General features: G+C 41.5%; 7 protein-coding genes and 1 non-coding gene across 18 annotated transcripts in view; 5 read left to right on the forward strand and 3 right to left on the reverse strand.

Annotated features, from left to right (window-relative positions):
• impdh1a (IMP (inosine 5'-monophosphate) dehydrogenase 1a) overlaps positions 1–7,523 on the forward strand; it is a 14,182-nt gene extending 6,659 nt beyond the window's left edge. For 3 of the 6 annotated variants that reach the window (XM_061774159.1, XM_061774162.1, XM_061774164.1), the window contains 11 exons: positions 366–572; positions 652–739; positions 816–1,015; positions 1,335–1,425; positions 1,498–1,593; positions 2,864–3,007; positions 3,342–3,483; positions 3,595–3,738; positions 5,093–5,176; positions 5,406–5,422; positions 7,065–7,523. In XM_061774159.1, the coding sequence (XP_061630143.1) occupies positions 366–572; positions 652–739; positions 816–1,015; positions 1,335–1,425; positions 1,498–1,593; positions 2,864–3,007; positions 3,342–3,483; positions 3,595–3,738; positions 5,093–5,176; positions 5,406–5,422; positions 7,065–7,168 (1,317 nt within the window). In that variant the 3' untranslated portion in view covers positions 7,169–7,523. The other 3 variants (XM_061774163.1, XM_061774161.1, XM_061774160.1) reach the window with 2 other exon arrangements.
• A 1,773-nt stretch (positions 7,524–9,296) lies between these two features.
• prrt4a (proline rich transmembrane protein 4a) lies at positions 9,297–16,967 on the reverse strand. Its single transcript, XM_061774544.1, has 3 exons — positions 16,324–16,967; positions 15,718–16,233; positions 9,297–12,976 (listed from the first exon to the last, which is right to left on the reverse strand). Exons 2-3 carry the CDS (start codon positions 16,169–16,171, stop codon positions 10,923–10,925), a joined length of 2,508 nt encoding a protein of 835 aa, XP_061630528.1. The 5' UTR covers positions 16,172–16,233; positions 16,324–16,967; the 3' UTR covers positions 9,297–10,922.
• A 3,830-nt stretch (positions 16,968–20,797) lies between these two features.
• Positions 20,798–30,459, forward strand: si:dkey-5i3.5 (uncharacterized protein LOC565091 homolog). Of its 2 annotated transcripts, none has more exons than XM_061773817.1 (4): positions 20,798–20,971; positions 21,982–22,281; positions 22,353–22,599; positions 27,936–30,459. In XM_061773817.1, the coding sequence occupies exons 1-4, from the start codon at positions 20,918–20,920 to the stop codon at positions 28,295–28,297; spliced, it is 963 nt and encodes a 320-aa protein (XP_061629801.1). In that variant the 5' UTR covers positions 20,798–20,917; the 3' UTR covers positions 28,298–30,459. The 2 variants fall into 2 exon arrangements, with proteins under 2 accessions (XP_061629801.1, XP_061629802.1); XM_061773818.1 differs by having other exon boundaries at positions 20,824–21,230.
• Positions 30,460–44,579: 14,120 nt separating this feature from the next.
• trnal-aag (transfer RNA leucine (anticodon AAG)) lies at positions 44,580–44,661 on the reverse strand. The gene has a single exon. It is a non-coding gene; the product is annotated as a tRNA-Leu (tRNA).
• Positions 44,662–44,946: 285 nt separating this feature from the next.
• On the forward strand, positions 44,947–59,861 carry rbm28 (RNA binding motif protein 28). The gene is made up of 20 exons (XM_061773459.1): positions 44,947–45,312; positions 45,830–45,976; positions 47,199–47,320; positions 47,392–47,467; positions 47,671–47,763; positions 47,837–47,908; positions 48,201–48,294; positions 48,755–48,984; positions 51,452–51,515; positions 51,585–51,694; positions 51,766–51,839; positions 51,909–52,044; positions 53,177–53,241; positions 53,355–53,513; positions 53,617–53,766; positions 54,613–54,687; positions 56,841–56,919; positions 58,050–58,185; positions 58,257–58,371; positions 58,683–59,861. Exons 1-20 carry the CDS (start codon positions 45,195–45,197, stop codon positions 58,821–58,823), a joined length of 2,256 nt encoding a protein of 751 aa, XP_061629443.1. The 5' UTR covers positions 44,947–45,194; the 3' UTR covers positions 58,824–59,861.
• A 1,340-nt stretch (positions 59,862–61,201) lies between these two features.
• On the reverse strand, positions 61,202–62,730 carry LOC133477996 (leptin-A-like). Its single transcript, XM_061773460.1, has 2 exons — positions 62,452–62,730; positions 61,202–61,543 (listed from the first exon to the last, which is right to left on the reverse strand). Exons 1-2 carry the CDS (start codon positions 62,584–62,586, stop codon positions 61,202–61,204), a joined length of 477 nt encoding a protein of 158 aa, XP_061629444.1. The 5' UTR covers positions 62,587–62,730.
• A 50,564-nt stretch (positions 62,731–113,294) lies between these two features.
• Positions 113,295–224,284, forward strand: LOC133478218 (uncharacterized). Of its 5 annotated transcripts, XM_061774012.1 has the most exons (8): positions 113,295–114,546; positions 139,918–143,268; positions 143,346–143,517; positions 165,648–165,800; positions 165,896–166,011; positions 171,623–172,043; positions 219,244–222,355; positions 223,493–224,284. In XM_061774012.1, exon 2 carries the CDS (start codon positions 140,278–140,280, stop codon positions 141,799–141,801), a length of 1,524 nt encoding a protein of 507 aa, XP_061629996.1. In that variant the 5' UTR covers positions 113,295–114,546; positions 139,918–140,277; the 3' UTR covers positions 141,802–143,268; positions 143,346–143,517; positions 165,648–165,800; positions 165,896–166,011; positions 171,623–172,043; positions 219,244–222,355; positions 223,493–224,284. The 5 variants fall into 5 exon arrangements, with proteins under 5 accessions (XP_061629996.1, XP_061629993.1, XP_061629994.1 ...); XM_061774009.1 differs by having other exon boundaries at positions 219,244–224,284; XM_061774010.1 differs by lacking the exons at positions 165,648–165,800; positions 165,896–166,011 and having other exon boundaries at positions 219,244–224,284.
• A 26,493-nt stretch (positions 224,285–250,777) lies between these two features.
• On the forward strand, positions 250,778–255,599 carry lrrc4.2 (leucine rich repeat containing 4.2). Its single transcript, XM_061774799.1, has 2 exons — positions 250,778–252,196; positions 252,320–255,599. The coding sequence occupies exon 2, from the start codon at positions 252,441–252,443 to the stop codon at positions 254,430–254,432; it is 1,992 nt and encodes a 663-aa protein (XP_061630783.1). The 5' UTR covers positions 250,778–252,196; positions 252,320–252,440; the 3' UTR covers positions 254,433–255,599.
• The last annotated feature ends 32,759 nt before the right edge of the window (positions 255,600–288,358 follow it).

A 288,358-nucleotide genomic window follows, 5' to 3' on the forward strand; every position in this document is an offset into this window, starting at 1 on the left:
AATGCTACTGTCTGGACTGAAGTGCCAACAGAACTGAGAAGAACCAGAACATGAAGTGGATCCTCTATCAAATTAACTTGCAATGTAAATGCAAAGGAAGTTGTGTCCCTTTGTTCACTTTTTTCCTATTTTTTGTCTGGTCCAAATCAGTTAATGGTTTTGTATACTTGGTCTGTTTCCGCTTTCGTCTTCTTTCTTTTTACAAATGTGTTTTGACATCTGACCAAAGGAACCACATTAAGAGGGAAAAGAAATTTGAGTAAGATCAACCAAAGGGTGCTAGCATGAAAGTGTTCTTTTATAACGACTCTATGTGAAAACGCTCTTAAATACAACTGACTTTGCTATATTTTGTTCTTATTCAGAAATTTGAGCAGGGCTTCATTACAGACCCTGTGGTAATGAGCCCCCGACACACCGTGGGTGACGTGTTTGAGGCCAAGACCCGCCACGGTTTCTCTGGGATCCCCATTACGGAAACCGGCAAGATGGGAAGCAAGCTGGTCGGCATTGTCACCTCCAGAGACATTGACTTCCTGTCTGAGAAGGACCACGACAGACCTCTAGATGACGTGTGTATTCATTTTATCATATTAAGATCATAGAAATGCTAAATATGTCATTTAGATTCAATCTGACCTATTTTTATAGGCAATGACCAAAAGAGAGGATCTAGTTGTCGCACTCGCTGGTGTCACGCTAAAAGAGGCTAATGATATTCTACAACGTAGCAAAAAGGGTAAACATGGACTATGGTAGAAGGAAAATAATCAACACTTGAACCCAAACACAAATATCCTCTCTTACTTTTTTAGGTAAGCTACCGATTGTCAACGACAGTGACGAATTGGTGGCCATCATCGCTAGGACCGACTTGAAGAAGAACAGAGACTACCCTCTGGCTTCTAAGGACTCCCGTAAGCAGCTGCTCTGCGGGGCAGCGATCGGCACCAGGGACGATGACAAGTACAGACTGGACCTCCTCATGCAGGCGGGGGTGGACGTGGTGGTCCTGGTGGGTTTCGACAGCACTATGATAAAGTTTAGGAATAAAACAACATGCTGTAGATAAGAAAATCCTGAATAAACACTGCTCATGTTTTAAACCTGTGTTTATCAAACTTTTTCAGATGAAGGAATTCCTAAGACACTTGGGAACTGTTTTGAATTGTGAAAAAAAAACATAATATGCCGCCTGCAAAACATTACCGGTCAAACAAAATTCAATTAAATGCGGACCACATATTGTTTCTCTGGGACCACATTTTGAGAAACATTGGTTTAGACATCAAAGAGCTGGCTCACCTTCCCGTTAACCGTCTTCTTCTCACTAGGACTCCTCCCAGGGTAACTCAGTCTATCAAATCAACATGATAAACTACATCAAACAGAAGTATTCGGAACTCCAGGTGGTTGGAGGAAACGGTGAGCTTGTTTACTGTGAGATCTCCCATACTAAAGTATCGTCAGGCCTTTTTCACGTCTGTGTCTCTCTAGTGGTAACAGCTGCTCAGGCTAAAAACCTCATTGATGCCGGTGTAGATGCCCTCAGGGTGGGCATGGGCAGTGGCTCCATCTGCATCACCCAGGAAGGTAAATGATACAGTGTGCAAATCATCTACAAACATTCACTCCTTTCCCGTGGTCTTTTTATACAAACAAAAATGAAGTTGCCCAACAAATTAGTTATTCACAACTGAGACAAACTGCTAGCCAGCTCGCAGGCACAGCAACAAAAGCTGTCACCTAAGTCAGACATTACATTTGAGAGTCGATGACATCATAATGGCTCGATGTTCAGAGTGACAGTGCTCAAGTTAAAGACCCTGTGAAGTGAGCCAAAACAATGTGTTGAGAACTGTGTTGTTAACAAGTCTGCTAAATTTGAATGAATTCAAGAAAAATGGGATACGAGATTAGGTTTTAAAATGGTAAAGAAATGGTGACGCTTTCAGTCGCTCTGAATGTGTCTGCAAAAACAATGCGGAACTTTCAGCTGTCAGTCAAAGGCAATGTTCACACTGCAGGTCAATTCCTTTTTTTTTTATTTTGTCCAATGTGACGTGTATCTGATTTTTTTCATGTCAATGTGAACAGTACAGTTCCGATTTTTGCATATCCGACCCAGGCCTCTTTCATACGTGGATATAAATCGGATATGTATCCAACATGAGTGCAGTATGAATGCTTATGAGGCGCGCAGCCGACCTATACGTCATCAAACGGCAAGAAACATCACAGTTGTTCGACAAAACAGACACGCCACAAAATGGCAACGGCAGCCCAAGCAGCAGAAAACAGTCAGTGGCAAAAACAAGAACGTTGGCTTCAGTTGCACAAAATCCTTAAAAATCCTTAAAATAACGAGAATGACTTTACTGGGTCTTTAAAGAACACAAGAGTGGCATTCCATTTGGATTGATTTATTTACTGTGGTCTGTAACAACACAGACAAAGAAAAATCAGCATAGCATCAACGTCATGCATTTAGTATATACACAATCATGAACCCATGTTACATAAACAATTGTATTCGGTCGTTCAATAAGTCAACACAAACAAAGCACCTTCACCTTGATGTGGCTCAACAGTATTAGCTCGCATACAGAGTGAATAACACGTCAGCACAAATTGACGTGACATCACACATGAGCAAAGAAATATGCTATACAATAAGCACTTAACACACACGTTAGGGAAACTGACTGTTCACCTCACACAAGGTGTGTCCAAGGACCGCCGACCAAACAGGACTTCTCAAACTCCGATAGTAAAAACACTATTATTTGTTTAAAAATCTACTAGCAGATATGCTAAACTTTTTTTTTTACCTATATTTGACATTTCGTTCTTGGCTCCACAGTGATGGCATGCGGGCGGCCCCAAGGCACATCGGTGTACAAGGTTGCAGAGTACGCCCGGCGCTTTGGAGTGCCCGTAATTGCTGACGGGGGCATTGAGACAGTGGGGCACGTGGACAAAGCGCTGGCTCTGGGAGCATCGACAGGTGAGATGTGAAATTCAGTCTTCCGTTTTCCATTTTCGCTTGTCGTCATCAGGGTCGCGGGTTGAGCTGTAGCCTATCCCAGCTGGACCACACCCTGGACTGGTCGTGAGTTACAATCACTAGCCACTTCATTAGGTACACATGCACAATGCAATGAGAACCAGAACAAGAATTCTGCCTAAACTAAAGTGATGATGCCGTTTTGATTGTGACTCTTAGAGCGCTACTAATCTGACAATATGTTTATGAATGTAGATATATGTGGCGTATAAATGTACTGCATCATACTGAGAATTCTTTTACTGTTTTTGTCACGACTATTTTCTCCGCTCAGTGATGATGGGCTCACTGCTGGCGGCGACTACGGAGGCTCCGGGAGAATATTTCTTTTCCGACGGGGTGCGTTTGAAAAAGTACAGAGGAATGGGGTCCTTAGATGCCATGGAGAAAAACAACAGTCAGAAGCGCTACTTTAGGTGGGCTATGGTGGTTCTTTGTCACCTTTCCTATAAAACCAACATCGTCATGTGATGCTATTATCTTACACTTTTTTTTGGTTTTGTTTTTGTTTTTATTTGCGTGTCCAGTGAGGGAGACAAGGTGAAGGTGGCTCAAGGCGTATCAGGGTCAGTTCAAGACAAAGGCTCCATCCAAAAGTTTGTGCCATACCTCATTGCTGGCATTCAACATGGCTGCCAGGACATCGGAGCCAAGAGTTTGTCAATTTTACGGTAAGAAAAAATATCAATTTACATACAGTACATGCTATCATGCAATTTCTCTCTCAGATGAAACATTTTCATGGGTACATAACAAACTCGTTGTTCGAGAAAAGTCCAACAAAGATAAAACTGGTACCCAAGAGTCACATTAACTGTTTACTTTTCACGTTGGTGGAAACCCCAGCAGAGAAAGGACAGGAAGAAGTGGCAGGAACAGGAAGTTAGACACCCACACACTACGTTATTATAAATACATTTGAAAAATAAAATGTATCGGTTATACGGTAATATAAATTTCATGAGATGAGATTTAGCATACTAATTGATTTTGCAACTAAAATCACTATTCTTTATTAACGTCCCAAAATTCAAAATTTCATTGTTGCATCACTTGCTATTGTTGTTGCTATGTAGAATTCATGGAAAACAACCATTCATGCCCCAGCAGGCCCGCACCCAAACAAATTCACTGAGCAATGAAGTGTGTTCTGCTCATCGGACCCTAACGCTGTTGGCGAATGTTAATCCGTGCATCCAATAAAATTCAGTGCAGCTCTTATCTTGTGGAGGTAGCGTTCCACGTAGACGGCGAAGAGGGTCTCGTCAAGCTTTACTGTAAAATTCAGGTTTGTAAACCACTGTATTGACCAACAGATGCCTGTTGCATCGCTTTAAATTTGAAATCAGCACAGCTTTTGAGTAGGAGATATAAATTAGGAGTGAATGGAGTGCATGGCATCCGCCATGTAAAAAAGTCACTGACATTCAGCTCCAGCCATATGGTGGTCAGCGTCACTCACGGCGCATTTCATAGTTGTCTTTCTGTAAATCAATTATTATTTTGCCATCAGAAGTCCTTCCTTGCGATTGGCTGGCGACCAGTTCAGGGTGTACCCCCGCCTCTCGCTCGGGGATAGCTGGGATAGACTCCAGCACGCCCGCGACCCTAGTGAGAATAAACAGTAAATAAGAGCGAGAAGAAGTCCTTTCTCGCTCGTCTTTGTTGTTTTATTGTTTGATGCGTCACAAAAGCGTAAAAAAAATAATAGCGTCAGAGTCACTGTACTGCTTGATATGTTTCTTTTCACAAAAAGCAAATTTTTTCTGCTTTTGAGACAGAAAGCGATGTTTTTGGTGAAACCGACCCACGTTCTACTGCTGATTGCTAAATGGATTTTATTTATTTTTTTAATTTCTGGAGAAAGGAGAGAGTCTACACTTTATCTTATATTGTCACAGAACACAAGCAGTCAATAAGATACAGAGATAAATAAAGATTTGAAACAACGAAAAACAGTACCATCTGCTGGAAAAGATGAGCAACTGCCTGCCTGCCGTTAATACCGAGTTGTTTTCATTCAAGGTCGATGATGTATTCCGGAGAGCTGAAGTTCGAGAAGAGAACAATGTCTGCTCAGATGGAAGGAGGAGTCCACGGCCTTCACTCGTAATTATATTGCAAAACCTTTTACCCTTGAAGTTTTCCTTTCCCACTTGACTCACTCATAAACTTGTCTGTCCTTTCCCATCCAATTTAAGTACTTTTGTGTTCATTGTGGTGGCAGACCCCTAGCAACCGTACAGTTTTGAACTCACCTTATGTGGTCCTATTGTTGGATGCAATGGCCATGAAACATCATACTCTCTTCCTCTTCTTGCTCATGCTGTCATTTTAGATATTCTTTTGTACCATGTAAGTACAACCATGCTGCTTTTTCTCCTTCTTCTTCCACAATCCGTTTCTCACTGATCTATACCCTAATGAAGTATAATCCAGTGTTTCCCAACCTTTATTCAGTTAAGGCACATACTGTATTGTTGCTCTAATAGCATAATTGTCAAAGTCATATTTGAACCTTCGTGGAAAACGAAACACACCATTTTTGGCAATTACATTGGTATTTATGTTGACATTGTAACGGTATGTTAAAAATGATTTTGGCAATCATGCTATGAGGCGCACGATATTTTACGGCATGCCACCGAACAAAAATTACTTTCTTAAATTTGCAAAAAGTGCACTATATATTAGGGGTGTCAAACGTACGGCCCGCGGGCAGGAACCGGCCTATGAGGGGGTCCGATCCGGCCCGTGTGACAAGAGAACACGTTAACTGCTATTTTTCAATAAATGTATTTGTTGTTGCAAATTTTGTCCACTGGAAGTCGCAGTGATGACCACTTAAAGGACCAGCTACCACTGAAATGACATTCTGGATGTGAAAATGTTTGTATATTTAAAATAATTTCGACATAATAAGTTATTTAATAAATGGTGTGTGTGTGTGTATATATATATATATATATATATATATATATATATATATATATATATATATATATATATATATAGCCACTTTGATCTGTCAGTTGCACATGTGTAAGTGAAAAAACTGAGTCATTATACTGTTGATTGAAATCATTTCACATTGTTCATATGTTTTGCAAAAACATTTGCAACAAGATAATAATCAATGAAAGTGAATATTTTCCAAATGTACTTGTATTTATTTGCACCAAAACAATGGGAACATTTTGGAACATTTGTTACAGTATTTATAAATTATTAACCCCTGAATATTCTGATCCGGCCCACTTGCGATCAAATTGGGGTGAATGTGGCCTGTGAACTAAAATGAGTTTGACACCCCTGTTATGTACCGAGAACCCATGCATATTCGCGGTTTGACATTCGGATTTTAGAGGCAAGCAATCCTACAATATTTGCTTAAAAACTTGCCGATTTACTGTTTTTGTCCCCAGTCCAAAGCTGTGCATCTTCTAAAAACGTTGCTTTTGCCCCATCTGGTGGCATCTTGGTGTCGAGCACCAATGTTGAACTGAGGATAGGATCATTTATTAAAGCCATAGCTTTGTCTAAAAGAAAAAAATGCTTTGCTGGCATCTTGTGGTATCTAAAGGCAATTTAAAAAAATTGTCTGTGTAGTGACTAGGTTCACTGTATTTTGAAATAATGATTATATCATCTCAAATGTACTTAAGCCTGTAAATTTGGGCCTCTTTAGTCGAACACAATTCTGTTGAATAAATGGCAACGGGTGGACACAAATGTCAATTGTACCTTCTGCCATTTAGTGGGAGAGTATTGAATTGTTCTGCTTGTCACTATACGTCGCTGGCATGCTGTAGATAAATGAACAAAGATACATTATTGGTTATAGATAAATAGTGATTTCTGGATCAGTTTACCTTAAATTGTAAAATTTTCTGCAACACATCTGGCACAGAGGTTGGGCATCATTAGTATAGCATACAGTTAGAGTCGTTACCACAAGGAGAAATGTTCATTTTCACTCATTCTGTATCCCTGGCAGTTATGAGAAGCGACTTTACTGAGGGCAGAGGAAAGGGAAACGCCCGATCGGGACCCGACGTCCCCGCACCTGCCCTGCTGAGCAGACGCATGATTCACATGTGAACAAGCTCGACTTCATATTTCATAACCATTTTCTAGACATCATACACTGCTTTGACTCACTCATAAACTTGTCTGTCCATAATTTCTGAAGAGCAAACAGCCAGTTGGTAAATTAGTTATGTGACCATATTTCCTCATCATGTGTGGGGTTTTTCACATTTAAATTTCAGTTTGTGTGTACCCCGCTTTAAGAAGCTTAGACACACTCATCTGTAAAGCATAAGGTACACCTACACCGGGGGAGGGCAATGTTTTTTTTTTGTTTAGTTTTTTTAATCTGGCCTACCAAGCATTTATATTATCAAGAGTTCTGTAATATTTGTTGCATTAAAGTAGCCATTTTCCCCCTACAATATTTTTAGTTGAAGTGTATTTATTGATGTTTTGTGCATTTCAAGGATTCAAGGAGTTTAATTGTCAAAAAAAAAGATGAAAATATTTATTTGCAGTTGTGAATGTGTGCAAAGTTCCAAATGCAGCAAGGATGTGGATGCAGCAGAACGACAAATGCAAGAGGCTTGAATTGTAATGAATTTCTTGTAAATAAATGTGTTTTTAAAAATCATTAAAATAATTTTTAATAGACATTCTTTATTAGACTATTGAATAATTGGTTTAATAATATACATCATTAACATTTAAAATTAATATTTTATTAAAATGTATTTATTTATAAAATAACACATGCATATAAATGTATGTGTATTTATGTGTATTTAAATAATTCATTTAAAATGTAGGTATTAAATTTTATGTGCACACTTATTTCCCCAAAATTGGATAGTTAAAATATATTTATTCATGTTTTATTCGTTTATCTCATTCAATAAAAAAAATGTTTCTTGTAAATAAATAAAAATAAAAACAATTTACATAGACATTTATTTATAGACTTTACTTTCTTTTATTTAATTATACATAACACAAAATAATGTATGTTGTTAAAAAAATTCAAAATGTATAACAATATATTAAATTATAATTTAACTTTTACATATTTACATAAACATTTTACCCTTTTATTTATTTATGTATCTATTTATTTAATTACCGCATTTACAAATGACCTGGCCCGCACCATTTTCAAAATAAAGTTGCCCACCCTTGGTCTACACAAACTAATGTACGGAGCCCCCCTGGTGCCAAGGTATGAGAAAAATAAAAATCATTGATAATCTGTTCCCTCAGTTTAGTAAACTGTACCCTCAGTTTAGTAAACCGTACCCACAGTTTAGTAATCCGTACCCACAGTTTAGTAATCCGTACCCTCAATTTAGTAAACTGTACCCTCAGTTTAGTAATCGTACCCTCAATTTAGTAAACTGTACCCTCAGTTTAGTAATCCGTACCCTCAATTTAGTAAACTGTACCCTCAGTTTAGTAATCCATACCCTCAATTTAGTAAACTGTACCCTCAGTTTAGTAATCCGTTCCCTCAGTTTAGCAAATGTCTGGGGCTCCGTATACCTACGTATATCTGTCAAGTGAAGTAAATTTTATTTGTATGTTATATTCTTACTCGTGTGAATTCTGTGTATAAATTGTCATGTCGTGATATATCCTACATCCCATTTTTTCAACTGAAAGGCAATATTGCTGTAGTTCGAGGGGGTTGATCATGATATAGCAGTACTAGCAGGACTGGCTACAATTTGCCTGCGTGTTTCCTAAACACAGTACTAAACTGAGGGTACGGATTACTAAATTGAGGGTACGGATTACTAAATTGAGGGTACAGATTACTAAACTGAGGGTACAGTTTACTAAACTGAGGGTACGGATTACTAAACTGAGGGTACAGTTTACTAAACTGAGGGTACAGTTTACTAAATTGAGGGAACGGATTATCAATGAATTTTATTTTTCTCATACCTTGGCACCAGGGGGGCTCCGTACTAATGAGACCTGAGGACTGTATCAATAACTGTGTATATAAGATAATGCTATTTTTTTTTCATATAACATTAATTTAACAATATGTTTATGAATATAATTTGCAGTGGCGTAAAAATGCACTGCAAAACAACAAGACATGACATTGGATTGTATTAGTGTACCTTATTAAGTGTCCGCTGAGTGGGTTTTGAATGTTTAAGTTGGAAAGTTGGGTACAAGAAGAAAAAGTCCATTTGTGTTTTGACTATTCCATATTTTATTTCATTATGAGAGGAAGGCATCACAAACATGTACTTTTATGGAACAATGTTATGTTTTTGTGACTTACTGTTGAAGAAAAATCAACATTGTACATTCCTTCATTAGTGTCTCGTTTGGATTGTTGAGTACATATTCAGGGTAATTTCTCCCAATGGTATGTACAGTGTATGACCTCACTCAGAATCTTCTGGTGTACGCTTTATATAAAATGGGCTGCCTAATATGACAGAAGGAACAAAAGAACCAACTTTGCGTTTTGTGTGTCTGTGTGAGAGAAAGACTGCTGGAACGTACACCTTTATTCTTGATTAAATAGACGACACTGATTGACAAAATGCTCTTGTTCTGATAATTGATCACCTTCGACACTGTCAGACGGGTGTTAATTTAACAATACTGTACTGTCATGCTTGTTCAAGTGGTTTTAGTTTGCAACATCAACTGCACTGTGTCATACTGAGAGCGCTTTCTAATATTTTGCCTATTTCGTGTAGAAAATTGAAGTCAAATGCCTACAACTGAGTTACAAATATAATAAAAATTCTTTAGTACATTTGTCTGACAGTGTCAATCAAAGCTGAGCATTGCTACTGCTGATGAAGAGTAAATTAGTAAATTAGTAAAGTAGCGCTTGTATTTCCTTAGATTGTGCAGGTGTGCCTACTGTTAAGTCATTTTAATTCTGGAGAAAAAAAAGGAAACTGTCCTCATAGTACTGTAATAGCTTTTAAAAAAAAATCTTTTTAATACCGTATATTCAATATGTACAATACAAATTCAGAACGTGGAACATACAGTGTGTTAAGGTTTAAATACTGCAAAAATACTTTACAGGTGGATCTCAATAAATTAGAATATGTTAGAAAAGTTCAGTAAAAAAATGAAAAAATTTCAGTAACTTCAATTCAAAAAGTGGAACTCATACAGAGGTTCACTAAACATGAAATACTTTTTAAGGTCAATTGCTAACTAATTTCTCTACTAAAAATTATTTTAATTGTTTATCATGTCTTCTGGCACGGTGTAAGTCTGGTTAGAGCGTCTGCCTCACAGTTCTGAGGACCGGGGTTCAATCCCCGGCCCCGCCTATGTGGAGTTTGCATGTTCTCCCCGTGCCTGCATGGGTTTTCTCCGGGCACTCCGGTTTCCTCCCACATCCCAAAAACATGCAGGGTAGGTTAATTGAAGTCTCTAAATTGTCCCTAGGTGTGAATGAGAGTGTGAATGGTTGTTTGTTTATGTGTGCCCTGCGATTAGCTGTTAACCAGTTCAGGGTGTACCCCGGCTCCTGCCCGATGATAGCTGGGATAGGCTCCAGCACGCCCGCGACCCTTGTGAGGATAAGCGGCTCAGAAAATGGATGGATGAATCATGTCTTCCAATTTGTTGATGGTGAATTTGGGGTTTGTTTTCAAAGATATTAAAATTCATTCAGATGCACCCGTACTTTGCCACTCTCCACATTATTTACTCTATACATTGTTTCTGTTAAACAAGTGTATTTTTACAAATGTAGACTTTTCTATATAATATATATATCTTTTTTAATCTCGTTGTGTTTCGAGTGCACTCAAATTTCATATAGAAACGTCACAGTCTACAGTTCAATGGTGTCACTGCAAATGCTCAAAGCGTCAATTTGCCTGCACACGTTGACAAACTCTGCCTGCACGGCCAGATCCCACTCCAGCTGCTTGCTCTCACTCAGATGTTTAGTCCCCGCCAGTTGCCCAAACACCGGGCCATCATTGGAGGCGACGCTCAAGGTTCGGTAACGTCTGCGGTAAGACAAATGAGGGATGGCACGTGGTAGGCTGTTCTGTGCCATGTTTTGCCCTCTGTTTGCCCAGGAATTGGAGCGCAGCTTTCTGGTCTCCTTGGGTTTGCTACACAGGCCCAAAGTGGAACCAGAGACACTTCCTTTCCAGTCAGACTGCTCTGATGACACAGGTGCTTTGTTTTGTGATTTCAGTATACCGTGAGGCTGGGAAGGTTTAGAATTGTTCTCTTGATCCAGGTCTCCGCAGGAAGAGGTTCGATAGAGAGAACTTTCCCCTGAGGCAGGCCCTTGTTTTGATGTGCCTTGTTTCGGAGAGCTTAGTGAATGGCTGGAAGAACTAGGGAAGAGTCTTGGCAAGCCAAATATACTGTGAGCGAATAGAGATTCGCTATAGAGAGCCTGGTCAATGCTGCGGGACAAGTCTATTGGAGATGGAGGCCGTAGGTCCACAGTAGAGTCAGCCCCTAGACTCAGGGAGGATAGCTGGAAGTCTAGGTTTTTAGGTTTGTGTGCTGGACTTGTGGGTGTAGTTAGTAAAGCAGTGTGGGATTGGTTCGGCAAAGAGATACAGGCAAGCCCCTTTCCAGGAGGATCCACCATCAAACCAAGAGGAAGAACCTCTGTCTGTCCCTTTGTCGTGACACCACACACCACCATCTCTTCTGGTTTGTCTTGAGACCAGGAAATTATGGTAGAATTTGCACATCCTGGAGTGGGCAGAGTGATCCCATGCGAGGGTGAGCTGCAGGACAGTCGAGACCAAGACCCTGGCCTAGGAAGAGCCTTGAAAGACTTGGTGTGACAGAACAGAGGATGCGTGCCGATGAGAGACAAACCGAGGCAAACTCCGGCCTCACACAGTCGGCATCCGATCTGATAGCCCCACCAGGGCCAGGGCAGGAAGCCGTCGCGTTCAACCCCACCCAAACCGAGAGCATGTAAGATTCCGTAGAGCTGTAGGCCTCCACATCCTAATAAACACAAGGAAGCCCCGATTCCAGCACCTGCCGCCCGACCCCAATCTTCCACTTTTGCAAAAGGGCAACTTGCAGGTTGCATCATCTCAGGAGATCCTCCACCCTCCCCATTGTCATTCAGCCTATAGATGTGTCTGGTGTCTACTTGTATCAGACAGTAAAAGATGACGTAGGAGCACGAGAGAATGAGTGTCAAGCACACAAACAGGCCTTGAGGGAGCAGGAGAATGATACTGGGTAGGCTGTGAAAAAGCTGCAGAACGCCAACGCAGCCCAGAGAAACACCAAAGTGCACCAGGGATAAAGACAACAGGAGGCAAGGTTTGGGGAGTGCAGACAGCGAGGGCGAGATGGCGAGTGAAAGGGAAAGACGCTTGCGTGAGCGCAGAGAAAGAAGAAAGAAGGCCAGGGAGAAGGCAGATATCAAACAAGGGAAGGGAAGCTGGGAGAGCAGCAGGGAGCTCAGAGGGGGGAGACGATCTTGATGTCTGTAAGCGTCATAAAGCAAGCAGAAAGCCTGAATTCCTGTGAATCCGATGAGGAACAAATGCAGCAGGGTGAAATAGGGGCTTCCAGATGGACAGCGGAAGGGCAGACCCAACAGGCAGACCACCGAGATCAGGCCAAACACCGTGAAGACAGACCCGAGACCGTAGACGTGGGCTTCCCAGGCAAATCCCCATGTGGCAAGGGCAGTGTTCCAGTCTGAGTACAGAGGAACGAAAAGGGAAGGACTATAATCCAGAGAGGGACTCAGGGAGTCACTGGGTGGAAATTCATCCTGGTACATGGGAGTCCAGGTCGGGATTGTCGTTCCGCAAGGTGTGACTGATGTCTGGAGAGGACCACTAGACTTTTGGAGTTGCTGGTCATCATCGGCACCTTGTGAGCCATCTGTCAAAAAACAAGAAAACGACACTCAATCAGACAGTCTTCAGTAAACCTAACTTGCATGTTTTTAGGATGAGGAGGGAAGCCAAAGTACCTGTAGAAAAATCACACAAGCAAAGGCCACAACATGCAAACTCTTCTCGACTGTGAGTCAGAAGTGCTTACCAATATTGTAGGCAAATACTGTATGTTGCACTTTGTCTGACGCCATCCTTTTCATCCTCATCTATCTTATGACCTGTTCAGGGTCATGGTTAAGTTGGAGCCTATCTCAGCTGAATGTGGCTAAGAGACACCCTGAATTGGTTACTAGTCAATTACATGAAACATAAGACAAACATTCACATTCAATCACACCTTCAGTCACTGAGTGGGAATTGAAACAGAAACTTTAGTATAGATCACATGATGCTGATCTCTTTTAATATCAATAACAATGTCAATACCGATACGATCAATATTTGGATCGATCCGCCACCACCAATGCCCGCTGCATGCGCCAAATGCATAAATCCGCTACACTCATTGATAAGTGTTAATTCAGCGACTTGCTGATGAAGTGCAGCCTTCATGAGTGAAAATACAGTCCATGCTTTTGCTGTCTTTATGGGGGCTTGCTTTTTTTCTTTACTGCTTAGACAGAAGTAGTACTACGCCCCCGGTCGTCTTATTAAGAAAAGATCTAATCAACATTGGCCCTGGAGGACAAGACACCTGAGAACTGCTTGACATTGTGAAGGAAATGGATAGTATGTCTCCTGTAAAACTAAAGAGAAGAGACTGTGTGAAGGATTTTGACTTGTTAGAAAGGGTCTTTCATGATGGTCTTCGCTGCGAGGATGCTGTCTCTCCAGTGATGTGTGGTAAGGAAATGGAGTATGTGAAGTTAATCCATTATGAAACAGAACAGGCTTGTAAGTGGGTCACACAGAGAGTGGGGAACACAGAGAGTGGGGAGCAAGCGCAAGTAACGAGTGCAAATGAGAGTGAGACAATATCGACCGCCGCTCCCATTTTGCCTGGCTATTAATAAACTCAGGCCTTGTTGTATATTGTTATTGAATCAATTCAACAAAGTTCTAATGAGTGATATGTAACTGATTCGCACGAAAAGGATGCTCATGTTCAGATTTATTAGTGGTTATAAATGGAATGCGTCCTAGTTCTTGTCCTCCATCATTACAAATGGATTGCTAGTCCAACAACACCAACAAGTGCTTTTCCTGGATATGTATCCTCTATGAATGTGAATTAATTGCTTCAACCACCAGAGTACATTGTAAAACTGTCACACGTGGACAGATAATATTGTTAGATGCGTGACGGATCAATTTATAAAATAGCAGGCTCAACTATCCTTGGCTTCCATCCATTTTCTTCGGCAGTGAGCTAAAGATTTTCCCAGTTGACTTTAGACGAGAGGCAAGGTCCACCCTGGACTGGTCGCCAAACAATTGCAGTACACAAATAGACAAAACAATCATTCCCACTCACATTGGACATCTATGGACATTTTAGAGTCTTCAATGAATGTATGCATTTAGAAATGTGGGAGAAAGCAGGAGTATCTGGAGAAAATATGCAATCTTAGGGAACCTACGTAAACTCCATGCAGGAAGGCCAGAACTGAGATTTGAACCACGAACCAGGGAACTGTGATGCAGATTAGGGTTTGGGTTAGCGTAACCAATCGTGCACTGTACTGCTTCGAGCCCAACTCGTTGAGTTAGAAAGTACGCTCTCAAAAGTATTTCCATCACTGACATGGTGGAAAGTAAAAGGAGTAATTGTACTTCATGGATCAGAAACCTGGACACTAACCAGACGACAACAACAGCGTTTATATGGGAAGTATAGTTAGAGAATGCCACACACGAACAGTTACACGGAAATTTTTCGCCAGTATCAAAAAAGTTAACAAAACGCCCACTGCAATTTGCAGGACATTGCCAATCAGCAAAGACTGAAGTAATTTCATCACTCCTCTTATGGAAACCAACTGGCACAGTCCGATCACATTATGACATTGATGAGACCAAGACTACGCCTAACAATTGATCAACAGTGCCTCGCCATTTGCGAAGCTTCAAACAGGAAGTAGACACTGAGGTTAGAGAGGTATCAGCAGGTTGCAACAAAGAGACTGGAAGAGTCACAGAAAGGCATAGACATGGAAATCCTTGCAAATTTTCACAGATTATACACCACTTGTTAATTTTGCCTTTCAGCTCTGTGCTAGAGAGCAGCAAGCTGTGCAAAAAGTACTGAAATATTGAAAAGTTAGACGTGCATTCAAAGATTTGGAGAAGGTCAAATTAGGATCACCTGTAAAGGTTAAAGTGCATTTTAGGTTCATCCTGAAAATCAGAGTAGTATCAGAGTTTGTGAGTAGTGTATGTTGAAGTGATTGTGACTGAAAGACAAGGATCTTTGTATGTAGGGAAGGAGCTACGTTTAGCCTGGGTTGTTAGGGTAGGTTATGGAGAGTCGCTCTTCTGATACATTTTTTTTTTTTAAATCAAATCATCTGTAAGTCATTAATAGTTAAGGGTAACATAGTAAGAGTAGTTTGGAATGATTGTGTTGTGTTTTGAGTGTTTTGCTAGTATGTGGGATAAGTGCAGTTTAAACTATTAATAAAGGCAGTTATAACACAATTTAGGGGCAACATCAATTACTTGCAACTACTGTTCATGGCAGGACTCGGTCCTCATCCCCAACGAACAGTCAGGAGTTTACCGTACCTTTTTCTGTCTCGGTGTTCGGTGCTCCCCTGATCGGAACCACATCTTCAGAGAAAGTAAAGGTCCATCCCGGTCTGCTGGTGGGTACAAGTGGCGTGCTGTTCTCAGTGTCGGATGTAAGATCGAGAGGAGGTTGCCCAGTTGGGGGAGTGAGTAGCATAAATCCATTAGTTGAAGAAGCTTTTGATGAGCTCGCCGGTTCCTCGTCCCTTCGATACGACGGCGCTGTCTCCGAAACCTCCTCGACATCGCTATACTCCCCGAGAACCCCCTGCCAGCTGTCTTCCCAACTCACAGCTGGAGTTGAGGAACGTCCTAGCGTGCTTTCCACTAAATCAGAATCGAAAGGTCTGCTCGAGGGTCCCCTGGGATGTTCTCCGGCTAGGAACGCAACGTGAAATGACAGAAGCCAACAGACGAGGAAGAGAAGGTAAAGAGTCCACCGAAAAAGCATGCTGAGGGTCTATGAAATCTCACTTGTCACATCTTGGATTGATGTCTTGGTGATTTGTACCCCTAGAGGGAAAACGACAGATATTTAAAAACACTACAGCACGACTAGACTGGCGCGACTGGAATCGAGCGTGCCTGTTTCAGCATTCTTACCTCCTCGGGAGCTCACTCTGCTGCTTCCAACACTGGAACGCTGCATAACTGCTCTCTCACTGCGTCATGTGCGCTGTGTGTTTTGTTTTTGTACACGCATGCATGGATGCACACACACACACACGCATAGTTGTAGACTCCACCCCCTGCAGAAAAGACCGACTCACTCCACACATTGACAGTGCTCTGCATCAGTGATCCTCTTAGTGTAGTACCACGAGTGGCATGTGAAAGGATCGCTGCTTTAGTACATTTCAGTTGTATTTAACTTTTCAGTTCAATGCATTTGCATTTAATCTTAAAGAACTGTTTGTTTTTAAACACGGTACAAGTCTTATTATTATTTATTTTTTTACAGTATGTGAAATTGCAATATATTTGAAATAAATCATCATTTAAGTACAATTTATTTTCCTACATTTAAGAACGGTGGTTTACCTCAACCCTTGTTTGGAACGATAACCCTTGAAACCATAATTTAATACCCAAATTTGAATGACTAACCAGGGCTTGAAACTCTAACTTGAATGCCTAAGCCTGACTTCAAACCCTACTTTGAAACCCTAGGCCCATCTTGAAATCCTAACCCTTGTTAGAAACTCTAACACGGGCTTGTAACCCGAACTTCAAACCCTAATTTGAGTGACAAACGCTTGCTTAAAACCCCTATTTTGAAATCATAACCCTATTTTTTAAATCTAACTTGAAACCCTAACTTGAATGCCTAACCCTGATTTAAGACCCTACTATAAAATCCTAACTCAGGCTTGAAACCTTAATTTGCAACCCTTATTTGAATGCCTAACCTGGCTTGAAACCCAACTTTGAAATCCTAACCCTGAGATGAAACCTATACTCTGAAACTTGAATCCTGTCTTAAAAACGCCAACCATTGTTTGAAACGCTGACCCAGGCTTGAAACCCTAATTTGAATGATTAACTTCACTTGAAACCCAAACTCTGGCTTTAAAGCCTATTTGGAAATCCTAACTCTATATCAGCAGTGTACATCAAGTACATAAAAATGTCATAAATACGTCAGTGAGAGCTCATCAACTGACCGCCACAGAAGCATTGCGGTAGCCAACTTTGGGCTAACCAGAGCGGATCAATACACACCGTTAGATGCTATTGACAGCTGATGTTGTAGCCTTTGTGCTAAAGTGGCCAACACGCAGCCCTGGCAAAGAATAATATTCTCTTTGAATGGCATCGAAGAGGCATAATGCATGGCAGAGGGCCTGATGGAGGCGTAAGCATGTACACAGTCCTCTGGAGATTCTTTTAATCATTATAAACATTACTATTGTGGGGGAGGACTATGAGATGGTGCAGCATGACAAGTACTTGGGAATACACTTGAACAACAGACTGTGATTGTAATATACCAATGTAAATGCTGTGTACGAGTAAGGGAATTAGTAGATTGTATTTCGTCAGGAAGTTCAGATCCTTCACTGACCTGTGGGCAATAGAACAATTCCCCACTGAAGGAAAATTAATACTTCTGGACAAATGTGTTGTTTTTTTTTATACATACCACACATGTAAAATCTAAATACAATATATAGAACTATCTAATTATTCATTCATTCATCTTCCGTTCCGCTTATCCCCACTAGGGTCGCGGGGGCGTGCTAGAGCCTATCCCAGCTATCTTCGGGCAAGAGGCGGGGTACACCCTGAACTGGTCGCCAGCCAATCGCAGGCTATCTATCTAATTATCTAATCCTAAATGACACACACAAGTAGAGGTTCTCAAATATATTGGGTCCAGGGACCTTGTACAGAGAAAAATGCTTCAAAAGTGGACCACCACATAATCCTAATGCCTATTAAACATAACCACCATTTGTATCCTTAAAGCCATAGCAATCAAAAAGTTGCCTATTTTCAGAAAAAAAAAAATTACGATAACAAATTAACATTTTTAGAGGAAAAAAAGTTAATATGATATGAGAATACAGTCGTATTTTTTCAAGAAAAAAAGAACTGACAATTTGTCGAGATAAATAGTTGTAAACACTTTGGTTTTCATGTTGGTTACACCATGCGAGAAAACGCAACAATTTTTGCGAGTGTGTGTATATATATATATTTTTAAAAAGTATGGCGGCACGGTGGTCGACTTGTTAGACTTGCTAACCCGTCAGCCTCACAGTTCTGAGGACCCGGGTTCAATCCCCGGCCCTGCCTGTGTGGAGTTTGCATGTTCTCCCATTGCCTGCGTGGGTTTTCTCCGGGCTCTCCGGTTTCCTCCCACATCCCAAAAACATGCATTAATTGGAGACTCTAAATTGCCCGTAGGCCTGACTGTGAGTGCGAATGGTTGTTTGTTCCTATGTGCCCTGCGATTTGCTGGCAACCAGTTCAGGGTGTACCCCGCCTCCTGCCCGATGACAGCTGGGATAGGCTCCAGCACGCCCGCGACCCTAGTGAGGAGAAGCGGCTCAGAAAATGGATGGATGGATAAAAAAAAGTATGCATTTTAGGGATCCTGGACATAACCCCCTCAGTAGCGCCCACTGTAAAGTTTAAAAAAAAAAAAAAACAGCAAGACCCTGACACTTTTTCTACTGACCAACACGACATTTGGTGTCTTCACATCATAGGATCCGATCAATTCTAGGATTTTCCATGAAAAAGATCGAGACCCCGTTCATCTTAATCAAATTGGCTCTTATGTGGTGCATTTATCCAGGGTGGGGTAGGGGGAGAAATCCACTGGCCTCGTAGCCTAATTCAATTCCCTCAGTTGGTTCTAAAATAGATGTTGATCCACATACTGTACCTATGGATGTAAAACAAAGTCACACATTATCTCCTTCCACTGGCTAGCACATGTTTGAGGTTACAATCATCATCTAACGGTTATCCACTGAGCACATTCAGGTTCTGCCGAATTTCAATATCTTATCCTCTCTTTCATGTTTTGGGTCATAATCAGCAGTGATGACAGGTCCCAAAAGTACTCACACTCTCTACTTGAGAAGAAGTACAGATCCTTTTAAAATATCTGGATGTCTTTTGTAGGACCCGAAAATTCTAACAAAATATAAAATTCTTCCCACCACTGACAGCGACAGAAACATTTGATTACATTGTCGGTGATTTACACAGCTGGCAAGTGCGGTGAAAATGTGACCTTCCTTCAGTGAGATCCATCCGTTATCGGGCGAGGATACAGGAAAGCACCAAGCCAGCCGTGAGTAAGGGGACCGGAAAGGAACAATGGCAGGCTAAACACATGAGGTCAGCGAGAGATGCGACCAAATGGTCGGTGCCTAACACTTGGTGGTCTAAATCCATCCGAGTTTCTGTTTGGATAAGTCGTAATCCAGCAAGACAAAGTCAGCAGGGACCCCGGCGGAGGGTGGGATCCCACCGGGAATGAGAAAAAGACGCCGCAACAAAGCTGCACAAGCAAAGTCAGGGACAACAAAGACCTCATGGCAAAAATGGTCTTTCCTCATGCTGTTGCCATAATCTGAAATGTGAAAATACTACATGTAAGATATGGATAAATGATGGAATACATGTAGCAGAAAAAAAAGTTTTATATTTCAGATCATTCATTGGGTTCACCTGCAATAGAGATAAGTCACTTTAATTATCACAATGAAAATTAAAGTTACAGCAGCGATGAATGGGCCCTCACAACGACCGTGCCAGGGCCAATCTCAAAACGATTAGCAAACTTTGACGGCTCGTTCCGCCCATATTAGATGGTAGCTATACAGTAGGCAAAAAAAGCTTTACAATTTTGTGTCACCCACCTGTCTAGGACACCTGCTTACAATTGTGTCTCATTTCCACAAATTCCCTGGTAGGAGTTCATCAGTATACAAGGCATGAAATTTGCCCAAAATGGCTGCTTCAAATAAAAATGGCCGACTTTCTGTTCAATGTTTGGGGAGTTGTGTTGGGGACCCCTAAAATACGTTCACCAGGATACGTGCACTTACAAATATTTGTGAATTTTCAGACATCCTGAGGCCAACAAAAAGGCGATTAATTAATGTAATAATAAACAATTGCAAGAAGTGCGAAGGCCATGATAGATAGATAGATAGATAGATAGATAGATAGATAGATAGATAGATAGATAGATAGATAGATAGATAGATAGATAGATAGATAGATAGATAGACAGACAGACAGACAGACAGACAGACACCCTACCTGCATAGTGTACCCCTCATTGGGGAAAATTGACATTTTAAAGACGAAAAATGGATCCACTACTTAAAAGGTTAACCTTTACAGTCAGTCACTGTCTTTCACTGTCTCTCTGGTTTCTTCATAATGTGATAAAAAAAACTTTAATCTCTCACAAATGTACATGTTTTTTGATTGCATGATAGAACCTGTCCACCCTCGCGTGTTTATTTTGTTTTCCTATTCGTCTGCTTCCTAAAGGGGGCGCCATTTCCCTTTGCGATGCAGTTGCAACACAATAAAGAAGTCGCTGAAAGAATTTGAATGTTTTTGCCCTCAATCATCATTTTGGCTAGGAAGGCTTTCTTTTCTATCACTGTCGTTCCTAGTTTATATAAAAACTGAGACGTTTCATGACGAAAACACGTTCACTGCGATGAGAAGGAGAGAGAGAGAGAGAGCGAGAGAGAGAGAGAGAGAGAGAGAGTTGGTTAGTACGAATTTACGGCTAAGAAACAACATTAATTTCTAAAGCCTTACAGATGTAGGTGTGGGCGTAAAGATGGAAGACTTACAGGAAGAGGGAACAAAATATTCAACTCCGGTTTGGTTTTCGTCAAAGTTAAAACTTTTCGACACTTGGAACAACTGCCAAAACATTGTAGAGCGTCGCGGACAATATCGACAATCGTTTTGAAAACCAAAATGCGTCAGAGAGGACACTAGAACGTCTCGACATTGAGTTCTCGGTCAGTGAGTTGAGTGGCTTTATTTAATTTTGACTCGGTTAGCATATGGGCACGAAACTAACGAGTCACGTTTGGTACTATATGATGCATATTAATGTATAACTATACATTGCGTTCTAACCTTCATGTGCTTGCTATATATGAATACAACTAGGAATAAGAAAAGAACAAGCGTACTGTAATTTCTTACTCGCAGATTCGTTATTTGTACAACGTCATCAAACAACACGTTGAAAATAATTTCTAAAACATGATACCATTGTCCTAAAACATCGTATAAAATGTGTATTTATCAGGGCCTTAATGAGACGTCAAGACAACAATGTCGAACATTGTCTTGAAATTGTCATTCACCGGACAAAACATTAGGTATACATAAGGGTAAAGATATAGGTTTGTTATATTTTTTCACGTTAGAATTTTAACTATTCTCATAAGTGGCACCTAAATAGAGGACGAGATTTTTTTTTTAAATTAGTTACCCATAATACATTCCGTATTCTGGTATCCACTTTTTCACTATATGTTCGCGTGCTATGAGCATGTTAGCACTTGATACATTCTTATTAGAATTGGTGCCAGAATACAGTCCAAGAACTAAAAACAAACCAAAAAAACTTATCAAATTGCCTTTGCACTTTTTGTACTTGGATTGCTATCTCGCAAGCCAGGATAGCATTGTTAGAATGTTATCACAATCATCATATGCCAATTTTTCAGTATTTTAACATTTATAATTGTTTCTACAAAGTTTCCACAGCTTCTGGAGCCTGGTCCTCCCACTGACTGCACTCCACCAGGACCTCCGGAACAGACATCAGCGATGCTGGCAGCGAGCATCTTGCGCCGAAGCTTCTCCTCCCACCGCCTCGGTAAAAATGTCACCTACATGACTGAGCACATCAAGCCTGTGCTGGGGGCTCACGCCTGCGGGGACCATAAACCTCTAACACTCCTGCTACCGTGGTTGGGAGCGCGTCCCCAGGCCGTGGCCAAATACTGCGAAATCTACCTCCACGCCGGGTTTGATGTGCTCGTAGTTGAGAGTGAGGTAAGGATTTATTATTATCGATCTATCTATCGATCAATCGAATGATCTCTCTTTTCCGTCTTTGTTTGCAGGTACAAGAATTCCTGTGGCCTCGCTGGAGTTTGCAGCACGGGAAGAAGCTGCTGGATTTGTTGCACAGCGAGCGCTTCGCATCGCGGCCGCTGCTCGTCCACGCCTTCTCCATCGGCGGCTTCACTTTCTCACAGCTGCTAGTGCTGGTGTCCGAGGATCCGCAGAAATACGAGGCGCTCACGGGGAGGATCAAAGGACAAATCTATGACAGCCTGGTGGTGGGGTCCCTGGAGTTGATGGCTTCAGGTCAGTCCGGCGTTAACTAGGGATGAAATACTGAGTAAATTTTGAGAGTAGAAAACTTACATAGGAACATCAACAAAACACCTTCCAACAATAATGTTTAATCTAAGATAAAAATTGTCTAATTCATTAGAATGGTACAGACATACTGTCGACATCTTGCTCATCAATTATTGTGCTCCTGACAATAGAAAAGGCTTCATTACTTCACAAAAGTTAGTGACTGTGGTTATGTCATCTTTCCAAACAAGCTATAAGTGATGCAATAAATAAAACGATGAACTGACTAAGAAGTTTAATAGGTGGAAATTAATCTATACGCACTTACTTTTGTGGTTGACCAGGTCCTTCTGCACCAACGCATTACAGCTATGGAAAAGAGGCCAAATCAAATGTATCTAACTCATTATTGTCTATCAGGGATTTCTTACTTGTTGCGACATTGTCTTCAGGAGCTATAATGGCGCGAGGCTCCTGCAGGATTAAGAAGAGGTGGAGGTACAACGCTTCACAGTAGGGCTGTGCACGAATCGATGTTGATTCGAATTGGGATTTGATTGGGCCTGAAAAAGCGATCACCGAAAAATAATTATTGCATTCAAATTACAACGAATCTTAGAATTCTGTCATGTTCTGTGTGTTAGCTTGTAATTGTGTTGCTTTGCCTCCCTCTGGTGGCGTTTTGGTGTAATCGATTATTTTCCTGTTAAATTCCATCCTCTGTTCTGATAGATTCAATCACATGACACCTCCAGTCCATAGTGCATGGCATCTGCTAAAAGACATGTTAGCTTCTACATGTATACAGCCATTGTGCAACTCCAGTTCTCTCGCCATTTCCTCCGGCTGTTTTTGCATATGAAAAGCACCACTTGTGAGTTGTATTTGGCTTTTATCTCATGTAACGCAGGACAGTTCAAAACACTTACGTAAGGGTAAAACAAGCTTAACGTGCCTTAATTCCCCCAAACTACCATCAGTAGTCACCATAGTTTATGTGGACATTTCTACTCGTGCCCACTTCAACCTTTGAAAATAGCAAAACTATAAATCCAATATTACAGATATTGTACACTTGAAGCCTTTTCCTCTCCATAGGCATTCACTACTGAAATAGCTTAATAGCTTTGATTCTGAATTCATTTGTTATTGTTAATGTGAATAAACTTTACACCGATCTGATCGGCCTGATCGGAATTGGCCGATAGTTCTAATTTTATGCTGATCGGCTTTAATGTCATAATTTGCCGATCGATGCTCCGCAAAAGACATTTACTCCGAGTCTCCATCCTGCACAGTATATTTGAATCCAAGAGATAGTTTATTTTTAGCCTTGTCGCATGTCTTTTGACATAGTACCGTAAATATCTGACGGCCAATAAAGTTATTTATAAAAAAAAAAAAAAAAAAATTCATCTCAGCGGTGTGGGACAGAAAACATGTCTGAGACAGACAACACGTAATGCCCGGCAGACTACAAGACAAATTTGCTCTTTCACGATTGCACTATGTCAAACTACTGCAATAAAATCTTGTATTCCAATACCACCGCATTCCGTTTTTTACGATAATTGGGCTTTATCTTGTCAACACAAATGCGACCGGATACACTCTTTACCGTGGCGACGACAACAAGAGTGGATCGTGCCGACTGTATTATAAGAACAAAATGGGGAAAAACCTGTGTTGGTGGTCACCGGTGCTCAGGAGAGTACGTTCGTTTAAGACTTGCTTGAGGTATGTTTCCGTACTTTTAATGCGATATGGCTCGCAAGCAGGCAACAAAATGTTATGTAGCCTAGCAAGCTAGTGCTAGCACTAACGGTTGTGTAAAAACATGCTGCCGTTCTGTCGAACCATGCTCTAAAGGTGACCTAGAACACTATGGAGGAGCACAATGATGGTAAAGACCTCTAAATCAAAGTGTAGGAAAGCAGAACGTAAGTGGAGAAAAACTAAACTCCAAATTGACTATGACCTCTACAGACAAAGTCTTTGTAATTTTAACCAAGAGTTAGTCAGGACTAGACAGCAACACTTTTCTGAAATCATCAGCAAGAACTTCAACAATACTCACACTCTGTTTGCTGTGCTTGACAAGCTCACAACCCCCCGAATCAGATAGCTCCAGAACTCCTAACAGCAGATAAATGCAATGAATTTGCTTGTTATTTTAGTGAAAAAAAATACAATCCATCAGGTTAAATATTAGCACAAATCAGCAAAATGATAAAATGATACTACATCTGAAGCCACCCAGGAAAAACTCTATTACCATGTCAGAATTTGATACAGTTGACCAAAAAATTGTAGAGAAAACGGTTCAGCAGCTGAAACCATCAACGAGCTTGACTCAATACCATCTGACTTTTTCAAAGCTATTGCAAAGTCTGTGCTAGCTGATTTGCAGCAAATAATCAATTGCTAACTTCAATCGGGCCAGTTTTCTAAAGCTCTTAAAGTAGCTGCCATTAAGCATCTGCTAAAAAATAGAGCACTTGAGGCTTACATGTTAGCAAGCTATAGACCCATCTCAACTCTCCCTCTCCTTGCCAAGATTGTTGAGAAAGTTCTTTTTAATCAACTGAGCAATTTTTTTTAACTTAAATGGACTTTTTGACAAAATTCAATAAGGGTTCTGACCTCATCACAGTAAAGAATCTGCCCTTATCAAAGTGCTAAATGATAAAAGGTTGAATACTGACTCGGGAAAGGTGTCTATTCTGGTCCTGTTGGAACTCAGTGCGGGTTTTGATACGGTAGATCATAATATACAGCAGAACAGTTTGGAAATGTGGGTAGGACTAAATGGAACAGTCCTTAAATGGTTCAGGTCCTACCTGGAGGAAAGGAGTTATTTTGTAACCATTGGAAGTGTTCAATCTCATCGAATGGCATTGATTTATGGGGTCCCTCAAGGGTCAGTTCTTGGACCCCTCCTGTTCAGCCTGTTTATGCTACCCTTGGGTCAAATTCTTCAGAACTTTAATTTTGACTATCATCGCTATGCAGAAGACACACAGTTATATTAGCAATGTCTCCAGATGACTACAGTTCAATTACGGTGTTGTGTCACTGTCTAAAACAGGTAAATATCTGGGTGAGCCAATTCATTCAATTTCTTCAATTAAACCACAACAAAACTGACATAATTGTTTTTGGCAATCAAGAAAAGAGAATTGCTGTTGGTAAATACCTGGAGTCACACTCTTTTAAAAACCAAAGACCAAGTCCGAAACCTTGGTGTTCCGATAGATTCCGACCTGACTTTCAACAGTCATATCAAATCAATTACTAAAACTGCCATTTATCAACTGAAGAACATATCCAGAGTGAATGGAAGCCTTCACTCTGGATATGTTCTTCAGTGTGTCAAGCAGACCAGGAGAAGCTCATCCATGCTTTTATCTCAAGTAGACTTGACTATTGTAATGGTCTTCTGACTGGACTCCCTAAAAAGAGCATTAAACAGCTGCAGCTCATTCAAAATGCTGCAGCTCGGGTTCTGGCCAGAACAAGGAGGTCAGAGCATATTAGTCCAATTCTAAAGTCTTTACACTGGCTTCCAGTCAGCTTTAGAATAGATTTTAAAGTTATGCTACTGGTCTACAAATCACTAAACGCTTTAAGTCCTGAATACATGAATGACATGCTCATGGAATATAAACCCAGTAGGGCTCTGAGATCGACAGACTCAGGTCAAATAGTAGAGCACAGAGTCCAAAGCAAACATGGTGAACCAGCATTTAGCTATTATGCTGCACACAAATGGAATAAGTTGCCAACAGAAGTGACATCAGTCCCAAGAGTGCATGTTTTTAAGTCCAGGTTAAAAACTCTTCTTTTTCCCCATCCTTTTTAGAGCATTTCCACTTTTACATGATATTTCTTGCACTTCATGCTGTTTCATTGTATTTTTTTTCTCTTTGTATTAAATGTTTATATGTTTTTTTCTTTGTTTTTGAATGCTTTTAATCATCTAAAGCACATTGAGTTACCTTGTGTATGAAATGCACTATATAAATAAATTTGCTTTGCTTTGCTTAAAGTTTTGGTGTGGGTGACGTAATTTAATTACAATAAAGTAATTTAATTACAGTAAGTTAACACGCATTATTTCTGTCATGTTGATGTGTTGGTTTGACCTGACTGATTAGAATACATGACCTGACTAGAGCAGTGATTTCCAACCTTTATGGAGCCAAGGAACATATTTTACAATTGAAAAATCTCACGGCACACCAACAAACAAAAATGTCACAAAAAGTGGATAAATTAATTACTGTATGTACTTCCTGCCATCTAATAGAAGACCATTCATTTGTTCTTTCTGTCACTAAGCCTCACTGGCATAAATAGATGAACAAAGATACATTATTATTGTAAATATAATTTTTTGAGCAATTAAGTACACATGTATATGCAGTAAATGAACAGGTCATTTAAATAGACACATTGCTCCATCTTGTGATCGGACCGGTTATTGTTTTTTTAAACTTGCTGATTGGTAATCGGCCCCAAAAATCCTGACCGTGTAAAGCCTAATAACAAATGGTGCTTCAGGGGGCGAGTCCAAGCCCTACTTCGCAGACAGTCCAATAGAGTTAAGATATTTGCTCTCAGGCTATTTTCAACAATTTATATTCGTTCATAAAAAAATAGACCATGTGGGGACTGACCCAGTAGTATCGATTTTGTGAAAAAATATCAAATTGACCAGATTTGGACAGAGGTTTCCGCCCAACAGCGACGGTGTTATTTTAATGACTTTTTATAATTTTGTATAACATATTTAATTTCTAAATATAACAACATGCTTAGCCATATCTGCAGAAGTAGCACCTTATTAAAACTGGGGCTTCAGCTGTTGAATAATTTTTAGATTGCGTATTCTGCTGATGATCCCATCGATCAATCAAGTAATCAGCCAAAGAATGTTTTGTCGTTTTGTTAACTGTCAAAAAAAAAAAATTGTCCGATTTATTTATATTTTTGCCTTAAGTATCTGTGGCTGGTACCCGCATCCTTCATGAGTACCGTATACCTTGAAATAAGGCCGGCATTGGTCCCATACTGATACATGGTGTCTGTACTTGCACATCCTTGTTTAAAAAAAAATAAAATAAAAATATTTGCAATCTAATTATTCAAGTTATTTGATTGATTGTTTCAACTGCTTCTTTTTTTAAATTAAAACATTAAAGCAATCCACTTTTTAGCTCTATATAAATACGGTAAAGTAATATGAAACACAATTGAGGTTAGCAATAGCCCTGTACTACCTGTAAGGACAGGGAAATGTTTACCCCTGGTCACCGAGCGTTGTCTTGTGTGCTCAGGTGTGGCCAAGATTGTGTTTCCTCGCTGGGAGACGCCGGTGAAACAAATGAGCCTGCTCTACTTGAATGCCTTCAAGCGCCAAACCATCGACTACTACAACAGGAGTACCAAAGTGTTCTGGAACTCTCCCGTCACCGCCCCCGCGCTCTTCTTCTACTGCGACAACGATCCGCTGAGCAACCCGCTCGCGCTAGAGGAGTGCATTGACTTCTGGCGGGGGCGCGGCGTGGCACTTACCGCGAAGAAGTGGGAGCACTCCAAACACGCCGGCCACCTGAAGATACATCCGCAAGAGTACGTGGACACTCTGGAATCGTTCCTCCGCTCGCTCCATATTGTTCCGCTCAAGGCCAAGATGTAGCAGTGAAAAAATTACTTTCCTGATTTCAAACTTCGCCAAAGTACTGTGACTTACTGTTAGATAAATTGTAGAAGTTATCATTTATTTGCTTTGCTTGCATTAGTATAATGGACAATTTTAGATGTCTCGCCTTCAAAAAGAAGACTCAGCATCATCCGATGGAAGGGCGCCTGGACCAAGGACGTGATCGGATGTGGTCGGGTCGTGACAGGTGTTGGTTCAATATTATGTGTTGTGTCTTATTACTTAGAATACTATGTCTGGGAAAAACCCTCTTATTATCAAATATTTTGTGTTGTGTCTTATTGCTTAGAACATTATGATTTGTAAATCCCTCCTATTTCAAATAAAAGCAGGAGCGAGGGGGGGGATTGTTTAGAGCGTGTTGAGAGGCTGTGATCTGAACAATCTCCCATACGCCCTCCTCATGAGAAAAAGAAACCAGCGTCTTCATTCCTTTTGTGTCTATTTTTTATAATGTTGGGTAAGATAAATCCAACATTAAATTGGTCCTTCGAGCCGGATGTCAACACACCCGAGGATTCCAGTTGTGGAGCCGACTTCCAGTTAAGAGACCGTGGCCACGGCAAGTAAGACCCTTTTACGGGACTGGTCTTCGTCCTCCTCAACTGGGATCTGAAGGTTGACGACAATCCACAGGATTGAAGACGAGTGGTGAGTTAAATTTTTAAAAAAAAATTTTGGGAAAAAAGGATTAAAGAGTGAGTGAATTGCGCGACGAAGAAGTCTGCGGCAGAACAAACCTTGTGTAATACTAGTCACTGGCAAGTGGTCAAGATGGACGACGGAATCCGATAAAATCCGTGGGGACGGCGGGGTCCTGTACGTACTTAAATTCCGTATTTCTGTGTTTCTGTGTTTCCGTGTTTTCGTGTGTTTATAAAAACGTTATTAATATCGTGTGTATGTGTAAAAGTATGAATGTATAAGACGGGATTGTAAGTGACAACTGAGTTTGGAAGCAAAGGCAAGAATTCTCCGCCCCAATTAGGGTAGAAGCTTGAGAATTACCAAAACTCAGACATTTATTGTCACCCTGTCATTTTTGAATAAAGTCAGTATTTAGGTCACTCTAGGTGCAAATGAACTGACTTCCAAATTCACAAAAATGGGAATAAATAACAGTAAACCGGATCAAAAAATAGACCTAACGTGTGAAGATTGGAAATATGTTCAACTACAAAACCATTTCAAAATAGAAGATTTAAACACGTGGATAACCAAATACGGTTTCGCTGGCCAGCTAAATTCGCAAAAAATAGTTCAACTTCAAAACGAAATAAAGTGTCGACACAAAAATGATATATCACAAATACAAAAAGATGGATTTGACGACTTACTCTTCTGGTTAAACTGGACTAATGAGGATGTGAAAAAGGCCGTAGCCGGCATCACACCTTATCAACAACAGTTAAAAAATGCTTTACATGCGAATTCGAAAGAACACATTAACAGATGGGTAGATAAACATTGGATAAACCTAGCAACTGGCCCTCTGGAGGAATATGTTAATCATGCCCTCCACGCAGAAAGAGTGTTAGACAAAAAACAAAAAGAGAAGATAGATGTCTTCCTCGACGAAGAAGCAGAAATATACTATCAAGGCAGAGAGAGAGATAATTTTAGAGGACACGGCAGAGACCGTGGGAGAGTAAGATATGGTAGAAATCGAAATTATTATGATAATACCATCTGTTGGTGCTGTGGAAACAAAGGCCACATTGCACGTGAATGCCCTAAAAAAGAAAAAAAGAAAAGAGAATACGGACAAACTACTGCATGACTAGGCCAGCCTGCTTCCCAACTCAACAAATCCTCTTGTGTAAACATTACAGAGAATGAGGAGGTGGATTTCAATTTACAGGACATTCTGAGTTTGGACACTGAAAAACCTGAAATAACCTTGTAGAATGCCCATTTTCGAAGTCCCGGAGTGCCCTGTGAATTTGTTGGGAAGAGACGGCTTATTCCAACTAGGACTTGTACTCAAACATGAATTAAACATAAATTAAAAAGAGAGGACCTCGATGTAACACTGGAAAACAGAGAAAGTACATTCTATTACACAATCGATATCCCAGACAAACCACAGTTAAACATGGGAAAGGCCCTGTTGTCTGCAGCCTTGCAGCTTATCACAAAAATAGGAGATAAAAAAGAATGTGATAAGCTGCAGTAATACAGAGAGCAGCATGCGTAGCAATCCCACGCACATTGTTAAATTCATTAAGACCAGACGCTACTGTGTTTACAGTAGTAGACATAAGTAATGCATTCTTTACAGTACCAATAGAAAATAACAGTCAATTTTGGTTTGCATTCACATTTGAGAAAAAAAATATATATATATATACTTTTACTAGATTACCGCAAGGTTACTGTGAAAGTCTAACTAATTATTCACAAGTTATGACAACACGCATGTCTTCTGGCATCTACAGATGGAGAGACATGCAAGGATTCATTGACTTTACTGCATCATCTAACAGAAGCGGGACATAAAGTTAACAAAAAATAAATTGCAATGATGTAAAAGACAAGTTAAATATCTAGGCCATAATTTAAGTATAGGAGGAAAGACTATATTAGAAGACAGGAGAGCTATAGTCTTAAAAAATCCTAAACCACAGACGAAGAAACATATAATAATCATTTTTAGGTCTGACAAATTATTGTAGAGCATGGATTCCAAACTATGCAGAAATTGTTGCACCATTGTCAAAATTAATGTATAAAAACAACCTTAAAATGACATCACCTGTTTAATGGAGTACAGAGGCAGAAAAGGCCTTCTGTGACATTAAACAACATTTGGTGTCCAGTGCTGCGCTAGGCCTTCCAAATTTAATGATAAAACATTCATTCAAATGGTAGATTGTAAAAGCTATTGCATGACCTCCATACTTACACAACAATATGGTGATAAGCTAAAACCAATAGCTTATTTTTCAACTAGAGAGCAGTTCACCCTTAAGGTCCCACATACAGTGTCTGCTCTCACAACCTTAAATCCAGCCACACTAATACCCTTACTTGATGAAGGCACGCAGCATGATTGACAGGAATTGGCTGAACAAGCTGCTGAATTAGTAGCATTAACCGAGGCATGCAAACTAATGATAAATAAAGATGGTACAATCTATACTGATAGCCAATATGAGTATTCCACAACAAGACCGTAATTATTGTGAAAAACAAAGTGCAAAACTACAAAATGAAATTTACATTAGCAAAGAAAAAAAAAAAAAAAAAAAAAGGGATGGTGGCACAGATAGATTGACACTTTACAGCCCTAAAAAATAGCAGAGGGAAACACGTGGGTTCATTTAACACACTGTAAAAGAGTCATTTCAGCTGAGTACTCAAACAGGGAAGGTGAGCAAAAGTCTGATAACGGAGCGGGAGCAGATGTGTAGATTCTGAAAACGCTTGCTGGTCAGTGAAGAAAAAAGACACCAACCCTTTTAGTGAGAACTCAGCAGAAAGGCACACCCACGTTGGTTATGAGATTCGCTAAGTTGTTACGTAGCAACTTTGGCTACTATGATGTTGGTTTTGTTTTTGTGGTACATGGGACGTCCCACCCTCAATGATAAAACCCATTTTTTAGATAGAAAATCACCTACCAACTGGACCAATATGACAAACCCAATAATAAAAAATTTCAAATCATTAACTCGTATCAAAAGGAGTACAGCTGATGATCAAAATTGTGGACATGGCCTCCAAACGCGGCAAAAAGGTTTAATATTTTGTGCCCCCCAAAATCAAGCTGCTTTAATCATAATTCCATATGCGGCTCTCACCAATGATGCTCAAGAGAATGGGCAGAATTGGGGATTTGGATATGACTGGTATACAACTATAGGCTTTGGATGGGAACACCTCATTGGTGAAACAAGTTATGATTGGTCCAGTTGGTCAAAAAAAAAAAAAAAAAAAAAACATCAAAAGAACATAGAAAGAAGTTTAACCTAAGCAAAACGGCTTGTGTTATATTGTGTATTGTATATTGTGTACTGTGTTATAGGAACAGTGTTAAACCAAAAATGCCATTGAAAACTTCAAAGAAAGGTGGACAAATTTTAATTTAATTTTAACAACATAACTACTGATGATTGGTTCCTTGTAAATCATGGGATCCTATATATCCCGTAAAAGAAGCAGATAAACACAAACCGATGTTTTCTACTTTAGTAGCACCAAATAATTTCACTTGTATAAACATGATTAATAAAGGAAAAAAAAATTAGGACCACTGAACGACACACAGTTAAAGTAATCTTAAAAGTCAAACCAAATTTTGTGCCAGTGTCACGGAGCGACATCTGGTGGTGGTGCGGAGATGATAGACTGTTTGATAGATTACCTAAAGATATATCTAGATTATGCGCTATTATCACTTTGATATTGCATGTGTCAGTATACCCTATGCCTGTTCAAGATTTAATGGAAAGGGCACCAATGTTTTTGTCCAATCTAAAAACATATACAAAAAAGAGATTTGTCATGGCAGGGGCAAAATAATCCAACATACATCAACGCCAGGTGTTCCTCGTGGGGGTTCCTAATCAATACAAATTGGGTGACCAGGTTGCAGGAGGATTTGAGTCTTTCATATGCTGGTGGTGTACGATTAATAAAAATGTTGATGGGATAAACTACATCCACTTCAATGTACAGAGATTAGGAAATTGGACTCAGAGTGGGTTGAAAGCTGTGCACGAGCAGCTCAAGGACGTTCCAAAGACCGCATAGCTGTCGACATGCTCCTCGCAAGAGAGGGAGGTGTTTGCGGTATGTTTGGAGAACAAACAATACTGCTTCAGATGGCAGCTTGACCAGAGCCATCGATGGTCTACGGACCCTCAATCAACACTCCTTGTGGGACAGCTCGAATGGACGTTTTTGGTAAATATAAAACCCTAATTACACCAATATTGATATCAATTGCTGTTTTTGCAGCCATTCTGACATTATGTGGATGTTGTTGTATCCCATGCATTCTGGCATTAATCAGTAAATTAATCACCACAGCCATAACCCCGATGGAGAAATCGTATGGAGCTGATGTATACTGTATGATGATAATGATGATTATGATAATGATGATTTTGCTTTACCTGATTTGTTACCTGATACAGATGATTACAATGTTTAAACTACAACATTCATATATGACAAGTTTACTCTGAGTGTAAATGTATTTGTTTCATAAAAATGATTCTACAGTTAAAAATCGAAATGAAGTGACTGTAAGATGATATGAGAATTTGTGCAAATACATGATAAACAGGAGGGAAATGTTAGATAAATTGTAGAAGTTATCATTTATTTGCTTAGCTTGCATTAGTATAATGGACAATTTTAGATGTCTCGCCTTCAAAAAGAAGACTCAGCATCATCCGATGGAAGGGCGCCTGGACCAAGGACGTGATCGGATGTGGTCGGGTCGTGACAGGTGTTGGTTCAATATTATGTGTTGTGTCTTATTGTTTAGAATACTATGTCTGGGAAAAACCCTCTTATTATCAAATATTTTGTGTTGTGTCTTATTGCTTAGAACATTATGATTTGTAAATCCCTCCTATTTCAAATAAAAGCAGGAGCGAGGGGGGGGATTGTTTAGAGCGTGTTGAGAGGCTGTGATCTGAACAATCTCCCATACGCCCTCCTCATGAGAAAAAGAAACCAGCGTCTTCATTCCTTTTGTGTCTATTTTTTATAATGTTGGGTAAGATAAATCCAACAGTTAGAACTTGAGAAGTTAAGCACCAGTAAGTGTTGGATTTATCTTACCCAACATTATAAAAAATAGACACAAAAGAAATGAAGACGCTGGTTTCTTTTTCTCATGAGGAGGGCGTGTGGGAGATTGTTCAGATCACAGCCTCTCAACACGCTCTAAACAATCCCCCCCCCTCGCTCCTGCTTTTATTTGAAATAGGAGGGATTTACAAATCATAATGTTCTAAGCAATAAGACACAACACAAAATATTTGATAATAAGAGGGTTTTTCCCAGACATAGTATTCTAAACAATAAGACACAACACATAATATTGAACCAACACCTGTCACGACCCGACCACATCCGATCACGTCCTTGGTCCAGGCGCCCTTCCATCGGATGATGCTGAGTCTTCTTTTTGAAGGCGAGACATCTAAAATTGTCCATTATACTAATGCAAGCTAAGCAAATAAATGATAACTTCTACAATTTATCTAACATTTCCCTCCTGTTTATCATGTATTTGCACAAATTCTCATATCATCTTACAGTCACTTCATTTCGATTTTTAACTGTAGAATCATTTTTATGAAACAAATACATTTACACTCAGAGTAAACTTGTCATATATGAATGTTGTAGTTTAAACATTGTAATCATCTGTATCAGGTAACAAATCAGGTAAAGCAAAATCATCATTATCATCATAATCATCCTTATCATCATACAGTATACATCAGCTCCATACGATTTCTCCATCGGGGTTATGGCTGTGGTGATTAATTTACTGATTAATGCCAGAATGCATGGGATACAACAACATCCACATAATGTCAGAATGGCTGCAAAAACAGCAATTGATATCAATATTGGTGTAATTAGGGTTTTATATTTACCAAAAACGTCCATTCGAGCCATCCCACAAGGAGTGTTGATTGAGGGTCCGTAGACCATCGATGGCTCTGGTCAAGCTGCCATCTGAAGCAGTATTGTTTGTTCTCCAAACATACCGCAAACACCTCCCTCTCTTGCGAGGAGCATGTTGACAGCTATGCGGTCTTTGGAACGTCCTTGAGCTGCTCGTGCACAGCTTTCAACCCACTCTGAGTCCAATTTCCTAATCTCTGTACATTGAAGTGGATGTAGTTTATCCCATCAACATTTTTATTAATCGTACACCACCAGCATATGAAAGACTCAAATCCTCCTGCAACCTGGTCACCCAATTTGTATTGATTAGGAACCCCCACGAGGAACACCTGGCGTTGATGTATGTTGGATTATTTTGCCCCTGCCATGACAAATTTCTTTTTTGTATATGTTTTTAGATTGGACAAAAACATTGGTGCCCTTTCCATTAAATCTTGAACAGGCATAGGGTATACTGACACATGCAATATCAAAGTGATAATAGCGCATAATCTAGATATATCTTTAGGTAATCTATCAAACAGTCTATCATCTCCGCACCACCACCAGATGTCGCTCCGTGACACTGGCACAAAATTTGGTTTGACTTTTAAGATTACTTTAACTGTGTGTCGTTCAGTGGTCCTAATTTTTTTTTCCTTTATTAATCATGTTTATACAAGTGAAATTATTTGGTGCTACTAAAGTAGAAAACATCGGTTTGTGTTTATCTGCTTCTTTTACGGGATATATAGGATCCCATGATTTACAAGGAACCAGTCATAAGTAGTTATGTTGTTAAAATTAAATTAAAATTTGTCCACCTTTCTTTGAAGTTTTCAATGGCATTTTTGGTTTAACACTGTTCCTATAACACAGTACACAATATACAATACACAACATAACACAAGCCGTTTTGCTTAGGTTAAACTTCTTTCTATGTTCTTTTGCTGTTTTTTATTTTTTATTTTTTTGACCAACTGGACCAATCATAACTTGTTTCACCAATGAGGTGTTCCCATCCAAAGCCTATAGTTGCATACCAGTCATATCCAAATCCCCAATTCTGCCCATTCTCTTGAGCATCATTGGTGAGAGCCGCATATGGAATTATGATTAAAGCATCTTGATTTTGGGGGGCACAAAATATTAAACCTTTTTGCCGCGTTTGGAGGCCATGTCCACAATTTTGATCATCAGCTGTACTCCTTTTGATACGAGTTAATGATTTGAAATTTTTTTTTATTATTGGGTTTGTCATATTGGTCCAGTTGGTAGGTGATTTTCTATCTAAACAATGGGTTTTATCATTGAGGGTGGGACGTCCCATGTACCACAAAAACAAAACCAACATCATAGTAGCCAAAGTTGCTACGTAACAACTTAGCGAATCTCATAACCAACGTGGGTGTGCCTTTCTGCTGAGTTCTCACTAAAAGGGTTGGTGTCTTTTTTCTTCACTGACCAGCAAGCGTTTTCAGAATCTACACATCTGCTCCCGCTCCGTTATCAGACTTTTGCTCACCTTCCCTGTTTGAGTACTCAGCTGAAATGACTCTTTTACAGTGTGTTAAATGAACCCAGGCGGCACGGTGGCCGACTGGTTAGAGCGTCAGCCTCACAGTTCTGAGGTGCGGGGTTCAATCCCCGTCCCCGCCTGTGTGGAGTTTGCATGTTCTCCCCGTGCCTGCGTGGGTTTTCTCCGGGCACTCCGGTTTCCTCCCACATCCCAAAAACATGCATGAATTGGAGACTCTAAAATTGCCCGTAGGCATGACTGTGAGTGCGAATGGTTGTTTGTTCCTATGTGCCCTGCGATTGGCTGGCAACCAGTTCAGGGTGTACCCCGCCTCCTGCCCGATGACAGCTGGGATAGGCTCCAGCACCCCCGCGACCCTAGTGAGGAGAAGCGGCTCAGAAAATGGATGGATGGATAAATGAACCCACGTGTTTCCCTCTGCTATTTTTTAGGGCTGTAAAGTGTCAATCTATCTGTGCCACCATCCCTTTTTTTTTTTTTTCTTTGCTAATGTAAATTTCATTTTGTAGTTTTGCACTTTGTTTTTCACAATAATTACGGTCTTGTTGTGGAATACTCATATTGGCTATCAGAAAAATAAGCTGTTGGTTTTATCTTATCACCATATTGTTGTGTAAGTATGGAGGTCATGCAATAGCTTTTACAATCTACCATTTGAATGAATGTTTTATCATTAAAATTGGAAGGCCTAGCGCAGCACTGGACACCAAATGTTGTTTAATGTCACAGAAGGCCTTTTCTGCCTCTGTACTCCATTAAACAGGTGATGTCATTTTAAGGTTGTTTTTATACATTAATTTTGACAATGTTGCAACAATTTCTGCATAGTTTGGAATCCATGCTCTACAATAATTTGTCAGACCTAAAAATGATTATTATATGTTTCTTCGTCTGTGGTTTAGGATTTTTTAAGACTATAGCTCTCCTGTCTTCTAATATAGTCTTTCCTCCTATACTTAAATTATGGCCTAGATATTTAACTTGTCTTTTAAATCATTGCAATTTATTTTTTGTTAACTTTATGTCCCTCTTCTGTTAGATGATGCAGTAAAGTCAATGAATCCTTGCATGTCTCTCCATCTGTAGATGCCAGAAGACATGCGTGTTGTCATAACTTGTGAATAATTAGTTAGACTTTCACAGTAACCTTGCGGTAATCTAGTAAAAGTATATATATATATTTTTTTTTTCTCAAATGTGAATGCAAACCAAAATTGACTGTTATTTTCTATTGGTACTGTAAATAATGCATTACTTATGTCTACTACTGTAAACACAGTAGCGTCTGGTCTTAATGAATTTAACAATGTGCGTGGGATTGGTACGCATGCTGCTCTCTGTATTACTGCAGCTCATCACATTCTTTTTTTATCTTCTATTTTTATTTTTTTTTGATAAGCTGCAAGGCTGCAGACAACAGGGCCTTTCCCATGTTTAACTGTGGTTTGTCTGGGATATCGATTGTGTAATAGAATGTACTTTCTCTGTTTTCCAGTGTTACATCGAGGTCCTCTCTTTTTAATTTATGTTTAATTCATGTTTGAGTACAAGTCCTAGTTGGAATAAGCCGTCTCTTCCCAACAAATTCACAGGGCACTCCGGGACTTCGAAAATGGGCATTCTACAAGGTTATTTCAGGTTTTTCAGTGTCCAAACTCAGAATGTCCTGTAAATTGAAATCCACCTCCTTATTCTCTGTAATGTTTACACAAGAGGATTTGTTGAGTTGGGAAGCAGGCTGGCCTAGTCATGCAGTAGTTTGTCCGTATTCTCTTTTCTTTTTCTTTTTTTCTTTTTTAGGGCATTCACGTGCAATGTGGCCTTTGTTTCCACAGCACCAACAGATGGTATTATCATAATAATTTCGATTTCTACCATATCTTACTCTCCCACGGTCTCTGCCGTGTCCTCTAAAATTATCTCTCTCTCTGCCTTGATAGTATATTTCTGCTTCTTCGTCGAGGAAGACATCTATCTTCTCTTTTTGTTTTTTGTCTAACACTCTTTCTGCGTGGAGGGCATGATTAACATATTCCTCCAGAGGGCCAGTTGCTAGGTTTATCCAATGTTTATCTACCCATCTGTTAATGTGTTCTTTCGAATTCGCATGTAAAGCATTTTTTAACTGTTGTTGATAAGGTGTGATGCCGGCTACGGCCTTTTTCACATCCTCATTAGTCCAGTTTAACCAGAAGAGTAAGTCGTCAAATCCATCTTTTTGTATTTGTGATATATCATTTTTGTGTCGACACTTTATTTCGTTTTGAAGTTGAACTATTTTTTGCGAATTTAGCTGGCCAGCGAAACCGTATTTGGTTATCCACGTGTTTAAATCTTCTATTTTGAAATGGTTTTGTAGTTGAACATATTTCCAATCTTTACACGTTGGGTCTATTTTTTGATCCGGTTTACTGTTATTTATTCCCATTTTTGTGAATTTGGAAGTCAGTTCATTTGCACCTAGAGTGACCTAAATACTGACTTTATTCAAAAATGACAGGGTGACAATAAATGTCTGAGTTTTGGTAATTCTCAAGCTTCTACCCTAATTGGGGCGGAGAATTCTTGCCTTTGCTTCCAAACTCAGTTGTCACTTACAATCCCGTCTTATACATTCATACTTTTACACATACACACGATATTAATAACGTTTTTATAAACACACGAAAACACGGAAACACAGAAACACAGAAATACGGAATTTAAGTACATACAGGACCCCGCCGTCCCCACGGATTTTATCGGATTCCGTTGTCCATCTGACTACTTGCCAGTGACTAGTATTACACAAGGTTTGTTCTGCCGCAGACTTCTTCGTCGCGCAATTCACTCACTCTTTAATCCTTTTTCCCCAAAAATTTTTTACAATTTAACTCACCACTCGTCTTCAATCCTGTGGATTGTCGTCAACCTTCAGATCCCAGTTGAGGAGGACGAAGACCAGTCCCGTAAAAGGGTCTTACTTGCCGTGGCCACGGTCTCTTAACTGGAAGTCGGCTCCACAACTGGAATCCTCGGGTGTGTTGACATCCGGCTCGAAGGACCAATTTAATGTTGGATTTATCTTACCCAACATTATAAAAAATAGACACAAAAGGAATGAAGACGCTGGTTTCTTTTTCTCATGAGGAGGGCGTATGGGAGATTGTTCAGATCACAGCATTATACTAATGCAAGCTAAGCAAATAAATGATAACTTCTACAATTTATCTAACACTAACCATATTAGTCAACTTATTTATTTTGAATGTGAAACATGTAACGGTAAGTACAGTAATCTACGTTTTGGGTGCTACGCTGTATGGCTAAAATCAAGGAATACTTTTGAGATAAAAAGTCTTGATCTTGGCTGACTGGTTAGCACATCTGCCTCTTAGTTTTGACGAGCTGAGTTCAAATCCGGTCTCGCCTGTGTGGAGTTTGTATGTTCTCCCCGTGCCTGCGTGGGTTTTCTCCGGGTGCTCTGGTTTACTCCCACATTCCAAAAATATGCATGGTAGGTTAATTGATGTCTCTAAATTGATCCTAAGTGTGCATGTGAGTGCAAATCATTGTTTGTCTATATGTGCCCTGCGATTGGCTGGCGACCAGTTCAGGGTGTACCCCGCATCTCGCGCGAAGATCGCTGGGATAGGCTCCAGCACGCCCGCCACCCTAGTGAGGATAAGCGGTACGGTCTTGATTTTAAGAGAATAACATTGGATTTTATCGAGACAAAGTGATATATTTTTCTAGATAGAAAGTTTAATTTGCGTTTTCAAGGGCAAAGTCTAAATGATCTCGAGACGTATATTTTTGGAGAAAACTTAATTTTACGAGAATAAAGTCATGCTTTACGAGGAGAAACGTCTACTAAGACAACCTGAACAGTCCAGTTGCGATCGATTCAATGCCCTGGGAATAAAATGAACTGGATGAATGAGAATATTCATAGCCATCTAGCCATCCATCCATTTTCTGAGCCGCTTCTCTTCACTAGGGTCGCGGGTGTGCTGGAACCTATCCCAGCTATCAACGGGCAGGAGGCGGGGTTCACCCTGAACTAGTTGCCAGCCAATCGCAGGGCACATACAAACAAACAACCATTCGCACTCCCATTCACACCTACGAGTAATTTAGTGTCTTCAATCAACCTACCACGCATGTTTTTGGGATGTGGGAGGAAACCGGAGTGCCCGGAGAAAACCCACGCTGGCACGGGGAGAACATGTAAACTCCACACAGGCGGGGCCGGGGATTGAACCCCACTGCTCAGAACTGTGAGGCAGACGCTCTAACCAGTCATCCACCGTGCTGCCACAGCCATCTAATCTTATGATAATAAAGTGGAATATTTTGAAGAAAGTCATTCTAAAAATGACTTCTAAGATTAGTCGTATTTTGTGTCGTGGAAATGCGTATTACGTTGAATTAGGATACCTTCAATATGCACCTTCCCCCCCCCACCCCCTCAAAAATATGCTACCTTAGTTTCCAAAATATGACTTAATTCTCGTAAGACTACTTTTTTTCTCCCAAAAAAAATACATTTTTTCTCCAAATTAGTTTTTCCTCTTTTTTTGTCCTCTTCGGCTGTTAGGTCAAGCAGAATGGAGGATCTGTATCCCTTTTATGCCGGAACAGTTTTACTGTTACAGTGGAGTTTTTAAGCGACCGCTGTGGTTTCTTACTATTATAATTGATGTTTATTGAGTATCAGAATCGATCAGTCGAACAGAGCAAAGTTTCTAGGGGGGAGAGAGAAACGAAGACAAAAGACAAAGCACTAATTTTAAACAGGATGAGAAAAGTAAATCATTACGAATGAAACATTAGATATGAGTGTTGCATGGGGCTGTAGTGCTCCACCCTGTGAGGAAAGGACAGGACAAGATTATGGAGGCATTGATGGTGTAGCTGGGGTTTTACCTTGGAGAAAAACATGGGGATGGGTAGTTGTTGTCCTTGTTTTTTATTTTGCTTCAAAATTCCCCTGTACAAGGACATAACCCCATCTCTTATTACGTGGAGTTACCATACGTTTCGCTTCCTTATTAAAGCAGTTTTGCGGATGTATGCTTCCTCTTTCTTGATGTACCGCACTGTAGATTCATTCACGCCATAATGGCGTGCCACAGATGCATTACTTCTGCCCTCTTTGATGATATCTAAAGGTTTCACTTTTTCGCTGATGGTCATCAACATCTTCGCCCTGGAGGAAGCTTTCGCAGGGGCACAGCGTTTAGGCGGCATTGTAAGGGCTTATCTAATCAAAAAACGTTATCACGAACATAACACTAAGATACAGTATGCAAGACAATCAACAGCGTGGACGAGTCTGGTGAGACACAACAAGGGAAGATGCTGGGTGAGGTTGCGATGATGGGCAGCCAATCAGCTCACGGGATAAATCCACTCGTGCGCTCATTGGTCGATGTCACGACGGGAACCAATTACGCACCTTGTATGAGTGTCCGTGGCATGTACAGTACAGGTATGTACAAAGCCTCTGAATCAATTCATCTCTTTGTTTGGCATGCAGGGAAACCTTCTCTCTCGTGCATCAACATGAAACAACGCGTCTTTCTGCAATATGGCTGCTAATATGGCTGTATTTTTACATTTTTATTTTTTTATGAATTTTTTTGTTTTTTTTAATGAATATTTTAGAAAAACCCGCAAAGCACTGAAGCCGCAAAACGTGAAGCGTGAGCTGGCAAACTGGTCTTGTTGCATAAACTGATTAAGCCTACTTGGAGGCAAAACATTTTCTAAGACCACCCAAAACATCAAAACCTTCTGTTCCCTGAGAATGAAATGACCTGGACAAATGAGAATGTTAACAGGTACGAAAATATACAATTTTAGTCTGACTTTTTATCCTGAAAATATAAAATGGTTTCTCGAACATTTGTGACTATTTTCCTAAGGTGACTCCTCGAATCTCCCCTGGAATTGCAACTTTATTCTCGTCTCCTTTCCCTCCACTGTTTCTACTACGTTTTATATAGAAAATATTTGATTTAGTTTTCTCAAAAAATGCGACCATATTCTTGTAAGATTGACTTTTTATCCTGGAAATATTTTTAAAATCTCGAAAATTTGCAACTTGTACGATTACAACAATTTCCCATCAAAATACAACTTTATCTTTGTGGATAATTTCTTGAAAATATAAAGTTACTACTATATTTTCTCCCCCCCCAAAATTTCCCACAAAACATGCGACCTTATACTCATAAGATTATGACTCCCAAAATTCGATGATTTATTCATGGAAGATTACAGAGAAGGCCTTAATTTGTACAAATCATTTTCATAATAACATTTGATAGTAATTGCAATATATATTGCCATTTCCTTCAAATCGTTATTACAATAAAAAATAAGTGTAATATTACACATTAAATAAAGAATATATTCCTTGTTCAAATACATGCCTTTTCCCTCTAAATTGTGAATTTATACCTTGAGTACCATGACGACCTCTATGACTTCGGCACGACTTTAGGTCGCTTAATTTCACCCTAGCGGGCTAGGAATTCACACAGACAATCCTTGAGATTCCAGCTTTCAGATGGGGTCTCTTCCAAGCCTCTCGGAGGTCGTGCGGCCGAAAGGCGAGCGTCAAAGCACTCAGTTTCGCTCCAGAAGTAGGCCTTTATTGACTAAATTGTAATATGACGACCTATGTGATTTTGGCAGGACTTTTGAGCGCTTACGTTTGAGCTAGTGGGCTGAAGTTTGACACAGACGATTATTAGGACTCCAGCTTTCAGGGGAGGCCTCCCCCGAGTCTGTGGACGGTTGTGGGGCCGAGCGACGACCGTCAAAGCATTCAGTTTCGCTCCAGTAGTAGGCCTTTATTGCCAAAATGGTAACATGAGGACCTCTGTGAATTTGGCGTGACTTTCAGGGTGCTTAATTTCGAACTAGTGGGCTAAGATTTTAAACAATCGATCGGTGGGAATCCAACTTTCAGGGGAAGCCTCCCCCGAGTCTCTGGACGGTTGTGGGGCCGAGCGGCGAGGGTTAAAGCACTCAGTTTCCCTCCAGTACCATGACGACCAATATGACTTCGGCACGACTTTTATATTTCGTGCAACAGATGTATTTAAACAAATTGGTCCAAATCTACTCTTGATTTTTTCTTTTTTTTCTTTATCTTGTATGTATACGTGTACGTGTGCGTGTGTGTGTGTGTGTGTGCACGTGCGTGTGTGTGCGTGTGTGTGAAGCTAGCTGCTACATTAGTGGCACTAAAATGCCTCATATTTCCACAAGAAAGAACTCCAGTGAAACACTTACTAGTTTAAACTTTTGGACATGATTCACTAATTAGCATCATGGTTGATTCTTCGGGATGTTTTCCTGTAAAATACGTAACCAAAATGTTATCTTTGAAGTGCCTGTTTACTGTTACGCCATCACTGCTGGCCAACGGTCTTGTTACTAACTTACTAAGTGTTTTTACACAGGCATGTTTCTTGGTTTCAATACAGATTGAATGGAGAGTGGAAGCAGTGCCACTTGAAGCATTTTTGTTCATTTACATTTCTGGTTGGTGAAATTGTCTTGTATTTGAAAATGAAATTTTAATGCATACTGTGGTGTGCAGACTTCAACATTAAGTGCCAAGTAGCTTGGTGTGCTCCATTTGGTCAGTGGAGAAATATTTGACTTAATTATTTGACCAGTCACAGTGACACAATGTTGGAGCGCTGTCATACGGAGATGTTAGTGGTTACTGTGTTCAGGCTGCAGTGTTCCTCCCTTGGAAAGGTTTCAAATCCCACAGCTGCCAAATGTATTTTCATATAAACCTGTCACCCATAGTAAAATATGTAATTGTGTTGATTGATACGAAGTGACGTATTGTTAATGTTTTATAAAACAATAAAACCTTTTGCTTCAGTACATGCTGTTTCAGAGCGGAAAATGTATCTTGAGAACTATTACTCCTACAATCAATGTTTGAATTTAAAAATCAGATAAAGGTTAATCTCAATTATTTGAGTACGACTTTGTGGGTATAATTTTGTTGTGGCATGGACTACATTCCGAGGTTATCCATTAAAATGTTTCTTCCTTCAAAAACACCACTGGCAGCGGTGGGATTCGAACCCACGCCCCCGGAGAGACTGGAGCCTTAATCCAGCGCCTTAGACCGCTCGGCCACGCTACCTTGCATGGCTACCCACCACGCATACCTCCTGTATCGTTGATGACGCAACCTATATGCCCAGAACCAGGCAGGTCTGAAGGCTAAAGAGCTAGCGCTAGCAAGTTACCTCAACCCCCAACTCCGATTAGCAGCATCAAAGAGTTACCGTATTAAAACATGTTTTGTTTGTTGTGGTTGAGCCAAAGTAAATTTTTAACTTGGAAAAGAAAGCGAACAGATATGTACCGCTACCGGACGAAACACATGGCGACATTTGTGTATGCAAAATACGCAGAATAAGGAACGGATGACGACTTCCGTTCGGTTTGGTTTCCAAAATGGCTGCTCGCATTTTATTCGTGCTAGTTGCAGGGATTTTATCTGTTTAACATTGGAGACGCTTTTCTAACTTCAGGACCGTGTTGTATATTTGATGCATTACTGTCGGTATTTCATTATCGGTAGGAAAGACACACCGTTGCGGATTTGTGTGTGTGTTTTTAAAAACAAGTCTTGACAGAAAGGCTAGCATTAGCGTGCTAGCTCGAGCAGCCATGCCAGCTCAGACTCTGTTCGTCGGCTCGCTACCGGCGTCAGCTTCGAACGAACGCCTGGGGGAGATTTTCTCCGAGGTTGGTCCCGTCAAGCAGTGCTTCGTGGTCAGAGAGAAAGGTGAATTCCCCCCTTGGCCTAACTTCTAACTAGGGTTGCGAAATCATGGGAATTTTCAAATTTGGAAACCTTACATGGGAATTTAGGGGAATAAACCAGGAATTTACAAAATTGAAAGTTTGCTCTTAATAAGGATCTTAAATATAGTTTAAATTCCATATAAAACTGACTAAAGCAACCAGGTTTCATGCAAATACAGTGTCTTACGAAGTTTTTCAATATCATTTGACACTTGAGTGAATTGAAAAAACTTGAGCAGTGAAGGTACTGTAATGCCTGCAGATTACAAAACAAATTGTTTAAATGTTTATGTTTGAATATGATACCTTTCCAATATATTGCTCTAATTTCCTATAATTCCTAGGGAAAGTTTCCAATTTGGAGTATTTCCTCAATATTTACTGGAAACTTACTGGAAAATTTCCAGGAATTTTCCAACCCTTTGAAAGTCTACTTCCAACATGTAAAACAACAGCTTCCTCTGTTGTATCACACGTCTTGTCTTTATTTGAACTAGGCGCAGAAAAATGTCGAGGATTTGGCTACGTCACGTATGCCATGGAGGAGGATGCACAGCGAGCGCTGAAAGACATAAAGGAGTACGACGGAAAGAAGCTTTCTATTTCGGTGGCCAAGAAGAAACTGAAGGACAAAAAGAAATCAGGTGTGCATCAAAAGCCCTCATGCGGAGTACACACATACATTTTAAGTGATGTTTAAAACGAGAGAGACATTATGTCTATGAATGGTCCATGTCTATGAATAGTTGTTTTTCTAAAGGTAAAATTATCTCCAATGTCCTCATTGTATGTGGTTACTTAATGAACTTACTAGACTTTACACCGATTTTATCGGCCTTATCGGTATCGGCCGATAATTAACATTTTATGCTGATCGGCTTTAATGTCATAATTCGCCGATTCGATCAATGACATCATTGATCGGCTCCGCAAAGGACATTTACTCTGCGTCGCCATCATGCACAGTATATTTGAATCAGACTACTGCAATAAAATCTTGTATTCCGATACCACCGCATCCTGTTTTTTACGATCATTGGACTTTATCTTGTCAACTGAAATGCGACCGGATACACTCGTTACCGTGGCGACGACAACAAGAGTGGATCGCGCCGACTATCTTATGAGGATAAAATGGGGGAAATCGTGTGTTGGTGGTCACCGGTGCTCAGGACAGGAAAGTACGTTCGTTTAAGGCTTGCTTGAGGTATGTTCACGTACTTTTAATACGACTACTCGCAAGCAGGCAATAAAATGGTACCACGAACGGTTGGACGTAAACATGCCGCCGTTCTGTCGAATCATGTTCTGAAGTTTCGGTGTGGGTGAAGTAATTTAATTAACAATAAAGTGTTTTAATTGCAGTAAGTTAGCACCCGTTATTTCTGTCATGTTGTAATGTTGGTTTGACCTGACTGATTAGAATACATGACCTGACTAGAGCAGCGATTTCCAAACTTTAGGGAGCTAAGGAACATATTTTATAATTGAAAAATCTCACGGCACACCAACAAACAAAAATGTCACAAAAAGTGGATACATTAATTACTGTATTTAATTCCTGCCATCTAATAGAAGACCATTCATTTGTTCTGTCTGTCACTATGCCTCACTGGCATAACTAGAGGAACAAAGATACATTATTTATTGTAAATATACTTTTTTTGAGCAATTAAGTAGACAAGTATATACAGTAAATTAACAGGTCATTTAAATAGACACCTTCCTCCATCTTGTGATCGGATCGGTTATCGTTTTTTTAAACTCGCTGATCGGCCCCAAAAATCCTGATCGTGTGAAGCCTAGAACTTACTACTGTATGTCTACTAATCCAATGTATGTTTTTCTAATATTCAATGACAAAAGAGCCAGATGCAGCAGCAGTGCAAGCAGTGCCACCGCCTTCCAAAGAAACTGAGCAGAAAGTTAAGAACATCAGGAAAAACACCCTGAAAGCTAGACTCATCATTAGGAATCTCAGTTTTAAGGTACACCGTGCTTCATTCACAGCAAATGTAAGAAGTGTGGGGGTAACGTGACATAATGTTTTGTGTTGCAGTGCTCAGAGAAGGAGCTCATGGAGGTTTTTGGCAAGTTTGGAGAAGTGCTTGAAGCTAAAATACCTCTTAAACCTGGTAAATGCCTCACTGTCATACAAGCGTGTTAGAATACATGCATGTACTCATCTAAACATATTAGGTGCATCATGTCAATCTAATAACATTCAGCACAAATGCTGTATCTTTTTTTTTTCTTTGTAAAAGCAGATTATTCACATACAGTTGCCAAGGGATTATTGTTTTTCTTGTCATATTTACTTCTTTTGCCCGCTCGACAGATGGTAAGATGCGAGGCTTTGCGTTCGTCCAGTTCAAAACTATGTCGGGGGCAGCCAAAGGGCTCCAAACCATGAACCTGAAGGAGATTAAAGGTAATTCTTATTTTTATCTCATATTTTAATATCACAAGGATGCATTCATGTTGGCTTACTGTTCCATTTTAAGGCCGCCAAGTGGCTGTCGACTGGGCTGTGCCGAAGGACAAGTATGTCGCCATGCAGGAGACATCCACCACAGGTAGTGATCAGTGTCACGTTTATAATTCCGCAGACCTTTTTATATTATGTGTGAACAATCGGCACCAGGGTACTTCCAGGTGGCTGAAAGTAAATTATTAACTCTGATAATTTTTTATTTATATTGCACATTTCATCCATTGAAAGTGCAACACAAAGTGCTTAATGGAGAAAGAAATATATAAAAAAAAAACTCACATGCTCTATGTACATGTAACGTCATGGTGACTAGCTCGCTGACAAACCATCTTCGTGAAACTAAAATACATTACTGCCATCTGTTTATTCCACAGAGACTACGACAAGTGACGACGCTGCTGTGAAGAAATCTGACCCTCAGTCTGATGGTGAAGATGAGGACGAGGAAGAGAGTCAAGTCGCTGACAAGTACGAGCTTCAAAAGTGCACAGTGCGACATTAAACTTAAGTGACTGTTTAAAGGCAAAATTGATTACTTTTTAGTTCCTCGGAGACAGAGTTTTGAGAAGAGCAGAACAACCCCCCCTCAATTCTTTTGTGGGTGTGGTTCTGTCTCATGCAAATGAGCTGATGCTTAGCCCCCCTCTAGTGCGAGGCCAATGCAGAGTGCAGCTTTTGTTACTGTGACAACTGGGGGCAAAGCTCGGGTGTTGTGACTAGGTGAGCAGGTATTACTTTGGGTGGTAGCTGCCCTGAGTGTGAAGAAAAAGGATGCACCCATAAAGACACTAAAGGCCAGGATTGAATTTTCACTCTGAAAACAGCACTTCATGACCAAGCCGCTTGGCTGTTGGTGTGTGGAACCTTGTCATGTGGAGCATGCATAAGTCACTCATGTTGTTTGTGTGTTGTGCTGTATTGGCCACAGGGTCAGTCCCAACAAATGTGGACCACCGGAGAAGGAGTTGCTGTCAGATGATGATGATGATGATGATGATGATGAAGAAGAAGACAGTGATGAAGAGGAGGATGAAAACGACGTGTCCCAGGAGGGCGAAAATGATGATGCTAGCCTTGATACAGCCACGGAGGATGAGTATGATGAGGATGAAGACGACGATGAGGAGGAGGAGGAGGATGTCGATGGCGACCAATCAGGTATTCAACTTCACCTTCATGTAGGGTTTCTATTGTAATTAATTTCAAATGACAGATGATGCAAAATGGTCTTTTTAATTGCTTACCTTGGGTTTCAAGTAGGAAATTACGAAATTAGGTAAATTTATTGTCAACAGCATATTTCCCGTGTGAGTACTTCTGAATTTTCATCAAAATGTGATATCATAATTCAGCCAGTTTACCTAATACCATCATAATCGTTTCTCCAACCGTGACTTGGCAGATAGGCTGTGTGAAGATCGACCATTTTCAAGCAACAGCAAGACTACAGTGAATCCCCGCATATTCACAATTTGGCATTCGCAAATTTGCCTATTAGCTAGTGATGGCGAGATGAAGCTTCAGGAGCATCGTAAAACTTCAGCCATTGGTTCGAGTAATGGTTCATTTCTTGATGCTTCATTGCACATGAAACCACCTGCTGGCCATGTGAATAATCACAGGCAGCTTTACCACATACAGTATGTGCTGTGTTGCATTTTTGCGTCTTTTTGGCTCTTATGAATGACTATGTATTGCAAAACAATGTTTGACCAAGTAATTTCCCAACATAAAGTGTAAAATATATGATTTCTTAACGTATTCTGTGTGCTTAAAATGTTCATCATCACCGGTATGGCAGGTTGTATAATGTTTTTCTGTCACATTGGGAAAATGGCATGGGCTTAAGAGGGCAAAGGATTTTGAAAGTGCTTATTTAGAAATATCAGTTCATCATCATTTTTGGTGTTGAGTGATTCATTCAAGGGCAAGATTTTTAAATTGGGGTACAGTAATTTCTCCTCTCCCAGTGAGGTTTTATTTTACCTTACTTTCTGTGAACACAATAAATACTTTCTCCATTAATAAAATAAGAAATGGTGGAAAATGCAGTTTTTGGTAAACAAATGTAATTGATAAGCCTCAATGATAGTTCTTTATGCGGTGCAGTCTTGCTTTGGGTTTGAACTCAGGCGACCACCATACCCCTGGTTAAGAGGGAGTGCAACGGCTTGGCTATTAGACCAGGATGCCGGGCCAGCAGCCCCTTTCCAAGGATTCCGAGGAGTAAATTGATCGCTATCTACTGTCCAAGCTATGTCCAAACTCTGCTGTCAACACCCTTCAAACTCTATTAGCCTATATAAAATACACATTCTTTATCCAAACTGAGCTGACCGCAACTCTATCCATCCATCCATTTTCTGAGCCGCTTCTCCTCACTAGGGTCGCGGGCGTGCTGGAGCCTATCCCAGCTGTCATCGGGCAGGAGGCGGGGTACACCCTGAACTGGTTGCCAGCCAATCGCAGGGCACATCGAAACAAACAACCATTCGCACTCACAGTCATGCCTACGGGCAATTTAGAGTCTCCAATTAATGCATGTTTTTGGGATGTGGGAGGAAACCGGAGTGCCCGGAGAAAACCCACGCAGGCACGGGGAGAACATGCAAACTCCACACAGGCGGGGACGGGGATTGAACCCCGCACCTCAGAACTGTGAGGCTGACGCTCTAACCAGTCGGCCACCGTGCCGCCACCGCAACTCTATATTAAAAAAAAAAAAAACACACAGACATTTTGAATGGAGCCTGCATGAGGGTTTTTGATTGCTGTCAAACCTCGCGGCAAACCCTGAAGCGCTTCCCAAATCAGTCATGTGGTACAGATGGGCAGCGAGGCTTCGGACGTCCTCACTTCCGGGTACGCCTCTAAATGAAGCAAGTCTCGATATGCGCTTTGCGGAAACGCCGCCTCAATTATTTGACATACGCCACGAAGACTCTGCACATCTCGTAACATCACAACTATTAGCTCATTTTTCTTTGGTCTTTGTCTAATCGTAAAAAAATGGTTTTCTGCCATCTTGTGGCAATTATATGCAAACACAAACATGGAAAAAGCAATCAAGATATAACATGCATTTTGTTTTGTCTTACAGCATACAAAGTTTATTTATGTGTCAATGTAGTGACCTATCCCTTTGCTCTGAAGCTAAAAAACAAAAACAAATGGGGAAAAAATGAAATAAAACAACCAAAAAAATGATGAAATAGAGCATTTTTAAGTGTCATTTAGTGGGTTTTCTTGTGAAGTGGTGCCTCCACGTATGAAAACACAATCCACACTTTTACAGCTTTTAAGGATGCTCGCTATTTTCTGAGTAGTTGCCGCTTGACTTGTCACAAGCATCTTGGGCTGTCTCCGGTTGCCATGGTAACAAAAGCATATTCAACGTCGACACGGGTGAGCACTGGCTGATTTGCACAAGACAGGACCGCCCCCTCAAAACAGTGCGCTGTAATTCTTGATTCTTGGGGTGGTAAATTTCCATGGAAAGTTAAGCTGTAAATGATAAGCATCAATATAAACCTTTTCTTTTTATCATAAAAGATCTATGCAAAATAATGCAATTAAAAAGCATGACATTCAGTGCATAATGTCTTGTTTGGTTCATTTGTTCCAGCTCAAAAGAAGTCAAAGAAGACGCTCCCGTCAGACGTGAAGGAAGGAAGAACAATTTTCATCAGGTTCGCACTTTTCTTCTGCTCTTGTTTTTGTTGTTGTTGTTCTGCAGTCAAACTCTTCTCGCTTTCCAGGAATCTGTCGTTTGACACGGAGGAAGAAGGACTGGAAGAAACTCTCCTCCAGTACGGAGAACTGAAATATGTCAAGATTCTTATCCATTCAGACACGGGACATTCGAAAGGTGAGCCAAGCGGTGATCGCCTGGGACGTTCCTGTTCATTTTCTTCACCTGACTTTGCGCTTTTCCTCCAGGTTGTGCCTTTGCTCAGTTTAAAGCCAAAGAAGCGGCAGACAGATGTATCGCCGCCGCGCAAGACGAAGCAGAGGTAACATTAGTGTCCGGTTTGCGCTTCTGATGCCGCTTAGTTGCGTTTTAATGGCATCGTCCCGTGCAGGCCGACGGAATCCGAGTGGACGGGAGGAAGCTGCTCATCGTGGCCGCCGTGAGTAGAGACGACGCGGCCAAGTTGAAGGTCAATAAAGTCAAAGTGCAAACGGGCAGCAGGAACTTGTATCTGGCCAGAGAAGGACGTGAGTTGCTCCCTCCTGCTCCTCTTTGGAGAATTTCAACACAACACAAACCCAAAAGTCAAATAGCCACGTCTCTCGGTCGAGTTACTGTTATATTGTCATTATATTATTTCGTAATTATTGGACTTTTATTTTTCATTTAATTGTAAGTTTAATATTCTTTTATAATTATATTTATTATGTAATTATGTTAGTATTATAATGTACATTTAATACATTTTTATGTAGTTTTTAACTATATAATTATATCACTTTAATACTACAATGTAATTTTTTTGTTTTCTATTTGAACATTTTTCATCTACTTTTGTCAATTTTATTTTAAAATATATTTCCAATGTTTTTAAAAAAATAATGTAAATATTTCAAATTATAAAAAATATAATAATCCTTTTATATTTCAATATAATATTTTAATATTGTACTTTTGTTTTTAAATATTAATATTGACATCTAATTCACTTATTAATATACATGTGAATATAATTGTTATATTAAAAAATAAAATTCAACAAATTCATTTGATAATTGAATTCAAATTTTAAAATGATCTGTTTACTTATTTTTAAATATATTTTTGATAAATGCTTTTATTTTTATATACAAAATGTTGTTTTAAAATATATTTGAGAATAATTTATTTATAATGGCCTCAAATATATTTGATTGTAAATACGTTTAATTATAAAATATACAATAAAATGGAAACAATACATTTAATAATGAAATCATATTAAAATGTGCTGATTAATTATTTTTCAATTTTATTTTGTAAATGTAATTTATAATATAATTTTTTTTATATAATTGTATTTAAAGTGTCCTTAAATATATAGAAAATCTTACTTGCATATGCATAACCTTTGTTGATGGAAACACATACACGTTTGTACACGTGCAATTTACTAACAATATATCAATTGTATGCAATATCAGTTGTACATGTGTAATGTGTGTATTTATTGCACACAAATGCAAAATAAAATCACCTTATGCGTATGACTAAATTTGGCCAAAATGAGTAATTCATTATTCACTGAAATTCAGGACAATTATAAAGAAGAAAGCCCTTTTTTGCAAATTAACAACACTTAATAAGACATAATTATTGTGAATTTGTGTCCTCCTTCAGTGATCCGTGCCGGAAGCAAGGCGGCAGAGAGTGTGCCTGAAGCAGACATGATCAAGAGAGCCAGAGTGAGTGGACGCTTGGATGATGGGGGGGTGGGGGGGGGGGGGGGGGGTAATTGCGTTTAATGTAGAATTTCATTTATCTTTTCTTTTTTTTTTTTTTTGCCATTGGCATGAAGTTTGAAGAGATAAAAAGGGCTAAACTTCGAGACGTCAGCATTTTTGTCTCCAAGAATCGTCTGTGCGTCCACAACCTGCCAAAATCCTTGGACAGTGCGAAGCTGCGAGCGCTCTGCCTTCGTGGACTCGGCGGCGTCAAAAGCATCAGGATGCCAGAGGTGAGCTTTGCAAAATGTCCACGAAAGAGCGGTCTTGTTGATTTTTGATTTTACTCACGCGCCCCCCCCCCCCCCCTTCCACCCATACACCCACACACCCCAGTGTCGCATCATGTATGACAGGAAGCCTGAGAAGGGTCAGGTGATGGGCCAATCCCTGGGCTATGGCTTTGTCCAGTTCACGGCGCACGAGCATGCTCTGGCCACGCTGCGCTACCTCAACAACAACCCGGACATCTTTGGTGGTCACAAGGTTTGCCACTGGATTTCCCCACTTTTGATTCTTTTGCATCCCAAAACTTTGTTTTTCCCCACTTTTGATTCTTTTGAATTTTGTTTGTACAAAAGTACTTTTTGTATGGGAGCACCACCTTTTATTCATGTTATGTTGAGTGACAGTTTTGTTGTTACATATTAAGACAAACTGGAATATTTTTAATTTATTGATGTTAAATTGCCAAATGTTTTATTAGCATGTATGAAGTATTGTGTTGAAAAGGCCGTTTTCTACAAAAGGAAGCCCTTTTATTTTCACGTTTTCTGTAAGCAGAACAAACAAAAAGAAAAAAAACGTTCCTTCTGTGGTCTTGATAGTTATAAGAAAATAGTTAACAAGCCTGTGTGATTGATTGATTGATTTAGAAGCCTGGGGCTTCTCATTTGTGGTTGTTTGTTGTTTTTATATGATTACAATTTAATATCTTCAGGTGTTCTTTGTTTATGTTCTGTGTTCTACCTGGTCTGTCGGAGCACTTAGAAAACGTGTGTTTTTACAGTTGTTATTATTTATTTTTAAAAAGACAGAGCATATTCATACAATTGCATGTAAATATGCCAGGTGAGTTTGTATCTGTAGTCCCTCGTTTTGTTTTCAAGATAAAGCAAATCCAGAGGAAAGAAATCCTAAAAGCGAAACTTGTTTTGAATATTGTCATTTTCTTTTGTTTTTTCTTTTCTAATCGGATTTTTGTGAAAAAAGTTGGACATTTTATTTTAAGGCAGTATAGCATCTATAATATAGCAGGACCATTAATGATAAACCACAATATAGCGGTAGAACACTGTATTGTTTTATGACTTTGTGTTTGCCATCTTCTAGAGGCCCATCGTTGAGTTCTCGCTGGAGGATTCCCGCAAGCTCAAGATCAAAGAAATGCGACGGCAAAAAAGCAAGGTGGGATTTTTGTTTTCTTTTTAACCTGTTTACCCTAAAGGTTTAGACCAGGGGTGCCCACACTTTTTTAACATGCGTGCTACCTACAAAATGACCAAGTCAAAATGATCTACCTACTATAAAATTGCTGATGACTTGCAGTGAATGGAATCAGCCAGAGATGCATAATCCGGACAGTAGCTGCTGACAGCTAGCCTCAAGCACACTTCCAAATGATCATCAGTCATGGTGGAACGGTACTTGGACTTGATGATCTTCATGTGAGAAAAGGCTGACTCACATAAATAAGTTGAGCCGAATAATGCAGTCAAACAGGTTGCACATTTCTTCATGTTGGCGTACTTCTCCTCTGTGAGTAAGCACCAGAACTGTCCATGAGCTCTGGACTTCAGCTCAATATTGGCTTGTAAACAGTAGAATTTAGGTCAAAGAGTGTTGCCATTGTTGATGCGAGTCAAACAACCTCATCATCTTCCTGAAAGCGGTAGCACATGAACGTAGCGATTGGCTCGGGTAATGCAAAGTCTTGAAATCGTTTGTCAAACTCTGACAGACAGTTATCAATCTGTTCTGTGTAGCGTACACTGTCAAGCTGCACACATGATTTCCCTTGCGTCTCCAACTCCGACACAAGGTTTTTGAAGTTTGCCAAATCAAGGCGCTGGAGCTATGAGGAGAAATGTCGCATTTTTCGTTTGAAAGCATTAATTGAGCTTATCATATTGATCATAGTTTTATCTTTTTCTTGCAGCTCTAGGTTCAGTTCATTCAGCATGTTGGTCAGATCAGTTAAAAATGGCAAGTCCAGCAGCCACTGGTCATCATTTAATTGGCTATATTGTGCGTGTTTAGCTTCACTGAGAAAAACCTTAATCTCTGGACAGAGGTCTCGAAATCTTTGCAGGAATTTCCCTTGACTAAGCCATCTGACATCAGTGTGCAACAGTAACTCAGAGTAATCACTGTCAGCGTTATCCAGATGCGCACGGAAAAGCCGTCTTTGAAGAGATCTGGCGCGAATAGAACAGGCGATCTTCGTTGCTAAATCCATTATTTCCTTCATGTTGAGCATTTTCGCGCAGAGTGCTTGTTAGTGTATTATGCAGTGGTAATTAAGGAAGTCCGGAAAAGTGTTGTCTTCCCTGCACTTGGCAATAAATCCATTCAAGCGGCCAACCATCGCAGGTGCTCCATCTGTGGTGATGGAGTTTTCTCAAAGTTTTTAAAAGACTGAAATATGTCCTCTCCTCGAGTGTGTTCTTTCATGGTTGGGACCGTTAACAACTCCTCTTTTGCGGTCATATCAGAAAACACCATCCGAATAAAAATGCACAACTGCGCTGTGTCACTCACGTCCGTAGACTCGTCCAGGTGCAGTGAGAAGCACTCACAGGTTGCAATATCCTTCCAAAGTTGCTGGGTCAGATCCTCAGCTATGGTTTCACAGCGCCGTGTGACTGTCATTCATCATAGTTGGAGAGCTTTGATCGAGGACAGTATTTCCGCTTTGTTTTTAAAGTCTTGGAACAACGAGTCCGCTGCTTCAACGAATGCCTCTTTCACCATCTCGCCATCTTGGAAGGATTTCTTGTTCTTAACGATTAAGTGGCTCACCTGGAATGAAGCTTCGGTGGCTGCCTTTGCTTTTGAAGTTCGCTGCATGAAAAATTATTGCTGCCCGGACAATTGGGATTTTAATTCCTTTACCTTTTTCCTTTTCAGCTCGCTTTTCGGTGGGAAGTCAATGTCATAGTTTTTATGCACAGTCCGAAAATGCCGCTTCACGTTTCCTTTTTTCGGAATAGCGATGTTGGACAGGGAGATGAGGCAAACGGACTTTGAAAGTGACATCGTAAAAAAATAGTCCGTATGGAAGTGGTACGTTTTCGTCTTTTAACTTGGTCCAGCGCCCTCACACATTTTTACCCCTTAAGTTTAGTTTCTAAATTAAACGATAACTCACTAGCTTGCAGGGAAGGCGCCGTTGTGTGCGCCTGCGCATGCCTGTCTGTGTACATCTGCATGACGCGATCTACCCACACTACCTTTGCGATCGACTGGTAGATCGCGATCGACGTATTGGGCACCCCTGCTTTAGACCCTGTTTAACTTAAAATTATATGACTTTTTTTTTTTTTTTATTATTTCTTCAGGAACATAATTTGAAACAGCAAGGTGGAAAAGACAATGTGATGCCTCAGAAGAGCAGAGATTGGAAAGAAACCAACCGAGGTAGAAGTAAAACTGTGTCCTAGATAAAAATATATTAATAAACCAGTGAAAAAGGGTAACATAATATTCATATTCAGACATATTTTTTAAATATACAGTACAAATAAAAATTATATACAGTGCATATACATAACTAGAAGTACTAAACAATAAACAAAAGGAGAAAGTATTAAAATGTGTATTTTAATACACTTCAAACTATATTAAAAGATAGAAATAAAATAATATAAAAATTAAAACAAATACAAATGAAAGGAGAAAGGAATTTGAAGAATATTAAATAGAATGTAAAATACATTTTATTTAAGAAGAACGGTATTGAAATATGTATCTGTATGTAAAAAATAAATAGTGGTATATAAAATACATAATATAGAAAACAAATCTATAAAACTATTCTTATTGTTGCATACTCGCGGTTCGGCACCAGCGGATTCACCTATTTGCACATTTATTTATTTGTTTATTTGTTATTTGTTTATTTATATTTAAAAATGTTGGGGGGTTAGTGGGCAATCCTGAAAACACTTATTGGCGGATTATCCCCTCTTATTTAAATTTTTTTTCCAATGCAATTTACATCCGTGTGATGATCTTAAACATTAAAATGGGGAAACAATGCACAAATATATAAAAAAAGAATTTGATAAGGGGGGCTTTTCCACAGCACTTTATAATGGGCGTGCTTTATCCAAGGGTTTTCACTATTTACGGTCTAGCTCAGTCCCTGTGTCCTGTGAATCGCTGGGTTCCCTTTATATCTATAGTCTATAAAACCACTTGAATGAATATAAAACCAAAACCAGTCATACAAAATAAAACACAGGGTATTCAAAAGTAGTAATCATTACAAAATATGTATCTGTTTGTATGTAGACAATTTGCGCACAAGTTTTGAGACAATTACTGATTTGATTAAGTAAGAGACCTTTTCTAATGCACAAATCACAGTCTGTAAATGACCTGCAAAACTATTTGGACCTCTAATCATTGGACACACATTGTACAAATATTAATATTTTCAAGCATTTTCACCAACTGTAGTTGTCATGGCCACTTTTGTCCAATGGTCATACTGTCATTTTCCTCTCTCGGCCCTGCTCAATCTGCTTTTGTGTGTTCATCATCAGCTCCTCACGCCAAACAGAGGCCAAGCAAGCACTGTGGCTTCCAGACCAAGCCCGAGGTGGAGCACGTAGACCTGGAGAATGGAAAGAAGCGGAGGAAGGTGCTGGCCTTCCCGTCCCACCGAGGACCCAAGATCAGGTACTGGTGTGGTGGTAAGTGATTGACAGACGGAAGAGTTTGAATCATGACGAGCTTTTGGACTCTTCCAGAATGCGCGACAAAGGGAAGCAAAAGGCTCCGCCCCCCAAGAAAGCGCAGCGTGGAGGAAGCAAGAGAGACTGGCAAACGCGGAAAATGGAGAAGCCCACCGAGACAAGAAACCAGGTTTACACATCATTTTATTTTATATATATATATATATATATATATATATATGGGCATTTTCTAGACACTTGTATGACAAAGCCAAGGTGTTTGTTGAAATGAAATTGACACTTTTAGACTGCAAGTCCATGTTGGAGAGTCACTATACAGGGGTGTAATTAAATAGGCAAAACACAGGACCTTTAAGTAAATGCTACAGTGTGAATCTGCAAAGTTTCTACATTCATAAATCAGAATCAGTTATTTGATTTTGTAATAATAATATGTTGTACGTAAGTAAACGTATTGTGTGTTACTGTGTTCTCTCCCAGAACGCTAAAGGAGCAACGAGGCATTCGAGGAATAGGGACGGTGATCGTTTTGACAGCCTAGTGGAGCAGTACAAGAAGAAACTTCTCTCCAGGAGTGAGAAAAGCTCCATTATGAGAAAAAGCAAGTGGTTTGATAACTAAACTTGTTTATTTGGACATTTAGCATCTATCCCAAGATGCTGATTCAGTGGTTAGGTGTTATCATTGTACACCATATTTGTATGAACCTCATGTTAAACTATTGTGGCGCTCCCTGCCACCGAAATAAGTGTTTTTACATCTAGTCTGTCTTTTTTTTTTTAAACTATTAAATCAATTGGCTCTACAATTGTCTACTCAATTTGACAGTGGACTTTTATTGCAAGATGATAGGTGTTTGCAGCAAGGTGCACAAGTGGTTAGCACATCTGCCTTACACTTCTGATGTTTGCTCATTGAATCCCAGCTCTGGTGTGCTTGTGTGGAGTTTGCATGTAAGTGGGGTTCCTCCCACATTCCCAAACATGCACATCAGGTTCATGAAGACTCTGAATTAGGTGCGAATATTCATTCATTCATCTTCCGTTCCGCTTAGCCTCACTAGGGTCACGGGGGTGCTGGAGCCTATCCCAGCTATCTTCGGGCGAGAGACGGGGTACACCCTGAACTGGTCGCCAGCCAAACGCAGGGCACATAGAAACAAACAACTGTTCACACTCACTTTCACACCTATGGGCAATTTATAGTCTTCAATTTACCTACCCTGCATGTTTTTGGGATGTGGGAGCAAACTGGAGCACCCGGAGAAAAACCACGCAGGCACGGGGCGAACATGCAAACTCCACACAGGCGGGGCCGGGATTTGAACCACGGTCCTCAGAACTGTGAGGCAGATGTGCTAACCAGTCGTCCATCGTGCCTATGTGTGAATATGTCAAAAAAATCTGATTTCTGTTTTTCCTAAATATTTTTTCGCCTTTGCTTATAAATGACAATGACATTATTCAAAACGAGTTTGTATTTGCATTTTTTTTCTCCTGATACCAAACAATCTCTGAAATAGATTTTCCCTCCCAACATTAACTTGCATCAACTTCTATAGACACAATAGAATGTTTTTTGTTTTTTTTAAGATGATGTGAAAATGTGTCCCATTAGTCAAATGTTATATTTAATAAAACTTTGTATTTTTTTAAATGAGCCGTCAAACTGCATGGCTTCATATATCTGTAAAAAAAAAAAACAATTACAGCATGGAACCACATAAATTAGGTCTAAAGTTGCCAACATGACAGGCTTCTTTCTTGTCACACGCAACAATGTGGAAACTATGGAAACTCCCTCTAAAAGGTAAAAAGAAAAAGAGAAAATGGAAGGATGGATGGATCACAACAGTTGAATTGAAAAAGTGGCACTTTATTCCACCTATTTTTCCTTAAATAGTTTTTATAAAAGGCAAATACAGTACAAAAATATACAAAATGCACATTTGAAGGCGATAAATAGCAGTATTGGAAGAGCTGGTGACATACATAAAATCCCAGTATTTAAATAAGAGTTGTGGAGACCCAGTGGTTAGCACATCTGCCTCAAAGTTCTGAGGTTCTGGGTTTGAATCCGCACTGCAGCCTTCCTGTGTGGAGTTTACGTTTTCTCTGTGCTTGCATGGGATTTCTGCGGGTACTCTGGGTTCCTTCCATATTCCAACATGCATGTTTGGTTCATTGAAGACTAAATTGTCCATGTTTGTGAAGGATGCCAAAATTCAGAAAAATCCACTTTTTGCTTCACCACTGTTTATTTTAATGTAAAAAAATAAAAAAGCAATACTGCGTGTCCCAAAAGTCACTATATAATTCCTTTTTTCTATTTTGTTTCTGATATTATTCAGGCAGACAGAAGGGCATCAGCATTTGAGAGCTTAGATTTTGCAGTTTTTGTAAGCATAGCATTCCGTTGCCCAGGGCTAGTGCATTGACATTGGATAAGTGTTGCAAAAACGTTTCTTTCCTCGACTGCGGTTCTGCGCCAGCTTGAAAAACTTCATCGCTGTCGCGTAGTATACAATTTATGCTATTCATGACAAATTTCTTGAAACAGCTTCTGTTCTTGACAAACTACGCAGCTGAAGGCCTGCCACAATTGATGAAACACTGAACCTCTCGAGCAGGCTTATGTGCAAATCCAGAGAAAATGTACCCAGAGGGCTGCACTGGAACTCGGCATCAACAAAAGCTCGATTTAACAGATTCTTCAGAGAGTGATAAAAGCCTAAACTGTGAACTGCTGCTGGCCTGTCCGAATGATAGCTGAAATGAAATTTAAAAATAAAAAATGAAGTGTACAGTGAATTTTGGGACACCTTTGTTTGCTTAGCATAACTTCACCATCAATGATGGATTGGTTTTTAGTATGTTCAATAAATTAAAGGTGAAAAATGTCAAACTGGCCATTGCATACTTATTTTTTTTGGGGGGGGTGGGGGGAGTAGAGTCCTGTTTTAGAGTCTTCAACAAACCTAACATGCATGTTTCAGTCTCTCAGCATTTGTCCAGGTTCTCCATGTTCGAGAGCAACCGAGTGAGGATCTCCATGACTCTGACCAGCGCCTCCATGCTGACGGTGAGGACGAAGCCTCGCTGACTCTGCAACCGCTGCAGTGCTCCCCCTGCTGCGGAGGTCCTGTTAGCTTTGGCCTCTCCTCCGCAGCGGCTTTGCTTCAAGGAAGCCAGGGAACCCTTCAGCGACGAGATCTCGGTCTTCACCTGCGACAGGTACGGAGAGTCCGAGATGAGCTCGCCGTAGCCGTCCAGGAGCGCCACCACTGAGGAGAGCCCGTCCAGTTGGTCGGACGGCTGCGTCAGCGTCATGCCAGCAGGAACCTGCCACGCCAAGGACAACCAGTCAAGTTTGTCATTTTCACTCTCACTTACTGCTTAAATATGGCAAAATGAAAGAAAAACTGCTTAATGTTTCATTTAACTCATTCATTGCCATTTACGTTTTCCAGTATATACGCCAACTGCCAGTACAAAAAGTTAATTACAATTGAACTGAACTTAGGCAGTGATTCTTTCATTATGGTGGTCGAAAAAGAGTGGCGCCTCTCAGTGGCTCAAATGTTCATTGGTCAATGTGACCCGATGCACATTTAAAAAAAAAAACTTAAAAGGAGAAAAGAACAGGTTTTGCTTTGACTTTTTTTCGTGACCAAATTATTTGAGTTATTCGAATAATACTTGCAGCTCGAACCTAAACCTTTCGGAGTACACATCTGGCGATGCAACCCCACACACAACCAGTTCTTCTGCTAGCCCACAGGTGTCAAACTCAAGGCCCGAGGGGGCAGATCTGGCCCGCCGCATCATTTTATGTGGCCCGCGAAAGCAACTCATATGCGTCAACTTCCATGATTCTGACTAAAATCTATACCAAAATTTTAAATTGATATAATTAATAAATAACATTGAGATATAGCAAGCTCTTTTTATGTTTGATTACCAAACCCCTTTTTACAGTAACTTGAACAATAGTAGAAGAAACTATTACCCTTGACCCTCAGATTTAAAAACAATTTTTCCATGACTCTGTTGTTAATATGTAATAAAATGATGAAGCGATTAAACTTTTTTTATGGTTTCACAGTCATAACGTCCCCCTGAGGGAAAACGTAACTCCAATGTGGCCTGAGACAAAAATGAATTTGACACCCCTGTGCTAGCTGGAATTACGCATACCGTCACCTATTGTTTGCAAACATAAAAAGGTCTAGACTGACTGTAGCTGTTACCTGGATTTTTTTTAGCTTCAATACCAGCTGCTCGGACATCCACTTGACTTTGAACTTCACTGGCATGGGGGCTGCCGTGGCCGCACCCCACACTTGCGAGATGGACACCAGGACGGCTAAGGTGATGCAGTCCATTGTGTTTTTTTTGGGTTTTTTTTTGCTGCGGATCCCTGGAGAAATGCCAACAGTGTTAGAATTCAAGTCTTTTGTGTACTTCCCCCGCCTCAACCAACATAACTGTTCACTTCCTTCCACTCATTGACGCAATGTGGTTTGATTGTGTGTGCAAATATTTGAGATTCCTCCAAATAAATGTTAGGTACAAAGATCGACCGCTTCCGCCCAGGCTAAATGTTACTTGGATTCCCTCCTTTTCACTAGGACTCATGCATTATTTATGGGAAAATGAAGAAAAAGTCTCAAGACCTTCACCATCATATGATTATCAATCGCAGTATTTTTTGTATATTTCATAACTTTAATAAAAATTTGCCTTTTTTTTTTAGGGATTATGTATGATTTTAATTTAAAAGAATTTTGCAGTATTGTTGTGCTGATGAGACTAGTAATAGTACCTATTCTTTAGTCATTATTTTATATTTATATATAGTTAATTATAATGTTATATGTATATATATTATAATTTATTTGTACGATTTTTTTATTTATATATATATATAATATTTATAAGACATGAGGTACATATTTTTTTTAATTAAGCAAATTGAATACTCTTGTTTTTTATAAATGTTTTTGTTTATATCTACTATTTGCTGGTTTTATTGTGAATGCTATCCATCCATCCATTTTCTGAGCCGCTTCTCCTCACTAGGGTCGCGGGCGTGCTGGAGCCTATCTCAGCTGTCATCGGGCAGGAGGCGGGGTACACCCTGAACTGGTTGCCAGCCAATTGCAGGGCACATAGGAACAAACAACCATCCACACTCACAGTCATGCCTACGGGCAATTTAGAGTCTCCAATTCATGCATGTTTTTGGGATGTGGGAGGAAACCGGAGTGCCCGGAGAAAACCCACGCAGGCACGGGGAGAACATGCAAACTCCACACAGGCGGGGCCGGGGATTGAACCCGGGTCCTCAGAACTGTGAGGCTGACGCTCTAACCAGTCGGCCACCGTGCCGCCTATTGTGAATGCTATATAATAAATATATAAAAATAAGATGAAATCAGATAAAGCTAGCAGCAGCAAAAATGAAATGGCTAGTACTTTTACAGTATTGTTATATTGTAATACTCGTTTGTTTTCTTAGTTAATTTAATAAACTAATTTTGTTGTATGTTCTAAGGACTAAAAAACTAATTTAAAAAACTAAACAGATCTTACTTTCGCAGCAATAATTATGTCTTTGATTGTTTATATCTTTCTTTAGTATTTGTATTTACTACCTAAGAAATATGTATTTAACAACACAAAGTACATAAAAAGGGCTAAAACGTTTTTAAACTTCCACTATTTATTAAAAATACTTAAATTTATTTAAGCAAAAGGAAAATAATGCAGAAAGATAAAGCAACAAGGTAGATAAAAAAGACCAAAATTCAGTACTGAGTTCTTGGAAGACACTTTAGGGGAAAAAACAGTACGATAAAGCTAAGGAAAGTTTGTTTTTTAATTGCATTGAATATTAGGTAATAATAATAATAAAAAATATATATATTTTTTTTAAAGCAGTGGAATCAGGTTGATTGGGCCAATTAGCAATCAAAGCACCGAATCACAATCCTTCTTTGTCCACATAAATCGATGAAAATAATTGCTATGACAAACAAATATTCATATCTTATATTATTATAATAATTATTAATTATAATATTCATACCAAAGTTGCTCATGAAAATGTCTTGTTATGCATCAAACCAACATCCAATCATAAAGAAACCCATAGGCTACATTGTGGAGGAAAGTTGTGCTTACCTTTGCTTGGTGAGTGTGTCCACTGTTGGGCCACCATCGGCGTGTCTTATAGTGATGGGATGTTGAGTCACCTCTTACTCATCACTTTCCCCGACCCCCCGTTCCCTTTGTCCATCCCCTCACCTTCCTCTTCCCATCCAATCGCATCATATGCATGTTTACATATGCAATAGCCTTTTTTTTATTTTATTTTTTTTAAACATTATTATTTTTTGCAACAATCAACCTGCTGTATTTGAGTCACCGGACAAAAATGCATTCAAATACAACAAGTTTACAGAGGTGGCATAAGTACTCACGCTCAGTACTTAAGTAGAAATACGGATGCTCTTGTTAAACACTCGTAAAAGTAGTTATTAGTCATCCTTTTTTTTTTTTTTAACCGTTATTTAAGTACAGTTGTTTGTTTTGGTGTACCAAAAATAGCCCAATGATAATAAAAGTAGTCTAACTCCATTTTGGTCATTTTTAAGTTAAATTAAATAATTAATAGAGAAAATTAATTTTGCACTGCACTTTTTCTGATTCATCAGCAACACTTGGCCAACTACCATTTCCAAGATGGTCGTTTTGTCTGTATGTTAGTATACACAGCCAAAACGACCATCTTGGAAATGGTAGTTGGTTAGCTGTGTGTTAGTATAAGTGAACATCATTTGGACTTAGACCACTTTTGCGCTAAACATTTGTATTAAATTAATAAATATTAGGGCCCCTCTCTGGAGGTGGGGCTCGAAGGCGAGCGCCTGGTGGCCGGGCCTGCACCCATGGGGCCCGGCCGGGCACAGCCTGAAAGGGTAACGTGGGTCTCCCTTCCCATGGGCTGTCAACTGATCACCACCTGGTGGTAAGTTGGCTCCGATGGTGGGTGAAGATGCCGGTCCGACGTGGCAGGCCCAAACGTATTGTGAGGTTCTGCTGGGAACGTCTGGCGGAATCCCCTGTCAGAAGGAGTTTCAACTCCCACCTCCGACAGAACTTTGAATGTTTCGGGGGAGGCGTGGGACATCGAGTCCGAGTGGACCATGTTCCGCGCCTCCATTGCTGAGGCGGCCGACCGGAGCTGTGGCCGTAAAGTGGTTGGTGCCTGTCGTGGCGGCAATCCCCGAACCCGTTGGTATACACCAACGGTGAGGGATATCGTCAAGCTGAAGAAGGAGTCCTATCGGGCCTTTATGGCCTGTGGGACTCCTGAAGCAGCTGATGGGTACCGGTTGGCCAAGCGGAATGCAGCTTTGGTGGTCGCTGAAGCAAAAACCTGGGCATGGGAGGAGTTCGGTGAGCCCATGGAGAAAGACTTCCAGACGGCTTCGAGGAGATTCTGGGTCCACCATCCGGCGTCTCAGGAGGGGGAAGCAGTGCACCATCAACAATGTGGATAGTGGGGATGGGGCGCTGCTGACCTCGACTCGGGACATTGTGAGCCGGTGGGGACAATACTTCGAAGACCTCCTCATTTCCACCGACATGCCTTCCCATGAGGGAGCAGAGTCTGGGTTCTCTGAGGCGGGCTCTCCTATCTCTGGGGTTGAGGTCACCGAGGTGGTTAAAAAGCTCCTCAAGACTCTGGATGTTGTAGGGCTGTCCTGGTTAACACGCCTCTGCAACATCGCGTGGACATCGGGGACAGTGCCTCTGGATTGGCAGACTGGGGTGGTGGTCCCCCTTTGGAACACACCCTCCGGGTGTGTTCCAACTACAGGGGGATCACACTCCTCAGCCTCAATGGTAAGGTTTATTCAGGGGTGCTGGAGAGGAGGGTCCGTCGGGAAGTCGAATCTCAGATTCAGGAGGAGCAATGTGGTTTTCGTCCTGGCCGTGGAACAGTGGACCAGCTCTACACTATTAGCAGGGTCCTCGAGGGTGCATGGGTGTTCGTCCAACAAGTCTACATGCGTTTTGTGGAATTGGAGAAGGTGTTCGACCGTGTCCCTCGGGGGGTCCTGTGGGGGGTGCTTCGGTAGTATGGGGTACCGAACCCCCTGATACGGGCTGTTCGGTCCCTGTACGACCAGAGTCAGATTTTGGTCCGCACATCCGGGAGTAAGTCGGACTCGTTTCCTGTGAGGGTTGGACGACACCAAGGCTGCCCTTTGTCACCGATTTTGTTCATAACTTTTATGGACAGAATTTCTAGGCACAGCCGAGGCGTAGAGGGGGTCCGGTTTGGTGGCCTCATTATTGCATCTCTGCTTTTTGCAGATGATGTGGATCAGTTGGCTTCATCAAGCCGTGACCTCCAACTCTCACTGGAGCAGTTCGCAGCTGAGTGTGAAGCGGCTGGGATGAGAATCAGCACCTCCAAATCTGAGACCATGGTCCTCAGTTGGAAAAGGGTGTGGCGTGCCCCCTCCAGGTCGGGAATGAGATCCTGCCCAAGTGGAGGAGTTCAAATACCTTGGGGTCTTGTTCACAAGTGAGGGAAGAATGGAACGGGAGATCGACTGGCGGATCGGTGCAGCGTCTACAGTGATGCAGACTTTGTATCGATCCGTTGTGGTGAAGAAGGATCTAAGCCGAAAGGCGAAGCTCTCGATTTACCGGTCGATCTACGTTCCTACGGTCACTTATGGTCACTTATGGTCACAAGCTGTGGGTCGTGACCGAAATAACAAGATCCCGGATACAAGCGGCCAAAATGAGTTTCCTCTGCAGGGTGTCCGGGCTCTCCCTTAGAGATAGGGTGAGAAGCTCGGTCATCCGGGAGGATCTCTGAGTAGAGCCGCTGCTCCTCCACATCGAGAGGAGCCAGATGAGGTGGCTGGGGCATCGTATTCGGACGTCTCCCGGACGCCTTCCTGGTGAGGTGTTCTCCGTTGCTCATTCCAAATATTGCCCAATGCCAGCCAGCAGGTCAGTAGTGTTTGTTTAGCAAAGCATACAACTACTGTTTCTATTAATATTGAAATCACTATTTAGAATAGTATTTGAGCAAAAATATAGATTGTCTTTTTTCAGGACAATTAAAATTTTAAGAAAATATTTTTTATTTAACAACACACAGTGCTTTATAAAAAGAGTAAAAAAAAGTCTAGTTTGTGGGCAATTTATTACAAAATTAAACAAAAGGGAGTACACGCAATGTAAAAGGAGTACACGCAATGTAAAAAAAATTCATAACTCGTGTCTAGACAATGCAGTCAGTATTTTAATCCAAATAATTATTTTACGTTGTCTTTTTCAGCATAATGGTATTTCAACATTCCAACCCCCTTTTTCGCCACATTTGACTACAAAACTCAGTTCAGAGAGTCCTGGAAGAGGCAAATTATTAGAAAAATAATGAATGAAAAAAATGGTGAAAAACAATAACAAGCTATTAGAAAATGTAGTGAGTTTAAACATCTACATATGTTTCTGTAATGTTCCAAAAATAAGATCACGGATGTAAAATAATATACTAGTAAAGAGCCATTTATTTGAGGTGAGGTGTTCATTTTGTAAGCGTGGAACCCTGGAATAGGAATCAGTGAGTTTTTGATCATTTTGAAGTGCACACAGACATTAGACTACCGTTGAAATACTCTAAAATACATTCTAGCTGAATTAAATGTTAGTTCCCCCCCCCCCCCCCCCCCCCCCATTTTGTTATTTAGAGTGAAAGCCTTTATTTGCATGAATGCAGTTTTATATTTTTTTTAACCTACATTTTTATTGTATTTTAGATTTACAAGAGGAAATGTGGTGATCAGAGAATAGGATTTTATTTATTATTTAAGTTTTATCATAATTTATTGCATATATTATTGTAATGTTCTACAAATAATGTTACTAAAATAAAATAATATACAGTATAGAAAGAAGGCATTTATTTCAAGTGAGGCGTTCGTTTTTTTGTTAGTTGGGCCAGTGCTGGATGATGAAGTAATATATACTAATGATGATTATTTATTGCAATTGAAGTGATCAGTAAAAATTTAATTAAACCACTGGCAACATAAAAGAGTGCACCCCTAAATGAAACTGTCCAAATTGGGCCTATTTCGAGTGTAAATGAGGAGCAGATGAACAACCCCCCCAAAAAAATCAATTTGCCCCCGAAATATTACTCAAGAGGCCTTGCGCTTGCTTGGTTGCACTGCGTTTCTCCCATTATCTTCTCATCATCCAGAGTTGCTATTCTTGGACGAGTGTCCATGCTGTGACACAGATGCGTCAAGAAGAAAAGAAAAAAAAAAAGGCCAAAAGAGAGCCATGTGTCTTCAAGGAGGTCTTATGGGAACTTAAAAAAATAACAAAAAACAAATATTCCTGTTACGGTTGTTTGTTTTAGGTTTCTCTCATGGTAATTTACTGTAAAGCCTGCATACCTCACACACACGCACACCGAGGGGGATAGAAAACAGAGGTCTCGTAAAAATCGCACGTCGCCTTTAATAACGCGCTTAGCTCGAGCAGAAATGTGACGTTATCAAGGAACTTGACGAGAAAAGGTACTGTAAAGGACACGTTTCTGGGAATGAGAGTCAAGCGGTGGCAGAGTTTAATTCCACTTTAAACTTCACCGGGAATCATCTATTATTCATGAAAGCAAAAACATAGAGGAATGAACTGGATGCTGACGTTTGAGAAAGAAAAAAAGAAAAGAGAGACTTCTGTGCCAGCAACAAACTGGGTTATAAACGCTGACATCTGGGATTAATAACAGCTGCCGCTCACTAAAATGTTTCTTACCAAGGAATTTTATTTTTGTTTTCGTTTTTTGCCTGCCAGAATGTGACATCACTAACAGGAACCACTTCAAGGTAAAAGCTCGGTCCACGCATACCGATAATCGGACCCAATCTCAGCATTTCCACCACCATCAGATCAAATTTTGCAAAGGGTTGATTATGGAATGTCTGTGAAAGATTATCCTGAGTAATTATCCTGTGGTGTGGGGTGTGAAGAGTGTTTCGTATTTTTTCTCCCCAATCTTCTCGGAAAATGGTCAGTCCGAAATTCTGAAATATTAAGCAGAGCACACATATACCGATAATCGGGCCACATTTGAGCATTTCCACCCAAAGGCTTAATTGATGCATCTCTCTCAAAGATTATCCTGAGCAATCATCCTACGGTGTGGAGTGTGTTTAGAGGTATTTTCCCTCCCTCATCTTGTTGGAAAAGACTTGGGGCTGATAATCGTCAATGTTAAACCTGTCAAAATGTGCCATTGCAAATCCTTAAGTGGTGTACACCCACACCGACCATCAAACCAAATTTGAGCATTTTCCCCACTTCGGATCAGAGTCAGCAAAGGCCGCCATTTAGGTGAGTACCGATTTGATTGATTTAAAATGATTCGTAATATGGTGGTCATTTGAAAAAAGACCACCCTTTATTTAAAATTACGAAATTAACATAACTTTTAGTTTTATTAAAATAAAGGTTTTATGACAAATTGATTTAACATGATTTCCTATGAAGAAAAATGTGAAATTAAAACTATTACCTATAATTAACGTTTCCAAAGAACAACTACTAATCTTTTGAACCCTATTCTGTTTATTTCATGCCTTGCAGCATATTTACAAGCCAAAAAGGAGGATCAATGACGAGGAAATCAACTCTTGAGGTAGGACGGGACACTGCTCATTAATTATTCATAAGTCATGTGACTTGTGGGACCCTGTGAGTCACATCTTCAGGAGAAATGCATCCAGCCATTCCACAAAGCTGCACTTTTGAAGGATTATATCCAATAACCAAACAATGCAGTTTGGGTAGAAATTGTGGGTGAATGCTGAAAAGTTGAACTGGAATGCTGTGGAATTCTAAAAATAGTTTGAATTGGTCAAGAAATGAGGAAGGAGGAGGTAAATATGTAAAGTATCTTTCTCTCTTCATTTGGGAATTGTACTGTGAAAATGGTGTAATTTTTGGGAGTGTGTGGGGAAAAAAAGTTATCAAAATTTCTGAATGAGCAAACTATTTCTGAAGTTCGAATTGGGAAAGAAATGGGGAAGGAGGAGGTACATTTGGGAATTTAATTTGGAAAGTTGGAATTTTGAGAATGTGCTGAACAGGAAACTGTGGAATTATTGGAATGTGGAAATCAATCCCTAATCATGCCCTGATTTTTTTTTTTTTTTTTATTTAACTTTTGGTGTTTGAATAGTTTGAATCAGTGGAGAAAGGTGGAAGGAGAATGGTGCAAAAAAAAAAAAAAAAAAAAAAGCAATAATTACGATAATCAATTTTGGGTGCAGAATATCGTGTGAGTGCTGGGTGGGGGGCTGATGCAGTCGGCATCACGTTACTTTTCCAGATGCGTTCCGCAGGAATTCCGCTCAGCAGGACCTGGCCGGGTGAGTCACGGAAATGACGGAAATTCTGATTCGGCATGTTTTTGAACTTCTACACCGCCTCCCTACTGCCCCCCTTTGCCGCCCGCCCCCGCCCTGACCCCCCCCCCCCCCCCCCCCTCCAGAGACTTGAGTGATGTTTTACTGCTGTAATGTGTGGTGGGAAAAGACTCGAGTCAGCTTTTCGTGACGTGCATTGCATTGAGATGCTGTTGAGTGAATGGGAGTCCACACGCACTCCCAAGGTTAAAATGTGGCCACAATATTAGGTACACCTGCACACTCGAATGAGAGCTAATCGTCATTGTAATGGTGGATTTGAAGATGTTTATCAAAATTCTGCATGGAAATTGAAATGCATCTATACTAAACAGCTGTTTCTAAACCAGTGATTCACATCCTTTATTGAGCCAAGACACAGATTTTACATTTGAAAAATCTTACGGCACGTCAGCAAACAAGAATGTCACAAAAAGTGGATACACGAGTCAACTATACACTTTCTGCCATCTAATAAAAGAGCATTTATTTGTTATGTCTGTCTTTATATGTCGCTGGCATACATGAACAAAGATACATTATTTGTTGTAAATAAATAATATTTTGACCAATTAAGGGAAATTTGATAATTTCCCACGGCACACAAGAAGAGCTCTCACGGCACACTAATGTGCCACGGCACACTGGTTGGGAATCACTGTTCTAAACCCTATTTTGCTGCACAAAAGGTTATAAATATTAAATATTTAAAAAGTTATCATTTGAAGCAAGGTGGAAGTCAACCATGATTAATTTGTATGAATTGTGTTAATTTCCTTGTTTTAAATAAATTATTTAAGTAGCATTACCCCACTCTCTTACTATATATATATATATATATATATATGTGTGTGTGTGTGTATAGGTATGTGTATGTATGTGTGTGTGTGTGTGTATATATATATATTTATATAGTTATATTTATAATATATACGTCATAAGTGTTGGAATGTGCAGTTCCATGCATCATTAGGTTTTATAATGATGAAAATTTATGATGCAACAAACAAAGTTGCGCTCAAAATATTTTTGCATCAGTGACAAAATGTTTTTCCAATTCAGACGCTTGTGCTATATCGCCCTCTTGTGGATGGATGAGTTATCACAACATAATTCAAGAGCGAAACGGGTTCTGGAAAAATACTGTATATAGTGTAAGAAAGCGGTTCTCATACCTTTTTACACCAAGTACCACCTAGAAAAATCAGGCCGAGCTTGAATCCTAAAAAGTTATATTTCATATTTTTGTAATCAGCCTTAACATTTTGCAGTTTGAACATTAACAATGCACATTAATATAGGAAAAAAACTACTTCATAATGATTCCATTAAAATATAGTGCACTTAAAAATAAATGGAAATTGCACATAAATAAAAGCTTACAAACACACTGTTCGTAAAAATTAAATGCAGATGTATTGTCGGAAACAGTTAAATCCAGCCGAACTGTACACAGGCAGTGATTCTTTCGCGCACCACTAGAGGGAGCCATCACTGACAAAGCAGGATGTAAGTATCCTCTGCAGATGCTTTTTGGGGTAAGGGCTTCCTGGTTACGTACATCTGACAGCAAGCCCAGACCGCAAAAAGACCCGAAAAGAATCAGATGTGCATCACTTTGTTTTTGCTGCATCGTCTGAAACACACATGGACACAAGCGTGACATCCGACACAAAAAACACACGAAAAAATAGCAGGAAAGTAGTACATTTTGTAAGTGCATAAAATAGTGAGCATGTAGATTAAGAGATTACCATCGTTTCACATCCATTCATATTAAAACAATCAGTGACAAAACTGTATACAGTATATGTAGAAACACATTTCATTACCCAAAATGCAAACATTTTCCCATATTGCAGAGCTGCCAAATGTTACGGAACGTCCGTATTTTTGTTACGGAAATTACTTGTTCCGGATATTGGGGTAGAAAAAAATCCAGCGTCTGACATTACAGTGCTGTGTCTGGCCCCTGTGACGAAGATTTCATAAATAAATTCGATGAAATAAACACTATGTTGTTTTTAAAAAAAAAAAGCTGCTTGGGGACACGCTATTTTATTTCTCCCCTCGGGTGCCAAGTCACGGAGGCGAAAGTTGTCTTTATGTCCGGTGTCGACGCTTTCTAAGTTACAAATCATCGCCTCCATGGCAGCGAATAAACTACACTTCTTACTACGCTTCTACACGTATCGTTTACGTTACCACAAAGAGAGGGCGAGGAGTAGGTAGGAAAAGACGGAAAAGCATGATGCTAATTGCTAAGCTATCGTGTCATGAAGTCACAAAACACCGAAATAAGTGATTGGGTGATACAGTATACTTGTCGCATTGGTCTGGCTGCAACCACGTTATAGAAATCTCGTATAATGGCACTTATTAATGATTATGATTATAACTGTCACAAGGTTAATGTTCTTGACAAAGTTTTGAAAATATGGAACTTTGGACAAATTGTTCTGTAAGTACATTTTTATAGGTTGACAGCTCCGCTTTACCCATAAAGCACATATAACACCTGCGTGTTTAAACACATCATTACCCATAATGCACACTCCAGATGTTTTGTTTTAACGCTACATATAATTACAACTCATAATGATATTTTCCACACAAAGCTATATATATGTTTAAGCACAGGCTTTCACCCAAGATGCAAATTTCCTCATTATCGTTGGCGTTGGGTGGAATCCTCGCATCTCCAAAACCAGCACTTTTTTGGAAGCCCGGAAAAAACAAATACTAATAATGATTTGGGAAAAAATGACTGATCCACGCATAGCGATTTGTGAGAAAAATATGAAATTGACTACATTTGGACATAGGCGGTTTCAGCCCGACGGCAGCAATATGAAACCTGTGTTTTACGCATGTTTTTTTTTTTTTTTGCACCCATAATTAAATTTTCCTGTATTTTTTTTTTTACCACATTGCTTTACCTAATGCAAACTTACACACACACACACACACAAATTTCAGCACATGATGCAGACTTCCCTTGAAACCTATATTATTACATTTTAGCGTTACCATTGACAGACTTCAAAGAGGCGCCTGTTGCAACTGCTCCCTTAACCTTCTCCTTGATTTGTACTTTGCACTCTTTATTCTTTTTGCATTGCGCTCAAACGTTGGCACTTTTACAGCGTTCTAGCCATGATATATATAGTACACCATTTAATATTCTACACATTAAGCCAACATGTTTAGGGATGTGATTTTAGCCCTAATGCAAACTTGCCCACATGAAACCTGCATGTTTTACCACATTTTTACCCATAATCAGAATCAGAATCAGAATCATCTTTATTTGCCAAGTATGTCCAAAACACACAAGGAATTTGTCTCCGGTAGTTGGAGCCGCTCTAGTACAACAGACAGTCAATTTACAGAACACTTTGGAGACATAAAGACATTGACAAAAAACAGCAACAAACAACAATTGTGCAAAAAGATGCAGAGTCCTCAGTTCGAATGGCTAATGACGCAATAGTCCGGTGCAATGACCATTGTGCAAAGGGCACTGAGACTTCAAGGAGTGTATGCGGTTTAAAGTGACGAGTACTGCGATAATCTGGGACAATGGTTGTGCAAATGTTACAGATACTCCTCAATCAGTGTGCAAATGAAGCAGATACTACTCTGGCATGAGTGGCCACTATATGCAAATAGTGCAGCACGGCGAGACAACTACAGTGAGTGCACGAGTAATACATAATACAGAATACAGAAATGTGACAACGAAGTCAAGTCAAAAAATTGCCAGCTTGTTGTAATGGAATTGTAAGTTAGCTGTTCAAGAAGTTGATTGCAAGAGGGAAGAAGCTGTTGGAATGTCTACTAGTTCTAGTTTGCATTGATCGGTAGCGCCTACCTGAGGGAAGGAGCTGGAAGAGCTGGTGACCGGGGTGGGGAGGGTCCGAGAGGATTTTGCACGCCCTTGTCTTAGTTCTGGCAGCGTGCAAGTCCTCAAGGGTGGGTAGGGGGGTACCGACAATCCTTTCAGCAGTTTTGATTGTCCGTTGCAGTCGGAGTTTGTCCTTTTTTGTAGCAGCACCAAACCAGACTGTGATGGAAGAACACAGGACTGATTCGATGACCGCTGTGTAGAACTGTCTCAGCAGCTCCGGTGGCAGGCCATGCTTTCTCAGAAGCCGCAGGAAGTACATCCTCTGCTGGGCCTTTTTGAGGACGGAGTTGATGTTGGTCGTCCACTTCAGGTCCTGGGAGATTGTAATTCCCAGGAACTTGAAGGTCTCGACGGTTGACACAAGGCAGCTGGACAGCGTGAGGGGCAGCTGTGGCGAAGGATGCCTCCTGAAGTCCACGATCATCTCTACAGTCTTGAGCGTGTTCAGCTCCAGGTTGTGTCGGCCGCACCACAGCTCCAGCCGCTCCGCTTCCTGTCGATATGCAGACTCGTCACCGTCCTTGATGAGGCCGATGACAGTGGTGTCATCTGCAAACTTCAGGAGTTTGACAGTCGGGTTCGCTGAGGTGCAGTCGTTCGTGTAGAGAGAGAAGAGCAGCGGAGAGAGGACACAACCTTGGGGCGCCCCAGTGCTGATCCTGCGTGTGGATGAGGTGGCCTCCCCCAGCCTGACCTGCTGTGTCCTGCCCGTCAGAAAGCTGTAGATCCACTGGCAGATGGCAGGTGAGACGCTGAGCTGGAGAAGCTTGGATGAAAGGAGTTCAGGGATGATGGTGTTGAACGCTGAGCTGAAGTCCACGAACAGGATCCTCGCGTAGGTCCCTGCACTGTCGAGGTGTTCTAGGATGAAGTGCAGTCCCATGTTGACTGCATCATCCGCAGATCTGTTCGCTTGGTAGGCAAACTGCAGGGGGTCCAGCAGGGGACCTGTGACACTCTTGAGGTGGTCCAGCACAAGACGTTCAAAGGACTTCATGACCACAGATGTCAAAGCGACAGGCCTGTAGTCATTCAGACCCGAGATTGCAGGTTTCTTGGGGACTGGGATGATGGTGGAGCGTTTGAAGCAGGATGGAACTTCGCACATTTCCAGTGATCTGTTGAAGATCTGAGTGAAGACTGGCGCGAGCTGGTCCGCGCAGACTTTGAGGCAGGATGGAGACACGTGGTCCGGGCCTGCCGCTTTGTTAATCTTTTGTTGTTTGAAGATGCGTCTCACATCCTGTTCATGGATGGTTAACGCAGAGGTCAGAGGTGTGATTGTGGTCGCGGGTGGGGCCGGGTTGGTGTGTGGTGTGAAACTGTCCTTTTCAAATCTGCAGTAGAAGGTATTCAAGTCGTTGGCTAGTGTGCTATTGTTCTCAGCTTGGGGGGATCGTCGCTTGTAATTAGTCAGCGACTGGAATGCATGCCAGACTGATTTAGAGTCGTTTGCGCTAAACTGTTTTTCCAACTTTGCTGTATAGATCCTCTTTGCAATGTTAATTTCTTTGGTCAGCTGGTTTCTAGCTCGATTATACAGGGCCCTGTCCCCGCTCTGATATGCGTCCTCCTTAGCTTGGCGAAGCTGCTTAAGTTTAGCAGTGAACCACGGCTTATTGTTGTTGAATGTGCGAAATGATTTTGTTGGAACACAGACCTCTTCACAGAAACTGATATAGGATGTGACAGTGTCCGTATATTCATCCAGGCTGCCAGCTGAATTTTCAAAGACACTCCAGTCTGTGCAGTCTAAGCAGCTTTGAAGTTCCATCTTGGCTTCATTTGTCCACTTTTTGACTGTTTTCACTGTAGGCTTCGCACATTTAAGTTCTTGCCTGTACGTCGGTATTAAGTGAATTAAGCAGTGATCAGACGAGCCCAAGGCTGCACGAGGTATAGCACGGTATGCGTTTTTTACCGTGGTGTAGCAGTGGTCTAAAGTATTATTTTCCCTGGTAGGACAGTCGATGTGCTGCTTGTATTTAGGGAGTTCGTGGTTGAGTTTAGCTTTGTTAAAGTCCCCGAGAATAATGAGGGGTGAGTCGGGGTGTTTTTTTTCAATTTCGTTGACTTGATCGGCGAGCGTTAGCAATGCGGCGTTCGTGTTAGCTTGAGGCGGAATATAGACGGCAGCGAGAATGAATGATGCGAACTCACGTGGCGAGTAGAATGGTTTACAATTTAAGAATAGCGACTCCAAATGCGGGCTGCAGTGTGTGCTGATCACCGTGACGTCCGTACACCATTTTTCGTTGATATAGAGGCATATCCCGCCGCCCTTTGTTTTCCCCGATGATTCCATGTCGCGGTCCGCTCGATGAATGTGGAAACCGGGAAGCATAATGCCGGCATCAGGTACAGCGTCGCAGAGCCAGGTCTCCGTGAAGCACATGGCCGCGGAACGTCCGAAGTCTTTACTTGTCTTTAACAGAAGATGAAGCTCGTCCATTTTGTTGGGTAGGGAGCGTACGTTCGCGAGGTGGATCGACGGGAACGCCAATCTGTGTCCTCTCTTGCGGAGTTTCACCTGAATGCCGGCTCGCTTCCCTCTGTGGCGCCGCTTCCGTCTCCATGCGCCGAAAACCGCGGACGCCGCTCCGGTGAGTAACTCTGGGAAAAAACTGAGCGTATATTCGAAAGTTGGTGACAGAAAGTCTGGAGTAGACTCCTTGATGGTTAGCAGGTCTCCCCTTGTGTAAGTGAGTCGTGTAAGGTCTCCAAAGACGGACGAAAAACACAAAAACAAAGACAATACTAGAGAGCGCGTTACCGAGGCGACCACACTGGTAGGCGCCATCTTGATCAATCAACCCTCGAGGACCCCCAGGTCCTCCGGTACTGGCCTTTTTTAGTAGTAGCCTTTTAGTAATACAAAGTTCATCCCATTAAATATATGTATATATATTTTTTTTTTTACCACAGGGATTTGCCCAGAATGCAAATGTCCTCACATTACTATTAATGCAGACTTGCCCACATAAAATCTCCACATTCTAAGCCAGTAAGAATACTATTAGCCGCAACCTTCTATACATGAAACCTCCATGCTTTTACCCATAATGCAAATTTCCACACATGAAACGTACTGTATGGTTTATCTGAAAGGAAATAATTTTTACATGAAAATTCACTTTTTTTTCCTTTTTTTTTTTTTTTTTTTTTACATTATAATTATTACAATCACCCAGAATGCAAACTTCCATACATTAAACCTACATATATTTTTTTAAACTCAAAATGTAGATTTCCCCACATCAAGCTTGTATCTTTAACCCTTGCATACTGTTTGGCTCACATTTGACCTGTTTTGACAACAATAAAAATAAATGTCATTCCTTTCACCCTGAAAATTGGACACATAGGAACAAACAACCATTCGCACTCACAGTCATGCCTACGGGCAATTTAGAGTCTCCAATTCATTGTTTTTGGGATGTGGGAGGAAACCGGAGTGCCCGGAGAAAACCCACGCAGGCACGGGGAGAACATGCAAACTCCACACAGGCGGGGCCAGGGATTGAACCCGGGTCCTCAGAACTGTGAGGCTGACGCTCTAACCAGTCGACCACCGTCATAAATGTGTCTTTTTAAATTGGAAATTCAAGTGTGTGCTAGAAACAGTCCAGAGAACTTTTTGTTTCCACCACATTTGCACTGGTTCCTGTGGAAACATGCATATGCTCCAAAACAGTACAAAAGTAAAAAAAAAAAAAAAAAACTAAAAAAGTCAAGTCCAAAAGAGCAAAACAGCATAAAAATGATCACACATAAATAGGACATAACATTGTTTGATAGTAGATTTTTTTTTAAATCCCAAAACAAGTCATGTAAAACATGAAAAATACGTTCCCTTTTCTCTGAAACACTAATTAAGGACTAATCATCCATTTATTAATATCAGTCCAGATTCAAACCCGAAACCATAGAACTGTGGGGCGGACGTTTTAGCCTCCAAACCCTCTGAATTTACCTGTAATGCAATTTTCCAGCTCGCAAAAAAACCTACGTTTTAACACGTGTAAAAAAAAAATATGGTCACTGCAGTATAATATATATGTGTGTATACATGAAGATGACTATCACAACTGCTCAGTAAGATGAAGTAATGCTATTTGTTTTGCACAGAGGATAAAGAATATATGCCTGTGCGTGTTGTTGTTTCGTGCGTCTACCTGTGTTGCACTGCTGTTTATGTTCGAATATCAAATTTTGCTAAAAGCGTTATAACACTGCAACATCGATGCTAGTTTCAGTAACCCATCTATGACATTTTGTATTGTGTGTTAGCATTAAGCTAGTAGACTTTTGTCAGACAAAGTTGCGCAGTTTTGTTTAAAGGTCAGATGACAAAGATGTTATGGTGTCAGTTAAAATTGACATTTGCATTGTTTATATTTTACGTAATACATGCATGTAACTTCCAGCAAGTTTTCAACCACAGTTTAGCTAAAAATGAGGTTTTTATGACGCATATTGAGTCCTCCCCGAACGTACCCGAAGCTCAAGACACCGGGGTGTGGTTACTCTATCCAGCGCAAGGGCTACCAGAAGTGACGTTGCAATTGACAAACACAGCGCGCTCCACTCTATACGCAATGGCGAGCAACGTGTTGGAATATGAGGAAGAGGAGGATTTCGACGTACAGGAGCAGCCAACTGAACTTGGCATCGTCAAACCGTACATGTTTGAGCCGATCAGGAGGTCAGAACCTGACAGCGACGACAACGAGCAGCCAATTAGCAGTTGCACAACAGAAAAAGAGATTGGCCACTGGCTCCATGTGACGGTATGTCAAAAGCATGTCTTTTTATACAGTCATGGCTTGAAATAATGGCATCCCAGGGGTGCCAATATTTTTTAACATGACTATACGTATTATATATTCATATATGTTTCAGTGACACAGCACAAGCTTTTACATAGTATGCAGTATTCCTATTGTGTACCCCTCGCTTGAATTGCGTTATAATGAGCCGTACAGAAAGTTTTTGCCGTGTCTGTTGGCTTGTCATATGGGCAAAAGTACAGACGACAGTACTGAAAAGTACTGCGTGGGTCTTTTTTTCCCCTACTCCCCAGTGCATAGTAACCATAATAGAGTCCTAGGTATATACAAGGAAATCTTCACCTCTTGTCTGCACCGTGGGGACTGCGAGATTGAGTTCTCTTGCTGGCGGTTGAGTTCCCGATGGCCGTAGGAAAAAATAGTTGGCACCGCAGCTGGTTTCAGCCTCTACCTCTGTATCCAACGCTTTCTGCTAAGTCTTTCTCAAGAAGAAGTGATCAGCACAGTTTGGAATGCTTACTTGGCACCCATAGGTGACCACGTTTCTTCCCCTGTCGAGTGACTTTCCCTATCCACTGGTCACTTATTCCTTTTTCATTTGGAAAGCCAAAAACAACTCTTGCCACTGCCTGAACCATTTGTACAATCAAATCCCACACAATAAACCATTGTGACATCGTTAAATCATACGACAACAAGTATACAAGAACGGGAACAACAGCATGGAACAATAGCACACAATGCCGAATGAACAGGCCGTTTGGCTCGTGTGACGTCACAGCGCCGGATGCAGAAAGCAGAAGAATTCTGCATCATAGTTATTGATTTAACTGGTGTATATCTGCTATATAATCGCTTCAAAATGGCAGATGTGGTATGTAAAGGGGTTCTAGAGTTTCCATCCATTTTCTGTACCGCTTATCCTCACTAGGGTCGCGGGCGTGCTGGAGCCTGTCCCAGCTATCTTTGGGCGAGAGGCGGGGTACAGCCTGAACTGGTCACCAGCCAATCGCAGCCAATCTTTGTCCTCTGACCTTTAAGTACTTAACTTTTAAAAGGTTTGGTGGCTGGCACCATCCTAACACTCAACTCAAGTTTTTGCTTGCAACTCAAGACCAAAAAAATAATCTCAGTGACTGCTCATATCTCAAAATGTCGGATCACTCGGAAGTCGAGGTACTGCACAATGTTTTGAGATTCCCCCATGACCCTTCAAAGACCAACAGGTCCATGTTTCTGCGGAAATATGTACAGATGTTATTCTTTTTTTAATCTAATACCAAAAATGAAATGTCTGATTTTCGCTTTTGTTTTTTTGGGATTGGTCCTAAAATTTAATTATGAACAAAATATCTGTATTTTCCTTTGTTTTTATTTGTTTTTATTTTTTTTATTATTATTAAAAAAGCCAACAAAATAAACAGTCATAATTGGTAATGGAAATAATGGATTATTTTGTTCTTTGTGTAAAAAGTGCATGAAGTTGAGACAAAAAGCTTTTTAGCAGTAAAAGGTTTCTTATTTAGCATTTCAGCCTGAAATGTAAAATATATATATATATATATATTGTTTGTGTGTGTGTGTGTGTGTGTGTGTGTGTGTGTAAGTGTAAGTGTAAGACCACTAATAATGTGTGACAGGACATAAAGATACAAAATATTAAACAGAAAATCTCATGACCATACATCACTATTTGGTAACAGGTGGTTGGACATATCATGGACACACACACACACACAGCACACGTTATATTTGTACATTCACTGGCCACGACGTTAGGTACACCTTCACGGATGCATTACAACAAATCTTTACAGACTTCCTAATTGAACAACACTAATGGAGAATATTAATTTAATGCCCACACACTACATGAGAGTGTTGACTTCAGATGACATCATTATCATGTTATTTAAAGACAAAATAACGCTCTTGCACTGGATATGTGCAAGTGTTGTCGTGTTTGATGACACTGCGAGAACATATTCATCCCGTCGCTATTATTAATGAACACACCAGGCAAACAAAACACAACGTTAAAGTTCACTTGAATGAAAATTCACAGAGACGATTTGTATTGTTTTGCATTTTTTTTTTTCTTCACACACAACACGTGTGTGATGCCATCCGATTTGCACACAAGCCTCATGTGAACTGTCCGTGGTTCTGAAAGCTTTTCGGCAGCAGCCCTTTGCCGGTCGGTACACGCCCTAACCTAACACATGTGTGCGTGTGTGTGTATGAACGCGCATCTCTCTTAATCCAGCATACGAAACGTCACCTGGCCAGAGGTGCAGAAAAAAAATGTGGATTAAAATATGAAATGTAATATATATATTTATATTACATATATATAAATATAAAATCACATATTTTATTCAATTTAAATACGTTCAAATAAAATAAAAAATAAATTACAATAAAATAATAGAAATAGAAAATAAGTAAAATTACAAAATACATCAAAAATACATTGAATTCAAGTAAAATAAAATAATAAATAATAAAATGAAGTTAAAAAAAAGGGCAAAAATCAAAAAGGGCAATCTAAAGTTTCTGAATTCGAACAAGCGAACCAAGACAGCAGGATTTCTCACCGCGCCGCCAGAGTACGTACACGCACCGTGACGTATCATCTCTCTTCTGCCATACAATAATAATAACAATAATAATAATCACCGTAATCATAACAACACAAGACGCTACACGCGCATCTTCACATGCATGGACCTTGCGCTAACAACTATGCTACATCTCAGTGTGTGTGTGCGTGTCTGAATGTGCGTGTGTGTGTGTGTGTGTGTGTGTGTGTGTGTGTGTGTGTGTGTGTGTGTGTGTGTGTGTGTGTGTGTGTGTGTGTGTGTGTGTGTGTGGTGGATGCGGGGAGAAGACTTACCTCTGCACACCCGTGTGAACCTTCGGATTTGGTGTGGATGTGAGTGGAAAAAAAGCCCTTGGGAAAGCGGGAACGAGAAAGAGGGGGGGGGGGGGGGAGAGCTTCTACACGCAATGCAAATAAGATTCCCTCCAGGCACCGCGCGGGACACGAAAGCATCCGTGGGTCCGTATGCGAGCGCGTCCAAACACACCTGTGTGCAGTGGGTCTGCTTATCGCTGATGCAACACGTTCGAGCCCGCCGTGCGTGCGTGTGTGTGTGCGTTTCCTCCCCGCGTCGTACGTGTGCGCCTCCATTCCGAAAGGAAATACTGCAAAAGCAGAACACCCGCCACCGACACATCACCTTCACCCCCCTCATCCCCTCCATCCACCCCAGCTCAAACGGAAGCTACTCAATTCCTTCAGTCTGCGATTGACCCGCATTGACGTCATTGCGTCATTAGGTCTCCCCTGGAAACACGAGGGTTCCCAAAAATAGCAACACATTAATTCAGCTTGCATGCGCCATGCACAGGTATGGTGGATAGAGGGGGTCTGTGTGAAGGCGGGGAGTGGGGGTGGACTGTTTGTATCAATACATAGCCCCCCCCAAACGGACCAATTCCAAGCAATAATACATTCTCTTGCTCTGCCATGGACGGGCTGATCACGACTTGGGGCTATTTTTAGGAGGGGGAGAGAGACAGAGAGAGAGACAGAGCGAGAGAGAGGGAGGGAGGGAGAGGTGGGCGTGTTGAGAGACGCCCGCCGCACCTCTGCTCTGCTCGTCACAGGCTGCAGCCGACCGAGGAACACAAACAGCACCAGAGGGGATAAAAATAGCAAAAGAGACACCACTTGCCTCACTCTCACGCTGTGTGTGTGCGTGCACGCCTGCTTGTGTGTATGTCTGTTTGTACGCTTGCGCGGGCGCGCGCGCGTGTGTGTGTAGGCAAGCAACCGTCAAAAAGTTGGAGTTTACATGACGTGTGATGACCTCATTCATTCATTCATGTTTTTAGGTGGGTTGGTGTTCAACATGAGGGAAGCTCCGGTATGATGAAATCACGTATTCGCCGACACGTTTTGTGTCATTTTAATGTAGGAGTGCAGTGTATGACCTCATTCATTCATTCGTTCATTCATGCATGCATTCATTCATTCACGTGTTTAGGTGGGTTGGTGTTCAACATGAGGGAAGCTCCGGTATGATGACATCACGTATTCGCTGACACATGTTGTGTCATTTTAATGTAAGAGTGCAGTGTATGACCTCATTCATTGATTCGTTCATTCATGCATGCATTCATTCATTCATGTGTTTAGGTGGGTTGGTATTCAACATGAGGGACGCTCTGGTATGATGACATTACGTATTCGCCGACACGTGTTGTGTCATTTTAATGTAAAGGCCTCTTTATACTCCTGCACTCACGCGGCCTACAACGCCCACATCGCGTCATGTGACCGACTCATTGGCCCGCGCGGCCCCTCTGCGTCACTTGACGCCCACGCGGCAAAAATTGTTGCTGCGCGTAGAACGCCGCGGAGATCGTCTCTCGTGATTGGTCCATTTTAGTCACGTGCTGTGATGACATAGTCAATGATCGATTTTGCAGCATAATTAAACGTATCATCTGGTCATCTAGGTCCATTTGTTCTAGCAGACACTGTTCCACGGTCGCCATTGTTGTTGCTTTGTTCCTTGTTACGGAAAGGAAAGTAAAAATGGCTACTGGAAATGGCCAAAAAATGCAGTGGAAACTCCACCCTATGGCGTCCTAGCCAATACCAGTTGTAGCGACACCTTCGACTTGGAGGTGTACTGTAGTATATTTTCAAAACTGCGCGCGTGGGTTGCGCTTGAGTATAAAGGCAAACTGCGTGCGGGATAGCCTCAGTGACATTAGCGCGGTCACCACCCGTGCGAGTATAAAGAAGCCTTAACAGTGGAGTGTATATTTTTTCAATTTATTTATAATAATTTAAAATCTAAATCGTACTTTATTCAAATGGGGTTCCTAATGGTTTTTTTTTCATTTTAAGTATTAGTTGCTATTTTAATTTGTAAAATATATTTGTAGTTTTCTTTCTTGTTGTGTTATTTTGAGAGGTTTATTAAATTGATTTAATTTCTGCATTTTCATTTTATTTTGTATTTATTATTTATTTTTATTTAATTTCTCTATTTTGTTTTGTCTATGTTGTTAGATAAATTATTTTTCTTTGAATCACTTGATTGAATGCACACGTATTATTTTTTATTATATTTGTATTTGTATTTACTGATGTATATATTTTTTGTTATTCAATATAGTTTTGTATCTCATTATTTTGTATTATCCATATTGAGTTATTTTATTTTAACCAGTTGATGAATTTGACCTCGTTTATTATTTCATTTTATCTTTATTTAGTAATGTGCTGATTTGCTGGAAATATATTTTCTTTCTAAATTAATTTTCTTTTTATTAATTATTTAGTCGTTTTTCCCAATAATCCCAATAATATTATTCTTATTTGTTCATAATAGATTATTTTATAATTGTATTTATTTTCTTTTCCATGTATTCTTTATTTGATTTTTGCCTTAATTATTAATTTAATAATGTATTAATCTGATCGTTTGCGGATTGACGATAAATGTCCTTGAGTTCCTTGAAAGGCACTATATAAATCTGAGGAATTATTATTATTATTATTATTAATCTCAGTAGTATTATAATTGTTGCTGTTATTGTCTTATTTAAAAAAAAATTATTTTATTTGTTTTTGTATTAGATTTTCATTTTTTATTAATCTGATCATTTACTGTATCCATCTTATTTATCAATGGTTTGCAATTTTCTTGTATATTTACATTTGTAGTCATATTAAAGTCATCATTTATGCTTGTTGATTTAGTTTCTTAAACTCGATCATGCAATTATTTATACAGTACATGTTTTATTCATAAATTTTTCTTCATTAATGGATTTTTATTTGTACTTGAATATTCATCTTTATTTGTTGATGATGTAATTTTCTTTTTTTTCTTTTTAATGTATTGATAATCAAATATGAAACTGACAAATTATTTTCCTTCTTTGTTGATGTATTTTCTTTTTCCTTTATTATGCATAATTTATTAGATTATCTTCATTGAGTTGATATGTTCCCTTTATTTTATTATTTGTTTCCACCAGTTGGTAAGCTATTCTACATACCGCCCCTCCAACCTTTATTAATTTTGTAGTTTGTATGAAACTGTCGTTGACGCGGGGCGAGCAAGAGTGGCGGCGTGAAATTTAAAATACCGTCGCCATCTACTGGCCATGTGGATGAAGTGCATCCACGTCTCCATTTGCGCTTCATAGGGCTCGGGCCACTCACTATGAAATGCAAAGTGGAGGCAATTTTTACCGTTTTCATTTTCCATGCACACACAGTCAACTGTGTAAAAATAAAATGAAAAAAATAATTAAAAAAGTAATATTAGCCTATCTAGCATTAATAAATGGATGATTAATCCTTAATAAATATTTTAGAGAAAAGAGAACACTTTTTTTTTTTTTTACACCACTCGTTTTTGGACAATAACATCCACTGCCAACCAATGTGGTCTCCTATTTCTATTTAATTATTCTAATGCTGCTTCAACTCTTGTACTGTTTGGAGAGCAACTGTTGCATGTTTCTACTGGAACCTGTGCAAAATGTGGTGGAAACAGAGACAGTTCGCAGAACTGATTCAAGCTCCTTTTTGTATACCGTTACCACTTACAGTGTTGGGGAGTAACTAATTACATAACAAGATTAGGTAATTTAATAACAAAATTGAAGTACTTGTAATCCATGACATTACTGGGAGAAAATGTGTAATTAAATTAGTTGTTTTTTGAAATGCCAATGACAATCATTTAAGTTACATATGAAAGATAGCTGCAAAAGTGCAATTTTTCTTTTTCATATCACTGCCTCCTTCCAAAACCGACGCTTGTGATTGGCTTGCTCCGGTCATGTGCCATTCTGCCGTGATGTCAAATAGGGCATTTTTTCCCCCAAACATGACCTCGGATCTCCACCTTGATCTATGAGTTCGTCTGAGCTTTTGAAAATATTTAACAAATAATTTATAAAATTTGAATTTTTTTTTATAAATTATTATAAATTAAAAAAAATGAAATATTCACTTATCTGGGTTGTCATGAAGCGATTGTCTAAATAGCGCACATTTGTCATCAGATCAACATGGAGGCATGTGCACAGACATTTTCAGGGGCAGGTGCTCAACCCCCCACTACACCCCCAAAAAGGGCACCCATCACTGATAATTGAGATAAGTGTCGGTCGCTCAAAATCAGATCAGATCAGATCAGATGCGTGTATACGGTACTTTGAGAGGAAGTGATGTGACTGGGTGCAAATGATTTTGTTTGAATTCTCTTATCTTTATCTCACCGTAAGTGACTGAAATAAATCGATTTGTGTTTGTCACGAAACTCTTACCAATATCAATATACCTTATCAGAATGTCATGAAGCGCAACTTAACTTTTTTTCGACTTAGGAACCAAATTTGGGTAGTTAATGATAATGATTGGGGGGGTGTTTGGATCAGGTTAGGCGGCACGATGGACGACCGGTTAGCACATCTGCCTCACAGTTCGGAGGACCAGGTTCAAATCCCGGCCTCGCCTCTGTGGAGTTTGCATCTTCTCCTCGTGCCTGCATGGGGTTTCTCCAGGCACTCCAGTTTCCTCCCAAATCCCCAAAAACATATGTGGTAGGTTGATTGAAGACTCTAAATTGGCCATAGGTATGAATGTGAGTGCAAATGGTTGTTTATATGTGCCCTGCGATTGTCTGACGACCAGTTCAGTGTGTACCCCGCCTCTCGCCTGAAGACAACTGGGATCGGCTACAGCGCGCCCACGACCCTAGTGAGGATAAGCGGTACGGAAAATGGATGGATGGATGGATGGATAGATCAGGTGATGTCGATGATCTTTGTCAACTGTGGGCCTGTGAAGCACTGGTACAAATAAACTTGGCTTGGCATATAATTATGTCAATAAAATCAAATAGACACTTTTTCCTATTTATTAATCATTCTTTTGTATGCTGCTCCATATTACAGACTATATAGAAAGCGCATGTGCACAAAAATATTAGAGGGCAGGTGCTCAAGCGACGGGCCCTTTTTCCATTCAGAGCAAAAGGACTGGTGCTGGAGCACCACTTGGGGTCTATGTATGCACGTGCCTGCATTTATGGCATGTACAGTTTTAAGACTCTCGCCATTACCACCATTTCCTTTGTGACATCTAAAATCCATTCGAGTAGACACGGGTCAAATTTGATCCACAACAGCCTCAATGAACACTAACTTTGTAGCAACTGGTCAAAAGAATGACATTTAAGGTAAAGCATTTATTTATTTATTTATTTATTTATTTTGCTGTCAAATGTCAAAATGGGTCAAACCTGACCCGAAACAGTAAAGCTCGATCTCCCCCAAAGCCCAGGCGCCTCTCTCTCCCTGGTAGTGATGATTTTGAAAGGCTTTCGCAGTGTTTTTAATTGCGTCGCTTGGCATCCATATGGTTCAAATATAACGCAGTGGGGTACCTTGGGAGACATTAGTGGCAAAGGGCCTCGGGGGATTGGCAATAACAAGCGGCAATATCTGCAGAAATTAAGAGCAGACGCCGGCATCCATTACGGCTCCTGACAATAAGCAGTTTCGCCTCGACCTCCTGTAAATCACAGCGCAAAACCCTTCCAGCGCAAAATTAGCAAAGACAATAAGAAGAGAGGGGAAACAATGCTTAAATGAAAGCAATGTTTCCCAACCTGCATTGAGCCAAGGCACATTATTTACAGTTGGAAAAATCTCATGGCACACCGCTACACAAAAGTGGCACAAAAAGTACATCGATAGTGGTATTTGCATTCACTTCTGTCAAATCTATGGATCTTTCGCATTGCTTGGGAATGATTGCTTTTAAGAAGACATGATGCATTTGGGCCACAATTTAAAGAGGAAATATTATGGAATGTTTGTTATCAGTTGCAGAATGGCTTTTCTTATATTTATTTTTTTACACTGGTTTGACAGTTAACAAATGTGTTGTACAGACGCATCTCAATAAATTGGAATAGCGTCAAAGGCTTAATTTGGTTGGGTAGTTCATTTCAAAAAGTGAATCTCATATTATAGCCAGGCACTACACACACTCAGAGTGAAATATTTCATGATTTGTTTCTGTATAATTTTGATGGTTATATGGTTACAGCAAACGAAAACCCCAAATTCATCATCTGGAGAAACTAGAATATTACGTTCCGGCAATCAAGAAACAATAAAAATTCTTTTTATTGCCAAAAATTAGGCAGAAATTTGTGTTTAATGGCTTTATATAATGTATGATGACGAGTCGTGAAATAAATTGACATTTCAACATATTTTGATTTATTGAGATGTACCTTTAATGCTGACAGTTTGATTGTTAATGGATTGTTTCTATTTATATAATTTCCTATCAACCTTTTGATAGTTTGGAAACAATAGTTAGTTAGTTAGTTAACAATAGTCGCGTTAGTGTACAGAACGCGATAGACTTCAGCTGACTTGAACTGAAAACGATGTCAAAAACACCACCAAATATTCCACAAAAAAATTATTTTTTCCCCCAAAACATTTATAGAAAAAGGAGGCCTCCACTGTCCTACCACCCTCACAAGTTGACAGGAAGTGGAGATCTGGAATGAGGTCACAGAAGCTGCGAGGGAACAGCAGGACGTCACCGAGTTAGCGCTCGCTCCCCGAGGTGCTTTACGACGCCGCAGGGACGCACGATGAGTTACACGTGGCGGTTGAATAATTCATCCAGATTCAATGTTTCATGAATAATCCTGAATTATCCGTACGATTCTTGGTAAACGCTTGCAGCGCTCCCAGATGGGAACGCCACCGAGCCTGGTGAAGAATGAAAACATCCCCGTGGCTAGGTGAGATAGGATTACTGAGCCTGATGTAACACAATCGGCAACAAATGGGCCCGTGGAGCATGCAAACAAATGAAAAGACCGTTGTGTTTCTTTGTTATTTGTTTGCTTTGCAGCCATCTAAACCACACACTCTTTTTTTTTTTTTTTTTTTTTTTAAGGGAACACATCATGGAAGTGACTTTGTAGCCGTTCAGCTCAAATGAACAGGCGAGACGCTTTCAGACGAGTGCTTCACTTTATTTGCAGATTGGTAGCATATAGTGCTGTGAAAAAAAAAATCGACTATCTTGGCTAAGTCGACCACAAAAATTGGTCGGAGCAAAAAGTTCTGACTCAAGGCAATACATTTTTTTGAATAAAAGCATATTCGTGCCGCCCGGAACAATATGGTGACTGTCCTTGTTTACCGCACGGACTTTTGTTGCAGATGGACGCATTGTTGGAGTAGTGAAAAACATTGCCAAAAGCGGCAGAGGAGCGTCTGTAAGTGTTTTGTAAGGCACTATTAGATGTGTAATGTGCATATAACATGATGTATGAGTAAGCTGAATTGTAGTTAGTGTTTTTTTCCCGTTTTTTTTTGTTTTTACCGAAAATTGTCAATGCTAGCGCGCTAATGCTAATCGTGAATGCTAACTGTTCAGTTCTGTTTAATTTATACCCGACTCAGTACCAACATATGTAGTTTACAGAAGGAACTCCAGCCCTCATAAATGAGAACAAAATGCTTGTTAGTAGTGGGGAAGAAAAGGGATTTATTTATTTATATTTTTTTTGGGGGGGGGGTTATCCTACATCAGTTCCAAGTTCAGGACATAATACATCCATCCATCCATCCATCCATTTTCTGAGCCGCTTCTCCTCACTAGGGTCGCGGGCGTACTGGAGCCTATCCCAGCTATCATCGGGCAGGAGGCGGGGTACACCCTGAACTGGTTGCCAGCCAATCGCAGGGCACATACAAACAAACAACCATTTGCACGCACAGTCACACCTATGGGCAATTTAGAGTCTTCAATTAATGCATGTTTTTGGGATGTGGGAGGAAACCGGAGTGCCCGGAGAAAACCCACGCAGGCACGGGGAGAACATGCAAACTCCACACAGGCGGGGCCAGGGATTGAACCCGGGTCCTCAGAACTGTGAGGCTGACGCTCTAACCAGTCGTCCACCGTGCCGCCGGACATAATACACTGAAGCAAAAAAAAAAACAAAAAAACAAACAAACAAAAAAACAAATCACCACCGGAGCTAATCTAAGATTCAAGACTTGAGCTCAGTTTCTTCCTTCTGTAGCTTTGGTTTGTCCTGGTCTTGAGATAGAGGATAAGTTACTGTAAAACCTTACCAAAAGTCTAACAGAGCAGACCTTCCTTTTTTCTTCAGCTTTTGGCCTTTTAACATTTTGAACAGGAGTGATGACCATTTAACCAAAAAAACAAAATTTTAATGTCAGAGAACGTTGCAAACACTGACATCTTGATCAAGAAATGATAATGATTAATTCTGTAAAACAGTACATTTGAAAATTCAAGGATAACAGTAGTAGTGATGTTTTCTATTAAAACTATTTTTTGGGGTTAAAGTGCTTCTACGTTTACATAAAAACAATCAAAAAAACTTTTGGTAACTACCATCCATCCATCCATCCATTTTCCGAGCCGCTTCTCCTCACTAGGGTCGCGGGCATGCTGGAGCCTATCCCAGCTGTCATCGGGCAGGAGGCGGGGTACACCCTGAACTGGTTGCCAGCCAATCGCAGGGCACATCGAAACAAACAACCATTCGCACTCACAGTCATGCCTACGGGCAATTTAGAGTCTCCAATTAATGCATGTTTTTGGGATGTGGGAGGAAACCAGAGTGCCCGGAGAAAACCCACGCAGGCACGGGGAGAACATGCAAACTCCACACAGGCGGGGCTGGGGATTGAACCCGGGTCCTCAGAACTGTGAGGCTGACGCTCTAACCAGTCGGCCACCGTGCCGCCTGGTAACTACCAATGCTGTTAATTTAAGGCATGAACATGCACTAGGACTCAGCATCCACAAAAGTTTAATTCCCCAGATTCTTCGGGAACTGATTCAGGTTGTTCAAAGGCTTCAAGCTGAAGCCTTTGATGCCCAAACCACCTGAAGTCAACTCGGGTAAAGCTTCATCACTCTCCGAACCATCCTCCAAACTGAAATTTGTTGGCTTTGCGCGAGCGCTTGTTCTGGAAGGTTCAGCGTTTTCGTCAACCATGGTAGTTAGCAGCAGGCCCTAACCGCAGCGTGGCTTGTCAAGAACAGGTCCTGTTTCGAGAAACGTGGATAGCGTAAGTTTTTGGAGCAGTGTGACGGCCATGAAGCTTCTCAAACTCACCCTCACAATGTCATTGGACTCCTGTTGTGATAGCAGTGGAACAATTAGAACTGCATGTAAATGCACACTTTAATAACACTCAGCAGGGAAGAGTAAACATGCTCCGGGTCACCCAAAAAACTCACACTAATTAATAGTGATGGCGAGATGAAGCTTCATGAAGCATCGTAACACTTCAGCCATATTGGTTCGAGTAATGGTTCATTTCTTGATGCTTGATGCATGAAACCACCTGCTGGCCATGTGCATAATCACAGGCAGTTTTACCACATACAGTATGTGTGCTGCGTTGCATTTTTGCGTCTTTTTTCTTGTGAATGACTATGTATTACAAAACAATGTTTGACCAAGTAATTTCCCAACATAAAGTGTAAAATATATTATTTGTTAACGTATTCTGTGTGCTTAAAATGTTCATCATCCCTGGTATGGCAGGTTGTGTAATGTTTTTCTGTCACTTTGGGAAAATGGCATGAGTTTAAGAGATTGATAAGCTCAATGATAGTTCTTTATGCGGTGCAGTCCTGCTTGGGGTTTAAACTCAGGTAACCACCATACCCCAGGTTGAGAGGGAGTGCACCAATGGTTGGGCTATTAGACCAGAATGCTGGGTTAGCGGCCAGCTGGGCAGCGAGGCTTCGGACGTCATCACTTCCGGGTCCGCCCCTAAATGAAGCAAGCCTCGATACGCACTTTGCGGAATCGCCCCCCTCCATTCCTCGACACACGCCTCAAAGACTCGGCACATCTCGTAACATCACTACTAATTATCAATATGCTATCCATAATGATGAAGTTGCATCATTAGGAGGAAAACAAATGATTTTTTCGTTGCGTCACGGATGATGAAACGCTGACCTAAAAACATAGAGGGGAAAAAAAAGTGAACAAACAAAAGCGCCACGTCGGCGGGAATGCCCAGAGAATGCTCGCCAGGGAGCAAGACGAAAGCAGATTGATATTCTATCAACGCTCTTTTGTTTGTTTTTGCTGTAAACCCATTGAGAGCCCGTAGATATTAATAGAAAGACAACCTTGCGTGCTGTTTCGACACAACTGTCAGCACTATTCCTTCCCCCTGGAAAGCGCTCCTGTTTTGTCTTTGCTTTGCTGTGTTTTGATTGCTTTAATGTGATGTAGTTTATCTTAGGCAGAGGTGTGCCATCAGGACAGGCAATATGGGACTCCCACTGGAAACTTATTGCCAAAATGCAGTAATATTTGCTGGCATCTGAAAGTACAGTGGTACCTCGAGTATTTTAAAATATGAGCATTTGACTTGAGAGCACGTTTACAATTGAAAACAACCATATATCCTTGCCTCAATGAAAGGCCACTAGCTTAATGCTCACACACAATGAAAAAAAGATGTAGACAAGCTAACTAAACTAGCTTCCATGTTGTGGTGTTATAAGTCTGCAGCAACACATTTTGAAAGGCAATATAACAGTTCTCACGGGCATATATTCTTTATCTTCTTCGAAAAATGACAATTGTTAGTGCAGCTTACTGAGCAGTTGTGACCGTCTTCTTTGTTTTAGCCATACTATACTGCACCCGAGTAGCCAAAGCATGCCCGCCAGAAGGATACGTAACGATTTTTCAAATCTTAAAATATTTTTTTCATGTGTCAGACCCCGCATTTTATTAAGATGAAAAAAAATCTGGCATTTAACAGTTTTGGTCGTATTGTGTGTGGTGTACTCTGATAATCTCAACGCTAAACACCACACATAAAGATTCTGTTCCGCTGCTGATCTCGAAATCTCATGTGATCACACAAAAGTTAAGAAAAAGAAATACTATAAAATGCAGATGTCCTCAAAAAATGTCTTGCTTTGGAAATTATTTGTTGCCGTCTGAGGAACCCACTTTTATACAAAAAAAAACCCAACATGGGGCGAGAAATTTTTGTTTTCATTTATGGTCGTTTCCTTGTTCATCGGTCAGGTGGATTCTTGATTGGCTATATTCTGTTCCACGTCCATCATTCACGCCGTCATGACTCAGAGAGATGACGACTTCCCCAAAACACATGAAGATTTTTAGTCGTAAGTATTCAACACATTCATTATTCAAGATTGTCCGCCCCGACTTGAAATTGGGACAAATCCACTCTAAACACATCTCAGACCTGAAGATCATCTAATAGGGTAATGTTATAAGACATAACATTGTCTGGCGTTTGACGTTTTTGGTTGGCAAAGTGCAAAATTGGGACAAAAACAGCCCAATTGTTTTTGTGTGTACCGGGCCTTCGTAAGTCCAGAGCTTTGTGTAACAGAAAAAAAGTGTTTTGCTGCCATCTTGTGGCATCCATATGCAGTTACACACCTTTTTACGTGGGAGTCAATCACATGTGGATTTTAGGGTAAGTCCCCATCGTTGTATAGTTTTACATTTAACAAAAAAAAAATGCTGTGCTATCCTATTCCAGTCACTTTCACCTCCATCTCCACCTGCTGCGTGACAATCCTATAAAGTCTACTCATGAAACTTGCAGGAGGCGCTCGAGCTTCAAACCTGCGTGAGTTCACTAGTGCAGCCTCTCCCGGTAAAGCCGAATGTGTCGCTTTGATCCACTCGTGCATGGAATGTCGCAATATTCAAATACGCACCGACATTCCATTTTGTTATGGCGGGGTCGGCCAGATTGTTAGTGCATTTCAGCTTTAATATTTTAAGTGGATGGAAGACAGGAGAGGGTATGAGGGGACAAATTGAGGAGTGGTACTGGTGGTGGGGGTTGTTAGAAGCTCTCGGTGTACTCTTCTCGTCATGTGGACACGCCGTTGTGCTGAGTGACGGTTGATAGCCTTAATGCACCGAGAAGCACACTAATGCACCGTGCGTCAAGGGCAGCAAAGAGTAGTGACCATGGACGTGTGTTCCCGTCAGTAAGGACAACAAAGTAAGCAAATAACAACAAGCAAATAACATGATTGCACGTCTAGAAAATACCAGAAAAAAAATTACCTTTGAAGTCTAACACCAGAAAAGTCACACACTGTGGATTTCAATTGATTAATATCATTCTTCCAATATGTATTTATTAAAAATACATGTTTTTTGGGGTGTCTTTTGTGTCCTTTTTTCCCACTGTTTTAGAATAATCAAAAAACGAGAAGTGGAACTTAGAGTCACAAAAATGGCACAGCTGCCTTCATCCAAACTGCTCAGTACAACATAGTTAAGTCGCCAATATTACAATACTAAAAGAAAAATGTACGTACAGTGCAACGTGTCAGTATACATTGTTTTTCTTGGTCCTATTATTAACAGTAGTTTCCTTCTTTCAACACTTGAAGGCAGTAGAATCACGAGATTTAGTGAGCATTTTAGTCTGTTAAACCGAGGTGCCGCTGTATGCACGCGCGTAAAAACACATCAAAATATTTATTAATCTGTCTTGATGCTTCTCATGCAATGGACTATTCCATCTTACTGTGCATCTAATACTTGAATACATTCAAAAAATTTGTTCCAAATGAAAACCACACACAGAAGATATTATATCCTAACCATGAAAGTTTCTCAAAATAGGACAACTAATTGAAATAGGATTTAATTAATCAATTTTGGTAGCTAAATTATCCTCCAACTCTGGAACAACTCACGTACATAGTACATAAACAGTTCAAATATGTTTGACCACCACCCACAGCAGGTGGCGCCCCATCCTGTAATTTCAAACCACACCTGCCGCATTTAACAAGTGGATGCTAAAATGCTAACTATGCAATGCTAATTAGGACATGCTCGCCAACTGCATATTGCCATGCATAGATTCATGAGGCCCGCCGCGTGAAGTGGTCCGGACAAAGTCTGTGGACACACCGCGGCCAAGGGTAAACACACTTGGAAAGTACTTTTACTTACTTTTGACTTTTACTCTACTTGTACTTGTTTACCTCTGGCATCAACTCCCCTAGCGCCCACTAATGGATTGTGTGGAATGAGGTGGCGCGTTGGGAGGGTGCTCAAACAGCTCTTTTAAATCCTGTGTGTCTGTTTGCGTGTACAGTTACATCCGCAGCTCGATAATGAGTAGCTGATTAATGACGACAGCGCTCAAAGGGCATCTCATTGTCCTGCGGCATGCTAAGGGGACTCGACCCTGCCTTCCATACATATATATAAGTGTGTATATATGTATATCCAGTCATAATTACATTCATTATTCCTGATAAGGGTTTGTCCTTAGTGCTTGTTTTATGTCTTCTAATGAGGCCAACACCTTTCGATAACCTCTTTAGGATTTAGTCGGAAAGTCCACCTCCCCAATAAAGAGGCTTTTTTCTTCACCCTTGCTCAAAAACTGGATAGGTGGAATGTATTTGATCTATTATTTTTGGCAGTATAAATTTTTTACAAAACTACTGTACGTCTTGTCTAACAGCATTTTGTGGACTGAACTAAAAATATGCTGGAAGTTATTTAATCACAAAAGTTTTACATTTTTCCATCAGTTTAACTCCTTAAGGGATTCATACACATTTTTAAAGAAAAAAAAGTGAAATATGTATCGATGACTGGGATTCTCCTTTTTTCCACTTCCTTTTTTTCTGAAGCTCACTTGTAAATAAAATTTTGGCTTGCAACACAAAACTAAAAAATCAAACAAGCGATGACTCGTAATTAAAAAAAAAAGAAAAAAAAGAAATGTAACTTGGGGCACTAGTAAATCATTAGCACTACCATTACAAATAAATACAATTACACGTTAAGCTAAGTTAAAATCAATAGTATATAAACAGGATATACAGTATGAGCGACTGAGAACTACAGTGGCCTAACTCATTTTTGTCATTTTAAGTTAGGTGGCGAAATCAATGGAGAAATAAGGCATACCTTTAAAATGAATACTGGTCATACTCAAGGATTCGGTCCAATTTTGATGTATATGTGGCAGTCCATTATAGCACTCAGAACTTTTCCTGAATAATCAGTGCAGCACTGGGCCAACATCCCAGAAAGTGAGATTTCAGACATTGATAGTAGACACAGAAAATAAGAAGTTCTTTAGCTTGTGTGCCACTGCATCTGTATGTTTGTATACTGTGGGTGAATGTTTTTTGTCATCTTTCATGTAATATTGACAAATTTGACGGATATTTGGACTTGGACTACTATTGTACAAAACTTTTTTTTTTTTTTTTTTTACCCGAATTCCATTTTTTCCCCCCCTTTCAGGCCACCCAGACCATGATCCGACCTATAAATATGAATATTATGACAGTACGTACCTCAGTATGCATAAAAGTCCAAAATAAATAAAATAAAATGTCCAAAACATGTGGAAAACCATAATTTCTATACCAAGTATCCACAAGAAGTAATCATTTCCATATAAATCACAAAGATTTAACACCCCCACATTTATTGCTGCTATAAAACTTTAAATCACTCTCCTGCAAAATGAAAAAAAAAATGGAGTTAGCCCAACTTAAGTTTTCAGAGTCTCATATTTACGTTTTGACAGAAAAAAAGGAAAATGACAAAATCCTTGTGCTTTGAGAGACAGCTCGCACACGTGCGTGTAAATTACGTCGCGTATGGAAGTTTAAGCCTGATGGCTCGTGCTTGTTTGTGTTTAGCCTGACATCTGTGACAACACACTCGACAAAATCGACTCTGGCAAAAATGCAGTTGATGAGCGCTTGGCGTGGAGCCCGCCTAACATGTTCGGCTGAGTGGGTTTTCCCGCTGGAAGCCCACCCGAGCCCAGCCTCTGTCACCAGAAGGAAGCGCCACAAAGTGGCGTCAACAGCAGACTTGATTAGTTGGAGTGTCCAAAGTCAGGCCCAGGGGCCTTTTACGGCCCAGTACATATGCTCATATTAAATGTAAACACGATGTTAGCAGAAAAAGTGAGAATGTTGAAAGACAGCATGTTATTACATTAAAAATACAAATGTAAAATAAGTCGAATGTAGAGCTGGGGAAAAACATTTAATATTGGGGTAAGTCGACTTAAAAAAAGTAGGTTAACGTAAAATTTCTGCCTCTAAATTCTGCCCGGAACCATGTTTGTGCCACCGGAACCCATGTTTCACACGGACATTTATTGCAGACAGATGCAGTATTGGACCAATGATAAACTTGGCCAAAATCGACAGAGGAGCGCCTGTAAGTGATTTGTAAGACACTGTTAGATGTGTAATGTACATAAAACATGATATATGAGTGAGCTGAATGGTATTTTTTAAATGTTTTTTATTTACATAGCACATTTCATACACAAGGTAACTCAATGTGCTTTACACAAATACAATTATTTAAAACCAAAGGAAAAAAACTGCTTTATAAACATTTAAAACAAAGAAAAAAAATAAAATAAAACTTCAATTAAAACAGCATACATGCAAGAAATATCATTTAAAAGTGGAAATGCTCTAGTTAGCAGTTATTTGACGTAAATTGGTAACCGCTAGGGCGCTAATGCTAATTGCGATTGCTAATGTTTAGCATTTAGCATTTTGTTATCTCAATTCTGTACACCGATTTTATACAATGCACTCAGTACCAACATATGCAGTTTAAGGATAGAAGTAAATCCCTCATAAATGACAAATTTTCACATTATTACGATTATGATTTGGATTTTTATTCCATGTAAAAAAACAAAGACAAATCCTTTAGCAGAAAAAAAATCCTGCTTTTGATAATAAAAGATAAAATCTGGAGGGAAAAAAACAATATTATTTCAGTACGTGTTTCATCAAGTTGTTGAATAATCACAAAGATCTGATTCCAATTCAAACTATTAACTGTCTTTTGATGAAATGTGTTGCAACTGCAAACAACAAAATAAGTAAATAATGATAATAACAACAACAACATGAATAAAAACAAAACAAAATTTCACTTTTCTACAAATTACAGGGTTTAACATTTGGAAAGATAGCATATAATTTTTTAATAATTAGAGATGATTAAGTAAAAAAAGTTAAATGCTACAAAATATCACGTTAAAAAGGTTTAAAGACAAATTGTCACACCATTTTAGTGTTTGTTTAAGATGTATATAATTTTTTGTTTTCAAGATATCACACTAGACTTTAAAACTGTTAAAGATTTTACATATGTTTAACTGCTTAGCATATGTTCACCTACAGCCTATCTAAGCATGTTTCATTCTGTAAACTTGAACTAGGCCAGTTCGTTCGTCTTCTTAAGCCTTGTCATATCTATAACACAAGTAACACTGACACTCAAGTCCAACAACAAATGTGTCGTCGTTAACTATGAAGTCCAGATAAAGTCTTTGAAGATTGGGAAGGTGTTTCAGGGTCAGGTCATGCAATGCTCCGTAATCGACAGAAAGCAGGAAGGGGAAACTCTCACTTGTCGTTGTAGCAAAACACCAGACAGCTATGAGGACGGCCAAATGTGTTAAGGTAGAACTAGCGGTCAGGGGCAGAAAACTGAGGGGATTCCCGAGAGAACGACGAGGCGGGAAGGTCAGCGGCTGACAAGGTCGGCAACAGAAGATCATTGAGGGTGGGTGGAAAAACACTGGGTGCGCTAATGGTGCTATACTGTGACAAATACATTATAAGTAATACTGTATAACCAATGGAAGCAACAACTCTTTTTCCATCAAAAGATGCCTTATCTCACGAAGATGCCCGGTACTCTGCAGTTGAGTAAACAAATAACACTTCCTGGGAAAATCTGCTATCTTGTTCAACATTTAACGAAACGAAGATGAACGTTTTGATTAAAGACGCGTGGGACAAATGTCAAACGTTCAATAAAGGTCCTCAAGCTCAAAAATGTCGCAAGCCATGAATGAATTGACCGTGGCATTTTCATTTTCATAGTCACTTTGCACATGCGTACACGCTGACATTTTCTCACATTATCTGCCTAGTGGAGAACAGATGAGCCATGAGCGGATTTAGTATCCATTTCCTAATGGTGATTTTACTTACGTTTGGGATTCAAACCATGACTGAAAAAAAAAGATTTGTTACAGCTAGAGAAAAAAAAAGCAATATAACCAAATACAACCATAATTCAATGGCTGCCAACCGACAAACCGGATTAGATCCCGATTAAATGAAATTTGGTTTGAAAAGACCGGTTCAGGGTGCACCCCGCCTTCCGCCCGAAGATAGCTGGGATAGGCTCCAGCAGCCCGCGACCCTAGTGAGGATAAGCGGTAAAGAAAATGGATGGTTTGAAAAGAAAGTTTTTGACCTTGCATAGGAGCACAGCGTAGCAAATTTGATTTAAAGTGCATTACATTTGACAACAATATTTCTCTACGCGACCCGAGTGAGGAGAAGCGGCTCAGAAAATGGATGGATGGATGGATTTCTCTCTATATTTTTATGTAGTATGAGGATATTTATAATTATATTTATTTTGTAATAAAAAAACGATACAGTGTCTGATGTTATACAGTGAAAACAAGAAAATACAATGGAATATCATTGTAAGAACACAAAATATATAGCAAAATACCACTACGACTACCACTACTATATGGTATGGAGGTTTTCCCACGTTGTACACGTTTGTATATGTATATCATTTTTTATCTTTTTATCATGTATTTAAATTTCATCATGTTTTGTTTTCAGTTTATTATTTGTGTATAGAACAAATACGTGTATGCGGTTAATTTCAAAATAAGGATCTATAGTTTAAATGCATTTTTCAGAGGGTCCTGTTGATGTCGTCATTAAGAAGAAATGTATAAAAGAAATGAAAATGTAATTAAACATAATTAGTTGCATTATTTTGAGAAAGTTATTGAAATAGTTAACACTACTATTACATTGTGTACATTACTTTTACAATACATTCCAACAGGGTAACTTGTAATTGTAATGAACTACATTTCCAAAGTTCCCAACAGTGTCGACAGGAGACTTGACTGGTTTGGACTCGCTTACTTCCTGAGTAGAACACGATCTGTACCAGTCAGTACAACTGGACCCTTATTGGCACACTATAAAGAACAAAATGTGAAATTAGCATCGTGGCTAATTAGCAAATATCAAGAGCGGAGAAGAACACTCCCTTAGTCACCTCAGCATGGAGGCACGTGAAATGGTGGCACTTGTGGCACGCCAACCTATTTTTAGCCACTGCATGAGCTGACAGGGGGCGCTGTTGAGCCATAAAATAGTACACCTTAATATGCATTATATTGTTTATGACATACAGCATTACTTCACAGTGTCCAGAAGTATTTTTCTCCCACACAGTGGAGAGTACAAAAGCCGATCTTCCTGACAAATGATGATCCACAAACCGAGGCAGACGACTCCGCCGCCCCCCTCCGCCAATTATCTCCCTCGTACAGACGCCGAGTGTTGCCAGACCACTGACCGTAATTGCCGTAAGTGGTCTGGCTTTGCAAGAGTAATAAAGTGCATGCTATGCGATAAAAATAAAAATGACTGCTTTATGGAAACGGATGATGGATGTCAAGGTTAGCATACTATCCGCTGGAATGTTTTACCTCCTTCCGATGCGATATGAAGCGCACATATTTCGATTTTATTTTCTGTGAAGGTCTCCAAAGACATCATAATATTGGCAAGGACACTTGGTTAAATGTTTGGCATTACTTAAGGGGGTAACTTATTTTTTACGGCAAAAAAAAAAAAAAGTGTATTCTGCTGCCATATAAATCCGATCGCTGTGATATTAACGTAAAAATAAGCAGATTGTAGTCACTGTTGACAGATGCAAAAGAAAACGTTGCGCTCGGCATTCTCGTGCACAAGGAGAGGTCAGAAAAAAAAGGAGATAACCCTGACGACCTTGCGTTGACTTTGCGTTGGTGACGTTCACGAAGGCGACGCCATCCGTCACTGGCTCGGCTATGGTCGAGCGAGTACGAATGCAGGCTGATGTGCCGTTGTTTTTATCGCTTAATAATGGAGATAGACGGCAAGATGGTGACGTCAATGATCCCTGACAGGGAAATGAAGGATCTGACTACAAATTATATGAAAGCATAAAAACCCGCACACGCACACACACACACACACACGCACACACACACACACAAACTAATGTGTGATGTCACAGGCAAGCGGGCTAAAGGAAATTGCGACGCTCTTCGGGAACCCTGAGGGGAAGGGAATGGGATTACACAGCAGGCTAAAGTCAATGCGACACATCCATTTAGGCCAAGTAAATGGCAATTACTCATGTGTATCAGTACCCGTCATGAAAGGGGGGGGGGGCATTTGTGGACAACACCCCCCATATAAGTTATTTTGCCCCCCTGCCACATGTCATCAGAGAGTCAGCTCAATACAGCGCGATACTAATATTACAAGAACAAAGTGGGAAAAAATACTTCCTAAGAAACATTTTTATTGCGAGAATCATGTTGTTTTACGTCTGAGAAATACTACAGGCAAAAATAGAGAGTCATTTTTTTTTTTGTCAAAAAAAGTTTATTATGAGGAAAAAAGTAATTTAAAATGGTTTGAAATAATGAGAGTGAAGTTGTATTTTTCTGCTGCAAAGGCATAATCTAAGAAAAATTCCTATTTTTTTCGCAATTCAAAAAAGCTATGTAAAATTGCTTTATATCATGAGTTTGTTTAAATTTTGGAGAGAAAAAAATACAACAATATTTGTTTTGGGAAGTGGATGGGATTAGCGAGCAGGCTAATTGATGTCAGAATTTAGATGGGTTAGGCGCTAGGTTGATTGAAATGGAACACCAGGGAGTGTGATAGAATGTACAAGATGGCTAGCACACTACCATACAATACATCTGGGTTCTAATCTGGGTTGAGGAAACTCTTACTCAGACTCTTCTGTGACAACTGGTGTCAGAAGTCAGGCACCTGTGTGAGTCGTAATGTGGCTACTCGCCACTCTTGTGAACAGTTAGTCAGTGAACAGGTTTTTCAACACAAAAGAACCAGGTAAAAATCCAATAGTGCAGACATGCCCAAAGTCCGGCCCCCGGGCCAAATCCGGCCCGTGTTCATATTTCCACTGGCCCGAATCCTCTGTCATAAAACCAATAATATGTGGCCCAGCAGTACAAAATACACGCGCAATTTTATATTTCACCATACGATGGCAGTAAACTTGTGGCTGAACTCTCGCAGGGGCGTTTTGCTCATGATCTGTTTTTTGCCCATTTCTAAAATGGCAACTGGAAGTAATAAAAGGAAAGTTGATAGCGAGGGCCGCCGTTTCCAGGACAAATGGAAGTCTGAATATTTTTTCACTGAGTTTAGAAACAACTGCGTCTGCCTAATTTGCCAAGAGACTGTGGCTGTGTTCAAGGAGTTCAATATAAAGAGGCACTACATGCTAATTACGACAAGCTAACTGGGAACGAACGCAGTGAAAAATTGAAGCAACTGGAAGCTGGTTTAACGGCACAGCAACACTTTTTCATAAGAGCCAGTGAGTCGAATGAAAATGCAACAAAGGCAAGCTATGAGGTGGCAACGCTGATTGCCAAGCACTACAAACCTTTTACTGAGGGTGAATTTATTAAAGACTGTGATGAAAATGGTGGAGAACATTTGTCCTGAGAAAAAGCAACAGTTCGCCAATATTTTCCTGGCTCATAGCACTGTGTCACAAAGGATCGAAGAAGTTCCATTTCCATTTTCAACACCACTTATCCTGGTTAGGGTCACAGGACGCTGGAACCTATCCCAGCTGACTTCGGGCGAAAGGCGGACTAAACCCTGAACTGGTCGCCAGTCAGTCGCAGGGTACATATAGACACGGACAACCATTCACACTCACATTCACACCGTCACTGAGTGGGAACTGAACCCACGCTGCCTGCACCAAAGTCAGGCGAGTGTACCACTACACCATCAGTGACGGATTGAAGAAGTTTCTTCTGATATTAAGAGACAGTTGGACGCAAAAGGAGGAGTGAATTTGTTTTGTTAGCCTGTGATGAAAGCACGAATGCTTCCAACACCGCTCAGTTACTGATTTTTTTGAGAGGAGTGGACAGTGAAATGAACGTGTGTGAAGAGCTACTTGACCTCCAGAGCCTTAAGGATCAAACAAGAGGGAAATATTTATTTGCTTCTGTTTGTTCCGCCGTCGATGACATAAAATTACAGTGAAATAAAATCACGGGGATTATTACGGATGGGGCACCTACCATGGTTGGCGAGCACAGTGGATTATCAACCCTTGTGTGTAACAAAGTAAGCGAAGAAGGAGGTAAAGCTATAAAACTCCTTTGTATTATTCACCAACAAGTTCTATGTGCCAAACATCTGAAATATGATCACGTTATGAAACCGGTGATAAAGGCTATTATTTATATTCGCTCCAAAGCCCTGTGCCACCGGCAGTTTCAACAATTTCTACTGGATATCCACGCTGAATACGGAGATATTGTGTATCACACTGATGTAAGATGGCTCAGTCGGGGGTCTGCACTGCAGTGTTTCTACTCACTCAAAGAGGAAATTGGACAGTTCTTGGCAAACAAGGGACAACCGATGCCAGAACTAACCGATCCTGTTTGGCTGTCTGATTTTGGATTTTTAGTTGACATAACCCGACATCTTAACGCCCCGAACACGAGCCTTCAGGGGCAAAATGCATTGATAAGCCAAATGTATTGACATATTAAAGCCTTTTGGACCAAGCTGCTACTTTTCCAAACCCACCTGTCACAAACGCAGCCCAATACCACACATTTCCAATCTCTGCAAGAAATAATGACCTGTTTTCCAGCGCACAATATCAGTGCGCAAATGAGGAGGTATGCCGCAAACATCTCATCTCTGACTGAGGAGTTTCAACAGTTTTTCAGGGATTTTGCAACTATTGAAAAGGAGATCACGCTTTTTTCTTCTCCCATTTCCGTGGATCTCAGTGACGTTCTTGCCCACCTGCAGTTGAAGCTCATTGAGCTGCAGTGTGACACGGAGTGTCGCAGCCGGTACCAACAACTCCCTCTTGTCAACTTTTACCAGTAGCTGGATAAAGACAGGTTCCAAGAGCTTCGTACATTTGCTAAGAAAATGTTGAACTTGTTTGGCTCGACATATTTCTGCGAGAAGACATTCTCAGTCATGAACATGAATAAGAACCGCGTGAGGACAAGACTAAGTGACTCCCACCTGCATGACATCTTGTGCATTAGAACTACCGCTTTTGAGCCAGACCTGCCCCATTTACTGCAGTCGAGATCTCAGTATCACTCTTCACATTAATGCAAACATGTTGATTCTGATGAATAAAGTTTGAGTTTGAGTCAAATTTCATAAAAATACTTTATTTGGCATTTAATGAATTTTTATTTTAACCTTCATTTATCCAGGTCAGGCATTTATCAGATCTACCTAGCAGCAGACAGCATAGTAAAACAAAGTAAAATAAAAATAAATACAAAAAAGCATTCCCCTCGTCGGTAGTATGTAAAATTCATGCTGGCCCGTATGACAATTTTTTTTACGTCAATGTGGCCCCTGAGCCAAAAAGTTTGGGCAACCCTGCACTAGTGGTTAGGTGCTCCCTCTAGTGGCATGTAAAAGAATGACTGCCTCAGTACAATTCACTTGTATTCAGCATTTACATTCAATATATATGCGTTGAATCTTTAGGAAATGTTTTTGAAAAGGTATTTAGGTAATTTTTAAAAACTTTTATCTTCAATAAATTTTACTTAAATCATTATCTCCTCAGTACAATTTCTTTTTCATTTTAAATACACGAGCCTTTCTGAATAGCGCCTGAAATTGAGTTGGCAACAGGCACAGGCCTCTGTGGTGTGCTCAGTTTGAGGGGCGGGAGAAAAAAAGGGCCAATCCCGCGATTAGGAGCATTAACCTTGAAGGTCAAGGGCGATAATGCCGAGCGTGTGTTTTGCAAGTGGAACGGCGCTCAGATCCTCCACAGAGATGACGAGGAAGCAGCAGATGGAGCATGAAGGGAACGCCAGGTCGGCAGCACAAAGCTTGACTGTCCGACAGGATTTGCTTAGTTACACACTGCTCCATGCTACGCTACTCAGCCGGGCTGTGTGTGTGTGCGTGTGCCTGTGTGTGTGTTCATAACCCTCTTTTGCCTAGAGACTGGGACGCATCCCAAAAAATGCTAGCAGCGGTGACAAAATCATTAGCAACGTGGACGCATGCATGCGCGTGGGCACACACACACACACACACAAAGATTGCTGCTGAGACACTTGAGAAAAACGCTCCCAATGTGTTCAGGAAACTACTGGGTCTCGTGAGGAAACTATCTTTTCTTCTCATTTTTGTCCTGAGCAAACAAACCTTGACACACTTTGGCTAGATTTACACTGCATTGCACTGCAATTTAAAAAAAAAATTGTTTTTGCTCTCTATTTCCAAGTACATTTAAATCATGTGTGTCCAAACTTTATCCTGAGGGAAAAAAAAATCTGTAATCGAAAGGACGCAAGGGCCACTTTGACATTCTTCAACTTTCATTTATTTATTATACTCAGACAAATATATATATATATATAAGAAAAAAAAACATTCTGAGAGATGAAATCTTTTTTGTCTTTTTTGACTAATATGAGAAATAAATGTATATATTTTTCAAGAATAATTCGTGTAGGCCATGGCAAATGTTAGTTTTTAGAAAATGCTATGGGTTGCCCCAAAAAAATGGACATATCTGAAAATTGCACGAAAAAATTTTTTGTCTTGTGACAAAGCAAAAAAAATTAATCAACCAAACAAAAGCTTGTGACTTGAAAAACTCAAGCTACTGCCGTATATGTACAGTGGGTACTGAAAGTATTCAGACCCACTTAAATATTTTACTCTTTGTTATATTGCAGGCATTTGCTAAAATCATTTAAGTTAATTTTTTTCCTCATTAATTTACACACAGCACCCCATATTAACAGGAATAACAGGAAAAAAAACGGAATTGTTGATATTTTTGCAGATTTATTCAAAAAGAAAAACTGAAATATCACACCACCATAAGTATTCGGGTCCTGTGACACTCATATATTGAACTTGGGTGCTGTCCATTTCTTCTGAACATCCTTGAGATGGTTCGACACCTTCATTCGAGTCCAGCTGTGTTTGATTATACTGATTGGACTTGATTAGGAAAGTCACACCCCTGTCTATATAAGACCTTACAGCTCACAGTGCATGTCAGAGCAAATGAGAATCATGAGGTCAAAGGAACTGCCTGAAGAGCTCAGAGACAGAATTTTGGCAAGGCACAGATCAGGCAAAGGTTACAAAAAAAATTCTGCTGCACCTAAGGTTCCTAAAAGCACAGTGGCCTCCATAATCCTTAAATGGAAGACGTTTGGGACGATCAGAACCCAATGGTTCTGGTGAGAAATAAGATTCTCTGATCTGATGAGACCAAGATAGTAATTGTTGGCCTTAATTCTAAGTGGCATGTGTGGAGAAAACCAGGCACTGCTCATCACCTGTCCAATACAGTCCCAACAGTGAAGCATGGTGGTGGCATCATGCTGTGGGGGTGTTTTTCAGCTGCAGGGACAGGACGACTGGTTGCAATCAAAGGAAAGATGAATGCAGCCAAGTACAGGGATATCCTGGATGAAAACCTCCAGAGTGTTCAGAACCTCAGACTGGGCCGAAGGTTCACCTTCCAACAAGACAATGATGCTGAGCACACAGCTAAAATAAGGAAGGAGTGGCTTCAGAACAACTCCGAGACTGTTCCTGAATGGCCCAGCCAGAGCCCTGACTTAAACCCAATTGAGCATCTCTAGAAAGACCTGAAAATGGCTGCCCACCAACGTTCACCGTCCAACCTGACAGAACTGGAGAGGATCTGCAAGGAGGAATGGCAGGTGATCCCCAAATCCAGGTGTGAAAGACTTGTTGCATCATTCCCAAAAAGACTCATGGCTGTATTAGCTCCAAAGGGTGCTTCTACCAAATACTTAGCAAAGGGTCTGAATACTTATGGCTGTGTGATATTTCAGTTTTTCTTTTTTAATAAATCTGTAGAAATTTCAACAATTCAATTTTTTCTGTCAATATGGGGCGCTGTGTGTACCTTCATGTGGAAAAAATGAACTTAAAATGATTTTAGCAAATGGCTGCAATATAAAAAAGAGTGAAAAATGTAAGGGGGTCTGAATACTTTTTCCGTACCCGCTGTATATAACTATAAATAAACACGTTCATATTTTTTTTCTTTTCCTGACAGTACATTTAAGTGGTGGCACAGTAGACGACTGGTTAGAGCCTCAGCCTCACAGTTCTGAGGAGCTGGGTTCAATCCCCGGCCCCGCCTGTGTGGAGTTTGCATGTTCTCCCCGTGCCTGTGTGGGTTTTCTCCAGGCATTCCGGTTTCCTCCCACATCCCAAAAAAATGCATGGTAGGTTCATTGAAGACTCTAAATTGCCTGTAGGTGTGAATGTGAGTGCGAATGATTGTTTTTTTTTTTATGTGCCCTGCGATTGGCTGGCAACCGGTTCAGGGTGTGCCTCCTGCCCGCTGATAGCTGGGATAGGCTCCAGCACTCCCGCGACCCTAGTGAGGCTAAGCGCCTCAGAAAATGGATGGATGGAGTTCAGTTAAGTTAACTTTTAAGTTCGATACATTTGTAATTAATCTCGGTTTGTTTTTCAACATTCAATTATTTGTATTTATTTAACAGTATATGTCCAATACATCCATCCATTTTTAACACCGCTTATCCTGGTTAGGGTCACGAAGCGTTGGAGCCTATCCCAGCTGACTTCGGGTGAAAGCCAGACTACACCCAGAACTGGTCGCCAGTCAGTCGCAGGGCACAACCATTTGCAGTCACATTGTCACTGAGCGGGAAGTGAACCCACACTGCCCGCACCAAAGTCAGGCGAGTGTACCACTACACCAGGGGTGTCAAACTAATTTTTGCTGCGGGCCAGATCGTAGTTATGGTTTCCCTCGGAGGGCCATCATGAGCGCGAACACGTATACAGTAAATGTACAATTGCCTCATGTTATTACATATACACAAAAAAATCGATGAATAACTATTTGAAACCAGAAGCCGGTATAAAATTGTTAATTCAGTTTATTTTGAAATGGGGATTGGTAACAAAAATGTTTGCAATCAACGTTATATAAATGGGAAGACGATTTGCAATGTTATTTTAGCAAGAAACATGAAGTAGATGCACTTGATTTGCTTTCGCAAGCCACATAAATTGATGTTGCGGACCGGATGTGGCCCCCGGGCCTCGATTTTGACATCTGTGTGCTACACCATCAGTGACATGTCCAATACATTTTAATCAAATATTTCTAAGTATTGTTTTATTTATTTTCCTATAAATACATTGGTCAGTCTGCGTCAGGTTACAGTGGTTTACAGTATTATGTAATATTCTCTTTTTGATGAGAACTTGCAACTACAACACTATTGCATTTGAATGTTGGACATGATAGTGCCACTTGGAGAGCAAAGTATTCTAAAAAAATTTTTTTAAGTGGACTTCATACTTTATTTTTAAATGCTTTAAACTGCTTAGTTTACTTTTATGGGCCATCTGTTGCTCTCATTTTGCTTTCGGTCTATCATTGTTTTGTTGTTGTTCCATTTACCTTGGTGAGTAAATCACTGAACATTTCCATCTTCAAACATCCTAAAATCGACAACAAACCAGCATGGAGTTTTGCCTAATTGGACGGCAGGTGGGGGAATTTGCGGGCTCATTTTCATTCAGGCGGCATGGTGGACGACTGGTTATAGCGTCTGCCTCACAGTTCTGAAGACCGGGGTTCAATCCCCGGCACCGCTTGTGTGGAGTTTGCATGTTCTCCCCGTGCCTGCGTGGGTTTTCTCCGGGCACTCCGGTTTCCTCCCACATCCCAAAAACATGCGTGGTAGGTTAATTGACAACTCTAACTTCCCCGTAGGTGTGAATGTGAGTGCGAATGGTTGTTTGTTTGTATGTGCCCTGCGATTGGCTGGCAACCAGTTCAGGGTGTACCCCGCCTCCTGCCCGATGATAGCTGGGATAGGCTCCAGGAAGCCCGCGACCCTAGTGAGGAGAAGCAGCTCAGAAAATGGATGGATGGATGGATTTTCATTCAAACTCGGCCACCTGCACTGTGTAAGATAGCGGTTACAACAAACGCAATGCACACGAGTGAATTGCAGCAAGTGTGCAGCAGTAATCCTACAGAAATTGATAGAAAGATGCCATTTGAGCAGTTTTTCAGGTAAAAATGAATCCAAACCTGGACTGGCGCTCACTGTTCTGCTGCATTGTGGCTTTTGTTTCTGTTTACGTCTCACCTTCCTGCAGGATTTCTGAATGAAAAAGACTCCCTACCGTGACTGGCTGATTTTTCACTCAGTGTTGATGCAGTCACTGGCCGGGCTACACACATAGTGCCGTTGATTGGCCACCATGTCACTGGTCAATCGACTTGTCAATCTTTACCGAGTGCAATAGTTTAGACATTTTTAAATTTACTTTGATAGAAAGATGCCTTGAACGAGTCCAAGCCCATTTACTAATTTACCATTTTTACATTTTCAGCAACTGATGTGATTGCTAATTCTTTGCCCAAAAATTACCATTTACTAATTATTAATATTTGTAATCTGTTGTTTGGGAATGGCATAATGTCCCTTGTCTATTGTTTTTGTGGACCTATCCTGAACCCACAAGTTGTAATATAAGAGGAATAAAGGAGTATTTCTTTTTTGCCAAAAAGTCATATTGCAAGTATTATACTTTTTTTTCTTTCTTTTTTTAAAGAAAGCCATAATAAATAATGCAAGAATTATGTTGTATGTTTTTTATATTTTTTTTAGAAAAAAAGCGTAATATTCTGAGAATAATCTTATCTTTTGGGGGAAATATGTAATTATTATTAATTTTATAATGATAACTTACTATAAATTAAATCATATATGTATTTAATGCATAATATTACAGTAATAAAGTCATATGTTTGAGAAAAAAAGACTAATATGGTGATAATGTTGGATTTTTCAAAGGAAAAAAGCACACATGAATGAGAATAAAGTAATATATTTTTTAAGCACCGTTTAAACAAACACTTCTTAAATATAGGAAAACATGGGAAAAATAAAGGGGGAAAAACTACTTAATAATTCAGTTAAAATGTAATGAACATAACAAAATAAAAATTGTATATAAATGTTCTTAAACAACCGGCACGGTGTAGACTCGTTAGCACATCTGCCTCACAGTTCTGGGGACTGGGGTTCAAATCCCGGCCCCGCCTGAGTGGAGTTTACATTTCCTCCCCGTGCCTGGGTGGGTTTTCCAGCAATTGGCTGGCGACCGGTTCAGGGTGTACCCCGCCTCCCACCCGAAGATAGCTGGAATAGGCTCCAGCTTACCCGCGACCCTAGTGAGGAGAAGCGGTAAAGAAAATGAATGAATGAATGAATGGATGAAAGCACAGTAAATTACAAGAATAAAGCCATATTTAAAAAACATGCATAATATTATGATACTAAAGTTGGATTTTTTTAAAATAAAAGCGTAATATTCCAATATTAAATTTTTTTTCTTTTTTTTAGAAAAAATGCATAAGATCATAAAGTTTGATTTTTGGAGACATAAAGTGTAACAAAGTATTATGAGAACAAAGCCGCCTTTTTTCCCCCAGAGCCTTGTCAGACGAAAATGTGCCAGGAGCCCATCTTGTGGCATCTATGGAAAATTACAAACCTTTTTGAGTGGCAATCAATCACTGGTGGATTTTTTATATTTGTGGCAATGCTCGGTTCCCTCTCCCCACCAAAAGCCGAAATAATATAATACTAAAATATCATTAAACCCATAGCGAAAGGTCTAAAAATCACAGATAAGAGGGGGGAAAGAAACTGAACTGCGATACGCCCGTGTTGAAGGCTATCATAACATTGCAGTTATTCAACTTCCAGGCAACACGACAGGCATCCTGATTGCTTTGTAGTAAGAAATGCTTTTTGTTTCTTGTATGACTTGAAAGTCATTTACAGCAGAAATTAAAATTACATGAATTATCAATTGATATGAGTGGGTGGCTGCGAGATCACTCAGCGGGCCAAATGCTTAATGGTGCCAAATAGTTCTCAGTGGATTGAAGAAGTCACTCCTTTTTTTTCTTTGTTTTTGGTTCTTCTCCAGGAATATGAATGAAGAAGCATGCCGGTGGGACGCAAGGGCGTGCAGTTTTGACGGAAACTTCTTATGTCCTCATACGAAATAAGTGAGTCAAGCAGAGATGAAAGCAACACATGATGATAATCAGCACTTCATGGGAAGAATTTGAATATTTCATGTGTCCTAGATTCCGTCCATCCCCTTATTCCCCACCAACTCCCCCCCTGTCCCTCCCCCTGCCGTTCCAATTTGGATCAAGGTGAGCAGTTCATTTCATCACCTTCTGACTCATGTTGCAAATGTATTGTGTGAATGCTGAAGAGCGTGCACACATATTTTATGTTTACGCCGCACCAAAATTCTTTATTATTATTATTCTGCCAATTTTCGCTATTCTACTCCTTCCACATTTCTCCATCCATTCAAACCATGCTGGCTTCAAAAATATTCACAGATTTCAGAACATCCAGGGTATTTCCACATTTAAAAAACCCTCGCTTTTCCACAATTCCACATTTTCTACCCCCCCCCAAAAAAACAAAGTGAATAAGATATCTTTCTCAATCCAAATTCAAACTGTTCAGCTCATTTAGAATGTTGTGCTAACTGTTTTCCACCTTTTAATAATTCCCAGATTCATGGGCAGAGCCAGGGGGGTGGCCGCTGAAACTCGGCCTCCCCGATGACCACGCCCCTCATGTGTTTTTATCGCTGATTATCTTTTCGTTTCTAAAGAGCCACAAGGCACAAAGGAAAAGCAATTCAAATTCCATTTGCACCCACCCTTGACTTTTATTTATTATTTTGCTATTCATCCCATTCCCCAAATTCCAACATTTTCACGATAACATTTCTGAAATTAGAATTGTTTTCTGTATCGCTGGCATCGTCCGGAAACCTCTTATGTCCAAATTTGGTCAATTTCATATTTTGTCACAAATCGATACTATTGGTCAGTCCCCATGTGGGTCTATTATTTTTACTAATTGTTGATCAATCTAAAGGTTGGAAAATGGCTTGCACTCATTGAAAATACAATGTTAATGGCTAAACAAAGTTTTTGGGTTTTTTTCTGAAAAGGAGATAACGAGAATTTCGCCTGATGCCAGCGAAGTTATCGTCTTCCACATTTGAGACAAAGTCAAATCATTCCACCTTCAGACTGTTTAGCTCATTATGAACATCTTTGGAACGATTTTACACATTCCAAAGATGGCCACATTCCCAGAAGTCCACACAGTAAAATTCCCAAATTTTCACAATCAGATTCCTAAATTTAAGAACTATTTTACATACTTTTCTTTTCCTTCCACATTTCTTGATGACTTGAAAATATTTAAAATTTAAAATGTTAACCTCATTCAGGCCATCTTGGGAACTGCTATATTTATCACATTCTCCAAATTCCTACATTTTCAAAGTAAAATTCCAAATTTAGAGATGTTTTACGTTTACCTCCTTCTTCCTCATTTTGTGACCTGTTCAAACCATTCCAACTTCCAATTGTTCTATAGAGAGTCATCAAAACATTCTCAAAATTCAAATTTTTCACAGTAAAATTAAGATATTTGAAATATTTATCTCCTTCCACATTTGTGACTCATCACAAACCATTCCAACTTCTGTTAGGCTCATTCAACATATACAGAGCTTTTAACATTCCCACATTTTCACAATAAAATAACTAAATTAAGAAGTATTTTACATATTGACCACCACCATCCAGTTTTCATGACCGATTCAAAACATTCCAACTGCAATTTTTTCAACTCATTCAAGTTCAACATATGCAGACCTATTAATAACATTTCCAAAATTCTGTGACCAATTCTAACCATTTCAGCTTCAAACTTGACGCTTGACTTTTTTCTTTTTTGTGACTTTTTTTTTTTTACCGCTTGACTGGGAGCATTTCCTGCTGACACGCTGCTTATACATAGGAAAAGTGGACGTGGCTAAGGACAGTATACGGACATTAAGGGGGAAGGGTGCGTGAAGGAGGGCGCTAAAGCCACGCCCCCAGTAGGTATTAGCGCCGGGGTGTGCATTGTGCAAAACAACATTGGTTTGGCTAAGGACCCCCCCCGAAAATGGCACCGACAAAGAGACACGCTTACGAAGCACAGTTTAAACTGCAAGCTGTCAGTTACGCGGAGGAACATGGGAATCGAGCAGCCGCGAGAGAATTCAAGATCAACGAATCCATGGTTCGCAAGTGGAGGAAGCAGGAAAACGAGCTTCGCCAAGTCAAGAAGACGAAGCTGAGTTTCCGCGGAAACAAGGCGAGGTGGCCCGAGTTGGAAGACCAACTCGAGCAATGGATTAATGAGCAAAGAATAGCCGGGAGAAGCATCTCTACAGTCACCATTCGACTTAGGGCAGTAACGCTTGCAGAAGAAATGAAAATCGAACATTTTCAAGGAGGTCCGTCTTGGTGCTTTCATTTTATGAAACGGCGCAATTTATCCATTCGGGCAAGGACTACCGTGGCGCAGCAACTTCCGGCGGATTACAAGGAAAAGCTGGCGTGGGAGCGATGGATGACAGATGGCGAACACAGCTTTACTAAGACTGGGAGGCAACGCCGGGCGAGTAGCCCCACCATATGTGAATGGATGCTTGGGCTAACGTGTCTGCTTGCACTGTTGTTCGAGCTTTCGTAAAAGGCGGCATCATTTCTGAGAAGCCGCACGGCAACGAGACTGACTCCGACGAGTACGAGAGGGAACCTGGCGTGTTTGATTGAGAACTTGCCCAGCTGTTCATTTCGGATACAGAAGATGAGGACTTTGATGGATTTGTGGATGAGGATTGATCAAAAAAATAACGTGAGTACATTGTTAAATACTTTAATAAAGTACAACCGAACTCAGTTTTGCTTGCGCTGCCTTTTTAAAAACACTGTTTTAGCGTGCATGCATGTTACCGTATGTTTTAAACTAGAGTATGTTTTACCATGCTTGCGCCCAATAATGCGGTGCGCCTTATGGATGTGTTAAATACAGAAATCGACCCCGTAACTGAGAATGCACCTTTTAATACGGTGCGCCCTATGGTCGTGAAAATACGGTACTTCAGCATACACCGCGCTTTTAATAACGTTCCCAAAATTCTCAAATTTCCCACCGTAAAATTCCCAAAGAATTTCCAGAGATTTTACATATTTACCTCCTTCCACATTTCCTGACCGATTCTAACCATTCCAACTTCAGGTCTCACATTCTACATTTGAACAATTCACTGAATTGCACAACATTTCAATTCAGCGTCAATTCTACAGAAATTGCATTCTGTAGTTTATCATACTGTTACCATACCTGAAAATTATGTGTCACACGCACCTCTCACCTCAGATGTAAGCATAATAATTTTACCTCCTACATTTTTGTATACAGGAGTACCTATTGTTATGTCCGCTGCATGTATCATGTGTTAATTTGCTGCGGAGTCGCTGGGATGCACCCTGGCCTTGAGCCAAGCACACTCCAGTTGCTATGGTTTCCCCCATGTTTCTACCCCTGCAGTTGTTATTCAAGTAGCTGCCAACAGCACAGAGAACAAAACAAAACATAAAACCAAACACACAAAAAAAACAATGAAACATCCTGGCAGGTTATTTTAATGAAGCAGTTTTTCGCATTGAAAGCGCTGCATTTATTTGTTTATTTTTTAGAAAAAGCCGCTGGTATAGTGTAGCTGTCCGCTGTTTGTTTTTCCACTTCATTAGACAGCTAATAAGCCTGAAAACAAGTTTGTACCACTCTCGCAGCTTTTGTGTTTTTACACGGGTTTGTCTAGTTTTTTATGATTATTGTCCTGGCATTGCAACTGAGCTGCCTGAGGGAAATAATTCCTGACATTTCCATCCATCCATCCATTTTCAACACCGCCTATCCTGGTTAGGGTCGTGGGGCGCTGGACCCTATCCCAGCTGACTTCGGGCGAAAGGCGGACTACACCCTGAACTGGTCGCCAGTCAGTTCGCAGGGCACATACAGACACGGAGAACCATTCGCACTCACATTCACACCGTCACTGAGTGGGAACTGAACCCACGCTGCTCGCACCGAAGTCAGGCGAGCGTACCACTACATTCCTGATATTTCCACTTTCAAAATCAATAGATCAATCAATCAATCAAGTACACTATCCATATGGGGGTCCATCTGGCCTCTGATATCCTATAAAATCACGATTCTTGCTTTGATGAGCAGTACCGTGCAAAAGTATTGGCTCTAGATTGAATATAAACCTCTATCAAGGCTGAATTGTTCCTAAAAATGAACAAAATAAAAAAAATTAAAAATCACGGTGTCATAATTGTGTGTTACATAGCAGGCTACTTCCGGGTTTTTGGGATTCACAGATCCACTTGATTGTGATCCCTTCCCATGGGCTCACTACCTGTGGGAGGGGCCATAGGGGTCGGGTGCAGTGCGAGCTGGGCGGTGGCCGAAGGCAGGGACCTTGGCGATCCGATCCCCGGCTACAGAAGCTGGCTCTAGGGACGTGGAATGTCACCTCTCTGGCAGGGAAGGAGCCCGAGCTGGTGTGCGAGGTCAAGAAGTTCCGACTAGATATAGTTGGACTCGCCTCCACGCACAGCTTGGGCTCTGGTACCAGTCCTCTCGAGAGGGGTTGGACTCTCTTCCACTCTGGAGTTGCCCACGGTGACAGCCGCAGAGCAGGTGCGGGTATACTTATTGCTCCCCGGCTCGGCGCCTGTACGTCGTATATTAATATATATATATATATATATATATATATATATATATATACACATATATATACATACGGTGGGTATGGAAAGTATTCAGACCCCCTTAAATTTTTCAATCTTTTTTATATTGCAGCCATTTGCTAAAATCATTTAAGTTCATTTTTTTCCTCCTTAATGTACACACAGCACCCCATATTGACAGAAAAAAACAGAATTTTTGAAATTTTGCAGATTTATTAAAAAAAGAAAAGCTGAAATATAACACCGCCATAAATATTCAGACCCTTTGCTGTGACACTCGTATATTTAACTCGGGTGCTGTCCATTTCTTCTGATCATTCTTGCGATGGTTCTACACCTTCATTGGAGTCCAGCTGTGTTTGATTATACTGATTGGAATTGATTAGGAAAGCCACACACCTGTCTATAGAAGAACTTACAGCTCACAGTGCATGTCAGAGCAAATGAGAATCATGAGGGCAAAGGAACTGCCTGAATAGCTCAGAGACATAATTGTGGCAGGGCGCAGATCTGGCCAAGGTTACAAAAGAAATTCTGCTGCACTTAATGATCCTAAGTGGCCTCCACAATCCTTAAATGGAAGACGTTTGGGATGACCAGAAACCTTCGTAGAGTTGACCATCTGGCCAAATTGAGCAATCTTAAGAGATCTCAGCCTTGGTGAGAGAGGTAAAGAAGAACCCAAAGATCACTGTGGCTGAGCTCCAGAGGTGTAGTCGGGAAATGGGAGAAAGTTCTAGAAAGTCAACCATCACTGCAGCCCTCCACCATCGGGGCTTTATGGCAGACTGGCCCGACAGAAGCCTCTCCTCAGTGCAAGACACATGAAACCTTTCTAAAAAAAACACCTGAAGGACTCCAAGATGGTGAGAAATAAGATTCTCTGGTCTGATGAGACCAAGATAGAACTTTGGGGCCTTAATTCTAAGCGGTATGTGTGGAGAAAATCAGGCACTGCTCATCACCTGTTCAATACAGTCCCAACAGTGAAGCATGGTGGTGGCAGCATCATGCTGTGGGTGTGTTTTCAGCTGCAGGGACAGGGAGACTGGTTGCAATCGAAGAAAAGAGGAATGCGGTCAAGTACATGGATATCCTGGACGAAAACCTTCTCCAGAGTGCTCAGGACCTCAGACTGGGCCAAAGGTTCACCTTCCAACAAGATGAGCACTACAGCACACAGTAGCAGCAATGACCCTAAACACACAGCTAAAATAACGAAGGAGTGGCTTCAGAACAACTCCGTGACTGTTCTTGAGTGACCCACCCAGAGCCCTGACTTAAACCCAATGGGGCATCTCTGGAGAGACCTGGAAATGGCTGTCCACCAACGTTCATCATCCAACCTGACATAACTGGAGAGGATCTGCAAGGAGGAATGGCAGGTGATCACCAAATCCAGGTGTGAAAAACTTGTTGCATCATTCCCAAAAAGACTCATTGCTGTATTAGCTCAAAGGGTGCTTCTACTAAGTACTGAGCAAAGGGTATGAATACTTTCTGTACCCACAGTGTATATATATATATATCTATATCCATCCATCAATCCATCCATTTACTGAGCCGCTTCTCCTCACTCGGGTCGCGGGCGTGCTGGAGCCTATCCCAGCTATTATTGGGCAGGAGGCGGGGTACACCCTGAACTGGTTGCCAGCCAATCGCAGTATATATATAAATATATATAAATGGCATAATACTGTATGTCTCCTTTAATGAATCATGTTCCACTGGAGTGATCCTCCGCCGTAACATGGAAACGTGAAGATAATTATTAGTGCCTCGAGCCGGCTGCTGTCTTCGCTATTGGATGTCAGGTGGCCTCTTGAGATGGTCGTTTTCAAGATAGATACTGCACTCACCTTCACCTGCGCTGGCGATAACAACCGTAAAAGAAAAAAAAAAAGGAAACATGGGAGGAAGCCCAGTACCTCTTGGTCTTATCTATTACGGATGGCACAGCAACTCACGGCTTCATTTATTTTACAGATAATGTGTGTTGGGGCGGCACGGTGGCCGACTGGTTAGAGCGTCAGCCTCACAGTTCTGAGGGCCGGGGATGGAAACCCGCCTGTGCTGCCTATATGGAGTTTGCATGTTCTCCCCGTGCCTGCGTGGGTTTTCTCTGGGCACTCCGGTTTCCTCCCACATCCCAAAAACATGCATTAATTGGTGACTCTAAATTGCCCGTAGGTGTGACTGTGAGTGCGAATGGTTGTTTGTTTGTTTATGTGCCCTGCGATTGGCTGGCAACCAGTTCAGGGTGTACCCCGCCTCCTGCCCGATGACAGCTGGGATAGGCTCCAGCACGCCCGCGACCCTAGTGAGGAGAAGCGGCTCAGAAAATGGATGGATGGATGGATGTGTGTTGGTGCACGTTTTGACCATATTTACCTCTGAGCTTCACCATCATCTACTGTACAGTATGTCTAGTGAGTGTAAATGTACAGCTGACTAAGGCACATGTGCAACCGGGCGCAGTTATTTATTCACATTCCAGGGTCAAAAGGCATCTCACAGTATATCAAATACATACATAACGTAGCAGCAAGGTAGCGCTATAACCCCTCACAGTCGAGACGCTTACGCCTGTCCGAAGCATTTAGAAAGGATAAATGGATATTTTAACATTCTTAATGAATAAACAGAAAATAACAGTGAAGAACCAAACGAATTAACTAAATGAACAAAACAAAGTAAGACATGAAACTTACAAACTAATTTCGGTATAGTAAACGAAACTTGTAAACAAACAAAAGTAACTCGTGAAAATAATAAACAATACTGACAACAAAACTATGAAAGAAACAAACTCATGAAACTAACAAACACAGCTAATTTGTGAAACTAATGAACAAAACTAAGAAACTCAACTAGTGAAACTGACAAAGGAAACTATGAAACAAAACTAAGAAACATTAACGAATGAAACTATGGTACCAAACGAAACTAAACTACGAAACTAACAAAACAAATGAATGAAACTATCAAATGAAACTAACAAGCAAAACTAACAAAACTAACAAATGAAATGAATGAAGCTAACAAATGAAACTAACAAATGAAACTCATGAAACGAAACTGAGAAACAAAACTAATGAAACTAATGAGACAAACAAAACCAAAGGCCCAAACTAACTAAACTAATCAACAACTAAACTACTTCATTTAACTAACTAAATTCACAAAGTTTACTTTTTGTTGAGCTAAAACACAGTTTGCAGGTGGATGATGGCTCTAAATGGGGAAAAAGACTATATTACAAAACATGCCATGAAAAAAAACTTAGTTCAATTTTTTTCCCGACATGTCCTAAGACTGTGAATGTGCCAGCGAGGCGCTGACATTATTATTCCTCGCATGGAGCAGTCGCTGCTAAATTTGCATGTTTTACACTGAGCTGCCAAACCTTTATGGCGATGAAGACACTGCTCAGATTTTCCCTTATTATCTCCCAGGCTCATCTTACACACAACTTAAGGCCTCTCGCGGTGATTGGCAAAGCAGAAAAGTCACTTTTTCCCCCCACTTCTATCGCTGGACAATTACAATATTTATGAGGGAAAAAAAACCAGGAAAAAAAACACAGTTTTATGCTTTGGTTATTAGGTTTAACTCCCCCCACCAACCCACATTTAACAAAAACTATATATAAAACACAAGCGAGAAAAAGCGCTCAAGCATTTTTCAGTGTCATTTTACAACACAATGACATAAATGAATATGAGGCTGCTGTTCAAACTGCTGACAGGAGCAGAAGAAAACACCTCACACTCAACAGGGGATTAAGGCAGCGTATGTGTGTGTGTGTGTGATTTTCATTTTATATTATTTCTCTCAAGTCTTTGCAAACAATAATTCATTTTATAAATGACTTAAATGGTAATCACGCTGAACATTTTTTCATGAAGTGTCTGCATTGTGAAGTGTCCTCTGCTCTATTCGACATGTCGTCCACTCAAAGTCACTGACTGGTAGAGAAGAAACTTAATTGAATGATAGACCCCTCAGTATTGGGAAACCCTATATATTTCTACAACACTCACCATAGCTTTCCAAGTGAGAAAGAAATATATCTTCTTTCTACTAAATTAAGTGAAATACTATCACGTACCACTCCCCCCCCCCCCCCCCCCCACTCCACCTCGCTAATCTTTTGTAAGAGCCAATCAACCACAAAAATCAGAGATCCCTTCTTCAAATCTTCCACCGCAATTGAGCTTTCATCCAAGGTGCCACGCTCAGACACATTAGTTTACCGCTAATAGAGGAGTGTTCATTTGCTGGTGATTAGCAGAAGAATGAGTCATTCCCCAAGGGCGGGAAGGCCGCTGTGCTCGATGCAGCCGAGGTTTTACTGTCACGTTGAATGAATGTGACTAATGAAGACTGTGTCACAGCACACACGGGCACAGACATTTGGAGCTGGCTCCCGTGAGCGTCCGGGGGACCGTCCGTTCGCCGGCAGGGGTGGCACGCTTGTTAACATCCTTGTGAAAGCTTGTATTTGAATTCACAAGCGCATGTTGTTGAGTTTGCGTTCTTACCGGATTCAGGTGGGATTGCAAGAGCTGCAACTGCTAGTCATTTACTGTATGTATAGTTTTGTGGTTGGTAGTGGTGTAAAATTGCAGTGCATCATTCATATATAAAAAATATCAAATCATATTGCAGTGTCAATCAAAACTAAGCATTACTTTGTAAAGGCTGGATTTTTTTTAATACAGTGAACCCCCATTTATCGTGGGGTATTCAATAATGGGTGAAAATCCGAGTTTAAGTAAAAATAAGCACATTTTATTTCCTAATTCCCTTGCAGCTGAAACGATGTTTAAAGAAATTTTCTTCTTCTTCTTCTTCTGTGGTGGTGTGTTTCAGAGAGGTGTGTGGGAGAGTTGGAAGGAAAAAATTGTATATTTATGTAAATACATGTTTTCTCACAGTGTGATTATTGTATCTTCACGGTGTCGGCTTTTGTGTATTAATAGAGGTCAGGTTTTTTTTCGTAGGGTTTTGTCCGTGCCTCGTGGCGAGGATGGCGCCGCCTGAGACGCCACCGTCTCTGAGGCACGGCGTGGGGATTGTGCCACAGCCTAGCTTCACGGTGGAGCAAGTGCTGTTGGCTGTTGGCGAACAAGTGGGATATATGCATATCTCACATGCATGCCGCATGAATAAAGCGGTGGTCGTGTTTTTTAAGCAACAAAAATATGTAACGGAACTTATAGAGAATGGATTCATTCTAAATGACGAGTTTATCCCAGTTTCCTCGCTGGCCGTACCGTCAACACGGATCACTGTTTCGGGCGTCCCTCCGTTTATTTCGAACGAGGCGCTGGAACGGGAGCTGAAGCGTTTTGGTAAGTTTGCTAGCGGATTTCGTAATGTTGGGTTAGGATGCAAGAATGAAAAACTGAAGCATGTTCAGTCATTTAGACGAAAGGTTTTCATGTTTGTAGACTCTCAGACGCAGACGTTGGATGTTTCTTTCCGTGTTCGTCATGAGGAAGGCATGTATATGGTGTACGCAAGCTCGGGAAGCATCAAATGTTTTGAGTGTGGAGATGTTGGTCATAAACGGGTGGTGTGCCCGCATAACAATGCTACAGTGAGACCTGCTGCTGTTGATAGCCCCGAGGATCACGCCCAGGCAGGTCCGGTTGTGGACGGTGTCGTTGACGTTGAGGAGCGGACGGCTGAGCCTGACTCCGTTGGAGTGGGCCCTATGAGTGTGAATGGCGTCTCGACGGCGGAGGTAGCCCTTGCTGAAAGCCGTGGATCGGTGGCGGCGAAGGTAGAGGGACAACGTGCTATTATTGAGAATGATGAAAGTAAGAATGACATGCAAATTATAGAACAGAATAGTATTGTTGATCGGATGAAAATGGCCCAGGCTAGTGATGTGAGACAGCAGAGGTAAACACTGATGATGATATAGTAGACCAGGTTCAGCATGGTGATGGTAGCCAGGCTATGGGGCTGGAGACTGATGGTGACTCTGATGGTGCTTCAATTGCTGACAGCGTTTCCCAGAGTAAGGATTTATACCCTTTGAAAGAATTAGATGAGTTTTTGGAGGATACATTCGGTAAAACGGTTGATGTACAAGAATATTTTCCAGATGTTAGAAAGTTTGTGAAGACTGTGAGTACCCTACAAAAGGTGGTAGGAACAGACTTGCTTGATGACAAGAAGAAATATCGCCTGAGGAAGCATGTGACTGCTGCTCGGAAAATTTTAAGTGGTAAAAGACAGAAAAAATTAAAAGTTGATTATTAAAATAGGAATGGAACTACAACACTGGGTGTTTTCTCTGCTGTTGGCTTTTGGCTGGTTGTTTTTCTCTCTCTTTTATTAATATGAATTCTTTACATGTTGCATCCTTAAATATTAACGGGGGTAGAAATGCACAGAAGAGGGCGCTAGTGTTAGAAATCCTAAAACAAAAAAGAATAGATATCGCTATGTTGCAAGAAACACACAGTGATAATTTAAATGAAACGGACTGGGGGCTATGTTGGGGCGGTCAGTACGTTCTCAGTCATGCCTCTAATCTTAGTGTGGGGGTCGGTATATTATTTAGTCCCACTCTTAGTGTTAATGTTTTAGCAATCACAGAAATAGTTGCAGGGAGGATTGTAATGGTTAAAGCAGAAATCCAAAACATTATGTTTAAATTTGTGAATGTATATGCACCAAATTGCGGGCGGGACCGTTTGAGTTTATTCAAAGTACTAAAGGAAAATTTGGACAACTGTGATAAAGGGGAATGTGTTTTAGTTGGGGGGGACTAGAACTGTTGCACCGATCCCGCTTTAGATAGAATAGGACAGGAGCTCCATACCCAGTCATCCTGTTTCTTGTCAAAGATGACCAAGGAGTTGGATTTAGATGATGTGTGGAGGACAAAGCATCCGACCGACAGACAATATACCCGAATGAACGTTTTTGATGGCGTGGTTACTCCAGCCAGATTAGACAGATTTTATATGTCTGTGGCTTTTAACACCAGGGCAATTAATTGTCAAATTTCCCCAGTTGGGTTTACAGATCATCATTTGGTATTATTGGAACTAATTTTGTCCCACATGGACAAGCCGAAATCATTCTGGCATTTTAATGTCCAATTTTTACATGATTTTGTTTTTTGTGGAAATTTTAAATTGTTTTGGAGTAATTGGAGAGCCAAGAAAGAGTTTTTTTCCCTCCTTAATTCAGTGGTGGGAGGTAGGAAAAAGTCAAGTGAAAGTGTTTTGCCAACAGTACGCATCCTTCTCTAGTATTAATACTAGGAAGGCTATAGAGAAACTAGAAGAGGACATTGAGGTTTTGGAGAGTGTGGCTGCTGAAAATACTGAGCAGTTAAATAAAAAAAGACAGCAGTTGACTTGTTTTCTTCAAGAGAAGGCTAAAGGAGCTCTGGTCCGGTCACGTTTTACTACACTGAGGGACATCGATGCACCCACCTCCTTCTTTTTTAACCTGGAGAGAGCTTTTGGACAGAGGAAACAAATGGTGTGCCTACAGCGGCCTGATGGGACGCTGACTTCAGATTCTGCAGAAATGAGAAGGCTAGTGGTGTCTTTCTACTCCAACCTGTTTGAGGCAGAAAGGTGCGATGGAAAGGCTACAGAGACACTACTTCAGGGTGTCCCTCAGCTGGGATCTGATGTACAAGATGTCTTGGGTTCTGACATTACTCTGAAGGAATTGACGACTGCGGTGACCCAGTTGACCTCTGGTAAGGCCCCAGGTTTGGATGGAATACCAGCAGATTTCTATAAACACTTCTGGAATATAATTGGGATTGACTTGTTGGAGGTTTTCAAGGACTCCTTTGGGAGAGGGACTCTTCCAGCTTCCTGTCGGCGTGCGGTGATCTCTCTTCTGCCAAAAAAGGGGGATTTAACTTTGCTCAAGAATTGGAGACCTGTTGCCTTACTATGTACGGACTATAAAATTTTATCCAAAGTTTTGGCAAATAGACTAAAAGTTTATATGGACATTGTAATTGGTGAAGACCAGTCGTACTGCATCCCTGGCAGATCTTTGTTGGACAATTTATTTTTAATGAGAGATATTTTTGATGTGTGCAAGGCATACGGTGTTGATGTAGGCATTATTTCTATTGATCAGGAAAAAGCATTTGATCGGGTGAATCTTTCTTTCTTATTTTCTACATTGCGTGCATTTGGAGTTGGGGAGCATTTTGTATCATGGGTGAGACTCCTGTGTGAGAGTGCATGTTGTGTAGTTAAGGTTGGGGGAAGACTGAGCAGACCGGTCGGGAGAGGGATTAGACAAGGCTGTCCTATTTCGGGACTATTGTATAGTTTTGCTATCGAGCCTCTCCTATTGAGATTTAGGAAAACTTTGAAAGGTCTATGTCTGCCAGAGATGACTTATAGCCTTCCCATAGTCGTGTCAGCCTATGCTGATGACATTACTGTAATGGTCCAGGGACATGGGGACATAGAGGCACTGAGAGAAAGTCTAACACTGTATGAAAAGGCTTCCTCAGCTAAGGTAAATTGGGAAAAGAGTGAGGCATGCTGGGTTGGTAATCCAACACAGGCGACTGCGTATGGTCTCCCTGGTGGCCTTACATGGGGAAATAGTGGTTTGAGAATTCTGGGGATTTATTTGGGCGATGACAAGATGGTTGCTAAAAATTGGGAGGGAGTGCTGGGAAAAGTGCAAGCTAAGTTGTCTAGATGGAAATGGTTGCTACCTCAGCTGTCCTACAGGGGAAGAACTCTGATTGTAAACAATCTCGTCGCCTCTCTTTTGTGGCACAGACTTCAGGTGTTAGCACCCCCACCAGGACTGATTAAACAGCTACAGAAGATGCTGGTGGACTTTTTCTGGTCTGGTCATCACTGGATGAGAGCGTCAGTCCTGTATCTCCCTGTGACGGAAGGGGGGCAGGGCCTTATAGACATTGCCTCCAGGATGGCTGGTTTTCGTTTACAGACGGCACAGAGGCTGTTGTACAAAGACTCAATCTGCTGGTCAGCCGTCGTTCGTCTGCTGCTCCGGAGGGCCGGACGGCTAGGTTATGACAAACATCTGTTTCTGCTGTACTCTAGCTCCGGTTTGGATGGACTGTCACCTTTTTACAGCTCTGTCCTTGATGCTTGGCAGACTTTGGACTTTACTCGAGCCTCTGCAGAGCCTGGATTGTGGTTGTTTGAAGAGCCACTATTCAATAACAGTTTTCTACCTTTGAGTGCCTTTTTGTCTGAAACAATGAGAAGCGCTTTCAGGGAGGCAGGGATTGTGAAGATGGGACACCTAATGAGGACATCCCCAGAGACACTGGCTGAGAAGACTGGTGTCCACTCCAACCGGGTTCTACAGGGTCTGGTGAAGGAGGTGTGGCAGTCGCTGTCAGAAAAACACCAGGACTTTATACGGAACAGTGATTTAGCTCACCAGTGGAGTGAGGGGGCTGAGTACCTTTTTCCTCCTCTTGGCGTGATTCCTGCTGGTGGGGAATGGAGGGAGCAATGTGGAATCCTACTGTCCCTAAAAACTCCAAAACTTGGGAACTTCAGCTCTTGTAGTGGAAAGCGGCTGTATGAGAGTTGTGTAAAGGTGCTGAACAATGGATCGCTCACTGGAGTCAGAGAGTCGAGATGGACAGAGGTGTTTGGTTCGGAATTTTCCCCAAAAGGAAGCTGGTGGGTCCTGTATAAACCTCCTGTTGAAAAACGGATGGGTGACATCCAATGGAGGATTATACATGGAATAATAGCTACGAACACATACAGAGCTCACTTTGACCCTAGCACTGCGGAAGGTTGTCCATTTTGTTTACACACGGAGACATTGGACCACTTAGTGCTTCTATGTCCCCGGTTGGCTGTGGAGGGGTTGGGAGAGGTTTTCTCTTTCCATCTTTTTATTTTTGGACCATCTTATTCCAGAAAAAGAAAGAAAACTGTGGTGTTAATGAATTTTATGTTTGCAAGTGCTAAATTGGCTATATGGAAAAGTAGGAAAAACAAGATTGTTGGAGCTAATTGGACTGATCCGCTTTACTGTTTGAGAGGGTTGGTGGCAGCCCGTTTAAGGGTGGAGCACACCTTTTATACGGTTACCAATATTCTGGATGATTTTGTGGATCGGTGGGCTATTGGGAATGTTTTGTGTTCAGTAGATGAATATGGATCACTGGTGTTGAATTTTAAATTTTTTATTTTTTTTAATTTATTGTGTAAATTTTCATTTGTTTTAATTATGTTTCTGGTGATATCCTTTTCATGTTTTTAAAGTAAATGCATATTGGGATATTTTTTTGTCAAAAGGTGTGCTAAATAAAGTTTCTTGAAAAAGTAAAAAAAAAAGTCTTCTTCTTCTGGCAGTGGTGGCGGCAAGACAAACAAGCCTCAATCATGCGGCAAAGCGAAAGTCAATATATTCCTCAATGGATCTGAGTGAGATGCCCAGGGCCTATAAAAATAATGGAGTGTGTAACATTATTCGCGGTGCCACAAATGGAAACAGCCTAGAGGGGGAAATAGCTCCAGTAAGACAGCTCCACTCATCTGTGCGCTGTCGAGAAGTGAGTGCGATGGGGGGTGGGGGTGGGGACCGGAGGTGCGCCGCAAACACTTAACCGTTGGGAGACCTGCAGCCAAAATTAGATGATTACAAAAGCCTCATTACTATGCTCCTCTGTGCTGCACGCCTTCCCACCGCTGCTGCTACGGTGTACACGGCGGCTTTGTACAGCAAACCAAAAGGGAAAACCCAAAATAACCGTTGTGAACGTTCCAAAAAAACATCATGTGGCATTCTTTGATTCTACAGTAGGACTGGAATCCATGACAATCCCAAATTGATCACCCAGAGAAGTTGTTTCTTCCAACACTCTTTTACCCTTGCACTTAATTGGACTGCCTTCATGCTTGAGTTACGGCTAATTTTGCAGCGTTTAATTTATTTTCGAAAATATTCATTACTCATTATTAACCCCCTTAAGGGAAGTTTTACTTATGCTGTGTTATATTTTTTGTTGCACACTCACAGAGAGATTGTAGGGACAAGGACAGAAGTAGAGCAGTGTATCGCTGACAGAATGATTTGTGGAGGTCTGGTGGCAAAGAGTTCCAGAGCTGGGCAGCAGAAGGGCTGAAGACTCTTCTTCCCATGGGCAGATGGAACAGTCAGGTGGAAGGAGGAGGAAAATCTTAGGGTGCGGACTGGAGTGGCAATGTGGAGGAGGACAGACAAGTATGGAGGACCAAAGTTGTGATTGGCCTTGAAGGTGTAAAGGAGGAGTTTAAATGAATTCTAAATCTGACTGGGAGCCAGTACCGTTACTGAAGGACAGTGGTGATGTGATAGAAAGAGGGTGTTATGTTATTGATATGCAAATATAGGACGGTGTGCTGTCAAGGGTGACACCCAGACTCTTAACCTGAGGGGAAGGGGAAATAAAGGAGTGATCAACTGTGAGGGAGAAATTGTCAAATTTGGATAATATAGATTTTGTGACAACAGGGAGAACTTCTGTTTTGTCACTATTTCATTTTATGAAGGGAGAGGTGAACCAGACGTTAATTTCTGATTAGCAGGAGATGATGGAGGAAGTCAAATGTTGGGTTTGCAGAAGACGTAGAAGTGGGTATCATCTGCAATGCAACGAAAGAGGATATTAAATTTACAGAAAATATTGCAGCGGGGGAGGAGGTCGATGATGAAAAGCAGGGGCCCCAGAACAGAGCCCTGAGGCACACCTGAAGTGACTGGGTAGGGATGGATGAAAAGTACACTAGCGGAAAGAAGTGAGTGCGGTCTTTGATGTATCAGTGGAACTTGTCAAGGGCGGTGTGGGCGATGCCGATGGAGGATGGGGTCTGAGATGTAAATGCTTAGAACCTGGAAACTTATTTTGTTTTGTGAGAGCTCATGTGCATTTTTCATTGGCTGTTACATTTGTGACGACATTCAGAATCAGAATCATCTTTAGTTGCCAAGTAAGTCCAAAAAACTATCTCCGATAGTTGGAGCTGCTCTAGTACGACAACAGACAGTCAATTGACAGAGAACACTTTTGAGACATAAAGACATTGACAAAAAAAAAACAGTCACTGAGCAATGAAGGGTTGCTAGTTATATGGTAATGGTCTGGTAATTTATATATATATTTTTTGACAATTGTGCAAAAAGATGCTGAGTCCTCTAGCACTTAGAGCAGTTCGAATGACTAATATTGCAATAGTCCGGTGCAATGACCATTGTGCAAAGGGCGCTGAGACTTCAAGGAGTGTATGCGGTTTACAGTGACGAGTGGTGCGATAATCTGGGACAATGTTGATTGTGCAAATGTTGCAGATACTCCTCAATCAGTGTGCAAATGGAGCAGATGCTACTCTGACATGAGTGGCCAGTATTGGTCAACAACAGATATGCAAATAGTGCAGCGTGGCGAGACAACGACAGTGAGTGCATGAGTAATATATAATTGGCCCCACAGAAATGTGACAACGAACCCAAGTCAAAAAATTGCCAGCATGTTGTAATGGAATTGTAGGTTAGCTGTTTAAGAAGTTGATTGCAAGAGGGAAGAAGCTGTTGGAATGTCTGCTAGTTCTAGTTTGCATTGATCGGTAGCGCCTACCTGAGGGAAGGAGCTGAAAGAACTGGTGACCGGGATGTGGAGGGTCCGAGAGGATTGTGCATGCTCTTGTCTTAGTTCTGGCAGCGTGCAAGTCCTCAAGGGTGGGAAGGGGGGTACCGACAATCCTTTCAGCGGTTTTGATTGTCCGTTGCAGTCGGAGTTTGTCCTTTTTGTAGCAACACCAAACCAGACTGTGATGGAAGAACACAGGACTGATTCGATGACCGCTATGTAGAACTGCCTCAGCAGCTCCTGTGGCAGGCTGTGCTTTCTCAGAAGCCGCAGGAAGTACATCCTCTGCTGGGCCTTTTTGAGGACGGAGTTGATGTTGGTCGCCCACTTCAGGTCCTGGGAGATTGTAATTCCCAGGAACTTGAAGGTCTCGACGGTTGACACAAGGCAGCTGGACAACATGAGGGGCAGCTGTGGCGAAGAATGCCTCCTGAAGTCCACGATCATTTCTACAGTCTTGAGCGTGTTCAGCTCCAGGTTGTGTCGGCCGCACCACAGCTCCAGCCGCTCCGCTTCCTGTCGATATGCAGACTCGTCACCGTCCTTGATGAGGCCGATGACAGTGGTGTCATCTGCAAACTTCAGGAGTTTGACAGTCGGGTGCGCTGAGGTACAGTCGTTCGTGTAGAGAGAGAAGAGCAGCGGAGAGAGGACACAACCTTGGGGCGCCCCAGTGCTGATGCTGCGTGTGGATGAGGTGGCCTCCCCCCGCCTCATCTGCTGTGTCCTGCTCGTCAGAAAGCTGTAAATCCACTGGCAGATGGCAGGTGACACGCTGAGCTAGAGAAGCTTGGATGAAAGGAGTTCAGGGATGATGGTGTTGAACGCTGAGCTGAAGTCCACGAACAGGATCCTCGCATAGGTCCCTGCACTGTCGAGGTGTTCTAGGACGAAGTGCAGTCCCATGTTGACTGCATCATCCGCACACATGTTCGCTCGGTAGGCAAACTGCAGGGGGTCCAGCAGGGGACCTGTGACGCTCTTGAGGTGGTCCAGCACGAGACGTTCAAAGGACTTCATAACAACAGATGTCAAGGCGACAGGCCTGTAGTCATTTAGACCCAAGATTGCAGGTTTCTTGGGGACTGGAATGATGGTGGAGCATTTGAAACAGGATGGTACTTCGCACAGTTCCATAGATCTATTGAAGATCTGAGTGAAGACTGGCGCGAGCTGGTCCGCGCAGACTTTGACACATGGTCTGGGCCTGCGCTTTGTTAATCTTTTGTTGTTTGAAGATGTGTCTCACATCCTGTTCATGGATGGTTAACGTAGAAGTCATAGGTGTGATTGTGTTCGGTGGTGTGGCCGGGTGCGTGTGGGGTGTGAAAGTGTCCTTTTCAAATCTGCAGTTGAAGGTATTCAAGTCGTTGGCTAGTGTGCTATTGTTCTCAGCTTGGGGGGATCGTCGATTGTAATTAGTCAGCGATTGGAATGCATGCCAGACTGATTTAGAGTCGTTAGCGCTAAACTGTTTTCCAACTTTGCTGCATAGTTCCTCTTTGCAATGTTAATTTCTTTAGTCAGCTGGTTTCTAGCTCGATTATACAGGGCCCTGTCCCCGCTCTGATATGCGTCCTCCTTAGCTTGGCGAAGCTGCTTAAGTTTAGCAGTGAACCACGGCTTGTTGTTGTTGTTGAAAGTACGAAATGACTTTGTTGGTACACAAACCTCTTCACAGAAACTAATGTAGGATGTGACAGTGTCCGTATATTCATCCAGGCTACCAGCTGAATTTTCAAAGACACTCCAGTCTGGCCATTCTAAACAGCTTTCCATCTTTACCTCATTGGTCCACTTTTTCACTGTTTTCACTGTAGGCTTCGCGCATTAAAGTTCTTGCCTGTACGTCGGTATTAAGTGAATTAAGCAGTGATCAGACGAGCCCAGGGCTGCACGAGGTATAGCACGGTGTACGTTTTTTAGCGTAGTATAGCAGTGGTCTAAAATGTTATTTTCCCTGGTAGGACAGTCGATGTGCTGCTCGTATTTAGGGAGTTCGTGGTTGAGTTTAGCTTTGTTATAGTTCCTGAGAATAATGAGGGGTGAGTCCGGGTGTTTTTTTTTTTTCAATTTCGTTAACCTGTTCGGCGAGCGTTAGCAGTGCGGCGTTCGTGTTAGCTTGAGGCGGAATATAGACGCCAGCGAGAATGAATGATGCAAACTCACGTGGCGAGTAGAATGGCTTACAGTTCAAAAACAGCGACTCCAAATGCGGGCTGCAGTGTGTGCTGAGCTCCGTGACGTCCGTACACCATTTTTCGTTGATATAGAAGCATATCCCGCCGCCTTTTGTTTTCCCCGATGATTCCATGTCGCGGTCTGCTCGGTGAAGATGAAAACCCGGAAGCCTGACGGCGACATTGGGTACAGCGTCGCAAAGCCAGGTCTCCGTAAAGCACATGGCTGCGGAACGTCCGAAGTCTTTACTGGTCTTTATCAGGAGATGAAGCTCGTCCATTTTGTTGGGTAGCAAGCGTACATTCGCGAGGTGGATCGACGGGAACGCCAATCTGTATCCTCTCTTGCGGAGTTTCACCTGGATGCCGGCTCGCTTCCCTCTGTGGCGTTGCCTCCGTTTCCATGCGCCGAGGACTGCGGTCGCTGCTCCGGTGAGTAACTCGGGGAAAAAACTGAGCGGATTTGCGAAAGTTGGTGAAAGAAAGTCCGGAGTAGCCTCTTTGATGGTTAGCAAGTCTCCCCTTGTGTAAGTGAGTCGTGTAATGTCTCCAAAGATGAACGAAAAACACAACAACAATACTAGAGAGCTCATTCAGTAACAGTGATACCGGCAGTGACACTTCAGTCGGTTTTGGCCGTGTTGCTCGGTGTGCGGTGGGCCTAATGAAACGTTACAGAAAATAGATGGATCCCTTATCAGGCCACTTTGAATCATGTGACCATCCCCACCCAACTTCCACAACGCCTAACCTCCCCACACACACATACGTCTCCCCTCCCCCTGACCCATCTAGTCCTTAATTACCATGTCTAATTAGGCCCCGACAGCAGAGGTCAATCAAGTAATTACAGAAAGGGGGATGAAAGGAACACGGGAGCAGTCGGCGCGAGACTTGGCGGTGTTAGAACCTCGCCATCAGCACGTGCATGTTTCCCTTGAGGCGTACACACGTGCGTGTTTGTCGGCATGTGCAACCTACACACGCTGTTCACATGATAAAAGATTTATAATCCAGCTAGCCGCTCTTACTTACAGCCTTTCTCCTATTGATCTACGGCCATAGAGCCCACATGTGCACGTAAGACTTTATTCATTATGTATGTGTGTGTGTGTGTGTGTGTGTGCGCGCACATCACGGGATCGATACACATGCAAGGAGCTTGTATTTTACAGCCTCATCAATACCGGCGAGCAGTATCTTAATCAGCAGTGTGTATCTGGCCTGGAAACACTCAGTCTCCCGGGAATCTGTCCCCGTTGGGATGCTGTCAATGTTATATTTACACTATGTGCTGTGAAGCAACCACACCATATCCCCGCTTCCAACCTTCCACCCAACCCCGATAATTTTGATAAAGTACATTAACATAAAGGTTTTGAGTCTTTTTCTTTTTAGACATGGTGCATTGTGTAATATGACAATTAAATCCAGCAGAGGAGGCAAAAGTACTCATACGCTGTACTTAAAGGGAGTGTTTTGAGATTTTCAAGATTTTAATGCAGCCTCACAATTTCATTTTTATTTTCCAGAGGTGAATATTTTGTCATAATTATGGGCAAAGCTCCTGAAGCCCAAGGTAAGAGATCAACACGAGGCTGCGGGGTTGTGTGTATGAGTGATCCCGCGAGTACATGATTGACATTTCGTCGGTCACGTCGTCTGTATCTGATTGGTTGTTTTTGCTCTGGTTTCTTAAAAGTCAAATTATAGGCACGTTTTTGAAAAATTGCAAACTGACCCTTCAAATCAAACAAACAAAAAAGAACAAGTAAAACGATAAAATCAAATTTTACAAATTAATGAAAACATTGTTTTATGAGTTTTAAAATAAAAATGACAAAAATGGCAACATCATATATTAAAAGCAAAACATTAAAATGAAAAAAATACTCATCAAAGCATAAACTTTAACAGGTTTTTATTAATCAAATAGCAATCATACAGTAAATAAAGTGACAAAATAGGCTACTAAACCTAACTTGCATAATAAAATCATTAAAAAACGTTTAAGTATACAAACAAGCAGTTAAGTGGAAGCAAACAGTCACAGTCACGTTCAATATTTATTTATTTATTTTTTTAAAATTATTGTTCTTCCATCCAGTGGCAGGCAGTACTATTTATCGAACCCAGACAGTGGATCAAAGTGCTTCTTGCAACACTAATGCATGCTGAACACATAAGACAGCCAATGAGTAAACGTACCTTCATTATTCTAAGGGGGTAATTCCGACCAACAGCACGTCAATCGCTAATCGGAGCCCTTCGTTTATCTAATTAAGTTATTAGCTCAGACGTGGTGAGCTTGCATCTTTAATGTAGCCGTGGGGTGAAAGGTCATGTGTTTGTCTATCAAACTGTGCACGTCTTTTTTTTTTTTTTTTTTTCCCCTTGCTGCCATTTTTCCTTAGAGCTCACTTCACACCCCGTCCACGGAGGAATGCGTTAGGGGTGATGAATAGAAGCTAGTCATGTTACAAATTATCCGATGTGCATTTCTCTATTAATCCTGCACACTGACACTTATGTCTTGTTTCTTTGGTGTCTCTTTCTGCTTCCCACTTCTCTTTTCGTAAATGGCAAAAAAGGACGGGATAAACATACGCGGCCATCTGTTTCCTCGCCAGCGCTTGGAAAGCTCCATAATGGCGTCACATTAGAATGTGCATGTGTACCTCATGTTGTGACCAGTGAGTGTACGGGTGGGCTTGAATTTGTAGTCCAAAATTTGTCTTTCGAGGGTCACATGCAGTAAAATAGAAGGATGCAAGGCTTACTTTTACACCCATCCATCCATTTTCTTCACCGCTTCTCCTCACTAGGGTCGCGGGCGTGCTGGAGCCTATCCCAGCTATCTTCGGGCGAGAGGCGGGCTACACCCTGAACTGGTTGCCAGCCAATCGGAGGGCACATACGAACAAACAACCATCCGCACTCACATTCACACCTACGGGCAATTTAGAGTCATCAATTAACCTACCATGCATGTTTTTGGGATGTGGGAAGAAACCGGAGTGCCCGGAGAAAACCCACGCAGGCATGGGGAGAACATGCAAACTCCACACAGGCGAGGCCGGGGATTGAACCCCGGTCCTCAGAACTGTGAGGCAGACGCTCTAACCAGTCGACCACTGTGCCGCCACTTTGACACCCTTCAACTTTAATTTATTCACTTATTTACTGCCGTGGACGTTAATATTCATCAACTGGAATCCAACCGTTTACTGCCATGGACGTACATATTCGCCAAGTAGCTACGTTCTTCAACTTAGAGGGATGGAAGAGGGTATCGCCCAGCTTGTCTGTGAAATTCAGGTTTGTAAACCACTGCAATGACTAACGGATCCCTGTAGATGGCGGCATTTCACGCTTTAGATTTGAGATCAGCGCAGCTTTTGAGTCGATGTTGAAGATTATGCATGTATAGCACCTCTCACGGTAATGCAGTCCAATTTAACACCACTTCAACTTAAAAAATTATGTAGTTTAATATCTGAGTGACAATCAAAACTTGTTTTACACTCAAAGCAACTTCAGCTTGTTTTGTAGTCCCCCCCCCCCCAAAAAAAAAGCTGTTAGCAGGACTACAAAATTTATCTGTTTGCAGAATATCTCAATAAGGAATTTCCTTTTTTCTCCTTGTTACATTTGCAAAATAACATAACTCTTCTGTCTGCCGCAAGGTCGGCATTCCAAATTAGAATCTGTACTTAATTGCTTTACCTGGATAAATGAAGGTTAAATAAACCAAAAAGAAATTCGACCATGGCTGAAGAGCTGACCAATTAATTCATTTTCAAACCATATTTAAATTGTGTACTTTTTCTAACTTTAATTTATTTCATTTTAAAAAGACAAGCTATGCCAGATACTCAAACTTAAATTTAATTTTAAAACCATGACTACTACAATCACTCATTTTTTTAACTGACCATTTGAAGTCATATTTACGCATTTCTTGAGAGTCAAAACCTGAACGTCAGCAACCGTGAACTTTGTATCATATCAATCTAAAGTTAGCTAGCTTCTGTATTGATGTTAAGAAAATGCAAAGGAATTAAACAAATATTTACTGGGCAGAAGTTCAGGTGACGAACACCCAACCTCAGCGGGCTGCCAGGTAACGCTCCTGATCCCAGAAGGCCTGGGAGCAGACGAATGTCGAAAGTTTTATTTTACTTCATGTCGCGAGCCACTAAAAAAATGGCCGACTGGGCATGAATGGCCCACGGGCTATAGTAAGGACACATTTTCTAGTCCAATTTACAGTAGAATGTGTGTAGCGTTTATCCCAGAAGAGACTTCATATCGTGGAGCAGGATTAGATGAGCACGTTGTTGTTGCTCATGCAGAGCCATGGGAGCTCCGCGCAGGGGGTGGTGGGTAATGTGGGGGGTTGTTCTGAGGGGGCTAGTCTAAAAGTGTCACCCGCTGCCAAAGATAACATCCCATTGAAATTCATGGAGGCTGAGTCAGTCATGAATATAACAATGAGGGGATGAGATACCCATGCGTGCCCAGGCGTAGCGCCAGGCGGACAAATACACAATGGGCTCTCACGCACACGCCTGAGCAAACACCTACTTGGCACCGGGCGGCTCGGGATGTAAATGTATTAAGGAGCCACGGTGTGTGTGTCTGTGTGTGTGTGTGCGTGCGTGTGCGCGTGTGTGTGACGTGAGGCGGGAGAAGAGGGCCACCTGACACTGGTGAGCTCCATTTTTATTTTTTTTTCAAAACCCTTGCTAAGAAAAAGAGAAATTTATGCAGGCATGGTGGGAAAGCAGTGGTGGGAAGTCATGAAGTACATTTACTTTCTCATTGTATTTAACTTGATTGTATAGGCTTCCATACTTGACTTGAATATTTATTTTTCTAATGACTTTTTACTTTCATACCCTAAAAGATTTTGATCTCAATGGGAAATGTTTTGAAAGTTTCTTTGAAAGTTGTTTTTTTTTTGGGTAGGGGGGAGGTGCAAGCAGTCTTGCAACATGCGATAAAAGGATGTGACGATATCCTTCCAGATGAAAATCTCGTGAGTACACGATGACCTGACATGACCGGCCCGCTCTCAGTCGACCCAAATGATAGATGGATAGTGGGATGCATTGGGGGCATTTGTCTGTGCAAAAGTGTGGACAATTCACGGCTGTTGGATAATTTTCTTTTATCATTTATACAAGTGGTGTAATCACTTCAAATGTTTACTGTGCGCAGACTCGAGTCACATGACTTTACTTGAGTCAGACTTAAATAAAAAAAATTGCCCCCCCAGTAGTCTAAACAACGTATACTCATTAATATTGTGTTTGTGGATTCAGAATGAAAACTCTGGAATTCATAAATTTTTACCGACCCCAGAGGGCAGCCATGTTGGGCAATATCGCCCTCTGCTGTCAAGTGAAATGAACATCACAAGTGCCCTCACGCTTGCATTTCGAATGTCACGGGACCAAAACTGGAAATCAGCATAACGGGCCAACATTTCCATGTGAAGCAGTCAACATGCAGCCACCTGCCACCTCCGCTGCTGTCTGCCCACAGCTCTCTCGACCGGAGAGGTTCTCTGGAGATTCTGGGAACATTAAGCCGTTCATCACTCAGTGCGTACTCCACTTTGAGCTGCAGGCAGCTGCCTTCCCCACGAGCGGGCAAAGATCGCTTTCGTTATTTCCCACCTGACTGGTCGTGTGGAGGCGTGGGCTACTGCTGAATGAAGCCGCAATTCCGCCGCGTGTCATTCGTGGGCTTTTTTCGTAAAGACTATGGAGCAAATTTTTCAGTTTTCCACACCAGATCGTGAGGCAGCTTACAACAAGGCAAGCGCAGGGTGTCAGATTATGCGATTGAGTTTCGCATTCTAGCAGCTGAGAGTCAGTGGAATAATAGGGCACTGCTTGATGCCTTTTTTCAAGGACTATCCCCCGCCGTCAAGGATCATTTAGTCCCGCTAGACCTGCCGACCAACTTGGACACGCTCATCGCTCTCGCCCTCAAGATCGATAAAAGCCTTTTGGATCGCAAGCTGGATGGAGATCGGCAGAGGGATGCATCACCGCGCACTTGGAGGACGAGCCTTGGTGACCAGCCAAACCAAGGCAGATCCCCTGCTGCCAGTCTCAATCCACTGGCTAGCGTCACCACGGATGAACCCATGCAACTGGGCAGGTTCCGTCCTGAGGAACGTCAACGCCGGCTGAGGGAAGGGGGGTGCTTCTACTGCGGGCAGTTGGGTCATTCTGTAAGCAACTGTCACGTCAAAGTTGCCGGTGCCGGTAACAAGGGTACGGGAGCGGTGAGTCTAAATTTCATTAAGGAAGACCCTACCCGGGTTCTTCCTAAAGTGACACTATGCGCTCCAGATCAAGAGATTCATACATCTGTATTTATTGACTCTGATCCTGACTTGTCTCAAGTGCCCACCTGTTACCATGACATTAAAGAAGTTTTTTCCAAATCCAAAGCTAAATCCCTTCCACCCAACAGACCTTATGACTGTGCAGTTGACTTGCTGCCTGGAACGACACCTCCACGGGGGAGGTTGTTCTCTCTTTCAGGGCCGGAACACAAGGCTATGAAGGAGTATGTGGAAGAATCACTGGCAGCCTGGATCATTCGCCCACCTTCATCCCCTGCGGGAGCAGGATTTTTCTTTGTGGACAAAAAGGACAAGACCCTGCGACCCTGTATCGATTATCGGGGTCTCAACGAGATAACTGTAAAAAACAGGTACCCTCTTCCTCTCATCTCCACCGCCTTTGAGTTCCTGGAGGGAGCCAAGGTTTTCACCAAACTAGACTTAAGAAATGCGTATCATCTAGTCAGGATAAGGGAGGGGGATGAATGGAAACAGCATCCAACACACCAACGGGACATTATGAGTATTTGGTAATGCCTTTTGGACTCACTAACGCTCCAGTTGTTTTCCAAAACTTGTCAATGATGTCCTGCATGACATGTTGAATGTGTATGTTTTTGTCAATTTGGACGACATTTTGATATTCTCCCCGGATGAGGAGGCTCACATTATTCATGTCCGCTCTGTATTGCAGCGGTTACTGCAGAATCAACCAAATGTCAAGGCTGAGAAATGTGAGTTCCACTAGGCGTCTGTTTCTTTTCTGGGTTTCGTGCTGGCTCAAGGTGAAGTCAAAATGGACCCTTGCAAAGTCGATGCCGTGATTAATTGGCCTACTCCCACGTCACGTGTACAAAGGTTCTAAGGGTTCGCAAACTTCTACAGAAAATTAATCAGAAATTTCAGTTCTATAGCCTCGCCTTTGCATGATCTTACCTCGCCACACAGACCCTTTGTGTGGAACCTGGTTTGTCAATCAGCTTTAAATAAATTTTAATCGAGCTTTACCTCCGCTCCCATCCTCACTTTGCCAGATCTCAAACAGCAGTTTGTGGTAGAAGTTGATGCCGGTATAGGAGCAGTGCTCTCCCAGAAATGTCTCAAAGATGGTAAGTTACATCCTTGTGCTTATCTCTCTACAAAACGGACTCCAGCCGAGAGAAATTATGACATAGGTGACCGTGAACTGCTGGCGGTCAAGGTAGCTTTGGTGCAGTGGAGGCACTGGCTAGAGGGGGCACAGACTCCATTTTTAGTATGGACAGATCACAACAACCTTGAGTATGTTAAATCTGCTAAAAGATTAAATGCGAGGCAGGCTAGATGGGCTGTTCTTTACTAGATTTAATTTCATGTTATCCCACCGACCTGGTTCTAAAAATGGTAAACCAGATGCTTTATCACGTATTTTCTGCGAAGATAATTCTTTGTCCGACCCTAAGACTATTTTGCCCAAGTCATGTTGCATTTCTGCTTTTGTTTGGGATGTTGAAACTGCGGTTAAAGAGGCTCTGAAGAACACTCTTAGCCCTGAAGTTTGCCCTGAAAACAGGTTTTATGTGGTTCCGACCTTAAGGGGAAGAGTCATCCACTGGGCTCACACTAACCGTACCTTATGTCACCCAGGCATTGCCAAAACGCAATCTGTGATCGAACAGTGCTTTTGGTGGCCTAATGTTAGGAGGGATGTTATCGATTACGTCAATGCTTGCCAGGCATGTGCTGCTAACAAGCCCTCTCGTCAACGTCCTTCTGGGGAGTTGCGACCCCTGCCAATACCACAACGTCCTTGGTCAGACATTTCCGTAGACTTTGTGACAGGATTACCGGCCTCTAAAGGTAATACCACCTTTTTCACAGTTGTTGACAGGTTCTCTAAGATGGCACACTTCATTGCACTTCCGAAACTCCCCTCAGCCAAAGACGCTGCCGAGTTGATGATAAACCAGGTATTCAAGTTTCATGGTTTTCCCAAGAATGTGGTATCTGATAGGGGCCCCCAATTCATTTCACGATTTTGGAGGGAGTTTTGCAGTCTAATAGGTGCTACCGTCAGTCTGTCATCTGGGTTTCATCCTGAAACCAACGGACAAACCGAGAGGCTGAAACAGGACCTGGAGACTGGGCTCTGATGTCTCGCTTCACAGGAGCCACAATCCTGGTCTCAGAAGCTGGTTTGGGTCGAGTTCTCTCACAATTCCCTCCCCTCTGCATCAACTGGTCTATCACCTTTTCACGTTGTGCATGGTTACCAACCATCTCTATTTCCTGCCATAGGCCCAGAGTCCACAGTTCCAGCGGTATTGACCTTGGTGAGACGCTGCAGGAGGACCTGGGAGCGAGCCCGCCACATGCTGCGGCGCCAGGGACGGTCCTACAAGACCGCAGCTGACCGCAGGAGCACACCGGCCCCGAACTACAAGGGGGTCAGCGAGTTTGGCTCTCCACCAAGCATATTCCACTCCGGGTGGAGTCCCGGAAGCTCGCTCCCAGGTTCGTTGGGCCCTTCCCCATCACAAAGATAATCAACCCTGTCACCGTGAAGCTTAGGCTCCCTAAGTCGATGCGGGTCCACCCTGCTTTTCACGTCAGCCTGCTCAAGCCCACCCGGGAGTCCCTTCTGAAATTGAGGGTGTTATGTGTAATGTGATTAGTGGCTATGCCCCACAGGTAGGATGTGACCTAGTGGTGAAAGAGAAATTCTGGAAGGAGCTAGACAAAGTAGTTCTGAGCATCCCAGACAGAGAGAGAGTCGTAATTGGTGCAGATTGTAATGGACATGTTGGTGAAGGTAATAGGGGTGATGAAGAAGTGATGGCTAAGTACAGTATCCAGGAAATGAACTTGGAGGGACAGATGGTGATAGACTTTGCAACAAGGATGCAAATGGCTGTAGTCAACACATTTTTCCAGAAGAGGCACGAACATAGGGTGACCTACAAGAGCGGAGGTAGAAGCATGCAGGTGGATAACATCTTGTGCAGACGATGTAATCTGAAGGAAGTTACCGACTGTAAGGTAACCTCTAAGGTAGGGGAGAGTGTGGCTAGACAGCATAGGATGGTGGTGTGTAAGATGACTCTGGTGGTGGGGAGGAAGATTAGGAAGACAAAGGCAGAGAAGAGAACCATGTGGTGGAAGCTGAGACAGGACGAGTGTTCTGCAGCTTTTCGGGAAGAGGTGAAACAGGCTCTCGGTGGACGGGAGGAGCTTCCAGAAGACTGGACCACTGCAGCCAAGGTGATCAGAGAGGCAGGCAGGAGAGTACTTGGTGTATCTTCTGGCAGAAAAGGAGAGAAGGAGACTTGGTGGTGGAACCTCAAAGTACAGGAAATCATACAAGGAAAAAGGTTAGCTAAGAAGTGGGACACTGAAAGGACCGAGGAGAGGCGAAAAGAATACATTGAGATGCGACACAGGGCAAAGGTAGAGGTGGCAAAGGCCAAACAAGAGGCATATGATGACATGTATGGCAGGTTGGACACTAAAAAAGGAGAAAAGGATCTATACAGGCTGGCCAGACAGAGGGATAGAGATGGGAAGGATGTGCAGCTGGTTATGGTGATTAAGGATAGAGATGGAAATATGTTGACTGGTGCCAGCAGTGTGCTAGCTAGATGGGAAGAATACTTCGAGGAGTTGATGAATGAGGAAAATGAGAGAGAAGGGAGAGTAGAAGAGGCAAGTGTGGTGGACCAGGAAGTGGCAATGATTAGTAAGGGGGAAGTTAGAAAGGCATTAAAGAGGATGAAAAATGAAAAGGCAGTTGGTCCTGATGACATTCCTTTGGAGGTATGGAAGCATCTAGGAGAGGTGGCTGTGGAGTTTTTGACCAGCTTGTTCAATAGAATTCTAGTGCGTGAGAAGAGGCTTGAGGAATGGAGGAAAAGTGTACTGGTACCCATTTTTAAGAACAAAGGTGATGTGCAGAGCTGTGGGAACTATAGAGGAATAAAGTCGATGAGCCTCACAATGAAGTTATGGGAAAGAGTAGTGGAGGCTCGACTCAGGACAGAAGTGAGTATTTGCGAGGAACAGTATGGTTTCATACCGAGAGAGTACCACAGATGCATTATTTGCCTTGAGGATGTTGATGGAAAAGTACAGAGAAGGTCAGAAGGAGCTACCTTGTGTCTTTGTAGATCTAGAGAAAGCCTATGACACAGTACACAGAGAGGAACTGTGGTACTGCATGCGGAAGTCTGGAGTGGCAGAGAAGTATGTTAGAATAATACAGGACATGTACAAGGGCAGCAGAACAGCGGTGAGGTGTGTTGTTGGTGTGACAGATGAATTTAAGGTGGAGGTGGGACTGCATCAGGGATCAGCCCCGAGCCCCTTCCTGTTTGTAGTGGTGATGGATAGGCAGACAGATGAGGTTATACTGGAATCCCCGTGGACCATGATGTTTGCGGATGACATTGTGATCTGCAGTGAAAGCAGGGAGCAGGTGGAGGAACAGTTAGAAAGATGGAGGCATGGACTGGAAAGAAGAGGAATGAAGATTAGCCGAAGTAAGACAGAATGTATGTGCATGAATGAGAGGGGTGGTGGGGGAAGTGTGAGGCTACAGGAAGAGATAGCAAGGGTGGAGGACTTTAAATACTTGGGGTCAACCGTCCAGAGCAATGGTGAGTGTGGTCAGGAAGTGAAGAAACGGTTCCAAGCAGCAACGGTTGGAACGGGTGGAGGAAGGTGTCAGGTATGTTATGTGACAGAAGAGTCTCTGCTAGGATGAAGGGCAAAGTTTATAAAACAGTGGTGAGGCCAGCCATGATGTACGGATTAGAGACAGTGGCACTGAAGAGACAACAGGAAGCAGAGTTGGAGGTGGTGGAAATGAAGATGTTGAGGTTTGCTCTCGGAGTGACCAGGTTGGATAAAATTAGAAATGAGCTCATCAGAGGGACAGCCAATGTTCGATGTTTTGGAGACAAAGTTAGAGAGAGCAGACTTCGATGGTTTGGACACATCCAGAGGAGAAATAGTGAGTATATTGGTCGGATGATGAGGATGGAGCTGCCAGACAAGAGAGCTAGAGGAAGACCAAAGAGAAGGTTGATGGATGTCGTGAGGGAAGACATGATGGCATTTGGTGTTCGAGAGGAGGATGCAGGAGATAGGCTTACATGGAAAAGGATGACGTGCTGTGGCGACCCCTAACGGGACATGCCGAAAGGAAAAGAAGAAAGAAGACTGTCATGGGTGTGTGTTCGGGTTTTTGTCTTCCCCCTGTTTCACACACACCTGCTCCTGAGAGCATCTTCACCACCTGTGCCTCGTTCACCCTAATTACCCCTTGCATTTAACCTTGTGTCTCATTCTTTCTCGTCGCCAGTTCGTTGTACCTTGTCGTTGCGTTCCAGCATTCCTTGTCTCCACGTCAAAGACTCACAGTAAGACTAGACCCTGTTCCGATTATCGACCTCGCCTTTTTGCCTCATGTTTTTGGATACTGTTGCCTTTTTTTGGATTGCCTGCCTGTGTACCGACCTCTGCCCGTATAATAAACCTCTCTTTTTTTGAAACTGTCCATTTGTTTTGGAGTCATGCATTTTTGGGTCCTATTCTCTGTTCCTTTCATGACAGAATCATGATATAGCGGCCTACTTTTCTGGAAATTCAGAGGTTTGTTGCGTGATGCGATTATAACCACATCATTCTGAATGTGAACAAGACTCAAGAAATTATGTTTGACCCTCCAGGTGTGGGTGTCCGCAGGCCAGTGGTCATCCATAACCAAGCCATTGCCCAGTTGCAGTTCTACAAATATCTGAGAGGCTTTATACTGGCACGTCGACAGACTCTGCTTGAGATTACAGCAACGGTCGCATTTTTCAAGTCGTCTGAGAATTCAGTGTTGATCAAAGATTTATGGTGAGTTTTTCATTAAGGCAGTAATACTTAATCAGGTATATTATCACAGCTTGGTTTGGTAATCTCTCTGTGCTGTGAAAGAACTAACTGTCTCGGCTAATTCATGCTGCTGAAAAAAATTATGGGTGTTAAAGTTCACATCTCTAATCAGAGTATTTACGAACAGGCCACTCTCCAGCAAGAAAACAAGATTATCTGCGATTTAAACTGTCAAAGTCACATAAGACCAGAGCTTAGCTGTCCTGTGTTTTTTTCTGTTTGACACAGGTTACTACTTTTTCATATTACAACTTTAGCATTTTACAGTAGTAGGTGTTATTTGTTTACCTTGTAATCTGTTTTTCACTTTTCTGCACCTTGTATGATATGATGAGGTTATACTATATGTTCTGTGTTGTGGCTGCAGCATGGGTGAATGGCTCAGAACAAATTTCTCACTTTGCGGGACAATAAAGTGAATCTTTAATCTTTTTATGACAGGTGGTCTCAAAAATGTGTTGAACTATACATGGAAATAGTTTGTGCCATGATAAATATAAAATAAAATAAAAAATAAAGCAAGGAAACTAATGTACACACAACAAATGCGTTTACACACAGAATAAGTTTTACACTGTATTTTAGTAAGAAAAAAATGAACAAGGATGTTATAACTAGGACTAAATCCCAGTAACATAAGGGGACCCACATTTTATTTCTCATCTACCAAACCTGTGCAATTGTAATATTTGTCCAATAAGTGCAAAGTAGGAAGTATAATATACTGTATAATACTCCTTATTTTGAAATATAAAAAGTCAAAGAAAAAGCAAATGACATGCCTGAAGTTAATTCTTTGATGCTACTAAAATGCTCGACCTAGGGGAAGTTCAACTCCCGAGGTTCCCCGAGTCAAATATATGGCAGAAGAACAACTTGCTCCTCCATCGGTAAACGCAATAAGTGGAGAAGCGATGAAGGTTAAGTGGAGTTACAGTACACAAGCAATCAATCCAGAGAGTAGTAGTAGAAGAATAATAATACAAAAAAAACCAACACACACACACTACATTGAGCACAACGTCTGGAGGCGAGCGGGTTCAAACTGGCAGTTTGTTCACATCCCTAAATTGTATTTCGGGGAGACAAATAGTCTGGGGCATTGGGGAGCGCTGACATCCTCGCTACAGTGAAGACATGCTCGGGCGGGCCGGATTTGTCTTCCACTTAGCTCACCGCAAACAGAGCAGGGAAACAGTAGATGCAGTAGACCTTGTGGAAGTCAGAGAAAAGACAAAGACGTGCCACTCTTTTATGATACTGAACAAACACTTTTTTCTTTCTGTTTTTCACAAATTGAACTCAAACGACTTTTTCTAAGTTCACAAAATGTCTACCGCTATTTCTCTCGTGAATGCCTCACAAATTTGTCTAAATCTGTGTTAGTGAGCACTTCTCCTTTGCCGAGACAATCCAGCCACCTCAGAGGTGCGTCATATCAAGATGATGATAAGACCGCCTGACAACATATTGTACAGGGGTACCTCAGGGTGCCTGCAATAAAAGGCCACTCTAAAAGATGCAGTTTTACACTATTGGGGGGTTGGGTATGGGGTCAGAAAAGAAGTCAGTATCAGTTGTGATCGCCTTTTGCCACCTTCGCATGGTGTTGTTCAGGTTGTTGATTTTGGCCTGTGGAATGTTGTCGTCGTCGCCCATCCAGAGCATCCCAAACAATGGGGGACATGTCCGGTGAGTATGCTGGTCATGTAAAAACTGGGGAAGTTTCCAGCTTCCGGGAATTGTGTACAGATCCTTGCGACATGGGGCAGTGCATTGTAATGGCGATGGTCGTGGCGCTGTCTGCCATCTGCCCTGTACATTGATGACGGATTCAGCTGTGAGTGGAACACCACTTCAAAGCGCCAGACGCCATCGAATGGGAGCATTTGCCCACTCAAGTCGGTTTCGACGACAAACTGTGTTCAGGTCAAGACCCCAGTGAGCGTGACATGAATGCAGATGAGGTTCCCTGAGATGGTTTCTTATGGTTTGTGCAGAAATGTTTTGGTTATGCAAATTGAATGTTGCAGCAGCTGTTTGGGTGCGTGGTCTTCGACGTTCTTAGAGGTGAAGATGCTGGAGGTAGATTTCCTGGGCTGGCATGCTTTCATGTGGCCTGCGGTTGTGAGACTCATTACATGTACAGCAGACCATAGGGATAGGCACTAGGCCAGACCGCAAATAGCAAAAATCCGCGGATAATTGACGCCCATCAGCGTCACATTATACAAAAAGTAAATAAAATAAGAATAACTGCATTTTTTTTAAAGAAGTGGTAATAAACCACCAATAAGTGTGTTGGTGGTTGATTGGTAGAAAAATCCGAAAGAAACAAAAAAAAAATAAAAACAAATTTAGAAAAAATGTGGAAAAGAAATCTAAATCTGCGACTACGTGAATACGCGAGTGCCAAACCGCAAGTATGCAGGTGTCCACTGTACTGCCAAATTCTTTGGCAAGCCTTTGAAAATGGCTTATGTTAGCAAAATTAACATTCAATTCACGTGCAACGGCTCTGGTAGACATTCCTCGAGTCAGCATGCAAATTGCACGCTCCCTCAAAACATGCAACATCTTTGGCATTGTGCTGTGTGTAAAACTGCACAGTTTAGAGTGGCCTTTTATTGCTGGCTGCCTAAAGCACACCTGGGCAATAATCATCCTGTCTATTCAGCATCTTGTAATGCCACATCTGTGAGGTCGATGGACTATCTCGGCAGAGGAGTGCTCACAAATTTATGGTCAAATTAGCTCTTTCTAATGTGTTGAAATTACCCAACACGTAAATTTAAACAATACCTTATGTGTTTTTCTGATGTAGTGTCAAAATGTGGAGCGTCAATTTCAGCGTCTAGCTCTAATCTACTGCATGAAATAATGTGACACTGCCACCTGTAAGAATAGGTGCACACCTTTAAGGGTCTAGCTCACCGAGGGAGACATCGCAGACACTGATCAGCCCCAGCAACTCCAGGAGCCAGGAAACCAAAATATTACTTGCGGACATACAGAGATGGAAAGTTATTATATAATGATTGCCAAGAATCTGTCTGTCTCTCTTGTGTCACTTGAAATGCATCAAAGAGCTCAACATGAATGTAAAAAAAAGAAGTTAAATGTCTGATGTCTTCATGAGGCACAGCATGACCACTGTGTGCCAGATCAAAGCCCCTCGGCAGGCTTCTGGAAAGTGTCCATTAAGAAGCAAAAGGTCCACACTGTGAAGAACTAATTGTTTGAAATGAACCTTTAAAACAATCAGCTGAATTACAGCCGTTACTTTTGTTTTGGTATGTGCTGTTATTGTTTGTGTTCCTTTCACTAATGCATGTGTGAGGTCAGAGCAGAGCATTAGAGTAAATACAATACAATTAAATTTTTCCTCCCAGGGCCTCAATTATGCATACAATTGCAGATTGTTTGTGTATTGCCTGACAGTACAGCTGCTGTAATATGTGCATTTATTGCTTCTGCATAGGATAATTGCTGCGCTCAGGGTTGGTTTTATATGTGCAGCTGTTTTTACTACAAGTCGACATTGCTTGTTATTACAGCATAACGTATGCTTCCATCCTGTCTCTCTGTTTGTGCATCTTGTATACTTACACAAAAAAGTTGTGTATTTCCAAAAAAAGAAATGTACTGTATTTCTCAGAAAATGTTGTATATTTCAGAAAAAAAGCAACTGTATTTGTGAAAAAGTAAGTCATAGATTTCCATAAATATCATATATTTACGAAAAAAGTTGTATATTTCCTCCCAAATCGTCTTATTTCTGAAAAGTCGTATATATCCCCAAAAAGTTGTGTATTTCTAAAAAAGTCATGTTTCCCTCCAAAAGTGGTAGCTCCGAAAAAAGGTATATTTCTGATAAAAAAAGCTGTGCACAGTGTTTCCTCACAAAAAAAGTAATATTTCTGGTCATATTTGATAAGTCGTATATTTCCTAAAAAAGTATTCCCCCCCAGAACTGTGAGGCTGACGCTCTAACCAGTCGGCCACCGTGCCGCTCAAAAAGTCATACATTTTCAAATAAAATATTTTATTTCCCGAGTACCACACGATAATCGCTCAGGAAAGTCTTTGAGACATTCGACAACAGGGTCTTTGTTGACTTTGATGATAAGGGGATCAAATGCTTAAATTTATCTCGATTATGTGTGTACGCTGCTTTACCTTGTACAATCGGGAATTGGGGGGAAGAATAAAAATGCTCAAATCAGTCCTGATTATTGGTATGTGTGTACCCTGCTTTAGTTCTGTATCAGAAGTACGTTATGTGTCACAAAATTCCCAGTACTGGTGTGACAACAGATACAGTATTTTTTAAATCCAAACTACTAGTAAACCCATGGATTTTATCACAGTTTCGCAGCCTTCTCTGCCATGCCTTCCTGCACTCCTCGAAGGATTCTTCCGAGATCCTCCGAAACTCCGTCGTCATGGCCATGTTGATGTCATCCAGGTCTTCAAAATGGGCCCTCTTGGTGACACAGCACCAGGTTGGGTGAGTGGGTGGGTCGCCCGAGCGTGGCGATGTTCTTGTCGGCCAGGAAGTGTCAGATGCACAGGGCATTGTGAGCACATGCATTATCATGTCGATAAAAGCTGAAATGTGGATGTCTTGTCTCAAATGTATCTCTTGATGTCAAACTCAAAATATTTCAGTCTACAGAATCATATATATGAATGGAGCAGGAGACTCTAAATTGCCCGTAGGTGTGAATATGAGTGCGAATGGTTGTGTGTTTGTATGTGCCCTGCGATTGGCTGGTAACCAGTTCAGGGTGTACCCCGCCTCCTGCCCGATGATAGCTGGGATAAGCTCCAGCACGCCCGCGACCCTAGTAAGGAGAAGCGGCTCAGAAAATGGATGGATGGATGGATGGATGGATGAATGGAGCAGGAAAGGAGTTGAGCATACAGTGTAAAGGTCGGCAAATGCTGCAAAATCATACACAAACGCAGACCTGAAAGTGATTCTCTTAGCAACATATCGTGGCTACAATCTGCATTGTTTACAGGCATGTTTGTGCCTGTAAATCTCCAGCTTTTCGTTGTTTTAGACACACCCGGGTCACCATGTATGTTCAGGTGAAAAAGCAGGCATCCTCTAATCAGGGCATCAAAGTCAAAGCACACTGAAGCATTTAACAGAAGGCAGACACCATACTCACCATGCTTTGAGATCGACTATAAGATATGTTGTTGGTGTTGTTGCCTTAATGTTATTTTATTTGTACCGAGCTCTGGGTGATTAGCGTGCTGCGAGAGAGCCACCGTAAAAGCTCACCCACCGCAACAAATTAATCCAGAGAGCTGAGCGCCCACGGGGGGGGGGGGGGGGGGCTTTCGTCGGAGGAAATGAAAGCGAACGCTTGCAACTGAATCACGATCTGGTCACAGGCTTTTTAACAGGAGGCTGGACACGTGCAATAACTAAATTACGCATAGCATACTCAGACGGGAAGTGCTACGGCGGCAAAACAGCCTGAAAGCACGAGATAATGAAACTCGGACCATGTGCATATGAAAAATAATAAATAAATAAATACAGTGGAACATCTGAAGTTGAACATGAAGTTTATATAGGTGACACAATTTGGTAAAATATTCATGGGTTTACTCTGTTGTCGTTACCGACGGCAGTGGTGGTGAGGCTGGGGACGCTGGTGCTGGGATCGGACCATGTCAGTGCTGCTGTCATCAGGAGACAATTACTGTTGTCGACATGGCTGTCTTTGTGCCCATTGTTCTCTCGTCTCTCCCCCAGTCATCCATCCATCCATTTTCTGAGCCGCTTCTCCTCACTAGGGTCGCGGGCGTGCTGGAGCCTATCCCAGCTGTCATCGGGCAGGAGGCGGGGTACACCCTGAACTGGTTGCCAGCCAATCGCAGGGCACATAGAAACTAACAACCATTCACACTCACAGTCATGCCTACGGGCAATTTAGAGTCTCCAATTTATGCATGTTTTTGGGATGTGGGAGGAAACCGGAGTGCCCGGAGAAAACCCACGCAGGCACGGGGAGAACATGCAAACTCCACACAGGCGGGGGCGGGGATTGAACCCCGCACCTCAGAACTGTGAGGCTGACGCTCTAACCAGTCGGCCACCGTGCCGCCCTCCCCCAGTCACTCTACCCCTTTATCCTGTTTTCTCTCGCTTACTTACCCTCTGTCTTTTCATCTCAACCCAACTTACTGAGGCAGAGAGTCGCCCTCCATCGGCTGGGCTCTTAGAGGGAGTTTTTCCTTGCCTCCGTTGCTAAGTGCTTGCTTGTTCATGTGGAGTTCACTTGGTTTTCTTATACACATATTGTCACTGTGAGGCAGAAACCTCGTATGTCCAAATATGGTTACATTTATATTTTTCTCACACATGGATAGTATTGGTCTGTCCCCATGTTGTCTGTTATTTTTACACATTACTAACCAATTTAAAGTGTTGAAAATAGCTTGACAACATATCTTTTAACGTTCTTTAACTCATTCATTTCTGCCTATAACACTGCTTAGTCAGTTTATTTATAGCTATTCTCTCATAGCTGAGTTTTTTTTTTTTTTGAAGATTTAATTTTAGTCGTTTTCTTTAGTGAAGTATAGGAAAAGGTTTTTGGCTGGTTGGGACGTCGGCGTGACAAGTAGTATTGATATTGGTTGTCACTATCCTCCATGACGGACTTGATAATTTAAAACTGAATTTGTTGTTAAAAATATATAGAACAACAATGAAATGCAGCGGCAATTGTGTACAGTATTACGTAATAATGTAATGAGGTAAAAACCATAACTTTGATGTGGCCCGTGATGAAAATGCATTACTCCATTGCGGTAATGAAATCCAAAACAAGACCCGCCCAAGAAAAACAAAACAAAACTCAATTTAACATAGATTAATGAATAACAGGGTATGCATGTGGGTTGTCAAGTAATTACAGTACATCTCATCTGACGTTGTGCTAAACTACAGCGAGAGCAGTCTGAAGTGTGACGTGAGCTAATGTGTAGAGGAGCCCAATTGGCCATGTTGGGAGTCATCCATGTCTGCGAGCTCCACAAACAGCTTGACTTCATTAATCGGATCTGTTTTGCTGTTTTATTCCCCCCACCTCCCCCTCCCGCACCCCCGCCACCACCGCCAGGCATTGATGATGTGCCGCCGCTGAGCAAACATCTCCAAAGGGGCTCCGGCACAAGGCGAGCGTCTCCTGCCGCGAGTCCCTCCGGAGCTTCCTTTTGGGGTGCAAAAAAAAAAAAAAAAGGTCCTGGAGCGTACTGGCTGTCACATGCCCATTTGATTCAGCAGCTTAACCTTGCCACTGCAGGCTGACATCACAGCACGCGGCCGTCGCACTCTTTGTGTATAACCCCAATTCCAATAAATTTGGGACCTTGTGTTAAACATAAATAAAAACAGAATACAATGATTTGCAAATCATGTTCAACCTATATTTAATTGAACACACTACAAAGACAAGATAGTTAATGTTCAAAATGATAAACTTTATTGTTTATAGCAAATAATCATTAACTTAGAACTTTATGGCTGCAACACATTCCAAAAAAGCTGGGACAGTGTCATGTTTACCACTGATTTACATCATCTTTTCTTTTAACAACATTTAATAAACGTTTGGGAACTGAGGACACTAATTATTGAAGCTTTGTAGGTGGAATTCTTACCCATTCTTGCTTGATGTACAGCTTCAGCTGTTCAACAGTCTGGGGTCTCCGTTGTCTTATTTTACGCTTCATAATGCGCCACACATTTTCAATGGAATATAGGTCTGGACTGCAGGCAGGCCAGTCGAGTACCTGCACTCTTCTACTACGAAGCCACGCTGTTGTAACGTGCAGAATGTTATTTGGCACTGTCTTGCTGAAATAAGCAAGGTCGTCCATGAAAAAGACGTTGCTTGGATGGCAACATATGTTTCTCCAAAACCTGTATGTACCTTTCAGCATTAATGGTGCCTTCACAGATGTGTAAGTTACCCATGCCATTGGCACTAACACAGCACAACTTCCGGTTGGTTCTTTTCCTTTTTGGCCCGGAGGACACGACGTCCACAATTTCCAAAAACAATTTGAAATGTGGACTCGTAGGACCACAGAACACTTTTCCACTTTGCATCAGTCCATCTTAGATGAGCTCGGGCCCAGAGAAGCTGGCGGCGTTTCTGGGTGTTGTTGATAAATGGCTTTTGCTTGGCATAGTAGAGTTTCAAGTTGCACTTACAGATGTAGCGCCGAACTGTATTTACTGACATTGGTTTTCTGAAGTGTTCCTGAGCCCATGTGGTGATATCTTTTACACATTGATGTCGGTTTTTGATGCAGTGCCGCCTGAGGGATCAAAGGTCACGGGCATTCAATGTTGGTTTTCGGCCTTGCCGCTTACATGCAGTGATTTCTCCAGATTCTCTTAACCTTTTGATGATGATATGGACCGTAGATGATGAAATCCCTAAATTCCTTGCAATTGTACATTGAGGAACATTGTCCTGAAACCATTCGACTATTTTCTCACGCACACTCTCGCCCCATCTTTGCTTGTGAATGACTGAGCAATTCAGGGAAGCTCCTTTTATACCCAATCATGGCACCCACCTGTTCCCAATTAGCTTGTTCACCTGTGGGATGTTCCGAACAGGTGTTTGATGAGCATTCCTCAACTTTCTCAGTTTTTTTTGCCACCTGTCCCAGCTTTTTTGGAACGTGTTCCAGCCATAAAATTCTAAGTTAATGATTATTTGCTAAAAACAATAAAGTTTATCAGTTTGAACATTAAATATCTTGTCTTTGTAGTGTATTCAATTAAATATAGGTTGAACATGATTTGCAAATCATTGTATTCTGTTTTTATTTATGTTTAACACAACGTCCCAACTTCATTGGAATTGGGGTTGTACATTTGATTATGGCAGAGGGAGGATTTGAAAAAGACTGGATATATTTTGTGATGTACTTTCAAGTGTACCACAACAATGACTATCCTTGAGTCCTTCATTTGTTCTTGGCTACAGTAAATAGAGACTAGCATACAGTGGGCACAGAAAGTATTCAGACCCCCTTAAATGTTTCACTCTTTGTTATATTGCAGCCATTTGCTCAAATCATTTAAGTTTATTTTTTTCACATTAATGTACACACAGCACCCCATATTGACAGAAAAAAATGGAATTGTTGAAATTTTTGCAGATTTATTAAAAAAAACAAAACTGAAATATCACACAGCCATAAGTATTCAGACCCTTTGCTGTGACACTCATATATTTAACTCGGGTGCTGTCCATTTCTTTTTATTTTCTTTTATTTTTTTTGTCCTGTTCGGCTGTTAGGTCAAGCAGAATGGAGGATCGATATCCCTTTTATGCCAGAACAGTTTTGTGTCACAGTGGAGTTTTTAAGCTTCCGCTGTGGTTTCTTAGTATTATAATTGAAGTTTATTGAGAATCAGAGTCGAACAGAATAAAGTTTCTATAGGGGAGAGAGAAACAAAGACAAAAGACAAAGCACTAATCGTAAACAGGATGAGAAAAGTAAGTCATTACATTATGTACAACAATGAAACATTAAATATGAGTGTTGCATGGGGCTGTAGTGCTACACCCTGTGAGGGAAGGACAGGACAAGCTAGAACAGGACAAGGACAGGAGAAGAAGCATGCAGAACAACCCGGCTGTGCAACTGAAGTGTGGTGGGATTGACTATGTAAATTATAAAAGTTTATAGGACGAGAGTATGAGTGAGGGGATACACAACCAATTTGCTTATTCATGAGTTATTTGTCACAATAACTGAGTGGCCCCACACCCAGTGAAAGAATCCCAGGGGTGTGTGCCTGCGGAACCATGCAAGTGTATTGACACCATTTTACATGCACAAAGACTGACAGAAGTGTCCTGTAATTGCTGTGCCCGCACCGCGGAGGCTGAGGACCTCACCCAATCAATCGAGGGGTGGGATCGGGCCCAGGGGGGCTGCCGCTTGAATTTTGAATGGCTGTATTTAATGACTTTTCTTTATTGCGCTGAAGTTGGTTCGCAAGGAATTTTCCTTATTTATTACTGTTCTCAAAATTAGTGTATCTTAACTGTTGTTGTAGAAAATCTGTGAATTGATGTTTTGCCTTTTGAAGTTGGTTTCTAAGCATATCTGTCTGTTTAATATTTTTCCTCAATTTCATTTTCCAATTTTTGTTCTTTACATTGACGATTGTGTATAGCTTGTTAAATATTGTAGCCTGTATAATTAGCCTTCTGGATCTGCTACTGTACTATTTATTGTAAAAAGTAGTCTTTTATGGACTAGTATTGAGACTCTTCTTTGTCTACAGTTATAAAAGGGCAAGATAACCTGAGTGAAATTAGAGTCAATGAGCCATTTTTCTTCTGACACAGTAAAATGCGTTTCTTGTAATAGGAGAAGGTCCGTTTTAAATTTTGTGGTATAATCCAAAATCGTAATTATTTTGTCAGGGATCGAATGCCATTGACATTCCATGACACAGAAGTTACATATAATGTGACATATAATAGGTACGTGTATCATAATTTTAAATAGATTTGGTATTATGCATTCTTTGTTGTTGTTTTTTGGGAGATTTTTTGGTGTTGTGTTGACAAACGTTATTTAGAGAGGGTGATAGAGATGCTATATTTAAGTACTGCAAAGCCAGGGTACATAGAAGGGTAACGAACAAACAGTGAACATAGAAAACAAACAGTGACAAGGGGATAATATGGTGTGTGGTGGTTGTTTGTAGTGCGCAAGAAGAGTTTTGAGCGACTTGTGTATTTAGTGTGTGTGGAAACAAGTTGAACAGGAAAGCAGACAGCTAGGAGTGAAGATTCATGCTCGTGGCATGGGTGATTCGGTTTATTTTTTTGTTTGTCTAAGCAAATGGTGTATCACAACTTTTTGTGTTGTTGTATCTTGAAAAAAATCATAGGTTGGGTCACTCATATCTCAAGGCACCATTTTATTATTATAACAATTTTCCAATTCATGTTAAGAAGGAATTAAGTGAAAATGAATACATGTACAACTGGTGAGTGAAGAGTGACGGTAGCTTGCAATTTCAGTACAGATTGTCTGTCAACATTAAATGATGTGGCAGGCAATTTGGCCCCCAGGCAGGCGATTTGGCCCCCAGACCTTGAGTTTGACACACGTTCCTTAGACGGTGAAGGTTCGTAACTGAAGATGACTTCAGTAAATCAGCTGTTGGGGAGAAGATTAAGACGGTGGTGAACCATGGTTGGGGGATGCTGGATTTACGGCGTAACACAGAGACAACATAAGTCACACGTGTGTGTGCGTGTGTGCGTGCGTGCGTGCGTGAATGTGTGCGCACGCGTGTACGTGTGTGTGTGTTGTTGCCACAATGGACTTTAAAAAAAAAAATAAAAAATAGATGGAAACTTCTTGAGCGAAAACGACGGCGGGCTTTTCTCTAAAATCGTCGACATAAAACTTTCACTGTTGCCTCGAGGCCTGGTATCACAATATCAGCAACTTAACGTCTCTAACTGTGCTTGGCAAGGGTTGAGAGATGATAGTTTGACTCCAACTTCTATCTCATCACACACACTGATTACCCTCCTTGCAGTGAGCGCCATCTAATTAGCATCTGTGGTAATTAGCCGAGACGTTAAAAGCCTTATAATCAACTTTTCTCATTCACTCATTGGACTCCCTGGGGCTGTCAGGTCTGTCGGCGCGCACTTCCTTCTCCTCACCAGGCAAACATGCATTATACATGCTGTGTTACACGGCATACTTTTGTCGAATGCTGACACTCAGTCGATTCCAAATTGACTCGGCACATCCGAAGTAATCCGAGCTCTTGAGGAGGATCTTGCCATGAGCATGTAGCATCGGCCACCGCCTTACCTCGTATAAAGGACTTTGCATAAAAAATTAATTTCGGCACCTGCCTTGGTTCTAAGGGGACAGTTCGGTTCACATTCAGTACAGTAGGCGAACAAAATACAAAACTTAAAAATATTTTTTAGGTTGCATTAGTACTCATACTCTGTATCTCAGTAGAAGTACAATTGAACCCACCGTATTTTTCGGACTATAAGGCGCACCGGATTATAAGGCGCATTAAGCGAAACAAAACAGTGATAAGTCACTTATACACACACCATAATATTATGTTGAAGCACAGTAAGTATTACTCCGCGAGGCTCCTCACTACGGTAGCCGTAATGCTCCGACAATCCGGCTTTGTAGCTTACCAAAGTCATACTAAAACATTTTGACAGATTTTTGAGCGCCGTGTACCACATAAAATCAGTTCGAGGTCAGTAAACACAACCAGAATTCATACATAAGGCACACCAGATTATAAGGCGCACTGTCGATTTTTGAGAAAATTTAAGGATTTTAAGTGTGCCTTATAGTCTGAAAAATACAGTAATTATTCCATACCAGAAAGTTGGACTAAAAGTGGAAGTCGAAGTGTTCAATCTCATCGAATGGCAATGACCTATGGGGTCCCTCAAGGGTCAGTTCTTGGACCCCTCCTGTTCAGCCTGTATATGCTACACTTGGGTCAAATTCTTCAGAACTTTAATTTTGACTATCATCGCTAGGCAGATGACACACAGTTATATCTAGCAGTGTCTCCAGATGACTACAGTTCAATTGAGGTGTTGTGTCACTGTCTAAAACAGATAAATAACTGGATGAACCATAATTTTCTTCAATTAAACCACAACAAAACTGAGAATTGTTTTTGGAAATAAAGAAAAGTGGATTGCTGTTAGTGAATACCTGGAGTCACTCTCTTTAAAAACCAAAGACCAAGTCCAAAACCTTGGTGTTCTGATTCTGACCTGACTTTCAACAGTCATATCAAATCAATTACTAAAACTGCCTTCTACCATCTGAAGAACATATCCAGACTGAAGGCTTGCATGTGTCAAGCAGACCAGGAGAAGCTCTTCCATGCTTTTATCTCAAGTAGACTTGACTATTGTAATGGTCTTCTGATTGGGCTCCCCAAAAAGAGCATTAAACAACTACAGCTCATTCAGAATGCTGCAGCTCGGGTTCTGACCAGAACAAAGAGGTCAGAGCATATTACTCCAATTCTAAAGTCTTTACACTGGCTTCCAGTCAGCTTTAGAATAGATTTTAAAGTTCTGCTACTGGTCTATAAACCACTAAACGGTTTATGTACTGAAACATGAAAGAGATGCTAATGGAATATAAACTCAGGAGGGCTCTGAGATCGACAGACTCAGGTCAAATAGTGGAGCACAGAGTCCCAAGCAAACATGGTGTAGCAGCATTTAGCTATTATGCTGCACACAAATGGAATAAGTTGCCAACAGAAGTGACGTCAGCGCAAGTGTGCAGGTTTTTAAGTCCAGGTTGAAAACTTAATTTTTCTCTTGATTTTTAGAGCATTTCCACTTTTAAATGATATTTATTGCACTGTACGCTGTTTTAATTGCACTTTTATTTTTTCCTCTTTGTTTTAAATGTTTTTACGCTGGTTTTTTTCTTTGTTTTTAAATGCTTTTAATCATGTCAACCACATTGCGTATGAAAAGCGCAATATAAATAAATTTGCTTTGCTAAAACCAAATCGTATGAAAACCAAAGCAATATTTCCTATTGGAAATAATGTACAGTAAATCCAATTAATCCATCCCAGACACCCCACAAAAATAAAACCAATATTATAACAGTTTCAACATACTTTTTGGCATCATGGTGGTTTATTTAGCTCTAAAACCGTTTTGTGCTTGTTTATTGAGTGCAAATGCTAAATAAGCCTCAATTTGGCCAAAGAAAGTTTCGTGAAACTGTGTGATTATACTGTATGCTTTTATTTTGAAGGTCTGACTTTGGACAGGGTATCCTGCCGATGTTGCCTAACATTTCAACATTTAAACCGTTTTTAAGCAACTTATGACATGCTTTGGAGGAACACGGATCGATTCCGGGAAATGATTGATCGAGTCATGCAATTGTTTTGTACTAACACTGAGTGGATGAACGAAAACCGGGACAAAAATTTGATGAGAAAATGTGTCAAAAAACAAAAGCCAAGACATACGAAATCTGAGGTTCTACTGTACAGTGAATCCCCATTTATTGCGGGGGATGCTTTCCGGACTCACCGGCGATGAGTGGAAATAATTTTAAAAAAAGTTACCACTTTCACTCTTTTCAAACACATTTTAACTCATTAACTCACACTTCAACTTATTAAAACACACATTTTAAAATATGGAGCATAAATTATCACTCTGGCTCTCACCCTTCCCCAAATAAGAGCTGTTTGTCACTCCCAGTTGAATGTTACTTTAAAACTGAAATATAAAATAGAAAAGAGTATTAAACATTGTATAATTTTAACATCAAAATGTTCAACCAAATATACCAATATAGTTTTGTCTCACGAAAGTCTGCTATCTTAATGCTAATTTATAATGCAAAATACCACTGGCTAACGCAAATTAGCATATATATTATGGTAAGTCTAAATTTTGAAACACATGGAACAGAAACAAAAGGAAATCAAGCAAGACTCTGGTAAAAGCACTGATTCAACTCCTTTAAGTGAAATTAAAACATCCAACTTCCATTTTAGACATTAGGAGCGCTCAAACATTTCCGAGCGGCCGTGACTCACCTGCGAGAGCGAGGGAGTTAGTCTGCCAAATTACACTTACTGCAGCTGAACAAATTTGCTGCTTTCGTTCTGTTAATTTCTGCTCAGTCTGTTCCATCTCCCAAAGCATTGACTCAAAAACAGAAACGACGACAACATATTCAGACAAACAAGTTCAAGTTTGGTCAGTCTTGCATTCCAGGGGAGTGACTTAGATTAGAGTTTATTAATTTATTATTATTATTATTTTTTTTTTACTATTATTCCTGCTGCCTTAAACAGAAACAGCTCTAGGTGAAGCATACAAACATCGAGTCAAATGATCTTAGCTGCTATTTACACATGCGAGGCTTCAGGTTTTCCTCACCGTGAAACAAATGAGGCGGTGCATGGATTCTATTCAGGCAATTACTTAACAGTCGGTGGGCGTAGGTGAGAAGTTGCTAACCTTCTTTTAGGACGCTGCCAAACTGTGTGTATGAGTGTGTGTGTGTGTGTGTGTGTGTGTGTGTGTATTGGCATGTATTCATCCTCCACTAATCATCATCACAACACACAACACCTACTCGCTCTCCATGCTGTGGAGAATCACACATTTCACACAAGCTGCTGTCACACACGCTAAACAGGGAATAAAAGCGCACGTGTGATGTTGCTGTGCCGGTGGTCAAGAGTGGGTGTATGTGAAAAAGTATTTCAAGGAGACAAATTATCTCAAAAAAGTGAGCACGTTTGTTTTACACCTAATGGGAAAACCCTATAGAAATGACTGCTACAATATAAAGTAGTCAGTGTACAGATTGTATTACAGTGTAACTTTACTGTATAGTCAAAATAACTTAATTAACACAGTTGTTAATGTTTAGACTGGTGGCAACAAAAGTGAGTACACCCCTATGTGTCACTATATACAGTGGACCCTCGCTATTTCCGGGTCGGGGGGACCATTGATAATTGACACCCATTATAATTGCGTTGAAATAAGTTTCTTTTGTTTTTTAAACCCAAAGATTATTGAATCAGTGGGGATAAACCACTAATGTGCGTTTTTGGGTTTGGTTCACCCCCCCAAAAAAGAAGAAGAAAAGTGAATAGGTGAATCCACAGCTGATGAAGTATTTAGGGATCCACTGTATTATGCATTTCTTTTCACAATTTAAAACATGTTTTGATAACATGACTCTGACATGTTACATGTGCCGTACAGATCAATAATTGTAATATACTTCTCAACCTCTTTTTTGGCTAAAATTAGCCTGTTTTGACGTGGGGCTTGTCTCATTTAGAAGAAATATAGATGGTTTTGATTCTGATTCTGATTCTGAAGAGCTACGACCACCTCTACTGGTATTTGTGAAGGCACTGGGCACAGCTAGGGAGGCAAGCCCCTATATAGACAGTAAACAAATTGGAGTGTATTTTCTGCTTCGCTTTTGGGTTTTCGCCTTATAGTGCTTCAGTGTATCCCATGTAGTTGAAAATATAAATATCTGAGGTCATTGGTGGAGAAACCCAGTGTGGGAGCAGTTTTACTTCTAATAGTCACGCTGTTAGATCATAAGCCAGATCGCTCACAGACCCATTTTGGAAAAAAGGGAGCTCAAACTCACTTTTTTACACTTTTGTGTCATTTGCTTGTCTCTTGAAAAGGGAGGATCTTCACCCAGCCTAATTTCCGAGTCATAGGCGGACACATTTTTTCAGAACGGCTCCCTTACAGACACATTTTGGGAAATAGGGAGCTCACAAAGAATTAAAATTTTGGGGATTAAAGTAATTAGGCACTTTCACATAAAATGTTCCCTAAAATGTCAGAAGACAGAACCCCAATTCAAACCTCCTTTAGCAATGACTCACTTTTAACTGCTTTCGCACAACTTTACAAAAGATGTGAAAAGTGTTGAAACAGACGCTGCAGCCGGTGTGAACGAAAGCCTCGTTAGCTGAGATTAATTTCCTCCCCTCAGTCTGCCGAGTGACTGCTGGTGAATCTTACAATGCGCAGGCCACTTCAGGAGAAACGTATCAAGAATTAATGACATGCTGCTCATAACTGCATTCATTCCATTCACTCTATCTGTCCTCTCGTTCAACCGACCTCAAATTGATTTGTCGGCGGGCACGTACATGTGCATGCGAGGCACAGGAGGGGCAAGAGGCCGTTGCCTGGTTACCCACGGAGCTTGTCTCTTATTTAGGAAATAAATTGACGGCGAGCTCGAACAACATAGAAACACTGTATGGCGATCGATTCATTAAAGCACAAGCTCACTCCCTCGTTCACACACACACAAACACACACACCTATACACACACTCACTCACTCACTCACTCACTCATACATACATGTACACACTGACACATACATGTGCACACACCAACACAGCAGAGTCAAGCAGCCAGTTTAGCACGAGGTGACGATGACGACCCTCCATCACTGCCACAGATGCACCGCAGCTGAAGACGCACACTAAAACGCCCATTTTCAAATGATGTCCTGTCTGTGTGAATGTATGGCCCCTTAATGGAGGTGATTACCTCCTGCGTCTTCGTCTCTATTTGTCCCTTTTCAGCGCCATGCTCTCTTTGGCACAAAATAGCGGTGCTGAAGTGTTGACAGGGAGAATGGCGACCTTGAGAAGTTATTGAGGGGGCGAGATGAAGGATGGAGGAAAAGACGAGGAAGTGTGATTGTTTGACGGCGTATCGAGTGGTGTTTACACACTCATTCAAAAATAAAACAGCGCACACATCAAAGAGAATGTGCATCAGTGTCAAATGTATCACAACTGCTCCTGTGTTATTCACCAAGAGAAAATATGAGAAATGTTGTAAAAATATATAAGACACGGAATTGAAATGACATCTACAATATGTATACTAAATATGAAACAATTTTTCACATTTGCCAAATTTTTTCCATTACAACATTCACAAACTAATGCAGACATTTTGACCTGTCACTGATGCTGTAGTGGTACACACACCTGACTTTGGTGCGGGCAGCATGGGTTCGGTTCCCACTCAGTGATGGTGTGAATGTGTGTGCGAATAGTTGTCTGTGTCTATATGTGCCCTGTGACTGACTAACGACCACTTCAGGGTGTAGTCTGCCTTTCGCCCAAAGTCAGCTGGGATAGGCTCCAGCACCCCGCAACCCGAGCCAGGATAAGCGGTGTTGAAAACGGATGGATGGCATTTTGACCTCCTCCATCAACATTTCTCAACTGATTCAAACCATTCCAACTTCCAACAGTTCTGCTCATTCAGGAACTATTCATCACATGCCCAAATTACCCAATATTTCACAGGAAAATTCCCAAACTCTGTTTTACACATCAACCTCCTCCTTCCACATTTCTTGATTTGAACCTTTCCAATTTCCAGCCTCACATTCCACATTTCAACAATTCAATTAATTCCAGATTTAGGCATCATCTCTTCTGCATTCACACGCACCCACACACACACACACACATAATTCCAGAAAAATATTTTAAAGGAATCACTTTTTTTTACTTTTACCAATGTTTTCATTTTATTCACAATAAAAAAATAACCAATTATTTTTTAAAACTATGTTTAATTTTTCAATTTTGCTAACATTTTTATTTCAGTATTTAGAATAAAAAAATAACCATTTATTTAATTTAAAAATGTAATATACACTGAACCTCCGTTTATCGCAGTTCACTATTTACAAATTCACATATTCAGTTTTTTTTTCCCCCAGTGTAATTGGTGTCAAAAAAGTACATTGAAGATATTCATTTCAACTAAGAGATAATCTTTATATGTGGGGAGGAGTCAAGTTTAGCCTGGTATGTAGTGGAACTTGCAGAGAGTCTTCACTGCATGTACAACCCCAATTCCAATGAAGTTGGGAAGTGGTGTCAAACAAATAAAAATAGAATACAATGATTTTCAAATGATGTTCAACCTATATTTAATTGAATACACTACAAAGACAAGATATTTAATATTCAAACTGATAAACTTGATTGTTTTTAGCCAATAATCATTAACTTAGAATTTTATGGCTGCAACATGTTCCAAAAATGTTGGGACAGGGTCATGTTTACCACTGTGTTACATAACCTTTTCTTTTAACAACATTCAATAAACGTTTGGGAACTGAGAACTATATTTGTTCAAGCTTTGTAGGTGAAATTATTTCCCATTCTTGCTTGATGTACAGCTTCAGCTGTTCAACAGTCCAGGGTCTCCGTTGTCGTATTTTACGCTTCATAATGCGCCACACATTTTCAATGGGAGACAGGTCTGGACTGCAGGCAGGCCAGTCTAGTACCCGCACTCTTTTACTACGAAGCAACGCTGTTGTAACACGTGCAGAATGTGGTTTGGCATTGTCTTGCTGAAATAAGCGGGGGAGTCCATGAAAAAGACGTTGCTTGGATGGCAACATTTGTTTCTCCAAAACTTGTATGTACCTTTCAGCATTAATGGTTCCTTCACAGATGTGTAAGTTACCCATGCCATTGGCACTAATACAGGCCCATACCGTCACAGGTGCTGGCTTTTGAACTTTGCGTCCATAACAGTCCTGATGGTTCTTTTCCTCTTTGGCCCGGAGGAAACGACGGCCACAATTTCAAAAAACAATTTGAAATGTGGATTCGTCGGACCACAGAACACTTTTCCACTTTGCATCAGTCCATCTTAGATGAACTCGGGCCCAGAGAAGCCGGCGGAGTTTCTGGGTGTTGTTGATACATGGCTTTTGCTTTGCATAGTAGAGTTTCAAGTTGCACTTACGAATGTAGCGCCGAACTGTATTTACTGACATTGATTTTCTGAAGTGTTCCTGAGCCCATGTGGGGATATCCTTTACACATTGATGTCGGTTTTTGATGCAGTGCCGTCTGAGGGATCGAGGATCACAGGCATTCAATGTTGGTTTTTGGCCTTGCCGTTTACATGCAGTGATTTCTCCAGGTTCTCTCTTTTGTTGAAATCCCTAAATTCCTTGCAATTGTACGTTGAGGAAATTTTTTTTTCCCAGCGTTTGTTTTGTTTAGATTTTTTTGTCTTCCATCGTTGTCGTTGGCTTTTATATTAATGAGGCATGGGAATGAGGGAAGCGTTGTCCTCACTTTGCTGCCACATTGTGTTCGCCCCACTTAACATCACCTCATCCAAACTGCCCTTAAACGAGAGCTAAGGAACATGGTCTAATACCATGTTTTTGTTCCTAATATATTTCATCCAGACTTCAATAAAAAACCATAAACTCATCATCAGCGCTGCTGCAAAGCTTAAATTTTGTTCTTTATATGGAAAAGATTGCGATATCTGGGGCTTATTATATGGCAGCTGTGAAAGTGACATTAGCGCATTTGAGTGTGTGCAGGGGTGCGAGAATACCACTTTGTTGCTATCTCTCATTCTCTAAATGGAGTGAATTATGGCTGTCAACACAAGCATTACCGCCCACATCTCAAAACACATGCACACACAAACTTGCAGGCTTTCATGTTATTTCCAGATAGAAGTGAAAAAGTTTGAAGTAAAAAAAGAAAAAAAAATAGCTTTTGTCATATTTGATAAAACTGTCATTTTGCTTTGAAGAAGTACTGTACATTAATACAATATGTGGAAAAAAAATCATCCCTCTCTGGCACCTAATTAGATTTTTAAGAAACCACCAAGCCTAAGGAAAACGAACCAATCAGAGGAAGAAGGTGTGACTAACGAGGTTTCAATCATTTCACATGCATTTGCGGGCACACTCGTAGTGGGCACACCCTTGTTAATTTGTTACCACAGAAACCCACCTTCTTTATAATGGAGTGTTACTACAACTCTAAATGTATTCACTTTGGCGTTTTATTTTTTGGGAATGTACTATCAATGGATCACACACATGGCAAGACATACGTAAAACATTTCCAGTGGCAAGGTCAGGTGGCAGTATCAGTTTGCGCTTCCAACAGCTTCCAAGCAACTGAGACGCCATCTGACGGAAAAATAAGCTTTTTTTTTTGTTAAATGTGTGATAACGTGGGCTGAATTTCATTGTGTCCACCATACAATGACAATAAAGGCTTTCTATTCTTTTTACGGTCAAGCTTTGTGTACAGCACTTTGTTACATCTGCAGTGTGTTTTAAGTGAAAGTTGAGTGTTTCAAAGATGAAGACATGTCAGACTCAATAAATTAGAATATGGTAGAAAAGTTCATTTATTTGAGTAGTCATACATTATATAGATTCAATAAACACTTGGGGAGGGCAAATTCCTGCCTAGGTTCTACATTAAAAGTCATTTCTATTATTTCTAGATTTTATTTTCTGCTTTTTGAATTCAACTACCTAACTAGATTAAGTTTTTGACACTAATTAATGAGATGTACCCGGACAGTGAAACTGCTACTGTCTCAATAAATCAGTTATGGATCCTTTGAGCGCTTCATTGTCCCTTGAAAAACTGTAGCAATTCTAAAGCCCATAACGTCATTCACGGTCACGTTTGGCAATTCCAGCTGGCGGCAAGTGACCTTTGACGAATTTGTCGTTGTTGTCAGTATGTGTGCACCTGCCGACCTCTTTTGTTGCTCCTTCACTCTGTTTCTGTTAGTTTGTCTTATGCCCATTTGTTAGCAAACAAGAGATGGACTTTTTATTTCAAACCATTTAACTCATATACTGCTGACAGTTATAACAAATAGGACAAAAAAATAGTATTTTGTCACTATTTCCCACTGCATTTGATTTCCTTTTTTTTGTTAAAAAGGTATACATTATCAATGAAATGCAGGTCAATTTGTGTATAAGTAATACACTGGACCCCACATATTCTCTGTCCGGCCTTTTTTGGAACCTGTCCTCTGTAATTTGCTGAAAAAAAAAAATATATATCAAAACTATTCGCTGTTTTGCGCTTAGGCCAAAGCAATAAAAGTAGTGTTTTGGCACCTTCTTGTGGCATCTATAGGCCTTCATAAAACTGTTACTTGTGGAACTTAGCTATTTTCAGCACGGTTAGGTCCCTGACAATAATGTGATGAGGTGATTATACAGTTATAGTATATGTATTATAATGAAAATAAAATATGTAATGGCCCACTAAGTCTTTGACACCCTTGATGTAAAACAAATGTCTTTTTGCTTTTCCTGTGTCTTTTTTGCCACTGTGAGGCTATCACAGAAGTGTGCAAGTGATGGCAGACGGGAGTAAAAGTGTGATGATGGCCATACATGTTGCAGGCATATTTATCATTGGGAAATTTTCAGAATGTGTTTCCTAAATTCAGCCCCTCAAGCTAGTTTCACTTAGCAATAGGAAATTTGGTAGATTTGTCTATCATGAGTAGACTTACACAAAAGCTTCAGGAATGCATGCTGTGAAACAAACAGGAAGTCTGCCATTTTGGTTCAAAGGGGCCGTTTTTAGGCTCATTTTGTTCTTTTCCCAGGTGTCCTTCGAAGACAGACTTATGGAGTTCAGTACCAGTGACGGCAAAATGGGCGAAAAGTGTTACGGAACCAGAAATGAAAAGAATAGTGGCGTCCTGGCTGCTTTGAAAAACTCACGCCAATTCACCTGGTGGGCTCAACCTGGTGGGCTGAACACACAAGGAAGTAAGCCTGACAAATCATGAGAACACACACACACACACACACACACACACACACATACATGGTCACCCGCAGTCCCTCACATGTCTCGCCCACAGCCCTTCTGGGCTTGTCTCCATGGTAACCACAGCAGGGATAGTGTCCTTGGCAGCGACGAAGGGATGGAGAGGAGGAGAGGAGAGCGCACAAGCGAGCGAGAGCGAGAAAGAGAGAGGTGAGCTGGTGACACTTGTTGAACGGTTAAAAGGATACCTTGACATTCACATTTTTTAATCTCACTTGCATTGAAGCGTTTCTCTGGCTCTGTCGGGAATTACTCCCTGAACACTATATAGTGGCCCATCTAGTGAGTTCACCATTTTGTAGTGTTGTTCCAATGTGGAGTGAGTGATTCTCAACCACTCGAAGTGCTGAGAGAGATATTCAGCCATGGAAATTATCCAATTTGACCTAGTGAGTCCAAAATTGATTGAACTTAATACAAATAATTTGTTCATCTATCTATGCCAGCGGCGTATCGTGACTGGCAGAACAATGAAATGTTCTTCCACAAGATGGCAGAAGGTACAGTGTGTATCGACCTTTTGCCATTCATACAACGGAATAAGAACTTTTGAGTTCAACTAAACAGGTCCAGATTTTCCACTGAGAAAGGCCTGGTACGCGCATAAGAATTTTTCAAATCTTAAAAGATTAATTTTTTGTCTTTGACAGATACCAAACATAAAGCTAAACAATCAGGCATTTAACAGTTTTGGTAGTATTGTGTGTGGCGTGCTCAGATAATCTCACCACAGAACACCACACGCATAAAAATTCAGTTCTGCTGTCGATCTCGAAATCTCGCATGATCACACGTGATCTCACAAAACTGAAGAACAAGAAACACTTTCGGATATGTGCCGATGTTTCCTGAATGTTCCCAAAGGTTGGTAGAGCCGGGAACTTTGTAAAATGGCGTTGTCCTAAAAAAAAAAAAAAAAAAAAACTTGCTTTGGAAAATACTTCTTGCCATCTGGGGAACCCACTTTTATACAAAAAAACAACAACCTGGGTTAAGACATGCTTGTTTTTATTTTCAGTCTTTTCCTTTTGTTGAGTCACCGCGGTTCTTGAATGGCTGGTTTCGGTTCCAAGTCACAATTCATCACGTCGTGAAACTGGAGAAGTCAGCGTTCCCCACACACATTAAGAACCTTTGGTCGTAAATATTGAACACGTTCCTTATTTAAGATTGTCGGCCAAGACCTGTTTCAATCCCTAAAATCGGGATGAATCCACTCTTAACACACATCAGACCTAAGGACAATCTTGTTGAATAATCTTAGAAGACTTAAGATCGTCTGGGGGTTGACGTGATTGGTCTGGAAGGAGCAGAATGGGGACAAAAGCAGGCCGATTGTCTTTATGTGTGTAAGAGGCTTAAGTTAATTTGTGAGTGAATTGAAATTAGGTTATCATTATTTCAGTACTTGTACATTTTGTGCCATTTTTGTTTAGTGGAGTACAATTTACGGTCAATTTATCACTTTGTCTTTGGAGCAAAAATTCAAAATACAACCAAAAATTCGAAATACAAGTGGTGTATGAGCAGTGAACTCAACTCATACCAGTTTGGCAACTAGTGAACATTTCCTCTGCTTCAATCTGTTTAATGTCTCTCCCAGTTGAAGTTCACTCTCAACCGAAACATAAAACAAACAGAATTACACGTTATGTATCCTTCCGCTATCTTAATGCTAACACACAAAGTAAAACACCATAGACGTGCTAACGTATAGCGTTGTTAGTCATGGTATTATAACCTTATTAGCAATGGATTTTTTTTAATACAAACAGTGTATCAATACAGGTAGACAGCCAATATAACAATACAGGCATATATTCTTGATCCTCTGCAAAAACAATTAATATTACTGTAGTTTACAGTCATTAACAGTAGTTGTGAGTCTTCGTTTGTCTTCATGACTGTGTTATACTGCCTCCTGGTGGCCTTGTCACGCACACTAGAAGGAGCCGCAATAAATTAAATCAAGATGCCCAAACTTTTTTTTTTTTTTACATTCTATTTGTTTTATATTTTGTTTTTTACATTCTATTTGTTTTATAAAGTAAATATTATAGAATGGTAGTTCCGTTTTTACAAAATACAAAACTTTTTTTTTTTGGGGGGGGGGGGGCTGAAACGGATTTATGGCTTTTCCATTCATTTCATCCATCCATCCACCCATCCATTTTCTGAGCCGCTTCTCCTCACTAGGGTCGCGGGCGTGCTGGAGCCAATCCCAGCTGTCATCGGGCAGGAGGCGGGGTACACCCTGAACTGGTTGCCAGCCAATCGCAGGGCACGTAGAAACAAACAACCATTCACACTCACAGTCATGCCTACGGGCAGTATCCAATAAATGCAAGTTTTTGGGATGTGGGAGGAAACCGGAGTGCCCGGAGAAAACCCACGCAGGCACGGGGAGAACATGCAAACTCCACACAGGCGGGACCGGGGATTGAACCCGGGTCCTCAGAACTGTGAGGCTGAAGCTCTAACCAGTCATCTACCGTGCCGCCTCCATTCATTTCAATGTGGTAAAATGATTTGAGTTACTTGTGTGGTCCAAAATTAAACTGGAGTAGGGATCGATTGAATGATTCCGAACGCAGGCCCTCTCTCTCTTTCCCTCTGTCCCGGTTTCCTTTCGTCGTCGCTTGAGATGTTTTCCTCTTCAGGGGACACCTTGACATTTTCACTTCCATTCAGCCGGTTTTGATTTAACGAGGCGTTTTTGTTGGGGGCGACATGCTAAAAAAAGGCTGATGTTTGACGTCTATACCTCAACCGGGGAGCTCATGTTTTCATCGTGGTTATACAATACCAACGGCAGCGGGGTGTAGCCATTAGAAACTGTGTTCAAGTTTTACAGCCATTCTGGATAAACTGTTTTTATAACAGTCAGGGTTGGGAGAGTCATCTGAAAAATACATTCTGATACAGTGATTAGTTACCTGTTGATAATGTAGTTAGTAACATCATCCAAGTACCATCATATCAAAGTAATGTAACTGAATCTATTTTTAATTTTTTAATTTTTTGGTGTCCAGACATTAAATTTGGGGAGCCAATTTATTTGAAATGTTCAACATTTATGCTGAATTTTTCCATACTCAAAAACATAGCAAATTTTGCAGCAATGTCTGAATGATTTGAAAATTCTGCCCTGCAATTGGCTGGCAACCAGTTCAGGGTGTGCCCCACCACCTGCCCGAAGATAGCTGGGATAGGCTCCAGCACTCCCGTGACCCTTGTGAGGATAAGGATGGATGGATGGATTTGAAAATTCAGCCCCAGACGCCAGTTTCTCTTAGCAATATGACATTTAGTAGGCATGTCTATCATGAGAAAACTCCCAAAAAGTCTCAAGGACCCATGCCGTGATGGAAACAAGAAGTCTGCCAATTTGATTTAAAGTGGTAGTTTTAGAGTCATTTTGGCCCGCCGAGACTTTGTCAGATTACTAATGAATTTGAAATATGTTTTCTTGACAAATGGAGGACACTACATAGCAAATATTTTTTTATAGTATTATATTAACTTGTTCAATATTTTCCGACCATTTTCCAACCATTTTCTTGTTCGATAATGCTCTAATTGTAATGACATTATTGACTCATATGCAGAATGTGGGCACAGTTTCCATAAAGTTGTACAATTAGCTTCTCTGGGCCTCAATGTATTGACATGAATTGCGCTAAAAGCTCATTTTGCTTGTTATTGACACGCTTTGACAGCCCCCGTCAGTCGATGTGTACAATTTAAATCCATTCGAGTGAACGCCATTCAGACATTAACAGCCAAAAATCATTACTCGTCACGGCAAAAGTCAAAGACACTCTTCATCCATTGTTGGCAGGCAGCCTTTCAAGTGCATTAAAAAAAAAAAAAAAATTTTATCAAATATTAAAATTGAAAAAAGCCATTCAAGTGTCAATCATATGAGACACTGCATTTGGTACACTTGCACAGTCCAATACGAGCCATATGAAACAATTCTTCCTTTTTTTAGAGAAAATAATGAGGAGCGCATGGAGACAAAAGCCTCGGTAGGTCAAAGGATGTCAGACCTCTCCCTTCATCATCATCTTTTACAGCCACATGACTGATAGCAGTCAATCTACTCCTCTGCGACACATCCTAGGAAATCAGATTTTGTGTGTGTGTGTGTGCGCGCGCGTGTGCGTGCGTGTGTGTGGGTCAGACAGATTGGACGAGACAGCGAGACAAAGGCACAATGAGAATTCTCCCCCAGGTGGAGAAACTACCTGTCTTGATAGCAGATGCGCCAGATCACATCGAGAGGCCCTTATGGCGGGCACACCTTTCAGCGGGGGCACAATAGGTCGTACAAACACACACACACGCACACACACAGACATACACACACACACACACACACACACTGGCAATACATCCTTCATTCTGCTGATGTCGGGGGCGAGGCGTACCCGGGGAGGGGACAAAAAAGACAATAAACAAGGAGAGCAAAAACAGCATAAAGGTGAGAGCAAATTGAGGGGAATGATAAGGATGGCATGTTATATTTGCCTGTGAATGAAACAGGCATCAGTAAATTAAAGCTATGGGCGGAGGCTCATTATACTGCAAAGCCGAGTCCTTTTGTGCGATGTTATCCAATGGTAATAGAACAGGTTCTATTAACATGTATTGTGAAGCAGGTCACCATATAAGGTAAAACAAAGCTGAAAGGCAACAATGTATCATAAAGAATAAACATACTGTATGTACTGTATTTAATAATTCTCACAATAATCCCAATAACATAATAAGAATAATAACCATATATTACATATAAAATACATAATAACAAAATCCCCGAATTGTCAGCTGTACAATGTTGTGTGTTTAAAGCAACCCCATACATTTGCCTCAAGGCCGCTAGCTTAATGCTAACACATAATAGCAAACGACCCGCATCGGTGTTGCGGTGCTCTAAATTTTTCAGAAATGGATGCGTGAACACAGATGTAAATTCTTTACATTCTATTTAATGAAGTCATAATGGATGTTTTTATAAAGTAAAAATATAGATGGTTATTCTTATGAAAAACACATTGAAAAAAGATGTGGTGTTTTTTTTTTTTGCAAGGCAAGAATGGATTAATGGCAGTCTCATTTCATTCATCACAAATTACACTTAACAGTCACTATATTAAGTACAACCGCATAGTCTGAGATCGAATAAAAAATGTTCTTAGTATTTTGAACCAGATTTTAAGGCTTGCGCAGGTATAGCTAATTTTGTGACCTGTGGTCGTATTTTAAAGTGGTGCAGGAGTGTGTCCTGTTGCAGCCGTTTCTAATGTTTCATTAGATTCATTTGGCTACACGAGGTGGGCACCTTTCTGCAGGCACTTCGTCACAGCGCCCCCTACCAGCCGGCTGCATTAGGCTCGTCGTACCTCACGTCTCAGAGGGCTCGTCTGTAGCCACGGTAACTAAACGCTGCACACCTTGGAGTTAATTTCCCCCCTCCCCGTCTAAGTGTATAAAAGCGGCAACCTCCTGACCAGTCGATTCTGTCGGAGAGCCGCATCGAGCACACAGCGAGCGAGGGGGGTCTCTCGGGAAGGCCAGCCGGGCTTTTACAGACACATTTGTAAGCAACATCTTCATGCAGCACGTGTGGATGTTGCCGTTTCTTTTTTTTTTTTTTTTTTACTTTCATTTAAGATGAATGCAAAGACGGGCCCGTGTTGACTTTTGCAATTTTGTATTTTTTCATGTTACATTTTTTGTTGTTGCTTCGGAGCAGTGAAAAGTTCATGCCCCTCACGCTGTCCAGCTGCCTTGTGTCAACCATCGAGACCTTCAAGTTCCTGGGAATTACAGTCTCTCAGGAAGTGGCCGATCAACATCAACTCCGTCCTCAAAAAGGCCCAGCAGAGGATGTACTTCCTGCGGCTTCTGAGGAAGCACAGTCCTGTGGCAGTTCTACACAGCGGTGATCGAATCAGTCCTGTGTTCTTCCATCACCATCACAGTCTGGTTTGGTGTTGCTACAAAAAAGGAAAAACTACGACTGCAACGGACAATCAAAACTGCCGAAAAGATTGTCGGTACCCCCCTACCCACTCTTGACGACTTGCACCCTGCCAGAATTAAGACAAGAGCGTGCAAAATCCTCTTGGACCCTCCACATCCTGGTCACCAGCTCTTCCAGCTCCTTCCCTCAGGTAGGCGCTACCGATCAATGCAAACTAGAACTAGCAGACATTCCAACAGCTTCTTCCCTCTTGCCATCAACTTCTTAAACAGCTAACTTACAATTCCATTGCAACATGCTGCCATTTTTTTTGTCTTGAGTTTGTTTTCACATTTCTGTCGGGCCAATTATACATTACTCGTGGACTCACTGTAGTTGTCTCGCCACGCTGCACTATTTGCATATCTGTTGTTGACCAATACTGGCCACTCATGCCAGAGTAGCATCGGCACCACTTGCACACTGAGTGTGGAGTATCTGCAACATTTGCACAATCAACATTGTCCCAGATTATTGCGCTACTAGTCACTTTAAACTGCATACACTCCTTGAAGTCTTGGCACCCTTTGCACAATGGTCATTGCATCGGACTATTGCTATATTAGTCATTCAAACTGCTCTAAGTGCTAGAGGACTTGCATCTTTTTGCACAATTGTCAAAAAAAAACAAAAAAATCTGTACCGGTGACTGTTTTTCTCAATGTCTTTATGCCTCAAAAGTGTTCTGTCAATTGACTGCCTGTTGTCGTACTCGAGCGGCTCTAACTGCCGGAGACAAATTCCTTGTGTGTTTTTTGGACATACTTGGCAAACAAAGTTGATTCTGTTTCTGATTCTGATTTTTGTTGTAATGAATTGGAAAATCAGGTGAATTTTCATTCATATTCAGTAACTTTAAAAACTGTACTGGGCGTTGCCATATTGATGGAACACGTGTGGTGTGCACGTGCCGTTTTTTCCTTGTTATTCGTGTGGTCACTCATTTAAATATTATGTCTCCTACTTTCAATGCTATTAAAGATGCTTCACATTTCTTCAGTGCATAAATGTTTTCATACATGAGCTTTCAGAGCTCGTTGCCACACCGTCACCATGCATCTTCGTCTCACGAGACAAATGGCTACGGGCGTTTAGCGCATGTAGCATCACGACGTGTGATGGTGATTACAACAAGCGCAAGCTCTTTGCGCTGACAAATATTTGTCCATGAGCGCATTAATATTAATTTGGATAAATGCTCTTTGACACGGCCTCTTCCTCTTTTTAAATTGCATGGCAGCAGGTTACAGGAGTGTCTTTTCGTTAATGGAGCTTCAAAGTACTTGGATCGTCAGGCCCGCGCTCATTTATTAACATTAGCCGCCTTCCGAGTCGGCAATAAATTCAGTCGCCTTCCTTGTGGTTGTGCACCATACACACTTTGCACATACGCTATTAACAATCTCCCCTTTTTCCCCCCAAATCTCCTGTGTGAAATTACACCCACAACTCTCACCGGTCACAACATTAGGTACACCTGCATAATTTCATGAAGTTGGATTATAAAGCAAAACTGTTTTTACATTGTCTGAGTTTAGGAACACTGTTCATTGTTATCATTCCAACAAATCTATTGCCTTTTGGTATGACTCAAGGGCCCAAAAAATCACCAATGTGTTTCTTGAAAAACAACCCAAATTCAAATTCAAATCCCAAAACTGAGAACTGTTAGGCAGAAGTGCTAACCACTAGTCCACCATTCTACCCGGTTTAACTACAGCGATGTTTTAAATCTACAAAAAAAAAAAAAGCAATCAGAGAAAGCTGTCTGTGTTAAAAGAGTATACAATCCAAGAAGCCAGGACACCTGAACGCTTTATCGGAACAGCGGAGGGACAAGAAAGTGTCTCCCGGGGTCGTCGTTTGTCTTTGTCACGTTGACAAAGCGAGGAGCTGCCGGTGGACACGGGGGCTGAGGGACGCTGTCTAGCAAACAAAAGCAGCTTATTCAGGCCTTTGTGAGCCCAGGGAGCCGCTCAAATTAGCCCACACAGGTATTTTCCTGGGCAGAAGAAAGGCGGGTTACATGTGACCCAAAAAGGATGAATCCAAATGGTGGCGTATGGGGAGGTGGGTTTGATTTGACATTGGGGAGGGCCTGATTTAACTTTGTGCACTTTGAAAAACGATGTTAAGAGGGGGCGGTGTGGTTGCCATCCTTCAGTCTAAGGAGTCTGGCCATCCCCTGGCCTGCCCATGGACGACAGTGTGCAAGCCAATCTGAGGGTTTTCATTTTTGTGACTGTTTTACGCTTGTTTGTGTTGCGTTTTAATGATAATGATGATTACTAACTGTTTACATGAAATGTCTTTTTGCAATAATTTTCATTCATTGCCCCGTTGTTGTTCGAGAGCAGACTCTTGATTGCGGCTCTGGCTGAGATGAAGCGCTGTTTTAGTAAACCTGAAGTGCATACTGTAAAGGATCGTTAGCAGAGGTGGCAATAGTGCCCACACTCTTTATTTAAGTTAAAGTACATAAACCTTTGCAAACTAGTGTATGAATGTGCCTGTTATGCATCAGTTTTGTTACAGTTTGTTTAATAAAACGATTGAAAGTCTCTCAGAAGCTGTCTATCCTTGACCGACTGTGTAGGGACTGCTATTTCTTCTAACTAGTGATGGTTAGCTATATTAAATTAGCTAACGATGTTGACTTTACAGTTCCGTGGATGTGACGTTTTGTAAGCCAGTGAATCTCAGTTGAGCTCGGGCCCAGAGAAGCAGTTGTCATTTTTGGGTGTTTTTGATATAAGGCTTTCGCTTTGCATGTTAGAGTTTTTACTTGCATTTGTAGATGTAGCAACAAACTCTGTTAACTGACAAAGATTTTCTGAAGTGCTCCTGAGCCCATGTGACAATATCTTTTACACAATGATGCTGGTTTTTAATGCAGTGCCACCTGAGGGATCATCAGCATTCAATGTTGGTTTTCGGCCTTGCGGCTTACGTGCTGGGATTTCTCAAGATTCTCTGAATCTTTTGATGATATTATTAACCGTAGATGATTAAATCCCTAAATTCCTTGCAATTGTACGTTGAGAAACATTTTTAAAGTGTTGGACCATTTGCTCATGCAGTTGTTCACAAAATGGTGAACTTCGCCCCATTCCTGCTTGTGAACAACTGAGCCTTTCAGGGATGCTCATTTTATACCCAATCATTACACTCATCTGTTTCTAATTAACTGGTTCACCTGTGGAATGAAAACAGGTGTTTTTTGAGCATTCCTCAACTTTCCCAGACTTTTGTTGCCCCTGAGTCAGTTGTGAAACTCTTCTTGGGAACAGCACAATGTCCATTGAACTGAAGCAAAAACAAAAAAAACCTGTTAAATATGTCATTATTGTATGTTTTTACAATATTATAGCGTGCTATTTTTCCTTTAAAAACACATTACAAACATTTGTGTTGTTGTTTTAGGAGTCTGGAACGGATTAATGGCATTTCCCTTCATTTCAATGAGGAAAGATGATCTAAGATATGTGTTTTGAGTAAGAAGCATGGTCATGGAACAAATTAAACTCGTATCTCAAGGCATAATTGTACTCAAGTGAAGTATAGATACCTCACAAATGTACTTAAGTTCAGTAACTGCGTATTTATACTTCTTTACTTTTCTACCACTGGGTGTTGGTGCTGAAATGAAACCGTCATAGGTCACATGCAGCTTCCTGGTTTTGGTTTAGTAGCATGTAACACACACACACACGCACACACACAATATGTGTAAAGTAGACTGAAATACACTGAGTGAAACTCGCTGTGTCAGACACCTCTGACGAGCTCTGCCAGAGGCAAGTTGCCAGATGGAAAACTAGCCACAGTAATCTACTTACTAAATGAGGGACTGAAGGCAAATGTGTTGTCTCATTAGGGCTGCACTGCCATGACAACAACAAAAGAAGCAATCAGAGGAGCAAATGTAATTGCTTCACGTGGAGTCTTCCTTAGATATAGCACAATAGATAATAACAATTAGCTATAATAGTAATAATTAAGCCCTTTTTCAAGGCAAATCCTCCACTTACGCTTACATTAGATAGCATCGGAAAATAAAACGCTCCACAATTAAGCGTTGTCCATCTGTCTAGGTTACCTGCTTCTGATTGGGGCTCATTTGGATGACTACCCAAATTGGTCTTCGTCAAAGTACGGCCCTAAAATGGCTGCCTGAAACCAAATTAGCTGACGTCCTGTTCAATTTCGGGTAGCCGTCCTTAAGACTTTTTCGTGCGTTCTGTTATGATAGACGTCCTCCAAATTCCTGTCGATGGGTGAAACTGGTTGTAGGGGATTTTTTAAATATTTTTTAACTGTCCAGGGCATGGTGTAACTGTAACATGGTCCTCCCACATCCCAAAAACATGCATGAATTGGAGACTCTAAATTGCCCGTAGGCATGACTGTGAGTGCGAATGGTTGTTTGTTCCTATGTGCCCTGCGATTGGCTGGCAACCAATTCAGGGTGTATCCCGCCTCCTGCCCGATGACAGCTGGGATAGGCTCCAGCACGCCCGCGACCCTAGTGAGGAGAAGCGGCTCAGAAAATGGATGGGTTGATGGAGGTGCATTCAGTTCCCACTGATCATCCTTGATGTGTTTCTACAGCTTAATTTATGAATTTAGTTGATTGATCATGGTGCCTTGACGTACGAGCTTAATTTGTTCTGTGACCACGCTTGTAACTCAAAACACTCGTATGTCAAACCATCTTTCCACATTGAAATGACTGGAAATGCCATTAATCCGTTCCAGCACCCCATAAAACACCAACCGATTTTGTAATGTTGTTAATAAGAAATATAGCACTCTACTGTATTGTACTTGCATAACATAATTTAATAGAAGGTTAAGAGTAAAAAAGTTTGTGCATCATGATGATTCAATGGAAATCGTGCTGCTCTTTCTGGTGTGCGTGCCTTGGCCACGAGGGGTCAGTATTATACTTACAGATATACGACTCGTAGATTTGATGATAAAAAAACGATGAAAATCGTCACGTCACGACAGGAAATTCGGCGTTAAGCAGAAGATAAGATTTATTCCTGTAAATATTTTTATATGCTCTCTCTGCATGTGTTCCTACAGCTTGTGTTCAAAATAAATTATTATAACTACTGCAGCATCGATGCTAGTTTCATTAGCCGTTCTATGGCGTTTTCCACTGTGTGTTAGCATTGACCAAGCAGACTTTGGCAAGTTAATTTGATTTGATTAAATACACATGTACTGTAAATTTTGTTCTTTCATGTTTATTCTTAAAGGAAATGACAACTGGGAGTGGCAGTAGACAACCTAGAGCAAACCCTATCTAAATATCGATCTCATCTCATTTTTTGATGTTAAACCCGGATGTTTTTAGTCCAATTGTTGCAACGTTCCAAGACTTTTGGAGATGGAGTGTAGTCGTCACTACCTGTGTGTGGCAAAGCTTCCACTGCTTCGGCACGTGCCTTTCATTCCCTCTGGCTCTCCCGCTCCGAGCTTGAAATGGGAATAAAAGAGCCCAAGGCTACGAGTTGCTTTCACCTTAAAAGGATAAATCCCCCATTTAGAAACATTTGCTCTGAGAGGGAGAGGAATTAGAGAACTGAGGGAGCGAGATTGCATTAAGATCTCTGCCAATATGGCATCATACAGCACAATCGGCTTATCTTATGATCTACTTTCTTAATAAAAAGTACTCCTCGAGATGGTGGTTCAGGAAATGCAACATTCTTATGGATTCAAGCAAACATTTAATTGGCATAAATGCTGATGCAAACTAGTTGTAATTCATTTCCCCACTTAAATTGTGGGGGTCTTTTCATGATCACATCTGGGGGGGGGCGGGAGTATCTAGCACGACTCTGAGGATTTCCTCCACATCCCACACTACACATTCCATTTCCTCCAAGCAGACATCCCAGTCCCAGTAATTACACAACTCCAATTAAACCAGGGGCTGGGAGTTGAGGAAAAGAGAGGGGGTGGGGACAGCGCTCCCTTGACATTTTTCAACTAGAAAAATTTAATTCCATATTTAGCATGTGGCACGTGAGTAATGGATATGGTGGTTTGGAGAGGCAGGGCTTTGCTGATGAATACCGGACTTTATTCAGCGTGACCGCTGTAGCGCATGAAGGGAAATAACTGCGCCAACGCCGACGTGGCTAGACGCTGCCCCATTACGTTACGGCTTCATCATCGTGAGATTGGCAAATGTATATTAGGACCATGTCGTTTTGGAGGCGAGCGCATTCATCAACCACACGTGTCTCATTAATGTGCAATTATGTTGGATTAGAGGTGTTTTGGTTGACATTGTTATGGATTCAAAAGCAAGCATTTTCAATAAAGGAGACACATTCTGCATTTTGTCTCACCATTTAAAACTTGTCTTGATATTTTTTCAAACCGACTTGCCATTCAGTGTGTCGGCTTCGACGCTGTCTTGACCGCTTTAGAGTGCCTCGTTGTCAGCCGTGAGTGTGTGCATGTCACGGAGACAATAGCGGGGCATTAGGATGGCGCGCCTGCTTTAGAGCGCCTCGTTGGGCGTGAGTGCATGCAAGTCAAAAAGACAAAGGCAGAAGAGTGAGGAGGTGGAAAAAACATCTGACGTTCAAACCAGCGTGAGCTTTCAAGCGCCTCGTTGTCACAGCAGGAAGCAGACCCTTACGACCCAGTATGAAATATTCCAGCAAGATGCTTTAAGCGAATATATTTTCGCGCCTCTAACTCATAATTATATTTAGGCACAAGAAAGATGCATGACGAAGTAGCATCCGTTTTTCCAGGTTGTAGAAGCGGTATTTGATTGACAGTTGAAAGTTGAGCGGGGCGTGGCTTCAGCGCATTCAGCAGACAAAATAGCTTGTTTTTTTCCCAAATTTTTTAAACTTAATTTCATATATGCTGCAGTTTTTTTTTTTTAATCCGTCAAATTCGACATAGTTGTTGACAACAGGCTCCTCTGTGGTGTGTCAAATTTACAGGACGGGAATAATACAGAGTGTGGCTTTTGTTCATATGGTGACCAGGTGCGGAGCTAAAGCATTGCGACGAGGCTAGCGGCTATTTTAGACGTGGATGACGTGATTTACGATCTATGCAGCCTCTCTGCTCAAAAAGATGGACACTTTGTAAGAGGTGCAGACTCTCGTAACCACGACTAAGTCATTGCTCGGGAAGCTGCCTTTATATACAGTATCTCCAGACTTCTGTCCTTTTCCACTTGCACTTTTAATGCCAGACGAGCCGCAAATAAGATGGTTTTAAATGTTCCTTTGATGCAGTCAGAGCTTGGCAAAGCTACATTCTCATACGAATGCCCCCTTTTTATGGAATGAGTTGCAAAAGAACAACTGTGAGTATCTTCAAACGTATGTTACAAGTAGCCCTGCAGGAAACATGTTTTGTTTTTTACCTGATGCTGTTACTAACTGGATTATGCTTTTTGCCACTGCACCAGTAGCCTAGTGTGTCTGTTTTTATATCGCTTCTTTGGTTGTCTTAATGTTCTTTTTGTTTTGTTTTTTTATTTTTAAAAATTGTTTTTTTTGCATTTCATGTATATTATGTATGCCCTATTTTATATATTTGTTAACTCTCTGTGTGGCATCTTGGCTCAGGATACCCTGGAAGAGGAGATCTTGTATCTCAATGGGACAATTCCTGGATGAATAAAGGGTAAATAAATAAACAGATTAAAAAATGTTTTGAAACAGACTCTGAAGAGAAACGCAAGCTCCTGTAAACACAGTCAAAGCACAAATTCTTTTTTCACTAGTGGAGGCAGCACTTCATCACGAAGCCACCAAATTACACTTGTCAGTGTTGTAAGTGGCGTTCCTGGGTTGAATGGCAACCTCTGCGCGACCCCGCTTTTGGCGTCCACCACCAACACCAACCAATGAGACCTTTGTTGCTGGTTAGCTTGCGTTTTAAATTAATCACTCAGCAAAGCAAGAACATACAGATGCGGCCATGATACTCGTCAGTTTCTACAAACAACGAGCTAGCTTTGACTCCTTTCCCAAATACAAAGAGATTCAAAAAACTATGACATACCTCTATGTCATCCATCACCTCTCACTTAAACTTTTGTTTGCGCAATACTTGAATACTTGAATTTCCCATACAAATTCCAAAGATTTAGATGTCATGATATCCTTGTGGGGCCGCATAAATTGCACATACCAGAAACCACCACTGAGGATAGTGGATCCATGACACATGCAATAGACACAGTGACAATTTCGCTCTGCTGCTTATCAGAAGCTAACGTTGATATTGTTGTTAGAAAATGCTAATTTGTGCTAACACTGAAGCTCTACTTGCCTTTCGGCTTCGACACGATAGTGCTTTGTTGAAGTCTGGCGGGCGGACGTGCTGTTGCTTGAAAATTGTGGAACTTCACTCAGTCTAGCTAATAAGTCCATTCATTCATTCATTCTCTTCCGCTTATCCGAAGTCAGGTCGCGGGGGCAGTAGCTTTAGCAGGGAAGCCCAGACTTCCATCTCCCCAGCCACTTCCTCCAGCTCTTCCGAGGGGATCCCGAGACGTTCCCAGGCAAGCCGAGAGATGTAGAGATGCTCTGTTTGCCCGCTCGAGCCAAGTTCACTTGGGATAATTTTCCACCGCTGGTATTTCTATTTTATTAAAAAATGTACCTTTTTTTTTTTTTTTGGATTTGGCAACACATTTTGCCGGACATTATCTAAAATAAATGGTGTCAAGTCACAGTTAGATTTGAAAGAAGACATAAGCATTTTTTTGTACAATTCACAACAGTTCCCATGGTGTTTCAATTAAAAGATACCCCAAGATACCGCCACTGCTGAAATTCACCCACATTTGGCGGATTGGTTGGTGTTATGGCAAGCCCTGGACACAAACCAAGAAGAGCTATAGTTTCAGGAATATTAGTCATTATTAGTCATTTTTCATAGGGGATGAAGTATTCAAAGTATGCCTGTAAGTATTGTTATCCTGCTGGTCTACATTTGCACTGTTAGTGTTCAAATATCTGTTGCTAAAAGCGTTACAACACCGCCATAGAGATACTATTTGTTAGCCTGTCTTTGGTGTTTCCCATGAAGTGTTAGCATTAAGCTAGCGAGCCATTCTTAAGGCAACGTTGTTGTTTTTTTTAAATACCCAATGTGTAGTTATTTTGGTTTTATGTTTAGTTTGACAATAAACATAAATTGTGACATTATTGTTTTATCTGGTGCTATAAGATGTCCTAAAATATGTGCCTTGGCTCAATAAAGGTTCGAAAACTTTGCATAACGGGATGCAAGTGGACTCATGAAGCACGTTTGTGAGTGTTTGGCTTTAAAGCAGCCACAAAAGATGTGAACTTGGAAACAAAAACTCCCATCCGCAGCAGCCTTGTCAGGAAAAATCTGCATTCCTTCGTACAACAATGGTGCAAAATTTCTCTCCTCCTTTATCCCGCCCCCCAAAAGACAATGGACAGAATCAATCTTATTGTTTGATGTGCGCCAAGTGCGCCTCGGACGTCAGCGTAGACAAACACAAAAAAAGAACTAGAAAGCAAAATACAATAAGTGACGTTTTTCAGCCGATCAATCAGTTGGGAGTGCGTCATAAAATTCACAGAGACGCTGAAGTGGGAAACGTGGATGTCTAAATCACTCGTCGGTCCTTGTGGTCCCTCTCGCATGCTCCATGCTAATAAAGGCTAAATAATGCATGAGGCCGGTGGAGGGGGAGCTTCCGCCGCTTGTCTCATTTTATGGACATTCAACAACAAGAAAGCACCGAGGAAGATTTTTCTCCGTGGATCATTCCCAAGTTCACATGTCCTTGTAACCCATTTTTATTTTCTTGAAACGTGAAGAATGTTCCCTTGTTTGAATCACAAGGGACAGCGTGTACGCACACATACAGTACGTACCTTGAGATACGAGTGACCTGACTCGCGAATTTTATTTTTATTTTTTTGCTTTGACTTGCGACGATGGCAGTGAACTCTATTCATCTCACACCAAGCCGCAGTTTGGCAAATAGTGAACAAGTACTTCAATAAAAGAGGCTTCAAATTGTTTAATGCCACAAGGTGCATTTTACTGTCAAACTAAAAATAAAACAAAGAGAATTACACGTGGTATATTTAATACAACCAAACTACGTTGCCTCAAGCACGGCCTCCGCTAGCTGAATGCTAACATACGGTATATTGGAAAAGTCGATATCACCATAAGGTGTGTTTGACTATTTTTGACTAATGTCAGCATTTAATGAGTACATGGTAGACCTTCATTAGGTAACAAAATTCAGTGAGCAAGATGACTGTGTACTGTTAAACAAATATATTTCAATCTTATGAAAGGTTTTTATATCAATTGATGTTTCACTATGACAGTATGGATATGCTGTGCTCTATAACATCTAACTACACAAATAATGTGATACAAAATTACAAAACTAAGACTAAATGCTGGTCGTAATGTCACCGAAAACATCAGAGGAATTCTTAAAGGGGCAGGTGCACCATAATGACAGGGTGGACATTAGACTTATCAAATCATTGGACTGATATATGTCCAAATGTTTGGCTTATAAATACGATCTTTAGGTTTCATAATTCTGCTTCCATTTTCACGATGACTAAGTGATTCTGATGAGAAGACCAAAGCCAATTTATAGTGATATTGACCCATATTGTGTAAGATCCCTTCTGATTTTAAAATAAAACGGCTCTTGCTTTTAAACACTGGACAGTGTTTCTTTTAAAAAGCTCAGTTGAAAATTGCAACTGGTGACAAGCGCTGACAAGACTCTGATCATTTACTGTTGGTGTAAATATTCACTCAATATGTATTCCATTTATTTTCTTTTAATGTATTCATGGTTATTTTGCATTGTTTGAAATCCAGTAATTGTGTGTATATATTTAATATTTATTCAAGAATACAAATTAAGTAATGTTGATGCATTCACTATGATTTTATTGATTTATAGCAGCATCACTGATGGTTATGTACATTTTTAGTACAAAATGCCAGTCAGTGTTATTTTTTGCTTGTTTTTTTTTTAAATATATATATATAGGGCCTGATGTTGTATATATGAAATGTTTTAATTGGGGAAAATGCAAACATTTTATGGAAAATACCTTTTTTTTTTTTTTCAAGACTAGCAATATTTGTGTTTTGGCATTGTGGTCTTGTTAAAGGCCATCAGTGTCTTGAATTTAAAAGTCATACTTTTGAATTTTGAACTTGTTTTGGTGAAAGTCAGACAGAGGTTGTGAAATGAATTACATTTCAGAGACAAGATTAAAAATTACAGTCGTACCTTGATTTATGAGTGCCCCAATTTACAAATTTCTTGAGTTACAATCTGTCGCTCACTCGATTTTTATGCTTTGTGTTGCGAGCAAAACCTTTACTTGCCAGTGAACTTAAGACAGTCCACCACTAGATGAGTCAACTTCTCAACATTCAGCCACCTACAATTCACGCGGTTTCCTCGTCGTGAAAAGTACACGTTTTTCTAGTGTTTTGTGCTCGCAATGTCTGTTTTTTGTGTGTGCAGGTATTTTGTAAAATATATTTTTTCTAACCATAGGTCCTAAGAAAATGAGTGCTGAAAAACATGAGCGAGGTGTGCATGTAGTCGATTTGGCGAAACAGTACGAGCGTAGCACTTCTACCATATGTACAACACTGAAGCAGAAGGCGTCGCGAAAGGCTATAACAGCAGCCAAAGGCATTAAAGTAAGCTGTGGAGCTCTGTTGAGGAAAAGATGGAGATGCTCCTGAGAGTGACTAAAGTGTAGTGAAACAGGCAAAAAGACAGCGAAGAAGATTAAGCTGAGTGAAAGGGAAATGAAAAAAGTACCAATTAACGAAAATGTTTATTCTTATTATGTTACTGCTGTATATTTTTATTCAGTACAATACTGGAAAGTGATATATTTCTTCGTAAAAAAAAAAAAAAAAATTGAGAGGGTCGAACGGCTTAATAGCGTTTGCATTCATTTTAAAGGGGCAAGTTGATTGGAGATACAATTGTTCTGACTTTCAAGCTTGGTCGCAGAATGAATTAAATCAAGGAACAACTGTACTTTTAAATGTCAGTAACTAGTAATAACCAGTGCGGTGCGAAGCCAACTGTATATATATATATATATATATATATATATATTTATATATACACACATATATATATAAAAAGAGCAATATAAAAAATATCCAGTTCTGGAAGACATGCGTTTTTAACAGCTTGTCAAAGCTTTCTGTGACTCTGCACTTTTGGTGACACAGAATAAATGGTTCCTACAACGACTCCGAGTCGAGGGCCGCTTGGCTTTGCTTCGAACATGTGACGGCTCACAAATGTGATATTGTTTGGCCGCATTTCCTCATGATTTTCAGGAAAGAATGGGAAACTGAACAGCTGACTCTGAATCAAAAGTTTCAAGCCTTTCCAATTGAAAAAGGGTGCCTTTACAAAGATAATAATCCTCAATTTTCATTGTCACTACCTTTTAACAGTCCATTTATGATTGTGGTTGGTGCTTGTAGTCGTGTACAAGTATACCTAGACCTTATCATAATTTTTGTAAATAGTAGGTACCAGGGAAACTCCGGGTTGTAGAAAAAGAAAAACTTTGAAAATTAAGGGAAAACAAAATCAGGTTCCTCACACACTAAAACATACAGCCACATTTAAATTCACAGAGCCAACTGATGATGTTGACTCTGTGAAATGATTGACTCTCAATCGGTCCTGATGGGGCGCCGCGACACAAGCGAGGACGCAACAAGGCGATTGTGAACAGGACATAACGGTGCCAACCGCTATTCTATGCTACTATTATGTTGGAAACTTTCCATAGGAATACCCCTCCTTAAGCTGTCACCTTATCGTGGTGGAGGGGTTTGTGTGTCCCAATGATCCTAGGAGCTAAGTTGTCTGGGGCTTTTATGCCCCTGGCAGGGTCACCCGTGGCAAATAGGTCCTAGGTGCGGGACCAGACAAAGCACAGCTCCAAAACCCCCGATGATGACAAACAATTCAGGAAGACGTTTTGCCTTGCCCGGACGCGGGTCACTGGGGCCCCGCTCTGGAGCCAGGCCTGGAGGTGGGGCTCGAATGCGAGCGCCGGGTGGCCGGGCCTGAACCCATGGGGCCCGGCCGGGCACAGCCCGAAAGGGTAACGTGGGACCCCCTTCCCATGGGCTCACCACCTGTGGGAGGGGCCATAGGGGTTGGGTGCAGTGTGAGCTGGGCGATGGCCGAAGGCTACAGAAGCTGGCTCTAGGTACGTGGAATGTCACCTCTCTGGCAGGGAAGGAGCCCGAGCTGGTGTGCGAGGTCGAGAAGTTCCGACTGCATATAGTCGGGCTCGCCTCCACACACAGCTTGGGCTCTGCCCCCCGACTCGCCGCCTGTACGTTGGGGTTCACCCCGGTGGACAAGAGGGTAGCCTCCCTCCGCCTTCAAGTGGAGGGACAGGTCCTGACTGTTGTTTGTGCCTACACACCAAACAGAAGTTCAGAGTACCCACCTTTCTTGGAGTCCTTGGAAGGGGTGCTGGAGAGCGCTCCCGCTGGGGACTCCATCATTCTGCTGGGGGACTTCAATGCTCACGTGCGCAATGACAGTGAGACCTGGAAGGGCGTGATTGCCCTACGAACGCCCCCCCCCGATCAGAACCCGAGCGGTGTTCTGTTTTTGGACTTCTGTGCTCATCACGGATTGTCCATAACGAACACCATGTTCAAGCATAAGGGTGTCCAGACGTGCACTTGGCACCAGGACACCCTAGGTCGCAGTTCAATGATTGACTTTGTGGTCATGTCATCGGACTTGGACACTCGTGTGAAGAGAGGGGCGGGTTGGGGACCTCTCCGGGTTGGGGATGAGATACTGCCCCAAGTGGAGGAGTTCAAGTATCTTGGGGTCTTGTTCACGAGTGAGGAAAGAATGGAACGGGAGATTGACAGGCGGATCGGTGCAGCGAATACAGTGATGCAGACTTTGTATCGGTCCGTTGTGGTGAAGAAGGAGGTAAAGCGAAAGGCGAAGCTCTCGATATACCGGTCGATCAACGTTCCTACACTTCACCTATGGTCACAAGCTGTGGGTCGTGACCGAAAGAACAAGATCCCGGATACAAGGGGCCGAAATGAGTTTCCTCCGCAGGGTGTCCGGGCTCTCCCTTAGAGATAGGGTGAGAAGCTCGGTCATCCGGGATGATCTCAGAGTAGAGCCACTGCTCCTCCGCATCGAGAGGAGCCAGATGAGGTGGCTGGGGCATTTGATTCGGACGCCTCCCGTACGCTTCCCCGGTGAGGTGTTGCGGGCATGTCCCACTGGGAGGAGACCCCGGGGACGATCCAGGACACGCAGGATAGACTGTGTCTCTCGGCTGGCCTGGGAACGCCTCGGGATCCCCCTGGAAGAGCTGGATGAAGTTGCTGGGGAGAGGGAAGTCTGGCCACCCCTGCTAAAGCTACTGCCCCCATGACCGACCTGGATAAGCAGTAGAAAATGGATGCATAGGAATACAACTGCAATTGCAATGGCGAAATTAAATAAACATATTTTTTCAGGGGCAAAAAATAAATAAATTGCGGGACTTTTTATTTATTTACTTCTTTTTTTATTTATTACAAAATTACCCTAAACATAACTTTTTGGGCAAAATTACATGAAACCTTTTTTAATGGGGAAATTATATTTTTGGGAAAATACTAAAATATATTTGGTGAGCTAAATTGCATGAAACGTTTTTGTAATTTATCTTCAAAGTAAAGATGAGTTTTACATCTTCATATTGACAAGCTAACTTATTATTTACAGGAATTAAATATGTAAAATTACATGAAACTATAATGTTTGTGAAAAAAATCCCAACCTATTACATATCTTGGTTAAAAGCACCAGATTTTATGCAAATTCAGTTGTATGCGAACCATAAACTGTGCCTTCCTTTGCCCTATTACAATCAATGTATTTTAGTCTATTAATCATGTCCCTCTTTTTATTCATGAATAACACTTAGAAAGTTGGATTCACGTACTATTGTAAGAAAAAACAAAGTAAATGTTTATCCCCTTTAGAAAGTGTCCAAACAGCTCTCATTATGATGCATCGTATTACATTATACAACCACAACAATCTTCTTCTTCTTCTTCTTTTCCTTTCGGCTTGTCCCGTTAGGGGTCGCCACAGCGCGTCATCCTTTTCCATGAGAGCCTATCTCCTGCATCCTCCTCTCGAACACCAACTGCCATCATGTCTTCCCTCACGACATCCATCAACCTTCTCTTTGGTCTTCCTCTAGCTCTCTTGCCTGGCAGCTCCATCCTCATCATCCTTCTACCAATATACTCACTCTCTCTCCTCTGGACGTGTCCAAACCATTGAAGTCTGCTCTCTAAAACATCGAACCTTGGCTGTCCCTCTGATGAGCTCATTTCTAATTTTATCCAACCTGGTCACTCCGAGAGCGAACCTCAACATCTTCATTTCCGCCACCTCCAGCTCTGCTTCCTGTTTTCTCTTCAGTGCCACTGTCTCTAATCCATACATCATGGCTGGCCTCACCACTGTTTTATAAACTTTGCCCTTCATCCTAGCAGAGACTCTTCTGTCACATAACACACCTGACACCTTCCTCCACCCGTTCCAACCTGCTTGGACCCGTTTCTTCACTTCCTGACCACACTCACCATTGCTCTGGACGGTTGACCCCAAGTATTTAAAGTCCTCTACCTTGGCCATCTCTTCTCCCTGTAGCCTCATTCTTCCCCCACCACCCCTCTCATTCATGCACATATATTCTGTTTTACTTCGGCTAATCTTCATTCCTCTTCTTTCCAGTGCATGCCTCCATCTTTCTAACTGTTCCTCCAGCTGCTCCCTGCTTTCACTGCAGATCACAATGTCATCTGCAAACATCATGGTCCACGGGGATTCCAGTCTAACCTCATCTGTCAGCCTATCCATCACCACTGCAAAAAGGAAGGGGCTCAGGGCTGATCCCTGATGCAGTCCCACGTCCACCTTAAATTCTTCTGTCACTCCGACAGCACACCTCACCGCTGTTCTGCTGCCCTCGTACATGTCCTGTATTATTCTAACATACTTCTCTGCCACTCCAGACTTCCGCATGCAGTACCACAGTTCCTCTCTGGGTACTCTGTCATAGGCTTTCTCTAGATCTACAAAGACACAATGTAGCTCCTTCTGACCTTCTCTGTACTTTTCCATCAACATCCTCAAGGCAAATAATGCATCTGTGGTACTCTTTCTAGGCATGAAACCATACTGTTGCTCGCAAATACTCACTTCTGTCCTGAGTCTAGCCTCCACTACTCTTTCCCATAACTTCATTGTGTGGCTCATCAACTTTATTCCTCTATAGTTGCCACAGCTCTGCACATCACCTTTGTTCTTAAAAATGGGCACCAGTACACTTTTCCTCCATTCCTCAGGCATCTTCTCACGCACTAGAATTCTATTGAACAAGCTGGTCAAAAACTCCACAGCCACCTCTCCTAGATGCTTCCATACCTCATCAGGACCAACTGCCTTTCCATTTTTCATTCTCTTTAATGCCTTTCTAACTTCCCCCTTACTAATCATTGCCACTTCCTGGTCCACCACACTTCTACTCTCCCTTCTCTATCATTTTCCTCATTCATCAACTCCTCGAAGTATTCTTTCCATCTACCTAGCACACTGCTGGCACCAGTCAACATATTTCCATCTCTATCCTTAATCACCCTAACCTGCTGCACATCCTTCCCATCTCTATCCCTCTGTCTGGCCAGCCTGTATAGATCCTTTTCTCCTTCTTTAGTGTCCAACCTGCCATACATGTCATCATATGCCTCTTGTTTGGCCTTTGCCACCTCTACCTTTGCCCTGTGTCACATCTCAATGTACTCCTTTCGCCTCTCCTCGGTCCTCTCAGTGTCCCACTTCTTCTTAGCTAACCGTTTTCCTTGTATGATTTCCTGTACTGTGAGGTTCCACCACCAAGTCTCCTTCTCTCCTTTCCTGCCAGAAGATACACCAAGTACTCTCCTGCCTGCTTCTCTGATCACCTTGGCTGCAGTGGTCCAGTCTTCTGGAAGCTCTTCCCGTCCACCGAGAGCCTGTATCACCTCTTCCCGAAAAGCTGCACAACACTCGTCCTGTCTCAGCTTCCACCACATGGTTCTCTTCTCTGCCTTTGTCTTCCTAATTTTCCTCCCCACCACCAGAGTCATCTTACACACCACCATCCTATGCTGTCTAGCCACACTCTCCCCTACCACTACCTTACAGTTGGTAACCTCCTTCAGATTACATCGTCTGCACAAGATGTAATCCACCTGTGTGCTTCTACCGCCGCTCTTGTAGGTCACCCTATGTTCGTGCCTCTTCTGGAAAAAAGTGTTCACTACAGCCATTTGCATCCTTGTTGCAAAGTCTACCACCATCTGTCCCACAAGTTCCTTTCCTGGATACCGTACTTACCCATCACTTCTTCATCACCCTTATTACCTTCACCAACATGTCCATTACAATCTGCACCAATTACGACTCTCTCTCTGTCTGGGATGCTCAGAACTACATCATCTAGCTCCTTCCAGAATTTCTCTTTCACCTCTAGGTCACATCCTACCTGTGGGGCATAGCCACTAATCACATTACACATAACACCCTCAATTTCAAATTTCAGCCTCATCACTCGATCTGATACTCTTTTCACCTCCAAGACATTCTTAGCCAACTCTTCTTTTAAAATAACCCCGACTCCATTTCTCTTCCCATCTACACCATGGTAAAATAATTTAAACCCTCCCCCTAAACTTCTAGCCTTACTGCCTTTCCACCTGGTCTCCTGGACACACAATATATCAACCTTTCTCCTAATCATCATGTCAACCAACTCCCGAGATTTTCCTGTCATAGTCCCAACATTCAAAGTCCCCACATTCAGTTCTAGGCTCTGTGTTTTCCTCTTCTCTTTCTGCCGAAGAACCCGCTTTCCACCTCTTCTTCTTCTTCTTCTTTGACTTCGACTTCGACCCACAGTAGCTGAATTTCCAACAGCGCCCTGCAGGTTGACGGCGCCGGTGGCGGACGTTGTTAACCCGGGCCACGACCGATCCGGTATGGAATCGGTCAACCACAACAATGAACATATTAAATTAATACATCTGAGCAGAAAGCCGAACTGATGGCTGGATGTGAATTTAGGCGTAATTGTGTCCATAAGGTTAAATGATGCAAGGTGGCGTGAGAGTGAGTGACAGTTTAGGTGGGCTGTTTGAGGATGGGGGCACCACAGGAGGGACAGAAGGTGAAGTTAAATTCTGGAGAGGGAGCAAGAAGGAAAACGGCGTTCTGCAAATAGCGAGCGGGGACAGTGTGAATTACATTAACGCTAATGAATTTATACATGGAATACTGATACACGCTTTATAGGAGTGTACACGCTTTGCATCCACCTGCCTCATTTGCATCTCACCCATTTGGTGAAACAAAGGTCTCAGTAGATGTTTGATACATTTCACAATATTTACATGATTCAGTACAGTGGTACGTTCACTTAAGAGTATTACTTCTTACCAGCAAGATGAGAAGCCCTAATATCCCAATATGTGAAATATTGGCAAGTACACTTAAACGCTTATTTGCGTGTGTGTCTTGTGGTTGCTATGATGTGTTTCCGTTTGATTTTAGTACGTTCGGTCACAGGTCTTTATGCGTGTGATTTCTTTCTAACTGTAGTTCGAGAGCGCACAGCGCACCGTTGGTCCACTTCACACAGGTGGCCACTTAGCGTGAGTGGGGGAAAGGATTCATCAAAAAGAGTGCAATGAAGCACTTTGACATTAACTTAAGGGCTTGGTATTCACCGCAAAAATTTCCCTTTGACGGGACGATGACTAAAGTTCACAAAAAAAAAATTGCCTAGCTACCTGCGTACCTACCTAGACACCGAGATACCTAACTAGATACATGGTTACCTGCCTAGGTACCTAGCTAGCTAGCTAGCTACCTACCTGCTTACCTACCTAGTTGAGCGTTTTCTTTGGCTTTTTTGCGCAAGTGAAGAATTACTTAAATTGGAAGTTAAAGGACCCATAGCGTGCAGATGTTCAGTTTATGTATTTTTTTTTTGCTGAAGAAAATGAAACCGACAGTAATTTTCGACAATATCAATCTGTTTTATAGCAATTGGGAAATAACTAATTTCCCTGGGAACTTTTTCACCAGCAGAATCGATATGCCGCCATGTCTTGGTGTGATGTCAGCGTTGGAGCTGGAGAAAAAAATCGCTGCATAGCCAGTGTGGGAAAAAAATAATGTACTAGCTATACTATAAACTGAAACTAACTAAAAACTAAAAAAAAAAAAAAACGTAAATTTATTATGGTGTCATTGATTAAAATGGTACGAACGCGGCGCCATGCTGGCTGGTATTCGCTGTGTTGACAGTCGTGCCCATCAAATTACAGTGTTTTTTTTTTTTCTAATTTGTAAAAATGTAGCTTTTCTGCGTATTTTTAGGATTTTTTGCAAGAGAAGAAGAATGGAGGAAAAAACAACAACAAAATTAGAACTGGAAATTTGCAAAATTACTCAAAGATTTTTGTCTAAATTGCAGGAAAATTCGTTTTGTTTTGCAAAATTACTGGCAACAAAAGATTTTTACTCTGCAACTGATTATTTCTATTGTCATTATGTCCTATGGGAGCATCTATCCAGCTATACATTTTCTATACCACTTGTCTACATAAGGAAAACGGGTAACTGTAGCCTATCTCAGATGACTTTGGGGCGAGAGGCAGGGCACACCCTGGACTGGTCGCCAGCCAATCACAGTACACAGATTGTTTTTAGAGACAATTTAGAGTCTTAAATGTGGGCGGAAAACAAATGTTCCAACAGAGAGTCGAACCTGGATCTCCTGCCTGTGAGGCAAACATTCCAACCACGAGTGTCCTATGTTATCTCCTGAGGAATAATTGATTCCTAGTCCCAGATTTGAAACACACACACACACACACACACACACACTGCTCTAATCCTGACCCATTTTTCCAACAATTCAGGAAAAGCCTATTTACAAGCCAACAGCACATAAACACCATCATAAATTTGCATTGACTTTGATTAAAACAGATTTATGGTGTTGATTAGTGTGCTTTGCAGGTGCTTTTAGCTGAATTCATATCGGTCATGTCACAGAGAAGAAAACAAAACACATTTCCCCTCTGCTTTGGTGACAGTTGGGTCCTGCCAAGGCACATCCTTGGACGTTTGAAGGCTTCCTTGTCTTTCTTTAAAACAGCAAATCAGTCAGTTATCGTATCATTGAATCAAAGCGGGCGCTTGCATCGTGCGCCTCTGAATGTGTTTTCAATATTTCGTCGCCTGTTTGTTGACACGCTAACATGCTGCTGCAGTCGTTCGAGGGTCGGGGGATCATCTACTAAATATGTCTCTTTCTCTGTGAAATTCATCACAAGAATCTCATTTTTTGTTTTCTTCGCAAAGTCAGTGTAGGCTCTTAATTGGTTAATAGCCTTTAATAAAAATGTCTGTGATTTGTTTGCATGCTGGGAATCACTTTGCTGTGATAGTCAACAAAGGCTCTCTTTCTGCCTGCTCCCACACGCTGTTTGCCCACAAGAGTGTCTGTTTACTTTGTATTCCCATCATCAGAAGACACACAAATACACACACACATAAGGCGCCCACTGGAGCACCTACACGTCCCATCCCCCCCCACCACCACCCTCAGCTCATACTACAGCTGACTGAGGGTGACATTCAAGCGTTTTTCGCTCTGCGGTGAAACTCATTAAAGAATGCTTAACACTGTTGTCCAAATGGCCACGAGGTGTTAATGAGAGCTGGTGGAGGACATGTTGTGGGTCACTCCAGAAAATGAGGACATTTTCTGTCTCCCCTCAATGAAATTTCAAATAATCCATGCACAAAATACAGAAACAGCACTTTTTGGGGAAATAGTTGTCCTGAGACAACATGTAACTGTTGCTGTAATAAAAGCAATTCCTAAATATTATTAAAAATACCAAATAGCTCCTGTGTGCCCCTTAAGATTGCTTTTTCCTCCCCACTCTTGTGTGCCTTTTGATGAACAACTTACATATCAAATATAACAGAACATTTTGGGGATGATTTTCTTGCTATATCTTACTTTAAATGTTTTGTTTTATCACAGACATATTTAAAAAAAGTAGTAATAATGCTCTCAACCTTGTTACTAAAACCTATTTAGCCATCTAGAGGAAGAGAAAAAAAAAAGAGCTACAGGACTCAGCAGAAATGACATCATAAAGCGAATTGTTCTGACCAAGGGTAAATGTAAGGTTGGTCCTCTCTTCTATTTTTCATATTTTATTTCAATATTTTCAGCCATAATAGATAGCTTATCAATTTTTTAATATATATATATATATATATAAGAATTGAGCTAGAAAGCACTCATAGGCAAAAACTCTTAACATTAACATTTCTTTGCTGTTGTTTTGTCATGTTATTAAATAAACATTGATTGTGAGCTGCTCCAGACGACGTACTTGGCACAGTTTTGTGCCGTCGTATTGCGTTTTATATAGTATTGATGTTTTGTATAACTGCGACTTGATAGTTGCAGAATTAAGAGGTGGATTAAGTCAACTAAATCCCCACTGAAGGGCCAGGTACCAAACGCGTGGCCCGCCGCTGGGCTTATGTCAACCTATGGGATCTGCTCGGCATGCTTGGAACCCTGACTGACCACATAGCCTACTCGAAATAGCACCTCGTAGTACCTGTCATCTCGCGAGTTCAGCCGTGCAGTGGAGGAGGGCCAGGGTGTTTGTCAACAAAAATAAAAACGTTGCTTCTGCGAGCGGAGTGTTATTGAGGCCCTTCTCCCGCCAGACTGTCACAATGATAATTTGATTTATGGACGCACATCCTCCTCCGCTCTTAAACCTCTGAACTCTGTCCGTCACACCGCGTGGAGATTCATTCCTTGTCATGCACTCGACACAAATCATTGAGTGTTACCGGTTAAAGTTGAGAGGTCGACTCGCAAACAAGAGCCATGATATTAACTATGGATGTCAGCGGTATCCTTAAAGCAGTTTTACTGGACGATATGCAATAACACTTTATGCAATAAGCTGTTCCGGAGCCAGCCGGCTTCATGCTAAATGAATGAAGTCAGAACATTATGAGACTATTTTGGATACTGACTCATGGAACAAAACGCCTCCACATGAATACACTTGAATCTGTTGGGCATGTTAACAACCTGATCCCAGATGTCCTTAAAACCTCTCTGCAAACAATTTGACAAAACAGCCAAAACTTCACTTGCTTCTCTTTTTTTTTTGTGTTTGGGGAAACCCTCATTGAAAAGTGGGAGAAAACATAAACCACGCATTCACCTCATCACATCAAAGAAGCTCATTAGCTAACGAAAGCAAACATATTGCTAGGGTAAACATAATAAGGCGAAATAAATTTAATTTCTAAGCGTATGCTTCAGTCAGTGATGTTGCTGTTAACTAGTCAGTCAGTCAGTCAGATAATTAGTTCACCTATGTGTCGTACGGTCAGTCAGTAGTTAGTTCGTTAGTTGGTCATTCATTCTGCCAATGAGTTATTGAGTCAGTGAGTTAAGTGGTGCGTGACCGGTGAGTGACAGTCAATCAGTCTGTCCATCAGTCAATTAGACATTCAGTTAATCAGTCAGTCAGTAGGACAATAATTAAGTTAGTCAGTTCGGCAGGCAGTCATGTAGAGTAAGTTAGTCACCCAGTAAGACAGTCAATTAGTTATTAGTATTCTGACATTTATTAATTTGTTCAATTATAGAGTCAGACAGTTAGTCAGTAATTCATTCAGTCTACCCATTAGCTATTGAATCAGTCAGTCCATCAGTCAGTTGGTCATTCTTTCAGTCAGTTCATTCATCATTTAGTTAGTGAGTCAGTCAGTTAATCAGCTAGTAAAGCAGTAAAATAATCCAGTCAGTCTGTTCGGTCGTGTAGGAAGTAAGTCAGTCAGTCAGTCACGTAGTTAGTTATTCATTCAAATAGTTGATAAGCCAATGAGTCAGCCAGTCAGTTAGTTAGACATTCATTCAGTGAGTGAGTGAGTGTGTCAGTCAGTCAGTCATACAGTATATATCAGTCAGTCACTTATACTGGATGCCTTTCGACTGTGCAAGTGTACCTAATGAAGTGTCTGCTCGTTGTACATCTGCGCTCCATCAACATGTTGTCATTATCGTCCCTCACGGCTCCTGAGTCACTGCTGATTTCATTTCTGGTTTTGTGCGCAATCCTTCTAACAGACAGGAGAGACATCCACTCACTCCACCGAGCAGCTATCCATCCATCCATCCATCCCACACCCACCCTCGCACCCACATTCAACCCTCACAGGGGCCTTCAGTCATTTATGAAGGACTTGAAAATCTGCATTTTCGCTAACTGTAATAAATTCTCTCTGTCTAAAATTGGGCACAGTCACTCACTCTCCATCTCGGCACCAATACACACGTATGCACACACACGTACACACGCACACACACACACGCACACACACACACACACACACTCATTTCAATGCTTTCATTAAAACTATTTTTGGACTGGCCAACACTGGAACTTCGATTTTTCCTTCCATCTCCTCATTTGTCTTTACGTTTTTTTTGTTTTTTCAATGTGCTGACAGCAACTTTTTGTCACATATCTCACACGAGTAATTTACTCTCTCCCAGTTGCATACAGTACATACTGTTTCTTTTGCAGTGGTGGGAAGTAATGAAGTGCAAATACTTCAGATTTTTCAGATGTCTATGCTTTAACATAACCGAGAGCGATAAAGTCCCCTATGGTTGAGATCTTGATTGGCTGATTGATTGAGATCTCAGGGACTTATAAGGTGGGAAAAAACATACAGCAGCAAACTGGAGGAACGTTACCCAGGGAGCATTAACGATGATGATGCCAGAGATTCGGAGAAGCAAGATGGAATATTTTGATGTAGTCCGCTCCATGAGGTTTTTGTGGCAAAAATGTTGTGCCAGTCTAAAAACCACTCGCCTCTGGCGTTCAGAAATTCTCCATCTAATTTGAAGGTAAGGCTAGCTGCGCACCAAGCAATGCGGCCAAATGAGACTAAAGTGGTCCATTGCAAAAAAATGACAAGTGGCGACTCTTCGTTGCACACCAAGTGATTGAGCAGCCCAGATCTACTGACACACTGCAACAGAAAAACTGCGACCCTGTAATTGGTTTTGACGCTCCACATACTGTCCTCGAATCCTTTTTTTAATGAACCACAAAAACATGGAGCAATTGTCAAGGAAGAAGTGGATGGCCACAAACACAGGAAACGGGCAACAATAAGAAGGGAGTGTGGATATTTTGAGAGGCTGTCTGCAATGATCCATCGCCCAATTCATGCCTTTAAAACTGCCAGCCTTCCCAGTTAACATGGATGTTTGACTTATAAAGCCGTCAATGGCAGTGAATGTGTAAGAGTGTTCCTGCGTTTATTGACGACTTGAATGTTTGGACTCAAGCAAAGAAATCACTGTTAGTAGGCAGTATCCAATTTCTAATGTTATAAATAAAGAAATATGTACAGTAAATACTGTAAAATTAGTGAACAGACAATTTCTCAATAGACAGTTTTGTTATTGTGAGTATAGCATGATTATTGCTGCAGCAATAATAGGGTTTTGGAGGTACAGTATACGAATGTAAACATTGCCTGTACGGAGATAGAAGTGCACGGTAATATATGGTTTGAAGAGGTCTTTTTCACAAAAACCTGTGAGGAAACACACAGAAACTACTGAAGCCTGTTGGAGGCCTCGGTCAGCAAGGTTTTTCGGTTCTCCTGCTTTCGTATCTTTGCCCCACCTGTACCGTGAACATTCCTGTAATACCGTGAGCTTTCCCACGATATCACAATAGTTATCGTACTGTGATATTAATATTGCGATAAAACCGAGCCGTGAAATATAGTTATGATGACATCCCTAATATATATACAGTATATACTGGGTATGGCTTGGTGGTTCCCCTTACGTTTAAAACCCACAAAGATTTTTGGGGGTGTAACCTCGAGAATTTTCTTTTTTGCTTGTACTTCTTTTTTTTTAACACAAGTATCTGTACTTCAGAGTGTGGGTACTTTTTCTACCTCTGGTGTATTAGTCCCCCCACCCCTGTGTGAGCTGCACTGCAACGTGTCACCGCTGTAAAAAAAAAAAAAAAAAAAGAAAATAAAATTCCGTGTGTTAGTCGCAGTCAGGAAATTGATTTCTTCTTTGGGTTCAAGGGGGTTGAATATGAAGGGTGTTCAGTGGCTGAGGAGACTGACACGTTGAAATGAAATGGAAATGAGGCCCCGACGCTGATTAAGGAATCTCTGACGGTAACGCACCACGGCCACACGTGCACTTCCGCGCACTCTGCGACTCTCTGTCTGTCTTTTATCCATCCATCCATCCATCCATCCATCTTCTACCACTTATCCGAGGTCGGGTCGCGGGGGCAGTAGCTTTAGCAGGGATGCCCAGACTTCCCTTTCCCCAGCCACTTCATCCATCTCTTCCGGGGGGATCCCGAGGCGTTCCCAGGCCAGCCGAGAGACATAGTCTCTCCAGCGTGTCCTAGGTCGTCCCCGGGGTCTCCTCCCGGTGGGACGTGCCCGGAACACCTCACCGGGGAGGCGTCCGGGAGGCATCCAAATCAGATGGCCCAGCCACCTCATCTGGCTCCTCTCGATGTGAAGGAGCAAGGGCTCTACTCTGAGATCCTCCCGGATAACCGAGCTTCTCACCCTATATCTAAGGGAGAGCCCGGACACCCTGCAGAGGAAACTCATTTCGGCCGCTTGTATCCGGGATCTCGTTCTTTGTACGTTCCTACCCTCACCTATGGTCACGACCCACAGCTCGTGACCATAGGTGAGGGTAGGAACGTACATCGACCGGTAAATCGAGAGCTTCGCCTTTCGGCTTAGCTCCTTCTTTACCACAACGGATCGATACAAAGTCCGCATCACTGCAGACGCTGCACCGATCCGCCTGTCGATCTCCCGTTCCATTCTTCCCTCCCTCGTGAACAAGACCCCAAGATACTTGAACTCCTCCACTTGGGGCAGGATCTCATCCCCGACTTGGAGAGGGCACGCCACCCTTTTCCGACTGAGGACCATGGTCTCAGATTTGGAGGTGGTGATTCTCATCCCAACCGCTTCACACTTGGCTGCGAACTGCTCCAATGAGAGTTGGAGGTCACGGCTTGATGAAGCCAACAGAACCACATCATCTGCAAAAAGCAGAGATGCAATACTGACGCCACCAAACCGGACCCCCTCTATGCCTCGGCTGCGCTTAGAAATTCTGTCAATAAAAGTTATGAACAGAATCGGTGACAAAGGGCAGCCTTGGCGGAGTCCAACCCTCACCGGAATCGTCTTTTATTTATTTATTAATTTATTTATTGTCTGTGTCATGGGTGTGTGTTCCGGTTGTTGTTTTCCCCCTGTCTCGTACACACCTGCTCCTGAGAGCATCTTCACCACCTCTGCCTCGTTCACCCCAATTACCCCTTGAATTTAACCTTGTGTCTCATTCTTAAAATGGACCCAGCAGACTCAGACTCAGTCTAGAGGGACTGTCAGAGCATCAGGACACTATGATGAGACAGGTGGCCTCACAGTTTGAAGTTCTTATGAAAATGATTCAGAAGAATTAACCATTTGGCACAACACTCAATACCGCCACGGTACCAAGGTTTCCATGTGAAGCAGTTACCATGCAGCCACCTGCCACCTCCGATGCTGTCTGCCCACTGCTCTCTCGACCGGAGAGGTTCTCTGGAGATTCTGGGAACATTAAGCCATTCATCACTCAGTGCGAATTCCACTTTGAGCTGCATGCAGCTGCCTTCCCCACCGAGCGGGCAAAGCTCGCTTTCGTCATTTCCCACCTGACTGGTCATGCGGAGGCGTTGGCTACTGCTGAATGGAGCCGCAATTCTGCCGCGCGTCATTTGTTGGCTTTTTTTCGCAAGGACTATGGAGCAAATTTTTCAGTTTTCCACACCAGATCATGAGGCAGCTCGCTCCCTTGTCACCTTACACCAAGACAAACACAGGGTGTCAGATTACGCGATTGAGTTTCGCATTCCCTAAAACCATTTTGCCCAAGTCATGTTTCGTTTCTGCTTTTGTTTGTGACATTGAGACTGCGGCAAAGGAGGCTCTGAAGAACACTGTTAGCCCTGAAAATTGCCCTGAAAACAGGCTTTATGTGGTTCCGACCTTAAGGGGAAGAGCTATCCACTGAGCTCACACTAACCGGACTGTATGTCACCCAGGCAATGCCAAGACTCAATCTGCGCTCCAACAGCGCTTTTGGTGGCCCAATGTTAAAAGGGATGTTACCAATTATGTCAATGCTTGCCAGGTATGTGCTGCTAACAAGTCCTCTCGTAAACGTCCTTCTGGGGAGCTGTGACCCCTGCCAATACCACCACGTCCTTGGGCAGACATCTCCGAAGACTTTGTGACGGGATTACCGGCCTCGAAAGGAAATACCACCATTCTCACAGTCGTGGACCGGTTCTCTAAAATGGCACACTTCATTGCACTCCCGAAACTCTCCTCAGCTAAAGACACTCCCGAGTTAATGATACACCAGGTATTCAAGTTCCATGGTTTCCTCAAGAATGTGGTATCCGATAGGGGACCTGGAGACTGGGCTCCGATGTCTCGCTTCACAGGAGCCACGATCCTGGTCTCAGAAACTGGTTTGGGTCGAATTCTCTTACAATTCCCTCCCCTCTACATCCACTGGTCTATCGCCTTTTCACATTGAGCATGGTTACCGACCATCTCTATTTCCTGCCATAGCCCCAGAGTACACAGTTCCAGCGGCATTGACCTTGGTGAGACGCTGCAGGAGGACCTGGGAGCGAGCCCGCCAGATGCTGCTGCGCCAGGGACGGTCCTACAAAACCGCTGGTGACTGTCGGAGGACACCAGCCCCGAACTACAAAGTGGGTCAGCGAGTTTGGCTCTACCAAACATATTCCATTCCGGGTGCTCGCTCCCAGGTCCATTGGGCCCTTCCCTTTCACAAAGATCATCAACCCTGTCACCGTGAAGCTTAGGCTCCCAAGATCGATGCGGGTCCACCCTGCTTTTCACGTCAGCCTGCTCAAGCCCTCCTGGGAATCCCCTCTAGTCCCGCCTTCCAGGCTCCCCCTCCCGGTTCGTGGATGGGGGCCCTGTCTTCGCTGTGAGGCGGCTGTTGTCATCTCGTCGGAGGGGGAGGGGGTTTCAATATCTGGTGGACTGGGAGGGCGACGGGCCTGAGGAACGTTCATGGGTGCCGTCTGTGTTTATTGTGGATGACTCGCTCATTTGGGACTTCCATGTTGCGCATCCAGGGGCTCCGGGGACATCTGGGGCCGGCCGTTAAGGGTGGGTGGGAGGGGGTACTGTCATGAGTGTGTGTTCCGGTTGTTGTCTTCCCCCTGTCTCGTACACACCTGCTCCTGAGAGCATCTTCACCACCTGTGCATCGTTTAGCCTAATTACCCCTTGCATTTAACCTCGTCTCTTATTCTTTCTACTCGCCAGTTCGTTGTACCTTGTCGTCACGTTCCAGCATTACTTGTTTCTACGTCACAGACTCACAGTAAGACTAGACCCTGTTCCTATTATTGACCTCGCCTTTTTGCCTCACATTTTTGGATACTGTTGCCTTTTTTGGATTGCCTGCCTGTGTACCGACCTCTGCCCGTATATTAAACCTCTTTTTTTTAAACTGTCCATTTGTTTTGGAGTCGTGCATTTTTGGGTCCTATCCTCTGTTCCGTTCATGACACTGTGCTCGCCGCATGGCAGACTTTTACGTGAGCCTCTAAATCACTGCAGTGCTTACACATTAGCCCAAGGCTACACGGAACTGCGAGGGGGAGGGTAAAAATGGCCCGAGATGAGAGGACGCAGGCGAAGACTTTCGAGCAAACAGCTTACTTTTTAACAATCATTAAATGGAGGGAGGAAAATCTCCAGGGATGATTTTGTAGCAAGCAGAGAGAACAAGAGCTTTTATGGAGACTGACTCCCATGCTTGCTGAAACCTACTCACACTGACACAAGACATTAAATGCCTTGTGCACAGCACGTTTAAAGGAGACATGCTTCCATCCATTTTCTATCCTGCGTATCCTCATTAGGGTAAACTGGAGTCTATCCCAGCAGGCTGTTTTCTTGGCTTCCTCCCACATTTCAAAAACATGCTTGTTACGTTCAGTGAAAACTCGAAATTGGCCATACATGTGAATGTGAGTGTGAAATGTTGGTTGTCTATATACTGCCTGGCAACTGGTCCAGGGTGTGCCCCACCTTCCGCCCAAAGTCAGGCGGAATAGGCTGCAGTTGCTAGGGATGTCCTGATCACATTTTCTTTGCACCCTTGACAGAGTGATTTTGAGTCCTGATCAGATACCTTGGTGATGCATTACGGGTTAGGCCCAGGATCATTTTGGCTCTGAACAGCTGCAGCTCGGGTTCTGACCAGAACAAAGAGATCAGAACGTTACTTTAATTCTGAAGTCCCTACACTGACTCCCAGTCAGCTTTAGAATAGAATTCAAAGTTCTGCTACCTGTTTATAAATCACTAAATGGTTTAGGTCCTAAATACATTAAAGACATGCTAATGTAATATATACCCAATAGGGCTCTGCGATCTGCAGACTCAGATCAGATAACAGAGCACAGAGTCCAAAGTGAACATGAAGGCAATTGAAATAAGTTCCTGATCGAAGTCAAGTCAGCCCCAAGTGTCAATGTTTTTAAGTCCTGGTTAAAAATGCTTTGTTTTTCTCATGGTTTTCAGAGCATTTGCACAGATATCTCGCACTGTTTTTTTTTTAAAAATTGTTATTATTTATCTATATTATTTTTGTATTTATTGTATTTTTTCTCCTCTTTTATTTTTGAATGTTGTTAAGCTGTTTTTATTTTTCTCTTTATTTTTAAATGTTTTCATCATGTTAAATCATGAAAAGCACATTGAGTTACCTTGTATATGAAATGCGCTGTACAAATAAATGTGCTTTGCTTGACGACCTTTCAAAATTAAATGAAAAATAATCTGATCTTTTTTACCCAATACCGTCCAGCGGAAAATTACATGATAAACCCTCCTTTATGATCACATGACTGGTTCAGGACAAATGTTAAGGACAAGCACTTTGGAAAAAGGATTGATGGATGGATTTAGTTGTTGGAAAAAACAGAATACTCAGAGAAAACCCAGACAGGCATGTGGAAAACAAAAAGGCTACAAAATTAGGTGTTTAGAGCTCTCTAAATTAGAAACGAACATTCTAAAGAGTTTTAACCACTCTTTCACCAGGGTACAAATAAAGAGGTGTTTTTCAAGATGAGATAAAAGCTGAGATAAAAATGATTGATGCTGCCATGCTTTATATTGTGTACAGACTGTATTAACATTTGCTGAAGCTCTTCAGACTAAGCCAATGAAAATGTGCAGGTCTGAATAAATAAATGCCATTTTCCTTTGATTAATCAAAATGGATTCAGAAGACATCTTCAAATGGGAGAAAACAGATAATAAATCAGGAATTGTGTGCCAAAAAGAATACTTCAACAAATTTCTACTAATTTTTTCATTGATTTAAAAGAAAATACTAATTTGAATTTGCAGCTACAGCCTCAGATTTGAACAGTGACGACTCACAACACAAGAAGGCAGAGATGATGAGGGTCCAAAAAGTATTCTTAGTCAGTGTTGTACCAGCTAAAAAGAAACCCAAAAAACTGTGGTGTGCACACATGCGGGATGCCAATAGAGAAATTAGTTGATGACATCAAAGCGCATGCTTGTAATTCAACACATGCAGTGGCGCATATGCTCGCTGCAGAGAAGATGATGGAACATTTATTACTGTAGCATAAAAGGCTTGTGAAGTGCAAACATCAGAGGCCTCATTTTTACCTGATCACGGATCAAGAGCAACCAAAAAGTTGCGTGGGTAAAATAAGACTACTGTAAAACCCCCCCCAAACAATACAAACCCCAATTCCAATGAAGTTGGGACGAATTCAAACAAAATACAATTATTTGCAAATACTTTTCAAGCTATGTTAAATGTTATACACTACAAAGACGAGATATTGACTTTTCAAACTGATTAATGTTATTATTTATTTATTAATTTTTTTGCAAATATAAAAATTGCATCTGTACCCCTTTTATGTACCAGTTTTTATGTGCAACAATGGAGTTAAAACCCTTTTAAATTGTCCTGTCTTCCCGTGATACTATATGGCGTTCAACCACCTAAACTAACACACTATCATTACCAGTCCTCATTTTTGCTGCATTTAATCGTAGATCACTGTTTATGTTGTAAGGCATGACATGAGGAAAAACAAACAAACAAAAAGCCCATGAAGATTTTTACTCCTTTTAGGACAGACAGAGAGAGAGAGAGAGAGAGATAGAAAGAGATGAGAGAGCGATAGAGAGAGAGAGAGAGAGAGAGAGAGAGAGAGGGAGCAAGAGAGAGGAGCAAAGGGGGGTTAATTAATTATTAATTAATATTCAAAGTATTCACAAACTCAATTTCTGTCCATTACTATCTGTCAGTTTTTTTTTCTATACGATAGGAGGCTCGTTTACGCCATAAAAAAATGCATGCTGTTAATGCGTATGTAGTGGTGTTGCTGGATCAAAATGAGTTGTTGTCCCCCCCCCAAAATTATTACAATAGGTATAAGTCAATTTGAATCTGAATCTATCAATTCTGGCAAATATCAGCTATTGCATGAACATTTGGTGTCAGTGAATTGAATTCTGACTAGTAGGATATAAACTTGCCTTATTGTTCCAAGGTAGCATTTTTTGTTCTCTCAAAAAGAAGCACCACTCTGTCAAGTTGTCTCATCTGCTTCTCCGCTGAGATATTATTCATCATATATCGAGGATGGCTCCTTTGTAGAAATTGCCTGAAATTGCTTTTTTTGGTTTGTTTTTCTTTTTCTTTTTTAAATTCCAAACATGAAGACACAGCACTCATGCGGAAAGTGGATTGTTTGCAAACTCCTTCCTTGTTCTTTTGGGAACAATTGAAAGACAAGTAAGCCATTTGGCCCGTAGAGACCCGTGTTTGGCTCAATAGCGCTGAACGACGACCAGGCAACCTGGAGGCTCCTCCATTGCTCTTCGGGCTCCCCAGGGAAACGGATGCGTGGCTGACATAACAGCAGATTAAGCGTTTTTCTAAGGTATTGATTTGCAAACACGGTTTACTGTTACACTCGTGTGGTGTTTCAATTGCTTTAAACACAGGACCAATTTTACTGTATTGTTCTTTGAACCTTTATGTGACGTCTAACAAGCCAGGAGAAAAACACTGTTAACCACTGGAATATGAATTTAGTAGCATTGTAGACAAAAGAAATAATGCACCGCTACTTGTTATTATAATAATAATATTTTTTTTTTATTAAAGCAGACTTATTATGCTTTTTTTCCCATGATGTACGAGGGTGTTGAACAATACTCACAGGAATATATTTTTTTATCCTATGCGTAGAGTAAATAAGATCAGTGCAGCTTACTTACTCAGTTGTGAAACTCTTCTTCGTGTGTGTCTGTACTGTATTAAAATGCCCCCTGGTGGCCAAGATGCTCAAATCAGAAGGAGCTAAACGTGGTGGGGGGGGGGCTTAAATTTGTATCTCAAGGCACCAATGTACTAAAAATTTATAACATTGATCGACAAAAGGGGAGGAAAAAATCAAGACAAAAAAGTTGAAATACAAGGGGGAAAAAAATTCAGATTTTATTGACAATTGTTTTCCAAATCATTTCAATTTCAGAAAGTCTTACTGTTAAAAGAATGACTCTGTAACATTACACTTTTTTTTCTTCTCAAGAACAGCGTTAGATTCCTTTAAAAGAAATGACAATATTGCAACGATAGCATCATATATTTTGTAAAGAAAAAAGTTGCATTATTACAACTGAACAGCAGCTCAGCAAACATGTATTTAAATATATCATTCTGCTATAATACTGTATAATTAATTCTATTATGTATTATATGAAAAATAATCAAACAATTAAATATTTAAATAATTAGCAGGCTAAATTACTAAATAAACCCAACAATTTTACTGTATTCTTGTCATATTTTGACCCTTCTGGTAATCTTGTAATCTTTTACTTCATTTTTGTAATTCCATGTCTCTATTCCCATAGTATTATTTAATCTCCATTTAAGATCTTATTGTAAGATCTAATGCACATTCATAAAACAAACAAAAACCAAAACCTGTTTGAAATTGCAATTTAAAATGACAACAAACATTGAACTCAAAAGCTTTACACCTGAAAGAAATCCATTTCTTTTTCAAGCTATATATTCAGAAGAAAAATACAAGTGGAATACAATGAGAGGCTCTCCTCCATTTGTTACTTTGACATGTGGAATATTTCCAAAGAGAATGGATGTCTTCATAACGCATATCCACACTGGCCGCACGCGTGTGCTCGGCTTGCACCATATGAGTTTAGTGCTGCTGCCCTCCGTCATGCATCATTCTGCCCGTCGCATCCTTCTTCCTGCAACCAGCTCATCACTGGCACATGTGTGTGTGTGAAAGGACGTGCGCGTGCCAGTGGGCATGTAGCCGTGAAAACGTGCGATTCTAACACTAACCTTTGCTACGTTTTAGTTCCCCCTACAATGAGCTGCGTGCGTGTGCATGCGTGTGTGTGTGTCCATAGCCAAATTGTTGACAACAAACAGAGAAGGTGATGGATTTCATTCATTTTGCTGCTTTCCAGAATTTTACATATTGCAATCTGTGCATATGAGAGGTGGGGGGCAAACATGCTTTGGTGTAAACACACTGTTCAGTGTTTCAAAGGGGGCTTTTAAATTTGGCTGTAAACTAAGTATTACTTTCCAAAACTCCCACTGAGCTGTGGGTGGTTAGTCAATAAAGTTGCGCTAATGATTGTTTTGATGTAAACAATATGATTATGTGCACAATGTTAGGCTATGTTCACACTGCAGGGCATACTGCCCTTTTCTTTTGTTGTTGTTTTTTTTTTAAATCAGATTTTTTTTTAAATGTGGTCCTTTACTAAAAACAAATGTGACTTTTACTTTGAACGGTAAAGCGTCTGCGAAGTAAATTTGAATTTAATCGAGTTTTTGATTCACGCAATCCATTCAAAATGCTTTCTGCCTCTATTTTTTTTCCTTACTAAATTGACTTTATTTAACAATAATTAGCTCTGAGAGCTTTGTCACTTGGTGTAACAGCTAGTGCTCTTGGCAGAGGCATTCAGTGAAAGTGGAAGGTCTTCTTTCCCATTACCACTTCTCAAAGGTGTCCTGCAGGGTTCTCTACTCAGTCCAACACTTTTCAAGATTTACATCCACAAATAACTCATGCAATTGGCAACTCACTTACCCATTTGTATGCTCCTCCCTCCACACTGCCATGTCTGCGCTTCTAAAATTTCAAAATGCTCTTTCCATCCTACAGTTATCACTGAACATAAACAAAACGAAATGTATGATCTTTGACAGAAACCCCCCACAAATCGAGCACCCCAGCAATATTGTTGCTGTTCAATTCGTCACTTGGTACAAATACCTGGGAATCTGACTTGACATTTCACTTATATTTGAAAGACATAACACTCTTCTCTCAAAAGTTAAAACCAGATTATGCTCTCTTTACAAGAATATATCCTCATTAAGACATTCTGCTAAAGTGTTTCTTGTCTGTTCTTGTTGTTTCTTGACTTCTTTTAACAGCACCGGTGCTGCTGTAATCATACTTCTTTGAACTAAAAATAAGGTTGGGGGTACTTTTGGGATCCCAGCTCACATTTTATTGGGTCGCTGATCATCTGTAAGCTATTTTATGGATTGTCAAGCAGGAGCACCATTTCACCCGATGGTTTGTGTGATTTTACAATCGTAGCTATTTCCTAACTTGGTAGGCTCTAGAATAATTTGTATTATGCTGTTTTTTTATTTGCAACCACATTCCTTAACCTCATTAAACCCCAATGTTAAAGTAGCATTCAGTCACACAAGATGGATCTCCGACTGTCAGTAAATTAGCAATTCAAGAGATTTAATTTAATTTGAAAAAGATATATAATGACTTTTCTGCGTGCTTCTTCGGTTCGAAAGTATTCTTCAAGATGTCATTTTAATTTTTAGTTGAGCCAAAGGACAAAAAGGAATTGTCAGAAAATGTGATTGTCTTCCTTTAATCCTTTTGTCCCCATTCATATGGACATATATATCCATGCATGTTGTCTTCAGACACAACTATTTGTCTGCTCAATTCATTGTTGGAGCACGGCAGCAGCAAATAATTGGGGCAATTTGGAGCAGGTTGTGGAGTTAAGATAAGGCTTTTGTCGAGCCGTTCAAATGAAAGGCGCGAGTCATTCAGCTCATTCATATTTTGCTTAAAATTCAGGACACACACATACACAGAAACACACACAAAGCAAAATTAGATTCTCCTCGTGTGTCAAAAGCTCAGGTTTTAACCCTTTTTGTTGGCACATCCCACAAAAACACAAGTTTTGGGCACACCTGCACAATCTAATGTGATCCAATGTAAAAGCTGTATCAAAAATTCTGCCTTTACCAAAATAATATTGCTCAGTTTTGTGGTATAAATTTAACCATATCCTGATTATTTTAGCTAGCAGTAAAACCACAATTCAATTGATTTCCATGAACATATTTGGAGGGGTAGCGGATGTACCAAAAATAACCAATATAAACACAATAAAAAATGTTGTAGACTGTTGTAGAATCATATTGAAGCGACGGTTCTGTTGTTGTAATACTGAATTCCACCCTAGGGGGCGACAGAAAAAGGGGATTATACCTTTGAAGTTAAGCTATGTGCTTGTTTCAAATACACAACTTGTAATTCTCTTAGTTTTATGTTTAGTTTGACAGTAAACTGCACCCGTGAGTGGCAACAAACAGCTTAAAGACTCTTTTTCGAAGAATTGTTCCATATCCCAAATGTTTTCCTTGCAAGTCAAACCGTGATCAATCAATAAACTGTCACATGGCTAACTACATTATATATACGCAGTTCCATGTATCAACAGTGTATCCGGGTAAGCTTCATTGCTTTAACAGTGTTTTTCTGCCACTGGCCTCCAGCTGGGAGGTCACACGAGATGAGCTGTTGCTTCAGGACACTCCAAAATCCAGTCACAAATTTACACTGACTCCTAAGGCCTGTAATTGCCTATGTGTGTGTGTGAGAGAGAGATTTATGTGTGACAATATGCCCAATGTTGTGTAAAGAATGTCAAGTACACTTGGCGGTGATGTGTTACCATGCTGGCCCCAGCCCAGCTGTGGTGGTGGGGATTAAGCTGGTTGTCATCATATTAATTAGTGTTGTCATGATAATTTGAGTCTCTATGGCGGCCGACTGTAAAGCCCCCCCCTCTACAACCCTTGCCCTATCCCCCTCCCTCTTCAGGACACATCTGGAATGTCTGATTGCTTCCCAATTAAAACAAATAGTAGAAACGGCGTCATCACAATTGAACTTCCGAGTATAAACAATATCATTGCTGGGCCACTGAGATATAAAATGAAATTAGCATCGCATAATACAGGCGTGCACGGACGAGAGCTCACGAGTAAACAAATTGTTTGGGTCAGTGTTGTTATGTGTGCCTTTAATTAGATGGCAGTGTTATTGGATGTGTTGTTGAGCAAATTGGAGTAAATGGAAAACAAGATAAATTGTTTTAAAGTTGTTGTAGGCACTTTTTATGTACATTTATTATTAATATGAACGAGTCATGGGGCTGCACTGAAATAAATATTTATTCTATGAGGATGAAGTCTGAATTTAAAGAGATGGAAGAAATTTTTTCGGGGTATAAAGTCATAGTTGATTTGAGGGAAAAGGTGTTCATTATTTTATGAAGTCTCATTTTGTTAAAAAAACAAAGTTTTTTTGTTGGGATAAAATGCCAGATTCTTTCAAGAAAAAATATCTGCTTTTTGTCCCCTCAGTAAAGCTTTATTTGTTGCTCAACACAAGTCTTAATATTTCACAAATAAAAGTAAAAGAAATTCCAGGTATTTACTTGTTAAAATGTTTCTTTTAATCTGTTTAATTTTTAAATATTTTTTTCCCCTAAAAATGACTTTTAAAAAGGCTAGAAAAAATTAGGCATTATTCTCATGACGTTGCAACTTTCTTGCCAGTCAATTAAAACAAATATATTACTACTCCGCATATTATAGGGGATGTTTTTTTTTGTTATATTTGTTAAAAACAATCATTACGACTTGAAAGTATCCATCCATTCATTTTCTGCACCGTTTTATCCAGGCATCACGCGGGTCGCGGGCGTGCTGGAGCCTATCCCAGCTATCTTCGGGCGAGAGGCGGGGTACACCCTGAACAGGTCGCCAGCCAATCGCAGGCTGGCCAGTCGTCCACCGTCTTGAAATTGGTACATTCTAAATATGATCTATAAAAAAACAAACAATGAGCCATCTCGGCCCCATTTTGTGCCTCTAAATTTTCTAATATAGCCTCAAATGAAGTAAAAGTGTCACGTCTGTGCGAGTGTCCTGCTCCTCTTTCCTCCTTTTGTGCTCACCTGCTTCTGATTGCTCCTTCCTCACCTGCGCCTCGTAGCCCCGATGACCTTACTTAACCTTGTGTCATCATGGCGTCTCGCCACGTTCCGACATTCCTTGTTCTCTCCGCTGACTCATATTAAGCTTCAACCCTTTTTGATTGTCAGCGTTGACTTTTTGCCTCTCGTTGGGTACTGTTGCCTTCGCTGACTGCCTACTCGTGCCTACTCGGCTTTTGAAGTCAAATATCCATGTTAACTGGGAGGGCTGGCATTGAATGAGTTTTAAAATGTGTGTTTTTGACATTGTGTCTTGCATTTGGGTCCTACCTTATGTCCTGTTCATGACAAAAATCCTCACGCTCTGCCCACATATTTCTGTAAGTGCAACAAGCAGCTTGGCGGCTTGATTAATAATACAGGTGCATGTCAGTCAATTAGAATATGGTAGAAAGCTTTCTTTCAGTACGCATTTACTCTATTGTATACAGTAGATTTATTAAACACGCAAAATAATTGATTTGTTATGTAATATTCTAGTTTGTAGATATGATGAATTAGGGGTTTTGGTTTGCTGTAGGCTTTAATCATTATTAATATACATATGTATTAAATGACTGTAATTGGCTGGCGACCAGTGCAGGGTGTACCCCGCCTCTCGCCCGAAGATAGCTGGGATAGGCACCAGCACGCCCGCGACCCTACTGAGGATAAGCGGTACAGAAAATGGATGGATGGCTGTATTAAATGAAATAATGAAATATTTCACTCTGAGTGTGTGTAGTGCTTTTCTACAATATAAGTTTCACTTTTTGAATTGAACTACCGAACAAAATTAAGCTTTTGACAATATTACATTTTTTTTTAGACGTACCTCTACATTAATAATAAATAGAAGTTTGATTTCATTTTTCATCCTTTCACTTTTCGGTTCCGTTACTTGGTCATGCTGAATGGAGAATATTTTTGAATCAATTTTTTTTAATGCCAAATCCTACTAACGTCCGTTTTGAAAATACATATTCACAGACAAAAACATCCCAGCCAACACCTTCGTACCATTCAGAGTTTCATAACCTCACAAATATTAGTTGAACCCTCGGAACTGAAAAAGTGGCAAGGCCACCGACGCGAAACGCTGCCTCACAATTGCCAGCTTGAATCAATTGATAGAATGTGAAAAGAAATATAATGCACTTTGATTTTCCATTCCAGCCGCTCATAAATTGAACTTGACACGCCTGCCCTGCTGCGGTGCACCAGACATTAGGAGGTTAGCAGCCTGTTGCCTGCGGCTCCTCATTGTACAACACGCTGTGACCACTCTTTTCTTGTCCAATTACGTCTTTTGCTGAGAGTCCACGTAGAGCTGTGTCACTTTCCTGCAAGGTGTTGTCACAATAAACATTGTGAAAGCTTTACAGCAAGAGTGGGGCCATTTCAGTTCTTATAATGTCCTGTGTGGGACTCATTCAATTACTGAAAAGTGATAAAACAGGTTTGTACACATTATGAGTGTCCATTCATCTATTTTCTACTGTATACCAATAGATAAACAGCCCATTCAAAATTCACACCTTTGGACAATTTGTCTTCAATGATGCTAACATTCATGTATTTGCAATGCGGGAGGAAGCTGGAGTACCTGGAGAAAAAGCCAGGCAAGCACGCGGAGAACACGCTAACGGCACACAGGAAGGCCAGAGCCGAGATTCAAACCCCAAACCTCAGAACTGTGGGGCAGATGTGCTAACCACTATGCCGACCTGCTGCCTGTTATGAGCTTTTGTCGGTTGAATATTTTTGGTCTTTTAATACAGTTATGTACAAGATTCTTCCATTAATCCCTATGGGTTAGGGACCAAGCCCTGATGCAAATGGAAAACATTTGCGAATAATGGATGCCCAACCCGTGTGGAGTTTGCATGTTCTCCCCGTGCCTGCGTGGGTTTTCTCCGGGCACTCCGGTTTCCTCCCACATCCCAAAAACATGCATTAATCAGGGACTCTAAATTGCCCGTAGGTGTGACTCTGAGTGCGAATGGTTGTTTGTTTGTATGTGCCCTGCGATTGGCTGGCAACCAGTTCAGGGTGTACCCCGCCTCCTGCCCGATGACAGCTGGGATAGGCTCCAGTACGGCCGCGACCCTAGTGAGGAGAAGCGGCTCAGAAAATGGATGAATGGATGGATGGATACCCAACCCCCCAAAAACATAATTGCCTGCATTTTTTATTATTTTTTTTTTTTGCACCCGTCAATTGATTTTGAGAATCTGCCGATACCAAGTCCCAATCAGAAACCTTGACAATGCAGCACGAAGAAAAAAGGAGCACACATCCAAGTTGTCTCAATTGTCTTAATTTTTTTTATCTGAATAAAAGTATCCCAATGAGACACCTTTTTATATGACTATAAACCAAGTAAACAAATAAAATATTTGTACAGCATATCAGCGGTGAAGCACAATAAAACGATGCAAGCCAATTACATTTAAATATCCTGTCTTAAATAGACTACATTCTAAAAAAATAAAAATATCAGAAATCCCATTTTGCGCCGCAACAATCGTAAAGATGTTCTTAAATGGTCAATGAATCAGTTTCACACTGTGCAACATTGTAGAAGTAAAACTACAGCGCTTAACTCCACTTTATAGATTCACTAGCCGTCACTAATAAATCGATAAAATCCCATTTCAGTATCCTGTGAACCATCGACAACTGGTATAGTATTGAAATGAACACGGTTGTCACTTTCCAAATTTCAGTTTCACGTTTACGCTATCCACTAGTAACGGCAGGCCAAGTGTCGTTGTAATAGCGTTTCAACAACAGTTAGTGTTTGCCGCAAGCCTGACACATTACGAGATCTTCTCGCCTCGCCCCCTGACTCACGCATCCAGTCACAAACTACACTCAAGGTCTCACAGACGGTCGGATCTCGTAAAACTCTCTCAACGATCCACGTAACACGACAGCAGGTTTGCTACAATACATCCATCCTGTAATTTTTTGGGAGTAGTATTCTAATATGATATACTGCGACCATGCAGTTGTGTTACGTGAATTACTTTCTACTCCCCTCTTAAAATAGGACATATGTGACCCTCCTGCATGAAACAGATCGGAAATTGCACAGCTGTGTTTTGAGCTATATACATCTTTTGAAATGGCATTAAAAGTGCTTTCCTGTGATGTATGGATTGTGCTGATCGGGCAACGTTTGGCGACAATATGTCTGGTTAAAGATCGGAAGCGGCGTTTCAGCGTTAGCCAAGTAACAAGGATGTTTTGTTTACATCATGAGGGACTTTATTACGGACTCTTCTTGGTTCCTTCGTGTAATGACTTACATTTGAATGAAATCTGTGACTGCAGAGAAGCCCAAGCTTTCTGTTGATACCAGACAGGCTGTGGTTTTCCTGCCAATTAGTGTCTTCAAGTTCTCGTTGTAGTCGGACCTTTCTCATGGAGATTTCGCTGTACCCTCTCAACAAAAGCTTTGTTTTTTTTTCCAGAGGCATTGAGGTAAGAAATTCACATCAATTCCAACTCGGAATTGATCTTTGGTTATTTTTCTGGTGTTTGAATCACATCTGAAAACCGGTCTTTTTCAGGTTGTCAATGCTTTATGGGCTCCAGCTCGAATCACGGCCATGCGACTTGCGAGCGGTTTCGAACCCGAGTGTCGTCAAGAGCCGGATTCAAACTTTCCAAATTGTATCCGCAAAATAAGAGCGCAGGCGTTGCTTACATCATTTTCTCGTAGACTGTTGAGCCACACACGAGCTCTCGGGACTGCAGGTGAGATTAGCTGTCACGCTACAGACGGCAGGTAAATATCTGCGGGCAAGGAAAAAAAGAAGAAAAGAGACTTCTTTAATTCCTCCACCAAGGGGTCGATGATCCATCCAGCCATGTAATGAGGTCTCTTAGCCAAACGAGCAGCCCTTCTTCTTGAGCTGGCATGAATGAATGTATAACAGTGTGAATGCTACAGAGACAAAATCAAAGTGCTTTTGATGCGTGTTACTGATTGTACGCAAACCGTTTCTTCACAGGTGTTCAGTGTCATAACTCAGACAGTCACGTATGCTACACTCGTGAATACGCTGTAATAAATAAATACGCAACATCTGCGGGTCCTTTCCCGAACAGACATGATTAGTCGCTTTGCATTTAAACTATAGATGAGTTTTCCATCCACACGTACGCGCTGGTGATTGTGTTCCTGTTTTACAAGTAATGAGATGATCTTCGAGTAGCTTTTTCGCTGTCGGCCTAATTCTGTGTTTGGGGAACATCCCAGAGTAACGCTACAATGTTGACTTTAAGAACCCGATGATGCTTTCATCACTAATTGGCTTTTAAACGGGCACGATGGTTATGGCTTTATGAGTGCACACCAACAATCTGCAATGTACATGCAGTAGAAATCCTATTATACTATGACAAAGAACACACATTAATCCTGGAAGCGGTTCATGAACAGTAGAGTTGACTATTGCAACTCAGTTGAGGCTCTATGACACCGCGGTGTAGAGGTCCACATCTGACCTGATTGCCACTCAGTTACATTCGCCCTGCGCTTGACTGGCAACCAGTCCAGTGTGTAGTCCATCGTTCTCCCCAAGTCAAATATAATGTGTTTGTGTTCTTCAAAGTACGATTCTTCGATGACCAAATTCTCATTTGTGCGTAGGTTCTTTCCTTTCCTGTCCTATCCGAGCGGTATGACCCGGTCACACTTGGAAGAAAGGTTTTTGGACTTCTAAAAATGCTTTGGAAAGATACTTTCATGCAACCTTTAAACCACGTTTAGCATAGGTTACTCTTGACCAACTTTTATGCAAGGATGTTACCCATAATGCTTTACGGCAGCAATTTTTAAAGCAACAGCCCACTGACAAAAACGCTCTCAGAATCAGAATCAGAATCATCTTTATTTGCCAAGTATGTCCAAAACACACAAGGAATTTGTCTCCGGTAGTTGGAGCCGCTCTAGTACAACAGACAGTCAATTTACAGAACACTTTGGAGACATAAAGACATTGACAAAAAACAACAACAAACAACAATTGTGCAAAAAGATGCAGAGTCCTCTAGCACTTAGAGCAGTTCGAATGGCTAATATGCAATGACCATTGTGCAAAGGGCACTGAGACATCATTTAATGTCATTTAATGCTTAATGTCACATTCTGCAATAATGTAATAATGTCTCTCGGCGACAGAAACAAATTAAAACGACTGTGGAGAAGAAGCAACAAATCTTGAGGAAGTTAACTTTATGCTACAAACCTATAGCCTACAACGTTATTATCAGACAACATCATAACAGTTATTTCCATAGCATATAATTTATGCCATAAAACAAGAAATGCCAACTTCACATTTACGAAAGTCTTTGTGAATTTCCATATCAACATACATTTAGCCTCTTAACTAATTGTCTGGCACTGTTGGCGGCTACCTTTATGAACTAAATACGACAAGCACGCATGGATCGAAGTGTTTTTGTAACCATCTTCGGAAAATCGTAATTTCAGGCAAGAGACTTGCATCAACAATACTGGCTGTCGCGCGATGACATCGGTTAGGAAAAATGGAGTCAAATTCATTTTAAACAGTGCTGTCTTTTCCCATGATCCAAAAGGAAGCACCTTTTCAGCTATCCTTGACCTGATGACGTTTTCATACCATACCATACCATACCAGGTTCTGCTTTGTGGAAAACTAACTAGCCAAATGGTGACAGATCTTTAGACGAACAGAAACCAACAAGGAAGTCTCCAAGGCTTGTTTGACTTCTTTAGCCAGCAGAATTAAGGTTATGCAGCTGGGGATACAAAATTGTGCCACTGTCTCATCCAAAACGGATCACTTTCTCCTTGCGAGGAGCTAAGGTATGCAATTCGCAGACATCATCACCGTTCAAATCGAGCCAATTCTGTAAAAAAATAAATAAAAAGGCAGGAGCTTTTACAGCTTCAGTCAGCAACACTCACCTTTCTGTCACTTCTCAGCGAATATGTGACCGTAATAAAATGTAGATAACACTGGGGATTGTGCGACGCAAACAGCAAGCTATGCAGTCAGGGGGCTGTTAGTTGCGTGACGCTGAGCTGATCTGCCCAAGTAGGACACCTGCGCCTGCCGTTTTCCACCGAATGACGCCACACCCTGCTTATCATTGTTGTCCTCGCATGGCAGCTTTAACTCCCTTTGTCGCCTTCACTTTTTGAGTTTTGCTTTTGCTCGCTCCACAACATTCGCAGCTCCACCCTTTGTTTTTGGCAGAAATAAGTCTTCAGTCAGTGCCTTTGAGGCCCTCAATGTACAATCAACTCGAATATACCTTCAAGCTATTTATTGGGCTTTATGTGGAAAGATATTCTGCCTTGGAATGTGTCCATACAACCGTGTTAACACACTAATCAATTTCTATTGTGAGCATACAGTCGGTATGACTGTGATTGTACCCAGTATGTGTGTGTGTGTGTGTGTGTGTGTCGATTTGTGTGCTTGTGTATGACAATTCTGTTGATGTTAGCAGTTTGTTGTGAGACAGAAGCAGGGGTGCTTACACCTACACTTATTCCTAATGAGGGTTTTACAGGACCCACGGAGTCTTTTATATAACTATACCAGGCCCAGTGTTGTGCGTGTCTGTGTATATGAGTGTGTGCATGGCAAGAGTTATTGATATTTTGGGAAAAGGACCGGAGACAGCACAGATGATGGAGAAAGACAAAAACGTCCTGGTTGGAGAATAAATGGAAACTCGAGCAGTGAATATTTAAATGTTGGGGTTGTTGGGGTTATCTTTTGTATACCAAGAGATAATTTGAGAACAAGACAGGCATGTCATTATACCTTACAACCACTAATAGTATAGTGCTACATACACAAAAACATGTCAATGGCATGTACTTAAAAACATACCGCTAGCATGATTTTACAAGTTATCAATACTGCTTAATGTCACATTCTGCAATTATGTAATTGGGCTTCAGTTTAGGTGATGCCCATTTATAAGCCCATTTATAACTGAGACATCTTGTTCACATCACAAAGACATGGATCCATAACGAGCAGAGGCCCAGTGTTGCTAAAGACTATCATTTGAACAAAGCCATTTGTGTAGCCAGTTACAATATAATGCTTGTCCAAGAGTGTTAATCCTCTTTTGTACTGTCACCTTGTTGAAGCAACAGAAAAAAAATATACGCTTTGGAAAAGATATACTTTTCAGAAAAAAAATATGCCCTTGTATTGCACTGTAAGAATAAGTCTTAAAAATATACAGGCATGCAGTGGCATTTGAAAGAAAATGTGGCAAACCGGCCATTTATTTTACCAACATACCAGAAGATTCTCTCTTACTGCCTGATATGCTTTTCTATAGTTACTCAATCCCTTAGAGAACAAAAGCAGTCCAGTTCAAGTCTGTTCACTACGGTAGAGTTTGGATCACTAAAACACAATAAAGTTCAGTTGCGGACTTTGTAGGCAGTATGGTTATTCGCTGTGTCTGCTATGTAAATCGTCAGTATTAATGATTACCACTGCCACCTTGTACAACAGAAATACAAAGGCTCTTTGGTGCACCAAAATTGTATGTAAGTCTATCAGTTGTCAAACCATCCATCCATCCATTTTCTGAGCCGCTTCTCCTCACTAGGGTCGCGGGCGTGCTGGAGCCTATCCCAGCTGTCATCGGGCAGGAGGCGGGGTACACCCTGAACTGGTTGCCAGCCAATCGCAGGGCACATAGAAACAAACAACCATTCACACTCACAGTCATGCCCACGGGCAATTTAGAGTCTTCAATTAATGCATGTTTTTGGGATGTGGGAGGAAACCGGAGTGCCCGGAGAAAACCCACGCAGGCACGGGGAGAACATGCTAACTCCACACAGGCGGGGCCGGGGATTGAACCCGGGTCCTCAGAACTGTGAGGCTGACGCTCTAACCAGTCGGCCACCGTGCCGCCCAGTTTTCAATCATAAAGTCATAATTGCCAGAAATATTTGTATGAATAAAACAATCCAATGAAAAACAGTAAGTAAGTACAGCCATAACTGAGCGTCCCTCGTTGTGCCGCTTGACGACATATTCGTAACTTCGGACCCTCGTATGTCGGGGCAGTCGTAAACCGAGCACCTCCTGTAAACAGAACAAAATGTTTGACCAAACCATCATATTTCATCTAACAAAGGTCCGGTAGCTTAATGCTAACATAAAATGTGAAGCCCCATAGATGAGCTAATGGAAATTAGCATCAACATTACATTAATTGTAAACCTTCAAACAACTCCAACTTTAACACATGTGGAGCAGCAACACATACAAATAACGGCAAACAGCATACAACAATACTCACAGGCGTATAATAAAAACAACAAAACATGTTACTCTAGACCTCAGTGCTTCCCGGCATGTTGTGGCACAACTTGGTACGACACTGAAAGCACATAACGTTAAATTTGGACTTGCCTGAACAGTATAAAGGCACATACAACAAAAAGAGTCGCTTAAAAATATACTGGGGGCGCAAATGATGAACAGCGATACAATGGGAATTCACCGTATTCTTACAACACGTACCGCTCGTAACCTCGAAATGTACAGTATATCGGAACCGACGACCCCCTGTATGGATAGAAACTGCCATGTTTGCCCCTATTGCAAAATCCCCACTGCACGTATGTTCTCAAGCAGTAAAATGAACAAAGTCAATATAGCTGGAGCGCACCAAAGTTTACCCCTCATTTCACAAAGCCTCCTTAGCATAGGTACGGTATGTAACGTATATTATGTAAGTGAACAATTTGAGTCACTCTGCTCTTGTGGAGCGGACTAAATAAAGATGCCGTGATTTTACGGGGGGTGGGTGGAAGAAGAGTGCGGGAGTAAATGGACGCGCTGGAAAAGGAAGCAGCTTGTGTTGGAATTTGTTTTTTTATATATATCAGATATTACTTCTATTAGTTTTAGACAGGCGGCACGGTGGCCGACTGGTTAGAGCGTCAGCCTCACAGTTCTGAGGTGCGGGGTTCAATCCCCGTCCCCGCCTGTGTGGAGTTTGCATGTTCTCCCCGTGCCTGCGTGGGTTTTCTCCGGGCACTCCGGTTTCCTCCCACATCCCAAAAACATGCATGAATTGGAGACGCTAAATTGCCCGTAGGCATGACTGTGAGTGCGAATGGTTGTTTGTTCCTATGTGCCCTGCGATTGGCTGGCAACCAGTTCAGGGTGTACCCCGCCTCCTGCCTGATGACAGCTGGGATAGGCTCCAGCACGCCCGCGACCCTAGTGAGGAGAAGCGGCTCAGAAAATGGATGGATGGATGGATAGTTTTAGACAACCTTCACATGCTTTATTGATGACTATTAGCTCAGTGTGTGTAATACTTGTTGCAGCTGGACATAGATAATTGTTTTGTTTTCTTTCTCTGTCTTGCTCGTTTCGATATAACAAGGGGGATTTTTTTGTCTGAGCTTCAGTAAGGGGTGACAACTCGTAAGACTTGTACTTTTTCCTCTCTTTGCAAAGACTTTTCTTTTTTGTAATAAAACCCCACAAAGACAAGATTGCTTCCTCACTTATTCTTTCAGAAAAACATTTCCCAAAACAGTTGGTGTCAGAAGTGGGATCCTAGGATTGATCACCGATCCAGAGGACCCCGGGAGTGATTGATCATCCAGGACCAACGCACGAGTTCGGCCTCCACCCAAAGAATTAAGGACGGGGGGTGCTGCCGGGTCTCTGGATGTCGGCTATCACCTCAGGATCAGAAAATTTGTATTCCTTGAAAATCAGAGCATTTCATATGGTGTACTGTGTTTGAAACAATCTTGTCTTTGTATTAAGTGGTACTGGTATTGTTGCTCTCCCCACATTCCATTGGTTAAAAAGTCTAGTTAAAGTTGAGGTTAAAAAGTATTTAAAGTCAAGGTTAAAGAGTCTAGTTAAAGTCTAGATCAAAAAGTCTAGATAAAATCTAGGTTAAAGAGTCGAGTTAAAGTCTAGGTCAAAGAGTCGAGTTAAAGTCTAGGTTAGAGAGTCTAGTTAAGTCTCGGTTAAATCTCTCCTGGTTGGAATCCGGAGATTAGGGTTTAAGTTCCCAACAATTTCGAAGACGTTCGAATATTGTAAAAAAGAGAAGCGCTTCTAACAGGTATTGGAAAATGGAAAGCGGGAAGAGCAAAAAAAGAGTATGGCCGAATTACCAGTGTATACGTCACCTATTATGTTTCGTATGAGAGAAGAATATGGAGAGAAATCTGTGGAATGCGTGGAAATCTAGATAAATGAATGTGGTTTCCCAGCAAAAGGGAGCCTGTGTACACCAACTAAAAAAAAAAAAAAAAGAAAAGAAAATTGGTTGAGAAAGAACAAAGAATTAGTCAAGGATTTGGACCTTTTAGATAAAACTGTCAAATGTCTGGAAATGTGGTTGACTGTTAGATTTAGATGCGAACAGGGACAGCTTTCTGACAAAACCATGTTTAGGGCAAGTTACTGATAACTGTGGTCTGATCTGTCCGAATTGGCCAAGGGGAGTATTTCAGGTTGTAGCCGTGAGCTGCGTTCCACAGTGGCCTCCACAAATTGATCACCCTATGACAAAGATCAAGAAGAATGTAATCTGGAAAAGACCAACAACACAACCGCCTCCCGCGACCCGCAGCACGGCCCTCCACATGCAGCACTTCTGCGGTTCCCCCCCTCTTCTCACACAGGCTGCTGCAGCATCCCAACAAGAGCAGCCGCCTCCCTCCTCCAGACCGTCTGGCCTCATGGTTAGCAAAGCACCCCTGAAACAGATTTGAGGAGGTTGAGGCTGGGAGGGGACGTGAACGGTGCAAGATGCTTTCCTTGTGGAAAGAAGGGACATTGGATATACATTGGATCAGAGACTGTGGAAAGGACGAAAGAAAACTCATGGAGGTGATCAGTGGTGGGGGACCAAGTTCGTCTGACCTCCGGCTGACTCCCGGCGGCCCCAAAGACAGAGCAGCGATATAAAGACACACGCATCCAACATTGCTGTTTGTTTTTGTTATTTTTCTGCAATGAAGACGCGCTTGGCACTGATAACACTGCTTCGCTTAGGCTAGTTATTTAACTTACAGTCACCACCAGACACTCATATACACACTTATGGAGTTAATGTATGCAACTATGAAGTATATTTAACAGATCCCTTTGAATTAGAACGATGTCCTCCCACTCTCCAAAACCAGTCCAAATGGACAGAATTAGCATTATATTTGGATCTCTCAGCGCTGTTAAGTTCTTTTGTTTTTGGTTTTTGTTTTGTTGTATTGTTGTCATGACAACAAAAGACGAGGGATGACAAAGACACATTGAAAATTGAAGTACCTGAAATGTAGAATTATTACTTGTAATTGTCTGAGGATCTATTCCCCGTGTAGATGTTTGGTCTGGGACCAAAGGTGATAGATTAAAATGTAAGACGATTTGTAATTTTTCAAGGTTTCGAGAAACTATTCACTAGTGACTATTTGGTCTGGGAAAAATACAACCCCCAATTCCAATGAAGTTGGAACGTTGTGTTAAACATAAATAAAAACAGAATACAATGATTTGCAAATCATGTTCACCCTATATTTAATTGAATACACTACAAAGATGAGACATTTCATGTTCAAACTGATAAACTTTATTGTTTTTAGCAAATAATCATTAACTTGGAAGTTTATGCCAGCAACACGTTCCAAAAAAGCTGGGACAGGGTAATAAATGTTTGGGAACCGAGGACACCAATTGTTGAAGCTTTGTAGGTGGAATTCTTACCCATGCTTGCTAGATGTACAACTTCGGGGTCTCTGTTGTCGTATTTTACGCTTCATAATGCGCCACACATTTTCAATGGCAGACAGGTCTGGACTGCAGGCAGGCCAGTCTAGTACCTGCACTCTTTTACTACGAAGCCACGCTGTTGTAACACTTTTTGTGCATAAACTGAACACGTCTTTTCAGCTTATGCACAAAAAGGACTTGTGAGTGACTGTGCAGTCTGCTGATGACTGATGTGTCGGTGTATGTATGTTTATTTCTGTGTGTGGTGTTTAAGAGACGAGTGCTGGAATCTTGGCCAAGTGTTTGGTGAAAGTGCGTTGTTTGATTGATTACAGGAAGATCTGTTGTTCACTATGGATACTGTATGGACAACCCCAATTCCAATGAAGTTGGGACGTTGTGTTAAACATAAATAAAAACAGAATACAATGATTTGCAAATCATGTTCAACCTATATTTCATTGAATACACTACAAAGACAAGATATTTAATGTTCAAACTGATAAACTTTATTATTTTTAGCAAATAATCATTAACTTAGAATTTTATGGTTGCAACACGTTCCAAAAAACTGGGACAGGTGGCAAAAAAAGACTGAGAAAGTTGAGGAATGTTCATCAAACACCTGTTTGGAACATCCCACAGGTGAACAGGTTAATTGGGAACAGGTGGGTGCCATGATTGGGTAGAAAAGGAGCTTCCCTGAATTGCTCAGTCATTCACAAGCAAAGCAGGGGCGAGGTTCACCTCTTTGTGAACAAGTGCTTGAGAAAATAGTCGAACAGTTTAAGGACAATGTTCCTCAACGTACAATTGCATGGAATTTAGGGGTTTCATCATCTACGGTCCATAATATCATCAAAAGGTTCAGAGAATCTGGAGAATCACTGCATGTAAGCGGTAAGGCCGAAAACCAACATTGAATGAAAATTTTATTTCTAAATTTCAAACCCCAGACAAAAACGATCTAATAACGGTACAGATGTTACGTTTGGGCATGACAATTTATTGTAGGTCCTTGATCAGTAATTATGCATAACTGATTGTGTCATTGGCATCCCTTGGACAAAAATGCTGAGGCAGATTTTATCCAACGGAAGAAAGTCCTTCGATTGCCAGACGACTCAAAACCCTTCACTTGTTATTTTCATGACCTCGTGTTGACAAAGACAGGTTTTATGGGGAAAGGAAAAGTGCCTAGCTGGAGATTTTATTCCACCCAAATTTTTGTAATGTGTCGAGAACACATTTTATGTATTTACATTTAGTAATGTTTTGATTAGGCGGCACGGTAGCCGACTGGTTAGAGTGTCAGCCTCACAGTTCTGAGGAGCGGGGTTCAATCCCCGTCCCCGCCTGTGTGGAGTTTGCATGTGCTCCCCGTGCCTGCGTGGGTTTTCTCCGGGCACTCCGGTTTCCTCCCACATCCCAAAAACATGCATGTTAATTGAAGACTCTAAATTGCCCGTTGGTGTGAATGTGAGTGTGAATGGTTGTTTGTTTGTATGTGCCCTGCGATTGGCTGGCAACCAGTTCAGGGTGTACCCCGCCTCCTGCCCGATGATAGCTGGGATAGGTTCCAGCACGCCCACGACCCGAGTGCGGAGAAGCGGCTCAGAAAATGGATGGATGGATGGAATGTTTTGATTATCACTCTCTATGATAATCATAATATACAAATGTTATATTATTATAATGCTGATAATGGATAATGGGTCAGAACATATTGATGCTATAGTGATAATGTATATAAGGAAATAAAGATTGATGCACTTAAAAAATACTGTCTAGCTATGGTAGGCATGTTAATGTAAGAATTGGAGTAAGTGGTAGTAGCACAATTAATCAAAATTATTCTCAGAATATTATGACAATTCTTTGAAAGCTTTCCTCTAACAACAGCTTTCTGACAGATTTCAAGTGGACCTCAGAACACATGATAGCTACCACCCACAAATGAATACCGGGAAGTCAATTAAATTAGGTATATATGAGGATGTGTGTGTCCCCTTTCATTTTTTGAGATTGTTTTTGCAGACACTCCATTGGACCGGATCCATTCGGGTTTACCTAAGCCAGAACTGCCGATGGGCATACAAATCGTTCAGGTATTGCACATTATTGACGAATCAATTTCAGGAAACAAGTCCAATCAGCACTCCCAAGGCTGGCCAATGGACCCCTGCATGACATCAAACCCGATGATTTCGTGCTGATTAAGAACTTCCGACGGAAAATGTGGCGACATCAGCGCTGGCTGGGGCCTTTCCAAGTCCTTCTTGTGACCCACACTGCAGTGGAATTTGCTGAACGACCTACGTGGGTTCACGCGTCACACTGCAAGACGGTCCAACCCCTCCTAAGGTCCGGACTCCTCCACTTCCTTCACCCTCTATGACGGATGATCGAAAAGGTCACACACTTGCGTAACTTGGCACAGAAGAAAGACGATGACTAATACCCTTCCCAACTCTAATAATTGTTGTGATAAAAATGTGTGTTGAATTGTGTACTGATGCTCCCACTTTGACAGTTGACACAATATGTACCTTACGAGACGGGACAATTATGAGGAGCTTCTTTGGTTGTGAATTTCAATCGTCACCTGCTTTATTGTTATGTTGTGACTACTAGCTCTGTGTGTGGACTACTTGTTGCAGCTGGACATAGATAATTGTTTTGTTTTCTTTCTCGGTCTCTCTCACTTCGATATAACAAGGGGGATTTTTTTATCTGAGCTTCAGTAAGGGGTGACAACTCGTAAAACTTGTACCTTTTCCTCTCTTTGCAAAGACTTTTCTTTTTTGTAATAAAAACCCACAAAGACAAGATTGCTTCCTCGCTTGTTCTGCCAGCAAAGGATTTGCCAAAACACTTGCTTGAAACTAATGTGTTGCTTCGGAGGCTCAAACAGAGGAGACTAAACAGATCATTCCCAGCCAACGATACTTAACACCACGCAGACTGCTGCTGCTTGTTCCTCAGTGCAGTCACAAGGGGGGCAATTAAAAGAAAAGGATATGAAAAACACTCAAATGGAGGCGGTGCACGGGCACGTGCCGTCCCGTGAGCGGAGAGGTGCGTTTTTTTTTTTTTTTTTTTTTTTTGATTGGCGGCTTGTGTAAAACACATTTACAGTGTCAATAAAGTACATATTGGAATCATTTTATGTGCATTTGAATGTGCAACGGCTGAACATGTTTCCCCTCATAAGTAAGGCATGAGTGAGTGTTGGATTTATCTTACCCAACATTATAAAAAATAGACACAAAAGGAATGAAGACACTGGTTTCTTTTTCTCATGAGGAGGGCATATGGGAGATTGTTCAGATCACAGTCTCTCAACACGCTCTAACCAATCTCTCCCGTCGCTCCTGCATTTATTTCAAAATAGGAGGGTTTTTCCCAGACATAATGTTCTAAACAATAAGACACAACACAAAACATTGGACCAACACCTGTCACGTCCCCGACCACATCCGATCACGTCCTTGGTCCAGGCGCCCTTCCATCGGATGATGCTGAGTCATCTTTTTGAAGGCGAGACATCTAAAATCGTCCATAATACTAATGCAAGCTAAGCAAATAAATTATAACTTCTAAAATATATTTAACAGTGAGTCTAACAGAAAACAAAACAGCAAATCGAGTACATATAGACTGACAACCAGTTCAGGGTGTACCCTGCCTCCTGCCCGATGACAGCTGGGATAGGCTCCAGCATGCCCACGACCCGAGTGAGGAGAAGTGGCTCAGAAAATGGATGGATGGATGAAATTAGCCTGTGGGGACGAGCGTGCTCATTGTGCACGTGTATGTTTTTGCATGTTGATAATGTGTATTTTACCTAGACACGGATTCATTCATAGCTGATGGGGGTAAATTTGGACTGGGAAAATAGCAGAGATAACGGCGTAAACAGTCCTGCACGAATGTATCGATATTTTCCCTCTGCACATCCACCTCCGCACCAACGATGTCTCACACAGACAAGAAAGACAGACGCAAACACACACACATTGATGGATGCGCTTTTTTCGCTTGTGTATATTTGGAAAGCAGGCCATGTCATGCAAGCAGACCTAATAGCGTTGAGTTGATCCCCGCGGGGTGTGTGTGCACGCTGGATGGTGGAATCAGTGAAGTTCATCCCGGTCTAATCCCGTGAAGGTGATCCCACACTGCAGTCAACCCTTTTTGGACAAAGGTATTGGGACGCCTGGCCTTTACACCAACAGAAAGTGAAAATGGAAGTTCACTCAATTTTATTTATAAATGCAGCCCTATGGGGGGCACAAGCCAGTGCAAACTATAGGCCTGTCCCAAGCCCTGATAAATGCTGAGGGTTGCGTCAGGAAGGGCATCCGGCTTAAAACCTTGCCAAACAAATATGAGCGTTCATCCAAAGAATTCCATACCGGATCGGTCGTGGCCCGGGTTAACAACGTCCGCCACCGGCGGCGTCAACCTGCAGGGTGCCGTTGGAAATTCAGCTACTGTGTGTGGAAATCGGGTTCTTCGGCAGAAAGAGAAGAGGAAAACACAGAACCTAGAACTGAATGTGGGGTCTTTGAATGTTGGGACTATGACAGGAAAATCTCGGGAGTTGGTTGACATGATGATTAGGAGAAAGGTTGATATATTGTATGTCCAGGAGACCAGGTGGAAAGGCAGTAAGGCTAGAGGTTTAGGGGCAGGGTTTAAATTATGTTACCATGGTGTAGATGGGAAGAGAAATGGAGTTGGGGTTATTTTAAAAGAAGAGTTGGCTAAGAATGTCTTGGAGGTGAAAATAGTATCAGATCGAGTGATGAGGCTGAAACTTGAAATTCAGGGTATTATGTATAATGTGATTAGTGGCTATGCCCCACAGGTAGGATGTGACCTAGAGGTGGAAGAGAAATTCTGGAAGGAGCTAGACAAAGTAGTAGTTTGTGTGTAAGATGACTCTGGTGGTGGGGAGGAAGATTAGGAAGACAAAGCTTGTCGAAGACTGGACCACTGCAGCCAAGCTGATCAGAGAGGCAGGCAGGTGAGTACTTTGTGTATCTTCTGGCAGGAAAGGAGAGAAGGAGACATGATTACATGTATACCAGGTTGGACACTGAAGAAGGAGAAAATGATCTATACAGGCTGGCCAGACAGAGGGATAGAGATGGAAAGGATGTGCAGCAGGTTAGGGTGATTCAGGAGAGAGATAGGAATATGTTGACTGGTGCCAGCAGTGTGCTAGCTAGATGGAAAGAATACTTTGAGGAGTTGATGAATGAGGAAAATGAGAGAGAAGGGAGAGTAGAAGAGGCAAGTGTGGTGGACCAGGAAGTGGCAATGATTAGTAAGGGGGAAGTTAGAAAGGCATTAAAGAGGATGAAAAATGGAAAGGCAGTTGGTCCTGATGACATTCTTGTGGCGGTATGGAAGCATCTAGGAGAGGTGGCTGGGGAGTTTTTGACCAGGTTGTTCAATAGAATTCTAGCACGTGAGAAGATGCCTGAGGAATGGAGGAAAAGTGTGCTGGTGCCCATTTTTAAGAACGAGGGTGATGTGCAGAGCTGTGGGAACTATAGAGGAATAAAGTTGATGACTTCACACAATGAAGTTATGGGAAAGAGTAGTGGAGGCTACACTCAAGACAGAAGTGAGTATTTGCGAGCAACAGTATGGTTTCATGCCTAGAAAGAGTACCACAGATGCATTATTTGCCTTGAGGATGTTGATGGAAAAGTACAGAGAAGGTCAGAAGGAGCTACATTGTGTCTTTGTAGATCTAGAGAAAGCCTATGACAGAGTACCCAGAGAGGAACTGTGGTGCTGCATGCGGAAGTCTGGAGTGGCAGAGAAGTATGTTAGAATAATACAGGACATGTACGAGGGCAGCAGAACAGCGGTGAGGTGTGCTGTAGGTGTGACAGACAAATTTAAGGTGGAGGTGGGACTGCATCAGGGATCAGCCCCGAGCCCCTTCCTGTTTGTAGTGGTGATGGATAGGCAGACAGATGAGGTTAGACTGGAATCCCCGTGGACCATGATGTTTGCAGATGACATTGTGATCTGCAGTGAAAGCAGGGAGCAGTTCGATGAACAATTACAAAGATGGAGGCATGCACTGGAAAGCAGAGGAATAAAGATTAGCCAAAGTAAAACTGAATATATGTGCATGAATGAGAGGGGTGGAGAGTGAGGCTCCAGGGAGAAGAGATAGCAAGGGTGGAGGATTCTAGATACTTGGGGTCAACCGTCCAGAGCAATGGTGAGTGTGGTCAGGAAGTGAAGAAATGGGTCCAATCAGGTTGGAACGGGTGGGGGAAGGTGTCAGGTGTGTTATGTGACAGAAGAGTCTCTGCTAGGATGAAGGGCAAAGTTTATAAAACAGTGGTGAGGCCAGCCATGATGTACGGATTAGAGACAGTGGCACTGAAGAGACAACAGGAAGCAGAGCTGGAGGTGGCGGAAATGCAGATGTTGAGGTTCGCTCTCGGAGTGACCAGGTTGGATAAAATTAGAAATGAGCTCATCAGAGGGACAGCCCAGGTTTGATGTTTTGGAGACAAAGTTAGAGAGAGCAGACTTCGATGGCTTGGACACGTCCAGAGGAGAAATAGTGAGTATATTGTTAGAAGGATGATGAGGATGGAGCTGCCAGGCAAGAGAGCTAAAGGAAGACCAAAGAGAAGGTTGATGGATGTCGTGAGGGAAGACATGAGGGAAGTTGGTGTTTGAGAGGAGGATGCAGGAGATAGGCTTACATGGAAAAGGATGATGCGCTGTGGCGACCCCTAAAGGGACAAGCTGAAAGGAAAAGAAGAAGACTCAATTTTAAAAACCTCAGCTGAAACAAAGTGGTAGAAGCAAACACAAATCAAGACACTAAAACAAGGTCAGAGTTTCATTTTGAAAGCAAACGAATAAAAATTCATTTTTAGGCAGGTTTTAAAAATGGATGGTACAAATAGCAGAATCTAAAAATCTCTGAAGTGGTCAGGCAACCAATGGAGGGAAGCCAGAAAAGGTCTTAAGTGCTCCCTCTTACGTGTTCCAGTTAAGAGGTGAGCAGCAACATTTTGAACCAGCTGGAGACATTTGAGGGAGGGCTGTCTGACTCCAACGTAAAGTGCATTAAAGTAACCTAGCCGAGATGTGACGAGGGCATGGGTTACTGTTTCAAAGTGCTGTTGTGTAAGAAAGCGCTTCACCTTTTCCCCTTTGCCAGATGCCAGGAAGTTGGATGCAAACAATTGTCCAAAATGTCTCAGATGAAGACTCACAATGAGCAGTTGTGTGTAAAGCTGTATACCGTGCGATTACAACCCTCTATCGTTTGTATTTTAAATTTCACTCGCAGCTACTGAAGGAATCCTGTAATTTTCTATATTCTACTATCATTATGACTTTACTACTGCATTAGTGTAGGGTTGTGAGTTCCGATTTATGTATAAATTCAGGTTATTACATGATTTACAGGACTGCACTGTATATACAAACTATTTTTTTGTGATGTAACAGCACTTTGAAAGAATACCGTCCCACTCATGTTTTTTAAAGCAGAGGAGTCAACAAGGGAGTTTCCTCTTTTCCTCAAAGGGGCTCTAGCAGGGGTGCTAATGGGCCTCATTGTATGCTATGCGTGTGCGTTTTGTGTGTTTGTGTGTATGTGTGTGAGGGAAAATAGAGAGAGACTATGTGAGTTCGATAACCTTTTCATGGTCGAGTAGCCACAAAGCCACGGCACATTTATTTAAGCCGGCACCTTCTATACCTGCTTTTTTTTTTTTTTCCCTCAACAAAGCCTGTGCTGCGGCACTATATACTGTATGTATATTTATTAGTGCATGACCTGTGCAGTTCTCTTATCTTGAAAGGACCAGTGGGGTGTTCGCGGTGGATGTTAGTATAATGAGGTTTTAAATGTGGCGGGGAGAGAAGTGGCTCCCATCAAATTAGCCTCACATTCATTCCCACTTAGAGGCTGCAAAAGCTTCGCTTCATCTCCTTAGTGAGGATTGCCTCTCAGCGTGCCGCCACAGGCTCTGAGTCATCTCACCTCTCGCATAGTTGCAAAGACGGATGCCTTGTCAAAAATATATTGGTTTTACATTCAAATTGCAGCCGTGCTTTCGGTTGTAAACCGTAAAGTTCATAATAACAAATTAGGAAGCTAGCAAAAAAATAAATAAAAAAGGCCTGCATTGCTCTGTTGTGTGGCACTAAATTGCAAATTGGAATGCAAGGAGTGCCCTTTTTAAAGGTTCCCAAACTTAACTGCCTCATTTTCATGCTTCACAGCAAAGTTCCGTAATGGATCTGGAGGTAAAAATAGCAGCAAACAAGAAAGTTAATGGGTATACATCTGCTCACAGTTTGGGAATAATTTGTGTCTGTTTACACCCGGAGCTCTATCATCCCTCATATATGGAATTTAGCATAAATCATCATCGCCCTCGCTTTCATCATCCGTGTTTATGGCCAACGTCAATACAAACCACTGGCACCGCTGCTGTGTCCATAGTAATCATCCTCTCTGTCATCATTAAACATTATCACTGGTTGCAATAGCTGTAATTATTGTGTTATATCCCCCCCCCCCCCCCCCCAAAAGTCATTCCATTGTTATGTGTTATGTGTTAATGCATCTTCTACAATCTACAACCTATATTACAATCTACAACCTATATTACTGTATTATTATATAGTAAATTATAGTAGAATAGATTATTATATTAGGTACAACTCTCCGAATGATGCAGTGCAGTTCCAAACCTTTGCACGCTATCAGCACAACGATAAACACATTATTAAATAAATTCAATCAAAACTGAGAACTTATGATCTTTTTAAATGCATTATATCTACGACGTATTTATTCTGAAAAAAAATACATTTTAAATACCGCATCTACTCGCCTACACGGGCCGCCATGTGTGCAAAGTCTCGAGAATGTTACGTGTTTCGGTCCTTCCCTCCGACGTTAGCGGCTAAAGACTAACAGCTAGCTGCCTTGCCCATTTGCCCATGGCACTCAGGCAGGGGAGGACTGGCAGTGAATGAGCTAGCTGGTAGCCACTTGCCGCTAACGCCGGCAAGCTGGAGCCATATTCAACCATTGTTGTTAATGACAGCATGATAAATCAGTAATCTTTTAGCATTTTAAATTAGCGATTAAACATGATTTCGGGATGGTGTCGTGTGGATATTGGTGGCAACAGTGTATGATGCTAATATAAACTGCGGTCAGGCCAGCCTCCAGTCAAAAAGTCAAAGTCAAGCCAGCAAACACAACAATTGTTCATCCTAAGTATTATGGTCAAAACCAAAAGCCTAACAAGGCATTGATGTCCATGTAGTATTGTGTAGGCTTTTATTTTGAAGTCGAGTTGCTGAGTATTGACCAACTCTGTCTGGTTTTGTCAGTAAATCAAGCGGGTTGGACCTTTGGACTGATACATGTCACATTCTCGCGACTTTGCACACATAGTGACGTAAAAATGTTGGCTGGACACAATGTATTTTTATTTTTGGAATAAATACTTTATATTTTTAAGTAAACAGAATCAGATAAAAAAAATATCTGCACATTTGAAATATAACAGGAAGTTTTGTTATCAAGGTATTAGTTCCTCTTTAAGAATGTTAAAAAAGTGTGACGCATTAATTCAGCCCACCTTGAACGCTACCTCTCCATCACGAGTCGTCAAAGGATGAGTAGTTTTATATGATTTTAGTTTTACAATACGGCAGTTTGCTTCTTTTTACCCACATATGACAGTTGAGAGTGCTAATAAGGGCAACGCACGACACAGACCTCCTTTAAACAATACAGCTACATCATGCGTCATCAAAGCCTAAGCAGTTTTATGGTACGACAGTTAACTTCTTGTATGTAAAACATTGCCACTACCGTTATTAAAGGTTTTACTCTGAAACGCAATATGTAACATGCATTAAGGATCTTATTAGTTTGTGCAGGTAATGCAGCCCTATGGGGGGCACAGCCAGTTCAAACTGATGGCTGTAGTGAACACTTTTCTTCCAGAAGAGGCAGGAACATAGGGTGACCTACAAGAGCGGAGGTAGAAGCACGCAGATGGATTACATCTTGTGCAGACGATGTAATCTGAAGGAGGTTACCGACTGTAAGGTAGTGGTAGGGGAGTATGTGGCTAGACAGCATAGAATGGTGGTGTGTAAGATGACTCTGGTGGTGGGGAGGAAGATTAGGAAGACAAAGGCAGAGCAGAGAACCGGGTGGGGGAAGCTGAGACAGGAAGAGTGTTATGCGGCTTTATGGGAAGAGGTGAGACAGGCTCTCGGTGGACAGGAGGAGCTTCCAGAAGGCTGGACCACTACAGTCAAGGTGATCAGAGAAACAGGCAGGAAAGTACTTGGTGTATCTTCTGGCAGGAAAGGGGAGAAGGAGACTTGGTGGTGGAACCTCAAAGTACAGGAAATCATACAAAGAAAAAGGATAACTAAGAAGAAATGGGACACTGAGAGGACCGAGGAGAGGAGAAAGGAATACATTGAGATGCGACATAGGGCAAAGGTAGAGGTGCCAAAGGCCAAACAAGAGGCATATGATTACATGTATACCAGGTTGGACACTAAAGAAGGAGAAAAGGATCTATACAGGCTGGCCAGACAGAGGGATAGAGATGGGAAGGATGTGCAACAGGTTAGGGTGATTCAGGAGAGAGATAGGAATATGTTGACTGGTGCCAGTAGTGTGCTGAACAGATGGAAAGAATACTTTGAGGAGTTGATGAATGAGGAAAATGAGAGAGAAGGAAGAGTAGAAGAGGCAAGGGTGGTGGACCAGGAAGTGGCAATGATTAGTAAGGGGGAAGTTAGAAAGGCATTAAAAAGGATAAAAAATGGAAAGGCAGTTGGTCCTGATGACATTCCTGTGGAGGTATGGAAGCATCTAGGAGAGGTGGCTGTGGAGTTTTTGACCAGCTTCTTCAATAGAATTCTAGCGCGCGAGAAGATGCCTGAGGAATGGAGGAAAAGTGTGCTGGTGCCTCTTTTTAAAAACAAGGATGATGGGCAAAGCTGTGGGAACTATAGAGGAATAAAGGTGATGAACACAATGAAGTTATGGGAACGAGTCGCTGAGGCTAGACTCAGGACAGAAGTGAGTATTTGCGAGCAACAGTATGGTTTCATGCCAAGAAAGAGTACCACAGATGCATTATTTGCCTTGAGGATGTTGATGGAGAAGTACAGAGAAGGTCAGAAGGACCTACATTGTTTCTTTGTAGATCTAGAGAAAGCCTATGACGGAGTACCCAGAGAGGAACTGTGGTACTGTCTGGAGTGGCAGAGAAGTATGTTAGAACAATACAGGACATGCACGAGGGTAGCAGAACAGCGGTGAGGTGTGCTGTAGGTGTGACAGACGAATTTAAGGTGAAGGTGGGACTGAATCAGGGATCAGCCCTGAGCCCCTTCCTGTTTGCAGTGGTAATGGATAGGCTGACAGATGAGGTTAGACTGGAATCCCCGTGGACCATGATGTCTGCAGATGACATTGTGCTCAGCAGTGAAAGCAGGGAGCAGGTAGAGGAACAGCCAGAAAGATGGAGGCATGCACTGGAATGAAGATTAGCCGAAGTAAGACAGAATATATGTGCATGAATGAGAGGGATGGTGGGAGAAGAGTGAGGCTACAGGGAGATTAGATAGCAAGGGTGGAGGATTCTAGATACTTGGGGTCAACCGTCCAGAGCAATGGTGAGTGTGGTCAGGAAGCGAAGAAACGAGTCCAAGGAGGTTGGAACGGGTGGAGGAAGGTGTCAGGTATGTTATGTGACAGAAGAGTCTCTGCTAGGATGAAGGGCAAAGTTTATAAAACAGTGGTGAGGCCAGCCATGATGTACCGATTAGCGACATTGGCACTGAAGAGACAACAGGAAGCAGAGCTGGAGGTGGCGGAAATGAAGATGTTGAGGTTTGCTCTCGGAGTGCCCAGGTTGGATAAAATTAGAAATGAGCTCATCAGAGGGACAGCCAAGGTTCGATGTTTTGGAGACAAAGTTAGAGAGAGCAGACTTCGATGGTTTGGACACGTCCAGAGGAGAGATAATGAGTATATTGGTGGAAGGGTGATGAAGATGGAGCAGCCAGGCAAGAGAGCTAGAGGAAGACCAAAGAGAAGGTTGATGGATGTCGTAAGGGAAGACAGGAGGGCAGTTGGTAGTAGAGAGGAGGATGCAGGAGATAACATGGACATGGAAAAGGATGACACGCTGTGGCGACCTCTAATGGGACAAGCCGAAAGGAAAAGAAGAAGAAGAAGAAGATTAGTTTGTGCAGGTCTGCCAAGTGAAGTGTTCAGTTTATTTTTTAAGTTAAAGTCAACATCTTTTTTTCAGCATTTAACCCCCAACTATGGCCCGCCGCACACAAAGTGACGTGACCGAAGTGCGACCCCTCGTGTCCTTATCGGAAAACGTTTTCAGGTTCCACATATTCATATACTGTACTGTATTATTTCTTTATTGAACCATAAACAACATAGTGTGATTGTCAAGGAAGAAACGGATTACCCTAGCGGTTTGGAGACAATGTTAAAATTTGAGAGGCTGTTAGCAATGGTAGCATATTTTGGCGATGCGGACTCTCCACAATTTGCTTTCCAGCCTCAGGTACATATACAATTATAAATACAGCATTATTGTAAAACATAATATACTGTTTATACTGTATTTGGATTGGCGGCTGCCGAGTTCGTGCATAGGAACTAAATTTTTGTTATTTTTAATTGGCTGTTACATCTGCAAGTTATGACGTTGTTCACCTGCAAATTTCAAATCACAGCAAAAGCAGCAGCCGCTTAGGTAAACCAGTTGCAGAACACCCTACACTGCACAACAGTACAATCGGTTTCATTTTAAGCAGAGCTAAAATGTAGACATCAAGCCTCAGTGGCTTGCGGTGTAAAATGTTTAATAATTAGCACTTCCTATAAGCAGTTAAATATGGATCAGTGGAAAGTTGGAGTGAATGTCTCTGCAGGCAAAAATAAATTATCAAGCTTTTTGGGAGGTTACGGAGAGGCTGCAACATAATATGAGCCGCACCATTATGTCTGCATAAGCAGGCAGTTAAAATGGGGAAATATACTCACTAGATCCATTAATATTACACATATCTCATTTCTTATATGATTTAAAAAAAAAAATGCTGTTAAAATTTTAGTGCCTGCAATTAATGCCGCAAGTGTCATCACTGCCCACGACACATTGGATAGAATAATAGCAGGAAAGAAATATATAAAAACATTTATTTCTGTATCACAGCATCAAAAGATGGAAATTGTCTCCTTTTCTCTCCCAAGAGAGAACAGTTTGCTTATTCACCAGAAGTGCATGGAGAATGAACTGTAACTGCCAAGTTATTAAAATCAATCGCAATAAGTAAAATTCCTCAATTTGAGATTGCCTCTTGACCCAATCAATGGATATGAAATTATCCCACCCGGAGAGCAAGTAATCCCAATCAGAAAGAGAAGAGTTGGGTCATGAATATAGATCATTGGACAACAGTGCTACTACTAATCAAGCAGCCAGTGGAGAAATCACACCACAAGAAACTGTCGAATGATATTATTCAAATAAACAATATGCGTCTTACATTTTTGTTCTCGTTTTAAAGCTGCAACACGTCACTGGTGGAAACAAATCACTTCGCCCAGCCGTAACTTTGCGGCTCAACGACTGCAACTTTTATTCAGTCACACCGAGACGCTCTGTAATCGTATTTAAGATTTGCTGAACTGTTACATCTAATCTTCTGTCTGGTTTTGTCCTTTTTTCTGATGTCAATTTTATTACCAATTTTTTTTTCCCTGTAAGGCTTCATTTCTTGTTTGTGTGTTTGTATTGACGCCAAACAGATTTTTACTGTTAAGCATATTTAATGTTTTTATACAACCACTGGATCACTGGTGCTCTTGTTGTTGTTACATTATTCATTACCTTTGCACCGTGCATTACAGTTAAAGCGACGATGGACGAGCCCTCGAACCTCCTTTTTCATCATACTTTTCCATCATACTTGAACGCGACGTAACTGGACAATCGTGAAGAAATAACAGTTGGCAACTCACACCTGTACACCAGGCGAATGACCGTCACACACATGCTAACTCTCAACAGCAGAAAAACTGCGCCCCCTGCTGTTTGGTAAACAACACTGTGAGGCACTGCAAATTCTGTGCTGTACTATTTTTGATTAAACAAGAAAGAAGCTGATTGCCCTGAACTGGCCACTGTAGCTATAGTAAAATAATACAATGAGAGGAAATGGGTGAGAAATAAAGGAGAGTGTGAATATTTGTAGTCCATTGACTGCACTCGTGCATTTTGGCAACAGAGACTCTCCATGCTTCACTTTTTTAGCAACAGGTTCCTTCCTTCCTTCCTTCCTTCCTTCCTTCCTTCCTTCCTTCCTTCCTTCCTTTTCAAGGCCAGTATATTGTCATACTGAGCAGAATAATGCTGCCAAGGGAAGTTCTGTCAAGCCCACCTAGCTCATGTCATGTTTTTCTTGTTCTATAAACCACAACCTAGTGGAAGCACAACAGTGCCTCTGCTGGTTGCATCCAGGTAATGCACTCCATGTTGGCAAAATTGCTTCAAGACATGATTCATTAACCATCAATTCCAATTGAAATTGTGATCAATGAATCATTCATCTCTAGTTTTTTAAAATCTATTTTGTTAATTTATGTCTTTTTTCCCTCATTCATTAACATTTTTATATTTTTAATTTTTAATTAATTTTTTTTTTCGAGCGTGGGGGAAGTACTCTTTTTGGAGGACTTAGACAAACAACTCCCCACAGCTGATGCTCCCAGACGACTCGCCGTGTGGTTTCATGACAGATGACTCATCTATCGTGTGCCCAGTTGACTGTTGTTCTACTTCCAATATGCCGTTTTAATGTGAAGAGTAATTGGGTTGTGAGGTATTAAATCCGCTTGTTACCTATAAAAAACAATCTGTGTCTGAGAAAATATGGCTCTGGAGCTTGATACAAATTACCAATGAGCTCACATACTGTACAATTGAGGTGTTGTTGTTTTTTTTTATATGAATTGGGATGACGGAAGTTTGTTTAATTTTTAAATGGTGGCGTAGCTGTAAATCATTTATTCTGCCTGTGGAATGAACACTCGGCCGTGTTTGTGTGTACGTGTACTGTACAGTATGTGTGTGTTTTTGTGCATGCTGGCCTGAGCTTTAGGGATGCTTGTAGATATATGGCCAATTGGTATTGACTTCAATTTAGAAAATGCTGCCTTACACTTTTCTCTCTGCAAAACGGCGCCGGTCTCAGGGAGGGAAAATCCAGGACTGCTCTGCCAAAAGGAAATGTATTACAGCGGGTCACTGGCTCAAGTTTAGGGGATTGACTACCTCCCCACCTACCCACATACACGCACACACACACAAACACAAAGCAGAGAGCGGTCCTTGTCATGACAGACCTGATGTGTGTTGAGAGCACTGGGGCCGTGCTGTCATTGATGAAACGTAGCAGTGACAGAGCGACTTAAGAGTGACGGCTGCCGACCGATCGAAGGCGGGCCACGGGCGGATATGTCACAGCAAGTTTGGACCCGCCATCGCCTCCCTTTTTACCCGACCGGTCGGGTTTGGCTTGTATGATTCAACTCATTTTGTTGTTTACAAGCTTGGGCAGTCCTGGCAGAGGCCCAGGCTTAAATGGATGAAAAACAATAGGTGGAGATTGTGCTTTGACAGCTTCCATAAGCCAAACATGCACTTAGATCTCACAGAGACTTGGATTTAGCTCACCACGGGGTTTGGCTGCTCAACAGGATGGTTGCAAACGGTCTGTTCACAGAGTGAGATGGAGCACCATCAGTGGTGTGATGTAACAAAAGTACAGATACTTTGGTACAGCCAATCGGGGGGCAAATAGAGAGAAAATGAGCACAATCACACCCAAGGATAAGTTAGTCTTGAATGAACCTAAGATTTAAATAATGTTATTGAAAAACAAGAAAGTATGGAATTTAACATGTGCTAAATTCATTTAGATAATTCTGAGAAAAAAAACATTTAGCCGGACCTTGAAATTCTACAAACATAATTTTTACCCATTTTAAACAATAATCGACTTTGTCTGAACATGTTGAAAAGTTAGTACTGTACACAATGAATGGCATGGCAAACTCTATGATATTTTTTCTTTTCTTTTTTTAATATGGCTTTTACTGTATCTAAGTTTGGAAAAGAGCTCTTTATACAGAGGATTCATTTTGCTTGGTTTGACAGTATCGCGATTGGCCGGCTTTTCAGCTGTTGTTCATGCATTCACTGGCCGTGATGTCACTCAGCCTTGTATGGACACATTTGCCATTACAGTTGTAAGCTGATCTGCAGCTTTCTATAACCACATTATATCATTTTTTTCAATCTTACTAACATCTTAATATTACTTCAAGTTTACACAATGTTTTATCCTCTTTAAATTGAATTTTATGGCCACAATAGCTGGTACACACACACACACACACACAGCATCACTTCACAAGAACATTGACAAAGTCCCTTTTTAGTGCTGCCTGTTGGCACAGTAACTCAGGGCTAAAGAAGTCACACGCTGGCAGAATATTAATAATGGCAAGCCAATCAGGTTGCTGGATGGGGAGGGGGACAGATATTTGCATGAGAGGTGAGGGAGTCCAACGAACACACTCGCTCTCATACATCACCAGCATAGTGGGATGAGTGGTTGGGTCTCTCCGAAAAATATATTTCGAAATGTTTTTTTTTTTCATTAATTTTTTTAAAAATTGTAAATGGTTCAATTATTTTGAGTGGGAAAGGTTGTAGTTTAATTCAACTCATTATTTGATTCCATGCAATGAACCCCTGTGATTCACCACAGGTCTTCAAAATAGGTAAAAGGTTAAAAAAAAAAAAAAGCACATTTTAACATGAGTCAGGGTTTAGTCTTGCAAGCAAAAGGCTTCCGACGAAGGTCACCCAAATCAAAAGCAACTCTGTCTTTGCACCCAGGAAGCGAGGGCGTGTCGACCTCGCCGAAATCAATCATAGCACTAATGAGATACACAAATATAAATAACTGGCTATTAACTGGGAGCAACCAGACGTGAAGACGAAAAATGGATAAATACATGGCGGCAACCTGTTGGAACTAATTCCTTTAGGAGGAAGGGGGTGGAGGTTTACTGTAATAATGTTTACCTTTAATAATTGTTGTTATCAGCATCCCCTTCATCCCTAAAAGTGGATAATACTCTTTTTAAACAATAGGATTATGAAGTAATACGGTATAATCTGAAATTGAGTTAATGGTGTTTCGAGAGCTATTAAAGCAACATTAAGAAATCGTTGGGTTATTTGCTCCCTGGTTCCCCCTACTGTTGTGAGTGACTACAAATACTGCCATTTATATTTTATGAGGTTCTATTGCAACAGGCTGATTGTTAGTTCGTTATTAGATGTGCAATTATGTGTAAAGGCACATGTCGGGCAAAATCCTCCAGATAATTGCCTGGTCGGTCGAGGCAGAATGCTTACAGCAACAGCCGCACTTTGCTCATCCCCACCTCACACCCAAGCAGAAGATGAGGTGGGGAGGAGGGCGGAGAAGTGGCACTAAAACAGGCCAAAATCCAGGAAACAGGATGAGTATTTTACAAGGGGAAATATGTATATTTTTTTGAGTTATTAAACATTGTATTGCTAAAGTTCTCAAGCTATCTTCAACACTTTATATTGGTTAACAATCTATAAAAATAACAGCCCTACGTGGGGACTGACCAACGGTATCGATTTGTGAAAAACTTTTAAATTGACCAAAGCTCTCCTGATGACATGATTCACTTGACACAATTTCACATGGGGACTGACCATTAGTGATGAAATATGAAATTGATCATATTTGGACATACAAGTTTTCCGCCCATCAGCAACGATACGTGGAGATTACCCTCATGTAAATCAAAAGCAAGGAAGAGTCAGCCCAGGCCAACTAAACACCACGTAACCTTTAATATTTAGATCATTTATGTATGATTGTTTACTTCTGGGTTGTCGCTGTCCAGTGTTGACGTTATTTACATGCACTTTGACATCTGCGCATTAGGGTTGTTTCATGTGTTCCGTCAGTGTAAAGACAGTTACTGTATTTGTTATTTGTCACTTGGAATATACATTGAAATAGACAGTTAAAAAAAAAAAAATAATAATAATATAAAATATGTATGTCACTGATGGTGTAGTGGTACACTCGCCTGACTTTGGTGCAGGCAGCGTGGGTTCAGTTCCCACTCAGTGATGGTGTGAATGTGAGTGCGAATGGTTGTCGGTGTCTATATGTGCCCTGTGACTGACTGGCGACTAGTTCAGGGTGTAGTCCGCCTTTTGCCCGAAGTCAGCTGGGATAGGCTCCAGCGTCCCACGACCCTAACCAGGATAAGCGGTGTTGAAAATGGATGGATGGATGGATAAAATATATATATATTTTTTAATATAATATATATATATATATAGGCGGCACGGTGGTCGACTGGTTAGAGCGTCAGCCTCACAGTTCTGAGGACCCGGGTTCAATCCCCGGCCCCGCCTGTGTGGAGTTTGCATGTTCTCCCCGTGCCTGCGTGGGTTTTCTCCGGACACTTCGGTTTCCTCCCACATCCCAAAAACATGCATGAATTGGAGACTCTAAATTGCCCGTAGGCATGACTGTGAGTGCGAATGGTTGTTTTTTCCTATGTGCCCTGCGATTGGCTGGCAACCAGTTCAGGGTGTACCCCGCCTCCTGCCCGATGACAGCTGGGATAGGCTCCAGCACCCCCGCGACCCTAGTGAGGAGAAGCGGCTCAGAAAATGGATGGATGGATATATATATATATATTAAATATAATATATATATATCACACATAGTCACGAAATTGGAATTGACACTTGTGTAAATCAGACCACAGGGGCTGCTCTGGTGTAACCATAGCAATGGCAGTAATGCTATTCTCCATATTACAAGCAAGTGTACCATACACACTACTCTGAAGATGTTGATTGAATTACTACATATTGTAGCTCTAATCAGGCTCTCTGGTAAGAAATCACAGCAACTGTCGCTTACTTCCAGATGGCCAACATGAGAGGCGTGGGATTAGGATCTGAGCCCATTCATTGACCATTTGTGTTCCTACAACCAAGTCACTGTCTGCTCAGTGAAGCGCAATCAATGCGATCCATTGAGCTCCGTGGTTTCTCGTAAGAATTGTTTGTCTGACGAGAGGTGACTTTTGGACAATGGATTGATAAAACAAAAAAGGCTTAGCTGTCGGTTTGTGTGAGGAGGATTAGAACAACAACACAACATGGGTTGTGATTGATTAATTGATTGATGGATGAACAAGTTTGGTTCCTTGCACATTTTGTATTGAGTCTGTCACTCTTATCTGGTGGATTTTGTCTCTTTTGGTGATTCCCACATTGCTAATTCACACGCATGTTGTATTTCCACTGGTCACCAGAAGTGTCTATCAAACACGGTCCACACCGTATATTTATTCCACCCAGTGTTAAAACCTAAAAAGAACATCAACAGGAGACTTGTGACTGTCTGTTTTTTCAGAGGAAGCCATTAATAATAACAAAATAAAGCAGAAATATTCATAGGCTGCCAAAATGTTCAGTTAAAATTAATTTGTTTGTTTTGTTGTTTGCTGAAAATGATACAAATAGAAGGGGAAAAAAAGTGTAAATGTTCCATGATTCAAAATATAAAAATTTCCTTCAGCTCCACCTGACCCTCAACAAGATAAGCAGTTTAGAAAATGGATGGATATATAGTTTTAGGATAGAAATAACTAAATTAGCAAGTTTAGAGTCTTTTGGCTCCTTGATTTATGTTAAAAGTTACACATTCCACAAATACTTTAACTCCAATTTAACTCAAAATTTGTCCAGGGTACAAATAATTTTTGACTTTAATATATGTAGATTTTCAGTCTACAACATGCACATAGAACGCTGATTGAGAGACATTATTTACATTTCTGGTAGTAAATTGCACACGGTTTCTTTGGTGGAATAGCAGCTTGTCATTGTCAACAACAATGTTATAAAAATCAAATCGGAGTATTCCCTTTGATGGTGCTGTTCTATCCCCTCTGATGTGTGTGCAACTTCTCGTATTATTCCTGGTAATCTGCAAAGGTTGAATCAAAGGCAGCTGATCAGAACAGAAGAAGCACAAAGAGGTCTCGTCTGTGATAGCTACCAAATTGAAATGAATATCTAAATAGCCGTCAAGCTGTGCTTTGTGGTTCCCCCAGTGAGCGGCGTGAGATCGGTCAGCCCGCAGAGAGGCAGTGGGTATATTCCTGGCATGAGTCAACCCTCCTCAGACCGTGGGTCGATGGTGCTGATTGAGCCAGGACAGCAAATAAATCACCTCCTGCCATCCTAAAATGGCGGGCTCGTGATTGGGAAGGAAAGGGAGCCGTGAGCGAGGGTTAATGAATATGGGCCGCATCGATCAGCTTCCACCGAGCTCCTTTCCTCTCTCGCCGTGCACTCCTATATGCTGCTCCAGCACTTTACTGCGAGCGCCCGCGCACGACGCGGGCTGCGGGGCGGCCAGGGAGACATCCAATAGGAGCTAAGGCAGGACAGCGGCTAATAACAGCTGCTAATTAGATCAGTCGGTGCAGCTGCATTGACGAAGCAGCAACTAACAGTAACTAATGTCGTTTGGCGGTCCTGGCGGCAATGCTGCAGGAGATTGTGATTGTCGGAGCTAACTTTACCAGCGTAGCACTATTCGTCCCGAGTATTGATGCTTATGTTTCAATAGCACATGCGTTTGTCCCTGCGACAGCTGGGTCAGCAAGATAGGCCGCTCTCTGCATTGTACCCTAAATGATTTTACAAAGAATAGTTCCGGCCAGTCATCAAAATTTATGGCAGAGTCTGTAAAAGTTACTAGAGGGTGTAAAATTATGGAGCAATTCTTGAAAGAGCAGCGAACCGGTCAAGCGTGACTGAGAATGACTGATAGCTGTCTGTATTAACATAGTGTGGACTTTCTATAGCAATAGCCGCAGCACAAACTAAATGATTCTGTCCTAACATTGAACATATGGGAAGAAGTATTCAGACTGACCAATAAAGCAGAAAATAGTATTTCAAACTGTCTTATATTTGGTAAATGATCCGCTTCCGCCTCATAGTTCTGAGGTTGGCGGGTCGAATCTGTGCTCCCGTGCGCTCTGTGTGCTTGCGTGGGTTTTCTCCAGGTACTCCGGCTTATTCACACATTTCAAGAACATGCATATTAGGTTCAGTGAAGACTCTGAATTGTCTGCGAGTTTGAATTTTTGTTTGTCTGTTTGTGTCTTGCGATTGTCTGGCGACCAGTCCCAGGTGTACCCTGCCTCTCGCCCGAAGACAGCTGGGATAGGCTCCAGTTCCCCCACAAATCTAATGAGGACAAGCGCTATAGAAAATGTAAGGACATTTTAATGGCTTTTATACAAATCCAGTAGTTGGGTCCCTGGAGTGTCTGCCTACACATCAAGTGTGAAATTACACATTAATTTCTTTGTTGCATTGCCACCACAGCCAGGAAAAATAAACAAACAAACAAACAAAAACAAAAAAACATGAAATTCACCTCGGTGAAATAATACAAAAGAACTGCAAAGTGACATAAAGCCAAACATCCAGTAACATTCGGTTGTGACTCTTAAACTTTTTCAGGAGTCTCCTCTTGCTACAAGACCAACTCCAGTTAAACAAAAATGGCTGCAAGACAAAGACGTACCATATTTTCAGGACCATAACGCGCACCGTATTAAAAGGCACAGTCTCAGTTACGGGCTCTATTTCTGTATTTAACACATACGCATAAGGAGTCAGTCTCGTTGCCGTGCGGCTCCTCAGAAATGATGCCCGCTTTTACGAAAGCTCGAACAACAGTGCAAGCAGACACGTTAGCCCAAGCATCCACAATCCATTCACAAATTGTGGCGTAACTCGCCCGGCGTTGCCTCCTCGTCTTAGTAAAGCTGTGTTCGCCATCTGTCATCCATGGCTCCCACGCTGCTCACAACTTCACTTTGAACGCCCTGTTTACACGGATGTCCAGCGGTTCGTCAAGCCTCCCGGAATGATGGCAAGCTCCGAGTTATTGCACTCTGTCGAATGGTGACTGTAGAGACGCTTCTCCCGGCTGTTCTTTGCTCATTAACCCATTGCTCGAGTTGGTCTTCCAACTCGGGCCACCTCGCCTTGTTTGCGCGTTTTGTTTTTCTTTTTTTTCCGCGGGAACTCAGCTTCGTCTTCTTGACTTGGCGAAGCTCGTTCATTGATCTTGAATTCTCTCGCGGCTGCGGCTGCTCGATTCCCATGTTCCTCCGCGTAACTAATAGCTTGCAGTTTAAACTGTGCTTCGTAAGGATGTCTCTTCGTAGGTGCCATTTTCGGGGGTCCTTAGCTAAACCAATGCACATACTGGAACTATATGCCTACTGGGGGCGTGTCTTTAGCCTCCTCTGTCACGTTCACCCTTTACATCCGCCTTCCTCTATATAAGGAGCGTGTCGGCAGGAAATGCTCCCAGTCAGTCAAGCGGAGCGCTCATTAAAGTCACACAAAAATATTTACAGATTTTGGAACTCGGTGCACACATAAGGCCCACCACATCATAAGGCGCCCCATCCATTTTGGAGAAAATGTAAGACTTTTAAGTGCGCCTTATGGTCGTGAAAATACGGTACTCGCATTAGCACACTCCACATTAGAGGGAGATGTGATGAGCAGTGGCTCATCTGCATGGAACAAGAACCGGCTTCTTTGAATAGGGCTGTTAAGAGAGGGTAGCAAGGGTACAGTACTGTGATATAGATACAGTACCACAGACAGACAGACAAAAAAAAATCAGAATCATCTTTATTTACCAAGTATGTCCAAAAAACACACAAGGAATTTGTCTCCGGTAATTGGAGCCGCTCTAGTAGGACAACAGACAGTCAATTGACAGAGAAGACTTTTGAGACATAAAGACATTGACAAAAAAACAGTCACTGACCAATAACGGGTTCCTAGTTATCTGGTAATTCCGGTACATTATTATTATTATTTTTTTGACAATTGTGCAAAAAGATGCAGAGTCCACTTAGAGCCTAGGACTCCTACAACTTAGAGCAGTTCGAATGACTAATTTTGCAATAGTCCGGTCCAATGACCATTGTGCAGAGGGCGCCGAGACGTCAAGCGAGTAGTGCGATAATCTGGGACAAAGTTGATTGTGCAAATATTCCTCAATCAGTGTGCAAATGGAGCAGAAACTACTCTGGCATGAGTGGTTAGTATTGGTCAACAACAGATATGCAAATAGTGCAGCGTGGCGAGACTACTACAGTGAGTGCACGAGTAATATGTAATTGGCCCAACAGAAATGTGACAACAAACTCAAGACAAAAAAAATTGCCAGCATATTGCAATGGAATTATAGGGTAGGTGTTTGAGAAGTCAGACGTCAGTGGCCCACGGGTCTTGCTGGTCCAGCCTCCTTTCTATGCCTCCTTTCTCGAGCTAGCTAGCTAGCTGGCACAGTGTTGGACCCTGTTCAACTTTCTCCCATCTATTCTTTGTCGTCAGCGTCCTTTCTGGCTTTGATTGCGCCACCGCTGTAAACATGGCATTGCCGTAAACATCCGTGCGGCTCCTCGAGCTCGGCTATCAGATGTCGCCTTCTGCGGTATCGACATCGGCTCAATCCCTTTCTTACTGTTTTTTTTTTTGTTTGCTTGTTTTTTTGTTATCTGTTTTGTGTAAAGGGTCATTGGTTATCCTGAAAAACGCTTTATAAATTTTATGTCATTATTATTTTCCTCATTATTATTATTATTTTCTTCTTTGAAATACAGAGGATACCTTGTTAATTCTCAAATGAAAATAAATAAATACTCAATAGAAAAAAGTGTGACTTTGAATTATGAAACATATTTGCTTTATGGACAAGCGATTGGAAAAGCGTGTGAGCTATTGTCAAGGGATAGCTTCACTGCTGTCATACGCCGATGTATTGAAAGCACACAGAAAATGAGTTGGAGCGATAACCCACCAAACTGGTTGGAATGGCTTTTTGAAGCACACCACAAATTTGTTTGAATTATTAATCTCCCTGAATTGACACACCCTCACACATAATGCAATGTCAGACTACAAAGTAATTCTACAAGTATAAAACTGCTTTAATAGTGACTGTATCAATTTCCAGCACGCCATAACGTTTCGCATGATCCCATTTCACACTTTCCAAGTAGGAAATGGACTCCAGCTGCGACTGCTCATCTCTCTCCAACAGTTCAACTATGGATCCGTGACTGATAGCCAAAAGAGAGAGTGAGAAAGAACAATACTGCGGTAAACAGAAGACGACTGGGAAGAGGGGCATAAGCGCAGCAGGCGGGAAAAGTCATACATTCAGTGTGCTAACTGACCTTTCCGTGCTCATGCCCCCTGTAATACTATTAGCACTGCAGCGACAACCATGGGCCATCAATTACATGGCTAAACGTGCCTTTACCTCCTTAACTAACAGTTATCTCTCCTTGCCTCGCGTCACCTGCTGTCAAACTGCCCCCACCCTCACTCTTATCTCTTATGGAAAATATTTAAATCCTCTTCAAGTCCATATTTGTTACCTCCAATGGCACAGTTGTTTGTACAGCCTATTTTCATCTGTCAATCATCTTTTTGTTTGTTTGCTTTGCACCGCTCTGAAAGTTACTCTTTGATTTTATCAAACAAATATTGAATTCCCTTTGTTGCTCATATAATTGTATTTCCCATGAATAATGTCAGGCAACAAAGGGTAGTCGCCATTGTTTTTTAATTCAAAGGCGTTGTCTCGTTTTTGTTTTTTGTCTGTAAAAAAAGGGATTTATAATAACGACTGCACACCTTATTTTTCTTAGTCATAGAGTCTTTGCATCCAGCCTGATTTGGAGCATGTTTGGAACATTATTTACTTGGTTTTACTGGTTGTATTCTGTAGACATGTTTTATTATAGTGTCTATAGTTCATATTTTAATGGATTTTCTGTTCTTATGGCTGACCCTGTTTTATTCCAAAGCAAATTCAACATATTTTTTATCGGTAATTCTTACTATATCTGCTTTTTGGTTTAACACATCTTTTTTAGTTATATTGATGGGCCAAAAGCATCTCATTGTTTCTTTTGGATTGTGCCCGCGGTTTCTGTTGTCTCCTGTCTTCTGTCTGTTATGATATGTTTGCAGACGTCTCCTGTTGTGATCGAATGAATGTAAGTGCAGCGATGTTGCGGCGTCCAAAACAAATTTCCCTCAGGGATAATAAAGTTCATCCTATCCTATGTACACTAGCTGTGAACCCGAGACAGCTTGGCACATATAGCAGCAGCAAAAACGTACACTGACAACTTTCAAATCAAATGCGATCAACACAGGAGCTGCATCAGAAATGTTACAATAATGCTCAGTTTTGATTGACAGAACCTATTTCAATTGATATTTTCTTTATTAATTGCGGTTGTTTACAACTCAACTGTATTATAGTGGGAAGTATTACACTGTATATTTACCGTAATTCGATTAAAAAACAAAAATTCCTTTGATTTTATGAAGTAATCGATTAAATCATTCTCATTAATTATATGTATAATTATTAACCAACTATTAGAAACACAGTTAGCAAGTATAGTTTGGTCATTTAGATGAATATACTGTCATGTGAGTCGCATTGTTGGTGATTTTTTTTACAATTTTTATAAAGCCTCCATACCCATTCTTGAAAATGGTCAATTTACATTGTCATGCCATAGTTGGCAATGTTCGTATGTTATGAATTTTCTTTTACGCTTTATAGTGACAGCTCAACTCTTCTGAGTGGATCCTCCCAACGTTTCCTCAACTTTCTCTCTTTGGGAAAGCTATGAATGCTTACCTCCTATTTTGCACTCCGTCCTGATTGGAAATTGCACCCAAAAGCGGCGCAGTATGGGATTTTTAACTCTTTTGCTGACAATAAAAGTTGTTCGCAAGTGGCTAGCTTAGCTCTGCAGAGAGTAGCAACGAAACAATTTTACAACAGCCATTTTACGTCATCATTCCCGAGAATGCTTTGCGCACGCTAAAACATGGTGGCGACAGTGTATCATATTATGGTCTAAACCAAATAGTTTTTTTTAACTTATAGGAATAAATTACAAATATATACCACTGTATTTCAGTAGTAGAGGTCAGTAGTTGTAAAATTAAATGTATTCGTCATTTCAATTGGAACTCACTTTAAACGTGGTGTTTGCTGTTGGTTTATTTTCTTTATTTTTTTAAACCCACCACGCTCAAGGAAGAACAACCTATCAGAGACAGAAGGCGTGACCGACGAGGTGTCAATCATTTGCCGTTCACACTCATAGCCGGTCACCCCCAGTTGCACTCCCGCATCCTTCCGCTGACCTATTCGCTTGTGCTTCAGGAGCTTTTCTGCAACTATTTTGGAATAGCCACACAAAAAAAAACAAAAAAAAACAAAACTAATAACTGGGCATAAGATTATCAAGCACAAGCAGAGCGACAGGCCCTCAAGCAGCTGAGAATGTTCCGAAGCAACACGGAACTAGCAACATTTCTGCTTGACAAGTGCATTTATAACCTCTTTTTGATTTTTTGATTGTCTCCTGACCAATATTACATAACGTTTGTGCAAATATCATCACGCATCGCTAACATCGGCTTGTTTACAGTGCTGATAATACTCGCTTGGTAATGCTAGCGCTGCTATTTTGGTGAAGCTGGATAGCATTTTTCTGTTACTATTGATTACAAATACATACTTTGATAATCGCATGTCATTATGAACGGCCATGGCCGGGCGCGACTTTGGCCAGACTTGAGCAGTGTTGTGATTACTGAAGTGAGGCTACATTCAAATCTTGCTAGCGGTATTAAAACGGCAAACTCCCCTTTAATATTAATACCACGTATCATTATACTACAGAAAATGTTGCTTTGCGATATTATAAACTCTGGGCTATGATAAATTAGCACTGATACCATTCCTACCCCACACATGGTCCAATGTGGGGAAAAGGGCATAAATCTCCCAATAACACAATGTATTTATATCATTCCCATCAATCAAGTGGTAATTAAAAGTGGAAGTGACTGGGTTACATTTATAATGTTGGCCATGTGTAGCGTTGAGCCAAATTCCCAGCAGCAAAAGAAAAAAAAGGGATGTGGTGCATGTGTGTGAATATGATCATCAACCAGAGGGAGGCTCCTTCATCTCTTGCATTCAAATGACGCTTATAATCTCACTGGTGTCTTTTTACTCCTCAATCCCTCATTGTGCCTTTCTGTCTGTGTAGAGACGCCCTCATAATTCATAGAGTAATTCCTTTTATGGTCGACTCTACAGGCTCATTTCACCTCCAGGGCTTAACAAATGTATTAGAACCTCCATCCACCCATTTTCTATCACGCTTCTGCTGGAGCCTATCCCAGCTGACTCGAGGCGAGAAGTAGGCTACAGCCCGCACTGGTCGCCAGTCCATCGCGGGGGACATATCGACAAACAACCTTTCTCACCCACGTCGACAATTATGGACTGGTTGCCAGAAATGGATTAGGCCACCTGTTAAAAAATCGGGACGAGACCATCGACCATCATCTGGCAATTTAATGCGGACTGTTTTTATTTCAGTTAGTCGGTGTTTGCCCATTTTGTACACCCGTCCATCCATTTTCTATTGCACTTCTTCTCATTATGGTGACCTTTGACCCTAGACTGGTGGCCAGCCAATTATACATCTAGGCAAACAACCATTCAGACAAACATTCACACCTGTGGATGAATTAGAGTCTTGAATTACCTGACATATATGATTTTGGATAAACATGCAGTAGAGCCTGATCTGATATTCGAACACAAAAACTCTTGGCTGTGAGGCAGACCTGCCAACCACTAGTACACTGTGATGAATTTAAACCAAATTCACAACTTTTTTTCTGCTCAATACGAGAAAAGAATTAAGAAACAGCAATGTGCCAATTTTATGAAACTGCTCATAGGAAAAAAAATCATGGAAAACTAATTACACTGGGTTACACATTTTTTTTTGTAGGTTGTCGATATTTTTTCAACTGATTTAGAATCATTATGAATTGCTGAATCTGAAAATGACATCTGTATCACTTGTCTCGGTCAGGCTTTTATGACAAGTTGTTAACTGTTTATTAATCAAATTTTACAAACTTCGCTTACTGTAAATTAAATAGTAGACATTGATAAGAGTAAGTACCTGCAAATTGAATGTTTCATAATCATTGTTCAAACTTCAGGGCATGAACCTCCATTTATTTGAATCTCTAAAGCGAAAATACATGTACATGTAAATAAAAATGTAAGAGAAATGTGGGCATAGTTAAAAAAGCCAAAACCAATGTGATACTTGTATTCAGCACATCAGAATTGTTCTAAATCAGCTGCAAAAATCTTAGACAATACATTTGTTGTTGACCAGCATTAAAAATAACATTTAGGGTAAAGAGCTTCTCCATGCTGGTATATTAACAAATACAGAAACATAAATACATTATTCTGGTAATCAATGTAGTGCATTTAGGATGTAGACAGAGCATTACATTGTGTTCCAGTCTAATACTATATATTTGTATTTCACCAAGGTCCACATCCTCCTGTTCAGCCCCATCTCTCGCCCTCTTCTTTTCCCTCTTTCTTCCATCTCCTTTCGCTCACCATGTCTCTCTCATCTTTGGAAGCGATAACAGTGTGCTTTCATCTTCCTCCTCCCTGAAGAGAAGACTGCCCAACAGAGCCAGAGCAGCCGAGTCAGCATTTCTGCGCCTATGTGATGTCACGAAATCAACCCCCCGCCCCCCTACACCGCCCCCCCCACCCCCTCCACCCGACACCCCATCCTCGACCCAACACACACAAGCGCACCCATTGCATTTCAAAATAAGAACAAATACTTTTGGCGGCAGTGGGGGGTACATGTGCTCTGCAACATGTAGTGGGAAAACACTGGCGCACTGCTGCAGAGAGACACCATTCGACCCTGAGTGCAACCTTTCCCTCTGCTTCAGGAGGACTTGGGTTTTTGCTTTTAGCCCAGTTTGAAAGAAGAGAAGCGGTAGGAGGAGGAGGAGCTCGGCACAGGTAAATGAAGGCGGGAAGAAAGGCGTGTGAGGAGGGGGTACATGGAGGGGTACGCTCGAACGTGTTAAAACACAGGAAGACTGCATCAAACCCAGCGCACTGCTCTGAGGCAGCCTGAGCAGCTGAGAGGAGTGCGTCAGCAGTACATTCACGTTCCTACTGAAGGACAAAGGGAGGGGGCAGAGCAAGCATCTTAGTTGCCTGCAACACACATGGAGGAGAAGAAGGAGGGGAGAGGAAAAAAGGAGAGAGATTGGAGCATAAGAAGAGAAGACCGGGATTAGGATGCCGCTGCCGCCCGCTTGCGTGTGACGGTGGTCTGGCTGCCTTGTTGAGCGCTTGCATGCCGCCTCCTCCTCCTCTTCTTCCTCTCCATCTCCCTCCCGTATTCTCTCCTATGCGCACTCTATCTTCCCCTTGCTCTTGATCTGTCACTAGTTCTCTCTCTCTCTCTCTCCCTTTCACTGTTCTAGTCGGGCTACTGCAGCAGTCCACCAGCCAGCCAGCCGCACACATGGCCAACTGACACAACTTACTACCTCAGCCAGCCACGGTGGAGGAAAACTATCAACTAAGCAAGACGACCACAGGAGACAAGCTTAAAGGAGAAACGGCGAACCAAGGGACGAGTCCTCAATCGCCGTTTTTCGGATACGGAGCTGACTTTGTCACAATTCCATCCTTTCTTTCTTTCTTTCTTTTTTTTGGGGGGGGGCTCTTGAGGACAGGAGCGCTCTCGCTTTCTCGCGCACTCTTCAACAGCCTTTTGCCAAGCTCCGGCAGTGCAGCGCATCCCCCTTCTACAACCGACCCCCCCCCCCCCCCCCCCCCTTGCACCACCACCACCACCTTCTCTCCCACCACCACCACCACCACCCGCTCCCTCAGTACGAATAGATGGATTACTGCTAACTGTGCACAGGGCAGCCTGCAGCTGCTCTGACCGGGGCCAGCCCGACGCTGGGAGGAAGCAAGAGGAGCGCAGAGGAATAGAAGAGGAAGAGAGGAGGAGGAGGAGGGGAGGATGATTGTGCCCGGAGTTCTTTAGCCTTTTTCTGTCTCTCAGTCTCTGTCACAACAGGGCTAATCACCAGCCGAGCAGCCCTTGGCAAAGTCACACTGAGGGAGGTCTCGCCACCAAACAAGGCAACCAGCGTTTATCAGGAGACGGCCGGACTCTGATTTTATTTTTTGACTTTTTTATCTCCTAACTCGATGGAAAGCCACCGTGGATCAGTTTTGCATCTGAGAGATTTGGGCCTGGTAGGGTGAGCTGGAGCAACAGAGATCCACGCACCTGGCAAGCCTGTTTGACCTTACCTGTGCTCCGTTAGTGTGTAGTCCTCACGACCAGGAGCCATTTTGTACCCTCAGTCAATCAAGGGCCACCTGCACGTTCACGCTGAGAGGCAAAACAAGACGAGTGAATCCTGCCACACTGATCCATGGAAGGACTCTATAAATCCAGGAAACGAAAACGATTTCCACACTAATGAGGTAAGTCTTTATTGTTCCTATTGAGCTTCTTTAGCCTTTTTTCCCTCTTCAGCTTCTTCCTTGTCCTAATCTATCTTCACCTCTCTCTTATTTCTGCTTCTGGCGCATTCCATTTTGATGCAGCATCTTCCTGCACTGTCGATGGAACTCGGGAGCCTCAAGTTGCTCCGGCCAGGCTAGGGTGATCCGTCCTCTGGTGTGTGCCGTCTCCCCCCACCATGCAGAATAATGTGCCCTCCACATCATGAGTCCGTTGGGCCAGGTTAGTGTGCAGCCTACCTGGAACACAGCCCTGCTTGCCGTGCTCTCCCTCATGGTACCTGCCCTCAGTATGTGCCAGTCCAGCAGCACAACACTGGGCTCAGCCAGCTCGCAGAACTGTCCGGGCATGTGCTCATGCACCAACCAGCTCAGCAAGGTGGTGTGCACCCGCAGAGGCCTGGTTCGGGTTCCTCCTAACATCCCAGGCAACACCAGGTACCTTAACCTGATGGAAAACAGCATAGAGACCATACAGGCTGACACCTTCAGACACCTGCATCATTTGGAGGTGCTGCAGTTGGGCAGGAATGCTATCAGGCAGATTGAAGTAGGGGCCTTCAATGGCCTGACCAGTCTTAACACTTTGGAGCTGTTTGACAATAGGCTGACGGTCATACCCAGTGGAGCTTTTGAGTACTTGTCAAAGTTAAGAGAATTGTGGTTGAGAAACAATCCCATTGAGAGCATCCCATCTTACGCCTTCAATCGCGTCCCCTCTCTAATGAGGCTAGATCTCGGAGAACTGAGAAAGTTGGAGTACATCTCCGACGGGGCATTCGAGGGTCTTCAGAACCTCAAGTACCTCAATTTGGGCATGTGCAACCTGAGAGAGTTCCCCAATCTCTCACCCCTTGTGGGTTTGGAGGAGCTTGAAATATCAGAGAATGTTTTCCCTGAACTTAAACCCGTAGCCTTCCACGGGCTCAAGAATTTACATAAACTGTGGATTATGAACTCCGCCATCACCACCATTGAGAGGAATGCATTTGATGACATCACAGCTTTGGTGGAATTGAACTTGGCTCATAATAATCTGTCATCTCTCCCCCACAACCTCTTCACACATCTGCACTACTTAGTGGAGCTACATCTGCACCACAACCCTTGGAAATGTGACTGTGATGTAGTGTGGCTCTCCTGGTGGCTCAGAGAGTACATTCCCACCAATTCTACCTGCTGTGGACGCTGCCACACCCCAGGCCATATGAAGGGAAGATACCTGGTGGAGGTGGACCAGACCACGTTTCAGTGCTCTGCACCATTCATTCTCGACGCTCCGAGAGATCTGAACATCTCGGCGGCAAGGGTGGCGGAATTGAAGTGTCGCACAGCTGCCATGAGCTCCGTTAGATGGCTTCTGCCCAGCGGGACAGTATTGACACACGGCTCGGTTCACCCACAGATATCTGTTCTTAATGACGGCACCCTAAACTTCTCCAATGTTCTGCCGTCAGACATAGGGGTCTACACTTGCATGGTGAGCAACATGGCAGGGAATTCAAACGCCTCGGCCTACCTTAATGTCAGCAATGCCGAACTCAATACGTCTACAAATCTGTCCTATTTCACCACTGTAACCGTGGAGGTATTAGAGCCGACGGTGGAAGAAACCCCGAAACCTAAGCCAACACCCCCTGCTTCGCCTTCTGTCTTCAAACCCGTCTTCATCTCCACGCCTACTGTGCTGTTCCAAAACACACAAACCCCAAGGCAGGTGTCGATCCCCACTGCCAGGATCCCCAGCGGGCCTGCTGCTAGCCTGGATGAGGTCATGAAAACCACCAAAATCATCATTGGCTGTTTCGTCGCCGTGACCTTATTGGCAGCGGCCATGTTGATTGCGTTCTATAAGTTGCGTAAGCGGCATCAACAGAGGAGCACAGTGGCCGCAGCCAGGACCATAGAGATCATACAAATGGAGGAGGAAGTTCCTTCAGTTCCGCCCACTTCTGGATCTAGCTGCTCGGAGGAGACGGGGTTGGTATTGCCTACGTTAGTGGAACACAACAGCAACACCTTTAAGCCTGGCTACGTGTCGTCGTCTCGCCAAGGGGCCTACGCAGCCCATTGGACCCAGAACAACACTCTGCATTGTTCAGCCAGACAGCATCACAGCCACATCAGTACCATAGCGGATCCTTATATCATTAAGACTACTCATGGAAAAGAGAAGGTTCAAGAGACCCAAATCTGAATAATGTTCTCCCGGGATTTGTCTCTGACTCTGCCCAAACCTTTTGTCCATGTCGTAGAATGCACAAAGAAAAAGAAATGGTACCTTGCTTTTTGTACAGAAGTAGAGACACTTCTTGTTTCTTGTACATGCCTATACATAAGTATATCACTTAAGAGAATACAAATCTATATATCTATATACGTACATGACACTATCAGGCAGTGGTGAGACATGCAGATTCTCTTAGAAAAGAAAACAATTTGACACTATTTTCTAATAACAGGTGACCTCTGTTTAAAGATTGCTTTTAGTGATTAAGGGTGGTACTCCCGAGTGCGGGAAAGGAGGTTTTTGGACCATATTTAGGATGCGGTAAAAGATGAATCTTTACATATGGTTTCTGTGAGCTCCACTTTTACTGTGCCAAATATGATATGCAATAAACCGGCATTTCCCGACAAAGGAGAAAAAAACAAAAAACAAAGGGACTCACAAGTCATATGTGGCTAGATTTGAACATTTGTGTAAGGATAGCAGTGTGATGGCACAGATCGAGCGTGTACTGTTCAGTAGCCAACAGACAAATGCTTTTTGGACTGCAGTACATTTTCTGCAGCTCAGATTTAACCCTGTGTTTGCTGATGTCATGCTTTGACCGTTGTTTTTTTTTTTAATATAAACATGTTAATTCGGTGTGCACATCAAATGATCATGGCGTGCAGACTAATAGCGGTTGTTGCAAATATTTAGTTCTGTTCTGGGTTGCATTCTGTTGTGTTGTTTCTCTCCCTTTTAGGTTTTGCTTCTTAATGGCTTGTGTAGTGTTTAGGGCTAATTTAGTAATGCATTACAGACGTTGCCTGACTTGTCTCTGCAAGGGCTCATTCTGATGCTAATTTTTCAGCGGAACTGACATGTGGTGCAGTGATACAGGGCTTTGCGGACCATTCCGGTTTTGGGAAAGAAAAAAAAACAGATTGATGTTAAACACAATGAATGTCTGTCTGATATCTGGGGCTTTTTCCATGGACTACATTGACATTGTTTTACCTTTTTTTTTTTTCTTTTTTTTTTTGAGGAACACTATTTTTATGGAGAGACAAACAGAGGCTATGAAAAAAATAAAACCTTTTGGTTTGTATTTCTTTAAACGCAAACACATCCATCCCATGTCTTTTGTGTGTGATTTGTTTAATCGTAAAGAGCGGGGACCGGATTGTAAATCTACCCCCAAATCACCCATCTTACGCTCCTATGCATTTACTCCGCGTCTGCATGAATGGGTCTTTAAGTAACTGGTGTACAATGCTGCATTATACCACACAGTGAGGCTCTATGCAGGTCAGATAGGCTGTTGCTCTTTGATGCCTCCACTTAGTTCTTAAAAGATTGATCGTTTTTCAGTGATTGAGCAGTAAAAAAAGAAAATAATAACAATAATACACGTATCCCACAGTTGTAAAGTTTGGGGGTTTCTTTTCCTTACATCTGTAGGTTACACTGGATAATTTAATGTCTGTCCTACAAAATGTTTCATCTCGTTTGCATACTGTACATCTACTCTAAAGAATGCAACCTACGGTTGCCCTTTACACAACCATTATCCAATCATTATATATACGTACTGCAGAGAGTTGAAAGATGCTAATCACACCCTACAGATAGCTAATCATTTATAAATGTTACACACACAAAAAAACGAAAACAAAATCATCCAGCTGAGGCTATTTGTGGAAATTAAAGCCCGACCCCTGTGATAATTATAGAGCATGGTGAGTTGGCAGGAACAGCAATGCTCCACTCAACAGCTCCGGGCTGGGGCTTCTTTTGCTAATCACAAAGGTTTACCCATCGTCAGCTACACCTGGGTTTTTCTTCCTTGACCTTCCTCATAATCAACATGGTCTCAAGGGAATTTAATGAGAAGTATGAACAACAAAAAAAGAACTTTTTTTCGGTGTTTTCCAGTGACGAGTGTTTCTGTGTGAGATAGTGCAAAAAAAAAAAAAAGTTAAATCACAAAAATGGTGAACAGGTTGTCCTTGTGCTGTGCACAAAATGTTATTTTGCACCAAAATAGTGTCTATTTTATATAAATAAATTTGCTTTGCTTTGCTTTATTTTGAAATTGATTCATAGCGCGTGTCATATTTAGAAAATTAATTCCGTAAAAACAATTTATTCAAGTTCTTCCAAAATATGCAACTTTTGTACAACATTCATTTAGTACAAAATTAAACAAATATATATTTGATGTAATATCATGGTGCTTATGTTTAAGGTTAGGACATGCATTTTATTTTATAAATAGGTCATTATTATAAAAAGGTTTTATACTTATTAATTGTAGTTCAGTTATTTTGTACAAAACATATGTAACTTTGTAGTGGTTATTGTTTAATATTGCAAAATACATTTTATATAAAAAAGCTATATATATTTTCTTAAAAAGGAACAAAAACATTTTCTACAGTTTTACTATTTGCTGTAAATTACTGTTGTACAAGTCTGACTTCACAATGCGTATGTTTGACATTAAGATGACAAAGAATGACATGACATTAGACTTTGACCTTCCTGTGTGGAAGTGTGTCCACCAGTGCTTGCATGTTCTTTTTTATTTTGATTTTTTCCTCGGATACGCCACCTTTCTTCCACACCCCAAAGACACATGTTAGCTTTATTGAGGCCTTCATTGTAAACAAGGCAAAAACAAGGCACATTCAAGTTTTCAAAACATACATCAGTTTTGTACTTAGAACAGCACATTCATCCATCCATTTTCTGTACCGCTTCTCCTCACTAGGGTTGCGGGCGTGCTGGAGCCTATCCTAGCTATCTTTGGGGGAGAGGCAGGGTACACCCTGAACTGGTCGCCAGCCAATCGCAAGGCACATCTAAACAAACAACCATTCGCACTCACATTCACACCTACGGGCAATTTAGAGTCTTCAATAAACCTACCATGCATGTGTTTGGGATGTGGGAGGAAATCGGAGTACCTGGAGAAAACCCATGCAGGCACGGGGAGAACATGCAAACTCCACACATGCAAGGCCGGGATTTGAACCCCGGACCTCAGAACTGTGCGGCAGATGACAGCACATTCATATAATGCAAACTTCTACTAAATTCTGTGGGGAACAAGCTCTATTAATAGGCGTGACTATACATCTGGTTCAGCAAAAACAGGGACAGTAATTATGTAACAGTCTGGAATACAGATTGAATGGGAACAGGTTATGTCAGGATGAAACATAGGTTGTTAGTTAAGTGATTTGTGGAAGCACAGCAGGTGGTGTGTATGTACAGGTGGATGTGGATGTGAAAATATATGATTGATATTTGATCACAAAATCAGTTGACGTCTACAGGTTAATGAGGACGTTTTAGGCTGTGTCTACGCACAAGGGTATGATTCAAGGTTTTTCACTCAAATCAGCATAATTGATAGTACAATGGTGCCTTGAGATATGAGTTTAATTCATTCCGTGACCGCGCTGGTAAATTACCCCTCATATCTCAAATCATCTTTCCCCATTCAAATGAATGGAAACACCATGAATCAACAACACAAATGTTTGTAATGTGTTTTTTTTTTCCCACAAGAAAAATAGCACTCTATAAGATTGTACTTTATAAAAAAAAATAGTAATACAATGCTTCAATAGGATATATTGAGTGAAACAGTTCGTGGATCATGATTAATTCTCTGCAGCTCATTTGGTGTACACAACCTGGCCACCTTTGGCAGTCTAACACAGTCATAGAGATGCAAAGGAAGAAGAGTTTCACATCTACTGTAAGTGAGACTATAAGCTGCAGCAATACTAGTTGTTTTTCACAGAGGATAAAGAAGATTTGCCTACCAGCATTATATTGTCTGTTTACATGTGTTGATGCACCCCTTGTGTTCCAATGTTCATTGCTTCAAGTCTACCACCGCAACATTGATGCTGTACGTTAGCCCAGCTATGGTGTTTTGTTAGCATTGAGCTAAGCGGACTTTCCTAAGGTTGTTTTAAATACACAACGTGTAATTTTCTTTGTTTTATGTTTCGCAAGACAGTAAACTTCAACTGGTTGAAATCTCTTTTTTTGGAAGGATTTTTCACAATCTGCCAAACCGCTGCTTGTTGTTAAGTGAGTTGACTCGTATCTCATGGACCTCAGGCTTACTGTGTTGACATGAAACCTGGTATTTTTATTGCTTGCCTACACTTTTTTGGTGTAACTACATGAGTCCATTTAATTCATTGGTTAACTTGTTTCTTTTCCACACTTTCTTTAGGCCTCTAATGGGCTACTATCGTCATCATCACCTGTTGCTTTGACGTGTGGCTTTAGTTTGTCTTATTTTTCCCCCATACAAAAGTCAATTCAGTGAACGTATATTTGTTTCATACCATAGCCCTACGCATAGTTGTATAGCATAAAGACTTACACTCCATACAGATCACTGACGTCTGTGCTGATGTAAAGGGTTGAAAGGCTGAACGGTGGTGTACAAGTGCCATTGTGCTAGCCGACGAGGTCAACATAAAGATATACTGTAAATCCTTTCTCTTGAGTAGCTGCTAATCGCGTGTCTAATGATATGCTTTGAATTTCACATTAAGGCACCAATCTTCCAGGACGGGATTTCACTCCGTCAGTCGACACGCATTCTCCCGTTTCGCTGTAGTTTGCGTTTCTGTTCAAGTCACGCCTTCCTGCGTGATCTTACTTGACAGTCATTTACGAGCGTTTCAGGCACTGCTCGTGCAGTTTTGGGGTGACTGGCGTATCAATCTTAATCAGCAAGCATCAGTGATTGATTGTGATACACTTTTAACATTTTACTTAAAAAGCAAGAGACCCCAGACATGAAAAAATGGATGCATGTGTTTACTTCTCTTATCGGTTATGGTGTAATGTAGATGACTAACACAGCACAGCACACCACATCACAATATTATGTCAATGTAGGACAAAAAAATGAATAATAATATTTACTGATTAGTTTCTCCAGAAAGTAATTTAATTAGTAACTGAATTATTCCTTTATAAATGTAATACGTTTCCATGGGAAAAAATTAATTGGGAGACTTTTTTGAAAAACCTTCAAATATGTCAAAGTATTCATGGATTAATGGGCCAGTTGCATAGAGTAGAAGAAGCTTTAAGCTAAAAAAACAAAACAAAACAAAAAACTCGTTGTTTGCAAGACAATGTCTTTGTCTCCCTCAGCCACTAATTTCATAGAAGCATGTGCTGTTGAAAGATGTTTCACCAGGTTGGAATTGCCTGACATCAGAAGCACTTTTTGTTGTTTTTTGACGTATACATTCTTTTAATCTCCTTTGCGGGGGGGGGGGGGAAGTCATGTCTGCAGTGTACTTGGAGTTAAAGAAGGTTGCTTTACCTGTAGATATACAGTAACTGGGCTCGCCAACTCGGTTGTGTATCGTTTTCCCGAGTCCTCACAACTCACAGTTTCTCTCGACCTGTTGCATGTGCGACTGTTTGCTTTCACTTGTATGCTAACAACATCTGCCTAACTTACAACTTACTCTAACCTCAGCCAATCGTAATCACTTGCACGGTTGTCTCGTCTCGAACAAGAACGTAATTAGAAAAAGTAATTAGATTGCTCATTAGTAACATCATTCGTAACACCCTTTATTTATGACACCGTTACGCTCATCACTGATGAAGGATTTGCGGTCATAAACATTTAGCATTTGTTTGTAGCATAAATTTACCATTTGGCTCGATCATTTGAACAGCATATTGGGGAGGAAAAATCAATCTCATTGCTCAGTATAATCTTTTACAGGCATCTCGTTAGCGGCCTACGCTAACTTTGACAGCAAGGGGAGAAAAATGCTCAAATTTGGCCCAATTGTCAATTGTGTACATCTCTTTGCAGCAGCAAAGCAAACTGTTAGATTTGCTGGAATGGAAAAAAAAATGTTAATCAGAGAGTAGGCCTATTAAGATTATTATCACTTGTAATCTATTGTTTTGTCATTGTTGTCTCGTTGAAGGGCAATGATGTATTAAATCAAGCAATCAACATACAACCCCCCCAATATGGCTCGCTTTAAAAACATATTTGCCTCTCTTCCCCGAAACCGCCTTTACAAATGACGAGTCAATGTGTGAGAACCTCCCGCCAAAGACATCATTTGGAGCAGCCTGTCGGAGGCTTACGCTATCCATATTGGCGAGGCATGGCAGAGATGAAAAGAATCAAGTGCCTGCATGTACAGTAGTTTGTCTCACTCCAGCTTGATAGCATCTGCAGCAGAGACGGACGGAGGGGAAAAAAGCCAACAGGAGCGAGCGGCGATGACATGCTGCGGCTGCCGTTGTTTGAGCTAAAGGGTTTGTTGCAAGCGGGTCCTTGAGCCTCAAGATCCGTATCTGTTAATGAAGTCTCCAGCAGTAGCAGGCAACAGTAAGTCTGCCAAAGTTTCCCTGGTGACCGATGTTCCGCGGCCACAAAGGGACTGTAAGAAATGATTCATGGCCGCGCTGCTATTAAGAAATAGTCAAGACTCCAATTCTCTTAGCCCCTTTGTTTTCGTTGCTTGATAAGTCAGCCCACATGTGACCGCACGCTGCTGTCTACAGCTCATCTACCTCCGTGCTACTCTCGGTCTTTTTTTTCAAACCACAAATGATGAATTCTATTTTAATACGATGGACTCACCTACGTGCCAGAGCTAGCCTACATAGAAAAAGGTCAGTTGACTTTAATGATGTTGTTCCTCCAGACTGTTTAATCGCTCACGGCGAGCCTCTTATTTTTTTATGTATGTGTTATTCTTTTTATTTTTGTGTCATTTGCCAGAAACGAGCGTCATTTATCTCCGTCACAGTGTGATATTTGTTCAGTTTAATCATAAGTAACCTGACGTATCAAAAAGCTTGCACACCAGCTATTATCATGAGCATAATTGATCTCAAACTCCATCCATCCATTTTCTTCCATCCTTCTTTCTTAAGACGCCTATCCCAGCTGACTTTCGCCAAGAGGTGGGGTACACCCAATCGCGGGGAAGACAAATATTCACACTTGTATTCACACCTATGGACAATATTTTGAGAATTCGTGTGGGAGCTGGAGTATCCGGAGAAAACCAACGCAAACACAAGGAGAAGAGGCGTACTCCAAACTGGAAGGCCGGAGCCGATATTTCAACTTTGAACTTCGAAAATGTGAAGCAGACATACTGGAATAATCCACCAGTCCATTGTACAGTGGGCCCCCTAATAGACAAACAACAATTCCCACTCTGGAACTGCACTATTTCCCAGCAATTACAAAGTGGTTAGGCATATTTTCATTAAAATTCCACCCCTATTAGATTTGTTACTCTTGCGATGCCATAACGACCATTTGCAGTATAACTCAAATGTGACTCAGTACAGCACCGACCTGCACCAAAGGTTGAACAATTCGTTGTTTGTTAGTTAGCAAGATATAATTCGCAATCAATGTTCTACTGGCTTTTTCTTTCACACTCTGGGCTGTTATTTGCCACTCGCCTCTCCGCAATCCCCTAGCCGCACCCCCAATAATCATGGTAATGTCGGCCCTTCTCAGCGTTGGCCCCGCAGTCGAGGGTGGGAGGTGAGCAATGGCTCATTTGCAAGAAAAAGGACTGTCCTTTCAAAACCAATTCTTGATTGTTCTTGTATTTGGATGAAAATATGTCACAGACACATTGGAAATGTTTGAAATTATGAAAAAAAAAAGGTGATGTCTTCTTCACGTCTGGTAATAACAGGTGTAATATGTAATTCTCCTTATTAGCGATTAATAGCAATCATACGAAAACATTTTTTACTCGTTTTTGGAGAGCCTTTTAGCAAATTTGAAGCCTCACACCCTTGGGGCAAAGCGGGTGCCGACACTTTTGCACGCCTAGATTTAGGGATTGGCATAATAATTAGCGCCAGGAGAAAACCCACACAAGCACGGGGAGATCATGCTAAATCTGAGAGTCAAACCCCGAACCTCAGAACTGTGTGCTAACTATGAGCCCGCCGTGCTGCCCGAGGGAATGAAGCTTGCACATCCTCTAAATGAGTTTACCAGAAGAGACCTGGTGTGAACCCACCGGAACATCAGTGGAGACCTAAAACGGTCGTCCACTCGAGATTAAGAATTAACCCGAAAGTGGTTGTAATTACTGTTGAAAGGTACTCTAACGAAGAAGCACTTAAAGGGTCCAGTCAGCAGATTTGTGTTTTTCTCACTTTTTAATTAATTAGGCGATATTGACAATTACTTGATGGTAAGAATATAATCATTGCACTAGGAGGTGTGGCTCAAAGCTGCTCAAGGCACTAGAAAACACACACCAGGTTAGAATTGTCTTCTGTGAAGAAGCATTGCCTGATGTGTAACATGCCTTGCTCAAAGGCGCTCGCAGAAGACCCACGATCAGCGGCGGCTGGTCAATAAGTGTGCCAGTGGCGCCGCCCTGCTCGTCAGCGAAGTCACAGTGAATAAAAACAAATAAATCAAGAATGAAAATGAAATATAATAATAAAAATATTACAATTTGTATGTATATCTATTTTTAAATGACTGATAAATATAATAATATTCTTCAATGTATAACAATGTGTTTGCCTTTAAAAATAATTTGAAATGCATTTCATAATTCAAATGTCATGTTATACTTTAGTTAAAACAAAACTCAACTTTATGGAGCATTTTAACAACAACCACATCTTTAACAAGGACAAAAATTTAAATTATATATACACACACACACACACACACAAACACACACCAGCTCCCATTGCCTACAATTATGAATTATTGACATGTATAAAGCTGGAAAATGTTACAAAAGTCTTAAAGTCTTGATGTTCATCAGTCCACAGTTAGACAACTTATATGGCGGAGGTTCAGCACTGTTGCTTCTCATTCAAGGAGTGGCCGTCCTTAGAGATAACTGCAAGTGCACAGTGCAGAATGCTCAATGAGGTAAAAAAAACAAAAAAACAACATGAAACAAGAATAGGATTCATGGGCGAGCACCAAGGAGGGAGCCGTTGCCGTCTAAAAAATAACATTGCTGCACGTTTGAATTTTGCTAAAGAACACTTGGCTGTTCAATTTATTAATTTCTTCAGCATACAGTATTTAACTTTTTCCAAGAGCGTTGAAATGAAGTCGGTGGTGTCGGCCAGCATGCTGTTATTTTTCACAAGCATCTGCTATGATGTTATTGTTTATTTCTTAATCGGCACTTCTCTTGGTATAAATTATGAATACAATATTTTGTCCTTGGGCAGTATTGCGAAGCCTGTCATTGCCGTCATGCGGCTTTCAGGCACATACACACACACACACACACACACACAGACTGTACATGTCATTGTCACTATAATTTAGGACAGCGTGTTCTCATTGGACCAGTGCAACTCTGGATAAAGGGTGGCAGCTGGAGATTGTTCCTGGAGGTCTGTTTCTCTGTCACTTTGTCCGTCTCCAATTGTTGTGTGTTGTGTGCGTGTGTGTGTGTGTGTCTGGCTAGATTTTGTTATTTAACCTCTCCCACTCACTGCTGTGGGAGGTAGGAGTTTGCGCAAACACTTGCTCCGCAGTAACACAATGAAAGATGTGTTACAAAATCAAATATGATTACACAGTCAAGGGCAGACCATATATTTCTTTCTACAGTAAAGTGCTCAGCCAGGGTATGGCTGAGGTGTTTGTTCACTCATGTGATTTCTTTTATGATTTCGACCTAGTCATGGTACGAGTGAGTACAGCAGGACGGGCCGTTTGTGTGGAGTGCGTCACTGCAGGGCTTTGCACTTGCTGAAAAATACACAACTCACAAAAAGTTTGCGCTAGTGTTCCCTCGCTATTTTGTAGTTTACCTATTGCAGATTTAGTGCATTGCAGATTTTTTTCCCATATTCATATCATGCATAATTTGCCATATCGCGACATTTTGAGTGTATTTTTTTTGTGGTAAAATAAATGCTTCCAAGCCTAAATGTCCATCCATCCATTATTATCTTATCACATTAAAACTGTAAATATATATATATATATATATATATACCAGTTCAGGGTGTACCCCGCCTCCTGCCCGATGATAGGCTCCAGCACGCCCGCGACCCTAGTGAGGAGAAGCGGCTCAGAAAATGGATCAATGTATATATATATATATATATATATATATATATATATATAAACACATTCCAAGACATAAAATGTAATACTGTGCATTGCTAGGTGTTTAAGAGTATAGAACGTGTTTATAAGAGTATGGTAGAGGTTTATAGGAATGTGGGGAAGACTAATAAGAGTCTGGGGAAGTTCATACAGCTTTAAAATATGTATAAATAATCAAAAGAATTGAGGGTTTTATGGTTTCATGGACCATAACGTCATGATTCTTTTGTTATTACTTGGTATGTGAATACAAGCGCAAATGTGAAGCCTGTAGAAAGATAAACTTGGCCTTGGAACGACTTGTTTGCATTCAGTTCCACCTCGATTGCGTAATTACAAAATGTTTTTGAGAATCAAAATGTTTCGCTACGTCTAGTTTTTATTGAGTTACATCATCCAGACTGAGAATATTTTATTATTCCCAGAAGGGCAATTTATTCCCTACAAAAGCTCGTATTTGCAGTACCGCGGTTGATGTTGTTCCCCTTCAATTTGGATATTTAACGTGACTTTATTGACTGAATGTGCAACATTTAACCAGGATGTTAACTGATGGTGAGAGGCGGAGTAGACACACGCAGTCCGTTGCTTTCCACAACAACTTTGTTGGCAGCATCAAACCATAAAATCATAAAAAAGATCATCCAGTTGTGAACTTGTCAAACTGTCAAATTTTCACAGCTTGCCAGTTGCACAAACTCACTCGGCTCGTTCCTTTTCTTCTTCTTTAAACTTGACTTCCGTCTCCTTTTTGTCTGTAATGCCTTTGACCCTGCCAATAACATGCAAGGCGTCACGGTTGCTATGGTTTCCCAGGATTCCAGTGCAGCAGTGATTGGCTGTTGAGGACAAAGTGGTAGACACGAAGCTTGTGTGAATAGGGAGCCTACTGTGACCCTGGCAGAATGTTCTGCATTCATATTTACACGGCGGTCCTTCGTCCATTTTGACAGAACTGTAGGCTCATTCATGTTGAGTTGTGCTGTGGCTTAAATCAGGAAGGAATAAAAACAACACAGTGAATGAGCAGTTCACGGGTCAAAAACAAACCTTCCAGATGTTCCTTTCCTTTGGTTTAACCTTTCAGACTTTCAATTTGAAACAGAAGTCAAGAGTATAAAAAGCTTTTGAGGCACTGCCAGAAGTTGAACATTTTTGTTTGTTAGTATTTCTCCTGGTCTGTAGACTTATTTTTAAATTAATAAGCATCTGCGTTTGAAGAGCTGGAAAGCAAAGACATAAAAGCAATTGTTTGTGAATGACCTCCCTCACAAAAAAGAAAAAAGTATTATTCACACATTTTTAAATCTACAAAACCTCATTAATTCCAAGTTGTTTGCTTACTTGTCCTTGCTGTGTTTAATAAAAACATCAACACTCTTTGCACATATTTGAATGTAAGTGTCATAGACAGCAGATCATAACCTTGAAGCGCTGGAATATTTTCTCATATTCAGCACTGACGGATTTGCTTTAGCAAACAAATTGGGAGCAGATGCGAGATGTGCAGGCATTTTACTCAAATGGGATCACATGTGCTGCTAGAAGAGTTAGAAAACACAGCAGACTTGAGTCTAATAATAGGCTGCGTCTCGTGAAGGCCTTTTTGCAGTTCAGTGAAACAAACCAAGAATGTTAATTGAACATTATTCAATGTTTATTCTGTTAAACAATAATCCAATACAATATCATGCTCATATCCTAAAATGAAGCCGTTGACAACCTGCGATGAAATTGTTTGCTCGCCCCGGGAACCCAACGAGCGCCATTTGTGGTGTCCGAATGTGGGCTCGAGTTCAGTACAGTGTTCATGTTCTTTCAGAGCAGCGACACACAAATAAGGTATTACATGAATACATACACGCGTTGTGTAACCGCCTACACGGCACAGCCATGTTGTTACTTTTGTCTGCTGCTTGCAAATGGGTGGATGCAGAGGTAGGGAGAGTGAGTACTGATTTCATCTTGCTTACTGGATATATTTATTTCTTTGTCACCTAGAGATTTGTAAGTATATTTGCTAGCGTGACTAATGTGTCTGTAACACACTGTATTTCGATAGGACTACACATACTTGTTTTAAAAAGACTGGTAAGAACTAACTAACCCAACCTAACCGTAGAATTCAGATGGGCTTTTAAATACATCATTCATGTTGGAAGGTAATTGCTGAAAACGGCCAAAGACTGAGAACCATGCAGTACCCGATTATGGCGATATAATTGAGAATTGTATTCTTTTCCCCCACAATTTGGAGCATTAACATTGTGAACGACTAACAACAACAACAAAAATGCCATTTTTGCTAACAATAACAACTGAAAAAATACACCTCAATTGTTTGTGTTTTTATATTTTTTTAATTCAATAAAAGTGTGACCTCCAGATGGTGCTGTTTTTAATTCTGGCACAAGAAACAATGCATTCACCACAAATCATTTTTGAAGCCGACCCTATTTCGCCAAAGTCAGCGGTAGAAAGTACAGGTATTTGTTTTCAAATATCGAGAGTACAAGTAAAAAGTCATAAGAAAAATAAAGTTTCAAGTCAAAGTACAGATATGTGAAACAAACAATTTGTACTTTGTTTCTTACCACTGCTGTGCCATTGTGTCGCCAGTTGTTGAAGTTTCTGCACGAGCGTATATAGCTCATCACGCCTGAAAACTCTTTTGCAATCCTGTCAACTCGAGTGAGCTAATTGCTTTAGCCTTCTGTTCTTTTCTTATACAAATGTCAACGTCGTTCCCCACTAAGCCACGGAGCACGTAGGCTTCGGCCTTGATCCAGCCTGTCCGGAAAGGTCCCCTGTCACCTCTGTGATGGTTCATTTTAAATCTAACCTATGCAGCGCTTCATAGCCACGTTGCCATGGTGCTGCTGTTTTTTTTCTACATCTACATGCGCATGGAACATTCCAGGTTCCTCTTGCTTCGAATTTAACATTTTCGAATTGCAGCTGAGTCATACGCTGAATCTGAATTGCTGTATTGGCTCTCTGTCAATACCAAGACCTCTTCATTTTTCTTTCTTTCTTTTTTTTTTTTTTAACTGAGCCTTGCCTTAGTTCCTCTGTAAAATACCCGCAAATCCCCTCTCTAGGTTCTCAGGGAGTCAAGATGGATAATACCATGAAAAGAGGGAATGGTGGACGGGGATTTGGCAATACTGAGCTCAGGCGTCATTCATGTACCTCTGCACTGCATTATGATCCAACTGAAGCTCCATCATTACCCACTTAGGTTCTCTGGTATCACCTGTCCAACAAAAGACACAGTGAGGCTAGTATTTCTTGTTTGCTCACAGTCTCATTCGTCTCTAGACCTTTCACCATCTTATGTCACGTACTTCCAAGTAGCAAGAGACAAAACTTTCTCCAATGGCATCATGGGTAAACAAACGCTTCTATGGCCTTTGACCAAGGCAGATTGATTATGAAAACTGCGTAAATAGCTTCAATGATGATTTTGATTGTGAAGTTTCGGTTGAAAAGAAGGTGTTACATGGAACACTAGCTGTAAATTTACATTTCAACATGTAAATCGATTCAAAAATACATTTAAAGTTCTTAAAGTTAACATGGTCATTGAGGGACTGGCTAATTATTGAAAGTTCTCGAGTATAATAATCAGGAACTCCCTTGTACCTATACTACGCAGCACTGATTTGCTCGTATCGAAACATGACATATTATCCATATTTTATTAGGTTTTTCAAAGAAATGTTCTGCTCCGTGTGCATGCACTGACGTTCGTGTTGCTTCCTCACCATGCATTTCTACTCAAGTTCTCATATTAGCAAAGAACAGAGACTGTGATCGACTCAAATCAATGCTCAATCATACGGTAAGTGTAATATTTTATTAGTACTGTTGAAAATAGTAATGTTGAAAATAGTCTTACCGTGTAGGAGCTTTTCTGTGGATTTCCTCCATAAGCTCATATTAGCTTTACTTTTGTCGAACTGTCGAGCAGCTTCACGGTTCCCCTTTTGACACGGCAACTGGGATCGCTTTCTTCTTAAAAGCCGCAGAGTAACTTGGCCTTTTCCTCAACATTTTTTTTGAGCTACGTGAATTGGAGGTACAAGAAATAACTCTGCCGGCTACTAAAGACGCTAAAGCTGATGCCGCAGCAACAAATACGACATGATATAACGATGCAAGCGAGGACATCATGATTTTCGGGTGAGCAGCGTAAATTTATTGTATTCTGAATAAATCTGTAACAATGGACATTACATATCATATTGGAATGGAAGTACAACTTTTTCACAACCCCATAAGCACTGGTATATGTTTAGACAATTTGAAAAAAAAAAGTTCATTTTCCTTATGCCAATTTATAATACGCTCTATCGACTTTTGATGATTTCTTTTTTATGTGTATTATACACAAGGAATTATAGTAATTGACGTTTCTTTTGCTCAGATTAATGGCGCAGACATGCTTTTGTCACATTGCAATGAATAGTCTGCTCTCTACTATCAGCCTCGCCATTATGTTTTGCTGAATTACTCAAAGACAACCCTAGCAAACATTTTGCATACTGTACCTGCAAGAATATGTCTTAAAAAGCCCGATGGGTTCGGTTTCACAACCTTTAATGGCAAACCATCTGGATAGATGGCATTGCTAGAATGTGTTCTTAGTCCTTGTTAATATCGTGGACAGAATCGCCACCTGTCGCAGGTTTTATTTTTTATTTTTTTGTGAGCGTCACCTTTTCATCAAGCTGTTTTTCATGGCAAATAAAAAAGCAGAAAGGCCTAGTTTCCACCCAGTTTGGACCAAGTGTCCTTTCGCAAGTGATGTGAATGTAATAACCACTACACTATGAAAACCGCTACGATGCTCCAGCTTTTTAACACGTATATCTGGGCAAAGTACTGGCTCCCATTTTTTACAAACATTATCAAAAGGTCTGTAGTGATAAGAACCCTTGTGTTCTCCTGTTGTCAGATCCAATCGACAACTTGTGGTACACTATCATCCGTATAGTGAGTCGGGTCAGGAGTCGCCAACTGTTGATTGGACCAACACTCATTGTCTACATCCACTCGCGTTCCTCAGTGCACACATTCAGAGCAAACTAGCAGCTTGTCGCTGTGATCTGTGCATATTGGTCTTTGGCACAGAGAGCACAAGCTGCTGAGTTTTCTCGGTCTTTCACAGATGGGCAGATCTGACACCTCTTTATTTTGAACCCGTCCCCTTGACACTGGAATTGGAGTCCGGACATGGCCACGCTAGCAATTTCAACCAACACTTTGATGAGCCCGTGGGCCTAATCGGTGCTGAATTCAATGTTGACCAACAAGCGGCAAGATTGTATCTCAGTAGGGGAAACATTACTGTCTACATTGGGTTCAGATGCGACTTTGTCAGGATCGAGGCTCTTCTATGTAATGATCCAAGGCCTCCCCTAGATTAAGTCCCCTGGTGTAAGTAGTATGTAGTAATAATAAAGCATCCAATGAATTGATTTCTACAAATTGTCACATGCGCCGGACGCATGTCAAAGGACACACCCTCGTTGCGCCGGTATGCCCAGCTTGGCACAGACCGGTCTGCCAAATACGCAATTTTTTTGCGCTTTGCTGCAGTTGAGCAGTGAATAAAAATAGATGTGCCAGTGTAAGTCCTATAGCTGAGGGTCCGTGGGTCCTTAAAAATGACAAAAAAGGCTTATATTTGATTTAAAAATCATGGCCTTAATTATCATTAACAACAGGGTATCTGCAGATTTAAGGAGGCCACATTTAAACTGTCCCCACTATACCATCAAATTACACATATACATGACTTGGACTCTTTCACTTTTTGGAGATATCCCTTCCAAGACAGACAGGTCCATGTTTCTTCGGGAACCAGTGAAAATGTGGTGGAAACACTGACAGTTCTCGGGGCTGTTTCAAACTCCCTTTAAAGACAGCATAAAAAGCACACACATTTTTTTAGTTTTCAAAGTTACAAGATTCCCACCATTTTCCTTGATTAAACACACACTGGAAAATCTAAAATCCACTTTAGTAGACAGGTTTGATCCGGAACGGCCTCAGTGTACGCAAAGTTTGTAGCACCCTTACATTCATTTGTCTATATTTTGAGAAATATTAGGGGTGCGGGGGGGAAATCAAATTTCAGTGTGCAAGAATCACATTGAAGGTTGTTCTTAATTGTTGTCGAATGTCAAAACAGTTCCAATTTGACCTGAACAGTAATATATGTAAAGGTAGCAAAAGGTCTCAAAAGTCCTTTAGAATGACTTCTTTAAACCTGCAGATAGCCTGTGTAAAAGAAGTATGTTTCACAGAGGCACCTGGCTTTCCCCTCTGTGTCAGATGTTTTGTGTCGAAAGGATAAGATGATGGCAAACAGCCCGACTCCATGTAATATTGGAGCTGCCTGTGCAGCAGAGCAAGAGTCTTCAGCAGTGAATAAAGCGGCACAGAGTGTCACGCAGGCTAACTCTGTCGCACATGCTCTCATCTGGCCAGGTTTCTCAGGGGACCAGCCGGCTCGGCCCTGTTCAAATTAGTCTGGAAAATCAGGCCAATGGCACCACTTCTGAGACAAATGTATTTTCCGTATATATTCAGCATTCTGTGTCATTACTGTAATGCCGCAAATGGCATTGAGCAATATTCTCCAGAATCATCCAAATGGCAATTTATTACATGGCGAGACGCAGGGGGAAAAAAAGAAGCTTCGCCTGGGTGGGCAGACAGAGATAAGACTTTTCATCGGCATGGTTATATTGCTAGGGTGCTGGGGTATTTTTAGTGTAGGAGAGGCAGATTATATGTGTTTACACGGTGTCAACCTGTAGGCAGGTTTGCATGTTAAATTTAGAGAGTATACTAATAGTACACTTAAAGCATTGAGGAGTATGAAACAGATGAGGAAGACAGTACAGGCACGATGGAGCAAAAGGGTGGAGAGTAGGCTGACAGGATTGTGAGAAAAGGTGTATCGGACAGTGTACAGATCAGCCATGTTGTATGGTTTGGAGACGGTAGCAGTAACCAGAAGAGGTGGAAGGGTCGAAGAGTCTAACACTCCTTGGGAGTGGCAAGCATGGGCAGGATCAGGAATGAGCTGATCAAAACAGACAAACACAGATGGGAACAAAACTAGTTGAGAAAAAAAGCAAGTCGAGGAAGCTGGGACATAGCTAGGAGTCGAAAAAGATAGTAGAAGAGAAAGCTAGTAGAGGACACTGGAACAAAGCTAGTGAAGGCCAAAACTAGTAGAGGACAAAGCAAATATAGGACAGAACTAGAGGACAAATGTAGTAGAGGACAAAACTTGTACCAGAAAAAGCTAGTAGAAGACAAGATTAGTAGAGGAGAAAGGAAGCAGGGGACCAAACTAGAAGAGGACAATACAAGTCATGGACCCATGGACAATGCTAGTGGAGGACAAAACCAGCAGAGGATAAAGCTCGTAAAAGACACAGCTAGTACGGGACAAAACTAGTAGAGGAGAAAACTAGTAGAGGAAAGACCTAGTGGAGGAAAAAGTTAGTAGAGAGCAAAGGCCAAAACTAGTAGAGGACGAAACTAGTAGAGGAAAAAGCTCGCAAAGGACAAAGCTAGTAGAGGCCAAAACTAGTAGAGGATAGAATTAGCAGAGGAAAAAGCTGGTGAATGGCAAAACTAGTAGAGGACAATGCAAGTAATGAACACGGACAAAGATAGTAGTGGTCAAAACTAGAAGAGGACAAGGGTAGTATGGGTCCAAACTAGTAGAGGGCAATGTGAATAAAGGACACTTGGACAAAGCCAGTAGGAGACAAGACTAGTAAAAGGACAAGGTAGTAGCGGACTAAACTGGAAGAGGAAAAAGGAGGAGACCTCCCATGCTGTGTGGTTCGGAGACGGTAGCAATGACTAGAAGGCAGGAGACAAAGATGAAGGCTGTAGAGTTGAAGATACTAAAATTGTTTTTGGGACTGACGAGGATAGACCGGATCAGGATCGGGTAGCATGACTGCCACGTTTGCTAGAGAGCTAGAGAGACCACATTGGACATGCGCAGAGAAGGAACACTGGATATATTGGTATGGGGATGCTAGAAATGGAGCTACCAGGTAGGGGAAAGAGGAACACTAAAACGGAGATTTATAGATGTGGTGAGGGAGAATTGCAGATATCCCGAGTTACTGCAGAAGATGCAGTGGACAGGGAAAGATGGAACTTCACTGAGGCCACCCCTGCATTGAATCTTTGACTAGGGTTAAGCCCCGAGGAAAAGAAGACTCCTGCTATACAAATATATTGCCAGTGTATAATGTGTATGAATCATACTCCAACAAAGTGTCGAGAAAAAGTTGTTTTGTGCGCGAGAGAATATTCAGGGCGCTTTTGATATTGACTCTCGAGATGGACGGTGGTGGGTTAAGAGTGGTCCGGGGTGTCTTGGTCCTTGTAGCAAATGTTAAGAATTCTCTTTGTGCTCTCTCAGTGCTTCTGCGGCTTCCGAGTGAATCTCTAGCACTCTTGCGCCTTGTTTGCGGGTTTATTTTACTGTCTCTTGTTCGCTGTCGGCTTTATAGGAGTCATGTTGAGTTACTGCTGATGAAAACCCCCCAAACTCCCTCTTTTTGTCCCCCTTGACACAAAATCACTCACAGGAGAAGATGTAGGGAAGATTTTATTGTAAATTAAGGGTTTTATGCTGCAGAACCAAAACAAATGAGATGAGCACCTGCTCATTCATCGGGGAGAATATAAGCGTTATCTCAGGTCGGCATCCTCCGCCGAACCTGCTGTCAAAGACTGCTCATTTGGATAAAGGAAAGGGATATTTCCACCAGCATAAAATCCACAGTGAACCAGAGGGTGGTTATTGAACCAGGCACGAGACAGAAGCGCCCCTGATAACGCTCAATATCCCAACTGACAACATATTGAATTCACTGGACTGCATGCTGCCTTGTGAAGAAAAAAAAGGGGGCGGGGGATTATTCATCATAAAGTAAAGGAATGTTTGTTGTGTAGTTTTGCCAAGCAGTGAAACGGAGTGATTTTTTTTATTCAACTAACACCGATATGATTGTTCCTGGCATGTGCGACACGTGCGGCCACACTGGGTGGCATGAAAACTGATATGGAAACTGCCAAGTGAAGACAAAAAAAAGTGACACGACCCTACTTTTTCATATAGTGCTTCAAGTATGTTTGAAACAGCACTGCTATGTCTTCTATTGATCGAAGTAAAAATGCCTTGAAGGAAATTTTGTTTAAAGGGGATACGTTTTATAAACTGTATTTTGTTTTCCAAAAGCTGATAAGACATAGACATGAGATGTTACACAAGGGAGGTCATTTTTGTATGTCTAAAACCTGAGTATTATAAAAAGTCACTTTCGTGTGACGGAGGACACAGTTCACAAGGTGCAGCAAGAAAGAAACAAGACTGACTGTGTGCTACGCATGAGGGGACAGAGTAAGAAGTTAACAGTTTTGTACCAGAATGGTGGCGAGATGTTGTGCGACACAAACAGTTAGCCAAAGGGCATTGAGTTGTGAGCGTGCCTGCTGCAATCTCATTTCTTATTGTCACTCTGCGTATATTGCCGCTGACACTAGTTTCACCGATCAACACAAAACTGGGTGAACATGTTCCTCATAAGACCACACATGAAAAAGTCTCAAGAAATTGAACAGGAAGTCGCTCAGTTTGGTTTGAACCAGCTATTTTGGACTCATACTTTGACACACTCTTAGTAGGTAATTCGCTCAAATTATCATTGAATTTCTATGGTGTTTAATCTTAAAGGTTCCCCTTCACGTTTAAGCCTTTAATATAGACAGTTACAATGATGACATTCTTGGCTATCCTGTGTGCATGAAAAATGAACAGAATGTAAGAGTAAGGTTAATTTGTTAGTTGTATTGGTGTGGACATGGCCTTATTGAATTTCTAAGGGTTTTCCCATTTTTTTGTGTGTGTGATCCATCTCAGGAGGCTTTGGACCGCTTACATGTAAGCATGTTAGCACTCCTGCTGGTATCAATCCCGCTACAAACCAAATGGATCACTTTGTCGCCTCAATCCAATTTAGAAGAAGCATGAGACGACCCAACCCCTTACAAACACGCGCGCGCATGTGTGTGTGTGCGTGCGCGCGTGCGCGCGCTTGTGTGTGTGTGTGTGTGTGTGTGTAATAACTGTAAACCTGTGTGTGGCCTTTGGTTCAAGCTGAGCAGCGCCTTCAGACTAGAGCTGAATAGTTCACTGCATACCACACACAAATGCAAACGTTTACACTTGCACTTATTTAGACTGACAAACCTTCAGACCGTTTTGTAATGTTTGTAAATAATTGGTGCAAGAACTTCTGGATGGCAGAAAGTGATCGAGTACTGCTGACTTGAACTGAAGGTAACCACAAAAACTAGTTGTTTTTGGGGTTGCACTGAGAGCAGAGTGGGTGAGGAAGATAAATAGAGTGGATGTCATAAATAATTGGAGAGAGAGGATCACAAGACTGCCAATTAGCTGCGGAGTAACCACTTCTAAAGGGATATACATTTTCTCGCCAGTATGTAGGAAATGTTTGGTTGGGTGGCTAGCCTTCTAACTAATATCAGCTCTACAGCGCACTTTCCAATTTAGCATCAAAAGAGCACGTCTGTGCCATTAATCCGAGAAGCAGAAAAGTCAAGCAGCGTGGAAAATTGATGAACGGAAGATTCTTATTTTGAACCAACAGAGAAGAGAAGCACTGCAAATTGACTTTTTGCAGTGGAATCACCAAATTTTGTTTTCAACCAACCAACCAACCTATCAGAGCCAGGGAAAAAAAAAAAATCTATTTTAGCCTCAAAAGAGCATGTCTGTGCCATTAATCAAAGCAACAGAAAAGTCTATTAATTAGCCAGTCTCTCAATGATCATGTTAACAATGTCTGAATTTCCAAGTCTACTTTTGAATCTACGTTCAGGGGCCGAAATGAACTTTTGACTCATGAGCCAAGTTGGCCGGTAGATAAAAAAAATCCACCAGCCTAGCATAGTTTTTGGCTGGCCGAAATGTTAAATAATTTTACATAGAGCTGCACAATATATCGTCATCGCAATAATGGCACGTGCGATATACGTCGATGTGTACAGCCCTAATTTTGCACATATTTCTATAATATGGTATTATGTTGGATGCAAACTGAGAGAATAAGTCATAGCAACATTAAAAGCAGCAATAAGAAAGAAAATATTTTATTTAACATCCATAAAATCTGGCCTCACGCAGTCTTTGTTCAACAGCATTACAGCCGCCGTGGGATCATAGTCCCTGGCATGTGTGTGTCTTATTAATTTTTCATCATTGAACACTTTTAAAAGACTGTTAAGCAGCTTGGAGGCGGAAACATCAGGCTCTCGATGTTTCATTCAATTTGGATTTAAAGACTTTGGATTTTGCTTAGTAAAACTTCTGATTGTTGTTTTATGACATGATCTTAATGTTTTTAGCTTGTACTGTCAAACCTGTTAATGTGTTTGTTGTAGGGCTGTTCAAAAAATAAATAAATCGCGATTAATTTTTTCGTATCGTCCGAACTCAATTATTATCACGATTTTTTTTTATATTGTTATTTTTTTAACTTTTTTAAATAGCCAGTTTTAAAGCATCTGTACTGAAAATGAAAGAAGCTAGAGAGTAGTTCATCATTTTATTAACGCCTTATTTATTATTTATTATTTATTCGTTAACAACACTCCTTATAGTCAATAATAAAAACAGTAACCCCAACATTATATTAGTATATTTACGAGGTAAACATACACTTTTCACTCAACAGTGCAGCAAATGTAGAAAAATAACACTGGTTTGAACTCCTGAGTATTTTTGGAGGTACGAGATTCAAAATAAACAAACAGTCCCCTCTGGGATAATGAAGAATCTTAAATTGTAAACAATATCATACTCCAGTTATGATGCTACATCCCCTGTTAACATTATTGCTACTTTCAAATGTGCATCATCTTATATAATAACAATACAGATTAACTCGTTTTGCCATTTTACAAATCACCTGAATAATGATGACACCATTGATTGTTGTTGCTGGTGGCCTCACCGCTAGCAGTGGCTAACTGCTAATGCTACTCATGCTAGCAACAGAGAGTGACAGGCGGTACTGACTGCAATCGCATTTTTATTTTGATTTTTTTGATTTTTTTTGCTTTCCACATAATCACTTGGGTGGTACTTCTACAAATGAATAAACACAATGCTGTCCGTTTTTGATGGTACCGACATCCCTTACAAATCGGCTACTTAATACCATTTCTGGCAAGCCAGCCTAGGAGGCGGGGCTTCTGTTTACTCCTGCTACTTGCAAACAGAAGTGGAGCAGGAAAAGGACGTCTCCGATTGGCTGTTGTCACGCACAGCCCGTCATGTTACGGAAAATACACACACAGCTCATAACTGAGATCGGCGTTATTAGGAATCCCACGCACTTTCCTTGGCGGGCCACACCCTGTTCCAACATATATCCACCATGATTTGCGCGTGTATGTTTGTGTACGTGGGTACAAACATTCACTCGCCATGTGCCAAGTAGCGCTCTGAGATTCACTCGCCAAACAGAAACTTTGTCGCATTTGGCGAATGGCGTGTGTTAATTTCGGACCCTGTCTATGTATCTGTTGAAATGTAAATTATGGCCAGTGTTCCATTCCTTTGGAAGCAATTGACCTCACGTAACAGCTTCCTGACTGACACTAAAAATACACTAAAGGCTAAAATTATCATTCAAGCCATTAAAACATTTGTTACTCAATGACTCTTCCATGGTCAAGTGTCGAAATGGGGCATTACGCCGTTTTTGCCATCCAAAAGTGCATGTGACGGTATGGTGAAAAGGTCTTAACTCTCTGCCGAAATCTTATTGCTATTCTGAGTAACTGCTAGCCCGCATGTTAGTTAGTCCGTCCATCCGTCTGTCCGGGGGGATGAACTCTAGACTGTACACTGCCGGAACAATGCCGCGCTCATCAGCTTGAATAGATGAGTCTGCCCCTGAAGGCAACATTGTTCACTTTGAACTCCAACAGAGTGAACACTGCCCGATTAGCAGAAGGACACACACACACACGCATTAACGCACACGTTAACGCACACCAATTTCTTTCCCGAGTACTCACTTATACACACTCTCACACACACCTCAAACTACCTTGTTCTCCCGTCGTTAATGGAGGGAGGAGCAGATGTTAATAGGCAGGAAAAGGTCAAGGTCAGCTCCCCGCCTTTGGCACAAAGACTGCAGCTGCTAAAAGTTGCTCAAAGGAGTCAAATAGGGACCATTTTGTAGCATGTACTTGGGACACTGCAGTATGAAAGTACTCCACAGTTTCCACTTTGCTCCAACGTATTGCTTTCTTACTGTCCTCGGTCTTCTCCGTGACAACATTTTCTCTTGTTGAGCAGTAAATACAACAGACCCTCATTCTCCTCGGTGAGGCATATGCTCCATGGTCTCTACTGCTGCAGCAGTCCATTTTCTTCATGTCCTCATTCTCCACTATGATACGATATGATTTTTTTTCTTACAATAACACCCTAATTCTCATTGTAACTAGAAATTATGGATATACTGTCGAAACACGTTAACATTAGCGTTCCCTAAATATCTGGACGCTGCAGTGTTACACACCACAGTCTCTTTGCTGCAGTGGATCTTTGTCTTACTGCCCTCAGTCTCCTCTCTGATAAAAATGCGTCTGGATGACCAAATTCTTGGAGGAAGTCTTCCCAGAAGAGCAGAAACTGAATATTCTCCCTCGCTCAATTCCTGTAAAGATGACCTTTTGTTCTTACCTTCTATCATGACAGCCACCATCAAGGGAGACGTGGACTTTATCAAGCACAGAAGTTTTCAAGTTAGGCCTCAGAAGAAGTGCTGATACGTGTCTTACACCCGTGATCCTTTAATCAAAGTGCACATTCGTCTTATTAACGCCGGCTTATCTTCCAACAGCTCGTTTTGTCGTTTCATCTCCCAAACTTTTGCTCCTTCTCGCACGCTCGGCTGCAAGATTTTTATAACGAGACAGAGTGGCAGAAAAGGTGGGAGGTAGACGTCAGACGCTCGTCTAACAAACCTTTGGACAATTTAGAGGCTTCAATGAACCTATCATGTTTTGGGGATATAGAAGGAAGGCGGGGTCGCTGGAGAAAACGCCACACAAGCACAGGGAGAACATGCAAACTACACATATCTTCTTTGGCTTACTGTAACGTGGGAAAGGTTCTGGCTGCTAGATACAATTTTTGCCAGATATTCTTAGCAGATGCTTACATAACATAGCAGAGCTAACATTGAAATTGGGAGGTTAACTGAAGCAACGAGATGGCGCCTCAGAAAATAGTGGGAGGCAGATGTTAGGCGCTCACCTAACAAACCATCAATCTTTCGGCTAAAATATTCAAGGCGGCGCTCGTGTCGGTGACAGCGCCGGGGGGTCCACGAGGCGCTAAATGGCTGCTGCTGACACAGCCCCGCTTAATTTACACGTAACTGGGTTTTTGTGTTATTAATTCTCCCCTCACCTCCTTGCAACGCTTTCCCCACCACGTGGCTTTTTTTTTTGTCTCACTGTAAATGATGATGGGGCTTTGCTTGTGATTGGCAGGTGAGCCAGCCTCCTCTCCTTCCCCTCAGTCTCTCTCCCTCTCTCGCTCTATCGTTCCCCTCTCATTTTGCGAGCTTTCTGCTCTCATTCTGCCCGTCAGCATTATATAGCCTCATAAGGAGAGAGGGAGAGGATGAGGAGTTGATGAGGTGAGGAGTCTTAAACGCCTTTATAGCTGCTGAAACTTATGCATTTCTTCTCTCCCCACTGCTTTATAATAGGCACCGACCACTGTGAACACACTGCTGACACCAGAAATGATGACTCCTCCGTTTATTAATTTTTTTTTTCTTTTCCTTTTCCCCCCTGGGGATGACAGTAACTCCCAAATGTTTGTTCACATATGAAACCATTGCTGACATTGGCTATTGTGAAAAGCAGGGCACGGGTGTGAATAGTAACGTCTATGATTCATATCTTGGCAGTACAGTGACATCGTGGTTAGCACGTCTGCCGAACAGTACCGAGGTTCTGGGGTTGGAATCTGGAATCAAGTTCATTAAAGACTAAATTGTCCTTAGGTGTGAATGTGAGTGTGAGTGTTTGTTTGTCTTTATGTGTGGTTGTCTGTGACCCAAATTAGAACCGGTAGAAAATGCATTGATGGACGATCTCATATCTTCAACCACCAGAGAGGATAAGGACTGCAAACTGACATTTTGCAGTGGAAGCTTCAGATTTGGTTCAACCTCTGAGCCAATCAGAAGGATTGTAAAAAAAAAAAGATCAATTCCAGCGTCAAAAAAGCCAGACACTTCCATTAATCCAAGCGACAGAAAATTTAATTAATTAGCCAGTCTCTCAACAATCATGTTAACATGATGTCTGAATTTCCACTATGTCTATTTTTTAATCAGCTTACCTGTTGGAGTGTAAATTACGGCCAGTGTTTCAACTCCCTTGGTAGCAATTTACCTCACTTAATATATTTTTATTGATTGACACTTCACACACTCAAACTACGGAGGTGGAAGAGAACGCTAAAATCATCATTAAAGCAATTTTGCCTCTTTTCTCAATCACTCTGCCTTGGTCAAATGAGATGGTAGGGTTTGTTTGCTAGTGGTCCAATCAGAGATCGGTAGCTTTTGCCACCTGGAAGTACGTGTGACATCATGGTGAAAAGGTCTATATGTCCCTGTGACCAGTCCACGGTGTGCCCTACCCCTTAGCTGAAGACAGCTACTGAGGGCAAGCACTATAGAAAATGGATGGAAGAAGGCTTCAAGAGCAACTATCTTGTTTTCTTTTCTCGAGGCCTGCAAGGCCACATACACAAGTGAGATTATGCCACACATCGCTCTAATATGCCTCACAGAACCTTAATATGAGTCACTGAAGGTCACTGATATTGTAGTGGTACATTCGCCTGACTTCCCTGCAGGCTGCGTGGGTTCAGATTCCACTCAGTGATGGTACGGAAGTCAGCGTGAATCGTTGTTGGTGCCTTGTGATTACCTGCTGACCAATCAAGGGTGTCAGCTGGGATAGGTTCCAGCTACCAGAGATGATGAACAGCATAAGCAGTATACAGTAGAAAAAGGATGGATAGATGGACAACCTTAATATTAGGGCTGTCACTATTGAATCTTTTTAGAATCGATTCTCCTATTGATTATTGATCAAATAATAATCGCACCCCTACTATGAAAAAAATAAATTAAAATAATAATAATTATTATTTTTACTACTAACATGCATTTTATTCTCATTTATGAGTGATGGACTTCAATCCTTAAACTGCATGTTGGTACTGAGTGTACAAATTTGGTGTACAGAATTTGAGACATTAAAATTTTAAATGCTAAACGCCTAGCAATCAAGATTAGCATTGGCACGCTAGCGATTACCATTTTAGGTCAAAAAATCCGAACTACCATTAAGCTCACTTACGCTTATCATGTTCTATGCACATTGCACATCTAATAATGTCTTAAAATCCCTTATAGATGCTCCTTTGGAGTTTCTTATCATTGGCCCAACACTGCATCCGTCTGCAATAAATGTCCGTGTGAAACATGGGTTCCGGAACTTTTTTTTTTTGGTCCCGGCAGAGCTTCGAGGCAGGAAATTTGTGTCGACCTATTTTTGAAGTCGACTTAGCCGAGTTATTCGATTCCCCCCCAGCCCTACTTAATATATTTTACGTTACCTTGATATGCCTTGACATTCCATACATATCTGACATCATCCAGCTTCAATTTTTAACTTTCATTTTGCTATTTGTTTGTTTGTTTGTTTGTTTTAAATCGAAAACAACCTACTTTCTGAAGAAATTAATTCACCATTACAGAAACTCTCCCACACGAGTCCAGCTTCTGGGAATGGATTGCGTTTGATGTTTTGCTTCTTTCACAGTTGGATCGAGAAAGAGTTAACATCCCAAACAGTGGAAATGCTAAGTAGGACATTTAGATTCTTCATGGCTACAAAGGACTGTAACACTCACACGGCTTTCACTTTTGGAGCATTACATTACACACACACACATACACACACACAGACAGACACACACACAAGCCTGCCGAATAAGACCAATCAAATATGATTGTATGACGTGACACCGCCGTCAAATTGAGAAACAGTGACATTTTTTATAGGGCCCGTTAAAGCGAGACAAGCTAGATTTGTGCGTTCGCCAATTTGCAAGCCTCGTAGCGATAAATTCATCAAAGCCTGCGATGCCTGACAACAGGAATTGCATGGCAGCACAATAACGCTAATAATAAGTGGAAATCTGGCAGACTATTTTAGTTGCTCGTTCATTTATTCTGCACGCTGCAGCCCAGGTTGCTGTGTCCCGAGTTCACCTCAATATTCGATTCAATCACATCCGTGACCCAAAATCCACCCGTAGCAATACACTCACGGTATAGTTGATATGACACTTCCTCTGTGCGCTTTCATTTTAGTATAGCTTGTATATATTGTGATGTTTCCACATTTTTCCCAGGTGACTTGACTCGTTTCCCCCGTTTTTCCTTTTTTTCTAAGTTGTCCATCTAAAGCAGCGATTCCCATGCTCCAGCATATTGCTATCAGTTGTTGTGACTCGACTTGTCCCAATGTATGAGGTGTGTCAGAATAGTTCCAGGACTGGCCTTAAAAAGTATATATTCCTAAACCTAGCTGTAAACTACAAGGTTGCCCCTTCAGTGTGGCTCATATGAACAGCCAGAACGTCTACAAAAATACCCTCCGGTGTTTGCTTCGTTTAGTGCGCCCGCTCACAACGCCCTGAGAATCTGACAGTTCCTTGCCAAGAAGAACATCGCCGTGCCCAAACAAACTCCCAACTCAACCCGACCTGGCACTGTGTGATTTTGTCTGTGTGTGTGTGTGTTCAGCACCATCCCCCACCCCCACCCACCCTTAGAACTGCCACTGAAAACTGACTCAACCTCTGACCCAACAGTGTCGACCCAACAGCTGAATCACAAACTTGACTCAGAGGCTTCAAGTGTGCACTGCACTCTTATTCGAGGGCCCTCTGTCCTCTCCGGCTACGAGTTGGACATCAAGCGTTTAACGGAGGAGTTTCTCTCACTTGCCAGCGAGCGACTTTTGTTGACGAGGAACAGAAGGCCGCCCACGCAGTGCGCAGCGCGGCGGAATGCCTCCAGGTGAGCGCGACCCTCACGCGCATCGTGACCAGCTTCTCCGTGCACGTCACAGATCCGGCGAGGCTCGTGCTGCTGTTTTTTCCTCATGCTGCACTGCAGAGGCCTCTTGTTCGCAACTTTAGACCGGTTTCCCCGGCAACCGGGGTGTCTGTACATGGAGAGCGAGCAACTTCCCCAGATGAGAGCTTTTGTCAGTGCAGTCACGATCACAAGGAAGGAGAGAGAGTGCGTGTGTGAGAGGGAGATGGGTGAGTACAAAATAATTCTAACCCATTTATCACTTATATATCTTCGAGAGCTGTAAATTGCTATCTGTCCAAGCAAGTGGCCGAAGCTTCCCGAGTCACACCGGTGCCGTATCACTTTCTCTCTCTCGCCTGTGCCACACGTCACCTTTTTGAAACAAGTATTTTAAAAAGTACGCAACTTTGTAAAAAGGTCTGTAAATTACAGCCCAGCAATTCTTTACTGTGCTTCCAGGAGAGCATTAAAAAAAGCAGCAGTCATCTCAACAGGTAGTGCAATAGTGATTGGATAAGTTTCGATAGCCGCAGTCTGTTTGTTGTTACATAAATGTTAAAAAAGGAAGACAAAAAAAAAGAAGTCCTTATCCATGACTAAAATAAGCTGCATTACACAAGCTGCAAAGGGATAAATCCTCTTCACGGATAAATGAACTCGCAAGTATAGCAGGAGATGCAGCAAAAATAAAAATATAAGCTACAAAGTCATTTGCCAAATGCACTGCGCTTGAAATTTAAAGTTGACAGCCAGCGCACAATTAACTCATTCACTGCCAGTTCCTTATATGGCCAGCCATTTTAGAGATTTTTTGACTGACCCACAGAATATTGTGTTCTGTGACAATATAAGCACTGAACGTAGCACAAGACAGAGTAGACTCGCCAGAATAATTATGAAAAAAAAAATATGTTACAAGCTTTTTCCCTTCTTTGGTAATCAGCAGCAGAACATGGGTTGGTTTCACAAAAAACACCTGTTTCTGACGATAAGCAGAGAAAATGAACTTTTTGTAAAAAAAAAAAAAAAAAAAAACGTCAAGCAGAACAATACATTTGAGGCTAATATATTTTACTTTTACGACACCTCAAACTATAAAACAACAAAATCCAGACAAGAAAGGGCTTTGGATGGCAAAATCATTTATTTACAGATATACAACTAAGAAACCACTACATAGCTTGCGTGTGGATTTTTTTGTTTATACCATACAAATACAAATACTCGGTTCAAGTGTGATGTGCTTGAACTCACGATCAACAGGAAAAGTCGAAATTCACACCCTAATTTTTGTCTTCAACTCAAAAGCCGTGCTGATCTCAAATCAGCAGCACCGACATCTACAGTGATCTGTTCATAATTACCGTATTTTCATGACCATAAGGTGCACCGTATTAAAAGGTGCAGTCTCAGTTACGGGGTCTATTTCTGTATTTAACACATACACAAGGCGCACCGTATTATTGGGCGCAGGCATGGTAAAACATACACTAGCTTAAAACATACGCTAGCATGCATGCTAGCATATGTTTTTAAAAAGGCAGTGGGAGCAAAACTGAGTTTGGTTGTACTTTATTGAAGTATTTAACAATGTACTCACGTTATTTTTTTTAATCAATCCTCATCCACAAATCCATCAAAGTCCTCATCTTCTCTATCCGAAATAAACAGCTGGGCAAGTTCTCCATCAAACACGCCAGGTTCCCTCTCGTCATTGTCAGAGTCAGTCTCGTTGCCGTGGGGCTGTTCAGCCATGGTGCCGGCGTTTTCCTGCTTCCTCCACTTGCGAACCATGGATTCGTTGACCTTGAATTCTCTCTCGGCTGCTCGATTCCCATGTTCATCCGCGTAACTGATAGCTTGCAGTTTCAGCTGTGCTTCGTGAGCGTGTCTCTTCGTAGGTGCTGTTTTCGGGGGTCCTGAGCCAAAAGGATGTTGTTTTTGCACAATGCACATACCGGCGCTATATACCTACTGGGGCCGTGCCTTTGGCATCCTCTTTCATGTGCACCCTTCGTCCTTTAACGTCCGCATGCTGTCCTCAGTCACGTCCGCCTTTCCTCTGTTTAAGCAGCGTGTTGGCAGGAAATGCTCCCAGTCAGTCAAGCGGAGCGCTCATCCAAGTCACACAACAACATTTACAGATTTTGGAACTCGGTGCACACATAAGGCACGCCGCATTATAAGGCGCCCCGTCCATTTTGGAAAAAATTTAAGACTTTTAAGTGCGCCTTATGGTCATGAAAATACGGTACATTATTTCGTCCCTGTCCCCAAGAAGTCAGGGATTACAGGACTTAATGACTCCAGACCTGTGGAGCAGATGTCTCTAGTCTGCTCCATCAAGCCACCAGTGAAGTAATCAATCACCTCCCCACTCCTGGACCCATTGCAAAATACTTGTAGAATAGCTACTCTTCCGCTGCGAGATTGACACAATTGAAAACAGTATTTTGCACTTTTAACCTTTCCTGCTTCAACTTGCTTTGTGAGGCAAGCAGCAAAAAAATGTTCATGGGTAAAAAAAAAAATATATTTTTAAATAGCTTGAGTTGTTGTAAATAAGTTGTTTGTTAGCCACTAATAAATAATAACAACAAGCACTCACCTGTATTCGAGAGCGCAGACGGTAGGTTATCTATTGCTATTACCAAGTAATTACATGGTCATTTTGTCCTACGTCAATTTGGACATAAATCAGACAAACAGCCAGTGTGTTCTACCAGGAAAGTCCATACATAAACAAAAACAACAATAATCTATATTAATTACAGTTAAAGTATAGTAAAAAGTACAACATAGCAGTTTGTTAGTAATTACTGTTCTACTGCAGTCTTGTTGATAGCAGTAAGGCACTTTAGAAACTGATGAATACTGTGAAACAAAGAAAGTGCTCAGCACTCGGAAATCGGAGATTGCGGCGGGTGTAATTTTATTATAATTTAATTACATAGTCATTGGTAAATGTAGACACAAACTGACCTAGCAGATAGTACCAAGCTGTTTGTCAACTTGTTGAGCTCTAAATATTTGGACAAAATGGAGGTTGTTCCTGTTCTACTTCAGACCTTTTCGCCATGTTGTCACATGTACTTCCAGCTAGGGCTGGGGGGAAAAAAAATCGGATAACTCGGCTAAGTCGACTTAAAAAATAGGTAATGAATAATTTCTGTCTTGAAGCTTTCTGAACCAAAAACAAAAAAAACAAAAACAAAACAGAACCGTTTTTGGGCCACCGGAACCCACACACGGACATTTATTGCAGGGGGACGCAGTGTTGGGCTACTGATAGACTTTGCCAAAGACGACAGAGGAGCATCGGTAAGTGATTTTTAAGACACTCTAGATGTGTAATGTGGGGTCATGTGACTGCCTTGTGCCATTTGATTTGTGAATTGGGGTCAAATGACACTAGTGATCACGTTGGATTGGCGCAACGGCGCCCTATGCGGAAGTCAATAAGTCGTCTAAAAATAGTTCGCGCACACAATAATGGATAAATAAAAGTAGCGAGCGGCATGTCGGTCATTGTAACTGAGTAAAAGTATCGATTCTTTTTCACATAATTACTCAAGTAAAAGTAAAAAGTATGTTGAATTCAAACTACTCTGACAAGTAAAATTGAACCAACATGTTACTTGAGTAAATATAATGGAGTAAATGTAACCCGTTACTACTCACTTCTGTGTATGACTGAGCTGAATGGTAGTTAGGGTAAATGGCTTGTTTGCATTGTTGCGCACTTGTCAGTGTGACGTAGCCACATGCATGAACAACGATGGAAGGAGCTCCAACGATAATACAATTTGGATTCAAGGATTATGTTGTCGATAGTCTGCAAAAAGAGGATGCAAACCTGCATTAATGCACACTGTACAGTTTGTTGTGTATTTATTTGCTTTTATTTTTGCTTTGTTTTACTCTGCCGTCTGCCGGATTGGCATTGCAAATAAGAATCTGCTTCCAATTGCCTTACCTGGATAAACAAAGGTTTAAAGGGGGGGAAAAAGCATCAGGCGGTACAACTGTAAACATACTGTATTTTTTGTCATCGATTTCAGTTCAAATCAGTGGTAGTCAGTCATTTTTCTACCTTAGAACACTTGAAGCTGTTGTTTACAAACATAATAAAAACATCTATTAAGACATGTGGGAACTGTTTTTAAATTTTGGGGAAAAATGTACTTTTCCTTTAGAGAAACAGTTGAGGATCGTAGTAGAAGTCTGACCTACGAGAGAACATAATTTGGGCTACAGGTTTTCGAGGAACACATCCGTTGGAGCTATTTTTTGCTCTTTCATTGACGTCTTCTCCAAATTTGGATCATGTATATGTAAAAAAAAAGAAGCGGCACATGGCTCGAGGTGGCACGCATGTACCTGTATTTCTGAAAAACTCCTGCTCCACTTTACGCCCCCATCCTCCCTCCTGCTCAATGCTCGATTTGTCTCCATGCGTGACTCACCAGACTCGGAGGCTTTTTCATTCAGAATGTTCTACCTCTCTCCCCCTTCGCCAACGCTCCGCCGCCGCAATTCAATAACGCAGCTGGGCCTCCTTTTTTTCCGGTGTACAATTGCGAGTGTCCCCCCTCACGCCGCGAACATTGAGTTTGTGTCCACTCGATGAAGACCCCACTGTTTGCCCTCTTTTGTCACGTATTGGTAACGTGATTACTATCACGACCGGAGGAGGTGGGGGCTGCTGGTGACCAAGATTTGTATTCATATTAAATTGAATCATTTGGTGCTCTAATAGGGTGTCCGTGTTTGTAGGCGAGTCATTATTGGCACTCATAACTCTTCATTACAGCTAACAAGCCGATAAGAAGTTGTGTTGCGCGGACACTCGGGCATGGCAATCGTGCGCTGTTGTTTTCCCAAGTTGAGAAAATGCTTATGATGGTCTCTCCGACGAGTTTCACCGAGCCCCCATCAGCTTCCTTTTTTTTCCATCATAAGATTTGAAACTGACTGCTGTGAATATGGATCTGGTCTATAAATGACGCTACATCAAACAAAGGGTGCGATCCAGACTAGAAATAGCCTCAAAGCTTCTTGTCTTGTAGACATTCTTATCAGAGGACATCCTTTGGGCCGTCTCCTAAAACAAAGGTAAGGCTTTTGCCATGGTTAATTATTCATTCCATCAAGGTTGAACTGCTAACAAAAGTGTTTGTTTTTTTGTTTGCAGGCGGCTTTCTAAATGAAAATCCCGATGTGCATTACGTAAGATGACGGAATCATACCATTTATTTTTAATCCAAGGGCGGGTTGACTCAAGCGGTCCGTTTCATTATTTAGCATGTTAATATCTGGTTTATGGACAATGACGTAAGACAATGGGACTGTAGCAATTTTTTCTCCATCTCCCTCGCAACACTAATGAGAATAAGCGCTATAGAAAATTAATGGATGGCAATTCCAATGAGTATTCAAAGCAGAGGTTCCCATATTGC

Source organism: Phyllopteryx taeniolatus, chromosome 5 (genome assembly GCF_024500385.1).
Source record: "Phyllopteryx taeniolatus isolate TA_2022b chromosome 5, UOR_Ptae_1.2, whole genome shotgun sequence".
Taxonomy (NCBI): domain Eukaryota; kingdom Metazoa; phylum Chordata; class Actinopteri; order Syngnathiformes; family Syngnathidae; genus Phyllopteryx; species Phyllopteryx taeniolatus.

Excerpts from the sequence above, each read along its gene's own strand:
- prrt4a (XM_061774544.1), bottom strand. The coding sequence starts at position 16,171 with ATGCTTTTTCGGTGGACTCTTTACCTTCTCTTCCTCGTCTGTTGGCTT. Across the intron at positions 12,977-15,717 it reads GAACACCGAGACAGAAAAAG|ATGGCTCACAAGGTGCCGAT; the intron begins GTACGGTAAACT and ends GTTTTTTGACAG.
- si:dkey-5i3.5 (XM_061773817.1), top strand. The coding sequence starts at position 20,918 with ATGAGAAGGAGAGAGAGAGAGAGAGCGAGAGAGAGAGAGAGAGAGAGA. Across the intron at positions 22,282-22,352 it reads TGCTCGTAGTTGAGAGTGAG|GTACAAGAATTCCTGTGGCC; the intron begins GTAAGGATTTAT and ends CTTTGTTTGCAG. Across the intron at positions 22,600-27,935 it reads CCTGGAGTTGATGGCTTCAG|GTGTGGCCAAGATTGTGTTT; the intron begins GTCAGTCCGGCG and ends TTGTGTGCTCAG.
- rbm28 (XM_061773459.1), top strand. The coding sequence starts at position 45,195 with ATGCCAGCTCAGACTCTGTTCGTCGGCTCGCTACCGGCGTCAGCTTCG. Across the intron at positions 47,764-47,836 it reads GAACCTGAAGGAGATTAAAG|GCCGCCAAGTGGCTGTCGAC; the intron begins GTAATTCTTATT and ends TTCCATTTTAAG. Across the intron at positions 53,242-53,354 it reads ACATGATCAAGAGAGCCAGA|TTTGAAGAGATAAAAAGGGC; the intron begins GTGAGTGGACGC and ends ATTGGCATGAAG.
- LOC133477996 (XM_061773460.1), bottom strand. The coding sequence starts at position 62,586 with ATGGACTGCATCACCTTAGCCGTCCTGGTGTCCATCTCGCAAGTGTGG. Across the intron at positions 61,544-62,451 it reads TGAAGCTAAAAAAAATCCAG|GTTCCTGCTGGCATGACGCT; the intron begins GTAACAGCTACA and ends TTGGCGTGGCAG.
- LOC133478218 (XM_061774009.1), top strand. The coding sequence starts at position 140,278 with ATGTGTAATGTGATTAGTGGCTATGCCCCACAGGTAGGATGTGACCTA.
- lrrc4.2 (XM_061774799.1), top strand. The coding sequence starts at position 252,441 with ATGAGTCCGTTGGGCCAGGTTAGTGTGCAGCCTACCTGGAACACAGCC.